The sequence below is a fragment of the Natator depressus genome, chromosome 16 (genome assembly GCF_965152275.1).
Source record: "Natator depressus isolate rNatDep1 chromosome 16, rNatDep2.hap1, whole genome shotgun sequence".
NCBI lineage: Eukaryota > Metazoa > Chordata > Testudines > Cheloniidae > Natator > Natator depressus.
In genome coordinates, this window is record NC_134249.1 from 7,735,651 (window position 1) to 7,982,383 (window position 246,733).

The following is a 246,733-nucleotide window of genomic DNA, read 5'->3' on the forward strand; positions in this document are numbered from 1 at the left end:
CCATGCTCCAGCGTGCTGGAGCTTGCTCGCCCCAACTAGTTCCCCTAGAACGTTACGTTGGTTTAAAAGCCCCATTGCCTGAAATGTGTCTCCACTTTCCCAGTCAGGAGCAGACTGGTGTGCTGCAGGCCGTGGCCCCTGGCTGAGCAGTGTCTCCATCCACAAGCTGCGCTGTGGGGGTGCTGCGGAATCTGGTCTGCTGCCAGGAAAATCCGACACCTCTCGATGCATCATGATGGAAGCCTTTGCTCGGCAGGGTGCCCCGGTTGAGCAGCAGCAAGCTGACTGTCAAAGAATTGGTGTTGTACCAATAAATTAAAAACCAGCAGGATCTTATTAAAGGGAAAAAGGCAAAATACCACATTCATTGTGAATACAGAAAGAATCATAGTAAGCAGTTAGTTATAGCTGTAACATTCCATTCAATCTCATCTTTATTCACTCATTCATTCATACAAACACACACACACACACACACAGGTTCTGCAAGGTTGTTATCATAGTAAGCAGTTAGTTTTAGCTATAACATTCCATTCAATCTCATATTTATTCACACATTCACACACACACACACACACAGAGGTTCTGCAAGGTTGTCATCATAGTTACCAGCCTTAGAGTTGCTCATGCCAAGCCACTGGCCAGGTGGCCTGGACATGAGGAGGGAGCAGGGCCTTGTCAGATGCTCATCTGATGCTCCTGGAAGTTGGTTTGCAGAATCAGACCCCAAAGTTCTCACTTTTTAAGAGTCTATTTTTATAGGAATTTCTTCCTATGCCAGTCTATGGGAATTGCTTCATCATGCTGTTGCTGAATCAATCAGCAGATAGCACATTCCTGACGGCTCCAAGAAGTTATCTTGTTCTTTGGTTCTCCCATTCTTGAGGCTGTTGGGTGGATTCCAGTCTGCCCTCCGGGGGTCCTCTGGTTATTTCCACTTGACGCCTTCTTCAGCCGATGGACACTGGATTCTTAGGCTGGCACCTCCCTGATCATTCAGTTGTTATCCACACCAAGCATCCGTCCACATACATCCTCTATCTCTATTTTAATCACAATTGTTAATACAACAAAAGGGCGGGGAGTCTCTGGGTGCTGTTTCTGTTGTTAGAGTATTGCTTTGAGTCTCTGTGAATTGCTTTGAGAACAGATTCTGTCTTAGAATGTACTAACACAATTAGCAGCTTGCAAGTTTCACACATAGAGGGAGAGAAACAGTACCAAAACCCAAGAGACCTCTTAATTAGTAATACCCTGGAATTTAAACTATGGGGAATCAAACTCATTTGTGATTTTAATACAGAACTTCTTTAATATGATCCAACATAATCCCCCTTTTGACACTAAGATTTATAATCGTCAGTGTCACTTTCTATGTAGCCTATTCAAGAGAAGGTACTGTGAGGCAATTTGAGTTTGTGATTCCAATTCATGCCACATACACGATCCTAGTGATGTATCTTTACTACAAGGTTCTGGGGCAACAGGCAAGGTGAGGCACACCCACTTTTGAGGAGTCCATTCGGTACAACCTCTAGTGTCCAATAGCTTCCCTCCCTCCCCAGCCCACTGGCTCAAGGTCCAGGGTAGCCAGAAGGATCCCATGTGTAATATGGGGAGTGGGCTAACCTTCAATACCTTTGCCTCCAGGGACTGTTGGTGTGCAATTTTGACAACAATTTCTCCCATTAACAAGTCTGGTTTTACAATACTGGAAACATATTGAATCCATTCATATTGATAAGTGTCAAACAATGATCTCTTTCTTTTTTAACAAATGCATCAAACCTTAATATTTCCCAATATGACCCAGAACATTTTGTGTTCCAAAGTAGCTAGTGCAAGTTTCTGCATTTCAGTGCATCCCATAGCTATGGCTGTGTAGTTTCCTATTTCTAATTTTTTTTTTCTTATGCATAAGCCATGTGGTAGTATTAAGCCATTGCCAAAGATTCCATCGGGCTTTTAGGTTACCCAGACCAATTTGGACCAAGTCTACGTTGGCATGTACTTGTTTTTGTATCAGGCTGTCCTGTAGCTGGGACAGAAAGCTTAATTTATTTTTAAGTTCCTGCAGGTCTTCAGTATTTTTTTTTTTTTTTAAACACACAACAGTGCTAGCAACAAGACAAAACATAGAACACAAAACACAATTTCTATTGTGACAGTAGATTCATGGTTTTGGGTTGCTTTTCAGCTGGCATTAGCTTTTCCTGATTTTCTGAAAGACAAAAAGAACATGTTTCTACCCCTTTTGGGGTGGCAGATTATTGCTTAAAATATTTCTTTTACAAATACCCTTGCTGATTGCAGGCAAAACAGAGGAATTGCCCCCACATTTTCCTGTTTTTGTTCTATAGGCAGGCCAGGTTTCAATGGCTTTTATCTTTTAAGGGTTATGGGGAAATTATCCCACTGTTTAGTCATTAAATCCCTGAGTTTTCCTTCTTATACTGCAGACCAAGTTAATAATGTTTTTCCTGCTGTGTTAAGCTTTAAGTTTTATTTACAGGTAATAACTGAGAAGCATCATTACCATACGACCTTAAAGGGTTTTTCCAAAAATCATACACACTATATGTTGTTACAGGGATACTTATTATCATTAAATTTATTAAAATTATCTTGTTATCCCATGTCTTTTATTTAGACAATTTGTTTGCTGACCAGGTGTGTCCTTTATCTGCAGCTCCTTTGTGCTGCTAGTTCTTTCCTTCCTTTATCATTTAGGTAATTTGCATATTTGCATTTTCACAGACACTTCCTGCTTTTGGATTTAAAGCCATCAGCAGCTCAGAGACTCTATCTTAAAAGGGACACAATCAACTTTCACCAGAGTTTTGATTACTTTTAACTTCTGCTTCCAAAACACACAGCAATCTGAAAAAGAAAACCCAACCTATTGTGGCTCCCTTTGGAGCCCTAATAGCATTTTAATTAAGTAGCATGGTACGTTTGCATTTCTTTTGCCCCTTCTACAATATACCCTGCGCATGTTCTGGGGCAAATGCACATTCCTTCCATAGTTTAACTTCTATAACATTATCCATATCAATTTTTACATAAGGTGTAACTATTTCTTTTTTTTGCTTACAGAGTTTTCATGTACCTTTATCAAAGTGACAGTCTGATTACTCAGAGCCATTTTAAGACTCAGTGTTTCTAACATTGCTTCTTTTTGTTTTGTGCACCTCACCCCTGCTGTTGCTTCAGAGGGCCACTGTCTTTTTTAAATTTCGTATTTATTTATTTTTTTTTACTACAGCTCTCATCTGCTATTTTGTTACAAAATCAAACAAACAAACAAAAACCAACCAACCAAACAAAAATAATCCAATTTTTTTCTATTCTCCAGATTTTGACTGCCCTGCTGCAGCCACAACTTAAAAACATTTTAAATTTTGTAAAGCATTGAGTTACCTTTTAAGGGTTAAATGCCAAATCCCAAAGCCAAACAGCACTAATTACCTGTGTCTAGCAAAAAGGTCTGTCAGTTTTGCAACTTTGAATTAAAGAGTCAAATGGATTTTTAGTGGCATTATTTAAAACAAAAACAAAACCAACTGGTCCTTAGAACTTTACATATTTACACACACACAGATAGATACATACACATTTTCTTTTCTTTAACATCCCTTCCACGTTGCTCTGTTTTTTTACATCTTACATTCCCTTTATACATTTGAGGCAGTTAAGTTCCAATAGAACCCCCTTATGTTCTTTTAGCAAATTTGACTAAATTGTCCAGTCAAATGATTTTAATCAGTTTCTTTTGCCTGGCTAATTTACAGACATTCCTTTGGAAAAGGGCCCATTTTTCCCTCAGAATGGCTGCAAAGAAACCAAGAATGCTCTTTTTCTAACACTTTTTTTTCCTTTTTAACATTTTCACAAAGTTTAGCTGCTTAATTCCCTCCAGCCTCTGCAGAGTTAACTTTTTTTTTTTACTCTTTCTCTTTGTAATTATGCCTGGGGGTGCCATACATAGGACCTTCTCCCCCTTTACCTGCCTCCCTCCAGCCTCTGCAGAGTTAACTTTTTCACTCTTTTTGTATTCCTGGAGTGCCTCTTTCACTATTTTCAGCTGGCTTTGGGTATTTGTAGCCAGCACCTTCCAATTGTCTGCTCCCTTTTCCGTTTGTGCCTTTTCCTCTTTACATGAAGACAAGCGGAGGGAAGAATCCTTACATGCCTCCCACAACAACCAAATTGCTGCTGCATCTCTTTTGGCAGCACTAGAAGGTTTGTATATGAGGATATACTGAGCCAATCTATCCTCTAGGTCCGAAATAGTGCAGAGATCAGCTAGGGCTTGTTTAGTCCAAGGACTGTGCCCAAATTTTTGAAGGTTTTGTTTAAAAGGTGTAATTTCTTTAACAAAAGGTGAGGTTGGAGTTCCTTCTGACTCCATTCCTCCCTCTGGTACTGGCTTACCCTGTTTTCTTTTAAACATCTTAACATGGATATTTCAATCTCTTTGTCACTGCTGGTATTACTTAGCAAGTGACACAGCCTAGATTCTGAAATCATAGCTTAATCTATGCGTTTTTCCCCTGCTACCTTCCCGGAGGCCAGCAGGTCCCCTGCTACCTTCCCGGAGGCCAGCAGGTCTGGTTAACCTATTTCTCCCTGCTACCTTCTCGGAGGCCAGCCGGTCCGGTTAACCTGTTCTTCCCTGCTACCTTCTCGGAGGCCAGCAGGTCCCCTGCTACCTTCTCGGAGGCCAGCAGGTCTAGTTTAATCTGTTCTTCCCTGCTACCTTCTCGGAGGCCAGCAGGTCCCCTGCTACCTTCTCGGAGGCCAGCAGGTCTGGTTTAATCTGTTTTTCCTGCTACCTTCTCGGAGGCCAGCAGGTCCCCTGCTACCTTCTCGGAGGCCAGCAGGTCTGGTTTAATCTGTTTTTCCTGCTACCTTCTCGGAGGCCAGCAGGTCCCCTGCTACCTTCTCGGAGGCCAGCAGGTCTGGTTAACCTAATAGAAATGCCTAGCTCACTAGAGCTGGCGGTGTGCACACCAATATTTACAATAACTGAGGTTTTTTACCAATATTCCCCGCATTCTCCACCAAAATGTTGTACCAATAAATTAAAAACCAGCAGGATCTTATTAAAGGGAAAAAGGCAAAATACCACATTCATTGTGAATACAGAAAGAATCATAGTAAGCAGTTAGTTATAGCTGTAACATTCCATTCAATCTCATCTTTATTCACTCATTCATTCATACAAACACACACACACACACACACAGGTTCTGCAAGGTTGTTATCATAGTAAGCAGTTAGTTATAGCTATAACATTCCATTCAATCTCATATTTATTCACACATTCACACACACACACACACACAGAGGTTCTGCAAGGTTGTCATCATAGTTACCAGCCTTAGAGTTGCTCATGCCAAGCCACTGGCCAGGTGGCCTGGACATGAGGAGGGAGCAGGGCCTTGTCAGATGCTCATCTGATGCTCCTGGAAGTTGGTTTGCAGAATCAGACCCCAAAGTTCTCACTTTTTAAGAGTCTATTTTTATAGGAATTTCTTCCTATGCCAGTCTATGGGAATTGCTTCATCATGCTGTTGCTGAATCAATCAGCAGATAGCACATTCCTGACGGCTCCAAGAAGTTATCTTGTTCTTTGGTTCTCCCATTCTTGAGGCTGTTGGGTGGATTCCAGTCTGCCCTCCGGGGGTCCTCTGGTTATTTCCACTTGACGCCTTCTTCAGCCGATGGACACTGGATTCTTAGGCTGGCACCTCCCTGATCATTCAGTTGTTATCCACACCAAGCATCCGTCCACATACATCCTCTATCTCTATTTTAATCACAATTGTTAATACAACAAAAGGGCGGGGAGTCTCTGGGTGCTGTTTCTGTTGTTAGAGTATTGCTTTGAGTCTCTGTGAATTGCTTTGAGAACAGATTCTGTCTTAGAATGTACTAACACAATTAGCAGCTTGCAAGTTTCACACATAGAGGGAGAGAAACAGTACCAAAACCCAAGAGACCTCTTAATTAGTAATACCCTGGAATTTAAACTATGGGGAATCAAACTCATTTGTGATTTTAATACAGAACTTCTTTAATATGATCCAACATTGGCAGGTAACCTGGGTGAGACTCCCCATGAGTGCTTGCTCCAGTTTATAACTGTTTAGGGCCTAGTCCTGGTCCACTGGAGCTAGGGTTGCCAACTTTGGTTGGCTGAATTCCTGGAGGTTTCCTCACATGACATTCTCTTTAATTAAAGGTTAATCTTTAATTCCTGGAGACTGCAGGATAATCCTGGAGGGTTGGCAACCCTAACTGGAGCCCGCTAGCAAAGCTGCCATTGAAGTCACTGGGAGCCCGTTTGGATCATAAGTTTCCACTGGATGACACCCTAACCTAGCTTAGCATTTTCTAAAGTAGCATCAAGGTTCATAGGAATTGCCAGACTGGATCATGGTCCATCCAGTCCAATATTTTGTCTCCAAGAGATGCTCGAGAAGAAGGTGAAAGATACCCTGCAGTCCACATGTGTGGGATAACCCTGACCCCAGGGAAAGCATTCTCCTGACTCCCAATAGGGTTGGCTCATGCCAAGAAGCAGGAGGACTTGTATCCCTTTCAAGATTCTTGTTTGTTTAATCTTTACTGTTAGAACTCTGGGCGTTTATGTGGATAACAAGAATCTCCAATCTCCAATCCCTTTTTGAATCCTACCAAAGTCATAGCCACAATATCCCTTGGCAGTGAGTTCCACAGGGTAAATGAGCATTTGTGTGGAAAACGTATATTTCCTTTTATCCATTTTGAATTAATTCTTCAATTTGTTCTATTGTGGAAAGAGTGAACGGAAGATCTACCACCTCTATCCCATTCATTAGTTACTTTTATCTTGTACCCTTTTATTTGTCTCCTTTCTAATTAGTCCCAATCCTTTCAATCGCTTTCTATTCTGACAGCTTTATCCAGGCCCTTGGTCATCTTCTGCTTCTGAACCCCATAACTGAGCCAGGGAAGGATTGTTCCTTGCCCATTGCTGTTTCTGGGCAGAGAATGGCACCCTCGTGCATTGTGATTCATTTAAATTCCTAGAGCAAACTTCTTAAGTAACTCTTCTATTTTAAATAGAGAGGGTAGGGGTGTTAGTGATTTTTTTTTTGCAAGCTAATCGTTTCTATATTATGCACTTATTGGAGAATACCAAAAATAGCTCCTCTCTGTCCTTTTTATTTGCTGCCTCCTTTGTCTTTTTTTGTTTGTTCTCGTCCTGCCGTCCCATTGTGGAGCCTCCATCTTTCCGGCTCTTTCAATGTTGTGTGTGTTCTGCTAAACACTGTTTTGGCACCTGTCACTTTACTCTGTGTGTGAGGGAAAAATTTCGGGGGCGGGGGGGTGTCCTTGTCTCACAGATCAGTTTTCTCCTCCTTGATTGAGCAATTTTGGTTATTCACCATGTGCGTGCTTCCAAATGCATTTAGAACTGCCCTGCTTTCCGCCTCTCCCCTTTGTCTGTTCAAACTGTAATCTTGCTTGCTTGACGGCTGGCTGTCGCCAGTTGGATTTTTAACCTTATCTCTTGGTCTTAAACTATTAGGGAAATCGTGCACGCAAATAATCTGATCTTTTCCCCTTTAATTTGGGGGTGTGTGGATTTTGCTTCTCCTGCTCCCCCTGCCCTGTACCCTTTATTTCTTGGCACTGCATTTTAAAAAAGCTTTTTATTGTACTGAACTTTCAGTAGTTTTGTACATTTAAATATATTCTGTTAGTGACTGGGGAGAGGGGAAGCTCCCTGAACCTCCAGAATAATCTAGAATATATGGGGTGTTTTTCAGGGGCTGTATTTTAAAATACCTCTGTTTGTTAGGATGGAGAAAATGTTGGAATCACCCTCCCCATCTCCCCCCAGAAATCTAGTAGAAACACTCCTGTGTCCTTTGTTACAGCAATTCTCATGGTTTTAATGCTTCATTGACCTTTTTACCCTTTATAGGATTCTATACAACAGAATTTCTGATGGTTGTGTACTGCTTTGCACTTTGGCATATTTATTACGTAGTTTAAAAAAAAAAGAATTAAAATAAATGAACGACGTTTCACACGCCCACCACAGCGTTTTTGTCTCGGGTTTTTTTTTCATAGATACTTTGAAACATAGATAGTTTTTAAACTACCAAATGTAACGATCATTCCAATTCTAGGTGTAAATATAATTCTTGGGTTTTGTAAGACTGTGTGTTGGCTCAAGGTCAATGTGCCCATTGAGTTTCCCACCTGCCTTCTGCCAGTGGGGGTTGCGCACCATATGTAAAATGCTATAGAACAGTGGTGCAAATTCCAATACGCTCCATTAGAATCCCTCAACTGGGGTCTGCTGCTTCCTACAGAAGACCCACTAGCATCAATAATGGATTGACCTGCTCGACCTTCTATCTTACAACTCGAGCTAGTTGGAATGGGAAAATCTGGAGTGGTGGGGAGATGGGAGATTGAGCCAACCTGAAACACCATGGGTTGATTTTGATTATTATTATTTATTTATTTTATTTTTCCATTTTTTTTGATTTGACAGAAAATTCTGGGGGGGTTGGGGGGGGGATTTGGTTTCAGTTTCTCTCAAAGCAGATTTTGCCCAAAGGTACAACCAATGGGCTGGATATTAAATGCCCAGCACCAGTGTTGGTCTAGCTACTGATCTTACTTTGCCTGTCACTCGAAATATTAGAGAGTTACCAACCTAGCCTTGGGCCTGATTGCCAGGGCCTGGCACAGCTGCTTCACTTTCAGCTTCCTCAACAGTCAAAAATGCGTTCTTCTATGTGAGCGGCATGGTCCAGTGCACAGGGCTCTAGACTAGGGCTTGGATCATGACTGGGGCATGGGCTGTCATGCCTAGTGGTCAGAACAGCTGGCAGTTAGAGACCAGGATCAGTGCTGAGGGTCAGAGCCAGAATCAAGAGTCTGAGCCAAAGGACAGAGCTGAAGACAAAGGTCAGCGCCAGGAACTGAGCAGGGCTGGGAATAAGGCAGGCACAGGACCAATCACAGTTGTGGGCATAAGCATTGAGCGGCCGATGACCTACTGGTGCTGCTGGGCTTAAGAGTATGACCAATCAAGTGGGTCAGCCCATCAAGGCGGTTCTGCTGTGGTCTATCTGGGCTCATTCGTCTGCCTAGAGATCGAAGGAGCTAGTCTGAGGCTCACCTGCAGGCCCTCGGTCCTGATAGCAGGAGACCGATGATCCTTATTTGCGGCCCTGCCAGAGACTCACTGGGTGACTTGCACGGGCCACTGCAGCCCATGCTTCCAATCCTGACGTCTGTTTCTGGGTGGCCAGCTTCGAAGAACCAGGCCTGTGCTCACAGCTCCCACTGCCTTGGGAGTAACAGGTAAGTCTCCATCCAAACAAGGCAAAGATATCAGTCTACAAAACCAGTGACTGGGATTGTCCAAAGAAACCTATGTTTAAATTTAAAAACAAGTCAGTGGGAGCTGAACTAACTCTCTCAGGCTCCTAGGCAATTCCCAGCCATAAATGTTTTACTTCATGGCTTGTGCATTTAGCAGGGGAGGGGGAAAGAAGCAGCTATAAATTGTAATATGTGGAAAACATCTGCAACACTGTACAGTGCAACTTTAAGGGTACAGCATCTTTCATGCACATCATCCTTCACAAGCATAATCATACTTTGCCCTCCCATAACCTTTTCAGCCAAGGATTATTAAACTTCCCAAAGCCACGGTATGATAGGCAGGTATCTGTGACAGAGGTGGACCTGTAATAATGTTCTGAACATTGAGATGTATCATTTTTATGAACACAGTATGTGACTGGAAAATTATTGGTCTATTTTAATTTTGTGTATGACTATATTGAGCTAATGCGTATTGGATAGTAGTGGAAGGTTCATTGTATGCCTATAATGCTCAAATTTAATGGGGGTCTGTGCCTGAAGGCAACAGCCAGGCATACACAACAGGGCAAGCTGTTAGCTTCATGTAGGGTTGTCACCCAGATGGTCCGGTTTTCGGCTATTGTGACCAGGTGCCATTTGACAATCCTGGATGTCTGTGTCTTCTCTTTTTTTAATTGGGGGGAGGGGGGTGAAGAGGTGGAGCAGAAACAGGGCCTTGGGAAAAGAGGTGGGTCCTGGAGGGAAGAGGTGGGGAAGGGGCGGGGCCTGGAGGGAAGAGGTGGGGAAGGGGGCAGGACCTAGGGGTCTGGTTACCAGCCATTAGAAAGGTGGCAACCCAAGCTTGATGGGTCCTGTCGCCTGTCTCCAATAAGTTGCAAACCTTGTTTTACCAGAGTTGCAAGATCAAAGGGCAGTTGAAGAGAAGCTTGATTCCTGACCAGGGGAGTGAGCTGCGGTAGGGTGCCCAGGGGACTATGCATGACCTCTAGCAGGGAGACAAGCTGACAGAGAGAGAGAGGCTCTGCAGAAGTGTCCTCAGGGAGTTAGGCCCACATCCTCAAAGTTATTTAGGTGCCATTGATTTCAAGGGGAGTTAGGTGCCCACATACTTTTTGAGGGTCTGGGCCTTAGTCCTACCAGCATCACACTGTGGAAGATGGTTAGCAACCAGCGATGCTACACATGCCTATAGTGTCCTTTATTGTTTTTAAAGTGTCTTTTCGGTGAATTGCTTTTGTTCTAAATAAATAAGTCATTGCTTTAAAGAGGCTGTTTGCTCACTGATTAGCACTGTCTGTGCCCCGGAGGGAACAGAGGTGCAGGTCTGGACCTAAGTCAGACCGGCTGAGGTAAATCATGGTTGATACACAGGCAACTGCAATCCAGGGCCTGGGTCAAAAGTGGGAGAATCTCAAGTCCAACCTGAGAGACAGGCAGTGGCCTGAGATCTAGAGGGTGTGCACTTGGCTATACCAGGAGGAGTTGGAGGGGCAGTTAACATGGTGGTTATTCCTACTTTACAGACAGAGAAACGGGTACGGAGCAGTTACAGGCCTGATCCTGCAACACTGCAGTTGATGGAAGTTTTATTGTTTTATTCCAACAGAAGCAGGATCAGCCCTTTAAGAGCCAGATTTTCCAAAAGGCAAAGCACCCACAATCGGGGCATGTTGGGTGCTGAGCTCTCTTGGAAATCTGGCCTTTATTTCAGTGCCTGAGCAGGAGCCAAGCTCCTCTGAAAATCAGACCCCAGTTGTGGACGCCGAGCACTTGCAAATCTGGCCCAGATCTCTCTGGAAAACCTGACCCTTAGTGACTTGGCCACGCCTACCCAGTAGGTCAGTGGCAGATCAGGGAAGAGAACCCACAAGTTCTCACATTAAGTCCCCTATCCTAACCTCTAGCTCTCCCTCCTTCCCTCTGTAACAATTATAAAAAGCAGCAGCAGGAAAGAAAAACTCAAGGAAGAAAATGTATTTCAGAAGAGATTTGAAAAGACAGGGGAAGGCGTGGGGTTATCTTGGAAATAAGTATTAAGGGGGCTGTCGGAAGCATAAAGGAACACCCTAGATGTTTATGAAGTGTGAAGGGGACACAGTAGGGAAAATAGAGGCCTCTGTCTTCTAATGTTTAAAAATGAAGAGAAACGTGGATTAATAGATTCCAAGACCAGAAGGGACCATTGTGATCATCTAATGTGACCTCCTCTCTCTCATAGGCCAGAGAACTGGCCCCAAAATAATTCATAGAGCAGATCTCTTGGAAAAACAGCCCGTCTTGATTTAAAAATTGTCAATGATGGAGAATCCACCAGAACCCTTGGTAAATTGTTCCAATGGTTAATTACTCTCGCCTTTAAAATGTGCACCTTAGATCCAGTCTGAATTTGTGTAGCTTCAACTTCCAGCCATTAAATTGTTATACCTTTCTCTGCTGGACTGAAGAGCCCGTTATTAAATATTTGTTCCCCCTATAGGTACTTATAGGCTGTAATCAAGTCACCCCTTATCCTTCTCTTTGTTAAGCTAAATAGATTGAGCTCCTTGAGTTTATCACTATAAGGCTTGTTTTGTAATTCTTTTAGTCATTCTCGTGACTCTTCTCTGGACCCTCTCCAATTTATTAATTGTGGACATCAGAACTGGACACAGTATTCCAGCAGCAGTCGCAGCAGTGCCAAATACAGAGGTAAAATAACCTCTCTCCTTCTATTTGAGATTTACCCATTTATGCATCCCAGGATCACATTAGCACTGTTGGCCACAGAGTTGCCCTGGGAGCTCATGTTCAGCTGATTATCCACCACAACCTCCAGATCTTTTTCAGAGTCACTGCTTCCCAGGATAGAGTCCCCCATCCTGCAAGTTTGGTCTACATTCTTTGTTCCTAGATGGATACATTTACATTTAGCCATATTAAAACACCCATTGTTTTCTTGCGCCCAGTTTACCAAGTGATCCCAATTGCTCTGAAACTGTGACCCGTCCTCTTCATTATTTACTACTCCCCCAATTTTTGTCATCTGCACACTTTATCAGTGATCTTTTGTGTTTCCTTCCAGGTCATTGATAAAAATATTAAATAGCAGTGGGCCAAGAACTGATCCCTGTTGGACCCTACTGGAAACATACCTGCTCGATGATAATTCCCCATTTACAATTACATTTTGAGACCTAAAAGTTAGCCAGTTTTTAATCTGTGTAATGTGTGCTGTGTTAATGTTATAGCATTCTAGTTTTTAATCAAAATGTCACATGGTACCAAGTCAAGCACCTTCCAGAAGTTTATTACATCAACACTATTACCTTTATCAACCAAACTTGTAATCTCATAAAAAAAATCAAGTTAGTTTGACAGGATCTATTTTCCATAAACCCATGTTGATTTGCATTAATTACATTACTCTAATTTAATTCTTTATTAATCAAGTCCTGTACCAGCTGCCCCATTATTTTGCCTGGGATTGATGTCAGGCTGTCAGACCTATAATTACTCAGGTCATCCTGTGAGGGGATCCCCTGGGGTGCAGCCTGGGACTGTGGGGCTGCTGTACCCCCTGAACTCTCTCTAGCCTGGGCTGTCTCTCACAATGTCTTGCTAGTGACCAGCAGCAAACCCCTCCAGGCACTGTGATCTCTCAGCACAACAGCATGTGGAGCCCCACACGCAGCTAGATTGCATGAATGCTCTCAGAGCTACTCATGAATCACACAGAGAAAGGCACCAGCCAAATACCCCCAGCTCCCAGCCTTGTACCTCAGGAATATACTGTCTAGCACTGCTCAAGACGAGCAATGAAGATTTATTAATTGTTAACCACTTCACCAACGGAAAGTGGAGATACACCAGCCTTTGTCAAACCTGAGCAGATTTGCCCCACACTTCATACAAACTCATAAATTTATCGACAAAAAAGATAGGTTTTATGTGATATTAAGTGATAGGCAAAAAGTCAGAGTTAGTTACCAAAATAAATAAAATATAACCACAGAGTCTAAACTCTCAACCCGATTAGACTGGGCAACAACTAGATTAAGCAGTTTTTCTCACCCCACTGGATATTGCAGTCCTTAGTACATAGATTTCACCCTTGAAATCTGTGCCAATCTCCTCTGTTGGAGTCTTATATAAAAATGAGGAATATGGGGTTGCAGGACGCTCCCCCAAGGTATAGAATGTCACACATCCCATTTACCCTTTTTAAAGCGGACGCAAAATTAGCATTCTTCTTGTCTTTTAGAATTTCCCCAGTGCTCCAAGTCTTATTGAAAATCAACTTTAAGGGTCCAGAAATCTCCCCAGTCAGCTCTTTTAAAACTCTTGGATACAAGTTCTCTGGATCTGTTGATTTAAAAATTTCTAGCTTTAGGAGTTTCTGTTTCACATCCTGCTGAGAATACTAATGAAATGAAAATACTATCTCATCTGTTTTGATTCTGAAATACAGACCAGAAATATTTATTGAACTCTTCTGCCTTTCCTGAATTATTATTGATAATTCTACCATTTCCATCTAGTAATGGACCAATACCATTGTCAGGATTAATTATGTTCCTAATATATTTAAAAAACTCTTTATTGTCCTTAACTCTGGCCATAGATTTCTCCTTGTGTCCCTTTGCTTTCCTACAGTTCCTAACTTCTGATTTATATTCATTACTATCAACTTCTCTCTTCTTCCATTTATTATATAGTTCCTTTCACTGTCCCTCTAAACCAGGTCAGTTTTTTTAACCACTATGGTCTTCTTTTTGATTGTATTTTGTGGGCACCATATGTAGGGGGGTAGTCAATTATTTTTTGTCCAGGTCCAAATTTCTTAGTCAAGGTATAGTCAAGAATCAGACTCCAGAGGAACATTTTTCACACTGCAATAACAATAATAAGTGACTAAAAAATGTCCAGATTTGGCCCACAGTTTGCCTATTGACTACCCTATAGTAACATGTTCTTAAATGTTTCCCAATTATCATTCACATTTTTCTGATTAAATTCTTTCTCCCAGCAGATTTGGTTCATAATTGTTTTCAGCTTCGTGAAACTGTCCCTATTAAAACATCAAATAAATATTACTGGTCTGGGCTTTATTTTGCTTGCACATTATAAATGTGATCTTCATGATCACTTGTACCTAAGCTACCATTAATTTTTAGCTCAGTGATCAGTTCCTCTTAATCTGTGAGGACAAGAATTCCTTGTGTTGGCTGCAACACTTCTGGAGTTAAGATAGTGTTTAGAAATTCTGAGGATGTCTTCGTAATGGCAGCATGAGACCTCCAGCATATGTCACTCAAATAGAAGTGATCACACAGCTTTTTTCCCCTATACATGTTAGATAGATCATCCTGTTCCCTAGCATGATTTGGTCTGTAGCAAACACCAACTGAGACCCCCCCACCTCACCCCGCTTGTGCTTTATCTGTTAGGACACTGATTCATAAGCCTTCAAGATCACTATCTTTTGAGTTATCAGTGACTAAGAAACAGGGAATGCCTTTTTCTGATGTAGAGTGCCATTCCCCCTTTTCCCACTCTATCCTTCCTAAATAGGTTACAACCATTGATTTTTAACACTTCAATAGTGTGATTCATTACACCAGGTTTCAATAATACCAACTAGATCGAATTTAGACTCATAAATGAGCAAGTCCATTTCCTCTTGTTTGACTCCCAGGCTTGTAGCATTGGTGTAGAGGCCATTCAAGAATGTCTTTGCTGTGTATCCTTTGGTTCCTTGATTAATTTTGACATAAACATGTCCCTCTGGACGAGGCTGGACAGACCCCTGTTGCATGCTTCTTTCACAGAGAATTGTCTTTGGAGGATGCTCTGCTTTGGGGAGTGGCGGAAGAGTCTGGTATCTGCAAGATCCTATTGGGCCTACATAATGAGATGAGAACTAAAGGTGACCAGGTGCCTTGCAAGCCACAGGGCACCCCAATAAGATAAGTCCCTGTGTTAAATACCTACAAGCTCTGAGGGTTGTGGGGGCGGGGGAGGAGAGAGAGTTCTATAGAGCCAATAACATAATGAAGGAGCTCTATGTGGTAATAAGACCGGAAGCAGATAAATGGTTATTGGACCCCAGACCGGCTAGGGATGACATCTGGCCCTGGCTCACAATGATATTTCTGCCGGTCAATTATATTGCTTTTAGAATGCACTGGATCATACCAAACAGGCAGGTATGGGGAAAACAGCCCAGGGCCCTTTCCACAGGTTTGGTCGCTTACCCCCTGCCACAAATCAGCAGCTCTGAGCACCATCGCTCTGGCCACGAGCTGATCATATGGGTCACATCCTGCCTCTGATGGCAGGTTTGGGGGTTTGCGGCCCCTCCTTGTCAGTGCTCATGTCCTTTTCCCCCAGGATCTGCCATTTCAAAGATCTGAATGGTGCAGAATATATGCAGAAATACATGTTTCTGTTGAAGTTAATGGAAAAACTCCTATGGACTTTGAAGGGAGTAGGATTGGGCTCATTCTGAGTATTCAGGTCTTTGGAAGAAGAAATAGCAAAGATCAATGTCTGTAATCTGGAGAGACTGTCTCCCCTGCTCCCGGGCCCCAGCAGCTCAATCGATTTTACTGTAGCCTCCCTTGAAGCTTTCATACAGCTCCATAAACACTGTTCAGAAGGAGGAAGCATAAACAATCCCACCGTGATTGTAACCAGATGACCCCTGTGCTCTTGGAAATCAGACACATACAGTATCCGGCAGGTTCCACTTTTAGCCTCAATTTGCATTGATTCTCAGCTGGTTTCCCTTCTCCTCCCTCTCCCCTTGCACAGCAAAGGCGGAACTGACAGCTGTCAGGTAATTAAGGCTCCATGTCCCTCTCTTAGAGAACAAAAGACCGTGGGTGTGCTGAAGCGTGTGTTAGGAAGCTCATGGTTCTCTAGGGGCTGAGCAAAGAGTGAGCCCTCCGGATCCATGCGCCCAGTCCAGTCGCACTGCAAGGAGGTATTAAAATCCCTGTAAACCGAGCATCCTTTGCAAGAGAGTATTTCTACACATGCACAAAGCCCCACTTCCTGGTGCACTACAGCTCCTGGTCTACACTGGGTTCTTAGGCCAGGGAAGAAGCACAGCCCTGGGGATTGCCTTCCCTTTAAAGATAGCAGCAACTGCCCTCCAGCCGCTCCTTTCTCTTAGGCTCCCACCCTTTTTTGCGCCACTCCTTGGGTCCCTGCTCTGGAGGGATTGCTGGCAACGCTCAGGCCTGTTCTCCGGCCAGTTGCAATAAGGTGTGGGGAGGGAAGGACTTTTATTTTGACTGCAGCCTTCCCTGCTCGTTCTGCTGTGCTGCCATGGGGTGGCAGCAGCCTGCCTCTCATCTCTGCTTCCCCTCCTGCATGGGGCTGCGTGGCCTAGTTAGGCTGGGGCGCTCCGGCCTGTGGCCTTCTGCTTTTGTGCATCTTGTGTTCTGCAAAGGATCCGTGGCTTGCTTTTTCCTCTCTCCTTCCAGCCTGTTTGCTTCGGATTCTTCAGTGTGCCAGCAAGGCGGTGGAGGGGAAAGCAAAAGCCAAGGGATGATGCACCGCTGTGTGGTATATGACGGGCCTACTTACATGTCCGTGCAATGCAAAAACCCAGAGTCTACCCAGTGGGAGTTGCAAAGCCTTCTGAGATTGCCTTTTATGTCTCTTTGAAATGGCGGATCCTGGGGGAAAAGGACATGAGCGCTGTCAAGGAGGGGCCACAGAACCCCAAACCTGCCATCAGAGGCTGGATGTGACCCATATGATCAGCTCATGGCCAGAGCGATGGTGCTCAGAGCTGCTGCTTTGTGGCAGGGGGTAAGCGACCAAACTTGTGGAAAGGGCCCTGGGCTGTTTTCCCCATACCTGCCTGTTTGATATGATCCAGTGCATTCTAAAAGCAATGTAACTGACCTACAGAAATATCACTGTGAGCCAGGGCCCGATGTCTTCCCTAGCCCTCTGGCGCAGCGGTATTCAGACAAAGAGAAACTCCTCCAGAGGCTGGGAAATAGCCCCGCATTGGGCTTCAAGCTAGACCCTGTATGGAGACCTACCTTGAGAAGACTGATGCCTGGAGTGTGGCCCCCCTGCCAGTCTTGGATTAGGGAGGGGATTTTGGAGGGCTTGTGTTTCCCAAACACATAGGACCCTCCCACCCACATGGAATGGAGAGAACATTCAGATCTGCCTCGAGCTATAAATAGTAGAAGGCAGACTGGTCTAGTGATTAGAGCAGGGAGCCTTGGAGTTAAGACTCCTGGCTCTATCCTTGTCTCTACTTCTGACTCATTGTGTGACCTTGGGCAAATCACTTAACTTGTCTGTGCCTCAATTGCTCCATCTAAAATATAGGATACGGTATCTCCTTGTCTAGGGAGCTGTGACTCTTTACCCCTTAATGGTGGTGAAGCAGTTCAGCACATTTTATCAAAGGATCCCAGAGAAGCACAGGATATGGTTCTATTGAACACTCCCATCTGATTTTTGTTTTCAGCTGTTCCCTTTGGGTGGCACATTTGAAACACATGAAACAAGCAGCCTGATAAGTTTCCTTCCTGGATGAGCCATTTCTACTTTGGACTCAGTGGAAGCAGACCCAGCTGTACACTATTTAGTGGCGATCACTTAGTATTCCATACCAGTTCTGCTTTTGCTGAGCCCGCCCCCCCCAATGGAAATGACAAGGTGAGAAGGAGAATATATCCCTTTTCTCCCCTTTTCCTGGCTTTGTTTGAGCTGCTCCTGGAAGGCACGGGGGTTGCTCTGGGGGTTTTAGAAAGACTGTTAGGGGATTTACCACCACACACCAAAATCAGAGGGGGAAATCCTACAGCAGTATTCAGGCAGGTGCAGAGCTAGGAGTCATCTTCATTTCCAGCCTGCTCCTTTCTTTACCTCCTGTTTCTGGAAGCACAGATGCCCTTCTCTCTGATGATCTATGTCATGGTGTCTATCCCTGCCTATGGGCACCGTCTGCATCTCCCAGACCCAAAGAATAAAGAGCCTCTTGCTACCAGAAAAGGCAGGGGCCCCATCAAAACACACCCAGTGCTTTGGCAATTCAGGAACCTCTGCTTCCTGCAATATCAAGTTCACATTAAAAAGGTGGAAGAAGCAACTGAGTAAACTGCTGCAGTTTTGGGACAGGAATTGCACGAAACTGCCCCTGAAAACGCAGTTATTCATTTCAGGACAAAATGTTTACAGATTTCAGGTGTCTCCAGTTTTGGGTGCTCTACTTAAGACACCTTAGGCCATGCTTACACTGGGAGCACTTCACTGGTATAGTTACATCCACAAAGTGCTCCCAGGATTTAGCTTATACGTACAAAGCTGTGCTTTGTACAAGTTTAGTAAAACCACCCCCAGGAGTAAAACAGGCTCTACCGGTAAAAGTGCAGCTCTGCCAAGACAACTGCACCTACACTAGGGACTTCTGCCAGCAAAGCTGTGTCAGTCAGGATCACACCTCTTCTCACCCTTGACTACTCTCGCTATGCCAGCAGAAGTCTGTAAGGTACAGCTGGCCTAGGGACCAATTTTCAGAGGTGCATTTTAGGGAATTAAGGAGTCCTCTGCACCACAGAAAATCAAGCAGAAGACATCTCAGTGTGGAAACCCCAAAATTGCAGCACCCCAAATTGGGAAAAACTGAAAATCTGCCGGTATCTCTCAACACTTGAGTTCAACCTGGGATTTCACTCAAACAAGCAACGGGCCAGAGGACTCAGGTTTGAACAATTCTTTCTTGAATCAAAAGCTTTGGAACTCTGTGCACCCAGCACAGACAAGAAGAGCATATTGTTGGCCGTTGAGTTAAATTCCAACAGGTGCATCATCTTTCTGGTCTTCTTAAGTTTCATCAGACAAATTCACAAACAAACGTATCCCTTACTTTGTTACCAAGACATATCTAAATTCTATAGAAATGTTTTCATTATCATGGTGGAAAACGTGGACCCAATCATGCTCTTAGCAACCCTGGGATAAATCTGGAGTGCGCCCTTTTAACACAATTGTAGACACACGCATAGGAAAGAATTTGTCCCTATAATGCCAAGTCCTGGTCTACACACCCAGTTGCATCAGTTTCACTCAATCACTTGACCTTTAATGAAACTGGTGCAATTTCTGTGCAAGCCCTACCCAACCAATGCTCTACAGCAGTGGTTTTCAACCTTTTTTCACTTGTGGATCCCTAAAAAATTTCAAATGGAGGCAAAGACCCCTTTGGAAATCTTAGACATAGTCTGTGGACCTCTGGTTGAAAACCACTCCTCTAGAGCTACTTATTTTGGATAGGGCAACCCTGTTGTGTAAACACTTACTACATTAAGAAGATGCCAGTTTCTCTCGTGCAGGGTAAAAAGGGAACTGTGAAATTTGTTAGTCTCTAAGGTGCCACAAGTACTCCTGTTCTTTCTGCTACTCTGAAACCTGTCAAGATTCATGGGGAGTTTCTTAAGGGAAAGGGAGAAAGCCACACACACACACAAAGAGCTGCTTGCCTTTAATGCCCTCTCCTCTCCCAATGAATTCTTGGTGAGGTCAGATGGCCAGATAAGTTCAAACTGAGGTGTTTAGGAGAGGATACAAGGAAAAGAAGATGGGATTCTCCTGAGTCTGTTGTTGGCTGATATGTTTGTTTCACATCATAACTCAGTGACAGAATGGCAGCAGTCACAGGGACAGGTACCTGCTCATTCCTCATCCCTGAAAGAGCATAGAGGTGGTGTGAAGAGATGGAACAGGGGGACAAAGATGACTAATAGAGAGGGGCCCATTCCGCATTCTAACACTCCTGAACTTTGCGGTGGGGAAGCGAGAGGAGGTTTCAAGTTTGAGCCAGAGTTCAGAATGTTGCAAAGGGCCCTTACCTTGGACCATAAGCCCTGACTCTGCATCACCCCACAAGTGAGTCACAATTTGCATGTTATTGGTTACACCCCGCTCTAGTGAGCAACCTGTACTGGAGATCAGCAGCTCCCGGAAAAGTGGAGGTGATAGGTCTGGGTTTTTGTTTTTTTAAATTAATTTAGTTCTATACTGTACAAATCAAACCATTCACTCAGCACTGCCAGTTACAGTTCAGAGGCCCATGATAAGCTTCTAATTTGATGCATAATCTGATAAGTGGCCAAAGCACAAGCTATGCGAAGGTGTAAAGAGAATAAACACACAGGGCAGTGACTATCTTTTTGTTCTGGGTTTGTACAGCACCTAAGCACAATGAGGTCCTGGTTGGTAACTAGGGCTCAGATGCTACCATGAAACAAATATATAATAATAGCAATACACAGAGAACCTCACCATCTGCCAAAGACAAACAGAAGCATCAATGCAATATTGCCAATCCTTCGCTTTGGCTGCACAATGGAGCAAACCTCCCAGCCCCCAACAGGTTGCAGGCTCTAAGAAATCAATTAATTTTTGGGGCAAGGGAGGGGAATATTGTTTCCTGAGGCAGCTGATGTATGTGTAAATTCAAATCAATGCGCTTTGATATTTCTCACTTCATAAAATTGGAGTGCCCTCAGAAAAAGAGACTTCTTCATACAACAGGGGAACTCAAGGGGCTGAATCTGCTATCCCCTCTCATAGTTTGTCACTGGTGTTACTTTGTTGATTTCTATTGTTAGGAAGATCAGAATCAGTCCCAATGAGCTAATTCAGCTGTTAAATTTATAGTATTTATTCCCCTATTTACAGAGCCTGAAGTGTCCTTGTCCAATACTTGTAAAAGAGTTAATTGTTTCACATTAGTGGATTTACAATTCTGTGGATTAGGGGATTCCTTTCAGGTATTCCCAGCAGGAGAGCTGCTAACTCTGGGACTTTCACACCACCATTGTGGAGAATGTGACAAATGCAGGTGAAAATCTTATTCAACACCCCTCTGGTCCTGAAATGGTGTGTGGATTTTTTCGAGCAATTCTATATCTTTCTTCAGAAAAAGCTATTAATACATTTCACCCACTCTTTAAAAAGAAAAAAAAATTGTGGGGGAGGGAGAAAGCTGGAGGGGATTTTGCAAAGGTTCAATCTTCTCAGGCTTTGACAAAAGGATAGGGGAACCGTCCTGAAGGGCAGAAAAGAATTTTCTGATTTTAATAGGTGGTAGCTTTTGTTTAGCTCTTAGCGCCCCGCTGCTGGACACCACCAGCTAAAAGAACAGCTAATACTAGCAAAAACAACGAGGAGTCCTTGTGGCACCTTAGAGACAAACAAATTTGTTTGGGCATAAGCTTTCGTGGCATGCATCTGATGAAGTGGGTTCTAGCCCACAAAAGCTTATGCCCAAATAAATTTGTTAGTCTCTAAAGGTGCCACAAAGACCCCTCCTTGTTTTTGCTGATACAGACTAACACGGCTACCACTCTGTAACCTGTCACCATGCAAAGCTAATACAAGGTAATTCTAAAATATTTTTGAATTGGAGAAACTTTTATTAGCCAGAGACATTAACACATCTGTATTTGGTTAAAAATTAATGGATTTTCCCACTCTCACCCACGCAGAAACACACCACCAGACTTTGCTTTTACAGGGAATGTTGGTAATTTTCCATCCTAAGACACTTTATTATATGCAGCAGGCATGAGATAGGATTGATTTTTCTTCTAGAAAAATCAAAACCCAGCTCCGTACAGAAAAGAATTCTGAGCGTCTAGTGTCCTAGGAAACCCCTGCTGTGAAATCATAAACATTAACATTTATGATTCGAAAAAATAATGATCCTGAAGGCACCAAGATTCTCCAGTTACTGTTTGTTTCTTTTAGCTGCTTTATACCAGATGTCTTTCCCTTATTGACTTCAATGGAAACTGCTCCTTACTTTTGAAAATCTGTCCACTTATTTGAGCACCTAGATTTAGGAGCCCAGACGGAAAATCTTGGCCTGGGACATTTTGTGATGCTCACAGGGAAAGCAACAGCACCGAGTACTCAGGACTTGAATCTGGGCACTACTTGCTTTCTGATTAAATAACAGACCACCTTTGTCTGAAAAGCGAAGCTAATGCCATGTACCTGGAGACTTGTCAGAAAGCATCACAAGAGACATGATCGCCGAAGGCACTTGACTGCGGTTGTTGCCCATTCCTCATAAATGCCCTCAGCAGCCAAAAAAATATACATTCCTGCGCTCCTTTGATTATGCTCAGCGTGGCCCATTAACAGTCCCTTGACCTTTCATACGAGCAGAGGACCTGGCTGTCAGGCGGCACGCTGGGTGCTCTCCTCCTTCCACCCGAGAAGTGGCTGATTGCCCGGGGGCCCGGCTGTCTAGTCCGCTACCTCGTTTAACGTCCTTCGGCCTAGCGGGGGAAATGCAACCCCCGAGCGCGCGCGCGGGCATCTGCAGGGCTGTGGAGGGTTCAATACGAGCCTAGGGCAAGGCGGAGGGAAATCCGGGGTAAGGTTTTGAATGTCTCATGGAAACACATGCAGCAAATTCCCTTCACCTGAGGAAGTTTTTTTTGTTTTTTTTTTAAACTGCCCCAAATTGTCTTTCCCGGTGCAGAGTTCCTTCTGCACGAGTCGGAGTCGCAGTCGCAGCCCCCCCCCCCCCAGACTTCCTCGCCACTTGCACCCCCCGGTTTCTCGGGGGCACAGGGCGGCCGGGCCCCCCCGGCACCCGGGCGAGGCTTGGGCGGGAAGCGGAGGCGGGCGGGGGCACGTCCAGCCCCGGGGGCACGGGCGGGGGCGGCCGCGGCTGCGGGCCCCGCTGGAGAGCGGAGCCGGGGCGGGCGGGCGGCCGGCGGGGCTCCGGGAACGGCAGCCCGGCCGCGGTAAGACGGGCGGGGCAAAAGGGCACAGACAGGGGCTGAATCGCCGGGTCAGGTGAAAGGGGCTAGATTCCGCTCTCCCCGGCCGCTGCTCGGACCCGCCTCTGGGTCCCGGCGCCCGAGCGCGCCGCGGCCGCCCATGTGCCCGGAGCTGTACGGAACCAGCACGCCTGGGAGCCGCCATGACGCTACGCGGGACGGGGGGGGGTAGGGTATGGGTGCCGCCATGATGTTCGGCGCATGCGTGGTGGCTCACGGAGGCTCTCCATTGAGAAGAATCTGGGGAGGGGGAGGAGCCGAGGCGTGAGGCGCCGCCGAAGGGGCGGGGCTAGGCTCCGGGGCGCTGCTCCCTCCCTCCGGCCATGGCCACTGTGGATACCGAGGTGAGTGAGAGCGGCAGCGTCCATCTACCCCGGGCGGGGGAGAAGGCGGGGAGGGGGGTTAAGTGGTATCACCCAGGGCCAAACAGGCTCTGTGGGAGGAGAGGAGGGGCCCTGTCCCCCGCCCGCCCCATGGTTCAGTCCAACTCCGCGCTGAGGGGAAGAATGTGGGAGCTGGTGCCATTGTGTGGGGGGGCCCGGGACTCTGTATAACTCACACCCCTCCCCGGCTAGCGAGTGGTATGGGCCATGCAGATGCCGGGGCCCCTAATGGGCAGCCGCCAGGCAGGTTCCGGGGCCCACGTGGCCGTGAGCCGGGCAGAGGTGGAGCTGAGCCCGGCAGCGTCCAGGGCCCGCGCTGGCCGTGGGGGGTGAGCGCCGCGGGGGCCGTATGGCTCCCTCAGGGTGCCGGGCCCGAGGCTCCTCTGGGCCGCTCAGGGGGCAGGGCTCCGTGCGGGGTGTTATGAGCCATTCAGTGCCCCGGGCCCACGGGGCGGGGATGAGCCGGGCAGGGGGCGGGGCGCGCGAGGGGTCGGTCCCCCTCAGAGCCGGCCTGGGGGTCCGCGGGGGTCGGCGGCCCCATGGGGATCATTGGCCCCATGGGGATCCGGGGCCCCATGGGGCCGTTACGGGCCCCAGGGCGATCGCTGGCCCCATGGGGGTCGCTGGATGCCGGTGTCACTGGCCCCGGAGACCCGTTTGCCAGGTGGTTGCCCCCCCGAAAGCCGAGGTGCAAAGCCTTCCACGGGGGACAAGCCATGCGCGGCTCCTGGGGGGTGGGGCTTGAACCATGGAAGCTGGGGGGGGGGCTGTAACTGGAGGGATGGGGGGAGCCTCTGCCTTTTAGGGTGACTGTGTGTCCCTGACCCCTGTGCTTAGCCCTGTCCCACCCTGGCCAGTTTTGTAAGAAGCGGCTCGTCGCCCTGGTTTTCGTAAAACCCTTGGGCGCCGCGCTGAAGGGTGCTGAACCGGTGACTTTGACAGCAGGCTGCTTCATCACATGTGGGCCTCAAGCACCATCCCCCCACACCCATCACCTACTGACATGGGGCGGCAGCTTCTGAGGGCCCTGTCCTGGCAAGAGGAATGAGTCCTGGGGATCCATTAACCCCAGAGATCACTAGGGAGCTGCATGGTGTGGGCCCCAATGGGTAGTTATGAAAGGAAGATTGGTTGTCTGTTTCTTATTCACTGTTGGGGTTTTAAGCACTCACTAGAGGGGGAGATGATTCCCCCACTCCAGTGGTGACAGCTGATACGCACTTACCCTCCGCACATGCACACATTCAGGGCTTCTCTCAAGACCAGCTCCCTTTCCCCCCAGAATAACCTTGTGACTAATGTATCAGTGTCACCACAGTCCCAAGTAACTCCGAGGGTACTGTGTCAATACTCTTTTGCTCTGCCCTCCCCTGCACATTGAAATCAATATAAAATTTCCTCCTTCTTCCAACTTAACCAATGAGTACAACATAACCCCCGCACATGCACAACCAATTAATCAAGGGGGTGGTGTTTCATTACCATCCACTCATCTCAGTTATAGGATGTGTGGAGATTTTGGAAGGATGCATTTAGAATCAATACAACCTCTTAAACAAGTGAAGTTGGAGGTGGTGAAAAGGAAAAACATTTTTATTAAACAGGCCCATTCCAGATTACATTGAGGAAAATGAGCCTTCAAAAAGAGCAGAAGTTGGCATCTTGAGCTGGAGTGGGGGTGATGGGACTGTGGGGAGTTGGGTCGGCAAATTTTCCATTGGGGAAAACTACTTTTTGGGCCTAGGAACTTTTAAGGGTTCCATGAAAATGAAGGAGATTCCAGGCTGCTCTTTGGTTGCTGAGTGTGTATCAATTGGCATCCTTTTCCTTTTCCTTTCCCTTTGCCTGCTTAGCAGTAGTTTAGATGAGGAGGGCTCCTCGTTACTACAGAGAATTCTTTCCCCGGTGTCTGGCTGCAGGGTCTTGCCCAGATGCTAAGGGCCTAACGGATCACCATATTTGGGGTCGGGAAGGAATTTTCCCCTGGGTTAAGATTGGCAGAGATCCTGTTTTTTAAATTTTTTCCTTCCTCTGCAGGGTGGGGCATGGGTCACTTACCGGTTTAAACTAGTGTAAAGGGTGGATTCTCTGTAACTTGAAGTCTTTAAATCATGATTTGAGGACTTTCAGTAACTCAGCTAGAGGGTATGGATCTATTACAGGAGTGGGTGGGTGAGGTTCTGTGACCTGCAATGTGCAGGAGGTGGGACTAGATGTTCACGATAGTCCCTTCTGGCCTTAAAGTCTGAGTTGGTGCAGCAGCCTCGACAGTCAAGGTTATGTTGATCAGAAAAAGGTGATGTTGAAGGACCGGAGAGCCCCCTGGGTCATAAATGGGGTTGGAGGTTGTGACACACTTTGGGAGATGGAATGTATTGGGACTTTGTCAGAGATAGTGAATTCAGAACATAAAGGTTCCATCCATGAAGATTTTATTTTGACTCAACACTCACGTTCAGTAGTTTGAAATGCACCGAGTCTGAAATGCTAGGGAATTTATCAAATTCGGATCCAAAATCCCTGAAGGAAGTGGTGTTTGCCAGCTACCCTCACCACATGATGGCAATTAGTCATCAGATTCATAGCTCTAAATATCCCCAAAGATTACACAGATTCATAACTCTAAATGTCCCAGTAAAGAAATACAGGCATCACACTGAGCGAAGATACCTTTTGCTTGCTTTGCTACCAAATGCAAGGCTAAGACTTTCCCCCAAGCTTTCTTTTCGAACATAGTCTCAGAATATACAAGTTGCACTGAAGTAAGGAATAAACAGTTGCAGCAGTGAACAAGAGGACATGCACAGGAGAACAGACAGGATAATAATACTATTGTATATTTTATATATCAACTGGATACAAAAAGCTGCTGCACAGTTAATGATCAGTATCCTCCCACAGCCTGGCTGCACCTGACGTTACAGGTATGCAGTAGTATATGCTATAACATTTCACAGCTTTCTGGTTTAATCCTATATTCAAAATACTGCAGTGTGGCAGAAGGAATTTCAGCCCCATGTGGGATGACATTTGTGGCAGTGTTACGCAGATGGTAACATTAGCAGTTCTTTGTAAAATAGTTCGAAGGTGGAACGCTCAATCTAAACGCTTATCAGGTGAGATCTTGAATTTCTTACTCAGGGAAAGCCTTCTTAACTTCAGTAGGCATTTTGCTCAAGTAAGGACCATATACATCATATTCAGTCACAATTGCAGTCTAGAGGCCTGATCCTGCTGCTCTTATTCATGTGAGTAATAACCGTAGGGCTTTTAAAGGGGATCAGGTATTAATCTTGCTGTGTGATTTAAGAGTTAGTATCCAGGCAATTCCGTCATTTTAATACACCAAATTCTGCCTTCAGCTACAGTGGTTGATTGATGTGGCACTGCATGGTTGTAACCAAGGGCTCTTTCCCCATGAACTCTTTATATATAGTTTAGTCTTGCAAATAAAAATGTACACATACTGTGGGAAAAATCTCCAAGGATCTTGGCTGAGGGGTTATTTCATATACAATTATCTGGAGAAACTATTGAGTATTATTCCTCTGAGGGCACTGGCTTAATATCTACAGACACATCAGTGGGACATGGAGGGCAGAGGGGAAATGATGAGTTATTTAGATCACTCTCATAGTTTAGTCTTTCCTCCCCCTTTGTCCCTCCCAGCTCCAAGAAGTTTAGGGACCAGATTCTCCCCTGATTTATACCATATGTAACCCCACTGACATCAATGGGGATGGAGTGCATATAAATCAGGGCAGAATATTGGAAACTGATGTAGATTTTTAGACTAGAGGCTAGCAGTTTGGTTTGTAAAGGCTAGCCCGTAGGAGGAGTAGCCCTTACATCCTGCAACTGGAATGGTAAAGCAGGGACTGTCAGATCCTTCTCCGTCATCCCATGATCAGTTTGTATTGCCAGATAATAACAATAACACTTAGCTCTTATATAGCGCTTGTCCTTAGTAGATCTCCCAGCACTTTACACGGGAGGTAAGCACCTTAGCGAAGAAACTGAGTGGGATTGGGGAATTGTGTTGTGGTCAAGAGACGTGGTTTGTTCTTTCCTATGTGAGCTTTGTGCTCAGAAAACAGGACATGTCTGATCTACCCTACATAAAGAATAAGCATTTGTAATCTAGAACAAACACGTGAGCAGTGTCCACACCAGACTTTACAAACATGTTAAGTACCTCAAGTTAAATGGCAATCCGTTAACTCTAGGGAAAAATGTCTAGAGTAATGAAGCCCGTGCTGAGGCTGGGGGCAGAAATCAGTATTTAGCACCAACCTAAGCACTGAAAGGCAGGCTTATTCTGCAGTGACTTATCCCTTGTGGCAAGCCATACAGGATGGGATTCATAGATTCTGAGGCTGGACGGGACCATTGTGATCATCTAGTGTGACCTCCTGTATAAAACAGGCCAGAGAATGTCTCCAAAATAATTCAGAGAACAGATCTTCTAGAAAAACAGCCAATCTTGATTTAAAAATTGTGGGTGATGGAGAATCCACCACAACCCTTGGGAAATTGTTCCAATGGTTAATTACCCTCACTGTTAAAAATTTACACCTTACTTGCAGTCTGAATTTGTCTAGCTTCATCTTCCAGCCATTGGATTGTATTACACCTTTCCTGGCTAGACTGAAGAGCCCATTATTAAATATTTGTTCCCTGTGTAGGTACTTATTGACTGTAATCAAGTCACCCTTAATCTTCTGTTTGTTAAGCTAAATAGATTGAGCTCCTTGAGTCTGTCACCTCAAGGCAGGTTTTCCAATCCTTTAATCATTCTTGTGGCTCTTCTCTGAACCCTCTTTAATTTATCAACATTCTTCTTGAATTGTGGGCACTAGAACTGGATGCGGAATTTTAGCAGGGGTCGCACCAGTGCCATGTACAAAGGTAAAATAACCTCTCCACTCCTACCTGAGATTTCCCTGTTTACGCATTCCAGGATCACATTAGCTTTTTGGCCACAACAGCACAGTGGGAGGTCATGTGCAGCTGATTATCCACCACACCACAACCCCCAAATCTTTTTCAGAGTCACCACTCCCTAGGATAGAATCCCCCATCCTGTAAGTATGGCCTACCTTCTTTGTTCCTTGATGGATACATTTACATTTAGCCATATTTAAACGCATATTGTTTTCTTGCACCCAGTTTACCAAGCACTCTAGATCACTCTGAATCAATGACCTGTCCTCTCCATTATTTACCACTCACCCAATTTTTGTACCATCTGCAAAGTTGATCAGTGATGATTTTATGTTTTCTTCCAGATCATTAATAAAAATGATAAATAGTGTAGGGCTAAGAACTGATCCCTGCGGGAACCCATTGGAAACACACACACTCAATAATGACTCCCTGTTTACAGCTGCATTTTGAGACCTATCTGTAGAACCGTATCTGTGCCCCTGTAGTGTCTGGAGTGTAGACATACCCTCAGTTTTTATACCTAGAGTAGTTCATCTACATGGTAGCTAATGGTTGAGAGTCTAGTTAATTAACTGTGCTGCAAGTATGATACAGACAGGACCCACACAGGAGATACCTGCCTTCTTTACTGCTCCTGCGGATGATTTTTGTTCATTACAGGTTTTTATATAAGGTTAGTTTGATTCTTTAGGTCTTAGACCTTAGAGTCAACAGCATGCTGAAGATTAAAGCTTGGGGACCTGACTCACTTCTTGCTCTCACCAATTTTACCCCAGCGCAGCTGCAGGTTCATTGAGTTTGGTGGAGATACTCTGGATTTGCGCCAGCATGAGTGAGAAGAACCTCAAGCCCTGGGTCTTTTGGAAATGTGCCCTTTCTAAACTGATAACTTGGGATAAAGTTCCCCCACGGTACATGGGGCCCAGGCAAAGCCCCAAAGGGGTGCATTTTATCTGTGATGAATAAGAAGTGGGGTATGTCCTCCTCCTCCCCCCCGACATCTGTGTCAGGGTTGGGTCAGTTTGCTAATCAAGGCATGTCTTCCCAAGGTCTGTTGATGAACAAAGCTGCTGGCCCATCTGTTGTGTGATACAGTCACCAACAGGTTCTGCAGTTTTCACCTTGGAGGAGTAGCCCTTAAGTAAGCTTGAAAACAAGTAGATTCCAAACAAGGATGCAGTTTCTCCTGGGTCTAGAGAAATTTCTGTGAAAATTGGTGTCTGGTTTCTGTGCTTTGAATAAACCGGCTCTAGTTAGAAATGATTTTTTCTTCTTTTATCTGTTCATCAGTAAGATCTTTTTTCTGGAGATGCTTTTATCTTTACAGATGATGGATGACAAGCCAACCCCATAGGGCCAGATTCTCAAGTGCTCAGCATCCACCATTGGGACCAGACTGTCCGAGGAACTTGGTACCCATGGCTCCTGTTGTGACACCCTGGCTAGCTTTTCAACAGAGCACCAACATGCTGAGCACATTTGAAAACGTGGCTCAGTGATAAGACTCTGCCGGGCTTTGAGCCTTGCTCTTAACCCCTGAGCCAGCAAGAGTTGGGTGTGCTCTCTCATCAGCTCCTGGAAATACTTTGTGTTGTGGATTAAGGGACAGCATTTACTGGCTCCAGCAGGGTTTCTGTTCCCTGGCCCCTGGATGGAAGGACAATACTGTAATAGGCCATTGAGTGTAGGGATGCAGGAAGAGCTCTGGGCAGAATGAGAAACCACTCCACGTAAGTGACTTCCTCAGAGTTTCCCACTTTCAGTTTTGCAGGTGACGTGATCTCCTGTCTTCTTTAAGTCCTGCCCTGCTCTGCCTCCTCTTCTCAGTTACTCCTGATGGCTGATTTCCTCTCAGGATCCCTGGCTCATAAGTGAGGAGAGTTCTCTGCTGTGCTTGCCTGGGCCCATTATTTTTAACACATAAGCTGCTTCAGGTAAGTTAAAATAAGAAAACCTCTTGCATTTTAAATTCCTCTCTCTCTTTTTCACATGAGTGATCCAGAAGGCCATGACTTGATGGGCAAAAAAAAAAAAATGTTTTCTTCAATTGTGTTAACTCAGTAGAGTTAGCTTAACAGTAAGCCAGTGTGAGCTCGTCTACACAGGAAAAAATGGGTGTGTTTGCAGCCACGTTAGCCCCGCTCTAGGCTAAAATGTGGCCAGTTAATCCAGCTTCAGAGGTTTTAGTCTTCACTAGGGGAAAAAAAGGTGTTCTGTCTTTTTGTTTGTTTGTTTACCACATGTTAGCTAACGTGGTAAACAAACCTAATGTGGACAAAGCAGTTGGTAGTTTTCGCACATGTTAGCATGTCACGGTAAACTCTGTGGGCATACCTTGGGTTTGCTTATCCGCTAACACGCATGAGAACTACCAACTGCCTTGTCTATGTTAGGTGCTACACCTTTTTTCCTAGTGTGGATGCTCCCAATGGGCCTTTAATCATGTTAAGCTAGCACCCTTTTCTGCCCATGTAGACAAACCCAAAGCTACAATAAATTCAGCTAATATGAGTTCAGATGTGTTAGCCTGTGTATTAAGGAGCATTAAAAGAGGGCTTTTCAATTACTTTAAGCTAATTCAGTTGAGCAAACAAGATGGAAGAAAGCCCCCTTTATGCCCATCAAGACAGAGCCTAGGAGGTCTGATAAACCGTCCAACAAGTGAGAAATATTCTTCTGGGAGGACTGCTTGCATTCTTAAGGCTATATTCTGGGCCCCTCCTTACCATCCTGCAGTTTGCTTCTATATTACATGATTTTGTCTGAGTCTAAATTTGAATATAGTTTGGTTCCATGGGATGAGACATTGCAGAGGATTCCTTGCTGCTCTGACATAACGTACAGATAACTACTGAACAAGATGAGCATGTATGATACTGGGAGTGGATAAGAATCTACTTGTGTGGATAAGGAACTGGATGGAGGGTAAAGACAGGCCATTCAATATTAAATTCACCCCTTTCAGTGTCTTTGCCAGGGGGATTTCTCAAGGGCAGTGATGAGCGGTAAGCGGGACGGCAAGTGGATTGGAATGGTAAATCAGTGCATTCAGGCCTAGTTCTGTTTGCATATCAATAGTCTGGAAGAAGCAGCACGCAATAAAGGGAGGAAAGTTGCAGATGGACAGCTAGGGAGGAAATCAGTGCAGAGGCAGTAGGCAACCAGATTCAGATTGACTTGGATAGACTAGGATTATAGGCAGGTAAATGGCTATTGCTATGCCATGTTGAGAAATGTCAAGTAACCTGAGCAAGGGCAAAAATTCAAAAAAGGGTTATTGCTTCTCAGGGCAGACAGCACAACACACAGATCAGGAAAAGGATTTGGGGCTTATAGTGGATAGAGCACCCAAAACCATCAGCACAAAATTTGGGGCTGAATTAATAGATAGAGGTAATATTGGTGCCCAAAGGCTATAATGACAGGCACTTTAGAGACAGTCAGCTGGGTTTTGAAATGAGGTATTTTAGCACAGTGCAGGAAATCAGTGATTCTGCCTGTGGTGTGATGTGCTCATTGGTGGTCGTGCTTTGATTAAAAAAGGAAGGGGACACAGGGATTCTTCCACGTGTGGAGAATGAATAGTACAGAGTAGCCAGAATTAATCTGTTGACCATGGCTATACAGAGAGCCATGGGAACCCAGGACTGAAATGAGGGGATCTCAGTGAGGAGCTAATGATGACCTTTGTATGACTTGAAGGGAACAGAAATGCTGTGTGCTTCAGCCCTGTTTAGATTACGATGAAAGGTGTATTTGTAAAACCTGTTAGCTTAGATGTTTTAACTAACACATTTTAAACCTCTAGTGTAGAGAGGGCAAGTTGTATTTTAATGCATATTAGTTGGTCGAGATTAATCCTAAGTTTCCCTTTATGGTTCACCTTGAACTGTTAATTTGTTAAAATACAAATTGCAGTGTTGCCAACTTTTACGATATTTGGTGTTTTTCTTCAAGCCCCAGCTCCTGGAGTCATGTGATTATGTGAGAATTTTCTTCCTTTCAGAGGTTTTTCTGCATGGATGGTAGGGGAGTTGAGTTAGAATCCAGGTTAACTGTGCAGCGTAGACATATCCTATCTGGGTGCTTAACTCTCTTGGATTTTCAAAGGGGCGTGAAGAAGTACTGGGTCTGGGAATTTTGAGGGGTCTGTTAGGTGCAAGGGGTAGTTACAAACTGGGTACCATCAAAAGTGGTTAGTGTAAACCAGTGGTGTGCAGCCTGCAGGCTGCACGTGGCCTGTCAGGGTAATTCGCTGGCGGGCTGGGGGCTGCCCACCACTGGTGTAAACGGTCTGTAAAAGGTGTTAAAGAAGTATATAGAGTGTAAAATATTGACGGGCATTGGCACTGACTAGTTTATCTAGTTCCATCTGGTGTCCTATTGCTCTATAACCTTTTATGTAAAGATGTCAAGATTGCTAGAGCATAGAGCCTGAGTCTAAATAATGTATTCATTGAGGGGCATTATTAATATTTGATAAACTAAATCAACATCTCAAATGCTTTGCACCCACAGACAGGCTGCTGAACTGGTGACCAAGATACTAGGAGTTTTTAATCGCATGCATGTAAATAATAGTCAGTGTCAATTAGTCTGAGTTCTAAATGCTAAGGGAGTGTGATTTTCTTGCACGTGGAATTCACCTTGTGGTCCTTGGAATGGGAGAGGTGACAGCAAGCCAGGTTGAAGTGTTACAATTTGGTGCTTATATGATTCTTTAAAAAGAAAATCTTTTTAATTAAAGTCCAAACCTTTGTTGTTCATAAGCAAATGTCTTATAGGATTTAGAAGCTTCACCTAGAATATTTCAACTTCCCTCCAAAACATTGAGGATAAACAACTAACACGTCTTTAAAAAGTGGACCTCGACTATACAAAGCTAGGTACAATATTTACTTTTCTTGCTGTCCCTTCATGTGCAGATGGCAATTAATACTGAGATGTGCTACCAGTATTCTAACAAGAAGCTCTCAGAAAGCCTTTCACCCTTGGTGACAAGCACTGTGTCCTAGGGGTGCATGTGCTAGGAGAGAGGAGAGGTCATGCTGTCTGTTTGTTTGTTTTACTCTTTGAACTAAAACACAAGGAAGCAGCACCCCTAGCCCAGCAAATCTATATTCAGTGCATTTGCTGGAAATGTTTATGCTTTGGTCCATGAAGAATGTACAGCGTATAGAGAGAGTCCAGCTTACATCATTTGAAATGGTGGAGAAAGTGTAAGTTTGTTCCCTCACCGTGTTTTGATTTTTCCAGCCACTGTCTTTAGTTCTGTGTCCGTCTGATGAGCTGGAGAACGTCACATTCGTAGCCCCAGCAGGTCTGCGTTCTCTCAACACAAATATGGGGCACTCTGCTTCATTCTGAACTTTTGAAATCAGCCTGTTGTGTATTCGATAGCATCCTCTCCCAAACAGATCCTGGTGATACGGCTGCCCTGCTGGTTTCCTAACAGTCCCAGCCTCCTCCCTGATGCAGCGTGATGTTTGTAGCAAAGTGTTTTTAATCATTCATGACTCATTGATTTTATTTCTTTCCAAAGTCTTTGCTACTAGACTGAGAATGCTGGAAAGATGTCTAAAGACACGTTTGTCCTGCTCCGACCCCCATGTGGTATTAGACCAGACTTTCAATCAATGCTTTAGGATGAAAATACCCCTTGGTTTTGCATCTGTATTCACATGTATGCTTCCTGTTATTCTGGTTTATTATTTGTATTGTGGTAGTGGCTAGAGGCCCCGGTTAGGAATCAGGGACCCCTTGTGGTAGGTGCTGTACACAAATATAACACAAAGTTGCCCCTGCCCCAAAGAGCTTGCAGTTTAAGGGTCTGTATCTATACTGCAGAAAAAGGTGTGTTCTTAACCCAGGTTCACTAGCCCACATTAGGTAACTCAGCTTAAAATAGCAGCGAAGCCGCGCAACTCAGCTTTTAACTCCGGTTAGCAATTCAAGTTAAAGCCTGTGGGTTGAACTTGAGCTGGTAACTCGAGTTAAAATCCGAGTTGTGTGTCCTCACTGCTATTTTACCCTGAGTTTGCTAACCTGAGTGAAGGATACAGCTTTTTTTGCCATGTAGACACACCCAATGTTTATGACCCTGTCTCACTGTAGTATTGTCACAGATTCTGTGCAGTCTGGTTAGAAAGGAAAAGATCGCAAGGAGATGGTGGGCAAGTTTGCCTCACCTAACCTACAAGCCATAGAATCATAGAATATCAGGGTTGGAAGGGACCTCAGGAGGTCATCTAGTCCAACCCCCTGCTCAAAGCAGGACCAATCCCCAATTTTTGCCCCAGATCCCAAATGGCCCCTTCAAGGATTGAACTCAAAACCCTGGGTTTAGCAGGCCAATGCTCAAACCACTGAGCTATCCCTCCCCCCGCCCCGGTACAAGCCAGGTACAAGAGGCCCCATCGTGTGCACCTATTTAGATATTAAGCACCCACAGAGACCTGAACAGTTTTTTCAAGTGACAGAAGCTCCCTCATCACCAGTGAGAATGGAGCAATCCATAATTACTGCTTGATGCAACAATATATATATTTTTAAAGGATGGCAGTCAGTGACATGCCAGCCTATGGTTCCCCTCTTATTTCTGTGAGGAGGTAGGTGTCTGAGCTTACACTGAGACGGCAGTGCTAATGCTGCCACTGATCATTGCCAAAGCAGGGAGTCCGTGTCAGGGCACTGGAGAACATTCCTCCACTCCCTTTCCTGGGAATTCATTAACATTTTCTTGCTACTATATTATTAATACAACTAATTTCTATAGCACTGTAATTGGTGCTTTGCAAACACAGAGTAGGAACTGTTTGCTTCCTCAAGAACTTCTGGTCTGTGTTTTGTACAGGAAGTAAAATATTGAGAAGCTGACTATGCTTCTGAGTACTGAAAGAAAAACCACATTTGTCTTCTCTGTAGAGGAAGGTGCCCAGCTTCCAGGCTGGTCAGTAGCGGTGAATGTAGAGATGCATGAGTAGAGAGCTAAGGGTCAAATCCTGCAAACTTGCTCTGTGCGGAGCTGTCAGGGTGAGTCAATGGGAGTTCTGTGCAGGCAGAGTCCCTAAGACAGAGGGCTGCACTTCCTGGGTTTTCAACAAAGGCAGAACAGTGAACTAAAAATGTTCCTGGGATCTGATCTTGCACCCTAGAGGCTTTGCGAATGACTTCATTGGGATTGGGATTGGCCCCTAGTACGTTTAAGCATTCAGCAGTTTCTAACAAAATTTCATCTTTTGTCTCTTTTCAAGTTTTAATACAGAGGCCTTGGAAACTTCCAAGGAAGATCTGTTTGGCTGAGCCTGATTATGAGCTTTAGAATGTCTCTCAACTGAAAAGCAGCTGTGTCCGAAATGTATTAGTTGACTTGTTAAATCCAACATATCCACAATTCTGCTAATTGCCCTTGTATCATCAGTGCATTGCTTTAGTCTATTGCGAACACACACTGCCCTTGCAATCCATAGTGCAGTGTCTCAACGTCCAGCAATGCACAAACAGCAGCCGGCAGATCTATAGGAGAGGTGGTGATGCACTGCTCTCTGTGAATTTTTTATTTTATGTCAATAAGTTGGATTTATTTATTACTGCATAAAGTCCAGATCTGTGTATTTTGCACTTGGCATAGTCAGCTGAGGACAAGCATGCTTCTATACCAGTTGTTTTCTAGTTCGGTGAGCACGAGCAGGCTTTTTCTCTTACTTTGACCGTAAGCAAGTCACTTAAACCCTTCTTTATAGACGTGGACAGGTGGCATGGACAGAGAACTGGGAGTCAGATGTCTAAAGCTCTAATCTAATGGGGAGAAAGTATGGTCATGTGGCTATGGCCTGGGACTGGCCACTGGCCGAGCTGTGTTCTGTTCTCTGATCTGCCACAGCCTTCCTCTGTGATCAGGGGCAAGTGATTTAATCTCTGTCTCTGCCTCCATTCTGTATCTGTAAAATGGGGACAATGCTACTAACTGCCCACAGAGGGGCTTAATTCATTTATATACCTAAATTGCTTTGAGATCCGTAGATGGAATGTGCTATAGAAGTGCAAATCGTTATTCTTGTTAGGTATTAGTCTGCCTTCCTCTGCAACTGACTGCAAGTCACTTCGCTGAAATTTTCACAAAGGATCACAGGTTTTTTGTGCTTCAGTTTTTGGCTGAGACACCTTGGGCCTGATTTCCAGAAGCGCTCAACATCCACAGCTCTGACCAGGGTCAGCGGGAGCTGCAATTGCTCAGCACCTCTGCATGCAGGCTCTCAGTGTCTGAATTGGGTTACTCAAAATCTGAACTGTCCAATTTAGAGCCCCCTTTTGAAAATGCTGGCCTTAATCTCTCTGTGTTTCTGTAAAATGAGGGTAATAATATATCCCTGCCTGAGAGGGGTGCTGTGAGTATTAGGTAGTTTATGTTTTCAAAGCACTTTGAAGGAGAAAAGAGCTGTATAAGTGATAAGTATTCTCATTAGCTTCTTAAGTTACATATTTTAAAAAAAACAACTTACAGATATGGTAGCTTTACCATTCCAGTTTCAAATGCTTCTTTCAAAGAGTATGCGACAATTGCACCCAAAGACCATAACCATTGTAAAAAGCTGTGTACCATTGGTCAATGTAACCTCTTTTTGCATAGAATAGAGGCCCTAATATTTTTAGCATGAGTTCACAGTACTTCCTTTTATTCTAAGGATGGCAAAATTGTGCATTACTCAACTTCATGTTCAGTTTAGTTGCAATTCAGAGCAGAGCACCATTGTAAGACCAATGCACAACTTAAATTATAATGGACCACCACATCTACTGTAGTTAAGGTCTGAACCAGCTTTCTCTTTAAAGCTGGTCTCTTCTAAGTGTTCTAACATCTGCACAGTTACTTGAATTGCCTTGAGATCGGTTGTGATTCCTGGGGGTGCAGGATAGGGTTAGTGATCCAAATCTTACTTGTGTCTTATTCTCAGTTAGAAAGGTTTTGCCGTGGCCCTCTCTGCAGGGGGGTCTTTTTCACCTTTTGTGAAGTAATACTGTGTCATGAAAGTACAAGTTAAATTGCATGTAAGGAACACTAACCAGGATTGGGTTTTTTGCAAGATAGCATTTGAGTTTTTGAAGAAATTGGACATATTTGACTCAAGTAAAGGAACTCTTGGATCTGAAAGGCAACGTTAGGTTACCCATTACTTAGTTCCTTGGGTTGGGAGACACACACAGGTAAACGGGTCTGTTCATAGCATAGTAATCCAAGGAATGTCAGAAGCAGGCCACCTTTGGGAGTCTGTGTTCATTCTGTAAACAGATTTCGAGGAGACGCAGTCATTTCCCCAGCTTTCTACAACTGTATTTGAATCATTGTTGATATTTTTTGCCCCAGGAACCTCAGGATGATGATGTCCACAGTCTGATCTCAGAGCTAACTGTTTATTCACCCACATGCTGTCATTTTCTAAGTTACATTTCCCCTCCCCATACAGTCACAGCTGCATTGTGGAACGAACTTTGCAAGCTGTGATGACTGTCTTCCTTGAAACTAGATGCTATCTCTTGACTGGGTACCTGGGGTGGATAGGGGGTTGGAGAAGCAATTATAATCTCTCCAATGAATACTCTGGGTCACCTCTGTGACAATTGTTGTCTCTTCTAGGACAAGGGACCCAATGTGACTTGTAAACTATCTCCGATGTTATCAGCACAGCATGGTACTTGTAACTGAGCCATGTGACCTACACATGGCCAAAGATTTCCCATGGAAACAGAGCTCAAAGTGTGAATAAAAAACAGGGTATCTCTTATAATGCTACAGTGTAGGTCTAAGCTTGGTGGGGGTGGGGACTGCACACGACTGAGTTTTGCACTCTAAATGCATGACAGTGACAGGCAGGTAGGGTCTGATCTCGCAGGCCCTTAGGCACTTGAGTAGCAGTTATGATTGTGCCTTGGGGCTTGTCTACACTGCAGCCACTATAGCGGCACAGGTATGGCACAGCTTTGCCACTGTAGTGTAGATGCTTCCTATGTCGACAGAAGGGGTTTTTCTGTCAGTGTAGGTAATCCACCTCTCGGAGAGTCCTTCCGTCGACCTAGCCACGTCGACGCTGGGAATCAGGTCAGTCTAGCCGCAGTGCTCAGGATGTGAAATTTTTCACAGTGATGTTGCTAGGTTGGTCTAAGGTTTAGGTGGAGACCAGGCCTTAATGTTTACTGGATCAGGCCTATAGAGAACACTAAAACCCAGTGGCCTAATGGCTAAAACACCAGCTTCCTAAATTAGGGATTGAGAGTTTGAATGCCAGCTGGCCTAATAAGGGAGTATTTTCAGCTACAAGTTGTTGGCTTTCAATCACATGCTATTGGGTTTAATGCAGGGACCACCGGATGAAATGTGAGACTAGGATCACAATGGTTCTTCTGGACCTTAAAATCCATGAGTATAAGGTACATGGCAAGGGTAAGAGTGAACAGTACAGAGTGAAGGCTTGTGTATGCATAGCTTTTGTTCTGCCCTAAATACGTCCGTTTCAAAACTGCTGTAGTTATACTGATACAACCCCTGGTGTGGGTGCAGTTTTCCCAGTTCAAGATGACTGTTCTAGTATAACTTATTTCTGTAAATGTACAGGAATAGGCCATATTGATGTAAGCACCTTTATGCCAATATACCTGCATTCCCACTAAGGGTTGTCCCAGTATAAATATCTCATTGTAAAATCCCCCACTGACCAAAATAGTGTCGTTACAAAAACTGGGTGTAGACCAGCGTGAAATCTGATCAGACCCTTGGGTTAATTTTCTTTCTCACACCCTTTCAGGACAGTCGTTGTCTTTGCCTGGGTTTTCACTCATTCCAATGAGAAGGTGAGAAATGTTTGTATAATCTGTAGAAGAGGTAGTGCTTAGCTCCCAGAGCTGGAGACCAACCCAGAGCCTGCTTGCTTTGTATACTGGGTAAAAGGTGCATTGTTAAACAAAAGAGAGATGTTCCCAGAACATGGTGTAAGAGAGGCCCCGCAGGAGGTGCCTTTAGGTTGTGAGCCTTTCGGAGCATTGGACCTGCTCTGTGTTTGGCCCTGATCTCCCACTATATGACACCTTGCACATTTACAGCATCGTACATAGGAATACTAAAACATACTAGGGAGGGCCTAGGCATTGTTAGTAATTTGTTTAAAGGGGCTCAATTCAAAGCCCACTGAAGTCAATGGCAGGTGTTCCATTGATTTCTATGGGCTTTGGATCAACCCAAGGTCAGGAGATGTCAAAAGCTTAGGGCCAAATCCTGCAGTCCTTACTCAGGTCTGAATTTCCACTGGCTGCATTGGGAGATATGGTTGTTAAAGACTGTACAGTTTGACCCTTTTTGTCTTATTTCCAGTGCTAAGCAATTGGTCAGTTTCTAATTCCATGACTGTGAGCCACTTACTTAACCTTTCTGCCTCTGTTTCTTCCGCTGTAAGATTGGGATAATAACGCTTGTCTATGTCACTGGCAGGGCTGTTAGTGTTAGCTTGGTAACATGCGTATAGTGCTTTGAAATGTAAAGGGCTGTTTAATGGCTAAATAGTATTATTAACTTGAGCAATGGATAGCTCTGTATGCAGTAAGACTGCAGATTCATTTTTACAATCCTGTGCAAGAGTATTTGCCTTTCCTATACTCTGCTAAACCACTTGTGACCTTGGGGTTTTTTGCCTTCCTCTGCAGCGTGTGTGTGCGGGTCGCTTGTCAGAATTATCTGGGTCTATCTCACTCAGTCGTTTCCCTGCCATGGCAGGGGCCTCATGCATTGGTGCATCTTGGTCCCTCCTGTTCTCTGCCTGTGGCACATCACAGTCTAGTCTCCTGTGGGCTGTGATATGGTCTCATTTGGGTGGTTGGGTTTAGTGGGCAGACGCTGGGTGCGGTTGGTGGCTGTGATATACAGGAGGTCGGACGAGATGATCTGGTCACCCCTTCTGGCCTCAAACTCTATCACTTGTCTAGAATGAGAGGGTGCTATTCTCTGTTCACAGTTGCACCATGGTAATCCCATGGACTTCACTGGACCTCCTCCTGCTTTACATTCAGGTAAATGAGGGGAGAATCATAGAATCATAGAATATCAGGGTTGGAAGGGACCCCAGAAGGTCATCTAGTCCAACCCCCTGCTCGAAGCAGGACCAATTCCCAGTTAAATCATCCCAGCCAGGGCTTTGTCAAGCCTGACCTTAAAAACCTCTAAGGAAGGAGATTCTACCACCTCCCTAGGTAACGCATTCCAGTGTTTCACCACCCTCTTAGTGAAAAAGTTTTTCCTAATATCCAATCTAAACCTCCCCCATTGCAACTTGAGACCATTACTCCTCGTTCTGTCATCTGCTACCATTGAGAACAGTCTAGAGCCATCCTCTTTGGAACCCCCTTTCAGGTAGTTGAAAGCAGCTATCAAATCCCCCCTCATTCTTCTCTTCTGCAGACTAAACAATCCCAGCTCCCTCAGCCTCTCCTCATAAGTCATGTGCTCTAGACCCCTAATCATTTTTGTTGCCCTTCGCTGGACTCTCTCCAATTTATCCACATCCTTCTTGTAGTGTGGGGCCCAAAACTGGACACAGTACTCCAGATGAGGCCTCACCAGTGTCGAATAGAGGGGAACGATCACGTCCCTCGATCTGCTCGCTATGCCCCTACTTATACATCCCAAAATGCCATTGGCCTTCTTGGCAACAAGGGCACACTGTTGACTCATATCCAGCTTCTCGTCCACTGTCACCCCTAGGTCCTTTTCCGCAGAACTGCTGCCTAGCCATTCGGTCCCTAGTCTGTAGCGGTGCATTGGATTCTTCCATCCTAAGTGCAGGACCCTGCACTTATCCTTATTGAACCTCATCAGATTTCTTTTGGCCCAATCCTCCAATTTGTCTAGGTCCTTCTGTATCCTATCCCTCCCCTCCAGCGTATCTACCACTCCTCCCAGTTTAGTATCATCTGCAAATTTGCTGAGAGTGCAATCCACACCATCCTCCAGATCATTTATGAAGATATTGAACAAAACCGGCCCCAGGACCGACCCCTGGGGCACTCCACTTGACACCGGCTGCCAACTAGACATGGAGCCATTTATCACTACCCGTTGAGCCCGACAATCTAGCCAGCTTTCTACCCACCTTATAGTGCATTCATCTAGCCCATACTTCCTTAACTTGCTGACAAGAATACTGTGGGAGACAGTGTCAAAAGCTTTGCTAAAGTCAAGAAACAATACATCCACTGCTTTCCCTTCATCCACAGAACCAGTAATCTCATCATAAAAGGCGATTAGATTAGTCAGGCATGACCTTCCCTTGCTGAATCCATGCTGACTGTTCCTGATCACTTTCCTCTCATGTAAGTGCTTCAGGATTGATTCTTTGAGGACCTGCTCCATGATTTTTCCAGGGACTGAGGTGAGGCTGACTGGCCTGTAGTTCCCAGGATCCTCCTTCTTCCCTTTTTTAAAGATTGGCACTACATTAGCCTTTTTCCAGTCATCCGGGACTTCCCCCGTTCGCCACGAGTTTTCAAAGATAATGGCCAAGGGCTCTGCAATCACAGCCGCCAATTCCTTCAGCACTCTCGGATGTAACTCGTCCGGCCCCATGGACTTGTGCACGTCCAGCTTTTCTAAATAGTCCCTAACCACCTCTATCTCCACAGAGGGCTGGCCATCTCTTCCCCATTCTGTGATGCCCAGCGCAGCAGTCTGGGAGCTGACCTTGTTAGTGAAAACAGAGGCAAAAAAAGCATTGAGTACATTAGCTTTTTCCACATCCTCTGTCACTAGGTTGCCTCCCTCATTCAGTAAGGGGCCCACACTTTCCTTGGCTTTCTTCTTGTTGCCAACATACCTGAAGAAACCCTTCTTGTTACTCTTGACATCTCTTGCTAGCTGCAGCTCCAGGTGCGATTTGGCCCTCCTGATATCTTTCCTACATGCCCGAGCAATATTTTTATACTCTTCCCTGGTCATATGTCCAACCTTCCACTTCTTGTAAGCTTCTTTTTTATGTTTAAGATCCGCTAGGATTTCACCATTAAGCCAAGCTGGTCGCTTGCCATGTTTACTATTCTTTCGACTCATCGGGATGGTTTGTCCCTGTAACCTCAACAGGGATTCCTTGAAATACAGCCAGCTCTCCTGGACTCCCTTCCCCTTCATGATAGTCCCCCAGGGGATCCTACCCATCCGTTCCCTGAGGGAGTCGAAGTCTGCTTTCCTGAAGTCCAGGGTCCGTATCCTGCTGCTTACCTTTCTTCCCTGCGTCAGGATCCTGAACTCAACCAACTCATGGTCACTGCCTCCCAGATTCCCATCCACTTTTGCTTCCCCCACTAATTCTACCCGGTTTGTGAGCAGCAGGTCAAGAAAAGCGCCCCCCCTAGTTGGCTCCCCTAGCACTTGCACCAGGAAATTGTCCCCTACGCTTTCCAAAAACTTCCTGGATTGTCTATGCACCGCTGTATTGCTCTCCCAGCAGATATCAGGAAAATTAAAGTCACCCATGAGAATCAGGGCATGCGATCTAGTAGCTTCCGTGAGTTGCCGGAAGAAAGCCTCATCCACCTCATCCCCCTGGTCCGGTGGTCTATAGCAGACTCCCACCACTACATCACTCTTGTTGCACACACTTCTAAACTTAATCCAGAGACACTCAGGTTTTTCCACAGTTTCGTACCGGAGCTCTGAGCAGTCATACTGCTCCCTTACATACAGTGCTACTCCCCCACCTTTTCTGCCCTGCCTGTCCTTCCTGAACAGTTTATAACCATCCATGACTGTACTCCAGTCATGTGAGCTATCCCACCAAGTCTCTGTTATTCCAATCACGTCATCAAGCCCTGAGATTTACTTTTCAGTCCTCAGAAGCACCATTACCTTGAGCAACAATTGTTTCTCTTCAGAGACAGAAAGCAAAGCGAGACTTGGAACAATAAGTCCCAAATGAGTGTATGACATCCATGGATTCTGAGGATCATCCCCCTATTCCAAATTTTTCTAGAATCAAAACTTTTATCACAGATAACATGCCACAATGAACCACAACTACAATGGGCTGATTTTGGCAATAGGCTGTAGCCTTATCATGTAATTGCATAGAACACCCAAATAGGTAGTAGTCCTTGCAGTTAGAACCATCTGAATCTACCTTGGGTTCAACCTTTCTGGAGATGATGGTGGCAGCAGTACACAGGCCCGGAGCCAGCCTGCATGATTAATGTTCTACAAAATGCCTATATTCATGCAAGCAATTGGGACACCCTGATAATGGAAGAGCCCTGGTAGATAGTTGGGATCTAGTCATATCCTGCTGGGTGGTTAGTATTAACTCGCCTGCCTAATGCACTTCCTGGATTTAGGCCTAACCACAAGTGTCCTATCAGGGATACTTCCATGAAGCCTCCCTCTGCAAGGATTACTCACAACAAAACCCAAGTAGCAGTTTGCTTAGGTGCAGCTCCAACTCCCTCACCCAATGCACCGATGCACACACTACCAGCTATAAACATTTCAACCCAAAATGGTATGTCCAGGCTGAGCATATCGGAGTGGATCACGGAGCGCTGCAACACATCAGGACAGAACAGCCTGGAGCAATGATAAGGAATGCCCACCTGATGCTGAGCCATGTTGCCATGATGTCACATCTCACAGGTGGTGTGTTTCTCAGCTTGATCGGCTGCATCAGGATTGACGTCACCACCATCAAATCCATTGTGGTTGGCGGTTGGACCCCTGCTAACATCACACTGAGAAGATAAACAGGGCCTGGCCTTGTACCTGGGCAGAGTGGATGCAAATCACTGCCAAGTCAGAGTTGTCTGCTCACTTATGCCAGTGTGGGTGTTTCACACCCACAACACAGTATTCAAGGCTGTGGGGAATCAGGTCCACTAAAGCCTACCCAGCGCCTTCCACCAAGTAATGTTCCCTGCAGTGCACAGTGACTGTATCTTGCTCTAAGGGAAGGAACTTTTTCCCATTTTTTGTCCCTGATCTCCTCCCCAGAGAGCATCCATTGTGGTACCCAGCCAGGAGCCTTGTTTCATTTTGCTTCCGTTGCTAGAATTCATTGCTGTGACCACACATCCAAACTCAAAGAGGAACGGTTCCCAGTGGCAATGGAGCTGATCGGAAATAAAGGAAGCACACCACAGGGGGCCAAGAACCCACTCTCATGAAAGTGCCACAAACACATCGGATGTATGACTGGAGGGTCTTTATAGCCTGCAGTTCTTCAGCCCAAAAGCTCCCAGAAAAACCAATGTTGCTGCCCCACCTGTGAATGGGTGGGGTCCAAATTTCCCTTGGGGTAAACCCTGGAAGACTGAGGACTGGCGGCTGACAGACTCATGCCATCAGGAAGAGAACTCCTTAAATTGCCAGCATTATTAATCATTTTGCAAGCTGTACATCCAGCTAATGCACTTACCCAAAGAGGCTGGATATACCTGTCATGCTCTTGGTTGTCATTCCCTTATCTTCCATAGGAAAAAGGCAGCAAGTTTTACCTCGCAAAAGCAGCAGCGATTCTATGGAAAATTATTTTGATTGATCATGTAACCGAGGAAGCTGCGACTGTTCTGCAGTGTGGTTTGTGGGATTTTATCAGCGGGGTTGGCATTTTGTGGGTTTGCTATGAAACAGTGATAGATAGCAGCATTGTAAGCTAACACTTTTCTTTTTCTTTTTTTTTTTTTTTGCATGTCCCTCTATGCTTTGCCATGGTATAGAGTAGTAAACTAAAAAGGCAAGGCTAGATGTGGTAGCTGTCGTCTGCAGCAATTCTGTGGGTAAGAGGAGGAAGAGAGATCCTTGCAGACTTTGGCATGCCTTCCCACAGCTTCCTGTTGTCCCAGGCAATGATGAAACAAAGAACCAAAAGCATTTCACGTAGTAAATAGATGAAGGCTCAATAGGCCCAGCTCTGCAGTGATTGGTTACAGCAGCTCACAGTGTATAACCCACCCCATCAAGTGTCTTCACTAAGAATGATACAATTAAAGCAACTCATCTTCTGTTCTTCTGCACCTGTTTGCAGTGTCGTGGTAGCCCTGTTGGTGCCTGGACATTAGAGAGGCCAGGTGGGTGAGGTAACAGCTTGTATTGGGCCAGCTTCTGTTGGTGAAAGACACAAGCTTTCGAGCTTATGCAGAGCTCTGTGTAAGCTCAAAAGCTTGTCTTTTTCACCAACAGAAGTTGGCCCAATAAAAGATACTACCTCACCCACCTTGTCTCTCCGTCTTCACCTGCACGTTCTTCCCAAAGTTATGAAAGTCCCTTAAAATTGAGGCCACAAGGTATAACCATCAATGCCTGCATTTTATTGGGTGAGTGATTTTGGTGTCCCATTCAGTGAAGATGCTGCAGTAAAGTGTCCTATAGTTAGGACGAACGGGTTGATCCTGCTTCCATTGGATTTAGTGGTAACCTTCCTATTAATTCTAATGGGAGTAGTATTAAGTCCCAAATCCCTGCTCGTCTTCATCACCCAAGCAGTCCACTGAAGTCAGTGGGGCTACTCATGTGGTTCAGATTTGGTCCTAATCATTATAAAAATGATGACGCTCACGTGAAGCAAGGTGCGGGCCCCAGATTCCATGCCTGCTCAGCAACTTGCAGGCTTCCCCACTTCCTCTCCTGCAGTAAGACTTGGCACAGAGGAAACTGTCTAACCGCCTCCAGTAACAGGAGCAGAAGGAAAGTAACTATTATGATTTGTATTGTGGGAGCATCCATGGGCCTTAATAATGGAGTGTGCTAGGCGCTGTACAAATGCATGCTTTTTATACTTCTGCAGCATCAAGAGATCCTGATCAGGGATTGTGCTAGGCTCTCTTTGTTGTGGCTTAGTGCCCAGCAAATCATACAAACTATCCCTGTTCCTTGTCCTGCGAAGAGGCCTTTTAAAAGTCATCTGCACCTGATAGCATCACAAGCTGTCTTGAATCTTCAGAGTGGGGCTGGTGCTCCTCTTACTGGCACTTTGTTGGCACCAGTGTTAAACTCTCCGTTGACTTGGAAGAACAGAGAAGTGAGTTTCCATAAGATGAACAGGAATATTGATTTTATTGGATTTAAATCCACTGCTGAATTTAAAGAGGAGAAAAGTACCTGAGTTTTGCTGGCATGGTGCTATTAAACACACCCTTATCAGTAAGCTCTGGGGTTCCGCTAAAGAGTTAAATGGGTCATAGTGATTAAGGCTTGAATGGTAAACATTTCACAAGGGCCACTCCATTCTGCTCTTGCCCTGCAACTAATTAGACTTAGCAGATTCCTCCCCTGTGTGGCCCATTCCACACCCAACTAATGCTTTCATGATGCCAGTGAAAAATGAGGAGTTTCCTGGGCTGGTTTCACAGCATTACCCATAACCAGCCCATTTGGTCGCTTCGTAAGGCTCAATTTGCTCCTTTGCCAGAACACCGCTGGATTGGTTGCTCTTTTCAGTCAGGTTGCAGGTCAGGCATTTTTGTAAACTCTGATTTTTTAAAATGGAGAAGGGCTTTGATTTATTGACCCGTTGCCTCTGCAAATTGAGTTGTCTGGGCTGACATCTGCAGATAAGAGGCTGTCAAGTAATGGCTTATTATTGATGGATTGCCAGCGTGGGCAGTTTGCTTGAAGAAGAATCAATGGCAATCAATCTTCAAAGTATAAACTTTCAAGGAGGAGACTCGTTTCCAAATTGGGTGCAGCGGGTCAGGACGACACCATATCTGACATCCCGACTGTGTTCGGCTTTAATCCTGCAACGATGTATGAAGCACAGAACAAAATGGTTTTCACATCTGCCTGCTTTCAAGTCTTGGATTTTCCTTCTCTGCATTTCAGGGCCGGATTATGCATTATTCTAAACTCTTCCTGCAGCGTACAGAGCACTCTCAACTCCCGTGGATATTGATGGGAGTTGAGAGAGCTCAGCACCTTTCAGGATGGATGTGGCCTTAAATTCACTGAAGCCCAAAATCATGGAACAGGGAGGGGTGGTTGAACAGTCTGTGCTATGACACATCAAAACCAACCAGTTTGAACACTTTATAAATAAAACAAAACATCTATTTTAATGCCTGGTAACAGAGGTTTCCTTCCTGTGGGTGACTGAATTTAGGTGATAGCAGAGCAAAATATCCACTGTCACCAAATGTTTATTGTTCCTTATGGATGCTGTCACTCTGGTGTGAGTTCATTTTAAAAAGTAGACCTAACCCTTATTTAACACTCCCATGACATTTTGGATTTTTAGTGCAGTTTCAAACGAATAGTTTAAAAAACAAAATGGGATTTGTGATATTTTAAGGATGTAACACTCTTTAAAATGTTTAGAGATTTAGCATCAAGTGGGGAAGATTGAGGGCTGGATTCTGATCTCATGCTACTGGCTTCAACTGAGATAATCCAGATTTACACTGATATTCATGTGATCAGACCTGTCCCCTAAATCTTCTAGATTGAAGCAGCAAACATAGCCCTAAAATATGAGTATTTATGGGGGTAGGGTGGGAGGGGGAGCTTGGATTCCTACTGGCTATGAAGAGTAATTAAGTAACGGGACATAAAATAGATGAGACGGCAAAGGAGGAAATGTTGCTGTGATGATAATACAAGAAGATAAAAATGGAAGAGTATAAGAGAATCTATTTCTAAGGGATAAGTCTTTGTCTTTCAGTTGCAATGTTGTCATTTTAACCAAGAAAGCTCGGATTGAGAAGCACAGCTATGGGGTTAGGGAGAGGGAATTAAATTGCTCCAATTAAGATATAATGTAGGGTGGCCGGAGGATGAGTGGACAAGATTACTTCCAACTGTCTTGTTTAGCTATTGGATTTGTTGCCAGTAAGCAAATCCTCATTTGCATAGGCCTTTAATCTGTAGAGAAAAATATGTGTTTGTCGGGAGCTGTAACTGTGCTGCACTATTGAAAACTATATTTTTAAAACTGTTCCTTTTAACTAAAAACACTTCCCCCCTCAAATCTTTTCTGCCATTTTTAAAGCAGAGATGAGCCAAGACATGATAAGAAGGAAAAAACTGTCAGGGAGAAGGAGCTGTTTTGACTAAAGCTTCATTAGAGGGACCCTCCACCAGTTTGTCGGGAGAAAGTCAAGAGCAGACATTTAAACTATGTGTCTTATAGAGAAACCACTGTAAAAAAATGTGGGAAAGTGCATATTAGTCTCAGGGTTTTTAAAGTCATTGGAGGTAGGGAGTTTGACATAGACTCTTGCTAGAACTTCAGAAAGGGATTAGCACTTGTTTATGGAGCTATTCAACTTTGCATGTAGTCCTGAAATGGCATTTCCTCATGTCTGCAGCAGCCCTCATTTCATGAAATGGATGCAACTGCTGAAAAAAGATCTCGCGTGAGCATGCTCACTGGAAGATTAATCCTTTAGAGGGAGTTGGAGAGTTAAGCTACTGTAATTTCTCTGCAGTTGGCTGCAGTAAACAACTGCTCTAAAGACACGAGGAAAAAAAATTGACAGAGGTACATGGGACTAATGTACATATCTTTTTGTGTTTCTACTTTAACATAGAGGGGTTGATAAAGGTTTTCTCTATAGAGAACTGGGAAAGAAGGATCTTTGTTATGATTTTATGGGTAACCTTCATGTTGTGGGTTTATTTTGTTTTCCAGGCCACTGTAATCCTATTTCAGTGCAAGGCCATACTGAGAAGCTGGTTTACTTTCTAGAAGTGGGTAGAGCCCTGTTTCTGCCTTCATGTTGGGCTAAATGAATATACCAGTTGAGGCCTGCTGCACATTCGTGCTGTGTTGGCAGGAAGGAGCTGATAACACTCAATACTTTTCGCTTGTGAGCATAGCCCAATGTTATTTTTTTTTTTAAATATGCTTCTGTTGAAAGTAAATTTGTAAAGGGATTAGCTTTGATTGCTTGCAGAAGAATAGTCTTTTTATTACATTTTTAAAAGAAAATGCATAAAGAACTGCCAACTTGTTATATTGGTGAGATATCTTAGCTTTGGTCTAAAGGGCGATCACTTTTGAAGGCTGAGAGAAGCCTGCCTTGGTGGCAAGGGAATTGTTGTGTGCACAAGGACTGTGTCAAGGTGAAACTGGGCCATTTTGTTTTTCAGTCGCTCTTTTGTGAGTGCAGCCTGAAAGAGTGAAATCATCTGCCAGTTATTAGTGAAAGGACAGCATGGTATCAGCTCTTGCCCTGAAAGCATGGACGGAGGAAAACATTGTTTACCATCCTTAATACTTTAATTAACAACAACATCAGCAACAAGAAGCTTAAGACACTGCAGATCAAGGGCCAGCCTGGTCCCTGCTGTAACTCCATTGAAGTCCAGCCCAGTTTAGTTTCTTTCTTGGGCTGAGTCAGCACTGTGTGAGAGCTGGGAAGGGCAGAGCTCAGTAACCCACAGCTTGGGTGTTTGCCACTGAAAACTTCTAACTTAATCCTTTGTAGGGGATGATGGAATCAAGGTGAACTGAATGTCAGTGAAGCATGCTGGGGATTTTTTTGGAGTGGGGTGGCATTGATTATTACATCACTAGCTTTAGTAATTCACCCCTCTTCAGTAGCAAGAGTGCTTATGGACTGCTTCCTACCTTGTTCGTTCCAGGACTGTATTACTGGAGCAAAAGGGGGGAAGGGTGCACTCCTCCTAGTTCTGAGGAAGCTAAAGTATCTTGCAATATGATGAGAAAGAGTGAACAATAGGCAGCCGTTCTTTCTGTACAGTCTATGCCATTGAGAAACTGTGCTGGATGGCTGTGATGCTAGTCCTGGCCTTGGCCGCTGTTAATGAATTTCCAGCAGCAGCAGGAGTATGTCTTTGCAGTGCTGCATGTTGGAAAATGGCTACTTATGTCCTTGGTGGTGGTGTGAAGAAGGGGATTGTGTTTTAACAGGTAGGCAAATGCTGATGGCTCCCACTGGATTCTTCCTGCAATAGCCGTGGGCTTAAACACAATACGCAGGTGAAAGTTAATGCAGTCAAATGAGTTCAAAAGGGCATTTCTGTGACAGACTTTGCTGAGCTAGATACACTGTGTTTTTCAGGAAGATTTTGCCAGACCATTGTTGAGTTTCTTAGGTTTATTTTTCACTCGGAACCATCTTTCACTCCTTTCCGAAAGCTTTGGCTAGCACAGATTGTCAATGTTCTGTGGACATTTTTAGGGAATACTGATGGGAGTGTACGTAGGGGAAATAATTAGCTACTAAATGCAAATGGATTGCATTTTACTGTTTTAAATACCATTGTAGTCTCTCTGAGGGAGGGTTAATTATGTCTTCCTTTTGTTGGGTGCGAGGAAAGGGTTTTTTATATATATGGGGAGGAGCATTGTTTTCAGAATATGTTTTCAAATGTGATGGAACAAAGCTGTGTTTGTCATCTCGGAAAAGCTACAGTTCTGCTGGGATCCAGCAATGCTGCCTGGTTTCTCAATGTGTGTGTGTTTCCTAACAAGGGTTTTTTATCTTTTGTCTGATGCCAGTGAAGGATTTTCATGATGAGAAAAACCACTCAAACTCAGGGGAAATTACAACTGGCTGAAGCAAAGGGGGCTGTTTTCAATTTTTAAAGATAAAATACAAGGAAAAATTGAAGAAAAAAGACTAAAACAGGACTTCAAACCTGATTATTTTGTTTGTGGTGGGCATAGCAATCATCTCTCATTAACCCACCATGCGTAAGTGCTGGCGTGTCTTGCAAGTATAGAATCCAAAGGTCTCATAACACCAGGGCTGTGGGCATACAGTGAAGGAACCTCCTGTTGAGTAGGATCCATATATCATGGTGTCTCTCGCAAAGTGCAGACAGTTCTTGTTTCCTTCCTCTTTTTGTAGAAAAGTGACTATAGCGCCTGAATCAGAGCTCTTTGCCCTCCTCATTCATCTCAACCTCGTCCAGGGGATGGGCAAGAATTAACCTAGTCACTAACACAATTCCAAATGCTCATCTCAAAAATCTCTTCCAGCCTCTGGCCTTGCCTCCTCTCACTTGTTCTGTTGGAAGGTGGTCTAGGGCTGTAGTGTCTGGCACCAGAAATTAAAGGGAAGACTCAACAAGGAGAAATACGACACTTCAATGCACATGCCTTTTGGCTCAGAACCTCTCTGCTCTGGTCAGCTTACCCTGGGGTAGGACTGAGGCTTTGCTCAGCTTGGTTCAGACTAAAAAGAGAAAACAGTTTCAGCATATTTAGCCAGAAGTCCAGTCCTTTGGTGTCACCAAACCTGCAGCTTCTCAGGGTGTTCATGTGTCCTGGTCAAAGCTTGGTCTCGCTTGGTAGGATACTAGGACTTCCTTCTGACAGATCCCCCAAGCTACCTCTCTTTCCTGTTGATGAGCTCATGTAGAACACCTTTCTCTTTCCAGCTAGGATGCTGGGCAGCTTCTCCACGACAGGCAAGGCCTTCCCACTGGTTCGTTTGAAGGGAATTAGCCACATCCCTGTCTGACCTACGTTTAATCTGGACTGAGTTTAAACGGTGAGCTCTTAAAGGTGTTAGGTAATGTCCTAACTAACACATTCTGACAGTCAAGTGTAGATAAGGCTGTGTAGATTTTAACAGGTGCTAATCTGGTTGAGCCAGAGGCCGGGCTTCCCCCAGTGTAGCTCTTGCTGCTAGGAGTGCTGGGACAGACTGACTGCTAGAGGCAGGTTAGCCACCTGGTTGTCTGGACCCCATCTGAGCAAGGTAGGAGAACGTAGTGATTTAATCACCAGCAGCGTGTCGATATTAGTGCTCCCATTATTGCTCTTGTAGCTGGAGCTGTACCATTGCTGGTGCGGTGTTGGGAACTTGGAAGAAAAATGCCAGTGCAGAGCAGGCCTTGATGTCTTTTACTAGACTCCTAGACTTCATTGTGAACCCCACCTAAGGAAGTTAGGTGCCCAAATCCCATTGGATTTTCAGTGGGATTGGGTACCTAACTTCCTTAGACTTCTTTGCAACTCCGAGCTTTAGGGCCAGTTTCTGCTTTTTGTTCCACTAGTGCAACTCTGCTTAATTGAATGGAGGAACTGAAAGCCAAATAGAGTCTTGCTGACTAGTAGATGCCTAGCTCTTTGGCAGACGACAGCCCCTGAGTTTGTTAAAAGCAGGTCATAAGAAATAAAAGAAAGTGGAACTGACCAGCCTTTCAGACACCTGAGACCAGTTCTCAGAAATGTTATAGGGCTACAGCAGTGATCCGAAGGCAAAAGCGACTCACCAGATAGGCTATATGATACATATTCCTCAGTCATTACTAGCCAAATAATGACCATTAGAGCTCATTGCCTTTGCTTCAGTATCTTTACTCCTTCAGCCGGTCGTTATCAGGTGGGCAATGACCTGAAAGCCAGACATATGGCTTAAGCATTGTAATTGTCCACTATGCTGAATCCTCTTTTTGCTGGAAAACTGTGCAAGGGTTTTCTTTAAAGCACGGTGTTTGTCTCCTCTTGTGCCTTGTTGTGTCTTGCACTAGAAGTGGAATCATATCACCCCTCTCCTCAAACACTTGTCCTGGCCTCCTGGCCCTTTTGGAATCCAATTCAAAGATTGCATTTCAGCTTTTCAGAACCCTCAGAGGGCTCCTAACTGCTGCACTCTCTCTGCTCTGGCAACATTGTTCACTGCCAGTCCCTCCAGCACTGGTGGGGAAGGGATCAGAGTCCTACCTACACATTCAGTATGGCTGTCCATCTGCCTGAGTCAGGTCCCCACCTTCCCTCAGCATACACGAGCTCTGTGGAGTGTTCTGCAATGACTTGTGGTGGATGGGCAAGAAGAATTGGACTGTATCATAATCAGCCATGGGAGTTCTGCCCTAGGAAGATTGCTCAGCCTCCTGGTGTGATGCCACTAGGAGGGGACAGAGCAGGGTGTAGGTTACACTGGCTGGAAAGAGGAGTCTCACCTGGGCCTATCAAGGCAGGTATATAAAGAGAAAGTGGGAAGTAGTTTAGAGGCTCTCTCTCAGGGAAAGAGAGTCTTTTACACATCTGCAAAACAAGGTTAATAACTATGCTACCAGCAGGAGGACAAGGCTTAATTGATTAATGAGCATAGGTAAAGTACCTTGGGATTCTTGGATGAAAGGTGCTACAGGGGAACAAAATGTTGTTATTGTCCATAAAGTTTCTTTGAAAAATGATATACAGTGAAAGGAGAGAGTGATGGTGTGCAACTTGCAGGGGAAGAACAATAAATGAAACAGCGAAGGGAAAGATCTGAAATGTAAATTATACATATGCAACGATGCTAGTTACAAGGAGGGGAGAATGGAAAGACCCGGGAAAGGACAGGTGGGTGGGGAACAGGCAGGTTTTTAAGGTAGTCTTTGAAGAGAGGAAGTGACATAGTTGCTTGCGAAGAGAAGGAAGTGCACAACAGATCATTCTTAGAGCGTCCTCTACTCCCTGACCTACTTGCTATCAGTAATTCGCAGTTAGAAAGGAAAACAAAAGAAACTGAAGTTCTCCTTAGAAAAGATATAGATCCATTTTTCCACTCTGCCTTCTCCAGGAACTCTGCATCAGCTTTACGGAAAAGGGGAGAGGCAGATGTCTGGAGTTTACAGTGAACCCTCTGGAGAAAGCAGAAGGGTAAACCCAGGGCCACATATTTCACTCTAGTGTTATGAATCATGATACTGAAGGGGGACAGTATTGGAATCCTGAAACCAGACTCAGATGTATCTACCAACTTTAATGTGCAAGCCCCTTAATGCAAGAGCAGCTATTTCTTCAAGAACGATACAGGTGTTACTTAATTGGCTTGCCTGGGGATACATCTCACCATAACACATTGTGAGCGTTAGAAATTATCTGTCCCTAACCTCCTTCATAATCCATTGCAAACTAAAAGTCTGCTTTCCCTGCCTCTGCGCCTGGAGGAGCCCCCACTAGCTTGATATATCTTAATTTCATTTTATTTTCCAGATCATTTGATTTCTCAGTGCTTCTGCAGTCCTTAGTGTTCTTGGGAATCTTTGGGTCCATCAGTCTTTATCTCGGAGTCTTTGGTTTCCTTGTCAGGCCCTTAGCAACCTTGAAACAAAGTTCCCAAACTGTCTCTCATATGTAACCCAAACTGCTTATGATCTGGAATCTTTCAGTTAGTGTGTGTACAACTCTTGGTAAATCGAATTCTGCCCTCTTTGTAGTATGACACTGGTGCTCTCCTTTCCCCTCTCCCTCCTCTACTGTTGGAGATTGGGAATTAAATGCCAAATATTTAGTAGATCCACCTGTGTGTTTAAACGTCGTAGGGTATTTCAGACATCCCAGTAACTGGATTAATCACAAAACAGAGAACCAAATATCTCAAATAGTTAAAAAAAAAAAAAGTGAATAAGCAAATGAAACTGAAAGCAGCACACTTCTACTCTGCATTCAGCACCAAACCTTGTCCAAGTAACCTTCCTCCTGCACATAATTTAGGGACAGATTCTAGCCTTCTCTAAACTGATGGAAATCCATCTGAACTGCAGTGACTTCAGTGGAGTTACTCTAGATTTACACCAGAGTGAGGAGATCAGTCTGGCCCTTCATTTCTGTATTGTTCTTTACTTTCTAAATAGCAGTTAAAATTAGTAATAATAGCGTCTGAAATGACAATAATCTCTTAAGTATTCCTTACATCCTTTACATCCAGGGAGTTAGCTCTCCCACGCGATTTACCTCCAGAAGTTCTGCAGGTGCCTTGCAGGCTTTGTCCAGGAACACCTTGAATGGGAAGGAAAAATGAGAAAGTCCCCTGGTTTTCGAAGTTGTCAATTATGCTCTTGGCTAAGCTGATTATTTTATTTATTCCAATAATCCTCTCTTCCAGAATAAAAGAAAATTAATTGTCTGCCTATTTCTGGAGTGATCTGCCCTTCAGACAGAGTTGCTTGGCAAAGTGCTTAAAATCTGGGCTGAAAAGATGGCTGAGTGTTTAAAATCGGAGTTGCTATAAGAGAGGGTTTGGATTTTAATAGGCTAGTATTCAAGTTGCCACAAAGAGTACCATTTGCTCAGTGTTCTGTAGGATTATGAAGTCCTTTCTCTGCATATTAAAAATGGGGTCAAACCTGTTGTGATAGATAGTGTGTCTTAGCTAGGATTTTGTTGGCAATATGAACTGGCTGGAATTGAAGCCCTAAAAATTATATAGCATTAAACACAAACTTTTTTTTTTTTTTTAATGTGGAGCATTGTCATTGTTTTTCACTGTGTTTACTTGTTTGCCTTCTAGTCAGTTTCAGCTGCATTAAACTGCTTGAAAACAGTTAAAGATCTATTTCAGTGAGCTGTGATGGAACAATGAGACTTTTACTGCGTATCATACCTGGCTCTTCGGACTGTTAAATATCACATGATTTCTTGTCTGCACAGGGTCAAGCTAAATTTACTACAGCAAAAAGCTGTATGGCTTCTTGGCAAAGATCAAAAGCAATGTCATAATATTTAGTGATGAGAGTAGCTACTGCAGAGAGATATAGGTCAGAGTCTGTTTGTGGTGAAGAGGAGAATTTCATCTGTATCTCGGGTCATATTGTCTTTGATCCTGCTGCTAAATTTTGTTCTCCTTGTTTAAGAATGCTTTTACCCTGGAATTTACACCAGTGTATCTCCATTAACATCTATGAAGTGACTTGAGATTCAGGCACGTGCAACTGAGAGGAGATTCAGCCCCTCCATTTTGCCATTTAGATTAATTCCCAATCCAAATGGCCACATCCAGATTTCCTCCTGCCTCTGCCACGAGATTAGGTTCAACACATGGCAGAATGATACATGGGCTGAACAAACAGCTTGGCTACTAAATGGCAAACTAGGCTTCTTGTGGCTGATACAATCAGCTTCCTGCTCACCATGAATGCTAAGTGCTTGGACCTGTGTCATCCATTGCATTTGCCAGGTGTGCGTCAGTTTGTGTTCCAGTGAATGTTAATCCTAATACACACTGGTGGTTCTGGCACAGTTTGGATTGTGCCGAGCTATGGGAAATACAGAAAAGTTTAAAACTGTGAATACTGTCAGACCGAAGACATGGCTGGTATCAGGGCAGGAGAGACGAAGGGAATGAACAGGGGGTTGTTTGTCCATACCATTCACTTTGCCCACCAGCATTATACACAAGGGGCCAAATTCAGACTGGTATATGTGGGTGCATCACCCTCAAATTCAGTGGAGATACTCACTTACACCAGGACTGAGTTTGGTCTGAAACCTCCCTCCTCACCTCACTGCATGATCAGAAGGCAGCAAGGACAGACCCTTGGCAGCTCCATGCTGTTTCAACACAGAAGGGTACCAAGAAGGCGCATGGCAGTAAATCCCTCGTATCTGTCATGTGTTTCCACCTCCTGTTGTCGTGAGGCTGTCCCAAAAGAGCTGGAAGGTAATCCATCATCATAAGGATCAGGGTAGGAGTTAATTAATTTCCACAATCTTTCTGTAGCATTTAGTCCAGCTAGTAGTAACTGTTTTACTAGGCTGCTGCAGTAATCCTATAAGGGACCCACTGGGAGCAGGCTCAGCATGAAGGATCAAGAGCCCAGGGATATTTCCATCAGCCCAACCGCACAGGTGAGAATCCCTTGTATTTCCATCCACAGTTTGGCTGTGCCACGATGTACAGGAGAACAAATCTCTACCCTCCTCATTCAGCATAGATCTTGGGATGGTCTTTTTATTTTTATTTAAATACCATCAAACTAGCGCGACAGTTAATTAGTGAGACTCCTAATAGCTTTCTGTTTTGCCAAAGAGTGATTTAGAATTGGTCTGTATAGCATGTTACAACAGAACTCTCTCTCCTTCCCATTCTGAAGTCCTCAAGGGTTATGCTGCAGCATAAAGCTGTCCAATTCTGTTCCTCTTTTTGCTGCTTAATATGATGATGACGACGACGTGTTGAGTACGGTTGATGCGCTTGGCACTTAACAAACATTGAGGAAGACGTTGTCCCAGCCCTGAGGAGCTTACAATTGCATTGTCTGCTCCCCTTGAATTCAACAGGAAAGCTCTCGTTGACTTCAGTGTTTCAGGATCAGTCCCTTCGTTAAACACAGGGCCAGTAAACCAACATCATTCCACTGAAGTAAATGGAGCTATGCTGGTTTATATCAGCTGAGGATCTGACCCACAGACAGTGTATTTCAGATGTTCCTGATACATAAGTTGAAAGCTGAATCTATAAGCCATGCAGAGTTTTGTTGTAAAGGTATGATTCGTACTTGGTGGGTTATTGTCAAAAATGCTTTTGTGTAACTGTAGCACCCTAATAGCCAAGATGGAGTCCGCTCTGCAGGGCAGGTTGGCCAAGGAAATGCATGCACAGGAATGCAGCAGGGAAACTCCCTACACCCCAGGGACACCTGTTCCCGTACCCTGTGGAGTAAACATCCCCCTCTCCCCCGGAATGGCACAATGAATATAGGAAAGGGAAATATTTGTTTACAGAAGGATGAATGGAAAAAAATAACAAAGATAGTTAGAGCAGTAAAACAGGGTAACATCCAACACAAGGACCCAAGGGTCCAGGGGTACCACAATATAAAAGTATAGACGCTGAGCAATGCATCTAGACTCAGAGGTTAGCAATCCTGGGCAGAGTTCCAGTCCAGCAGCAAGTCTTGGGTGCTCCTGGTCATCTTCAGTGCCAGTAAATTTTCCCCAACAAAACCATCTGGTGCCTTCTTCTGCCCCTCTCTGCAAATCCACACAGAGCAACAACCTCCCTCATTCGCAGTGTAAAGTCACAAGCCCCACTACTCCTGGCCCCATACAGTTCTGGGTGATGATGGCGATGCTGGGTCCAGCTCCGGTTTGTCCTTCTCAGGGGATTCCTTCCTGGCATGGTGCTCCCCATGGATCCCATCCTGGTTGGCTGCTCTGTCCCTCCTGGGCTCCAGGCTGGTTCTCGACTGCGTTGGTACGCGAGGGCCTGATCGATGTAGGCACTCTTGTCTGGAGCTACAGACACCACACGGTCCTGTCCTCTCCCTCTCTTGACACCTCTCCCCTTGGAACAACCAGCACTTCCTCTCCCTCCGGATGAGGTTTTAAAGGTGCCATGCCCTCTCAACCCCAAGGGGTTACAGTTGGAAGGTATGTATATTACAGGAGGATCATGTCATGGTGAAATATCAAAGTTTATGAAGTTCACAGCAAAGCTCCTGAAAGACCAGAGACTTGTTTTAACCAAAATGGATCGATACAGTTTGACATCTGCAAAACAAAGAGTAGAGAGGATGGATGGTAGAGGTCAACATTTGCAGGGCATTGTAGACCTTCTCAGGACCCTAGCTTGTGTCCCCTTCAACTTTCAATAGTCTTTTCAAAAGACCAGTGTTTTACAGGTACCTCTCTCTTTCCTCCAAGTTCTTTGTGGTGCTTCACTGCTGCACCGGCTTTGGCTAACTGGGTCAGTGTCTGTGTGTGGTCCACCCCAGTGTGACACTCCTGTCTTGTTGTGTTGACTTAATGTTGCTGCCACTCTCCTACTCTGTTTTCCACACAGCCCTGTGTGATGACACCAGCACTCTCTGAGCCTGACTCTGATCTCTGTTCCACCAACGTCAATCTGGAGTAACCCACTCAAGTCAAAGGGCTGATTGTCCGTTGCACTGCCTCGTGTGTGATCGTTTACACCTGGGAAAGCAGATGTAAAACTGTACCAGATTAGAATGGCAGTGTGTTATACACACAGTGCAGGGCAAAAGAGAATCAGGCCCAGAGTGCTTACTGTAGATTTACACTTGTTTAACAGAGGTCAGAATCTGGCCCTCAGAGTTTAACTCTTCATCCATATTTTAAGATGTTGAGATTGCTTAAGAGACCATGCTGGCCAGGATCTGTAGGATTTGGCCTGTTAGTTGCAGCTTTGGTGCAACTGATGAAGCAGGTTACTTGTGGGGTATATAACAGGAATGTAGCTGCATTACACCCCTTGATATCTTAACATCATGCTGAAAGCTGGACCATGACCCAAAGCCTGTGTATCTGGGTGTTACACTGGGCTCTACTTTGACTTGCAAGGAACACCTTACCAAAACCTTGCTGAAAATATAGACAAGAAACAACCTGACCAGCAAACTAGCTGCTCTTACCTTGGGAGTGAGTGAGGGGACAGTAAGGCATTCTGGGCTTGCTGTCTACTATGCTGTAGCAGAATATTGCTCCACGGTGTGGTTCAGCTCTTTTCACACAGGTCTAGGAGACAGTCAGTTGAACGCAACCATTCATATAATAACAGGTACCAGGAGACTGACCAACCTAGCTTGGCTACCAGTTCTGTCCAATATTGCCTCTCTTGACATTAGGCAGCAAGTCACCTTGCAGAATTTGCTCCATAGGGTGCAAGACTTGCCATAGCTATCTCTGTGTAAAAATGAGTTTCATTTACTAAGCCACTGTCTCAGCTCAAGGCAGGCCACTTGGAGAGTCCCCCCAAGGCAGGGGTTCTCAACCTTTTTCTTTCTGAGGCCCCTCAGCATGGCCCACCTGTGTTACAACAACTGATTTTCTTCATATAAAACGTAGGGTCGGTTTTAGGGGGTAGCAAACAGGACAGTTGCTTGGGGCCCAATGCCACAGAGCCCACCGCGAAGCTAAGTTGCTCAGGCTTTGGCTTCAGCCCCAGTGGACGAGGCTCAGGGCCCTGGACTTCAGCCCCATCTTTGGGTACTCCATCTTTGGGTAGAAATCAATCCCTTCGGAGATGGAATGATCATGACTCCCCCTTTTGCCACCATGGCCTATTAGAAGATGTAGGTTGCATATTTGCAGGTTGCACCTATCAAAAGGGTTCCACCCTGGACGTGTACAATGCTCTTCCCTCATCTGTTGACTGGTTAAGACACTTAGACTAACACACTTGACTTGACTATCTGTGCAGATGTATATATCTCCACACGTTCACTTTCTCCTTTGCCCACTCACAAACTCATCCCCGAAGCTGTGTGGCTTTGCAGGTGTTATATTTAAACCCAAATACTGCAGGATCAGTAACACAGATGCACACTCTTCATCCTGAGGGAAACCAGGCTGAGCTCTTAATCTGTGGCATTGCTCATTTTTCTGGGGTGACAGATGCATACCCCTAGAAAGAAATAAACTTGTATTTCAAGCATGTTTCTTGCATCAGCATAGGAAGGAACTTAAAACAGTGGGGCTGGCACACAATGAAGTGGTAGTGATAAAAATTAGCAGACTGCGTAGGCGTACAGCTCTACAAAGCCAATAGGGTCCTACACGTATGTGATACTCAAATACTATAGTTTATCCCATAGTCAGCCAACGCTCTCTCATTGTTTCTAGCTCCCCTGCCATCCAGATTTCGAGGGGCCCGTCCTGAATGCTTTGTGCACCCGAAACTCCAGTTGAAGTCAGTGGGAGGAGTTCACCTAGGAGTACTTCCTCTTGGTCTCATGGCTCGGATTGATCATAGCAGCAGTTTACAGTCTGACACCTCCTGTGTTAGGGGACTATACTCTGCTCATGCAGAGGGGATGGATTTGAGGATCCAATAGATCTTTTCCATCCCTAACTACTATGATTCCTGAAACACCAAACACTGCATTCTGCTCTTTCTCCCCGCAAACCTGAAAGATGAGAAAATGGTCAGGCATCCCTGTAGACAGAGAAACCTGCCAGTGCTGTCCATGCAGCTTCTCCTATTAGTGACAGGTTTCAGAGTGGTAGCCGTGTTAGTCTGTATCAGCAAAAACAACAAGGAGTCCTTGTGGCACCTTAGAGACTAACAAATTTATTTGGGCATAAGCTTCACACCTTCTTGTCAACTGTCTGTAATGGGCCACTCTCTTACCACTTCAAAAGTTATTTTTCCTCCCTTGGTATCCTGCTGTTAATTGATTTATCTCGTTAGACTGACCTCACACTTGGTAAAGCAACACCCCATCCTTTCATGTATTTATACCTGCTCCTGTATTTTCACTCCCTGCAACTGATGAAGTGGGTTCTAGCCCACGAAGGCTTATGCCCAAATAAATTTGTTAGTCTCTAAGGTGCCGCAAGGACTCCTCATTGTTTTTTCTCTTCTTAGTGAGCAACAAGAGATTCCTTGTTAAGAAACAGTCATGTCAATTCTGCATATCTATGGGAAAGGCCCATTTCAACTCTCCTTCAGGCTTAGCCATCTAGCCTGTGTATTTTCCAGTGGGTAACTTCTTAATGAGCTCTTGGCATCTCTGTGTTATAAGAATAGATTCAAAGGCATTGCCACATACTATGCATGAACTTTAGGTGAAACAGAAAACCACAGTGATAGTGCATTCAGAAAGGTTCCCCCCCCCCCCCCAAGTGTGGTGATACATATCCCTATGATTTTCTTAAGCTGTTTTTTCTCCTGGTTGCGGCTTTCTTTGACTCCATGGCAGCTGCACCTTTAACTTTACAGTTCTGCATAGTTCTGAGCACGAGTGTGGGCTATAAAATTAGAAGAGTTTGCAGGGTGTGGCGGGGTTGTTGCTTATGGCTGGTTAAAAAAAACAAACTACTGTGTTTCCCAGTAATATTTCAACAGCTGTGGTTTGCCTCTCGGTACTTTTACTTTGAGTTTGAGAACATGCATAGGCCCCAATTCTGCAGTCTGATCCCAGCAGAGGGACCTTTGTAAGCAAACAGAGTTCCAGTGAAATCAGTGCGATGGTACTGAGGTCTACCCACATGCTTCAAATTGCAGGATTGTGGCCACGGTCATTCCTAACCCAGAACTATCTCATCAGGATTCACTGGTGTACAGTTTTTTGCTGTTCCAAAATCCTGGATGGAGAGCTGGAATAATAATTTTTTGAAAAACCCAGACTTACTGAATAAACTTTCGTGTCTTCTTTCTGAGTTGCCACTGCACATTAAAGCAGGTGGAAATGTTCAAATGGCTAAGATCATGGCTTCATGGCCTTTTTTAGGCTACCGTGGCTCAGAGAAAATGGGAATGGATGCCTTGGACAGGAAAAAAACAACCCTTTAACATGTTTCAGGCTCTTTTTTCCCCTCCCAAATGCTCTTTTTAAAGAATTACAAATGCATGTTGGCATAGAAACTACAGAATCTGATTGAAGCATGCAAATGTAAAAGGAGCCTTTTCTGTGTGAACAACATGGACTGAGTCTCAGAAAAAGCTGGCTAAAATCTTTTACAAGGCAGAGAAAATTGTCCAGATGTTGCTGGAATTATCATGGCACTAAATATTTAGGGTTTTTAATTTGCATTTAAAATTCAAAAAGGCTCTAATGTAGGGAATGCAGATATGTTACCATTGAGTTTTCTTCTCCTCCTTCCTTCTTTTGAAAGAATTTATGGCCTACAAATATTGCTAAAATCTGTTTGGCTTTGAATAGTGCCAAATCCTCATTAAAACATGTGGCTATTTCTGTGGTTTAATCTGTTGGAAATGTATCCGCAATCCAGTTATGTTAAATTAAGGAATAATATTGGCGTGGATGTTTGAAATATTAAATGTGGCAGTCGGAACACCAAGCAAAATGTTTGCACATTTTAATCGCTTAATGATTAATCTCTTAGTTTAAGAGACCTGATCTGGAGTGCTTAGAACTGTCCCAGTTTCTCCGTTTTGGAAGGGAAATATTTGCTTCCTTTCCCCCTGAAACATCCAAAGAGCAACACAGTATCTCCTGCACCTTGCTTCCACTCACTTCCTCTTCAGCTGGCTAGCACAACTGCAGTGCCATGAGCTGAAGGAAGCTGTGGAGCATTGTAAGAAAGCTCTCACTGAGCATGCTCCTCAGCACCTACCGTGGGGTTGGAACTCATGGACAGACCAGTGTAGGCCTCTGAAATCCTTGATGAAAATCTTAAAAGCCAGCACAGCCAAACAGAGGTATGGATCACGTCGAGCTTTATTTAAGAGGTTTTTACTGCTGATTCTTCAGTCCTTTGGGGTTTTCTAAAGACTGTCTTAGAGGAAATGCTTCTCTAAACTTAAATGGCTTAGCAGCACATATCAGTAGTTTGTGTCTCTGATATTTTATCTGCTCTGCTGAAGGCCAGGCTAGTTCTGGTAGCATGGAACCTTTGCACTTTTCATTTGTGCTGTGTGAGGTGCCATTTCTAAGGTGCTGCCTTTTGCTTGCATGCTGCTGCTGTTGGAAATACTCCCTTTTCATGAGTTACTTCAGAAGCAGGTAAGGCCACGAATTGCAAAGTCAATTGATTTTTATTTTTTTTTTAAATTGCCTGTGGTGAGTCCCACCAAGTCTTTCTCTCTTTAATGAAGCAGAATTAAGGCAACGCTTCGTCGTTTTGAGTGTCGAAGTAGGTAGGTAAAGAGAGCCATGAAATGCAGCTTACAAACCACAGTGCCTTGGGATACATTCATAAGATTAAAAGAACAGGAGGACTTGTGGCACTTTAGAGACTAACAAATTTATTTGAACATAAGCTTTCGTGAGCTACAGCTTCATCCGATGAAGTGAGCTATAGCTCACGAAAGCTTATGCTCAAATAAATGTGTTAGTCTCTAAGGTGCCACAAGTCCTCCTTTTCTTTTTGCGGATACAGACTAACATGGCTGCTACTCTGAAACCATTCATAAGATTAGAGCTGGGTGGATTTGTTGCGTAGCATTTTGGGGACAGTTTACTTTGGATGTTACGTTTTCCAGAATTCAATAATAGTTTTTGTTTATTATTTTCTTTTTTAAAGATAGAAATGAGGGGAACCGTGGTAAATAGGCTCATTTTTAAAAAAAGTTGTGTCCTTATTTTGGATTTTTGCCTTGGTTTTCAGATGACCTTGTATTAAAATGGGCATCTAGATGAAAAGTCGGTGCAGTTTCTTAAATAGCATAATTCCAGAAGAATGTTACTAAACAGCATTGTGTTGTCGCTGCCCCATCGGTGAGTGGGTAGCATTCGCACCCCGTCAGTTGAATATGTGATCACTCCGACTTAAAAGGGGCACTGTTTAAGGTCAAGAGGCCCATAACTTGATCAATTTTTTTTTTCTCCTTCTGTCTTAAAACTCCATGTAATTCTTTCTATTTGAGGGTTTGGATTAAAATAAATAAATAACTAGTCAGTGCAATTTCCTTTTTTTTTTTTTTTTTTTTAATGTAAAAATTGGCATCAGTTGCCTAGCTCTCATGAGCAACCCTACAATAACAAATCAGGTTGCTAAGTCATAATGCTGAAAAATCAATTAGTGGAGTTTTCTCTTTTTGATGAATACAGGCACCTGGCGATGGCATCACTCTAAATTTTTCAATAAAAGATACAGTAATAAACCAGCATGCAATGGAGGGTGGGGAAGGAAGCCAGCCAGCTGCAGGAGGGAAATAGGTTTCAAAGGATTCTTCTTGGTGGCTGTGAAATGCACCAGAACCGTGGGCTTTGGAGCACTGATATTTTCCTATGATTGATATATAGGTTCTTCAGGGGTGCTGGCTGAAATTCATCCCTCCCATCTCCCCTCTTTCTCCTGCATACCACACAAACCACAATTAATTGGGTTTTGTGCTGGGAATGCCGCTGCGGATGGGGGAGGGACAAAATCCACCCCAGAGACATGAGCACAGGCATAATTGCTTTTCCATTCTGCGGACTGGTAAGTGGTCACAGCCTATCCATGCCCCTATGTGGGAGTTCTGGTTACTGTATCCAAGTGCCAGTCCAGTAGTCCCTCTGTGCCAGCCTAATCAGGTTTGCTGGAGAGTCCCCAAACATGGAGCTGGCTCCTGCAAACTGCTGGCTTACTTTGCTCCAGCCCAGCAAACCACTTTAAGCATGTGAACAATCCTCCTTAAAGTGCTTTGTTTGACTGGGGCCAGAGGGCTCTGCACCTGGGCTCAATTCTGCCATGGTGCACAGGGGATAAGGATTCAGACACATGGCCATTCTGCCTCCTCCCCCCACAGTAACAATGCGAGGATTAGATGCTGTCTTGCACAGGCCTTCTGCACCTGGGTGCTCTTCACCTTTTCAGAGTAAATCTGGATGCTGGAGTGTTTAATTCGATGGTTTAGGCACTATCTTCTGGAATCTTTAGTCTGTAGTGGGATACTTACAGTGCCTGTGCCCAAGAGTAAAAACATATGATGTAAGAGGTAGGGACTGTGACCTAGCAGAGAATCCAGACAAATAGAAATGAACAGGAACCCTGTATTTCCAAGGGTCCTACTTTACAAAGGCTTTTTTGAGGGGAGATTTTAATTCCAAAATTCATTTCCTCCACCAATTTTTAGGGAAATTTCCCAGCATAGTTACAGCAAGATAATTATTCTGCTACAGTTATATTGGGATAAATCCAGGCTTTTTAAGTGGAGTAATTATACTGGAATAAAGTCACTTTAATTCCAGAATAGTGTGTCCACATGGGGACATACACCGATATATATAATGGGATAATTATTCTGGTATAACTAGCCCTTTCTAGTGGCTGTTCCATCACTCCAAGGGTAAAAGCTTGGAAGAGCTTCAAAAAAGCCAGGAGCCCTTTCCCCTATTCCCTGGCCAGACACACACATTCTACTGGTTGGACGCTTAACAAGGAAGAAGATCTGTGTCTATCCTTAGGTTAAATTAAAGAAAGAAATGTTCACTGGAATCCTGTACATACAGTGAGAGTGGGAAAACGGGTCCTAGTAAGCTGGGCTTCCTCCTCACTGGCTGGCTCAGAGGAGTGCGTATATGTGTTTTGTGGTTTGAATTTTACAGTTTCTGAGACCAGGACAGGGGATTTGGCAGAGTTTTCAAGCAAGCTCACCTGTTTTTGGAGGACAGCAGCTGCCAGTTAACTCTGCTGCCTAGACACCATCATCCCCTGCATTTTGAGAACCAGCAGGATCTGTGCTCCAACTACCATCTGAAGGGGTCTATAGGAAGAGGATTAGAAATGGAGGGCGGGGGTGGGGGAAGAGGAGAAAGAAAACACTGAAGGTAAAAATAAGGGAAGAGAGACCAGATCAGAAGAAGAAAAACTTGGCATAGAATGATGAGGAAGAAGAGAAATGCACCCAAACATTTAAGGGGATGAACAATTATAGACAAACTAGTGGAAGAGAAAGCACAGATGTTAAAAAAAGACTGAAGAAAAGACACCTAAAGATACAGACTGAAAGGTGGAGAATTGATGAAAAGGGCAAAGGATGTAGGAGGGGAAGAAGCAAGACCTAGTAACTTACCCCTGTATTATGTAACAAGATGTTTGCTTTATCCATCATTCGAACCCATGATTAAATGGTGATTTGGCTGTTGAAAAAATAAATCTGAAAATTGTGCTGGCATTGGCCTGGGAGGGATGACCCTGCCCTTCCCCCAACCTACCCCCGTGTGGAGGCAGAAGATTCCCCTCATTTAAGACACTACAGCTGGCTGAGTAATGTCTTGATGCTTAGAGGCCCTGATAAAGCATGTGAATGGCCATGTGGAAAGAGAGTTTAGGAGGATTATACTCTGTGCTAGTGAATACATATTCTGTGTAACTCATGCTTCCTAAGGCATGGCAATAGCCTGTCTACCTTGTTGTTCTCTAACACTATAAAATGACTATCACAATCTTAGGCTCCGTCTTGACTGCTAAAAGAGGTGTGTTTTTACATCAAGATAGCTGCGGTGAAATAGCTATCTTAATATGAGACCCCAGTGGAGACAAGATATAGGTAGATTTGAGCTCAGTGTAGCTAGTGTAGGTCAACACTATACAGCCGACCTGGGGTTCACCTCGACTAGCAACATCAAGATAAAAACTACAGTGTCTTCTCTCTATTAGGATTTTCTGTCAAGCTGGCTATCATAAGTGAGCCATCTCCAGTGTCAAAGATGCACCTCTTTTTTGCAGTGAAGACACAGACACAATTTAAAAACTTTTCCCCTCTCCGGAGGTGCCCCTTTTTTCAATGAATGTAATATTTACAGGGGAGTTTGGGAACCAGGCAGTGTGAGAGTTGGATTTGGAAATAAGCGTGCCATTGATAAGCACTACGAGGTAGGTTGCAATGTAATGGCACACTGAAAATGGCTGTCTGGGTAGGGTACCTCATGGAACAGACTCCTTAGCCAGAGCTTTAGCTATCACTCTTCTCAGTGCATTCTGTAAATCAGACAAAGAACCTGGTTCAATATTTTGCATGGCAAGATGAGGACTATCAGTGCATGGGCTGACATCGAATCAGAAATGTGGGACTGGAGACTCAAGAGGCCATCAAGTCCAGCTCCCTGGGCTGAGGCAGGACCAAGTAAACCTAGACCATCCCAGACAGCTGTTTGTCTAACCTGCTCTTAAAAACCACCAATGACCAGGATTCAGCAACTTTAAATCCATTATGATCCTGATGGAGCACTGTTTGGATGTAGTTTTTATAAGCGAAGTGACAGTAGCTATTTCCCCTTCCTTTTCCTCAAATAGAGTGAGAGATGCCTAGATTTAAGCATAACTGCACAGTAGCATTACGAGGGACAAAAGAAATGACTGCAACAGAAATAAAAATGTGCTAGAAATGACGGAGTGAAAAATCCACTTGACTCTCTCATTTGTTTAGCATGCGTGCGAGTGTCCACTTTCCACAATTTAGATCTGAACAGAATGTCTGATTTAGTAGCATCCCTCATTGCAGAGAGAGTTCTGCTTTATGAAGATGTGGGATTAGCATTTCGCTACTGACTGGGGCATTGGAATTGTACTGAAGCAGGGATAAATAAAGGTTTTTATATACTTTTATTATTTATGACTGTGAACCATGTTTCTTTTGTTTGTGTGTTGGGATGGATGAAGGCTGCTTGTTTGATTCATGACATCCATTCCAGTCCTCTGGAATGAGGCATATTTAGATTAGATATGTAATGTACAGCACTGAATCGGAATTCCAGCAAAGCTTTATTCACTCCAGAATGGATGAAGAGCATTGAATGTTTTCTGAAATGACAGGCGTCTTAGATTGCCATAAAACTGATCTTTCAGACTATTTCTTCCAAAGGAAGTTTTAAAATAAGGTCTGGAGCTCCAGGCATGTCAGTTTACTGACCTGTAAATATTCACCCTTGTAGGTTTCACACCAACATCTGAGGCACGTCAGGAAGGGGGAATATCAAAAATCCTAGCACAGTAATGGCAATGCCAAAGGGATTTTGCCATTATAACCATCTGAGTTTATATAGTTGTTATCATGATGTGCCCGAATGGGCCTCTCCCCACCCCCTTTAAATGGAGAGAAAGGGAAAATGCTACTCAGCAATCCCTCCCACAACCACACGATGATTCCCTACAAGCAGTCAAGGTTTAAGATACATTTGCATTTAGATCATACGTTTGCTTATTGCTTAAACCCCAACCCTGCAGAGAGATGGATGTAGGCAGACATCTCTGAGGAGCCCTGTTGACTTTGATTAAGGCTCCAGGTGGGCCCTGGGATCTGCCGCCATGATTTTCTTTTGCAGGGTCAGGGCCTTATTTAAGGTCTGTAATGTTTGGGCTTTTCACTCATGAAGTGGAATGGTACAAAGTATACACAGAAAAGAATGAAAAAGATTATTTTACTTCCTAGAAAGGTGTTTCACTATGCGCCACATTTTGCCAACCCTATACTGAGTGGTGTCTTACTTTGCAAGTTGTCCCATAGATTTCAGTGGGACCGTTGTGGAGGAAAGTACTACGTAATGTGAGTAAGTGAGGGTGGCAGGATCGACCCTTGTTTTCTTGTGTAGTTGAGGCTGTGAGGTGCTTTGCCAGCCCAGATTCGCAGTTCCCTTGTTGCTGTTGCTCTCTAGTGACAGCTAAAGACACCAGGGGCTCAATAAAGGAGCTAAGTAATATTTGCAAGGTGATCTACCAGTATTTAGCTTGACATTAACCTGTTTGGGGAAAGATCACCACACAGACTGTGCTGAAGCCTAATGAATGCGCCATGGTAACGCTGTATAAAACACACACCTCACTGCAGTGAAAAGGTTTCTAGTTTGCATGTTTTCTACTGCTGACTGTAGGAATAGGATGGCTGGTCCTGGGAATCTTTCTGATTGGCTAAATCCTACCCTCATGGGGTAAGTGAAAACAAGATTTAACTCCCGAAGTACAACAGGAGTGATTAGATCAAAGGCCTACAGGGATAAATTGAGCAAAGCCATTCAGTCAACTGAGTCTGAAGTATCCTCACTAAGGCTAATTCTGGTTTTCTGGATGAGATCAAGTGAGCACGTACTAGGAATGATCCAGCTACTAATAAGCCTCATGTGAAACTGCAGAGCTTTCACTTACCAAGTGGGAAATGTTACCCAGCTGCTGGAGGAAAGCAAGCTGACTTGAGTTTATTTAATTGAGGCCTGAGTGATCAGATTGTTGATGACATCTGTGAGTAGGTTTCCTGCCTTAAAAGATCTTGAGCCTGATTCTCCATTACCCATGCACACTGTGCGGTCACACTTATGCAAAGTGGGGTGTAAAATGCTACCAAGTTAGAATAGTACTGCACTTGTGTCAATGACCGCACAAGGTGCAGGAAAACAGAGGATCCGGCCCCTTGTTCCAAAGATCAGCTGTACCCTCGATGCAGGATTGTACTTCAGGGCCAGAACCCAATACACAGTTGTAAAGCTCAGCACCTGGAGAGCTAGTCTGAGCCTAGTACAAAACATCAACATGTTGAGCCCTGGGCCTTTGCATTTTTCTTGCCCAATGAGAGTTGGGGAAAGAGTAGTTTTTGTCGCTAGACAAAGTTCACCCCAGTGTAACTCCTTTGACTTCGCTGGATTTACACCAAGGACAGATATGAGCTACTGTGTCTGCGAGAAAGCAAAGAATAGCAGAGAGGCTGGATTGCTGAATTGAAAACATTTCAAAAGCAAATGGCCACTTTGCCTAGCACAGCACTCTGAAAACTCAGAATAATACTACTAATGTTTTGCATTTATCTGGCACCTTCTCTCTGAAGGTCTCAAAGCCACTCCAGATGTTAACAAATAAAGCCTCACATCTTCCTGGCCAAGATCAGACAGCTAGCCTATGGCAGACTGAGGCCTTGTCTACACTACAGGGGGAGATCGATCTAAGTTATGCAACTTCAGCTTCATGAATAACATACCAGAGGGTAGCCGTGTAGCTGAATGTAGCTGAAGTCGACGTACTTACTGAGGGGTCCACACTATGCGATGTCAGCTGGAGACGCTCTCCCGTTGACTGCGCTTCTCGTTCAGGTGGAGTACAGGAGTCGACGGGAGAGTGATCTAGACCCACTAAATGGACTGCCGATGCATTGATCGCAGCATGTCGAACCCCCTGGTAAGTGTAGACAAGCCCTCAGGAACAGCAACTACTTCCCATTCTCTCCGTTTTCTGCCATGACAAAGGCTTATTCTTATAGAAGATGAATGTTGGGCCTTTGTCATGGCAAATTATGAAACATATTTAAATAGGATGGTTAAATAGACCAGTACACCAAATGCCATGGCTACCTTTCCTCTTTTAAATTAGTGTTCACACATCTCCAGGAACACGAGTGGCCCCAAGCATTCATTCTTTGTTACTTAGGTATTTGCAAGCAGCATGTGCTGGGGCACTAACAAGGGTGCAGAAGAAAGGGAGAACGGGAGGCAATATTTAAACCTGTTAACAAGCAAGTGGTCTGACCCGATATTTTTACATATCTTGTTGTTGCCATATTACATTGTTACCTAAAAAACTGGCAAATGTTTATTGGTACAAACCACATGAAGTAGCAACTCCTGCTGTCAGCTGCCTGACCCTATTGGGCTGTGTCCCTGCCACTCCGCAAAGAAATAATTTTCACAACAAGTGGTTTTTCTGAGCTTGCTGCTGGCAGTGACTAACTTCTTGAAGGGTGACCTCTTGTGACACTGACCGGTTAGTGTCCGAGTGTCACAGACTCTAAAACAGCAGGATGCAGTCTGGTTTAAATACTGGTTGAGCAGTTATCATAAAAAGAAGTGCCTTGATTAAAAGTGTAACTTTTTGTTTAAATACATTTTGTGTACAAATTTTCCCCATCAACTAAAAGTTATTTTTGGGGAGGGGAATATATAAAGAAAAAATAACATCACTGCTCCTTCTGTTTGGTAATATTTACTCTTGTTTTAAAATAATTAATGCTGAGATTTTTAAAGGAGTTAGATGCCCGAATCCCATTGAATTTTGAAGTCAGACCCAAAGTATCTCAAATTGGGAAACCAAAATTAGTGGCCTAAATGTTGGCTAAAGTGGCATGCCCGAGGTGACACAGTGAATCAGTGGCAGGGCCTGGAGTAGAATCTAGGTCCCTGAAGATCCATCCTCATGCTCAGTAGACGAAACGAAGAGCTTGTCTATGCCACCCTTCAGTCTGGACCCTGCAGTGGTGTGAATAGCAGAGTGTCCCCAGAGTGCTGAACTGTAACACCCCCATGTGGATGCTGGGGGAGCATGAACTAAAAGGTTCCTAGGTCACATTAACATAATCTTGTTTTGAAGAGGTTTTTGTTCGTGTGACTAGGAACCTTTTAGTTCGTGCTCCCAGCATCCACATGGGGGTGTTACAGATCAGCACTCTGGGGCGCTCTGCTATTCACACCCCTACAGTCCAAACTGCAGGGTAGTATAGACATAGCCTAAGGCCACTTTTCAAACTTTTGGCCTTTGCCTCTCTGTGCCTCAGTTTTTCCATCTATAAAATGGGCAGGTTTCATTATCGCCACCTTTTATACAGCACTTTGGGATTTAGAGATGAAAAGTGCTAAGTATTTTTATTTGTAGTAATAAAATTAAGAAGATTATAATCTTTCCTTATATCCACTTTTAGGTGATTTTAAATGCTCTTTTGGGTATTTAATGTGTCTTTGTAGTTGAGACACATAGATAATTAGGGCTTGGAAATTGTCAAAGCCTCCAAGAACATCTACATTGGTTTGGACAAATCTAGTATTATAAGAATAAGCTGCAGGAGGTGAAGACGTACATTTGTGGGGGGTTGGCTGGAGAATTTGCCTTTGGTATTACAGTATTTCAGACTGGGCTATGTTTGGAAGATTGCATTAAACCAGTTAAATGCCATTCCCTGTCAATTGAAAAGTCAATGTACTGACAATGGATTTGCTTTTAAGATAGAGCGTCATGCTCTAAGGCAGTGGTTCTCAACCAAGGGTACGCGTACCCCTGGGGATACGCAGAGATCTTCCAGGGGTACATCAGCTCATCTAGATATTTGCCTAATTTCATAACAGGCTACATAAAGAGCACTAGCAAAGTCAGTACAAACTAAAATTTCATACAGACAATGACTTGTTTATACTGCTCTATCTATAATCCTATGATTTTGGCATGGGTTTTTTTTACTAAAAGTCATGGACAGGACATGGGCAATGCACAATAAAATCATGGAAACGTACACAGGGCTGGCATTAGGGGGTAGCAAGCAGGGCAGTTGTCCAGGGCCCCACGCCACAGGGGCCCTCCCGAAGCTAAGTTACGGGTGGTGGTACTTGGGTTTCGGCTTCACAAGTGAAAAATAGGCTCAAGTATCATTCTGAAAGGTAAGTACAATATTTATATTCCAATCACTTTGTTTTATAATGATATGGTAAAAATGAGAAAGTCAGCAATTTTTCAGCAATAGTGAGCTGTGACACTTCTGTGCTTTTTATGTCTGATTTTGTAAGCAAGTAGTTTTTAAGTGAGGTGAACCTTGGGGTATGCAAGTCAAGTCAGACTCCTGAAAGGGGCACAGTAGTCTGGAAAGGTTGAGAACCACTGATCCAGGGCAGTTTCCCTTGACACATGCATGTTTTTAATGTCAAATTTTACCCTTCAGGCTACTGCCTGGGTTCTACTGTGAGCATGTTCCAGTGGGTCACAAGGTCGTTCCATCAGTAAATTGGCATTTTCAAGCAGAAAGCCTCTTCTAAAACCCTCTGATGGATAAGAGCTGAAGGCCTGATTTTTAAACGTTTCCAAGCACACTCGTTGCAGATTAACCTTGCTGAAGCTTTGGACAGAGTACTGTTGAAAATCAGGTGATTGATGGCACGGAGGTCTCAATGCCTTGCTCTCCATTTGCAAGAAAGAAATGCAGTTTTACTAGATATTGGTGATGTGGCTGTATTCTGGGGATCTATAATCTACTATAACAATAAGTCATCAATTACGAGGATTTGAAGGTGGTTTGCTTTGTTTTTGTAGATCAAGTAAAGGTAAACACTTAGCTTTTACCATTAAAAGACAATTTAAATAGGACAGAGGTTTGTAGGTTGCATCCCTTTCCCCTTCTCTGTAGCTTGCCTGATTTCCTGGGCATCACATTCTGTATTTGGAAAGTGCCTACCACACTGCGGGTTGCATTCAGAATAACAATATGAGCTATGCTGGGGCCAGTTCTCCTCTCACATCAGCTTCTCACATCAATATCTCCATTGATTTCATTGCTGTTACTTGTGATTTAAACACATATAAGGGAGAGCAGAATCAGGCCCACATCAACTCAAGCAGAGATTGCAAGCTGGCTTTGAGTCCCAGCTTGTTTTAAGATGAACTCTGTGCTGAGTCAGTCTTCAGAAGAATATGCATTAGGAGCCATCACTTTATTTGCTCTTTTATATGTATTCATTCGACTTTCTGAGTCCTGATTTTCAGAGGTGCCAAGTCCCAGCAACTCCAGATGAAGTCAATGGGAGCTGCAGGTGCTCAGCACCTTGGCAGATCAGGCTCTAGCTCAGTGGTTCTCAAAGCCGGTCCGCTGCTTGTTCAGGGAAAGCCCCTGGCGGGCCGGACCAGTTTGTTTACCTGCCGCGTCCGCAGGTTCGGCCGATTGTGGCTCCCACTGGCCACGGTTCACCGCTCCAGGCCAATGGGGGCTGCGGGAAGGGTGGCCAGCACGTCCCTTGGCCCGTGCCGCTTCCTGCAGCCCCAATTGGCCTTCAGCTCGAGGACCTTTCCGTGTGAACAGCCCTATGAGAAGAGTTATGACTGTGTAGTAAGGCTGCCTTTGCACATAAACCCTAATACATGCCCTTGGCCTGAAGTTTTGGAGATAAAACTAACAAAACAAATCTGGGAAAGGTTACTGTTTCTACTGGACATGTTGCCGCTCTTCAGTCTGCGTTGATAGCAGGTGTATTTTGAACTGTGCTAACATACCTTGTGGAACTGTGTTAAGGGTTTCCCACTTAGTCTGCTCATCCACTGGAAACAGAGTACCTAGTCTAGGGTATGGGATTGAATCTTGATTTCCTTTCTTTCTTTCTCTACCACTTCCCAGGGAAACAAAGCAAATGCCTTGGGCAGATAGCTACGGAAAAGGGGGTTTTATATAGTTGCAAGCCAGTCTGTCCCCTTAATGAACAGTTGGCTTGCTGCACTGTCTGACTATTGATAGTTCTGTAAGAACCTTGATGGTATGTGAAGCAGCTTTAATTCCTTTTTATCAGCAAGAGTTGCAGGTACATCTTCCTTATATTTTTTTTAAAAAAGGCAATGCTTACAAATTGGTCTTTGTTTCCAAGGAAACAAACCTGACATGCTTGAGCTGCACGAGTTGCAAACGCTTACATTTAGCAGACATGCTGCAGGATTATATGGTCTGCATATTATTTTTAAATTACCTTCAATTTAAAGGTAAAGAGAGGAGGAGGGGATGGAATTCATCAGCAGGCTATGCCAATTTGTGTGTAATTAAAACCTATATAATATCTTAGATTTGCCTATTATGATGTAAGGAGAACACTGACCTGCATTGAAAATGACGGACTTACAACACATCCCCATAAAGAAAGTGTCATGGGGCCAAATTGCTACTTCAGTTTGTGAGTATGGGTGATATGATGAAATGTTTTGGGAGAACTAAAGGCTTGAGTGGATATAAACACACACTTTTTACATAGTAAATTTATCATGGGTCACTTTACTAACTGTCTTGCATAATGACAGGGTTCAGAGTAGCAGTCGTGTTAGTCTGTATCCGTAAAAAGACAAGGAGTACTTTTGGCACCTTAGAGTCTAACAAATTTATTAGAGCATAATTGGATATGAAGTGAGCTGTAGCTCACGAAAGCTTATGCTCTAATAAATTTGTTAGTCTCTAAGGTGCCACAAGTACGCCTTTTCTTTTTACCAACTGCGTTGTACTCCAAAATATACTCTGGTGAAATGCATCTCACTGATGCTCTGCTCGAAAGGATGTGTGAATAGTGAATGTCAATGCTTTGAAAGTGAACGGGAAGCCATCATCAGCACTTTACTACCCCCAAAATAATTTGGTTAAAGCTAAAAACTACTAATTGGCTGTAGAGTGCTATATTGAATTTGTGTGTATATATATATAAATTGTGAATTCATTGCATACCAAATGTAAGCTACATGCGAGAAATGTCCACCTGGCATGTGAGTATGCTGTAGATAGATGAAAACGGTACCTTTAACTTGGTATATTGCATTAAATATATTTGAATCCCCTTTTTGTCATTCGGGTGGCTCTAATTTGCCTCCTTGGAAATTTAGCTTAGAAAAAGAGGCACTCTCCTGACCCAGTTACCCGCTAAGCTAGTCCAGGGTTTCTGTGAAATGCTGTGTTGTGAATATCAGGTTGTTCTTCGAAGGCCCAAAACAGTTGCATTGAAGTAGACTCTGTACATGAACTAAAGAAGTGTTAGTTATGGGATGCATAGAAAACCCCAGTGTCAAGTAGTGGTGCGCATGGACGGTTAACTGATTTCAGTGTCCAGAGGTTTTTTGGCTAAGACTCAAGATAAGGAGTAGGGTGTAAAATAAAACTTTGTCAGGGCTAATGGCTAGTTTTGTGCCCATTCCTGCAAACCGTTACTCATACAACTAGTTTTTCCTTATGTAAGTAGCTCTGTTGAACTAATGGGACTACTCACGTCAGTAAGGAGTAAAGGTTTACAGAAGAAAGTTCATAGTTTTCACAAGAAGAGTAGTTCACAAGATTTGCACTGTGCCAGTGAAAAATGCCGATGGACTACAATATTCAGTGACTTTGTGTATTTTGTAATTTGTAAAGAAGTTTGGAGGGAAAAAATACTCTATGTATTTTGCTGAACTAGTGTTGAAAAATGAATTGAGGGTTGACTGGACAACAACAAATATCCTTGTTTGTTTGGTTTCTTAAAAAGTAATTTGATGTATGTTGCAATTTTCTTTTCCCATCATGCGTTGTAATTTTCCTTTGGAATAGTTTTCCAGGTAATATAGAATAAATTAATGTAGATTTAGTTTTAAGATGAAAAGCACTATTTGCATAGTGCACTCAAAGCATCAGTTTAAGTCTGCTGTAAATGCATTTTTTAATGACTTCTTATGAAAATGTTCTCATCTGTGAAAGGCCTAAGGTGAAAATATGCTAGTTTCAGTGTCACTGTTAAATGCTACTTTTTGCATAAAGCTTGCCAGAGACAAGATGTTCTCCTTGCTTTTGTTCTAAAATAATGCTTGACAACTGAAAATGCAGCCTGCATTCCACATATTGAAAGATTAACCTTGATGACACAGTGGATGGAAACAGTGAGGTTGACTGGATCATGATGAATCCTGCACCTTTTTTGCTAATGACACTTCCTTATGCTTACATTTCATTAAAGCTCTGAAATGGCTGAAGATGCCTTTACTGAGCATGCTCCAGGGTGGAAGCTGCACCCATAGAGTGAGATGGATTTGTGGCTGAAGGAGTTATAGGCCTGAAGTCAGGATCTGGAAGGAAACAGCAGCTCTCTTCAGACAGAACCACAGAGGTAGGGGAATTCTGGAAATTTAATTCACGTGCCATGGGGCTTCCGTAGGGATTCTGATTTGGGAGTAAAAAGACCAGATGGAATGGTTCTTGAGGAAAGTGTTGGAATTGATTCAAAAACAGCATAGTTAACCACTCACATAAGATGGCTTCAAACTGCTTCCTGCTGATCAGCGTGGAGGATTTTAAAATAATGACCTATACTGACTTGCAAACCTATATAAAGAAAGAACCTGTCTAATGTTAGGGTTATGACATAAAGCAACAACAGGCAGGCCACTCGGAGACAGGGCTGGCAGCGAAGGCTTTGGATTTGTCTGATTGTGCCTTCATGTTGGAGAACATGTGATCACGCTCAGTGTAGGATTGTGGTAACCTCAGTTGTTAATTATTATTATTTGTAACACTGAAAAGGAGCAGATCTACATTTCAGTTTGAATCCAAAGCTGTTTGGGGTTATGGGAGTGCAAAGGAATGTAAAACTAACTCCCTTTTTTATTTTGCATTCAAATGATTATAAACAAATTAAACTCCATGAAATCAATTGTCTTTCTAATTTTGCAAGAAGTGGGGAAATATATATATTCTGCTCCTTGGCCGACATGGTGATTTATGCTAGTTGTCAGGCTGGAGTCAACAGGGTTTAGTGTTGGCAAGTAAGTTTGAGGGGAAGAACAGCAGTCTGTATTCTGTGTTGGGTTGGGTTTTTGCATTGGGTGTGCAGTTGGTAGCTTTTTCCATGGGATTTTTAATCACCAGCTGACTGGTGCAGTAGAAGGAGGTGATTGACTTCAGTTGGTGTACTAGCAAGCCACATGGTATAGTGTTAATAAAACATTTAAATTGGCTGTCAGTGTTTGTTGTAGGGAGGTGTAGAGAAAGGGGGAAGTTTGGTGATTATAGAAACATCTAGTCAGTGCTGAGATACTGTATATACTCTATGGGGAACATGGTATTGGCTGTCCAAATTCATATCAGCCTGGTTCTAAAAAAAGATACAAATGAGGGTATTGGATTTAGAACAGTATGAAGAATGGAGTTTTGGAATTATAAAGTTAGTGCATTTTGCATTTTTCATTACCAGAAATCTCTGTGATTACGGTCCATCTTTAGACTACATCCAGTAAAGGAGTTTGACTCGTTAGGACAACTCTGGTTGTTCCTTATAATGTACTTTAGTGTGTGACTGTTTGAGTGAAACCTGCAGGTTTTGATTTTATTGCTCAGTTCCAGATGACTGCCTTACATGGTTAGATCAATCTGTTGAGTGATGAGTCAGTTTATTACCTAAATTAACGTGCATATTTATTGCCCAAACCTGCATTTCTTGCACATCCAATTCTCCCATTGCCTTTGCTGAGAATTGTTGGAGCACAAGGAAAGCATGACGCAATTGTTAAATAGCTTGTTTGATTTATCAACTTTGTAGTAAGTTTGGTGTCAGTTTTAAAGTGCCTTTCAGAAGGTCAGTCGTGCGCCTCAGACCTCTATGGTACATGTCTGGATATATAGCATTTCTCATTGGTAATAGGTGATAGTGGGCTAATAGTGGAGAAGTGTATGAGGAAAAAATAAGTGTGTGTATATGAAATACATGGATTGTGACAATGCAGTGTATAAGCAAAGCTTTCATTTTCATTGGCTCATATGTGGAATATATTTATAGCTTTTCATGATTGATCTCATTGGCTTCTTCTCCCTCCCCCACTGAGTCTCTGGTGTTGAGAAAATTGGGGCTGAAATGATCATGTATGGTCAAGTCTCCTGGAAGAGGAAGTTTGACTTAATAGTTTCAGAGGCTAAGGCTCATGTGACACTTTCCTACTGTGTTTGTGTGAAAGGTAAGATAGCCTTAAAGGTCCACTGCCACCTCATGGCAATTGCTGAAAAGCAGTCCCTTTTAGAGACAATTGAGTGTATACATCATGCTTTGTGTGTTTCTCTCCCCTTATTGCTAGTGATATTTGCATGAAGACAGGATCTTTGCTTTTAAGAGTTCATTTCCTCCTGCTCTCCCTCACACAAATTCATTGTGTCAACCGAATCACTTACAGAGCCATCACCTGTGATATTGCAACCAGAGGTTGATGATTTGGGGGAATTAATAAAAGCAACATGAACAGATGAATCCCAAAGATAGTATTTTCATGTGGCTGTCTGTCCGTAATGCTACAAAATTAGGTGGGAGGTCAGTAGAGGGAAATACAAGAACATATGAAATTTAGAAGCAGAATTGTCTCTAAAATGATCTTCAGCATTTCAATGGAGCTGCAGCAAAAGTGAGAGTGAATGGAAGCAGCCATCTTTACTGCCTGCTTCACTGACATAAGGCTATGATCATGGCTAGTATGACTTTGCTCTGTGGATCCACTGAAATGTCTTTGATCCCTGCCACGTCTCCCCTCCCAAAGAAAAATAACAATACTTCTCTTTGCTGAGCAAATGGTTACTGTGGTTAAAGCAATAAGCTGGATCTCTGTTCTTGAAGGTGAAATATGCATGATGCATTTGGTACCCTGGCAAAGCTTTATTTGTACAGTACAAGCTTCCTGTGTGCAGAAGCTAAATGAAGGGGAAAAGTGGAAGTTTTGCATTTCCAAAATAGAAATGTTGATTGCCAAGTAACTGCATGTTAAAGCTGAAGGAATTTGTAAATTAGGATTGTTAGGAATACAGTATGTTCTGAATTACATACACCCTGTCTGCCCATTATAAATTTAACCTTTTCGTTCTAGGGCTGCTATATTAATGAGATATTCTGCACAGTCTTATAAAAACGCAGGAGCATCTTCCAAAGAGCTCATATCTCACCAGCATCACCACAGCGTAGGGTTTCACAGCATTCTCCATAGACAGTCACGGGGCATTTTTACACTTCAGAATGGCTAACAGCAGCATCAGACTTGTTGAGTTTTTGGCTTTAAAACCTTTGAAGACACCCAGCTTTCAGAATGTGGGGTGGAATGTGATTGCAGCAGCATAATTCACAAGCTGACCTCTCAGAATATTATCGAATTATGATTCCTGCGAGGTGCTGAGCGAGCATTCAGCACCTTCCACGCCCATTCGAATCAATGGGAGCTCAGGGATCCGGCCTTCTGTTTAAGTAGGGTGACCAGACAGCAAGTGTGAAAAATCGGGACGGGGTGGGGGGTAATAGAAGTCTATATAAGAAAAAGACCCAAAAACCGGGACTGTCCCTATAAAATCAGGACATCTGGTCATCCTGTGTTTAGGACATAATTCCCCTAAATAGTCGTTGAGGGAGGAAGGAGGTGTTCTAAGAGATTGTGGTGGCACAGATGAGCAGTTTTTTTAACAATGGAAAAGTAAACAAGGGTTCCAAGAGAAGCACCCTCATTTCTAGGGAAAGTTACTCTCTCTCTTAAGATCACCTCTTTGCTGTACTTTTAAGGTAGCTTCAGAGAAGACAGAAAAGCAACTTCGTTTCTGGGTAGACGTGAAGTATGAATTGGAGAGGGAGGCAAAATATTGCTCTTCTCACAGAAGGAAAGACCTCCCTTTTCCTCCCACTTTTATTTCCGTTGTGAAAATGACATATATAATGGTGTGAATTAAGCAAAAACTTCTTAGGAACCATGAGTCCTTTGTGAAGGAAGGTGGTTGTTCTGCTGTCTTTCTCTTTAAATGTGAGGTCCTAAAAGGATATTCAAACTCTGAATCACAGAAATGAGGCCAGAGAACCAGGAGTTTAAAAATAAGATTCCTGTTGTTTTATGGTCCCCTGTAAAACACATTTAAAAAAAAAACCAAGTGATAAGCTGTCCCTGGGAAAGGCAGTCCACACTAGAGAGAGTTTGAGGGTGAAATTTCTCGGGTATACTTAGGTTAATTCAAGGGGAGAGGGAAGGAAAAAACCTTACTTGGAAACAAATGACTGTTTTGTTTAATTTGTGTATGAATTCATTCAACTAACATCCATTTTGAGAAGGATTTGATTTTCCTGAGGGGTGGATGGAAAGGAAAGATCAATTCAACTTGATTTTACATGTGTAAAGTCACTGAATAGTTAAATTGTTCAACCATCTTCTCATCTGAAATGTCAGTAGTTTTCTGCTTCAATCTGTGTGTGTGAGAGAGCATGCGAGGGGGAGAGAGAGAGGCAAAAGATGGCTCCTCTTAATGTCTTGCAAGATCTGTCTAGAAAGAGGTTGTGTCTGTGCACTGCCTGGCTTCCATGAAATGGCTGCAGTTTCCACAACACTGAGAGAGGCTGAAAGGAAATGGTCTCCTATCTGAGCATGCTTACTGTGGCATAGGAACCTGTAGAGGGAGCTAGGTCATGTGGCCTAAGCAGGACTGTTGTTCATGTGGACCAAGAAAGAAACAGCAAGAAGCACTGTCTATAGCTTCCATCAAATACCAAGCACCTTAAAACAACAGTGCAGCTTTGCCCTGGGCATCAAACAATAACATGATAGCGTTTGGGTCTGTCAGGACACAGTTAAACTCCAGAGCTGCGAATAAGACTGTTGTTTAACTTCACTTCTTAGGTATTGTAACTGATTATCTCAATGTGACTTGCAGCATTCCATTGAACGTTAGTTCCAATTTCTCTCCTGAGACATGATGCACACAACAGAGTTACTTTAGGATATTGGCTTTTCGATGCCAGTGTGATGCAGCTTATGGTATGTGCAGTGTTTTAAGGGCCGTTTAGAAGCTATTGTTTTCTCTTTTGCCTTCATAAATGTAAAGAACTTGACCATTACCTCACCAACCAACACACAAATAATCTTGATCCTTTTATATAATGTCATTGTGACTTTGTGAAATGTTCCTGGTAAGATGCTGATTGATTGCTTTGCTTGAGTTTTTAGTATAATTGCTGAAACCATCCCACTATGTTGTCTAAGGATCATCAGTGCTTAGTGCTTTGGAGGAGGTGCTTTCAAAATGGAGGGGAGATTTGAAAAACAAATTGGAGTTTGCATTAACTTCTGTTTTCAGTGTCTTTTTAACCTTAGCAGCGAAAACATTTCTCGCACTGAGATGCAGTAAGACGTACTGTATTAGTGAGCCTACTGAAAGAACGAATACTGTAGCATGCTTTTATATCATTTTTTTTAGCTTCCTCTGAAAATGTGTTTTGACTAAGTTAGCTCGTTGACTTTGCATTTGTAATGAATTTCTCTGTATCCATTCCCACATTTTTAATGTTAGTTTTGTAAGATCATGCCATAAAGAAGTATAGAGGAAACATTAGACCTGTTTTAAAGCCATCTTTGGTTAGAACTACAGTAAACTTTTGTAACATTTCTGTCTGAATTGTCAGGGTTTTTTTGTTTTGTTTTGTCTTAAATAGGTTACCGTTACAACTTCCAGTGATCGATAGAAAGGCCAGAAAAAAAATCCCATTATAGATGTATTATAACTTAAAGCTGAATCAGACAAAAACCCAGTGGGGGAAAGTGATATCCTTGCTTTATTCTATCATCTCAAGTTTTCTTTCTTTATCAATTTTATCCCCTCAGCTTAGACTGGTGTACTTTAACCATTTGGTAGTGAAACTTGTCTGAAGTGCTTGGACAGAGGAAAAGAATGTCGTTTTAGTTGATGCAGCATTAGGGAAGATCCCTGCTGTTGTTTAACCATTACAACTTAACATGTACTGTATATGGGGAATGGTGCAATAAATACTTGGTTTAGAGCAAATTGAGACTGTTTACGTTTTCAGCTTTCTATAATAAAAGATCATTAAAGTCCCATGCATTGCTATGGACACTAAGAGAGGAAAGAAGGGGAATCTTGTCAGATGTGGGTTCGTAGCTCAATGTTAAACTAGAAATGTAGTATACTTGATTCTTATGCAGTGTCTGAGGAAAATAAAATCATTGGACATTTCAGTATCGCGCTATGGATTTTTAAGGTCTGACACAGGCTAGGTTTTCCTCTTCATCTCAGTCCATTGTGATGCAATAAGTTGAATGAGTGTTTGTTTTAATCTTGAGAGAAACGTCTTCAGTCCTAGTTGATGGGAAAGTTGTATTTTCCATATTCAAGAACTAACAGGAGACATTATATTCTATATAAGCATTTCCCTTCCTTCTCTTGTCTCCTCTGTTCTTCCCTATCCCTCCCTTCTCTGTGGGAGGTTTTCCTGAGAAGTATTAAGCATAGACAACCCCTCATTTTGCATTATGATAAATATGTCACTTCTTACATTTGAATCCAGTCCAGTTGATCTTTGCTTACAGATGTTCCTGCAAGTTGCTCAGGCAGTTTGACTGGGAGCTTTAGCAGATATGGGGGTTGCCAAGAGTTTGTGCTTAATTGTTAAATGGAATGGAGACAAACTGCTTGTGATTTTGAAGCTAAAACTTCTTATTTGATCTTGCTAGCTGAGCTAGTCGTAACATATGGTTTGACATGGTCTCAGCTCAGAACTGCAGCACCTAATACTGTGCTATCCATTCATTGACTTTTCTTTTCAGTGACTGTGTTTTGTGATATGTTTTTAAGGCTGGTTATGTAAGGTCATATTGTACTATGAATCCCTGAAGTGAAAAACTGCAGTCCTTCAACTTAGTGTTTCAGATCTCAAGTTCACTTTCAACTGGATACTGTAAATTTACCGATTTAACCCATGTGCATTTAGCCCAGCATTCAGAGGGTGCACAGTTTATTACACAGAATATAATTAGCATGAGTGTCTTCAGTTTTAAATGCTAATATGCAGCATCTCCTTTTGTAGGCAAGAGCTACTCTTGAAGGCCACTGAAACAGAACACATTATTGCATGGCTTTAAAAGGTTTTTTCAGGCTAGTGATCAGTCTTAGGTGTGGCATTATGTCAGAATGCTGACAGATTATCTTTATTAACTGTGTATTGTACCAGGACAGAGGCAGTATCCCTGTGATGCCTGAGATAATAGTTGTTCCAATGGAAGCCCTGAAGTGTGCAGGTTCTCTGTGAAATGGCTGCAGCTTGGAGTGAACAGTGAAATGGTCTCCACTGGGCATGCTCACTCTGTAGAGGGAGCTTTTATCACATGAGCAGAAACTGAATCACTGTTCATGAGGATCTGGAATATGCAACTCTTTGAGTCTTCATCAAAAGAAGACAACAGATGTCTGCAGGTACAGTAACGTCTAGTGTCCATCCTCCATGTGTCATAAATAGCAGATTCCCTCAGGTTGTGTCCGCAGACAGACTGTTATCAGGTAGTAAAGGACAAAACCTTTGAGAGGAGGAAGACAGTTAAGATAATCATGGCTGGATTTTTTTATTTATTTTTTGCCCTACGAAAGGAAGAACAGCACGGTAGAAATATATTGCATATGGATGCAGCATGCAGGGTGATGTGTAGGGCTTCATTCAAAGGAGGAGATTTAGAGAGTAACCTGCTCAGGAGCTTGCTTTGCCTACTTTCTGCCTGTTTTCTGATGAATGTTTTGTTCAATAGACTGTTGTACACAATTCTGGGTCTTAAGTTATGTGTGGTGAAGGGCGCTTGCACTCAGATTCTACAAATTCAGTGAGTCTTTCACTTATCTAATTTGTTGGGGAGTTCTTTGGGTTGTTTTTTTTAGCATGGAGTCTCTCTTTCAAATGTGTGGTTCTGTATTGAACTCTCCCCCCATTTCATATAAGTGAGAGGAGAAAATTCTGGAATCTTTAAACCATTTGAAGGCTGATCTTTCAAAGACAAAGGAGAGGGCCTGCAGCCACATTTCACTTGCTTGCTAGAAACATTTTGACAGTCTTGCCTTATGTCAAGGAAGCCTACAGTTTTGCTTTTGGGGTGGTAGGAGGATGAAGATTGTATTTTATTGTGGGGGAAAGAATCCTTTTCCAATAACCTGCAGTCCAGATTCGGGAATGATTGAACCATTGATATTTCATTTTATTTTATGGCAAAAGGCTCATGCTGGCAGATTATTGAAAGTGTTGACTAAAATCCTCACACCTAGTTCTGCCATGTACCTTTTCTGTTTACATTATGTGTAAAGAGCCTTGTGGTATAGTTTACCATGGACAAAAATAACGACTTTCAGTATAAGGGGATATATACTCCATCCTTGACCTTCAGTGTTGTCCCTTGATTGTTGCAGAGCTTCCAGAATTGATGATATTACCAACCCCTGCTGGTATGTAAAATCTAGGCCTGTAAAATCTGCTTAATGTTACTGCCCACACACACACGCACGTGTGTACATGCACACACGTTCTTACTGAGAAGAAAGGTGAAAATACCATCCTAAAGAAACCTGTCCTACAAATGTAGGGGAAATGATGGACAGTCTGTAACACCCTGCTCCAAATGCCTGTTGTTTATGCGATAGTCTGAAAATGTTCTTAAGAATGTCATTTTTCCTCTTTTGAATGCATATTAAGAGCCTGTGTATTAAAGCTGTTGGGGAAGAGACAAGCAAGGTTTCTTTTCCAAAGATAGTACTAAGAAAAAACAAATTCCTTGCCTGAAAGCGAGTGATCATTTGCAGTCCAGAAAGAATGTGTTTTGGGTTGCAAGTAGGCTTGTGATAGAAATGCTGAGATAATGTTGACTGACTGTGGTACTAAGAGTGCTCCTGTGTTATCATGGCCATGATGATATCGGTGTGATGGAATATTCCTAAGCATTTTAGGCAGTCTGGCATTGCAGACTGAAACCTTGCAAATGCTTTCAAAAGGTGATGCTGAAATGCCCATCCTGTAACCTTCTGTTCTGTTTTAAAATTTGGGTCAGTTTTCAGCGGTGTTAGGGTTAAGAGCCATACACCTGTTTGTTTTTAGGTCTTCTTTTTTTCCCCTGTCATATGAAACTGAGCATTATGCTCGTTTTTATAGTTACAGTACACCTGGCCTAAACCAGCCTTCCAAAAACTTCATGAAAATTTACTAGCCCGGGCACACTATCTGTTTGCCTGCCTTTGCCATAGTTATTCTGGAGAGAAAAATGATATTGGACTTGCCCTCAAAATTATTTTTCATTCGTCCCAAGCAAATGGACGAGTCGAATTTTTGCTAGTCCAATCTATATAAATCTATGTAGCTTCCTGTGGATGAGACAGAAATGTAGGTGGTGATTAGTTACATATGGAAAGTCAGGACTTGCTGTAGGATTCAGCTGATTTTATTTATATATATATATATGTATATATAATATATTAAAAACAGTCACATGCTGATTTTCAGAGGTGAGCTGCTGACAGGCGCTCTTACTCACTTCCACTGGAGTTGGGAGCGCTCAGCACCTCTGCAGATCAGGCCCTTAGTGGTCAAAATGAGACTTCCAGCTTACCATGGGCCTGATACCTAAGGGCACTCAGCACCCTTCAGTTGTTTTGAATTGAGGGTGCTCAGTATCTTGAAGGATTGGGCTTGTGGTGCGGAGGTGCTGTTTGGATCTGGGCATCGCATGGAACATGAACATCCGGGTTGGTTGTACGGCAGGTTTTGTATTTTTCCTCTTCTCCTAGCATTTGAAAACCTATCTAGTTATACTGGTATGCTGCAAGAGTCCCAATGCCAGTGTGACCTCTCTTGTACGGTACCATCTCCTAATGAAAAAGGATTGCATGCTTCATTGAACCATGGAAGGGAAATATTTCATTCAGATAAACAAGGTGTTTAAGACCCTCTGCCATTGTGACTAGCAGGTTTGTAAGGGGGAGGAGGGAGATATGGTTTGACACCAGGTGCCTTTTATTGTTTGTTTTTTCTTAAACAATTCTTTCCTTCCATCTCTTTTCCTGATACTTGCAAGGGTCAAGGAACTAGTGTAGAGACTTCTGTTCAACCAGGAATCAGAGAATAATGTTGCCTTTCCATTAAAGACTTGAAGCACTTAAAAACATGTAGTAACTGCTGTAGGGACTTGAAGGAGCTTGTGTTCTTCCTATGCAATCTACTGTCAATACCCTTAGAGTCAAATCTCAAACTTACGGCTCAATATCATTTTCAGAGGTCCTTTCTATTACTGTACATTTTAAAGAGGCTTGAAATCAATTCCCTTCACAAAGGAGAACCTGGAAGTTGTAATATGATCTTCCCTAAGTCCCATTTCCCTCTTCCCTCTGTTATGAACCTCCCCCCTACTTTTTATTTGAACTTCACTTCTTGTTCTAGCACTTTGGATCTTCTTGTGGTGTGCAAGACAGCCTGATTTGTCTCTGGCTATGCTGAGGTGGTGTTGGGGTGGGAGGCAGAGGGGAGTGAGGCGGAATGGGAAGGTACACTCTATGTAATAATGCATGCCAGAACGTACAGTAGTCAGTAAGCAGCAGGAGTGAGACACATACACAGTATAAGCTAACAGGAATGTGTAAAAAAACAAACAAACAAAAAAAACCCCATGTTGATAGCAGGATAGCTTTTGAATGCTCTAGGAGCCAGAATAAGAGCAGTTTAGACAGTTCCTTCCCCCTCCTCTCATCCAAGGCAATTCATTTTCCCTTTAAATTCCATCATAGAGGTTGAAGATGGTGGGGGGAAGGTGTAAGGGAAGTCTCACATGCACCGTTCCCTGAGTCACTGCCATTCTGAGCAGTAGAATGCCTCGTGCAAAGGAAGCATTTAACAAATTGTCCTTGTTCCAAGGATGAGGAAACTTAGGGCTCTTCTGGCATTTGCTCTTCTTCCCAACTCGAAGCTGCTTTCACTTGTAAAGTATGGGGTTAGGCATAAAAGGAGAGAGAGAGAACTGGAACACAGAGTAGCTTTAATAGCCTTGCAAGGCTTTTCATGGAGCTCTTGGTGTTAAATGAGGAACTTTTCCCCCTCCTCCTTCTTTTTCCTGTGTGCCTGTGAAAATATTCTGCTTTGCATTTAAAGGGAAAAACTGTATTTGCTGGGATGAAGCCAACTTATTTATTCAAGGGAAATACCATCTTCCCAACTCTTTCTTTTTCAGGGGAAGGTTTGTCAGAGGATGGCACGGTGGGTAGAATATTAGATTTCTAGGTGACATCGAGGTATGGTTGTGATTTGAAGAAAATAAAATCATGGCTGGCATTTTCCCTTGAAGCCCTAGATGTCTATCCCCCCCCCCCGGCCCCCCCAAAGGGTTAACTCTTGCCTGCTAGATTGAATTCTTACAGCAGGTGGATTTTGACCTACAACAAACAAACAACCCCCCCTCACCCCCAGCGTTAGAATTTGTAGTTTCCAGTGTTTATAATTCTCTTCCCCAGATTGGATTTTTATTGCATGACATGAACTTGACTGCATCCGGGTTGTAACAAGAGACTTGGATCTGAACAGGACTGTGAATTAGCTGTTGCTAGTAGAAGCAAATAGTAGCTTCTATTTTACTGTAAAAAAAAAAAAATGGCAGGTCACTGTGTGTCTGTAAACAATGCAGTTATGAAATGGCAGTGCAAGGCCGAGCTGAGCATGCTCAGGAACAGCCTGTAGGGGGAGGTGATCAGAGAAAGATGATCTAATTCAGTGCAATTCTGGGGATTGAAGGAAAAGACCAGGCTCCATCCTAATGACAGAGCAGAAAAAATACTTCTGGGACGAAGCCTTTAGGCCATAGCTGATAGATTCTGAGGATCTCCTACCTTTAGGACTTCGAGTACTGACCTGTGCTGTTTTGCTTTGTCATTTTCAAGAAGAGTAAAGTCTTGGTGAGGTTTTTCTGTAGTTATTAGAAGAACTGGCCCTAGATTGCTCTTTTTTTTTGTTTGTTTTTGTTTCTCTCTCCCTCCCCCTTTCTCCCTGTCTGTTTCTCAGCTTGCAGGAGTCAATGTAGTGCTACTTGGTCAAGACAACTAACAGATGACACAAAGTGTTGTTTGAAGAGGCTGTGATCCTGAGCAAGGGCCTCTCTGCTCCAAGAAATCACACTCATTTGGGCTGGGGGAGAGAGCTTTATTTTGTGTGTCTTTTTCTCGCCTTCCACCCCAGCGTGGCTTCTGAAGTTGGAAATGCGAAGTGAACCTTTTCTGCGACTTCCTCCTGGAGGGAAAGGGAGAGCGAACTGTTCTGCTGGATATGACAGTTTGGTAGCGGGTGGGCCTTATGGCTCAAACTGGTGGTTGAGTAATTTCAATGAGAGAAGCATGCCAATCTTGGTGTTCTGAAAGATCTGTGTTTTGCACCCATTGGGCTTTCATGTTGGGCTTTGCTTCGGGTACCCGTTCATATTACATTTTATTCTTCTTAGACTTCTGGGGTCCTGAAGTTTCTAAAATGGATGTTTGCAGCCAGTGGGAGAGTTTAGCTTTTGCTACAGATAATGATGGGTTGCCAGGTAGGATCTGACTCTCCATTCTTAGGTTTTTTTTCCAGCGGTAGGGCAAGGAAAACCGCAACTGTGAATAATGCTCCGGAACTTCTGTCAACCTCAGCCTGTGGAAGGAGGAGATGCCTTTGTCTGCACTGATTTTACAGCTTGTCTATACGCATATATTGTACTGGCGTAACTATCCTGGTGTATAGTCAAAAAGGTAGAACCCTCCTCGTGTGGATGCTGCTATAATGGTACTTACACCAGCTTATTCCTGTACAGGAAGGGAAGTAAGTTGTACCAGTATAAGGTACCTTTTGCACTGGCGTAACTGCAGCTACACTAGGGATTTTACTCAGATAACTATTCTGGTTAAAAAAAATGCCGCCACCCCCCCAACTGCCATAGTTATATCAGTACAAAACCTGCACGTTGAGCAGGCCCGAGTGGGAGGCCCTACAAAACCCCTGTTTGCACGAAAGCCCAAAGACCATTATGAAGTTTGTGCTGTAAAAAGTCAATTTGACATAAATCCTGTTATGTTTCATGCATGTATTTGGCTGTTTCTGGCTTTTGCAGGCAGAGACTTTTACCTTGTTCCAACCCCTCCTCTCCCACCCCTGCTGCTTTGGAAGATGGTTTTTTTTTATAGCAAGAATAAGAGAATCTCATTGATAGAAGAAAATATTCATCTTTAGGGAGGGAAGGAAAAGTCTGTGTGATGAATCTGTCCTCTGAATTGCTTGGTAAAACAAAAGAATCATAAGACTAATTTGACTTGAAGGCCAACTTCAGAACGAGAGCAGTGCTTGTTTTGAATATGGTTTGTTAGACACAGTTCACATGATTGCTAGCAGCTTGGAAGGAAGTGGCCTCAACTTAAAAGGGGCTTTGAGAATGGTGACTGCTCTGTAGGCCAGGTACATTGTTGGTTGCTTTTCTTCCCCTTACTGAATGAAGTTATTCTGCTTGTTCTGTTAAGAAGTGGTCAGTGTGACACCAGCAAGCCTTATCCTAGCCTTAGCAACTGGACAGCAGGACATGATCAGTACAGACTCCTGAAATTAACACTCTTCACATGCCAACCAAGAACCCCCTCCCCCCTTTTTTTCCCCTGCAGTTGTTTTCTTAATAATTATTTCCTAAATAATTAGCTGCTAAATGTTTATCTTCTTAAGCCAGAGGATATTATTAGAAAGTTGATTTTAGAGAGAAAATGGGGGGAGGGGGGAAAAGAGAACGGTGAATGAGAATCTACTGCTGCTGGAGTTGCATCATTTATTAAGGGCTTTGCCTCTCTTTCTTGCTACAGTACATATTGCATACCTCGCTGCCGCCTTGCACAGTAGGTGAAATTCTGCGTTGTTGAAGTGCTTGCTGGAGATTTGCCTAGGAGTAGAATTTGATCTGTTGGGAGACCGGGTGTTGTAACAGGGGGGTGGGTGGATTGTGGGGAGTGGAATGGCAGCAGTGTCCTGGAAAGACGGGCTTACATATCCATTGAGGCTTTGAACCTTCTGGTTGTAGGCTTTATAGGCCATTCAAGATCATTCCTATGTCATTCTTTCCTGGTCTGCAAACAGATGTGTTGATGCAGATAGTGCCCTGAATGCTAAAGAACATAATTTTCCGTGTGCTCTGCCTAGTTTGAGAGGAGAAGTGTTAGTCTTCCTTGAATTATTTCCCACCCCTGCTCTTCTTCGCATTGACCTCTTCTAGCTGAGTATCTAAATGAGGATAATGTTTCTTCTAAGTCTCAGTTTACTGGACAGTTAATTTTAAGACAAAAAGAGAAAGCTGGTGAAGGTTTACACCTGAGCATATCAAACTCTGATCCCTTTTCTTATCCGCCTTTAGAGAACTCTGGTTCATGATGTAACTCGCTGGTCTCTTGGGGGCTACTGGCGGGAGGAAAGCTACAAGTTTTGATATGCATGTGCTGTCTTTTATATGTAAACCTTATTGGAACCAACTGGCTATGGAGCGAACCTGGATTGCTAAGGACATTTCCAAAGAGAAGGCTGAGAAGGTTTCTTTCTGGTTTTCAGCTTTTTTTTTTTTTTTTTTTTTTAAAGGCACCAGTTTAGTTTCTAGCTCTGTGTTTGGAAATGCTGCAAAGCCTTTTCTTGGATTCTCTAAACCGTCTTCCATTTAAAGCAACAAAGAGAGCCTGATTTCTTGTACGCAGAAGTGGAAGGGGAAAAAAATAATCAACCCTATTATGACTCCTTGGATTCTCATGGCTTTTAAAGACCTAATCAGTCTGCTTTTAAGATGCAATATATTTTATTCCCTTGAAAGCAAAAAAAGAAAAAAAAATGCTTCATTGGTTGTGGTGCATAGTCTTTGTGGAGGCTCTCCAGTGATTGAAGATTAATAATCACTCTGTTGTAGGCAGGGGAATGGAGACAGACGGCTGCAGGAAAGGAGGGGTGGGGAAAAGAGAGCGTGAGACTTTTATTCTGAAGCAGACTGTGCTTGGCAGTTGGCTTTTGTTGGGACTGCTGTTAAAGCAGACATTTCTCTGCTAGGAGGGTGGGTATAAGATTTCTCTGCCAATCAGGAGCCGACAGATTGGGGCATGGTGGAGTGTGAGCAAAAAGGGAAGTTTGCTTTGAATTTAAGGGGAAAAAAATGGAGGTATTGACACTTACAACAAAGTTGTTGCTAACAAGTTTGGGTGAAATTGTGTGCTGGATGGAAATGGATGGGCAACTGGAATCCTGCTGATTTTGGAGGAGTGTGTGTGTGTGTGTGTGTGGTGTTGGTTGTGTGGATTCTGCAGGGCTCTGTTTGTGTGAATACTGTCTTCAGGCTGAAAATGTTTGTCATAAAGTTGATGCAACTGTCTTTTGATAGAGCTAGAAGGAGGAAAGCTGCCTCCTCCCCAGGCTTTATGGGAGGCAGGCTTCGAATGCTTTGCAGCAATTGTCTGGTGTAGCCTCCTTTTGATTAAGTATGCTTCACGACTTCCAGTAGTCTTTCCCTCCCACTGGGCAAAGATGCATTGTGCTGCTTCAGACATTGATGTTGGGGTTTTGTCTTGGTTTTTAACGAAAAATGAAAGTGGTGGAACTGATGTTGTTAATGAGGACTGTTTGGATGTGGTTCTGGAATATGGACCATGCGAGCCTGTCAAAAGCAACCTAGAGTAACTCTGTCTGGCGGGGCACAGGTGTATTGGCTGTGAACTGGGAAAATGGAGAGTGCTGCTAAGTTTCTTTTATGATGATGGGAATTCTCTTAGAAAGCTGGTTTTTTGTTTGCAAGAATTCTGGGCAGCAGGGCACTCTTGTTAATTACAGTAGCTGAGACATGTTGCTATGGTCAGTTCATTCTTCAGAGTTCTAGCAGTGACTTTCCTTTAGGCCTCTTCTCTTGCATGGCAATAACATACCCCCCACCCCCTTCATCCTTTCCAAGGGATATGTGAGATTTTTTTTGTGGGGGTGGGTAAGGTGTCGGATTTTGAAGTAAAGAGATTGTAAATCAGTTGAGCAAAAATGGCTTATCTGAAATCCTGAGGCTTTTAGTTGGAATCATTTTAAAGGTGGGAACATAAAAGGGCTTTATTTGAATAACATAAACCTCTGAAAACAAACTGGTCCCTGTTAAAGATACTGAGACTCTTTATTTTATTCCAGTTGCTGTAGCAAGGACGAGTATTCATTCTTCATGAGCAAAAACCCCTGGGTCTGTGTCGTTGTCTAGATACCATGGGATTGATTCTGCTCATGCTTGCGCTAGTCTTATAGCTGTATAATACCATTGGCTTGCTCCTGGTTTACACCAGAGCAAGGGAGATGAGAATTGGGACCTAAGTGTACATGTGTGCATCAAGAATAACGTTTTAACTCTTGGCTTACCAAAAATGAAGTTGGCCTCCATTCAGACTTCAGGCTGCATTGGTGCTCATTTCACTGTGGAAAATGCATGTGTCCCTTTGGCCAAAGCTTGTCTTGTTCAGGCAGGTTGATCATACGGCTAAACTAGAGTTTACATCACTCTTTAAAAAAAAAAACAAAAAAAAACCCCCACCTTTGCATTTTTAAAAAAATCTGAAAATAGTGTGTCCAATGTTTGTGTTTCCTCTCAAATGGGATCTCCTGGAAATGCGCCTGTGTGGAGTGAGGTCTGCACAGGACACGTATTACTCATGTGGGGAACGATCCTGCAAGATGCAGAGCGCCCTCAACTCCCCAGGCGGGACTTGGGCCCTTGACGCGTATCTGCTACATTTTTCTAGATAAAAAGGGAGCTTTTCCTGAAAACGTTTACAAGTGGCGATTTCCTTGCCATTAAAGACTTTCTCCTCTGATTAGCTTAGTTATCCATTGCTTTTCAGATGATGCCAGCATTTTTGTTTAACCCTCTATGCTGTGGCCTTGGTGTCCTTCCCTGCTCTTTCCTGAACAGCCTCTAGCCAGTGACATTAGCATGGGCCCTACGGGATGGTTACTAAATGGACCAGGTGGGCTTTTGCAATACACAATGGGAGAGCCTCTCTGCTGTAACACCTAGAGGAACTTGGCAGTGCCCCTGAGCTCATATGGAAACAAAAGTTGCCTGGTGGCTGATTATAGTAACACCAAGATCAGCTGTGTTGCTAGCCTTGGAAGGTTCAGACTTAAATGACAGTGGAAAGGGCAATACAGTATGTGTTCATATCTTATCTCCTTTGTTTGTTTTATGGGAGATGGGCAGGGTTTTTTTTTTCCTTATCGCCCAATGTGCTTTAAACCTTTTGATTTGCATGGCTGCAGGCACCATCTGCGCTCTGTGGAGGCCTACAACAGTTGGCTTGACCTAGGCTTCTTCTTCTTCTGTGATGCACACAGCATGAAATGGACCCTTCACCCTTGCCATTCCCCAACCCTTAAGACAGACAGTTCTGTTTGTGTTAACCAGATACAGCTTTGCCAGGCAGTTGCCATGTGTACTCTTTAAACTAGCTTGTCACTTTAGCCAGAGAATTGTGTCAAAAGGCTCCTCTCCTATGTTTTTTTTAAATATACCCTTTTCCTTTCTGTTGCTGCTGCGCTTTTCTTTATGGCCAGGCATAAGATAAGCAGTGTAGCTACCAAGCCCATATAGCAGCAGGATGCCAAGTGCCTCAGTGGCTGAATAATATAGCAGGTGTTCATTAAAAAAAGCAAAAACTGTAGAAGTTAGATTAGGGTGAGAAATGGATACCATTAAACTCAATAAACTTAAATTATGTATTAACTGTTGCTTTCCTAGATTGAAGGCTTAACTCTTGCAAATTGTGTCTCTTCAACCTGGGAAAAACACCTATGTTTATCATCTTTGCTTGGTTAAGTTCTTGGCACAGTGGCCAATAGTTTCAGAAGTGACAAGTGAGTCTGATTGTCTCATTTTTGTGAGATACCCATCTTGACACCTTCAGTCAGGTTCATTCAGAGTGTGTCAAGGCGGGCACCCAAAATCACTAGTGAAAAATCTTGGTCCATATTTTTTCCCCATGTGATCTTAGATCTCAGCTATACAAGAAAATCCACGCGAATTAGATGTGCTGCCAGCTCTAGCAAGCCTTTGAATTTTTGATCTTTGACCTGAACCTTGCAGACAGTTTCCTGGAGTTGTTAGTTTTCACTCTGCAGTTTGCCCATGACTTTTTTGCCCTGGCATGGGAATGTAAACAGGATATTTTCACCATTATTTCTTGTTAAAATGTATAGTGCATGGATATTGGGCTAAACAGTAATTGTTTCTGTTCTTCCTCCCGCACCCCAGCGAACAGTGCAGAGTAAGGCAGAGACTAGGAAAGACGTCTGCATGAAGACTGAGCTGCTGAAAGATATTACCAACAGTAAAGAGGAAGGTAAGTGCATGCTTTGATCTGGTACCAAACCTCATCAGTGGGGACACTGCATATGGCATGGTTAAAATGAACCAATAGATTAGTGACAGTTGAGCTGTGTGTATTAACGACCCTCGTCCTGCTCCCATTAAAGGTAATGGCAGAACTCTGCATGGGCTTCTGCAGCAGCAGGATTGCACCCCAAAGGATGCAGATGTGGATCTCAGTCTCTTTGTTCCCACCCATCACGAGAATTGCGCTTCTCACTTCTGCTTCTGATGTGCCTCTGAAACTGAAAGGAGACTAGGTTACTTTGATCTCCTGATCCATAACTAGTTTGAACTGAAGTCTGTCTTTTATTTCTCTAATGTTAATACTGGTAACGAATAGTTCCTTAGATACTAGAGAATCCAGCAAGTTGCTTTAAGGAACTATTTTCACTCAGGGGACAATGAGTGGCTCTTGCCCTATGGAGTTGGTAGCTAATTGCTTCATGATCAAATTTGATTTTTTTTTTTAATGTCTTGAAGCTTGTTTTGTGCTTTCCTGTGAGCTTGCTGTTTGCTTCAGGAAGCAATGGTGGCACTGGGGAATGACTGGGACATGGCCTGTCATTATGGGGATCTCCTTTACCTTGAACGATGCAGTGCACATCCTGCTTTTCATCACATAAGGTATTTCCAGCCAGAGTCTGTGTGTGTGTGTGTGTGTGTTGCACGCATGCACATGCAATCTGAGGATTTAATATTGATCTCCATATTTAAACCTATATCTCTTATTGTTTGTTTGTTTTTTTGTTTTTTGCCTTCATGGGGTCATTACTGAAGTCATTGCTTCTGCATGGATGGGCATAATTTTGTTCTAATCCCTAGTCCAGGACTGGGGTTTAGAAAAGAACTGAACTGGCCCCTCCAAAATATTTCTAGTCCTGGTTGGACGTGAGATATCAGACCTTAAAATTCATATCAATATGAGCACCATTTTACTTTCCCTTTCTCTTCAATCCAGCATGGAATCGCAGAATGATAGAAATGTAGGAGGGACCTCAAGAGGTCATCAAATCCAGCCCCCGGCACTATCAAGTAAACCTAGACCAGCCCTGACAGGTGTTTGTCCAACCTCTTCTTAAAAACCTCCAGTGATGGAGATTCCACAATCTCCCTTAAAAGTCTGTTACAGAATTTTAACTACTCATATCATCAGAAAGTTTTTCCTAATATCTATCCTAAATTTCCTTTGCTGCAGAATAAACCTACTGCTACTTGTCCTACTTTCAGTGGACATGGAGAACAATTGTTCACCACCCTCATTATAACAAACAGGCTTTAACGTATTGGAAGCCTTATCTGGTCTCCCCTCAGTTTTCTCTTCTTTTCTGAAGACTGAACATGCCCAATATCTTTAACCTTTACTCATGGATCCGGTTTTCTAAAACTTTTATCATTTTTGTTGCTCTCCTCTGGGCTGTTTCCAGTTTGTCCACATCTTTCTTAAAGTGTGGCGCCTGGAGTTGGACACGGTACTCTGGCTGAGATCTCACCAGCACTGAGCAAAGCAGGACAGTTACCTCCCATGTCTTACATACGACACCCCTCTTAATATATCCCAGAATGACATTAACCCTTTTTTTTTTTTTTTTTTTTGCAACTGCATCACATTGTTGACTTGTATTCAGTTTGTGTGTGATCCACTATAACCCCCAGATCCTTTTCCACAGTATGACTGCTTCGCCAGTTACTCCTCATTTAGTAATTGTGCATTTGATTTTTCCTTCCTAAATGTACGTCTCTATTGAATTTCATCTTGTTGATTTCAGATCAATTCTCTAATTTGTCAAGGACATCTTGAATTCTAATTCTGTCTTTCAAAGTGCTTGCAGCCCACCCAGCTTGGTGTTGTTCACAAATTTTAGAGGCATACTTTTCACTCCATTATTCAAGTCATTTATGAAAATATTATATAGTACCGGACCCAGGACTGACCCCTGTAGGACCCCACTAGATACACCCTCCCAATTTGATAGTGAACCATTGAGAACTACTCTTTGAGTCCTGTCTTTCAACCAGTTGTATACCCACAGTATAGTAATTTCATCTAAACCACATTTCCCTAGTTTGCTTATGAGCATGTCATGTGGGACTGCATCAGAAACCTTACTTAAATCAAGATATATCACATCTGCTGTTTTCCCCCCTTTTCCACTAGGCCGGTTACCCTGTTAAAATAAATTAGGTTGGTTTGGCATGATTTGTTCTTGACAAATCCATGCTGGTTATTCCTTATAACCCTCTTATCCTCTCTAGGTGCTTACAAATTGATGGTTTAAATATTTGTTCCAGTATCTCTCCGGGTATCAAAGTTATGGTGACTGTCTATAATTCCTCGGGTTGTCTTTGTTCCCCTTTTTAAAGATAGGTACTATGTTTGGCTGTCACCAGTCCTCTACGACTTCACCCATCCTCCGTGAGTTCTTGAAGATACTTGCTAGCAGTTCTGAGATTGCTTCAATTAGTTCCTTAAGTCCCATGGGCCTAGGATGACTTTTGTCAGGCCCTATTGACTTGAATGTATGTAACTTACCTAAATATTCTTTAACCTGTTCTTTCCCTGTTTTCTCTTGCATTCCTTCCCCCTTGTTAATATTAATTGGGTTGAGTATCTGATCACTGTTAACCTTTTCAGAGAAGATTGAAGCAAAACAGCCATTAGACACCTTAGCCTTCCTGATATCATAGTTATTAGCTCTCCTTCCCCACTAAGTAGAGGACCTACACTTTCCTGCATCATTTTCTTGTTGGCAATGTATTTGAAGAACCTCTTCTTACTAAGTTTTATGGCCTATGCTTGGTGTAACTCATTTTGTTCCTTAGTCTTTCTGATGTTATCCCTGCATGCTTGTGCTGTTCTTTGGTACCCTCAGTAGCACGTTGTCCATGTCTCCACCTTTTGTAGGATTCCTTGTTGATTTTCAGGCATTCAAGAGCTCCTGATGCAGCATTTTGGCCTCTTACTATTCTTCCTAAATTTTCTTCACGGCTGGATAGTTGGCACTTGTACCTTTAATCTTGTCTCCTTCCAGAGAGCTGGCAGTTCCTGAGCTCCTTTATCTCCTAGATTTTCTTCCCATGGAATCTTACCTATCAGGTCTCTGATTATGTTAAAAGTCTACTTTTTGGAAGTTCATTGTCCTTATTCTGCTGCACTTTTTCCTTAGTATCCTCAAATCTGTCACTTCATGATCACTGTTGCCCAAATTGCCTTCAACTTTCTGATTCACTACCAATTCCTCCCTGTTGGTCAGAATCAAGTCTAAAATCGCTGCCCCCTTGGTTACTCCTTCCACCTTCTAAAACACAGTTGTCCCCAACACATTCCAAGAACTTACTGATGTTCTACTGACGGATTTGATGTTTGACATATTGCTGTTCCAACAGATATAGGGGTAGTACATGTCCCTCTCTATTACCAGGCCTTGTGTTTTGGATATTTCTGTTCTAGAAATGCCTCATCCACCTCCTTTTCCTGATTTGGTGGTCTAATATCACCCTCCCCCCCCCCCTTTTATCTTTATCCTGAGACTTTCAACTGGTCTGCCTTCCACCTCCTTCTGGCCCTTCGCATAAATGTATATATTCTGGATGCATAATTCAATGCCATGCCACCTCCCTCTTTTCCCTGTCTGTCCTTTCTGAAAAAGCTGTACCCCTCTATACCAGTATTTCAGTCATGAGATTTATCCCACCAATTCTCAATGATGCCAATTTAGTCCTAGTTTAGCTTATGTACTAATACTGCCAGGTTTTCCTGTGTATTCCCCATTTTTCTTGCATTTGTATATAGACATCTAAGATGTTGAGCAGATTGCCTCACTGATTGCCCTCTTGTTGCTCCAGTGTAAAGTTCTGTGACCCTAGTGTACATTTCCATGTCTGCCCTCACCTGTGTTAAGGTCACCTTTTTATGCTTACCTGTGGGCTTTTGTCTCCTGCCCTCTTTGAACCTACTTTAAAGCCTCCTTCACTGGGTTGGTGAGCCAGTGCTTGCAGATGCTCTTCCCCTTGTTGGTCAGGTGGACCCCTCTCTTCCCAGCAGTCCTCCTTCCCAGAACAGAGTTCCGTGGCAGATGTTTGTTTTTTAGAATCCGCTTTCTTACAAACTGCTCAAGTTAGAGACTGATGACCATATCCTGCAAGCACTTGCACCCATGCTTGTCTTTACGCATGTGAGTAATCTCATTGAAGTCAGAGTTATATGTGTGCGTAAATCTTTGCACCAGTGTAACTGAGAGGAGAATCTGGCTGTGGTGCCTTCTATCACTTGGATGTGGGATATGAAGCTGCTTTTGCAAGATGCAAACCATTGCTTTCTAGCACTAGCTGGTCTCAGATAGCAACCTCTAGATTCTGATGGGTTAAAAAACCAAGATGATAATCAGAATGGAGTGTTACTTGAAAGCCTTGATACCTCTTGACTGGTTTTTGGCTAAAAGGAAATACTGTGTATCACAGGAAAGTGGAGAATTTTTATATCACATGTGCAATGGTATAAAACATGCATTTCCAGTCTTGGTGCTTCCCGAGGTATTGGACTTTAAAACCATCCTCCCTCCTTCAGTCTACCAGCTTTTTTTTACAGAATATTTCAAGTATGGAGGCGCAGACATGTCATTTCCATTCCCTATTATGTTTTTTGTATTAGCCCATTATTTTAACATGCTTGACTATGGCTTGGATGACTATATGGCTGTGTGGCTGGTATGTATAGTTCTAACCTGACCTTCATAAACCTACATTGGTGCCACATGAGTTTAATTAGGTAATGTTCCTCGATTCCATTACCAATAAGGCATATCATTTATATAATGATTTACATTTTTAAGTGCTTCCCAAACATTAAATAATTATTACTGCCTGACCATTTGTCAGGAAATGTTTTCTCTGGAAGTAGCATATGATGCAGTGATGGAAGGGCACCTCCCCAGATTGGGAGGTATGGTTTGGTGAAATACCCTGAAGTCTGGATGCTTCTTTGGAACATCTCTCAACTACCTGAATCTCTTGGATCTGTGAAATAGGGCAAAACTAGCTCAAGAATAAGATTCAGTGAGAAGCTTCTGGTTCATATGATCAGGTCTGAAAGAGCATGGGACTGCTGGCCGTCTCATGTTGGATGAGAACTGTTGTCTATTAGAAAAGGAGCTGATCTGGATTCTGTTCCCTTTGTAAGGACATCCCTGGCTGGGTTGTCTGCAGAGTTTGAACCCAGGACCTCTGGAGCTAAAAGCTGGAGCCTTTACTGCTTGAGCTAACGGATGAGAGCATGGATTATACACGTACAATTTGGAAATGCTTGTCCTGAGCTTCAGAGGTCCACATCAGTTAAGATCCACATAGGGGCAGTTATTTGTAACAAAGCTGCTTTGTGTTAGTGTGGGTTGTGCCAGCTCTGCCACTGACTCACTGCATGGCCCATGGCAAGTCATACAACTTCTCTGTGCCTCAGTTGTCTCCAAGTGAATGCACGGCAAGACAGCTACCTACTTCAGAGGCATTTTGGGAAGCGTAATGCATGAAGTGCTTTGAGATCCTCGAAGGAAAGGTTCTGCAGACCTGCAGTGTTGTTTGCGGGGCTCTTCTGGCTTTAGCCTAGCAGCACAAAAATGAGAAATAATTAAACTTTAAACTTCACACATCTGTCAGTTGTCTGGGACTTGCTCCCAGAACAAGTAAAACCCAGTATTTGCTGCATGTGTAGACTAAAAGCTTCTTTCTATCTAAGGCCACACAATAGAGATAGAAAAAAGCTACAAGAGAATAGCAAACTGGTGACTAGAACCTTCATTATGAAAGGGTCAGTTCAGTTCTTCTATGGGTAAAAGTTCAGGTCAGGCCTTTCCATGGGGGGGGAAAGGGGTGAATGGAAAAAAAAAGTTGCTCTTATGTTATATTAAGGTTGGGCGTATCTAGTTTGTCTCAGTGCATAACAAACTAATGAATCATCTCTTACATCGGCATGACTTCAGTTCTTCTCCTAATGCCCACAATGCAGAGTAACCGGCTACATCTCGCTCGGTCTTTCAAAGCAGACTGCACCTGTTTTGCTCAGCCCAGCAGATGGAAAGCTCCCAGTGAGAGACCAGTTGAAGTCTGGGAGCTGCGATGGCTTGCGCCCGCTGAGGACCAGACCTGATGGTTTCAGTTCTGTTTCACCAAGAAGAAAAGAATCACCCATGGCATCAAAACTTTCCTAATTCTGGGCTGAACAAAATGGGTGGAGTTTTCCTCTTAATTCTAATACAAAATCTTGATCCAGAGTGTAATACTAACTGATGCTCGTTCACTTAGCATCCCCATTTCAATTTCCTTTTTCTTTCAACTGGGCTTTTCTCTGCTTTACTATTTCCTTTAATTGTTTTATTTTTTCTGAGAAGGAAAGAGTTCTCTTTCTTACCAGCAAACCGTAAGACCCACAAACCCTTGAACGACCTCTTGTTAAAAGTGAATTCAGCAAGGCAATCTGATCTTGAGGAAATGGCTCTTGTATCTTGATTAACTATACAGGTGCGCTGCAAAGCTTTGGTTATAATATAATACACACAAAGGAGTAGAACTACTGCACCTTCTCGACTGTCTGAGGGTGACCTAGAAGTTGGGTGTTGTAACAGGGTGGTCTCCCCCTTTATGGGCCAAGGGGGCCTGCTGCCAGCCACCCCTGTTCAGTTATCAGACCCATGATGCCTATAGGAAGCTGCAGTCAGGAGGTTGGTGTCCATTGCTGTCCCTGGAGCTGGTCTGAGAGACGGAGGGGGAGAGAGCTCTGGGCCCCTTAGCCAGTTTAGGTCAGGGAAATAGCTTGGTTTTGGTGTTCCTTGGTGTGTGTTTGTGTTCAAATTAATTGTGCTCTGCAGTAAGGGCCTGAAAGAAACCTGGGTGTGGTGTTAGCCCTTCCTGGGCTAGGGAGATGGGCCAGCAGTTTCTGGGTGACCTGTCTCCAGTAGAAGTCAATGCCTTATGGTTCAGGGGAATGTACAAAACCCCCATAATGGACAACTGTGCATTCACTTGCAAGAAGAGTTTTCCTCAGCCCAGTCATAGTGGTTGGCTTATGCCCTGAAGCACGAGGGTTCGTGACCCCTAGCTAAAACAATGAGGAATCCTTGTGGCACTTTAGAGACTAACAACTTTAACAGACTAACACAGCTGCCACTCTGAAACCTATCCCCTAGCTGTTTTTCCTGGCTAGCGTAATTGAGGATAGAAGTCTATGGTTTTCAACAGGACCTAAGGGAGTTAGGTGCCCATCTGAAAGCCACAAACGAACTGAAGGGGAGAATGTCATGTTGACCTAGTCATCCTCGGCTGTCTCTGTAGAGGCAGTACTGTTCCCCTCAGGCTGTAGTCAGAGCAGTTGGCATGAGCCATAGCTCCTTTGTCCTAGAATCATAGAAATGTGGAGCTGGAAGAGATCTCGAGAAGTCAAGTCCAACCCCCTGCACTGTGGCAGGACCAAGTAGACCTAGTCCTACACCGTTTGCCTGGGGACAGTTACTGGCAGGCTGACCAGGAGCACAGACAATTTCTATCGCAGCGCCAGAGCCAAATGTGACTTCTTCTGAAAGACAGCTATCCAACACAAGCAAAGCTGACAGAAAGGAGCACAAACTGTGCTGGGATATGAGGTGGCATGGCATATTGGCTCCTCTCTCAGGAGTCCCTTGTTCAGAATCTCAGCTTTTGTTTAAAAAAACCCAACCCCTCTCTTGTTGTTATGCTTGAAAAGAAAACGTCAGACAGGGAGTGTAAACGATGAGGAGATGTCTGCAGAGATGCAGGCGCAATAGCTGGGAGAGGTGGGAACTGCCCCATTCATCTCAATGAGGTGTTGACCCAGAGGCCCAGTGGTGATCATTTAAATGTCAACACGAACTGTTTCATTCCTTGTGTCTGAAAGGAGAGTGGGGGAGTCACAACCATGCACAGTGAAAGAATGATTGGCAGCATGGGTAAGCCTACCAGCGAGCTACTAACCTCAAGCCTGCCAGGGACCCTGGGTATGTCTTTTGGTTGCTAGCCCGTGCTGAAGCCTGTGTGCCAAGTCTACATGACTGCTGTTACTTGGGATATTTAGATTAAAGCTAGCATCTGTACTCTTAACTGTGCTACCAGTCCTTTGATTGCTTGGCAGTGTGGCTTTACCCTTACTGTGAGTGATATGTGGTGCCACAAGTGGGTGATGTATGGGAGAGATATCATTGAGGTTGGCTAAAACATGGCAAGTCAATAAGAACTTCAGAAGGACCTAGCAAAAGTGAAGACATGAAATTCGTTGTTGATTATATGTATCCACTCAGACACATTTCTGGTTTCTAAATTAACTGTAACCACTCAGGAAACAGATCTGGCCATCACTGCACACAGTTCAATGACATCCTCTGTTCAGTGTGCAGTGGGGTAAAAATCAACACTTGCACGCGCACACACACAACCAACCCCCAAAATTCTCAAATGCATAAAGAAAGGAATAGAAAATAATGCTGAAAATATTACGATGCCACTGTATAAATTGAGGGTACGCCCTCTCATGAAATAATGTGCTCTGTTCTGTTTTCCATATTTAAAAAGCAACAACCACACAGATGCAGCAAAAACAGAAGGGGGTCTGAGATGGGTGAGGAAAATGAGTGGAGGCCTGGAGCAACTCCATATGAGGAAATATTGAAGACAGACTCTTCAGAGAAGAGATAAATAGAATGAGACATAGTAAAAATATACAGATAGATCAGACATTTCCATTCACCCTCTCTCATAATATGTGAGCGAAGAGATGTTCAATGAAACGGAAAAGCAACGCTTTTTAAAAGAAAATACTTTGTGCTCTGCTTAAGTGACCTGTGGAACTCATTGCCACAAGATATCAGCGAGACCAGCATCTTAACAGGAGTCTAAAAAGGATGAGACATATTATATGGCTAGTGAGATCACTCACAGTATTACTAGAGAAGATGAAAAATGTATAAAGACTGTAAAGCTTCAGGGCATAAGCCAGCAGTTCTCAAAATTTGGATTACATCCCCATTTGGGGCTGTGCAATCAGCACACATGGGGTCATGGGTCCAATGAGCCACGTTCAGCCCATGAGACAATGCCATCTGACCCTTAACATGTCTGGACCTGCTCCACACATGCTGTGCCAGAAGGCTGATGTACAAAATGGCAGCCTCCACACAGCGCGCACCACATGTGCGAAGTCACACTGTGTGTAGGCCACTATTTTGTAAAATGGTGGCCTCCTGGCATGGCGTTTGTGAAGCAGGTCTGGACACGTTGGCTGTGTGGATGCCATTTTTCCATTTGCACCCTCCGACTGTGCAAGCATCCAGCTGAGAGACTTGAATCCAGAAGTTCGTTATCTGCAAGCAGCAGCTTTATCAACAGAGCATCTTCTCTGTTTGAACTCGTAGGAGCCTGTGCTAGCCTTTTCTGCACTGGCTTGTAAGCTCCTTAAGGCAGGGCTCATATCTTCTTTTATGCTGCCCTGAATACCCTGTTGGCACTTGATAAAGAATCATTGTAAGTCACTGTCTCTGCTTCCCTGGTATCACCACATGGGGCCTTCGTAAGTCCTGCCTCATTTGCCTAGCAGCAAATTCGTCTTTCTGATTTGTGATAAGAGGCACAGTGGAGTCATTTCTATGCAGAATCTCTGCTGCACCCTCCAGCAGTGAGTTTGGTGATGCAATTATGAATGAAAAAGGAGAGTGGAAGAAACGTGATCTCAAATATTATGAAGCTTTCTTTGGGTTTGGCAAGAATGAAGAAAGGCCAAAATGCCGGCTATGTCACGTGGTGTTATCTAGCAAAAGCATGAAGCTTAACTAACTTAAACACTTGGAAACCCTTCAGAAGGAACACTCAGGCAAACCAAGTCATTTTTCCAGCACTGGAAAGAAGAATTTTCGCATCAGCAAGTGCCATTCAAGAAAGCCATGTCTGTCTGTCTGACTGCACTCAAAAGGCATAATTTGAGGTGTTTTTACCACATCACACAGACCAAGAGGCCTCACACAACTGGAGAGACTTTGATTTTGCCAGCGGCAATCGATATGGTGAAGATAATGTGAAGGGAAACTGAGGCAAACAAACTCAAAGCCATATCACTCTCTAACAATACAGTGAAGCAAAGGCTTGAGGTGTTAGCAGCAGATCATGAAAACACACTGGTGGAGCATCTGGAAAACATGGATGCTTTTGTGCTTCACGTTTATATGAGCCCTGAAGGTCGTGATGCACATTTATTGACCTTTGTGAAATACACATGGGAGGGTGCAATTCTTCCAAACATTCTGTTCTAGCTCCATCTTCCTGGACACAAGACGGCACAAGGAATGTTCCATGTGCTACATGCAAGACAAAAGTATCTCGTGTGATCACTTGGTGGGCTTCTGTATAGTTGGAGTTCTGTCTGTGGCAGGCCACAAAGCAGGTCTGTGTGCTTTGATGAAGAAAGTTGTTCCATCTGCTGTATAGACTCACTGCATGATTCAGAGAACAGCTGGCATCTAAAGCTCTGAGTCCAGAGCTAGGTGAAGTTTTGCAGCTGGTCTTGTCTATTGTGAACTACATCAAGACTCAGCCCCTTTGCATGCGTGTGTTTGCACAATTGTGCGAAGGCATGGGGTCCAGTCACAACATGGTGGTGTTCCACACTGAAGCTCGTTAGCTCTTGTGAGGAAAATACTGGAATGATTTTTTGAACTGAGAGATGAGCTGCATGCCTATGCAATGGATTGCAAAAAGAGTGAATTGATTTTCTGTGTGACCGAAGGAAGATGTGCCTATGTCCCAGACATATTTGGGAAACTGAATGAATTGAATAAAGGTCTGCAAGGAAAGAACACCCACATCCTTCAGCAGAGTGATCAAGTAACAAGATTAATGAAAAAAGTTGTTTTCTGGAAGAATAATCTACTGAAGACAAACTATGACTCCTTCCCACGGCTTTGCAAGTTCCTGGCTGACAATGAAATTGATCAGCCACCCACATAGGTGATTGCTGAGCATCTCAGGCAGATGGAGGAACAGTTTACATCCTTTTTCCCTGACTTGGACATGACAGTGTCCAGTTGGGTGCGAAACCCCTTTCAGTGCAAGCCCAAGATGCCATGGATTTGCCAGCATCTGAAATCAAACAGTTCATTGAAATTTCCTGCAATCAGTTCTTGCAAGGAACTATGCCCAACTCTCTCTCCCGGTGTTCTGGTTCACTATCAAGAATGAATATCCTGCACTCTCAACGTGCGCCTTGAAACTTCTGGTGCCATTCGCGAGCATATATTTGTGTGACACTGGATTCAGCATACTTGTGTACATCAAGCCTCGGTATGGATCTACTGTTGATGTCACATCGGAGATTAGAGGTTCAATTTCTGCCACTCCACTGGACTTCGAGAAGCTGTGTCATTACAGGCAAGCCCATGTGTCACATTAGAGAGCATTCAGTAACATACTTCATGTGTAAATTCCTTAGCTTCTTCAGTTGCTATGTTCCTTTGCTGCTGTCTGCGGTCACAGGAAACAGCAAGTCTCAAAATGGGCAAAAAGTTTGGGAACCCCTGACATAAGCCCTTTATATAGTGCCTGGGTTAGGGAGGATCTTCTGCTATGGGCTACTTAACAACTATCCGTGAGGAGGTTTCTTGTACCTTCCTCTGAAGCATCCGGTACTGGCCACTGTCAGAGGCCCCAGTTCTGTAATGTACTTAGTGTGCTGAAGTCCATCTCTGTTCAGCAAAGCAGGTGCTTTACTTTTTAAACCCGTGGCAACGTCTTATTGACTTGAATGAGACTTAAGCCAGTGCTTTGTTGGGATGGACTGCTGAATTGGGGCCAAGGATGCTAGGCTAGGTCTAGCTGTTCTGAGATGACATGACAATGTTTTTAGCACCAGATCAAGGTATTTCTACTATAAAAAGAGGCTAAACTATGTTACCATGTCTTATTAAGCAGTTTAGAGCTTGACACAAACTGGAGCTTAGTGGGAGGTCTTTCTAATTAGAGGCTTGGGCAGGGAGTTGAGATAATCCTTAGCAGCTCCTGAATGAGCTCATGCAGGCCAGCAGGCCTTGTCCCGGGAGCTCTCACAGGGGGTTTGGGAGTGCAAAAACATGTTTGCAGCAAGCAGCCAACCTTTTTTTTTTTTACACCAGTGAATTTATTATTATGTTCTTCAATTTAGTGCTGGGGAAAAATAGTAGGTTGACAGCTCTGAAGACTGATTATCTTTTTTCCCTCCCGGAGCAGGTACTTCATGGGCAGCTGCAGTACAAGCCTCCTCCCCAATATGCCTCAAACCTGACCTGAGATGAGAGGGACATTTAGTCTCTGGTCATCTTAAATCCTTGGCCTCTCTGCTGGCATCGCCAACCAGGGGGCCCAGAGATGATCATTGTGACCCCAATTTCTGCTATTGACAAGTGTCCACTAGAAACTAGATTGTCAGACCCTATAATACATTTCACTCATTCCACTGAGCAGCTAATAAGTGGGTTTAGATGGAAGCTCAGAGGGGCAGATTTTGCGTTGTTCTGCACCATGTACATTCGCTTACACAGTATTAAATTATTTTGGGGAAGTTCTGTAGCCTGAGTTACACAGGAGATCAGATTAGATGATCACAGTGGTCCCTTCTGACCTTGAAATCTATGAAATCAGAAACGTTCACTTTGCCTTGCCGTACATGATTGCTCAAGGGGCAGCACAGAGGCCCATAGGTCTACTGTCAAGTTCTAAAGTTCCATACTACTCTACAGAAGATGGACTATTTTTCCTTCGTCACTTTGTACAATTTCCAGTTATCAAGGTTTGGAAACGTTTGTCTGTTTGTTTAGATTAATGGCATTTGTTCAGCCCATCAGATTGGAGTTTTCACACAACACACATTCAACCTGTGGAACTCTTTGCCAGAGGGTGTTGTGAAGGCCAAGACTATAACAGGGTTCAAAAAAGAACTAGATACATTCAGGGCGGATAGGTCCATCAGTGGCTATTATCTAGGCTGGGCAGGGATGGTGTCCTTAGCCTCTGCTTGCCAGAAGCTGGGAATGGGCGACAGGGGATGGATCACTTGAGGATTACCTGTTCTGTTCATTCCCTCTGGGACACCTGGCACTGACCACTGTCGGAAGACAGGATACTGGGCTAGATGGACCTTTGGTCTGACCGAGGAAGGACCTTTCTTATGTTCAACATTTATTAAAAGTAGAAAATTGTAGGGTTTTGGTTCCCTTTTTAAACTTCAGTCAAGTGGCTTTTTTCACAAAGTCTCTGCGTCCGTTATGGAGAAATACAATGATCCTTTCCCCGAGTGTAGTGCTCTAATCCGGGGTTCTCCACCTTTTTCTTTTTCAGGCCCCCCACCAACATGCTATAAAAATTCCACGGCCCGTATGTGCCACAAAAACTGTTTTTCTGCATATAAAAGCCAGGGCCAGCACTAGGGGGTGGCAAGCAGGGCAATTGCCCGGGGCCCCATGCCACAGGGGGCCCTGTGAAGCTAAGTTACTCAGGCTTTGGCTTCAGCCCCAGGCAGTAGGGCTTCGGCTTTCTGCCCTGGGCCCCAGCAAGTCTAATGCTGGTCCTGCTTGGCGGACCCCCTGAAACCTGCTTGTGGCCCCCGAACCACTGCTCTAATCTGTCTTGAATTGGTCACTTTTATGGCAGCTAAACTGAATGAGCAGAGAGTGCAACAATTGCCAGTTGCAGAAGCTATCTGATTGCTTCAATGGGAATGCTCAGCAGTGTAAATCTGTCCTGTATTTAGGGCCTTATCTTGCCAGGTGCTGAGTGCCTCCTGCAAAACGCTGAGAACCCTCCACTCCCAGAGCCGTGCAAATCTCGACCCATAATTTTGTGTTTCTCCCAGTGCTAACATTGCTGAAATGAAAATTGAAATGACTACACCAAGACCAATTTAAAAATGCAAACTATGGGGAACATAAAGGGCTGTTGGCTTTCTTCTTCTCTTTAGCTTAATGTTTCCCCTCGGTGATTGTGGACAGTAACAGAAAAGTCCGTTCTTTGTCTTTCCTCCTTTTAAATCACAGCTGGCAAAAGCACATGCTTTCTGCATCTTACTGCTTTCTTAAGCTGTGAATGCTACAGTAAATTGAAGCTATCCCGAGTGGTAAGAGTTGGTGTTGCTCTGGCTTTGAAGTCTGCTTGCACATCCATGAAGCTGCATGGCTGGGGCATATTTTTGCCTCTGCTCTCCTGCATAGTCTCTAGGGAATACTAGTGAGTTATTTCTAAAAGTTACTCAGCTGTCTGTAGTCTAGACTGGCAGTATTCACCTGGAGAGCTCTAACATGCCTGACCTTCTCTGTGTGGGAAGAGAGAGCATTCCTAATGGAGGTTTCTAGCCAGGCCGCAGCCTCAGAGCTGGATCCCATGGGAAAGCCATGTACATGAAGATACTTTCCTGCACCATATTCAGTGCCAAACATCCATTGATTTCAACGTGAAATAAGCGAGAGCTTTAGAAGGCACAGTTATCATCAGTGTTAGGACTAATGGCAAATGGCTCTGATGGGGAAACATTTTAAATCTCAGCTGATGACTAGAGAAAGTGGATGTGCTAGGAAACGTTCTGAGTGTTTCAAGTGCTAGAGCTGATATGGTGTGTGTGTAAGTGAAACAGTCCGATGCCACTGTGACTCTCCAGGTAAAACCCATTTGCAGACAATGTGTTAAAGATGAGTTGAATACTTTAAAAAATAAATATGTAATTCAAAACCTAAGATCTCCTAATTTGGGGGCAAATCAGTCTCCTATTCCCTTAGACAGTAGGCAAACTTTTTGGCCCGAGGGCCACATCTGGGTATGGAAATTGTATGGTGGGTCATGAATGCTCACGAAATTTGGGGTTGGGTGTGGGAGGGGGTGAGGGTGAGGGCTCCAGCTGGGCGTGTGGGCTCTGGGGTGGGGCTGGGGATGTGGGGTTGGGGGTGCAGGAGGGTTCTCTGGGCTGGCACCAAGGGGTTGGAGGGCAAGAGGGAGATCAGGGCAGGGGGTTGGGGCCAGGGGTGCAGGCTCTGGGCGGCGCTTACCTCAGGCAGTTCCCAGAAGCAGTGGCATGGCCCCCATCCAGCTCCTACGCGGAGGCGCTGCCAGGCAGTTCTGCGTGCTGCCCCATCCACAGGCGCCACGTCTGGAGCTCCCGTTGGCCATGGTTCCCAGCCAATGGGAGCTGCGGGTGCAGCGCTTGGGGCAGGGGCAGCGTGCAGAGCACCCTGGTTGCCCCTATGCATAGGAGCTGGAGGAGGGACATGCCACTGTTTTTAGGAGCCGCGTGGAGCGGGGCAACCCCTGACCCCGCTCCCCAGCTGGTGCGCCAGAGCAGGGCAAGCCCAGGGCCCTGCTCTCCGGAGGGAGTTCGAGGGCCGGATTAAAATGTCTGGAGGGCCGGGTGTGGCCCCTGGGCCGTAGTTTAGCCACCCCTGCCTTCGACGCTGGGTCCCACTCCAGGAGAGAACACTCCATTGCTGCCATCTTTGTGGCAGCGGAGGTTGTTCTCCAGTCCCTGTTGCAGTCTTGGAGGTACATTGGTTCTTGCAGCTATTGCTCTGTTCCTTAGATTCACCAGCCCCTGCCGTGTGTCCAGTGCCATCTTTGCACTGGGACTCAGCAAACCCTGGTAGAGCTGAGCTCGGAGCCAGCGCTCCAGGTATGTGAATCCCTCTGTGCAGTTCAAAATCTGTCCCCATGCTATAGAACCACACCACTGCTTCCCCAAGCAGAAGAGAGGGGCAGGATTCCCCTAAGAGACTATTTGGATGGATCTAAAGGGCCAGATTCTCAAAGCAGCTCCATATCCAATGTGCTGGTTGTTTTGAAAATCTGGTTTCTGCTGAAGGTTTTGAGCCCTTCTAAAAATTCCAGCCTAAAATTACCAATACATAATTCGAACCAAACAAGTTGTAAATTAGACCCACCTGCCCTGAGAGCCCAGTTAAACAGATAGCTCAAAGCTTCAGCTGGTATTTTATCCTTATGCTTCTTAATCTGTCTGGCCTCGGGAAGGAAAACAATACAAGGAATCCTGATATTATGTCAACCTAATCATTCCACAGAACAGGCCAGTGAATTGTTGTCCCTTCCGGTTGTCCAGGGAGCTGCTAGTTTTCCTGGCTGGCAACTTTTCTGCTTCACATGTAGTTCATATTTGGATCCTTTTTACTTGGAGCTGCAACTCGGATGGGACAATTTGTGTGTGTGTGTGGTGTGGGGGGAGGTGCATTTGCAAGGGAGAAAAGAACTTTTAACACACCCCTTCCTGTTCTGGTTGTGAATGAGCTTTTCGTTCAGTTTGTTAGCACAGATCTCACTCTAATTTGAATTCGATGAATGTGGTTAGCCTAGAACTGTGTTAAAAGTGGTTTGGCACTGTGTTTACTCTACCTTATGCCTCTGCTAGGAAACCATGTGTCCCGATCCTGTGCTTTGTAGGGAAGCTAAACACTCTTTGAGCAAGTCTGCACTAGAAACGTTTGCTGGTATAACAGTGTCAGTCAGAGTGTGATTAGGGTGGATAAAAATCCATTAAAAATCTGATTTTTATTTAAATTGGATTTTTTTTATTTAAATCAGATTTTTTTGTTAAAATGCTTTTTGAGGGAAAAAACCTGTCTAAAGATAGATACATTATAGCTCAAAGATATCTCATAATGGAATAGAGATTATAAATTCTAATTCTATAGTATGAGACAATATATTCATGTAATGTTTAAGAAAAGTTTTGTAAATGAGTTTCAGTAGTTCATGGATTAGGGACCCAATCTTATGGGGTTCCAGAGGCTTCTGTATAGATTATTTAGGTTAATCTTTCTATCTACCCAATGGGACTCAGTGCTCAGTCTAGAAGATACCATCAGAGATGCTTAGTTTTGCAGTTCTCAAACTGTGGATTTGTGTCTCCAGAGATAACATGCTTGTTAACAGCAAAAATGTTTTTAAATAAATTAAATTATATATAGAGGTGAGAAATAACAGACCTCAACCATGTTGTCCCTCTGCAAATTTGTGTACACAGAGTCAATCCCTTACCTCTCTCAAAAAGTTCAATGACTAGAAGATTGTTGGGGGCAGAATAGATCTAGACAAGGAGAAGTCTGGCGATAAATGTGAGAAAGGAGGGACAGGCAGTAGAAACAAAAGTGAAACTGTTTGAGCAGCATATTCCAGAAGTCTTGAGGTCTTTCTGAGTGTAGCCTTCATTGATTTGAAATCTACCATACCATTCTCTTACTAAAAGGCAAAACCTACAATGGCAGCAGGCCGTAAAAGAGACCCAGTTTGGGAATATTTTAATGAAGTTCCTCAACCTGTGGGTAAGACAGGTATGCGTGCAAAATGCAAACAATGCAACAAAGAAATGCAAGGCCTGGTTGCCCGAATGAGACAACATCATGAGAAGTGTTCCTTCTCAGGAGGAAGCTGTGAGGAAGATGATGAAAGGAACATGTCTGAACACGCAGGATCTTCAGGTTGGTAAACTTTTTTATTTCATACTTCTTTCTTAAGGACTGCCTGTCTTCCTTCTGGACTATTCTTGAATTCTCATGTTTGAGCAAAAAATAGTTGTTACTCTATGGTACAGTAACTCCTCTCTTAACATTGTAGTTATGTTCCTGAAAAATGCTACTTTAAGGGAAACGATGTTAAGCTAATCCAATTTCCCCATAAGAATTAATGTAAATAGTGGGGGTTAGGTTCCAGGGAAATTTTTTTTGCCAGACTAAAGACTATACTTATATACACACACATACATAGTATACATTTTAACAATTTAATACTGTACACAGCAATGATGATTGTGAAGCTTGGTTGAGGTGATGAGGTCAGAGGGGGGGATATTTCCCAGGGAATGCCTTGCTGCTAAATGATGAACTAGCACTTGGCTGAGCCCTCAAGGGTTAATACGTTGTTAATGTAGCTTCACGCTCTACAAGACAGCATGAATGGAGGGAGGGGAGACAGCATGGCAGACAGAGACACACACCCTGTGTGTGTCTGTGTGTGTGTGAGAGGGACGCGCATTGCCCCTTTAAGTACACTGACCCCACCCTACTAAGTACAGTGCCTTTTTAAGTAGATCAGCAAGTTGAGACAGCAGCTGCTGCCAGCAAGCTCCCTCCTTCCTGAGCCCTGTCAGTGTCCTCCCCCCCCTCCCCACGCTCTGTGGAGATTGGCCTGATGGGGTAAAGGAGCCTAGGGGAGAGGGATACCCTGACATTAGCTCCCCCCCCCCCCCCCGGGCACAGCAAACAGGAGGCTCCCAGGGCAGGAGCAGCACATGGCAGTGGGGGGAGGGACAGCTGAACTGCCCGGCAATTGTTAGCCTGCTGGGTGGCTGCTGCACAGGGAACTTAGGGGAGTGGGGAGCTGATGTGGGGCTGCCGGTCCACCCTGGTTCCAGGCCCCACCAGCTCGCTCCAACGGGCTGCTCTTCCTGCAAGCAGTGGACAAAGCAGGTGGCTGCCAAATGACGTTAGAAGGGAGCATTGCACAACTTTAAACGAGCATGTTCCCTAATTGATCAGCAACGTAACAACGTTAACCGGGATGACTTTAAGTGAGGCGTTACTGTACTATCATTTTAGATGCAGTTGTGATAAAAAATAAATAGCTGAAATAGGCAGATCTTCCTTTTACAATTTCACCTTTAAAGTAGTACTGAGTGTCAGTGAATGCAATGAGTAATACTAAATGAGCAGTGTGGTAATAATAATTAAATAACTGCATTGATTTATTTTGTTTAGGGGAATCCATCCTCAACATACAGGATTCTAAAGACTATCCACCTTCAAGATCACCATCCTTTTCTGTAGTTTCAGAGTTATCTGCCAGTTACAGTGTTTCAGTCACATCATGTTTGTCACATAGCCACAGTATACCACCTGTAACAAAAAGAAAAAAAAATCTTCATCATCCAGAAACAACCAGAGATAAGTTTGTGATAAGAACCAGCTGATTACAAAAATAGGTAATTGATGAAAAAATTGCCTGGTTTGTTTATGCAACAAACTCTCCTTTCCGTATGATTGAGAACCCACACTTCATTAACATGGTTCAGTCATTAAGACCAGGATCTGTCCACCCAACAGAGCAGATGTCGCAGGCAAATTGCTGGATAAAGTGTATGAAAGAGAAATTGAGCAGTGTGCAAAATGTCTAGAGGGTGAAATTGTTAACCTGAGTATTGATGGGTGGAGCAATGTTCACAATGATCCTGTTGTATGTGCTTGTGTGACAACAGAAGAAGGGAATGTCTTCCTCACAGAAACAATTGATACACCAGGAAATGCTCACACAGCAGAATACTTACAAGAAGTAGCAGTAAAAGCTATAATAAACGGTGAAAAAAAATTCAAATGTCTAGTACGCAGCTTGGTCACAGACAATGCTGCAAATGTATCCAAGATGAGAAGAAATTTAGAAGAGAGTGAAGAGAGTCCCAAGCTAATAACATGCGGTTGCAGTGCTCATTTGATGCACCTCCTAGCCAAGGACTTCAATGTTCCAGAAATAAAGGCTGATGTTGTTGAAATTGCAAAATACTTCCCGTAACAACCACTTTGCAGCAGCTGCTCTGAAAAAAGTGGGAGGAACCAAACGAACTCTCGCACAAGAGGTGTGCTGGAACTCCGTAGTGGACTGTTTTGAGCATGAGATCAAGAGCTGGCCTAATTTGATGACAGTTTGTGAACAAAATCATGAAAAAATAGATGGCCCCGTCACAGCCAAAGTGCTCACCATTGGGCTTAAGAGACACGCTAAACGCAGGCTGAGGACCCTGAAGCCTATTGCTGTCGCCTTGAACACAATGCAGGGAAATCGCTATTTTATGGCTGACGCTGTTGAAATTTGGAAGGAACTGAGTGTGATTTTAAAAAGAGAAATGTGCAATGACCGAGTTAAATTACAAGCATTAAAAAAACGAATGGACAAGCACTATCTCCAGCTTATTTTCTTGCAGATATTCTCAGTACTCGATACCAGGGTCAAACCTTAACTGCTGAAGAAGAGGAGTTGGCTGTGACGTGGACATCCAGCAATCAGCCCTCCTTAATGCCAACTGTAATAAACTTCAGAGCTCAGGGTGAACCATTCAAGAAATATATGTTTGCTGATGATGTTTTAAAGAAAGTCACACCAGTGAACTGGTGGACATCACTTAAGCACTTGGATTCAGAGACTGTTGAAGTGATTATCTCACTTTTAACAGCAGTAGCGTCTTCTGCCCGTGTAGAAAGAATATTTTCTTCCTTTGGACTAATTCATTCCGAATTGAGAAATCTTTTGGGTCCTGACAAAGCAGGAAAGCTGGTTTTTCTTTTCCAGATTATGAACAAACAGGAGAATGAAGGTGAAGATGACTGAGTTGGCTGCAGAAGCCAATATTTTAAGTTTCTCATGTTGACCTGGCTGACGTCGACGAGTTAATTTTTGTGTTTTTATATTTCATTTAACTATTTTAGTTAAAAACAGTTTTAACAAAAACAAAGCTGATTTTAAAAAACTTGAATGGTTAACTAAATTCAAAAATTCATATGCTTGTTTTGTTAAAATATTATATGTTTGCTGTTGAAGAAAAATATCCAGAATACATGATGTTGTTGGTTTTAGTTCAATAAAACAATTGAAATGTCTGTCTGGTGATGTTCTCCTCCTAATACAGCATGGCAAGAAAATCCTCTGAATATTAATGATTAACCTGTTGAACTGGAGATAGTTCACCTCCCAATGACTTCATAATTATCTGCTTCACTTACCTTTGGTAAATGAAATCACCAAACAATCATAGATTTTCTGAATAGCTGTAAAACTAATCTGAAAAGTTTTCAAAATAAATCACTTTAAAAATGTATAGTGTGAACCTTCTAAAAATGAAGTTACATCTATCTTGGAGGAGTGAAGAATATGTATTACGGTTATAACAACCAACAAGAATGCACTTCTGTGTAGAAATCCATGATTAAATCGAGTCTTCCTGACTGGTCATTTAAATCATGATTTAAATCAAATTGATTTAAATCAGATCCACCCTGAGTGTGATGGTTTTGAGGATGTTTCTGTATCAGCAAAAGCCCTAGTGTAGACACAGTTACACCAGCAAAAAACTGTGATTTTGCCGGTGTAGCTTATTTCACTCACCGAACCAGTATAAGCGATATTAGCAAGTATAATCTGCGCCTGCCCTGGGAGAGTTTGCTGGTGTAGCCGTACCGGCAAAACTTTTCTGGTGTAACCCTGGCCTTTGTAATGAGAGCTTTGCCTTAGGTAGGCATGCAGGGTTGCGTAGTGGTTTTTTTTGACATGCTAGGTGTTGAAGGATGATCAAATAAATGTAGTTACTGGGACTGCTAAAGAGTATTTTTACCTTGAAAACCTGTAGTTAGAAGTGGGGGACCAGATCCCCAGCTGATGTGAGTCATGGCTCCATTGACTTCAGAAGAGTGACACTGAAGGGATAGCTCAGTGGTTTGAGCATTGGCCTGATAAACCTAAGGTTGTGCGTTCAATCCTTGAGGGGGCCATTTAGGGATCTGGGGCAAAAATTGGGGATTGGTCCTGCTTTGAGCAGGGGGTTGGACTGGATCCCTTCCAACCCTGATATTCTATGATTCTATGACTGACTGACAGTAGCTGAGGAGCCAGCCCAAAATAACCAACTGGGTAAAAATGGCTTCCAGTTTTTTTGTGGGAGAGGGATTTGCTGTGACATATATACTATGGCAGTTATCCATATCTTCCTTTTGAGGCTCACTAACCTGTAACCCCTCTTTCTCTCGCCCTCTGTCTCCAGGATTTAATGCCATGGCTGCAGATGAAAGTGCTACAGAAAAGCAAGTAGGGGAACCAAAAATGACAGCAGATGGTGAAACCAATGGCTCCTGTGAGCGCAACGAAGCTGGTAGCCACCCAAACCCAACTAAAAACACTCAGGACAATACAAAAGTGAGCCAGCAGGACTCCAGTACTAAATTAAATAGGATAGCGGAGAATGGCATTTCGGAGAGAGACAGTGAGACTGGGAAGCAGAACCACATGAAAGCTAATGACTTCACGCAGACTTCTGTAACGGGGAGCAATGGATATATTTTAACTAAGCAGATGGTGCAGGAGCAACCCCTAAGGACTACAGGCACCTTTGCTTCTCTCACTGGCCATGCTGCGAAAACCCTCCCAGGCGGAGCAAGCAAAGGGAGAACTCTGAGCGCCTTTTCTCAGATGCAAGCCACCATGCCAGCCAAGCTCGGGGAGGGGAGTAAGGACATGGATGCTAAAAAAGCCACCGCCACGAACGCTGAAGTCAAGGTCCACAGAGCACGGAAGACAATGCCTAAACCCACACCTAGCCTGGTAACGTATATGCACTGCAGTGAGTTGCTCTGCTGCTAAATGGTCTTGGGGGTTTTTGTTTTTTTGTTGGTTTTTTTGGTGTGCGGTATGGTAGCCCTGATCTGAGCCAACAGGTATAATTTGGAAGTGTCCAGCTAGATCTCTGGTCTCTTTCTCCTACAAAGAGGCAGGGGTGATAATATGGTTTATAACTTGCTGCTGCTATTAGCTTCACACCTCCCGCTCCCAGTTTGTGTTTCTAAATGTTCAACAGATCGTTTACCTCCCCCAGCATATTTGTGTTAGCTCCGTAATTGCCTTTCAGCCTCAGCTGTGTTGCACCTTCAGCCCCTTTACTAAATCCACAGGGTCGCTTTGGAAACAGGTTCCGTATAAGGCCAACTCAAAGGAACATCAGGCACAACCCTGATGGAAAACTCTCTGGGAACTTCCCGCTGTTGATGTCTGGGTTTTATTCTGTCACACATCACTGAGTATCCTAGTACCTCTCCAGATCAGTATCCGTTTTTATACAGTTCTTATTTGGTAATTAAACTTATTCATTCATACAGTGTGCCCTTCTGAGTGACTCAGGGTACATGCCCATCACTTAATAAAGCACACAGTTCTGCCTTCTCTCAGAGGCACCATGGATTTGGGGCATGGGGAGCACCCACTTCCAAACAATCCTATCCTTTCCCCTTTGTGCAGATGCTTGAGAACTGAGGTGAGCTTTGCTTTGTGCACTAAACATTAGCAAACTTTGGCTCTATCAGGTCAGCTGCGTGGGGAATGGTTTCCAGAACCAAGGGCTTTCCACTGAGAATGCTCTGCCACCAGCTCTTTGCCACTTCATGTCTAGGATCTCGTAGCTAAAGCATCCCAGCTGTCCTCCAGTACTGTAGCTCCTCATGGAGAGAGAGGCAGACTCTTCAATAGCAAGCACCCAAGTTAGAGAGGGCTTTATAAGCCAGGCTTAACACTTTGAATTGTACCCAGAAGTAAATAGGAAGCCAGTGCAGTTGTTGAAGGACTGGAGTAATGTGTTCCCTTTAGCTACCAACATCTTATGCCCCAGATGCAGCTTCCGAATAATCCTCAAGCAGAGCCACAAACACTGTAACAGGGCAGCAATCCAATCTAGAGGTCACAAAGTTGTGGATCCCTGTGGCGAGGTCTGGATCAGAAAGAAAAGGTCCCAGGCACCTAGCCAGAGGTAGATGGGAAAAGGTCCTGTTAGTTGCCAAAACCACCTGTGACTCCGGAAGCAAGAGCACTTCACGATAGTGCACTCTTGGACACACAGCCTCACTAGGTGGGCAGAAACCACCCCTGCCATACCTTACCCCAGTTGCCTTCTGTCTTCTCTTGAGTGCACTTCAGTGAGCTCCCTCCCGCTCCTGTTCCCATTTCGGCTAATGCCTGGGGAATCCCAGCTGCTGCACATCCAGGTCTGATGAAAGCACAGCTCTGAACTGCGTCTTATCCAAATAAGGCACTACAGCCAACACTGCTTTGCACTCTCCCAGGGTGGCCTCTCGTACACTTGGATTAAGCAGGTCAACAACACAAACCCTTGTGGAACCTCACATGGAGAGAGTGATCCCTTGGGGCCGAGGAACCAGGAGGAGGCAATTTTTCTGTAAGAGATAAACATCAGGTGAGGAGAGATTGCCTCACTGCTCTTGCCTCACTTTTATTTTACTGTAAATCAGAATAACTTGTACCTGAACCTACAAGACTGCGGGTTTGTTTGAGAAAGCTGGGTGTTTTAACATTTGTAAGCAATTGCGTGGCTGAATTTATGTGCACAGTTACTGTGATTGCTTGTGCACATGGCTATTTATGGTCATTTGCAGTCATAGTAACTGCACAAAAGTTAGGCATGCAGTTGTGCACACAGGTTTTTTAAAATCACATCCTCAGGAACTCTCCCCATTTAGTTTTGGTTGAGAGAGAAGCAAAATACACAATAATACCAAGTCAACGGGTGTTGAATAATTGTCTGTACATGCTCAAGCCGTTGCATCTGAGTTTGAGCACAGGGTTTTCAGTTTTTATCTGATCTAGTTTCTGTAGACCATGAAACATCTGCTCAGTTCAGCATGCAGGGTAGTTATTGACTTTTCCCCCAGTGGCTTTTGGCTATATCCAGTTCTCTTTCGAGTAGCACAAAGTCCTGACTAGTTCCCATTTTTCAGTTTCCTGGTTCTCTCTCTCTCTGTCTGTCTATATGACCTTCATCACCATAGTAGCTCAGCCCTGGTCTACACTGGGGGACGGGGGTCGACCTAAGATACACAACTTCAGCAAATAGTGTAGCTGAAGTCGGCTTATCTTAAGACTTACATGGCCATGACGATGGCAGCGAGTCGACCGCTGCTGCTCCCCCATCGACTCCGCTTCCGCCTCTCGCGAACTGGAGTTCTGGAGTCGACGGGGAGCACATTCAGGGATCAATTTATCGCATCTAGATGAGACGCGATAAATCGATCCCCGATAGATCGATCTCTACCCGCTGATCTGGCGGGCAGTGAAGACCTGCCCTCAGTGTCTTTTAAAGTATCAGACTCCACCATCACACCTGCCTTTCCCACTTGATAAGTAAAGCACCTAAGTTGCAGGTGGCACAGCCTTAGCAATAAGTCTTTACCCTTTGGAGATCATGCAGCAGATGAGGGGGTAGAAGACTGCACTTCCATGTTTTCATGTTTAGAGTGTTGTTTTATTCCTGCTAGATCCTTGTGTTGCGTGACCCAAGGATAGGAAAAAATTAGGATTCCTTAGTCCTCAAATTGTAGAATCTTTTTCCCTGGCCTTTGCAAAAATCTGTTGGGAAGAGAGAGTTGCTTCTTGCACTTCAGTCCCCCTCAAGCAAACTTGGCATCCCCTTTCTGTGTGAATTGGGAGGTTGTTGGTAGAAACAAAACAGGTGGAGATTGGGTGTTTCTCTACCAGGGAGTCACTTTCAGAACCAGAAAAGCAGCTAGGGACCAAAAAACAGCTGTAGATTTCATTGCTGTAGTTATGGTGATTTTGTTTTAAAATACTGATATTTGTAAAGACTCAGACCAGCCACTGTGTTGCACCCACGTCCTTGCATCTTTTACCCCACGTGAGAGGGTTTTTTTTTTCTGCTTAGTCTACCTACATCTTCATCAGGCACATGAAAGACTTTGCAAGAGGAGGAAATGGGCCAAAAGGAAGCTGGTTGTATGTTTTAGGCTCAAATGCTTTCAGAATGCTTCTGCTGATCATATATTTTCTGCATAAAGAACCCCATACTCTGCCCCACTGGCATGAAAATTTAAACCCCTTATCAAACTTAACTTCATTTTCACAACTCTAGAAGAGCCTAAGAACTTGGATAGTAAAACCCTCCTCGTATTTTATCTATTGAAATTCAAAAAGCAGTGTTGTCTTGTGGTTAGATCAGGCATGGAGTCGGGAGACCTAGGTTCTGTTCCTAACACTGAGGTCGGGTCTAAACTAAAAAATTAAGTTGACCCAGGTACATACCTCAGGTGTGAAAAATCCACATCCGTGAGTGATGTACTTAAGCCAACCTATCTCCCAGTGTAGACAGCACCAGGTCGACGGAAGAGTTAGTACATGACCTCAGGCAAATCACTTTTCTTCCCTGTGCCTCAGTTTCCCTTTCCATAAAACGGGGATAATAGTGGTGCAAATCCCTTGAAGGGCCCCTGGCAAAAGATGCTGTCATTACAAAGTGTTGTTTGTTATATCAGTGGTAAGTAATATTACAGCCTGGTACCAAACCCCTTCTTGCTCTCCTGTAAAGTCCACATGTTCAGGGAGTCCTAGGGAGTTCTCGCACTTGACTAACTAAGAATAGACAATTACAAATCGCCAGCCAGTGAGCATCTAGGATGCATTCATATTTTTGAATGCTCTAGTTTTGCAGAGAATAGAACTGTCAGAACATGGGGGAATCCTGATTGAAGTGATTGTCTTTCAAGAGGAACATCCCATGAGAGCAGAAAGGATAGTGTTTCCTGAAGGAAAATGAACTGTACATAACCAAAAAATGTAGATTAAGCCAAACAGCTGTGAAGAAAAGAATGAGATCTAATTATAAATGCTCCTAAGGATTTGTCTAAAGACTGAATTGCACTGGTTTAACGTATATTAAGGGCTTGTCTACGCTTGAAAATTAATGTGAATTAAGGTAGAGTGTGAATTTAAAGTGCAATAGCTGTTCTTGAATAACTCCATTTCTGGGCACTCTTATTCTGGAACAAGAATGTCCACACTTGGAGTTATTCCGAATAGCTATTATACTTTAAATTCACACCCTAAATGAATTCCCATTACCTTTCAAGTGTAGACAACCCGAAGTTAACAACGCTATGTAGACAAGCTCTAAATCAGTTTTTAAACTGACGTTAAAATGGAGCAATTTTGTGTGTGGATGCTATTTTACTGGTTTAAACATGACTTGTATCTCTCTAACTTGTATGGCAAGCTAAACCAATATAAGCCAAGTTTAAACTGATATAAGGGTGTCCACACACACGGTTCAGCTTTAATGAAATCAGTCTAAAATCACGTCTTCGGGCTATGTCTACACTCCAGACCTTACAGCGGAACAGCTGTACCGATGCAGCTGCGCTGCAGTAAGATCTCCCATGTAGCTGCTCTGTGCCAGGGGGAGAGAGGTCTCCCACCGACATAGCTCTGTACACACTACAGCTTATGCCGGCGAAACTTGTCGCTCAGGGAGGTGTGTTTTCGCATCTCTGAGCGACATAAGTTCTGCTGACGTAACTGGTAGTGTAGACAGAGCCTTAGTTTGGTAGGTGCAATTTTACACGTAGACCCGGTCTAAGAGTATCAGTAGGAGTCTAAGTACTGTGGCTTGTTTGCTATGGATAGTTAGCTTTGCAGTGTCCTCATCTGTACCGTTCCAGGTTAACGTTCATATGCTGGGCCACCACCAAAACCCTCTACGGCATGTTTGAATTTCGATAAAGAAAATGGTAATTCTCTGCTAACCCTAATGTAAATGTGTAGCTTCAGTATTACGGTCCTTCAGCGTTGGTGAAGCAGCTTTTTGGTGTAGTTCATGATAAATTTTACTGGCTTGATAGTCTGGGCTTGAATCTCATTTACACTAATGCCAATTATCAGAGGTTGATCTGCAAGATGGGTCCCTGACTGTAAGGTCCAGAGGCAGCACGTTGGTTGGAATCTTGTGGCCCAAGCGTCTGGGGAAGGAAAGGAAAGGAGATGGGCTTCTTACTGAGTGCTGCCCCGGACCTGGCTGCTCTGGCTAATGGGGTTAGTCCCCTGGCTAGTTGGTTAGGTATTCAAGCCCCGGGCTGATAGAGTGTTGGAGACGGAAGTCCCTGAAGCCTTATGTTTTACTGATAAATGTGGCATGCAGCCCAGCCTGAAAGAGAGCTTATATGTGTAAACCAGAGATGGGTATATTGGATGTCGAGGATGAATGGCAAGATCCTGCTAATGTGCTCTCTGAAGCTGCCCTCTTGTTAAATGATTTGTGCTGGAGGATATTTACCAGTGTATTGTCACTGACACAGTGATACATTTTTGGTTTTGTTTTCTTTCCTTGCTAGTAACTTGGTTGGTAATGAAGGGCCTCTAAATTGTCTGGTTCTGGGCAGAAAGCTGTGTGCCCTGCTGGCACAGGGCTTAATTAGTCGCTTTGTTTCTGGAAGAATTGAGGGTACTCCGTCTTTGCCATTTTTAATAACTTCCCCACCTGTTCTAAGGGAGCTGTATGCTAATAACACACACCTAATCAATCCCATTAAAGTATAGAGAGCACTCGCATTCAGCTATACAATGAATCTTTCATCTCAAGTGCCATAAGTGTGCTCCTGTTCTGCCATCTTTCTCATCAGCTTTCTCATCTGCTCTCCTGAGGCACAGAGAAAAGATCCCATTCAATCCTGCCTCCTCTGTGTTTAGATCTGGGCATCTTCTGAAACCAATGCTAGAATTCAGCGTGTCTTCCCTTGGCTCCCTGACTGCCTCCACAATGCCTTACACGGGAGAATAAATCTGTGGCCCCTCATTTGAAGTGTAACTGATGCTCAATGGGAAAATGCATTATTTAGAACAGTGGTTCTCAACCTGTGATTGGGTCCATGGACTATGTCTAAGGAGTCTGTGAAAGACTTAGACTGAAAACTGACTGAACAGAATTCAACTATATATACAGACAGCAGATTTCCTAAGGGGTCCACACCTCACCTCCATTCGAGATTTTTTTAGGGGTCCACAAATGAAAAAAGGTTGAGAACCACTGATTTAGAATGTGTTCCTCCACATCGATTTTTTCCTCTGCCTGGTGTAACTCTGTTAACTTCAATGGATCTTGGTGCTACTCTGTACACTGCTTTCTCTTCGTGTGGTGTTAGGATAGCCTGGGGGCTGCCCCAAGTTACGCCAGACAGTAATGGTCCCAAGAGACTGAATATCTGACACAGTGTGGGGATATTCTGACCACTTTTCTCTCTCTCTCTGTGAGATATAAATGAGAGTAGAACTAGTCTTAGATTTTTTTTAACTCCTTTATAAAAATAACAAACAAAAAAAGAACCCCATGGCCAAAACTCTTTCAGGAGAACAATAAATAAAATTGCTGTGGATTCAACAAACCTACATCATTATTGACCTACTCCAGCTCTGTATGTACTTGTCCTCTTATCCTGTGTAGTCAGGGGACAGAGTTCAAGGCTTCAGCTATAGTGCGGGACTGGATGGATTAGTGCACTGGAAATGAGATATAGAGCTTTTAACCTCTAGGCTGCCAGTTTAAATCCCATCAGAATAGGTGTCAGCTGAATGTTGTTATGCTCTCTGATGAACCTACATAAAAGAAGATGATTTCAGTCCTGGTTCCAGGGCTAAGGGTCTGTAGCATTAAATGTACACACAGTTAGCATTCATCCCCTCATTGGCCTTCTCCGCAAATAAACCTACCACTGCCCGGGCTATGGAAGTTGCATACCCATTTCACTTCTTAGGAGGTGGCCACTCAAGGTCAGGGTCAGGGCAAATTAGCTTATCCTATCCTGTGGATAAAAGGAGCACCTCAGACTCCAGGTTTGTTTATCCTGAATCTTTCACCAGTGCTAAAGTCTCTCACTGAGGCCAGGTCTGCACTGGAGACTTCTGCAGGCATAGTTGTGTTGGTCTGGGTTGTGATGAGTTGTGCTCGCTGACCAGCATAGCTGTGCAGGCAGTAGCCCCTAGTGTATATGCACTTTTCTCTATAGCCAGTTTCCCTCGAGTGTGGTTTTACTATAAGGGTACAAAGCCCAGCTCTGCTGATGTGGCTGGGATAGTGTACTAGTTCCGTACTAGTAAAGTGACATGGGCTTACTTTCACCTGCTCTCAGAACTCCAAAGGGGAAATCCAGTACATCAGCCACACGAAGGGGAGGAATCTGGACTTTCAGGAAATGAGTTAGACTCGTGTTAGGACGTGACGATGGCAAACTGGATGAAGGAATATTGGCTGGTAAATTACTCACCATCAGCTTTGTCCTTGCTCCCAGGCTAATATTCGAGAATCCCTCTCTTCGTACTTTCACAGCTTTGGATAGTATTAAACTGGATGTAACCTCTCAAGTCCTCTGCCTGGGAGAGAAGGTAGTGGGGCATTAGGCCACGCAGCAGGCGTTACTATTGATCTCTCTGCATCCTGTTATCAGTCACTGTAGAGCATTTCACCTCTAGGTCACCAGTTCATATGCTGCCCCAGGTCAGCAGTCGGCAGAAAATCCATGCCAGCTATAATAACTGCTGCTTGATGACTTCAGTGAAATGAGCTGGTGCTTGGTGGATAGGTGAGCACATCAGAGTTAGGACGCTTGTCATTGTGAAGCCAATGACTGAATGAAGACTGAGGCCTAGTCTACACTACAGAGTTAGGTCGACGTAAGGCATCTTATGTCGACCATATTATGTCCGTATCTACACTACAGCCTTGCTCCTGCTGATATAAGTACCCTACTACACCAACATAATAACTCCACCTCCACGAGAGGTTTAGGGCTTTTGGCAGAGTAGTTAGGAGGACGCCGTGTCTGTGTAGACACTGCCTCCCTTACATGGGCTGTTGGCTATCAATTTCACAGCTCTGCTCTGCACCTGGGGGCTCATAATTGGAGCTGTGAAATTGCCAAGAAAGGCTGGTACGCTCCCTACTATGAAATTGAGCCTGGCTGGCCACCAGGCTCTCAGCTGGAACTCTTGCCCTCCAGCTCAGGGTGACAGCCCCAGTGTAGCCTGGGGCTGGGCTCAGTTTCACAGCATGGAGCCTATCAGCCTTTCTTGTCAATTTCACAGCTTCTGCTATGAGTCCCACTGCTGCTCTCAGCTTGAGGCAGCCGTGAAATTGACAAGAAAAGTGGTTAGGCTCTGTGCTGTGGATCGCGCGCCAGGCTCACAGGTCGGGCTGTCACCATGGGTGGGTGGGTGGCTCCAGATGCGAGCCTGGCTGCCGCCCGGGTTCTCAGCACCTCGCTCCCTGTGGAGCTAGCCAGCTGGAGTCTGGCTGCCAGGAGCTGAGAGCCTGGGTGGGAGCTGGGCTTCCAGTGGGGAGCTCCACGTTGAGCTGAGAGCCTGGGTGGCAGCCGCCCACACTGCCCCTGTTAAGTCAGTGCAAGCACTCCTGGTGAGGACGCGCACCACCGATAGAAGGAGGGTCGTGTGGACTTGAAAAACCGCAGTAATTACTGCGGTGGCTGTTTGTCAACTTAACTCAACTTACATTTGTAGTGTAGACATGCCCTGAGATGCATTAGAGGATGTGGGTCCTTCCAGAACAGGGGTCAGGCCCATAGGCTACCATACTATCTGTAACATGCTCTTTGTACCTGCTCTGCCTCTTCTGCAATAGAAGCCCTCCCTTTCTATGCTGTTAGCCTGATGTTTTTCTCCCCAGTCGTAAATTCACTTTAGCTAAGTGTGTGGGGTTTATTTTAAAATTTTCCTGACAATGTCCCTGCTCCTAGCCATAGCACTGAGCTGTATTCTCTATTTCTTTGTGTTAAAAGCAAGGAAGGGAACTTTACCTGGCTCAAAGCCTCAGGTAGTGACTTCTACAATTACAGCTGACAACACTGCATTGTGTGTGACACAGTTCTGCTGCAGCAGCACAGAGCCTACAAGGAAGAAGCAAAGCATGTGTCAGAAGAAACAGGAGAACCTTTCTCCCACAAGATTCCCAACTGAGAGATGCATGTGGGCAAGAGAGAAGATCTGAATAGTGCAGACGCTTGCAACTCATCTGTTTTGGCAGAGCAATTCCGGTCAAGTGCAGAGTGGCAGTTGCATGCTAGAGCATTTGCATGGCAGTGAAGGGTGCAATTGAATAGTGTTGCTTGAGCCAGCTCTGGGACTGCTAGATAAGACTAAGGACATTTTAGGTTGACTGTCAGGAGAAACTCCGTGGCAAGATAAGGTGGGCTGTGAAAGTCTCCTCTGGAAACATTTATGATTGGACAGGACAGAGCACAAGAAACTGCTGTAGGGTACAGTTCCACACTGGTTTCCAGGGATTGCACCAGAGGAACGAATAGAATTTATAGCAATTAGAAATGGAAAAGTTCCAAGTGGAATTATCCATAGAACATGTATAATGATCTTGCAGAAAGCAAGAGTTTCGTAGCATGAACAAGGAAGGGCAATGCCTTATTTCCTCTGCTTTTCTCTTCTCCCATCGTCTGGCTGAGTTTGGGGAAGGGAGAGAAAATTGTTCATGCTTTCATTTCTTTGCTGATCCTTGTTAACTTAATATTTTATATCCAGGATTGTCCTCACTGGGGCTGCTAAAATCTTCTATCTAGTCAGGCTTCCCAAGAGAGAACCAGTAGCGTTGCTCCAGTTAAATGCTTTGTGTCTGTTTAGTATTGAGGTATGTGTCTCCAGATAGTAGGTTCAGGGAGTTCCCTACCCACTGGAGTTACAGTAATTCAAATCTTACAAGACCTAATTCAGTTTTCACATTATTCTGTGGGATTGACATTAAAAGTCGCTATTTGCCAACAGCTACCATGCAGCGGTAACTGAGATGCCTTAGTTACTTCTCTATTGTAATTACAGGAAAACAAAGCTAATAGCGTATTTCTTTTTAATTAATTCTTTGTATTGGTCCTGGCAAACTCTTGCCTCCATACTTCTGTGATCTAGTTGACAATTCTCAATGTTTTCAGTCCATCCATCCACCCACCCAGATGGAGATACATTTGACTGCAGCCCAGTGCAAGGTCATACATTTAGGGACAAAGAATATAGGACATATTTACCAGATGGGAGACTGTATTCTGGAAAACAATGATTCTTCAAAGGATTTAGGAGCCAAGGTAGATAACCAACTGATATAAGCTTTCAGTGTGATGCTGTGGCTAATAGGGTTTACATGATCCTTGGATGTATAAACGGGGAATATTGAGCAGACATATATGGCATTGCTGAGACTAATATTGGAAGACTTATATTCTGGTATTCACAATTTAAAAAGGATGTAGAAAATTTGGAAAGGGCCACCCACAAGAATGATTTGAGGTTTTGAAAACTTGAGCTTCTTACATTTAATTTAATTTATCCATGTAATTTATCAGAGATAACATGAAGAGGTGACTTGATCATGCGCTGTGCGTATCTACACCAGGAAAAAATTTCTGGTGCTGGAGGGTTGTTTAATCGAGCAGAGAAAGACACAACCTCTAATTCTTCTTCGAGTGCTTGTTCACGTCCATTCCACATTAGGTGTGCACGCGTTGCGTGCACGAGCGTCGGAAACTTTTTCCCTTAGCGGCTCCCTGTGGTGCCCCCCGAGTGGCACCACTGCGCCGTGCGTATATACCCCTGCCGCCCAACCCCCTCCAGTTCCTTCTTATCGTCTGTGGGGCGTTGGAACAACCTCTCTCTTGTGTGAGAGCAGTCCCTTAGCCTTTCTCTTATAGATAGCTGTTATCAGTTAGTTCGCATACACTTTGTTGTGGACACTTAAGTGATTAGGTGCTTGGAGGCTTCCAGCACCCGCCCCGGGCTGCGGGGCATGCCCCAGACCCACAGGTTTAAGGCTTGTGCCATGTGCCGCAAGCCTATGCCAGTTAGTCACCCCCCACGGCTCGTGTCTACGTTTTGCCTGGGGGAAGAACATCAAACTGAGCTGTGCAAGATTTGCAAGGCGTTCAAGCCAAGAACAAAGAAAGAAAGAGACTTTAGTTTAAAGCAGTTGTTGATGGAAGCCGCATTACAGCCACCGGCCCGAAGCGCCCAACGCTGGCTCCGGCTTCCTCAGTGCGTAGTGCTCCGGAGCCATCGGGAGACCCGGGACCGGCTAAACACTGAAAGTTGTTGTCCCCACAGAGCCAGACTAGGCCATGGCACCGCTCGTCCTCCCCGGTGCGGCCCATGGCGCAGCCAAAAGGAACGCGTGGACGTTCCCCGCATAGGAGGCCGGTGCCTTCCAAGGCCCCGAGCACCGATAAGAGTGGAAAGGCCACTGTACCGGCACTGGCACCGGCGGCTCCAGCACCACAAGTCCCACTGAGCCCAGGTCTAAGTGAGCTCAGTGCGGACAATGGGGTCGGGGACTTAATGGATCAGCCCTCCACGCCTGGCACCTTTGAGGCGGCAAAGGACCTCATTGAGCTGTCAGCAACGAGTCACCTCCTGTACAGGGAGAATGCTCCCGGCACCCATGCCACAGTTGCCATCGAGGGGTAAGCTGGCAATGGTGTGCCGTTCGAGGACTCTGTCCCGGCACCACCCCCGGAGTTGGTCCCGGTCGAGCTCCGCGTCTGCGGACTCCCAGTTACCCACAGCTCAGAAGGAAGTCGCGGTACCGGGAGTGGATCGGAGCAAGGAAGTTATGGATGAGGCACAATCCCCGGCACCAATTAGAGACCGGCACCTGGAGGGGTCGAGACAGCCCTCGCTGGAGGACTCCCACAGGCGCCGGTCCCAGTCCCGAGAATGCCGGCGCCGGTCCAGATCCCGGTCCCGTGGATATCGGTACTGGTCTCGCTCCCGTTCCATTAGGAGCCGCTCGTCGACCTCCCGCCGGCACAGATCTTTGGCACCGCCGTGGCCTTTGCGGTCGGCGTCGCTGCAGTCTGGCGCCAACTCCGGCCATTGCAGTCACACACGCCGTGCTCCGGACAGCAAGGACCCTCAGGCGGGGTGGCACCCCCAATGGGGGGCACCAGGTCATTGGCCCTTCTGGACTCCTTCGGCCTATCAACAGTGCCAAGGGACCCCGTCCAGGGCGAGTTATTCGGTGCAGTGGTCCTGGTCCCCACACCGACGCCCGCTGGCGCAGGAAGCCACAGTATCCAGGCCTCCAGCATCCCCCCAGGGTAACCAGAGAGACAAGCACTGAGTCCGGTGCCATCCCGAGGTCTCCCACCCCAGCCCGAGCCAGAGGCCCGTCCCATGGGAGAAGGGGAGCAGGAGGACCAGCCAGAGGGGATTGAGCAGCTGCTAACCTCCTCGTCATGCCCGGATGAGGCGGTGGTGGGAACAGCGGTGTCCGGCCCTCCGCCCATAGACCCCAGAGCCCACCAGGAACTACTGCGTAGGGTCGCCCAGAACTTGGGGCTGCAGGCCGAGGAGACGGTTGAGCAGGAGGACCCCATGGTGGACATTTTGAGCCCCGAAGGTCCATCTAGAATAGCGCTCCCGCTCATTAAGACCATCCAATCGAATTATAGGACTATACGGCAGACCCCGGCCTCCAGTGCTCCAACGGCCAAGGGTGTGGAGTGCAAGTACTTCGCCCCGTCAAAGGGCTACGAATTCCTATTTTGCACCCAAGTCCGTGCTCCTTGGTGGTCTCGGCGGTGAATGAAAGGGAGCGCCATGGTCAACAGGCCCTGGCACCTAAGGCCAAGGAGGCAAAACCCCTGGACCTTTTTGGCAGAAAGGTGTACTCGTCGGGGGGCCTTCAGTTGAGGATTGCGAACCAGCAGGCCATCCTCAACAGGCATAATTTTAACTCCTGGGCAGCGGTGGGGAAGTTTAAGGACAACCTCCCGCAAGGTTCCCAACAGGAGTTTACGGCCCTGGTGGACGAGGGCAAGACAGTGGCTAAGACCTCTCTCCAGGCCTCCCTGGATTCAGCAGATGTGGCAGCCAGAACAATTGCGTCGGGGATGGTCATGAGGCGCTCGGCGTGGCTGCAGGAGTCAGGCCTGCCGCCTGAGGTCCAGAGCACACTCCAGGACCTCCCCTTTGAAGGGTCCGGGCTCTTTTTGGACCAGACAGACGCAAGGCTGCATAGCCTCAAGGACTCGAGGGCTACACTTAAGTCGCTGGGTATGCACACCCCGGTGACACAGAGGAAGCCCTTTAAGCCGCAGCCTCCCCCTCAGCGACAGTACCAGCCTCGTCAAAGGCATGAGCCTTACCGTAGGCGAGGCAGGGATAACAGGCGACGGCGCAATAATAACAATAATAATGTACCGGGCCTAGAACCAGGGTCCCCACAAATCCCAGCCAGGCACTAAACCAGGCTTTTGAAGGTGCGCTCGAGGACAGCGTACCAGACCAGTCACCGGATCCGTCCCCTTGTTTCCTGAACCGCCTGGCCCGTTTCTCCCGTGCGTGGTCCAGCATTACGTCGGACCGTTGTGTCTTACGCACGGTACAGAACAGGTACTCGCTGCAATTCTCTTCGCTCCCTCCCTCCCACCCCCCTTCCTCGTCCCTCTTCAGGGGCCCCTCTCACGAGCATCTCCTAGAGAAGGCGGTTCGCTCGCTGCTGGAGGCGGGGGCGGTAGGGGCGATGCCGCACGGCCTAAGGGGGAAAGGTTTCTACTCCCGGTACTTCCTCATCCCCAAGGCCAAAGGGGGCCTTTGTCCCATTTTAGACCTGCACGGGCTCAACAAGTTCCTGGTCAAGGCCCAGTTCCACATGGTCTCTTTGGGCACCATCATCCCTTTCCTGGATCCGGGAGGCTGATGACGGGTGGAGGCTTGCTCCTGATGGGTCGATCCAAAGCAGAAGTGCGGGGCCACATGGAGGTGGCCCTGAGATTGTTCCGTGAGCTGGGGCTGCTGGTCAACGTCCCCAAGTCCACTCTCGTGCCCACGCAGAGAGTGGAATTCATAGGGGAGGTCCTGGACGCGCTGCAGGCCAGGGCAAGCCTTCCAGTATCCCAATTCCGGGCTATCCAGCAAGCGGTGGCCTCCCTGCGCCAGTTTCCAACGACAACAGCCAGGTGCTGCCTGCGGCTGCTGGGCCACATGGCAGCATGCACGCACCTGGTCAGGCAGGCCAGACTGAGACTCGGGACACTGCAGGCGTGGCTCGCTCGGGTGTACCGCCCAGGCAAGGACCCCCTGGACTTGGTGGTGACAGCCCCAAGGGACGTGCTGGACTCCCTGCGGTGGTGGCAGACCCAGCCTGTGGTTTGCGAAGGCATCCCCTTTGCCACCCCACAGCCAGACCTGACGCTGGTGGCGGACGTGTCAGACCACGGATGGGGGGCTCACCTGGGGGACCTCAGGACTCAGGGCTTGTGGTCCGGAGCAGAGCGGTCGCTCCATGTCAATGTGAAGGAGCTCAGGGCGGTTCATCCAGCCTGCCAGACCTTTCACGCCACTCTGAGTGGTCACAGTGTGACAGTTCTGACGGACAACACTACTGCCATGTTTTATATAAACAAGCAGGGCGGGGCCCATTTCTCGCCGCTCTGTTGCGAGGCTCTCCTCCTCTGGGACTTTTGTGTAGCCCACACCATTGTCCTCGAGGCGTCATATCTCCCAGGGGTGCGAAATGAACTGGTGGACTACCTCAGCAGGTTGTATCGCATGCACGAGTGGATGCTCAGAGCGGACGTCGTGCTTTCGCTCTTCCACAGGTGGGGGTTTCCCCGGGTAGACTTGTTTGCCACCAGGGACAATGCCCAGTGCCCGTGGTTCTGCTCATTCCAGGGCCACGGCCCGGGCTCAGTCGCAGACGCATTTGCGATCCTGTGGGGAGGGGGCTTGATGTATGCGTTTTCCCCGCTCCCCTTGGTACACAAGGTCCTGCTCAAGGTACGCAGGGACAGGGCGGTGGTGGTCCTCATCGCCCCGGCGTGGCCCCGCCAGCACTGGTACACAACGCTCCTAGAGCTGTTGGTGGAGGCCCCAGTAGTCCTGCCCCTACACCGGGACTTCATCACGCAGGACAGTGGGTGGCTTCTCCACCCCGACCTGCAGTCACTACACCTGACAGCGTGGAAGCTCTGTGGCTAAACGCCTTGGAGAGCCAGTGCTCCCTTCCTGTGCAGCAGATTCTGCTTTTCAGTAGGAAACCCTCCACCAGGGCTACCTATATGGCCAAGTGGAAAATGTTCTCCTGTTGGTGTGAGCCCCGAAAGGTGCAGCCGTGCCAGGCCCCAGTGTAAGCCATTCTTGAGCGTCTTCTGCACCTCAAACAGCAGGGGCTGGCCCTGTCCTCACTCAGAGTGCACGTGGCGGCCATCTCCGCCTTCCATCCGGGGTTTTCGGGGGGCTCGGTGTTTTCCCACCCAATGGTGGGAAGGTTCCTTAAAGGATTGGAGAGGCTGTTTCTGTACTCACGCCCCCCAGTCCCTCCTTGGAACCTTAACTTGGTCCTCTCTAAACTCATGGGACCTCCTTTCAAGCCCCTCGCTACCTGCTCCCTCCTCCACCTTTCCCGGAAGGTGGCATTTCTGGTGGCCATTACCTCATTCAGAAGGGTGTCCGAGCTGAGGGCTCTCACCTCTGAGCCACCATATACAGTGTTTCACAAGGATAAGGTGCATCTCCAACCGCACCCCAAGTTCCTCCCTAAGGTGGTCTCGCAATTCCATTTGGGCCAGGACATTTGTCTGCCGGTGTTTTTTCCAAAACCCCATATGGACCCGAGTCATCACAGCCTACACACCCTGGATGTCCGTCGAGCGCTGGCGTTCTATTTGGAGCGCACCAAACCCTTTCGTAAATCTGCGCAGCTGTTTGTGGCCGTAGCCTAGAGGATGAAAGGCCTCCCGGTGTCGGCGCAGCGGATCTCGTCTTGGATAACAACCTACATCCGGGTATGCTATGAGCTCACAGGTGTTCCAGCCCCGGCGGTCATGGCCCACTCAACCAGGGCGCAAGCGACTTCCACTGCTTTCCTGGCACAGGTCCTGATCCAGGAGGTCTGCAGAGCAGCCACCTGGTCCTCGGTGCACACCTGGTCCTCCAATCAGTTGTTCCGTGACTCCTACCCTCCTCCAGAGGTAAGCTTGTGATTCAGCTAATGTTGAATGGATGTGAACAAGCACTCAAAAAAGAAAAAACGGTTACTTACCTTCTCGTAACTATTGTTCTTCGAGATGTGTTGTTCACGTCCATTCCACCACCCACCCTCCTACCCCTCTGTTGGAGTCGCCAGCAAATAGGAACCGGAGGGTGTCGGGCAGCAGGGGTATACATGCACGGCGCAGTGGCGCCCCTCGGGGGGTCCCACCGGCCCACTGGGAGCCGCTAAGAGGAAAAGTTTCCGACGCTCGGGCATGCAACGTGCGCACACCTAATGTGGAATGGACGTGAACAACACATCTCAAAGAACAACAGTTACGAGAAGGTAAGTAACCTTTTTTTTTTTTCTTAACAGTGAGGGTCATGAACCACTGGAACAACTTACCAAGGAATGTGGTGGCTTTTCCATCGCTCGGAGTCTCTAAATCAAGACTCGCTAGTTTTCGAAAAGATGTATTGTGCTCAACCAGCAGTTCTGGGCTTGATGCTGGAAATTAGGGGGAATTCCGTGGCCTGTTTCATGCAGGTCAGACTTGATCTTAATGACCCCTTTTGGCCTTGAAATCTGTGACCAGTTTCTCATTTCCTGCCAGCAATGCTCCCTTAGCAGAGCTGTGATTAGAGGAATCCATCATTTCTCCCTTTTTTCTCAAGGTCATGTTACTTGAAAGCAGCATCTGAGAATGGGTCCCTGATCCTAGGCTGATGGGGGCTTAAAAAAGTCTTCCTTGTCTGCCTTTCTTTTTCTGTTTGGGCATTTTAGCTCTTGGTCCAGAGCTCCTGTACCAGAAGCCTCCCACTCCCAAATGGAGCAGCATCAAAACATTGTCATCCCAAAGCTTGTGATCTTATAAGAGTGCTTTAGGATTTGTGTAGCACCGTTCATCAAAGAACCTTGGGCTTCACAACCTACTTCCCCCCTGAGGCCCATTTGGTATCTAACCCCCTTGTCGGCTGGGTTAGCAGGGGCACAGAGAAGTTTGAATGGGCCAATATTGAGCAGACCAAGGCCAGCGTAAAATGCTACCGCATCAAAATGGTCGCATTCTACGCCCACTCTGTGCTGGTGTAAATGAGGGCTCAAGGAGCAAGGCAACAGGGAATTACGCCCTAGGAATCCTGGCGCTCAGTCTCTGCTGTAGCTACTAGACAAGCTTTATCCAAGCCTTTGGTTTGCATCTCCATGTCATGAAAAACAATGAAACTCCTTCTTTCCCCCCTCCGTGTTGTTGTTTACTGCCTTTATTAGATAGCACCGAGGGGCCTCAATCGTGGACCGGAACAGTGCTAGACGCTGTAAAACCACAGAACAATCTTCTTCCAGTGTTGCACGCAGTGCTGTAAACCATAGTAGACTGCTTCTCTGGAAAACTGTGTTGCCTCTGCCCATCCACCCTCCCACATGCGGACCTCATTACAGATGTGTGTCAGGGAGCAGGCAGAGCTGTTGCATTAACTCCTCTCTTCCAGGGGTGACCAAAGGCCTGTGTAAATAGCATCTGCTGCTTTCCATTATTTACACATGCTTTGGATCAGTCTTTCCCCGCTAGATGCCTTCAAAGGGAGCCGTACTCAATGAGTGGAGGCGCAGTGGGCTGTTAGAGTGCTGCAGGGATTAGGCAAAGAAATGTTCTGTGGAGGAAATTGGTGAGGGAGGGGAAAGCAGTCGGATAAATGACTGGGTCTGTTTGCTTCTGCTTTGAATGTAGACATCCCTCTTCAAACGGGAGGCAGGGAGAGAGAGAGAGAGTGTGTGTGTGTGTGTGTGCGCGCACCCGTGCGCTTTTTCCTTTTGAATGTAACTCGCAACCTTTGACCCGGATGCAGAGGCTCATTTTAATCTCTGTTTTCCAGCATGCAAGTAAAGACCCCAAAGAAGCGAGAGACACCAGAGATCAAAAAGAATCCAAGGAGGAAGGCAACAAAAACGTCTTGGAGTTTGGCAAACCCCCACCGTTGCCCCCTTTCCCAGGCTTTCATCAGTCACTACCTCAGAACCAGAGCTATGTGGCCACCACAAAATCACAGACAGGTAAAAAGGACAGAGCCAAATAATAATAATAAAAAAATCCCCTTTTATTGTGTTTGGGTCGAGACACTGTCAGGCTGCGGGGGGCTAAAAGTTGCTCTGCTGTGGCCTTGTCTCCACTGTCTTTTGCCCGTAAAGTTCCCCTCTGTTGCTCGCCCCAGCGGAAGTGCCAATGTGGATCAGACCCGGGCAGTTGCCGTTGTATTAACCACCGTGTTGCCGTGACCTGCTGTGAGGCGTGTTTGTTAAAACGCCAGCAGCTTGCCTTCGCTAGCAGGAGTGGAACAACAGCGATGGGGAATTTTTGGTGTGGGGGGGAGAGGGAGGCTAGCATAGACGCCTCCTGTACCTTTGGGCCCTACCTACATTACAAATACGTATTTAATCAAGAATATGAGCAAATATCACTTATTCTGGGCAATGTAGGTAGAAAAAACTATTGTATGTTAAAATCATGTTAGAGAACCATGGTTTTTCCCTAGTTTGCTATGGAGTGGGAGATCCATGCCCCTTTATGCGCCAGCCCCTTTAAGAGAAACACAAGAGCTTGAGCAGACTAAATGAGGTCCTACAAGCAGTGTATCCCGTTGGAGGCGATTTTCCTCCAGTGCAAGCATTGCAGAAGCCAGCAGTAGAGCTGTCATCCCAGGACCCGTTTGGAACCCCGGCATAAGGAGCGCGTTGGGGGCAGGAATGTACAACACTAGAGATTCTGGGCAGGGCTGCAGCCCATAAGGTGTCTGAGTTATTCTGGAGGCCTCCCCGGTCACCGGGGGAACCCCAGTATCGGGAGAACATAAAGGTTCCTTAAAGCCGCTTTAGCGCCTCTTCCCAGAGCTACAAGTTCTGTGCTGTGCTCCTTAGAGGTACAGCACTGAATCTCACCACCTAGGCCGAGACATGGGTCTTACGTAGTTGTACCATATGTTTTTATGTCTGCACTTGGGAGAATAAACCATGTTGTAACATGACTTGGCCACGGTCAGTTGATTTTGAGGGGGAAGGTGGGGCCTAAAAAGACTAAATTAAACCAAGCTGGAAAAAAATATTTGATAGTAGCCTGCTTAGAGCCAGAATATGTTCTGTTACTCCCAGTATTAAACTCGGTTGACTCGGTTGATTTCAGTGGGGTTACTCCCCGTTTACACCAGTGTTTGAGAGCAGGATCTGGCCCAGAGTGTTTATCTAGTTGCCTTATCAGTGTTACATTTAGGGTGAAGATTTTCGGGTGCTCCCAAGTCACTTTTGGTGCACACGTCCCATTGACTTTTTGCAATGACTTGTGCTTCTACATCACTTCGATGCTTTTGAAAATCCCATCCTTCTTCTTTTACAGCTGCCAGTTTGTAGTACTTGTGGATTTGTGGAACTTACAGTAGTTATAGGGATATGTCACAGTACAGGTCAGCTTGAAATTTCAAGGCCTAATCCCAAAGAACCAAAGCTCCTTGAGCATCTAAGATCGATAATTAGAAAGCACTCCTTTCACACCCCAAATTCCCATTGACTCCTCTTGGAGTTTGGACTGAGGAAGACTGGCAGGACTTGTAAGGCTGTCTGCCTCCCACAGACCATGTGCTAGCCTGCAGCCTTTGGATAGCTCAGGGCCTAGGCCTGCAGTCTTTGTTGAAGCTGTCTCCCCGTCCATGGGAGTTCTGTGTAACTAACACAGTTTCTGAGTCCTCATTGGGAGGACATCAGCTCTGCTGGCTGTAGTGTTTATGGAGGGATGCAATAGAAGCCAGGTGGAGTTTTAGAAGGGTCGAGAGATCAAGAGTTTGAGAATGGAGTGGGTGAGTGAAAATCCCAGTGCAAACTAGTTTCTTGAGCCTCGGTGTTCAGATATTGACCATTTGTTGTAGCTTTGGTGTTCTGCTTCACTGAATATGTAGAGGGCATGGCACCTGTGCCTTCCATCACAATCCCCCACCTTCCCTTGGGTGCTGAAGGCAGTCATGGGCAGACATTTCATTTACTCACGGTCTTGGGTGAAGCTGTTTACAATAGACAAATTTGTAGCCCTTCAGTTGTCACAAGGGATATTGCTACACCGAAGGCTTTGTTTGGGATTGCTATAGCTGTTAATATACAATTTCATAGGATTCTGATGGTAGTTTACTACTGGTTTCTGCTTATTATGAAGTGTAGCTTTGTAGTAACAATAACTTGTATTAACACATCTCTTTTAAAGAGAAGCCTCTTTAACATCCTTTAAGTGAAACTTTTAAAGTAAGATCAGATGCAAGGGAATGTTCTAAAGGAACTGAGACTTCACAACAAGAGAACAATAAGGTTGACTCCTGGGATAGCTGTTCCCTGGGCTTACATTATTCTTCAAGAGCCGGAACCAAATATGCATGTGACATGTATTCTCCCAAGACAACATCAGGCATTGAGGTGTGATCTATGATTTGTCTGGAGGGCTAGAGGGAGGCTAACAAAATTAAGGGTTGAATAGAGGAGTTTAAGGAAGAGAACTGAAACTTTGGCGCAAGGTTTAAAGTGAAGTTAAATAACCACCATCTCCGTATTCAATATCTCTGCTCCCTATGTGTTCTCAAGTTATTCTTCATCACTTTGCTGGTTAAAACATATGTTATTACTCCTGTAGGCTCTGAGAGCAAGCTGGATGCTATTCTGCCTCCTGCATCATCAGCAAAACTGCCTGCTAAGTTCTGAGAGGGAGAATCTGTATTGCAGGTGGTGATGTAAGGAGCAGAAAGAATTGGGGGTGGGGCAGGGGAATTTCAGAACGTAGGCTGAGCTTGTGGCTTTGACGGAAACACATGTGTGCTGCACACACACTTTTTTTGGTTGACTTGTAAGTGGAGCAGTGGGTTCCAGAAGCCTTTATGTTTGTGCTCTGTGTTGCTTCTCTGCCCGTAACCTCATTTTTTAAGCACTTGAATGACATCTCTTCTGCTTTCCACTCTTTCTCCTTCCCATCCTGAATCTGCTTTGTGTTTTATTCCCCCCTCCAGCTGCTGCAGTATCTCGGAAGAAAAAGCGGAGAATGGGAACCTATAGCCTGGTTCCCAAGAAAAAGACCAAAGTGTTAAAACAGAGAACAATGATTGAGATGTTTAAGAGCATAACTCATTCCACTGCTGGTGCCAAGGTAAGGGCTGAGCCAGACCTACTACTTACATGCTTGTTGGGGGAATAAAGTGCTTGACTCTTTCATCCATGTGTATTTTGCACTGGGAGACCAACCCCATGTGCAGGCTTGCAAATATGGCAGCTCATTGTAGATCTGTAATTCATTCCCTAAAACTGTATTCTCACTGTAACAATTTCCTGCTCTTCTAAGGCTGGTGGTTGGGAAAGTTCTGCAAATGGGCAGTTACAGGGAGTCTTCTCAGGTGCCATGAGGCAAGAGACCTTGAACAAATGAAAACAACCCCTTTCTGATTTTTTTTGCTTCCCGTTTCTCTGTGATTTTCTTGGAACCGGGGATTTCTCAAGGTGACCCTGACAAATGTTTCTGCCTTGGAGCCCTCAGGAGAGTCATCCCTCGTGTTAGTGCTTGAGATTGCAAGGTGAAAAAGGCAGGTGATTTTGAAAGGTGGGATTCAGAGCTGGCCTAACTGTGCTCCCACTGCAGTTCAAGCAAGGGAAGTTTTACCATTAAATTCAGTGAGAGCTGAAAATCCCAGCCTGGGTGTCAGAACTTCTTTTCCTTGTAGGGGAACCCTCCCATGGTCCTTGAGATGATACAGCAGAACTGTCCCTTTGTGAAATAAATTAGATGCTTTCAGTTAACTGGTCAGTCTTTACTCATGATTGCTACTAGTAAGGAACAGGGCTGGCCAGCGACCCTGCCATTAACGCTCTGTACTGCCACGAGAGCCCACTTTACTCCCATTGGCGTCTCGTCCTCCAGGTTGATAGAGCTGGTTGCTTGTGGCAGAGTCTCTGTCCAGGTGCATTAGCAGCCTTACTGGGTTCGGAGGGAGAACTCGTCCTATGCTCAATCCATAGCAGGTGGCCTGGCACAAAGAAGATGATGTGAATCTGTGGTTAGATGCAGTGGGCCAGTAGCATGGGTTGTTGCGGCCTTCCTGGTTTACGTACTTGGGTATGTGTCAGGGTGAAAAGGACCTAATTGGCATCAGCCCGCACATGAATGGGGAGAGCACAGAGGTGGACTCTGGAGAGGAAGACTCTGACGACCTGGAAGAGGAAGACGAACGTGGAGCTGAACAGCCCGCTGCATCTCCCTCCCAGGACAACAGGATCCCTAAGGAGGGCTCATCTGATGCCGACAGTGCCAGACAGGTATTTGGGTGCCGTTCGAGTGACTGTGAAAGAGCTGAAGGGGGATTTTTGTGCATGGGGACAGGACAGAGAAAGAGAGGAACCAACGTTCACAGCATGAAGTGAGGAAGTTTCTAGGACTTAGCACTTGAGGTGGCAGAGAGCAGGGCTTTGGGAGCAGAGGCCTCTGGTGATCGGCTACTTCTCCTCCTTGCCTGCTGTAGGAATTTTGGAATTGGGGCATTGCCATACAGTATCATTTTGTCTCATAGCCTCGGGACAGGGACCAGAATCAGAGGCTTGAGGAATAGAAGCAGAAACCCCATTGCAGACAGTCATAAAATTTACTTACCAAAGAGCAAGTTTCTTCCTAATCCTCTTCAGTTATAGGCTGTTTTATATCCTGAAGCATGAGGGTTTATATCTGAAGCAGTAAAAATCAGATGCACCAAACATCACCCTGTCCTTTCTTGTCACCCCTCCTGAGTGGCTGGATCTTTCTGTAATAGATGGCAAAGACATGAAGCTGGCCCTGCTTCTGGGAAGCCGCGAAGGTTATGACCCTCATGCTGGGTAGCAAAGCTTTTCTTTGTGGTGGAAGTGGAGCTTCCAATCCTGCCCCAGTACACGTGCCCGTGCTGTGAGTTAACAGATGAGGGGTTCTTGCTTTGGGAAGTGAGTTCTGTTAGTTCACGCTCTGGCTAGAGCATGGATGGGGCTTGGTGACAGAAGCCCTATGGTTGCATGATGAGGAAGGTGCTTTGGTTTGAAATAGCTGACATGGCCGACTCTTTCTCTTCTTGGGGGAATGCTGACTACAGATGGAAGACGGTGAATCTGAGGAGGAACAAGAGTCTGGAGAATCTGGGGAGGAGGAGGAAGATGGAGATGAATCCGACTTGGTAAGCTAGGCTGCGAGATGTTCCTTTTCGATCTTTGCCCTGTCGCAATATCTTTCTCTCAGGCAGAGCGTAGAAAGGGAGAAGCACCCTGGTTCCCTGCCAGTGTGACAGAGTCACTGTCTGAAACCCAGTGGAACCACCCACACGGGTGCTATATTTTCCATAATGTCCATGATCTGCGATAGAACCAGTTGCCTTCTGATGCTCACTAAAGGGCTTTTGCTTGTTCGCGGTTTTCAACAAGGTGCTGACTAGTTTCTTCTTACGTTTAATGTTAATGGAAATAGTTGATTGGTTCCTCTTAAGTTCTTCCTTAGATGCAGACCCGGCAGTTGTAAGGAGTCTAACAATTTTTTTTTAAATGAGCTGAAATTGAACCCACCTTTTCAGAACACTGTTGAGTTCATCCATTAATCCATGGCCCCAGCACTCACTGGGCCCTTTGAGCCATAGAACACCTCAGAGAATAGAGATTTAGGCTTATAAACAACACACACAGTCACCTGACTCAAGCAAAATGGGGAGACAATTGCACCTTTTTACAGTGTCCAAATGTTCGCGCTTTTTGGGTGCCCACTGTGAGATGTCTCACGGGAACTTGGTTTTCACACAGTGCTGACCTGCCTCTACCCCCTCTGAAAATCAGGCCCCCTTTTAAGGCATTCAGAATCACTAGTCACTTACGAAAATCTTTAGCCTCAGTTATTTGCATAATCAGTTTATCTGGCTGAGCAGAAGGTTGAAGGTGGAAGAAATTGCAACAAGCATAGTTTCTGTTAAGTTGGAGCAGGAAGGGAAGGTCAGATCCTGGTCAGTAGCAATGCGCCCTGGCATTGGTTTGGTTCTGGCTTCCTGAATAACTTTTCCTGTGCAGTTCCTTGATGTATCTCATTATCCCTTCTAGGACAATTCACAGTGTTGGATTTTAATCTGTAAAGCCCTTTACGGTTTGGATCCTGGCTGTCTGAGTAACCACTGCTCTCCCAGTGAGCCATCAGGGAAGAATGAGTGGCAGAAGCATTTGACTAAGAGTCCCTATAGTTAAACATCTGGAGCACAGTGTAGTCAGCAGAGAGCGCTTGGCTCTGTACCTTACTCCTCTCATTGGTCAATATGAGTCTGAACCTGCCTTGGAGAGCAAGGGCTCAGTACCAGATATTTTCTGAGTGGTTCCAGTGCGAGGGTAGAGCATGATACAGAGTATTTTGAGGAGGAAGACAATGTAGATCTGAAACCTCTTCATTGACTGAAGTGGAAGTTGGGTTGGGCCATTAATGGGATGTCAATTTAAATTTGAACATGGACTTAGAGGCTTAGATTTTCAAGGCTGCCTAAGAGATTTGGATGCCCAACTCCCAATTTTGATGACTGTTTTGAACACCCACCCTGGAGTATATTGTATAAACATATTACATACGTTAAGCAATAAATCAACCTGGATTTGTCACTGATGAGACTGGCCTCCAGAGTACTGGGTGATCTCTCTCTGTAGTGACTATGTTTAGTCTGTGTGTATACCCAGTACCTTGCCCTAGAAAAGTATGTTGAAAGCGAAGCATGCACTGTCCTTAGCGTCTGTCAGAGGATGGAGATGGATGCAGGAGAGAGATCATTAGATCATTATCTGTTAGGTTCACTCCCTCTGGGGCACCCGGCACTGGCCACTGTCGGTAGACCGGATACTGGGCTGGATGGACCTTTGGTCTGACTCAGTATGGCCATTCTTATGTTCTTATGTTTTAATGACGGAAAACATGCCCTTGTGTGTCTAGTAAGCTCTAGAAACTTCTTAGCACCAAATGGATGATTTCAAACCATGATTCTCAGTTACACTACTGGAGTGATGTAAGTAAGGGTGGTTAGTGTAAGTGGGCCTTAAAATGGATGGAAATTAGTATTGGGCCACTAGTACGGGCGTGCTTTGTGTGCAAATGGCCTTTCTGGTTATTCAGAGCTCCGAGTCCAGCATCAAGAAGAAACTGCTGAAGAGGAAAGGAAAGACAGACAGCCCGTGGCTGAAACCCACCCGGAAGAGGAGGAGGAGGAATAAAAAGAAACAAGCCAGTATGTTAGGTAATCGGTTGAATTTGTCTGCTAAATATACAGAAACAGGCCTTCCAGGTGAAGACAAAGGAATGGTGGCCTCTACTCCCAGTTGATTTGTTGCCTTGCCTTTGTAGATGTTAAGGATGGTAAGTGGGAGGAGGGAAGTGCTTGAGTGGAAAACGATTACAGGGTTAGAGGTTGCCTTTGTTACCTTAAAATGCATCTCAGGATTTGCCATAGGAACTTACACCAGCATCCCCGTCTTTACCAGCTTTGAAGAAGACACTTAGGGCAAGTTTACACTTGAACTTCAGCTACATTAGGGGCCCCAGGAACAAAAAAGCTGTCCCCAACGCACATTACTGTGCTGTTTGGTTTTACACCACCAGTCGGACATGGACTCTGCCCCCAAACCACCCACAAAACCTGAACGGTTTGAGAGTTTGAAAAGGTTCAGGGGGTACAATGGAGCCATATAGAACCATGGTGTAACCAGGGTCATCGACACAGCTACTGTTGCAGATAGACATTATTATTTATTGTTTGTCTTTTTGTAGTGCCTAGGTGCCTTGGTCATAGGCCAGGACCCCAGCGTGCTAGGCGCTGTACAAACATAGGACAAAACAGTCTCTGCCCCCGTGAATTTCCCGAACGTGAATCCTCTATATTTCAGAACACCGATGCCCAGCAGCCAGTGTTTGTGTGTGAAGCACTTATGAGCACTTCTCCCTTCACAAAGGAATCAGTAGGTTTTTCAGGTGACATGGCAGATTTGGGAATAACCCCCAATCTTTGTTCTTCCTCCAAGACAGCAGAAGAGCCAACAAGCAGAAAGGCTACAGGGGTTTGGGTAGGGGGCAGTGGGGGCAGGTTGGCTGCTGCTCCTTAGGTGAACATTTTCCAGTTAGTCATGGGATTGTTCTCTTGCCTGCCTCGCCCAACCAGAGGAAAGAGTACCATGATCAGAGCCTGTGGAAGAGAAGGAGCAAATGTGGTGGCTCCTGTGTAGTAAGAATTAAGATCCAAGCAAATCTCACAAACTCATCCACGTATGCTCAGAAGGGACACAGAGAAACCACCATGTAGACTGGAGCATGAGATTTTATTGCTCTTGTGCAGTTGCCTATGCCTGGTTTTGGGATCCCCATCATATGGAAGCAATGCAAAGTGTGTGATGATTGGCCTGTTGGCACCTCCACAATGAGGGTAAAGTTCAGAGTGTCGAATTTATTTGACCCAAAATGTGCAACATACCGTATAGCTTACACTGCCCTCTCTCTCGTGAGCCGCTGTGTAGAGAGATTGAAGGGAGGGTGGGTCTGATCAATTCTTCGGCTGCAGGGTAAAAGAGGTTGAGTCTCTAGGAATACAGCGGTGAAGCCTTTCAGTCAGCGCCGTTATTAAAGGGTCGCACTTCTCCTTCACCATTGAATGGTTTATCCAATGAGAGAAGCGGTCTTTCTGCTTGCAAACTTTCTGCAGACAGACTGACTTTTACCAACTTCTGTCATAACTGGCTGAGTGAACACGTTTCTGCCCGTGGGTTGGTTCGTAGTGTGAAAGTGATCACATCAGTCATGCCCGGTGTTTCTTTTCCCTGATTGGATGATGGAAACTTTATTAATAGGAAGTGGGGGTGCCAATCACTTCTGGGCAAATAGCTAATACTAAAATTCAGGCCTGGGTCCTGTTGCTGACCTGCAAATACAGGTGTTGGCATGAAAACCAGCTGTTCCCCAGTCATCCAGCCTGTTGGCACCAATTAGACTAAGTGGTAGGAGCAAGCAAGAAACAAGCGTGAAGATGGGTGAATCTAAAGGGGCTTGAATGCATGAAAATACTCCCAAATATCTCTTCCCTCCCTCCCCCAAAATCTCGATTCAGCAGCAGCATTGCTTATTTAATGGTAGGATAGGCACTTACGCTCCCCCCTCCCATTAATCTGAATGTCAGCTGTCCCATTCCCTTCCAGTGTTTTTATGTATACATTATTGGTTAGTTTGCACTGCCTGGCTGGGGCAGTGGTCCAGGGCCCTTTGCAGCAGGTTGGAGAGAGAGATTGTGGGGTAAGTCAGGGTGAGCTAGGCTTCCATCCCTTTCTCTTGCCATTTAAGCTTCTGCTGCTGATGCAGTACGGCAGCAGACAGATGTGTGTTTGGAAGGCAGGACTTGTTTGTCTCGTTTTATTCTTTTATCGTTACCTAAGTGGAAGTGAAAAATCGACCCGATCATACAGAGAAGGAAATAAGAGATAAGAGATCAATTTTAACATACGTGCCCAGATGTTGCGTTTTCATTATTCTGTGCGCATCTGTATTTATAGACTCTCTTAGGAGTGTAGCCTGCATACTGCTTTCTTGTGATGAATGTGGCCTTTATACATACACACACTCTCTTTTTTTTTTTGCTATATAAATATATGTATATTTTAATTTAGGTACTGAAGCGTATAAACCACCTTTGGGAGGCAGAGAGGGAGCTGGGCAGGAGAATAGTATGGAATACATGGAAGTGTCTCTTGATTCTTTGGATCTCCGAGTAAAGGGAATTCTATCTTCACAATCAGAAGGTGAGTGTCAGCTTTCTAAATATGGCCATGTACCATTTTGGTTCTTTGTTTCCTTGGTCTTATCCTCTGTATTAAGATGATGCCCCCTGGTGGCTGCTAATAGGAGAATTTGAAGAGATGCATCATTAAAAAGGCAGCTAGCTAATCTCACTGAGCTCAGGGACATAGGTGGCACCGTTACTCTCTGGTCCCAGTGGTGTGCAGAACGGGGTTCAAGGGAGGGAACCCCGCTTAAATTAGGTTACTGGGTTTTGTTGGTGGATTTTAAGATTGCAAACATTTCTCAGGGGGGATGCAAGCCTTCATGATTTTGGCTGACTTTTTCTCCCTCGATTCTTGTCTGCCCAGTTTTGCAGCTCCCCCCCACCCACCACCACCGCTTAAATAACCCTTATTTACCCAAAAAGTACCACGCCACAGCCCTGCAGTATTCTACAGTCCTAGCCCCCAGCACCGCAGTGTGACTATTGCAAAGTGGGGTGCGTTGGATCATTCCTGTAAGTACGTTCTGAGACGGGCAGGTAGACTCCCTGAGGATGGAATGCTTCTACGCAGGAGGGCAGTACCCAGGGATCCAAATGCAGGGCTATCTGCCTGTTGGCTCCAGAGAGGCCTCTTCTAATGAGAAGGCTGCTGTTCCCAGTGCTGAATTTGTCTTGAGTCCAGTGCTTCATCATAAAACTGACTCTCCCCCACATTCTGCTGCCTTTGGACGTCTGCCTCATTCTTTCAATCATGGGACATCACAGAAGTCGTGGGAGTGTCCACCATGAACGGAAAGTCAATTTTTCTCCCTTCCCGAAGCCTTCGTGAGCTGGTGGTGGGTGTTTTGACTAGATCTGCTGAATGTCAGAAGGGCTGTTGAAATGGCAGCTTGGAAGGAGAAATAAACTGCTCCCCACCTTGTGATCCTGGCAGAGGCTTTGTTTTCTTAAGGCTCTATATCGCTTTTACACAAAAATGTAGAGGGGCCTTCACCGCACTGTCAAGACCCTGGCTTGTTCAGCTAGTTGGCTGCAGTAGAGACAGACTTTATCCATGGACTGTGGTGGTTCTTGGAAGCATGATATTTACAGCTTGGGGACATTCCTTACAAGATGAAAACGGATTGGTTTTTAACCCTTAAAATGGTGTTCTCAGAGGAAAAAAGAGAATATTGTTTTCACAGTGGCACCAGAGAGGAATCTCTCCTGTGACCTGAATGATTAGTACTGGTGTTTCAACCTTTGCCCAGAGTTAAATAACTCCCCTTTTCAAGCTTTTTTATTTTTTTTAAATCAAAAAGCAATATGATTACTTCACTTGAAGACCTAATAGCTTCCCAGGCTTGGCTCTGAAAAACAAGATAGTTTAGAATTAGCCAAGGGAAAATGTCTAGGAAGTTTTTTTTAAAAAAGTGTGTGTTTCTGTAACTCAAAAATATGTAAAGAACACTGTTCAGATAGGATTCAGATATTCCGTCCCTGGCTCAGATGAAATATGCCAAGGAATATTTTTCAACCATGTCATAAGCCTTTGCAAATAGAAGCCAGTGATAAAATACTTTGCTGACATTCTGCTATGCTGCTATAATGTAGCTTCAGACTTTGAACGGCAGTTGGTCCCCTGTAAGTTATCTGATACTTAGAGTATTGGGAGTCAGGACTACTGGGTTCTCTATTCTCTGCCATAGATGCACTGTGTGACTTTGGGCAAGTCACTCTTTTTGGGTGGGGTTTTCAGTTGTCATAAGTGCCCGCTTCCGTTGAAGTCGGTGGTAAAGTTCCCAGGGGGAGCAGAGTTAGACCAACCTGAACATATCTGAAAACTCCACACTGAGTACCTTGGTTCCCCCCCATCTGTAGGATCGGGATAAGAACAATTGCGTACCTATGTTACAAGGTTTAACTAATGCTTGTAAAGTGCTTTGAGAACCTTGTATGGAGGGTGCTCTAGAAGGGTAAAGCTAACATTGACCAACTGTGTCCTTTTCTTCCCTCTGGGTGTTCTCAGGAAGTAATTAGAGAGCTGACTGACTTGCCTTTTGCACCTTAGGTCTTTCTAATGGCCCTGAAGCAATGGAAATGGACGGTCTTCAGGAAGTGCCTCTCTGTAGCTGTCGAATGGAAACCCCCAAAAGCCGAGAGATTACCACACTAGCCAACAACCAGTGCATGGCAACGGAGAGTGTGGACAATGAGGTAGGAGCCCTTCCTTCAGCTTCCTCCCATGGAAGGGTTAGTCCCCTCTGCTTCACGTGCTGAGGACTCTGCCTGCTCTCTTTGGGGAGAGAAATTGGATGTGCTGAGTTGGTTTGCCAAGGTCTTGACTTTGTCAGCAGGAGTCTGAAGAGGTCTGTGCTGAGAACATAAGTGTGCTCGGTTTACAGGCTAGTTTCCCAGCCTGGGGCAGGTCCCCAGACTGGTCCATGCAGAGGGGGTTTGGGAGCAAATAGGACAAAGAACTCTCCTCGCCGCACATGTGTAGTAGCAGGTAAAGTGGCTGTCAGCTGCTTGAAAGCCACCTGCCTTCCCTCCTGCTCCTGCCCTGTGACTAGGCTCTCGAGGGATGTAGCTCAGCTTCAGAGCCCGTGTTGCAGCTGCACAGAGGCGCCAGTAGACTCTTCCCCCTGATAGTGTGTGCAGTTCTGGTGAGAGGGGCGTAGGGAGGGGAGAGAGCCAGGAAAAATACCCACCCCCCTACCCCACACACACACAAGGAAAGGAGTAAAAAATTAGTGGGGAGGATACAAAATGAGAAGGAAAATAAGAAAGAGGCAGAAGAGAGGGGACAAAGGAGACATAGCAGCTGAGTGGGGTATAGTGCAGGGAGCATCTACCAGGCCACGCAGAGGCGCTATAGCATGGTAAGATCGGGACCCTCTGCTTTGTCTGAATAGCGAGACCGTGCCCTTTTATTGGGCTGGGAACACAAGTTCCAGCACTCCATACATCACAGCCACCCACTGAAAACAGGGACGTGCCACTGTTGCACCAAGCCAGTCCAGCTGTAGGGGATGGCGCCCTTGGAGAGCGAATGGGGCAGGGGCAGCAGGTGGTTCTGTGCTGCGTGTCTCAGGCTGTACAGCTGGGCTGGCTTGTTAAAATAAAGGCACTCCAAACCAAGTGGAATAAAATACATTCGCATGCATCAAACTGAGAACATTCAAACAGAGGAAACATGGGAGGCCATTTCTCTTGATTACCCAGGAGCCAATACAGACTTTTCCTAGCGCTTGGAAAGTGTTTCTGGAGCAGTTGCCCGCCCACTAACTCCCACCCATACTTCCCCTCTCCTGCATTACTCCTTTGCTGCAAGGCTTTCTATATCCCAGAAACCCTGTGCTGCCTTCAGGTTCTCCTGGCTGAAAAGTGCTGCACTTGTGACTTTCAATTAACCACAGTGGGACCAGCCCAGTTCCAGTGGCTGCCAGCAGCCCTGAAGTAAGCCCCCGATTCGTTCTCTCTGGGGAGCTTGGGAGGTACCAGTTCAGGCAAGAAAACAAACTGTTAAACTTCCTGTTTACTGGGAGACGCTTTCCTTCCCCGCAGAACACAGTATCACTTGCTGAGCCGCTTGCACAGGGCAAGGAGTCAGAATTGTTCAGGTTCTTTTTCTGGGTTCTGGAAAGAATTGGGAGTGGGGGAATACTTAACAGCCTTTCGCAGGCCACTTGTATTCCAGTCACTTACACGCACGACTACCCCATGGCAAAGGAATCCCCAATGCAAGACAGGGGCTAGTCATTGAAGGGAAAACATCCCTAGAGCCTTGGGGAGGAAAAGACATGGAGTCTCACTCTCAGGGGTCTCTAGACAAGGTAGAGGATATGTTAAGAAGCTATACAGTTCTCTGAGAGCTCCCTTTCTCAGACAAATTGGGGGTGAGCGGGCCGAAGGAATAATGGCCGCCCTTTATATTAAGTTTGTGTGTTATAAAGCATTAATAAGTGGCTAATAGATGTTTTAAGCATGTTACAGGACTAGTACGTAGCTGGATGGTTGTAAGCACAATATTGGAAGGGGTTATCCAAGGTTATAAGCCACCTGTTGGCCTCTACAGCAATTGATTGTCAGTTTGATAAAAGAGCCACTAATCATTTATGTACTCTTTAAAAACTACCTGGAAATGGAACCTTAATAGAAAAGGTGACCAAGGTAACATCAGAACTACTTAACACAGACAGGCCAACCTGCCGTATGTCTGATCAAATTTGCTTAGTTTATAGGTAAAACAAGGGAATTTGTTCGCTAACTTTCAGCTCACTCTGAGTGAGAGGGTGCCACTTTTATTAGTGGCTCTTCTGACCCACGCAGTGGTGTTGACAGTCACATCAGTGAGCTTTGGGCCCAGTGTTTTGATTTGGTAGGGATGTTTATCACAATAGGTTGTCATGGCATTTAAGGGTGGGGGGAAGGAGGTTTTTTGGAGGTGGTGCTGGAGGGGTAGAATTTAAGGAGTTGGTGAAAGTTTTGGAAACCCCAACATAACACCATGCTGCCTAGTGCTTGGCACTCAGGAAGTGAAAATGACAAGATGTATAAATGTGAATGCAGCAGGGGGAAGCACTGATCTAGCAAAGCAAGCACTGATCTACCAAAGTGTTTAACGGTGAACCCTGATATAGGTGATCCTGAAAATAGGTTAATAACCTAAGGTAGTGGGAGAGAACATAAGGATTCTTTGAATCAGACATTGATGGTAACTCTGTCCCTAGAAGGCCAGATTTTTTCAATTTTTTTAATGGTTTCAGCACACACTGCTCGCACAGTGTGTTGTGCTCTTATGAAAATTTGGGCCTTAATGTGCCTGGGCGTGTTCCAGCTCGGGACCTCAACAAGCACAAGCCATAATTTAATTGTACAGTGATTCTCCCTCTGTCTCATGATGTGTTCACTTTCGAACAGTAATGAGCTTTGGTGCATTAGGTCTTGTTCCCTCAGTCAATGACACCCTGTGTTTCTGGCAAAATGAGAGTGAGTGTTTGGTGACTCAAACCCAGGGGGCTGCCCATTCTGCTGCTGCTTGGCTCTTGCGTATTTCCAGTTATGAATTTCCTTATGAGGATTGAATGACTCTCTGGTCCATATGCATGTTAGTTAGTAAATGATGCATTTCTTCCTGTGAGAGCAGCTTTCCCTGCTCCCTATTGGACAGCTAATGCTGTCTGGCATGCATCTGAATGGCTGTGAAAAGGCTAGGTTTCATCACGGCAATGTGCACAGAGGGTTATCTGTGTTTTGGTCTCCAGTAATTGCATTTCCTTTCATTATTCCTATTCCAGCTGGGCCGGTGCACAAACAGTGTGGTGAAATATGAGCTGATGCGCCCTTCTAACAAGGTCCAGCTCTTGGTGCTGTGCGAGGACCACAGAGGGAGAATGGTGAAACACCAGTGCTGCCCTGGCTGTGGATACTTCTGCACTGCAGTAAGTCTCTCATTTTAGCCTGGGGGTACCCAGAGGTGCTGCAGGTACCTAATGTAGAGGCTTGCCATGCTGCCTTTCGGTGATCACACATATCTTTTCTCCTTCTCACTGCTGGGAAATGCTGCTTTAAATGCTGTGGAATAGGTACAGCAGCAGCTAGGTAACATACCCTGGGCTATCTTTAGCTTCCAGAGGAACCTCAAAGAATATTATTGACTGATCCAGCTTGACAGCTGTACCATGTTGGAGGCCTTGCCTTAAGAATTTCAGGGCTGTGGGTTTCTTCTCCCCCACACTGATCTTTCCCATAATGACCTTTCACAGCTTACCATCGTAGATTTCAAATCCAGAAGGGACCATTGTGACCATCTAGTCTGACCTCCTGTGTAATGCAGGCCAGAGAACTTCCCCAAAATAATTCCTAGAGCAGATCTCTTAGAGTAACATCCGTTCTGGATTTTAAAATGACCAGTGATGGAGAATTTACACGACCCTTGGAAAGTTGTTCCGAAGGTTAATTTCTCTCTCTGTTAAAAGTTTGTCTTATTTCTTTGTAAATCGGTCTCTGCACATGTGACCTGTTGTATCCCGTGTGCATTGCTTTGTTTGCCATGGATTATATATAGTGAATTTGAGTGGTGTGGTTAGAGCAAGACAATACATTCTAGTCCCAGCTCTGCCACTGAGGCTCTGTGTAGGTTTGGTCTAGTCACTTAACTCAGCTGTGCCTCAGTTTGCCTATTTGTAAACATGGGATAATATTTACCTGATTTACATGGGGATTCAACTAACCTGTCCATGTGATTGGCATGTCTTGGTTCATAAATGCTATCCCAGAGTGCATCAGTCTGTGCCATCACAATAGATGGGCTTCAGGTAACACTGGTGCCACAGAATGATGGATTCTGGGATGACTTCGTCATCAGGAAGTGTTGGAGGATTTTGGAGCGTGGAGAAGAAAGCCATTAGAGCCAGTTTAGTGGTGTTCTACAGCACACACTTCTAGGGCTTTGTGTAAACACGAAAGTCATCCTGATTTAGCTAAGTTGGTTTAGAAACTGAAGTCGCCACATCGGTGTAACCCCTTGCATGGATTCTCTTAAATTGGTTTAGGAGTGTAGCTCTGTGTAGGTAAGGCCAGGCATTAACTCCATTGTCAGTGTAACTTTACAGCACACCTGTAAGTGAAGTCCTGCAATAGAGGTCAATTGTCAGATTTTCTTAGTGTGCAGACCTATCATCTTTACATGTGCCCTTTTTGCTTTTGGGAGCATCTTGTGCACAGAGAGCACATCCTCTGGGAAAGGGGAAGTGTTACTCCAATGTATAAGCCATTACAACATGCCGCATATTAGAGCTTGTGTTTCTAGAAACACAGCAAGAGTTTTGATGTTGGGAGATGTCAGAGCAGAGAATGGGGAACCAAGATTCCTGGGTTCTGTTGCCAGATCTGTTAGTGGCTTGGTTTGTAATCATAGCCAGTCAGTTGTTCCTCATTGCTGCTGTTTTGTTCATCTGTAGCATGGTGATAATTCTGGCCTTCCTTCCCGGCATGTGCTGGTGATACTAAAGCAATACTAAAGGTGATAGATACTAAAGAGAAGGGTGAAGAACATTATTATTTATGACTGAACATGTGAACTACTTCTGTGTGTTCTCTCCCCCCAGGGTACTTTCATGGAGTGTCAGCCTGAAAGCAGCATTTCTCACCGTTTCCACAAGAACTGTGCCTCCCAGGTCAATGACACGAGCTACTGCCCGCACTGCGGGGAAGAGGCCTCTAAGGCGAAGGAGGTGACGATAGCAAAAGCAGACACGACCTCCACGGTGTTGCTGACCTACGAGCAGGAGAAGCCAATGGCTCTAGAGGGAAGGGCAGACACCACCACAGGGAGGTGAGTCGCTGCTCAGTAGAAGCATTGGGCTCTCCAGTGTGCCTTGATTTATGTCTGAAACCCCCCACCTCTGCTTCATGGATCAAACAGGTTCCTGGTTCTTGTCTTATGTGCCAAATCCAGCAGCTGGAAGCTGAAGGCTGTCCCAGGATGATGCACTAGACTTCCACCTCTGAAGACCTGGCCTCCCATGTCACAAGTTAAATGAGTTCTTGGTGTCAGTCCAGTCCCCAGAGACATTTGTCCCCCTCATAAAACCACTGTGTAATTCAGCATATCTTGCATTCTGCTCAAGAGGGGCCCAAAATTATCAGGGAGAGATGCAGGGACTGAGGTGGATTGGCAGAGCTGTGTGGGGAGCCTAGGACTGGATTAGTAGCGGGTGTCTGCGGGTCAGGATTGGGGTTAGCAGATATCATCTCAGGGAGCAAGCTTACATAGCTCCAGACCATAACACATGTGGCGCTAACCAACCAGCATGTGTGCATAGAGAAAATCAAAGCAAATCATCACCTGTTCTGGAAGTCTTCGTATTGAGCAGTGCTTAAGAGAGATTCTAAATCTTGAGGTTTATCTGAGCATGTGCTAATGATCTTTGTCACTTGCCGCCTTGTCCCAGCAGTCTGCTGAGAAAGTACAGTGCTCTCTGCCCCATGCTGCAGTTGTAGCTGTATCCCCAGATATGTTTCTTAGAGCACATCTACTCTAATGAGAGGGTAACGCTGCTTCTGGTCCGAGGGGAGTTCTGGCCAAGAGGCCACTTTTCAAAATTGTTTAAGCCATTTGCATTTAAAACTCGTTTTCTTTCCTTATTTGGCATAAGACATATGTGCTCTTGTCTGGGTTCAGTGCTTATGTTTGGCTATCTCTCTCTCTCTCTCTCTCTCTCTCACTTCAGTGGCATTGGAACACAGTTGTCTGAGGAAGACAAGCCAGAAAGTTCGGCTGCTGAGGGGTTTGATTTGGCTGGGTCTTCTGTTTTTGTGAAGCCTGCCACTGGCCTGCCTCAGGGACCAGTTAAAGAAACCTTGGAAAGTGCTTTGATTGCCCTGGATTCAGAAAAGTAAGAACTGGCCTCCAAGGCTCTCCAGTGCCCCCCAGGTTCATTGGGCTGGAACAAACCAGGATTTAGTCTGTTTGGGCTTTGAGGCCCACTTGAACAGGGAGTGTTTCTATTCAGATGGGTCATTCTCCACTGAGGATTGTGGGTTCTGCAGCACAGCTTCTGCTGCATCCATCATGCTGATGGATTTGCTAGTGGGGATTAGTCTGCCTTCCCACAGACCGTACTACCAAGGTTGACCTACCAGGGATCCCCATTCACACTCTTAGCACACCGACAAGAGTGAACCCCAAAATCAGGAGCTCCCTCTGTCTGGCTCCTTGAAGCCTTCTGCCTACTTGACATTCCGGGAAACCTGGAGTCCTCCAAGAACAAGGTAACAGCTGCTGTTTAGCAGCCCTGATAGAGGTCTGTTGAGCAGCTGAACCCAGTGGAACGTTTACACGAAAGGTATTACTGAAGGAGTCGAGGGGAGGAAATGCTGCTTCCTGCCTCTAACGCCTCGCTCTGTGCACACAGCCATGTGATGCTGGTCACACGGTGCTCGAGTGGGTGTGGTAAAAAGCCAAGCGCTTGCCGTAGTTGCATTCTCTTGCCTTCAGTGAGGCACATCCACTGGGTGAACCCAAGGGCTCTGTCTAGTGGGCTCGGGGATAGGGCTGTCCATGGTATGTCTGAAGAGGGTTGGTAGAGAGTGGTAGAAAGGTGCCCTTCAAGGAGAGCAGATGCACCTGATACTTCCTGATATTCCTTAGGAACAGACTTCTGGCATGAACCGATGGCAGTGAGGAGAGGACAGAGCTCTTGGGACTTTTCTTTAAGAGTAAATAATAAGCCTATTTCCTCTCTGCTACAGACCGAAGAAGTTACGGTTCCATCCGAAGCAGCTGTACTTCTCTGCCAGGCAAGGGGAACTGCAGAAGGTCCTGCTTATGTTGGGTAAGTGGATCCTTCCCAGAAGGTTGCTAGTTTGGCAGTACTCCAGCTTGTGCAAGTCAGTTGCCACAGTCCAGTTCCCTACTTTGCATTCCCTGTTGGCCCACGTGGGAGGGTGTTGGAAGCTAAAATCAGTTTTGCCAATAAGTTATCATTGACAGTTGTTTCTCCTCTCTCTCTCTCATATGTGGACCCACTGCCAACTTGCATCTGAATATGGACAAAGTTTTATACAGATGCCCATCCTTAACTGCCCGCAAACACCCTCCATGTAATTTTCCAAACTGGCAAAATTTGCCTAACCTCAAAATGAGTGTGGGGGGTGTGTTTACAAGCGGTATGGAAGGTGTTTTAAATTTAGGACCCTCAGTGAGTTTGCAGAGAATGAAAGATTCTCAGTGTACAAAGCTTTATTATTAGAGTGCTTAATAAACTTCAACTGGAGGATAATTTTGAGATTCTGATGTTGCTTTTATCACTGATCACATGGGAATATTTGCTCTTTTTGTTTTGGTTGCAGGACACTGTTGAGTAATTTTTTCTGTTGATCATTTTAGCTCCTCTCCAGTGTTTTGCAATACATGTTTGCAAATACTTTCAGTCTTTTCTTTTCACAAACACCTTTGTCCTTTTGGCAAATATCGACTGCGTTGCCTGAGTCCTTGGTAGTAGTGAAAATCGATTCTGGTATTTTGTTTAACTACGACTTCATCCTACATACCATATTGTCGTGCCCAGCCATCATTGCCTGGCCATCATCATCATCTGTCAGTTTCTGCACAGCTGGGCCAGATCTTCACCTGGTGTTAACTGGAGTAGCTTTATTGACTTCAGTGGAGCCCAGTGTTTACAGAGGCAGAAGAGGAGTGCTAGTGATCCATCAAGGACTTGCTGGTGGTCCAAAGAGAGCAAGCTGGTCACAGGGCTTCTCCCTGTCTGCAGTGGTTAAAGTACTATCCTGGTACTTGGGAAACCTGGGCTCAATTCTCTGCTCTGCCACAGACTTCTTTTGTGACCTTGGGCAAGGCACTTGGTTGCTCTGTGCCTCAGTTTCCCATCTGTAAAGTGGGGATAATAGCACTGCCCTACCTTACAGAAGATAAATATGTTAGAGACCATGAAGTGCTTTGAGATCTACTGATGAAAAGCACTATAAAGAGTTAGGTGATGGTGGTATTATTATTATTATGATTGTAAGAGAAGCTACAGATAGATTAAATTATTTCTGTTACTTCTCCATGTCAACAATTGGTGTAGCAGCCATCGGGATGTTAGAGAATTGTGAATGAGAGGGGAGGTGGCATGCAGGATAGCAAATGGGAAGAGAGGCATCCATGAGACCGTCTCTGTGTTAAAAGGTAGTTCACATCACATCTGAGAACTGCCTGGTCTACAAAAATAGTCACTCTTGGGTTTCATTGGTTTAGCACTTGGTGGTAGCAATGATGTAACAACAATTTAATTTAAGATTCCAAATGAGATTGGTGGCAGTTCGCTGGTGGTGGTTCTGCTGATCTCTGTATCCCAGCTGGAAGAGTCTCTGTTTGTTTTTCAGTGGACGGGATTGACCCCAACTTCAAAATGGAGCACCAGAATAAGAGAACCCCTCTCCACGCTGCTGCAGAGTCCGGGCACGTGGACATCTGCCACATGCTGATTCAGGTTCATCTCCATTTATATTCTTCAAATCAAGAGGCTTCTCTCCATGCCATGTCCTCCTATCCCCCATGGCTGAAAAATATTTGGGAATTAACCTACTGAGCCTTTCCCTTCCACTATAACCCCTTAAATCTCAGGATTTCCTGTCCGTCCGCCCCTCCCCTCACCTGAATGTAGGCTCAGTGCTTCCATTGCAAATCAAAGGCACTGTAAATAATAGTGCATTCTTCTTCTGGTCTGTTGAGTGTGAGCTGGTGAGATTTGGACACTACTAAGTTTGTATAAAGGGAGACACCTGGTTAACGCGAAGAACCGGAGTACAAAAAATGTTTTGTATTGGACCCCTCTTAAATGAATGGTTTTAAAAGAATGGGCTTTTTAAACTTGCACGACGGTAAAGCACAAGGAACAGGCCCATGTTTTCAAAGTGACTGGTGGTTTTGGGTGCCCACTTTGAGAGACTTAGAAGGGGCTTGCTTTGCAGAAAGTGCTGAGCCTCCTGTGCTCTGAAAATGCAGCTCCTGGAAGGTGTCTCAAGTTGAGCACCCAAAAATAGAAGCATGCAAAATCAGTGATGACTGTTGAAAATATGCACCTTAACCCTGCTCCTTTTGTCCAGGCGAGTTGTCCTGTTTGAAGTCAGTGGAAGTACTTGTGTGAGTAAGGCCTTGCAATGAATCACAGGAATAAAATCTGTTAGAAGCATAATTCTGTCAAAGGGATGACCATGTCAGGAGGATGGAGCGTGGGGACAAGTCCAGCATCTCATGCGTTTCCTATTGCAAGGCTGTTGCGACAACACAGTACTGGGGCAGTAACATCCCCTGCTCCCCTAACCTGAAACACCCCTTCCACAGTGTGAATTGGGCGTTTTAGATCTTTAAAAGCAATAAAATCAAAGGGGTCTGTTGAAGGGCAGCTGGAAGCAATCGGCCCCCTTTACGTGCATAGGTGAATCTGAGTCAGCCTGTTACTGCTGTAGATAGGTCTTCTCTTAACAACAACAACATCATCATCACAGGATTGTGCCTGCCTCTGAATGGCAGAGTTTGGGTTTGTTTGTTTTTTTTGCTTGTTTTGAAGCAGTTTGTGTGTTATTGGGCAAAACATAGGGAATAAATTGGCCAAATGCAGTGCACAGTAGCATTCTGATAACAAATAAAGGTAGGATTTTCCCAAGCAACTCCGCATTGGCCTAATTCCGCTATCATGGAAGTCAATGGAAATTTTACTGTTGACTTAAGTGGGAGCGGGCGTCCCAATGGTGAGTGCTTTGGAAAACCCTATCCTTGCTATTGGTGACTAGGTCGTTCCAGAACAGCTTGTGGTGATAGGGAGGGGACAACTGTTTGTTTCCTCATCCCCATGGAGTTGGTGGGCCCTTGGGAATAGAGAACTGCTCTTTGGATTTAGAGGATATAGAGATTTTTGAGGCATCGTACAGATGATCAGAGACCCACTATGAATTCTACAGCGGCACAGAATGAGGTAATAACAGTGACCATCTAACTCCAGATGTGCATTCCTTTGTGCTCCCAGTTACTGAATATGGAAGAGAGCAAATAATGTGATTCTCGGAAAGAGATCAGTTTTGACTCTCCCTCTTCCCCATCACTTTTCTTTATGTGGGTGAATCATTCTCTCAATCTGTATTCCCACACCCTTCCGTTGTTAAACAGTAGCTGTTTTAATGGCTCTTGTGTTTGCCTTGGCCATTTAACAGGCTGGTGCGAACATAGACACCTGCTCGGAGGACCAGAGGACCCCGCTGATGGAGGCAGCGGAGAATAACCATCTGGATGCTGTGAAGTACCTTATCAAGGCTGGAGCATTGGTAGATCCCAAGGTAGCCACTGATTCCTTGTTTCCTCTTGAATGGATTGTCAGGCTTTCCTTCCCTTTCTTGAAGGGTTTGAGTCTGGATGCAAGTTCCCAGCTAGAGGGGAATTGGGCCTGTATCATTTGGGTTAGGGCTGGCTGGTGGTAATAATTTTTTAAAATTATTTAACACCTAGATTGCAAGCTCTTTGGGGCAAGGACTGTCTTTTACTACCTAAGTGTACGATGGGGATCTGCTCCATGTTTGGGGCCTCTGGATGGTACTGTAATAAAAATAATGAGTAGCAATAATAGTTGGTTCTGAATTTCATGGGCACAAAGAGAGTTCTGATCTTTAACCTCTGGTTTTGTGCTCCATTAACTCAGCACTAGGCTTTTTGGGGCAGTTTTTTAAACAGGCCTCTAATTAGGTGCCTACAAATCAATTGAAGGGGAAAGAGAGAGAATTTAGCTGTCCAAGTACCTGATTGTGTAGCAGTTTGCAAGCACAAAACTGCAGTGGCAAAATCAGAGGCTGTCTTTAAAATACAGCCCTTTAATTTAAACAAATACAATAAAAGCATGGCTGGCTAGTTGCCCGTAACATGCTCTGCTTGTTTCAATCCTCTTGTAAAATACATGGATGGATTATTAGTGTCGTAAATCAGATGCCATTTGGAGGGCAGGAGCCCTGCTTGCCACAAACTTCATATAGTTACCACCTGCTCACTTCAGCTCGCTGCCTGGGATATTGCTAAGGAACGGAGCAGTATGGTGATGATGCTTTGCCCACTGAGGAGCTGGCCTGTGTCTGTGGGATTATCCTGCTTGCAGGCTACAAGAGGCCAAATGCAGTCTGTCATTGGGCCTTTGACAATTTCCCTGGCAACTTTCTCCAATGTGTGGGGGCACGTGCAGGTTCAAACTAGCTGGAGGCAGGGGCATCCCCAAGCAATTGCCAAATGCCTGTCATGTGATTTTAATAATGGCACAGTGCAAAGAGATTTTTTTAATAAAGGTAAAGGGAAAAAAAAAGCCCTTATCCTAACCAGCAAAAGTAAATTAGAACTGTTACAACCTGGGATCGTTATTGAAATTCAATAATTCCTGAAGTTTATTGCCTTAATTAGTTTCCTGTACAATATTAGTCATGTTTGAAAATAGCAGCCTTCCTACATCAACTGGGGTTCTTTTGCAGAGAGACAGAAATGCTAGCTGCTGCTTCTCTGCCCTCCCCTCGCTGAGAGAGAGGGATTGTCAAGCAAGAAAGGGGCAACTAATGACCAAGGGCATTCCTGGGTCCCCCTGCGAACTGCTGCTGTTCCTGTCAGAGGGACATCCTGGTCCCATTGAAGTCAGTGGGAGTTTAATATTAACTGTGCCTGCTCTCACACAGGTGTATTGAGAGACTACAGTTACCTCTTGTTAATCTTAGCAGGAAGGTGCCGCTGTTAGCCAGTGTCATACATAGCTACAAGCCTTTTGTGCCTATGCTGACTGTGAACCAGATTCCCAGCATGCTTTTCACTTATGTCAAGGTTGCAGTGAACTTTGTGCAATCCCTGTTCTTTGTATGTGCGGAACCTGTCAGAAGTAAGATGCACCAATGATTATTAACACTGTGCTCATGGACACTTGTGTATAGGGGCTTGTGGGACAATTTAGAGAGAGTAAAAACATCCTCTTTGCCCTGAGGAGTTTCACAATGTAAACTGTCTAAAACCTCACCTCCCCCATAAGAATGGCCATACTGGGTCAGACCAAAGGTCCATCTAGCCCAGTATCCTGTCTTCCGACAGTGGTCAGTGCCAGGTGTCCCAGAGGGAATGAACAGGTAATCCTCAAGTGATCCATCCCCTGTCGCCCATTTCCAGTTTCTGACAAACAGAGGCTAGGGATGCCATCCCTGCCCATCCTGGCTAATAGCCCTTGATGGACCTCTCCTCCATGAATGTATCTAGTTCTTTTTTGAACCCTGTTATAGTCTTGGCCTTCACAACATCCAATCCAGTTAAACATCCCCATCCAATTAAATCGCTCCCCCTCCAGGCATTGTCTGTGAGGCACCTGTGCTCTCTGAATTGGATACCTGTTTGGGAGGGTGTCCTCACTCTTGTGGGCCAAAGAGGTGCTCCTATGTTGAAGTGTGTTGGTTTTTGTGGGTTTAATGTGGAAGGGATGATGTGGTTCAAATTGGGGGAGGGATGGTTGCTTTTGGTTTTTCATTTATTTTCAGCCCCTTGGGGCTTGCTCTGGATTAAGTTTGTGTGAGGTAAAAGTTTGGGTTCTCCAGAGCACATCTGGTTTCTGATTTTATGCTGTGGGCCTCTCCCCTCCCACCATCACTTACACTTCAGCCTTTCCGTCCTGTAGAAGACCCTGTACTCAAAAGACCCCAAAGGGGGTTTTGCTTTCAAAACTTTATCTGAGTTTCTCCTCAGCGTTTCCAGACCCTCTTTCAGGCCTTGTCTCTGGGGGGGGGGGGCGGGGTGCCCTGTGGTGTGGTTCCAGTGTAGAGGTGCCGGGGCAAGCCCCCTGTGTGGACATACTGCACTGGTGGGAGAAGTGGCTTGTACAGAGCAGCTGCATTGGGCTAGCAACTGGGGATACAAAAACCCAAGTGTCGGCAAAGCCTTAAGTTTCTGGTTGAGACTGTCTCTCCCGGGGGGATGCCCTGCTGTCGCAGCCTGTGCTGAAGCTCTGCCTATGTAATGGAGAGAATTCTCCCCCACACTTCCTGCCCCTCTGGCTCCAGTGGGGGAGCAATAGGGGACAGCTCTATGGGAGAGGGTGGGGGGAAGAAAGCCACCGTCAGCAGAGGGACGGGGGAGCTGCAGACAGCCAGCTCTGCAATCTCTGCAAAGCTCTCAGGGGAGCCTTTTCATCCAAGGCCTTTCTCTTCCTCCCAGCCCCTACCTGTGCTCCCTAGTGCTGGCTTGTCAGGGCTTCGTTTAACACCCTACTGGGGGGGTGGGAGGGCTGGCTGTGGCTGCCATTCCTCTCTCCTGACATCCACAGCAGGAGGGGCCAGGGGGCTCTCCCAGGCCTGTGCTCTGACCACTAGCCTGTCTCTTTCTGACATACCCCAGTGCGGCTGTTGTGACACCAACAATGTCCGACGCTGGGGAGGGTGGGAGATGATTTTCCTTGAGTTGTTCTATGATTCTGTTGCTCAGGATGCTGAGGGCTCCACGTGTCTGCACTTGGCTGCCAAGAAAGGGCATTACGAAGTAGTTCAATACCTTCTCTCCAACGGGCAGATGGACGTCAACTGCCAGGTAAGGCCCTTCTGCGAGGTGCTTTCCGCAGCTCAGGAACCGCAGTCTGTCTCTGCAGTCTCAGCAGCGCTCCGCATGGTTACTCAGACACTGCTGGGCCGGTCTGGAGAAGCAAACGTGCTTAGCTAATGGGGCCATCATCCATGAATAATCCGATCCTCCCTTTCCAGCCTTCAGGGCCACCACAGAGAGACCCTCCTTCTCTGCCTCCCTTCCACACACATCGGGCAGCCCAGCCCACTTGCCAGCAGTCAGCTGTGCTCTGTTCTGCCTGCAACTCTGCTTTCGATTCCCTGCTTCCTCCAGGCCTCTGCTTGTCCTGGGGCCTTTATCTCAAGGGTCCATTAATAGAGCCTCAATCTGCCCCTGCGAGCACGTCCCACAACCCCACCTCCCAGCAATGAGACCAGAGAGGAAGCTGAGCTGGGGCCCGTTTGAGCTCTCCTGGAAAGGGTGGGGGGCAGCCGGCAGCTAAGCCATTTTCAATAGGACATCCAGCCATAAGGAGTGCGGCAACACTGCCTTCCCCAGCCTTCTTCCAGGCCCGTTCTGGGCTGCTCATTGGGCCCTATATAAATGACTGGCAGCTCCCCTGGGGTCTTGGCAGTCAACCCAATTCAGATGCAGGTTTGGGCTCTGATGCTACAATCTTATCTGCACAGATGGGCCCTTTCTCCCCCACCCCCGGAGACCCTTTTGCAGTCTGTGGTGCGACGCCTGGATGCAGGAGTGGGGCGGATGGGTTTGAACCACACTATGCTGTGCGGGAATGACAACGGGGTTTTCTCCACAACCATTTAAATTCATGTGGTGGCGTGAGACAAAGTGGGTCAGTAGCTTCCTTTGAGAGGTGCCGCCTGACGCGGCTGCAGCCCACGGATCCAGTGGAAATCAAGGCAGGCGCTGCTTTGTCCACACTGTGTGTGTCTCATGCTCTCCTCTCCCCTCCCCAGGACGACGGAGGCTGGACGCCTATGATCTGGGCCACCGAATACAAGCACGTTGAGCTGGTGAAGCTATTGCTCTCCAAGGGGTCGGACATTAATATTCGAGACAACGTAAGACTTACCGGAGTTGGGGTTTTTAGTACATAAATGACTATCTTTATTTAAGAGCTCCCCAAACCAGAAACGCCAAGCCCCTCGGAAAGCACGGTAGGGAGCAGTGGGTTTGATAGCCAGTCTGACATGGGAGGAAGTAGCTGGTGAGAATTTGCGGCGTGAGCAGCCGCATCGCTTACAGTTTAGGTAGGTCCTTGCAGGACAGTCTGCTAACCTTCAACTCTCAAGTATTTCCCACGACAGTATTTAAAAATCACGTCCATCGTGTCTGTGCCCAGTCATGTCCGCAGGGTGGGGCCCGCACAGAGTACCGCAGGGTGGGGCCCGCCCCAGAGATCTTCCACTCTGGAGACTTGACTTGCAGAAGTGCTGAGCAGCTCTCGCTCCAAGTGAAGGTAATCGGAGCTGCAGGTGCTAAGCACCTCTGAGGATCAGGCCTTCAGAGCCTAATTCTGCAAACGCTTCCTTATGTGAGAAGTTGCAGATGGGACTGCTTGCCTGAGGGAGGGCCGGTCACCCGAAACCACGTTCTCTGATGGGAAAGATAAAACATGGGGCAGTGATTAGGGAGCATGGGCGGGGATGATTGGGGAGGAGGGAGAAGGCAGTGTCCAGTCCTCCATCTAGGAGATGGGTCAGATCTGCCACCGCTCCTTTTATTGATTGATTGCAACATCTTTCCCATTTTCCCACTCTGCCTCTGAGAAACTCCTGTGAGTCCAGTGGATGTAAGAAGCTAGTTCCTCTTGGTCTCCCCCAGTGTTTCTCTCTGTGTCTTCCAGATGCTGTCAGGGATAGATAGAGGTGCATGTAACTCACTGCGCTCAGAATGGCTCAGACTGTTCACTAGTAGCTGTCTTCCCTGGCCCAAAAGCCCTTCCTCTTTAGGAGCCTCTATTTCTTGGGTAACCGAGTACTTTCCAGGCAGGTCCTACTCTGACAAAGAAAAAGAGCAAGAGTCAGAGGTGGGTGGGGGCTTTCCAGATTGTTGCAGTTGACTTCATGGCCATAATACTGGTTCTGAACAAAACGGTTTCATGTCTGATCCATCACAAAAGCTGCCAGCTACCAATCCCTTGGATCGCACATTAATCTGACAGTACAAATCCAATCATGCCATCCATCACACACGTATGAGATCCCCATTAATTTGTCCAGAGTTCCAGCATCTACTCATTGTAGGTCATTAAGGGCCAGCTCCTGCCATCGTTCCTCACACTGAGTAGCACCTTACTCCTCGAATAGCCCCATTGATTTTAATCACCGTGAATAAGAATGGTAGGAGCTGTAAATTGCGCTGTTCTCTCTGTCGCCTGATTCGCAGTGTGTGGAGTGGTATCCTCGCTGGATTAAATTAATCTTCAGAATGATACTTGGGATTGGCTGCAGGGGAGCAGAAGCCATGTCAAAAATGTTCCCCCCACCCTCAGGCATCTGTTTGTAACTCAGATCTTTCCTTTAATAGAGATTAAGTTGCAGAGACTTATGTATGCATTTTTTTGCCATCTGTGAAAGACCCCCTGTTATAATCATCATCACTATTATGTCGTCACAATCAGCCTTTCTTGTGCTTGTCATGCTGAAGGATTCCAAGGTGTACTACAAATTACATAGTAATAGGATCATCACTTAAAACATCTAAATCAGCAAGATTAGAGTTCCCTTCTTTCTAGTGCTCTAGTGAGAGACTGGTACATGGTGCATTTAAGAGATGCCTGAAATCAGTTTGCTCTCCCTGTGCCTGGCGTCTTGCTTTTCAGACCTTTGTACCCTACAGCTTGTGCTCTGCTTGTTCCCCCTGGGCTCGCTGTCTTTGATATTGTAGAGTCAGGAGATGGTCTAGTTTTGCTACAGGTCTGGTTTGGATGGTTAGGCTCCTAGCCCTTCCCTGGGGCTCGTTTGCATCTGTCATATCTCCCTGTGGATCGATCCAGATCGTTCTGTGGTTTAGAGACAAATGACTCGTCTGTACAGACGAAGAGAGCAATGCAGGAGTTTAGCTGTAGCCTCGCCATCTCCAGTGAGCATGGAGGCGGCTGTGCTGAGAACTCCCTGCCTGCCTGTTGCAGGGTTGTGTTCTCTGAGTGAGAGAGAATCCAATAAAGGAGAAGGCCGGCCATGTGTTAAATGCCATAGCTGCAGAGCTAAGGACAGTGGAGTCCCAAAGTGGTGGGATCTTAGTGCACTAAACAGCCTCTCCTGTGTTTTCCCCTCCAGGAGGAGAATATTTGTTTGCACTGGGCAGCTTTTTCTGGCTGTGTTGACATAGCGGAGATATTGCTGGCTGCTAAGTGCGATTTACATGCAGTAAATATTCATGGAGACTCGCCACTGCACATCGCAGCCAGAGAGAACCGCTATGAGTGTGTTGTGTAAGTACGGCTCCTGCCACCCCCGCTTTCCTTTGTTACTTTGTTCACTTCTCATTTGGACACTGGCTTGCAAGTGAAGGAGTGCTATGAAATGCCTTTGCCTTTGAACACGAAACAAAATAGGATGAAGAGCCTGATTCTGCATTGCTTTGCACCCGAGCAAAGTGGAGGAGGAAAACATGGGGCTGATCCTCATTAACACCAAGACCCCTTTGCGCCACTCTGGCAGTGGAAAGGGGCCGTATATGACACAAATTAAAATTGCATCCACTGTAAGGCTCCTTTTCACTGCCAGAGTGGTGTAAAGGGGCCTTTGAGTAAATGAGAACCGGGCCCTAGTGACCTGATTCAGTAGCACATGCACGGCTGTAAATGACTACGCAAAGCACAAGGCAGTGGAGAAGCAGGCTGAGTTTTTGTAAGCATGCGAGTGGAGCTTGTGACGGTTCCTAGCACCATTTATAGGGACATGGGATGCAGGGCCACTCCATTTGCAGAGCAGTCAATTGGAGGTCCTGAATGCTTTCCCTGTGTTACAATGCATGCAGCAATCCCAGTTAGTGAGCGAGAGCTCCGTCTAGAGGGTGAAATTCACCCCTGTACAAAGAACTAGCTCAAGGCCTCTGCCCCTTTTTAAAGTTCCATTTATGTCCTCAAAATATGGCTTCAATTGGACTTCAGTGGTGCCGAGGCCCCTAGTTTCGTGTCCATTTGTAACTAGGCTGGTTATGAGCAAACTCCCTTTTTGTGCCTGATGTAAGGCGGGATTTAGACGCAGCACTCTAGAATTGGCCGGCTGATGTGCCAATCTGTTGCTCTACCCAGCTTCCAAATTAACCCCCACCTTTAGAAAGTGTTGTTCAATGAACCAGCTTTGTAAAAAGGGAATCGAGGTGGTTGCTTTCTATACTGGTGGAACCTGTTCTGGTTCATCATTCTCGAGAGAGTGGTCCTGCTAATGCGACCTTAAGCAGTGGCTGCAGAATGCCATTTGACTCCTCCGCCTCTGGTAAGTTCTTTCTGGGTGGGTTATCTATTGTTGTTGCTGTTTTGCAGCCTCTTTCTCTCCCACGGCTCGGATGTCAGCTTGAAGAACAAGGAAGGTGAGACTCCACTCCAGTGCTCGAGCCTCAACTCTCAGGTCTGGGTGGCTCTGCAGATGAACAAGACAATCCGAGAATCATCTACTGACAAACCTGCCCAGATAGAGAAGACGGTGAGCAGGTGAGGGTCCAGCTAGCCTCTGTAGTGACTGTCAAGTGCAAGCTCTCTAGGTTGAGGATGAGGCCCTGATTTGGGAAGGCACTTAGCTTTTAAGCTTGTGCTGAATCAGGGCTGGTATTTATGAATGTATCATCCATATGGAATGATCCAACAGGAAGTAATAATAATTTATACGTCCAGTTGGAAAAACGGATTCAGAATGAAACCGAGTTCCTTTCAACCTTAAATATTCAGAGATCAAATTCTGCTCGGGATGCCGCTCAAGCTGCACTTGTTGATTTTGTAATCACCAGATTGTTTTGGGGAGTGGAGGATGGTATCTTTGTTGCATAAAGCAATTGTTTTCTTCCCTATCTTTCCCCTGCTGTGACAGAGACATTGCCCGGGGTTACGAGAGGATCCCAATTCCATGCATCAATTCAGTGGACAGCGAGCCTTGCCCCACCAACTACAAATACGTTTCTCAGAACTGTGTGACCTCCCCAATGAACATTGATAGAAACATCACTCATTTGCAGGTTAGATGGGCCAGGTACATACGTGCGTGGGTGGCTGGGTGGGCCTCTCCTGTCGTGGTACGGAATATTGTTAGAGAGGTTGCTGTGTGCTGATCAGAGAGCCAGCTGGAGTGTGCACTGCAGAGATGTGTTCCTATAGGAAGAGGTGTTTGTGCGTGTGTCCGTCCGTCTCTCTAGGGGGACGCAGTGATAAGAGCAAATGTGGTTGAGCAGCTTGATTGTGTGCTTGTATTCCAGTTACACACTTGCCTCCTCCACCTTGTTGGTATAGATCTTTTTGCAGTAGAAGAACGGAAATTCCTCCCACTGCTCCTTGGAACTGAGAAAACATTTTGTTCCATGGAAATTTGAAAGTCAAGCCTCAGAGGCACTATGATGATGTATGTGTGAGTTTTAAGATGAGAGAGAAAACCCACGATCCTTTCCATTTTGTCAGAATTGAAAACCTTATGGCATTTTCAGTAAGAACTGGGGTGTTTAACCCCAGTGTGCTGGCAAAATTCCAGCTTAGGCATTTGGACTCTGCCTCCCTAAATTCCCCCAGCTGTTTCTCTTGAATGTAGGATTCTTCATCCCTTCCTTTCTTAAACTGCTGCTAACTGCACATGACATCCCACCCTGGAGATAGCTGCATTTCATGGTTCTGATGTAGCCCTTACACTCCTCTGAGGTGTAGTGAGGCTTTAATTAGTCAATGTTTGTAGATCCTCCGATGACAGCAACCGTAGATGAGCAAAGTAATATTTTGCAATAGTAATAATCCATGCTATTGATTGTGTTGTTCTGTGTAATATCCATGAAGGCTGTGTGTTCTGGTGCCATAGTTATGAGCCCTGTAGAATATCCTAGAGAGACAGTCAGGCATTCATGCCTTCCCAGGCTCGATTCTTGCAACTCATTGTATCCAGGGATGAAGCCACATGCCCTGAAAAACCTCCAATTGGTACAGAATTCAGCAGCCCGTCTACTTAGCAGTACAAGCTGCCAGGAACACATTGCCCCAGTGCTCCACTCGCTATACTGTCTCCCTAGTGAACTCGCATCCAGTTCAAGGCTTGTGTCTCTGATATTCAGAGCCCTCCAGTCGACTGGCCCTACCTACTTGAGAAATCACCATGCCTTCTGTGACCCTGACTCCCCATGACAGCTGCTTTCCACTGGAACAGTGACCCTACCAGCTGGTGGGTTGGGTCATGAGCGCCGGAGAGAGAACTTTCACAGGAGCTGGAGCTACACTGGAATTCACTCCTGCGCGAGAGAAAAATGGACACGGGATCACCCCCTGTCAGAACTAACTGCAAAATTCCTTTCTGTGATCTAGCTTCCCCTCAGTAATGTCACCCACAAAAATGAGCAAACAAAAAGTCCTGTGAAACCAAGGAAGCTGATTGTGCTATTGTCTGATGGGAGAGAGAGGGAGGGAATTGTGCCTATTTTTTAAATACTTGGGAGGCCCCCATATACTTGGTGTTTGGGAGAGGATGGGGTATATCAACAGTGAAGTTGATAGCGGTTGCCTTTACAGCCCATTTAACCAATTTGGTCTTTCTGTTGCACTTGTGTGAGAATTGGATCTGCTCTTGTTTCTCCCTTCCAGTACTGTGTGTGCATCGATGACTGCTCCTCCAGCAACTGCATGTGTGGCCAGCTCAGTATGCGCTGCTGGTATGACAAGGTGAGGACTTGGAACTTCATGTTTGGCTTGGCTGATATTCACGTATTATAACCGTTCATTTAAAAAACTTCTTAACATTTTCTAAATTCCAGTATATAAAATACTGAAGACTGTAATCTTGGCTTCAGTGTGTACATGGCAAGAGACGCAATAAATCTGAAGCTTGCGTTACTTCTGTACCAGTGGAGCCATTAATTATACCCACGTGATACACAGTGTCTAACAATCCGTGCCCAGGATGCAAGCGCCATGGAAGACTGTAGTGTGAGCTGTTTGGTCTTTAAGTGTTTCTGTAATTTATAAATGAGGGCAAGGGACTAGGGATGTTTTATTTTTCCTTTATTTACTGTGATCCACCTCCTGTGAAGGCTGAGTGGAGGCAGTTTAAGTACAGGGTTGTTAGGTGGCTTCTCTAGTGTTTTGTGTATATATGCTTAAATCCTCCAGGGAGGCTTGGAGGTTAATCCTTGGGCAGGTTCCACTAAGATCCCACGTTCCCTGAATCTCTGCAGGCTTCTCCCTTGGGAATTTTGGTATCTCCTGGCTTTTGCCAGGTGTCCATTTTAACTGAGCTTTAACAGGCTTCACAATCCGAGGTGACTTCACTGCTTGTATCCTTTGAGCATTTATGTCCAAATTTCTTATATGTGGTGCACTATCTGCCACCGTCTCATCTCCATGTAACTGAAGGGTACTTAGAGGGGCTTCTTATAGGAAGAAAGGGGGTCCAGTGACACGAGTGCTGGCCTCAGAGTCCGGAGACCTGGGTTCTAGTCTAGGCTGTACCACAGACTCTCTCTTCGCCAGTTGCAAAATGTGGCTAAAGATGCATGCACACTTCTGTAAAGCACTTTGAGATCTGCAGCTGAATAGCACTGCATGCAAAGTACTGTTTTTTTGTTTATTGCCTGTCCTCTGTTTCTGATAATGGTGCAAAGCTCCCTCAGACTTTGGGGAAGTTTGGATAGGGATCTATGTTGTCATCTGAGTCAACTCTAGAAGATGGATGGGAACCGGTGTATGAGCTCTAGATTGGTTTAAACTTTGGGGAAATTCAGTTCTGGATTGGAGCTTTCCAGCTTTATTTCCAGTTGCAAAAGAATACAGGAATACACAATTAATCCAGTCCTGATCTCATGTCTCTTCTCCAGGATGGCCGACTCCTGCCTGAATTCAACATGTCTGAGCCACCTCTGATCTTTGAGTGTAACCACGCTTGCTCATGTTGGCGAAACTGCCGGAATCGGGTAGTGCAGAATGGGCTCAGGTGAGAGAGAAGGCTCCTGATTTGGATCATTATTTTAAAAGGAATAAAGCTCCCTGCCTATCTACTCTAGTCTGTCTGTAAAAGGAAAGATTCCCAAAGATGAGGGAGAAATGGGGCAGCTATATCATCATCGAAAGAGGTAAACCAGAGCTAGTGAGCATGAAACAACAGCAGGGTTGTGAGATCAGCTGGGAATACCACCTTGACACTGGCCTAGACACTTGGACCCTCTGTGTTCTTTAGTCAACCCAAACGTACAATTTATTAGTTGCTTCTGTTGTTTTTTTTTTTTGTTTGTTTTTTAAGTAAGTGGTCGCTTCACTGGCAGTTCAGATGCGGCTTTCAGGGTAAGGTCTTTGGGGAAAATAGAATAATAATAAGGAAAGAAACATAGCCATTTATATCAAAATTATAGGTTAGCTGTTTATATCAGAAGTGTAGGCCAAAGCTTACGGACCTGGGTTCCTAAAGTTCCTATGTAACTGATCTGATCTATTTGTTTCCAGAGATGCTCAGCACCCATGGACTTCAGTGCTGTCAGTCACACTATTTGTACTGTGTTGCTGAAGTATGGATGTTAGCCTTTAACTTTAGGGACTCCATTTGGTAACGTTGGCGGTCTCCTTTAGAACAGGGGAAGGGATGTTATGGAGAACTGACTCTAGGTTAAACTGATGATGTCGGTGATTTGGTTTGGTTTTATTTTGTAAGGAACTGATTGCGGGTGTTTTAACTTTGAAATTTTGATGAAAATTTTAAATTTATTAAAGAAAAAAAACCCACTCGGGAGACTTTCCTGATGAAATTCTTGGCCGCGCTTTCTCGTTTTTTTTCCTGGTCGGCACAACGTGTTTGTTCATTTAGGAGTTGTGCAAATAGGTTTGTCACTATTGTGCCCTGTTTGTTAAAGTCTTGCTAAGGGAGGCAGGGTGGCTCTGTAAGCTGATGCTGAAGTTGAGTGATAAGACCCTGAGGAGCCTGTGATAAGGTCAGATATTTCCCAGAGCTCAGTGGGCCTCGTCCCTTGAGGAATCAGGGATAACTCCTGGCTTTTGATCTGCAAAGAGGCTGCTTAGTAATGATGCCTGGGTGCTCCCTCTTCATTCTCAGTGTTTCCCTTATCAAATCTGCTCCAAATTAATGTTACATGTCAGAGCGCATGTTTCCCTCTGGCAGGCCTACCAGCTCTGCCTGGTGTCTGAAAAGCAAGTGATATTCCCTGCGCTTCCCGCATCATCCCAGCGTCCGGAATCCAAAACTCAGCTGCCTGTTTTACTGGTGATGAATGAGGCAAAGCAGAATGCGGCTTCCTCAGGCCTGAGGCACGGTGTGACCACATTTTCTGAAGCTGCTAGTGCCAAGGAAAGCCTGTCTGCCTTGGGTTGTTTTCCTGGTACTGTCTGCCCAGGGTATGAAGTGCCATGGAGGGAGAGGGATTATTTAATATAATGCGATGTAAAGGGGATATCAAAAGAAGCAATGGGGTGAATTTAAGAAAAGGAAAAAATAGGGGAGCATCAGGATTTTTCCCCCCAATAATGGAGTCTGTGCAAGTGGCCTTAGGCTCCTGCAGGGGATCAGCATTCCTGGAGAATGTTAAGTATAAGATGCTCCTATGAAATATTCCAGCATTGGCTGGGCAATGCAGTGGAGGACCTAACGGGTCTTTTCTGAGTCTAGTTGTATAGGCTGTATATAGGGGCCAGGAAACCCAGCAAGTTTCAAGTTACAGAGTTTACTTCCTAGCTTTCAGCTAGTGGCTTAGGTAGGAATGAGTGGGACCTGCCAAATTTCCAGCTCTCGGCAGAGGGAAGGAATATCTGTGTAGTGATCCAGGGCGTTCTTGGTACTGCTCCAGCTCCATCCCCTCCTTTGCAGCACGCTTCCCACAGTCACGCTACCATGGGCTCCTGCCGACTTCTCCTCAAACTTCTCCTCCTTCCATTGTGCGGATGGGGAATGTGCAGGAGGGAAGAGAAGCTGGTAGCTGACGTTTATATCCCATGTGTAAATCCCCAGAGGTTTAAGGGGGGATAGTACCGTGGAGAGCACCGAGTCCCATAGTGCCCCCCATCCCCAGGCACCAAGCCCACTCCCCATGGAGTGTGATAAAGAGGTTTCTGCAGGATGAGGATAAAGGAGAGCTGCCACATAGTCGCTGCCTCCCTCTCTTGCTGTGCCACCAGCCAGTTTGCACCTGGTTTTCCTTCCTTCCTCTCACATTAACAGAGGGAGCAGATCCTGGGGTGCAAGGAACTGGGGTCACATGGTGACAAAATTAGAAATTGTCTCTTGCAATTAATGTTTTCTGATTAAATTTGCAATTTCTGTGTGACGCTCCCCTCCCCAAAGAGCGGATGCCTTTCTGCAGAGCGCCTCCTCTGATGCCATTAATGGGACCCCTTTTCTTGTCTTTCAGGGTTCGATTGCAGCTTTATCGAACGCAAAAGATGGGCTGGGGCGTGCGGTCGATGCAGGACATCCCCTTGGGAACGTTCGTGTGCGAGTAAGTTCGTCGGCTTAGAGTAGCTCACAAAGAAAGCATCAGCTCATGAATTCTGATGGTGTGTTGGGCAATTGGCGTCATGCACCCAAATTAGAATGCTCCTTATTGAAGGGAGAGGTGCATGCAGAAAGAAATTGCTTCATACAGAGCCATCTAGCCTAAGTATATAAGAACGGCCATACTGGGTCAGACCAAAGGTCCATCTAGCCCAGTATCCTGTCTTCCGACAGTGGACAATGCAGGTGCTTCAGAGGGAATGGACAGAACAGGTAATCATCAAGTGATCCATCCCCGAAGTGGACATTCCCTAAGCAGTAAGAACATATCTTCAAGCTTTCCCCCATGCTGCTGGAGTTTACGGTTCAATAAGCCACCCTGCCTTAGTGACCTCCATGCGTCATCTTGGAATGAGAGTAGTCTCATAAATTCCACATTATGGCCCTAATTCAGCTAAGCACACAAGCATGTGCTTAAATCCATTTGACAGCAGTGAGATTTAAACATGTGCTTAAGTGCTGTCCAGAACAGGAATGCTTTCCTGAATTGGGTCTTTTGCCTTTGTCACAATGACTGCTGTATTGATAGATATGCCTGAGAGACGTTGGTTTAAGCTCTGAAAGCTTTGATTGTGTAGCCCAAACGAGCAGTAATATGGGAAATGCAAGGCGGTGGCAGAAGTAATCCATTTAATTTGTATTGGAGATGGGCTCAAACTGCAAAATTCACATCTGGAACATCCCAAAGTCTGAGGGGTCGCAGGTGCATCGATATCTCTGGAGCCCGTGCTTTGGGGTAGGCCAGTCTCTAGTCAGTGTGATACAATTTAAGGGTTTTCTCCAGTACCGAAGTTCTGGTTTGGACCCTGACTCCGCAGGGCACTTAATTGGATGTTTAAAGTTAAACACGTGACGTGCTTGGCTGAATCAGGGCCTAAGAAAGAAAATGATTGCTATAATTTATGTATGGTTACCAAAAATACATTCCTGTTTGAACCAGTGATTTATTAGGCTTTAGCGTGGTGGTGATTCTTTATAGTGATTTTTGGAAAATGACCCATTCAGCTTTGTTCTGAGCAAGGCCAGGCTCCGGTTCTTCCCATGAAAGGAGGATCTCTGTTTCTTAACAGTATGTCCTGGATGCCTCACAGTATTTTGGGATGGGGCAGGGAATTAATTTTAAAGGTATTACCTCTGAGAAATCTGAGCCTGCAAAGTCTGAATAGTAGCAGAAATGTAAATAAATAAATTCAGCAGTAGTTTGGTAAAGTTGTCCTGCACCTGCATTGCTGCAAAAGCTCATTAGAAGCTATAATGGCCTTGAGGGTGTTTTCATGTTTCAGGCCCAAAGACAAAGCCTGCCTGGGTTGTTCCTGAGATCCATCTTCCAGCTGGGCTGGAGAACAGGGATTTCTGCCCAGATGGAACATTCAAAGTCCAGAGCTAAACTTGTGCCAGGAGATCAACTGGTTCCAGTAAGAAGGAGGGGAAAGCATCAACTCTTCACAAATATGCAAATATAGGGTTCCTTCCTGTCACGGTCAGGGTGCTCCCTCCAGGCGGCATCAAGGTGTCGGTAGATAGGCCAAAAGTTCATCGGGGTGTCCTGACTTGTGGCTGCACACAGCCGGTCGGCAGGGATCCCCAGTCTCTGTTTGGGGTGCACACTACTAGTCTATGATGCCGGCATCTCATGGTCTGGCGGCTGAGCAATGAAACAGTCTATGGCCTCATCCTCCTGGCTGGGGCAAATAGCCAAAGTCTAGGGCTTAGGCCTTCTGCATCTGGGCTGAGCAACTACACAGTCTTTGACCCCCAGCCTCCTGGCTGGGGCAGGAGGGCCAGTCTGGGGCTCTGGCCCTTTGGGCAGGACAAGCAAGCTGTCTATAGCCCGCAACCTCCTGGCTGGGGCAGGCAACAACCGCATAGTCTTGGGGTCAGGCCCCTTTGGGGGTGTGGGCTGAGCAACCAACAGTCACTGGCTCAGGTGTCTTGGCCTAAAGTTTTGTATTTGGCCATTTGCAGAGTATAAGGTGGGATGGGGGACCCAGGCACAGCCTGCTCCGCTGCGTCCCAGCCCAGAGCCCTGACAGTGGCAGGTGATCCCACTACAGGGTCAGCAGGGAAACGGGGTTGCTACCTTGCATCCCGGAAGCACAACCAGACCAAAGTCTTGTTTTCCTGGGCTACTTCCTACCAGTTTCGGCTGGTGCCGCTCCATCACTGCCGGGCTCTGGTTCGCGGTTGGGCGACCCTCCCTCCGGTCTCTCCCCGGGGTCTTCCGGGCAGTGTGTTGATTGGTCCTGGACCTTGCTGAGGGCTCGGCTCTCTGCTTGGGACGTCTACCTGCTTCCATGGTCTGGCACAATTGAGCTCAGGGCCCTACTTTTATACTTCCTAACCCGCCCCTGCACTTCCTGCGAGGGGGCCGTGAGGGGATTAGCTGTGCCACCCAAGAGAGGTTAATCCCTCTGCACTGGAGGGAAGCCACTCTGCCTCACTACACTAGAGTAAATGCACAAGTTATCTGAGGAATAGCTGATTAGAGAAGTGTAATTTTAAACAGGAGAAGGCATGAATGCCAGGAAATTTAAAATTAAGGTAAAGGTGTAATAAAAATGATCACACATGTAACATTTCTGGGACTGCAGAGTTGAGTGAAGATACCACAAGCCACTTTAGGTCATCTTATCCCTATCCACGACTCATGGCACCCTTTCACCTGTCACACTGTAACTCTTTTCCATTACAAAAAAGAACCACATACTAACCAACTCTGAATGAATACGTAACATGCCTGCACTATGTGCCACCAATATAACCATAGGTCAGTCTTCAGCTCACCTTCCTTTGGTGAGCCAGCCACACTAAGCTTATTACCTTTAACCATCTATAAGCCCTTAAGATATAGATAGATAGATAAGTGCTACTGAATAACAGAGTTAACTCATGCGAATCTTTCCACTGACTTCTGATCTGGGAAATCAGTCGGACTATTTGCATGAGTAAGTACTGCTGAAAGCGAAGAGGGGTTGCAGAATTGGGCCCTAAAGGAACATAAAAGCTACATCTCAACTTCCGTTTTAACTAATGTTTTGGTCTCAGAATTGCTTATCAAAAGGAGTGTCACAAAATAAAATGCTTTTCCATGTGCCATTTTTCAGCTGCTTTTGAGCTGCCTTCGGTTTTGGCTACTGTGTGACACTAAAGCAGTTTTGCTCCATCCATAATCCCCTATTGCTCTAGGTTACTAATGATTTTGTGGTTTCCAGTAATGCTGCAGCCACACAAGAGTAGTTAATAGATACCAAGATGCACTGAAGGCAAGATGATAGGATTCCACATGCAGTCGGCATCCTAGCCTGATATAGCAATTCTGTGCCAGACTGCTCGAGGTCAGGAACTGCATCTGAATGCCCTTTCTGTTATGGAATGTTTGGCTGTTCTCGGGGTTAATGTTTCAGGCTTTCATCTCCAGGGCCCTCGGGTCAGATGCTAACATCACAAGGGTAGATGCACATAGTTAATGTTGGAAAAGTGCGTGGAAGCTGCAAGTGCTGTTACGAGTGTTAGGACTCAGATAAAGTCATACTCCTGATTTGCAGGTGGTAGGAGGCCCAATTACTTAAAGGGACATTATCAGGTTAACGTACTGTCGACTTCTAGGGGATGGTAAGACAAGGCTTTAAATAAGTAGCTTCTGTGATCAACAATATTTCCATTTTTTTTTGCACATTCCAAAGCAAACAGTTTTGCATTGGTATGTAAATATCCTCTTACAGTGTGTGCAACCCAAGTGTTGCAATATTGGACATGAGAACCAGAAAGTCAGTGGACACTAAACAAAAGCAAAACTAACTAGTCTGTTGTTACTGGACAGCTGAGAGAACTGCAAAAGGAAACAGCTTGGATGGGGAAAAGTATATCCTTTTTTAAAATTCACATTTAATGTTCAAAAGTATTAGCAGTAACTTGAGTAAAGGAATTTTGTTTTTTATTTTAAAGATGTGGGGTCAAATTCTCAGCTAGTGTCAGTCAGCATCCCTCCACTGGCTTTGATGGACCTATGCTGATTGACACTAGCTGATTTGTCACTTTCACTCTTTACTTTGTACACGAGAGGCAAGGTGTTAAAATCCAAGCTAGCATCTGCACAAGCATCTCATTGCTGCATTTCCCATTCATCCGTCAGGTACGTCGGAGAGCTGATTTCCGATTCAGAGGCAGACGTACGTGAAGAGGACTCCTACCTCTTTGACCTTGACAACAAGGTAGGGTGTTCAAGGAACTCCCTGGCAAAACAAAAGCCAGCGTTTGCTACTCTAAAGAGTTAAAAGAAAATGTGTCCCCATCTTGATGGGCAGAGCAGTCCGAGAGCTTGGGAGAGGAAAAGCACTTCTCACCTCACGGTAACCAAAATCTATTCACAGCTAAGTAAAGTGTGGACTGCATGGCTCAGGGGATTGGTAATAGGGTACAAAGCCTGACTGAGTTAGGTCAGCAGTTTGAATGCAGCTCAGGTCGATAGTCATTGCAAGTTAGTCCCATCTGATGGCTGTGTGAATTAAATTGGTTGTCTGAGTCTGATTTCTAATGTCCAAGTACCTCTGTAGCAAAGCCCACCCTCCCAGCTCGTACTAACCAGCACCCATGTTGGCAGCCTTATTAAAGAGATCACCAGTTAATGAGCTGATAGACTGAAATACCAGTTCACCAGTAAAGGACCTTTCAGGTTCGACTTCTGGTACCCTGGCAGGGCAGTGCGGGGAAGCTTGCACTGCTGGGTGTGCTGCTTCTGGTCCAAGAAGGACTGGTGTCCCTCGAGCCATCAGCTCGTTCCTTTCTCAGGGGCTTTAAACTCACTTTTAAAAGTCTGAGTGAAAGCTTTATGTGAAACTGTCCTTGGCAAGAGCAAACATGCAGCAAGGTGATGCTGGTGACTGCAGGAGAATGGGGGGAACTTTCTGTGGGGAGCTCCAAACCAGCTTCCATCCTGCTTCCATATTGGTTTGGTGGTTAGAGATGTGAAAAGAGGCTTTGTCTTTAAGAAGGGGAGGGGCCTCTCCAACCACTAAAGAAGGATCCAGTGAGGAGTCTTGTAGCCGATGCTCTGAAATCCAGAAAAGTAGAAGGACTAACCTCTCTGGTAAATGTCACTAAATGCCCAGGGTCAATCTGTTCATCCAAGGGTTAGCTAGTAGGCAGCATCCTGCATCCTCCTCCTCCTCCTCCAAAGACTAACCAGGCCATCATCTCCACATTGCGCCTGCTCTCCATCAGCCTAGATTGAGGCATTTCAACGTGGCTGCCAGCCCACATCTGTCCTGTGTTTCTTCAGCATGCTCTGCTAATGAGGCTGACTGGGCCTAGGATTGAAAATACACTGTAGGCAATAGGCAGATTGGTAAGCGAAAGATCAGAAACCCATCATTCATCCTGGCTTCCCTTTTGGGTAAATAACTAAGAAACGATGCTGGCACCAGGGAATTGCCGGGAGTTCCATAAAGGGAAATTATGCTAATTTCTCATGGTATTATGGGAGTCTGACCTCTTCTCCCACCGTTCTCCTGGGCTCCCAGATGGCCTTTCAGAATCTCCCAGGAGCCATTGCTTCTGGAAGCTGTGTTAGGAACTCTGGAATAAAGGTGCTCAGTGGCCAGTACAACTGCACCAACACTGAACAGTGCAGAGATGCACTTGAAACATCATAGCTAGAGTGGGCATGCCATGCCATTGGCACTCAGGCCAGACCTGCGCTACAGACTGCTGCCGTCAAAGCTGTGCAGAGGTGTGATTCCTGACCGACATCGCTGCGCAAGCAGAAGCCCAGTGGAGACCTAGTTCTACTGGCAAGCCTGCTTTTACCGGCACAGCTTGTTTTGCTTGTGGGACAAAGCACGGCTTTGCCGGTCTAGCTGCATCTGTGCCGGGAGTCCTTTGCTGGTATAGCATACTGGTATCCCCTATGCTGATAAAGCCCTCCTAGTGTCCATAGCTTTACACCAGTGCTGCCCAATTTAATTCTCTCCCATAGAGAAGGCCTGAAAGATTTATGCATAAACTTGGGAGCATCCCAAATATTTGCCTCGGCAGAGCTCTTACATACAGACGTGACTGTAAGGAGGTCACTGAAGCTGGCAGGCCAAGACCATGTAACCGCTTATATCGGAAGATTTTGTCTCTGGAGCGATCACAGTATTTAACCAGCTGCTAGTACAGACCATTCCTAATGTAGCGTGTGCCAATCGTCCCCTTCCCATGAGGAACCAGCTCTGGCATGTTCTGCCCTCGCTGGAATCTGGGCACAGCTTCGTTGGGCTGACTAGGCAGTGGGGAATGGTGAAAGCACTGCTCAGCATTTCTGGCTCTGCCTGAGGCTGGAATGCAGAAAACCCTGCAGTAGAGGGGATTTTCTCTTTGGGGTGCTCCTCTTGCCTCCCCCTTACTGCTTCCCAGGGACTGGGAAAGCTGCTCAGGAGTCCATCCAGAGCCCCTCGAGGCTACTTCTGTGTCGTGCAGTACTTGTAGAGCAATGCAAAGCCCTCGATAACACCAGGGGCAGGGGCCGAGCAGGCTCCCCCCAAAGTAATTCTAGCCTCTGCAGCTCTTGGAATGAGAGATCGTACCTGGGAATCAAATCTGGGTCTTTCTGCAGAAGTGCAGAGTGCTGAGCACACAGCTCTGGAGTGGCCCACTTGCACTCCCAACCACGGCTGTTCAGCAAATGGAGTATCAAAGAGGAATAAAGGTTGAAGGCTTGTTACCTTAGGTTCTTATTACCATGGTATCTGAGCACCTCGCAGTCTTTAACACCTTTATCCTCACAACAACCCTGAGAGGTAGGGAAGTGCTGTTATCCTCTCTGTGCCTCAGTTCCCCAGCTGTAAAATGGGGACAAGCGACTTGCCCAGGATCACGCAGGAAGTCTGTGGCGTTTCTGGGATTTGAACCAAACCAATTTGTGGGCTAGATCGCTAACCATGGGACCATCCTTCCTCTCCGTTCAGGTAGCCATTGGGAGCTTTTATGGAGAATCTGTGGATTAATCGTAGATGGAGCCTTTTGGCAGCCACATGTAGTCCCGTTTTCAGAAAGCTAGTGTTGAGTTACTAACTGGGAGGAGCAGGGTGGAGCTGTCTCTTCAGGAGCGTCAGTGGAGTGGAATTGTATGGGATTTCACCTCATCATCTGTGGAATAACAGCCCCCAAATGGGAATAATCAATCAGAGAAAGAAACCTGTCAGCCAAAACCAGACAGAGGAGAGCAGAATGCAGTCATGTGAAGGCAGGAAACAGAAGGCAAGGCCCTGCTATATGCTGAGTGATTGGAAAATACGTCAAAAATGGCATTACCTGTTTTCAATCACTGATAACTCAGAAGAAAATGATCTGGAATGCTTGTGGATCAGTGTCCTAACAGGTAAAGCACAAGATGGGGCATTAGTTCGTGTCTGCTTCAGACTGAATCACAGTAGGGAACAGGAAGACCAGCTCCTTATGCACCTATCTATAATGTATAGGAAAGGAAAAGCTGTGTGATCATCGGGGAACTTCAGTTTGAGTGACAGATGCTGGAGGGGTCATGCTGGCAGTTCTAAAACATCCTTGGAATTTCTAAATATTGTAGGTGACAATGTCCTAACTCAAAAATTGTTGAAACTAACGCAAGGGAATTCTATATTAGACCTTGTCTTGACAGATGGAGAGGAACTGATCGCTGAACAAAAAATTAATGCTAGCTTAGGTACGAGTGATCATGACTTGATCACATTCATAATGTGCAACCAGAATAAAATCCAGACCAGTGATATATATTTACGCTTGGTACTTTAAAAGGGCCAGTTTCACAAAATTGAAACCAGTTTATGAGCCAGATTAGCTGTGAGGAAGAATTTAATCTGAAAAATGTTGAATGGTCATTGAGAATTGTATAAGAACACTTCACTGTATGCCCAAAAAGCCACAATTGAGGAAGAAGGCTGTATTGGTTAAAGAAAAGACCTGGTTTAGAGAGAAAGTGAAGGCAGCTATAAAAATATATTTTTTTAAATATAACAAATGGAAGATAAAGGAAGGTGATAGTGATGAATATAAATCGGAACTAGGAATTGTAGAAAATCAATAAAGGAAGCAAAGGGGACACAAGGAGAAATCTATGGCAAGCAGAGTTAAGGACAATAAGGAGTTTTTTAAGTACATTAGGAACAAAAAGAATCCTGACAATGGTATTGGCCCATTACTAGATGGAAATAATAGAATTAGCAATAATAATGCAGAAAAGGCAAAAGTGCTCCATAAATATTTCTCTTCTGTGTTTGGGGGGAAAACAGATGATGTAGTCCTACGATAACACATTTTTCATTACACTAGTATCTCAGGAGGATGTTAAACAGCAATTACTAAAGTTAGACACTTCTAAGTCAGCAGGTCCAGAAAACATGCAACCAAGAGTTTTAAAAGACTTGGTGGAGGAGCTCGCTGGACTGTTAATGTTGATTTTCTATAAGTCTTGAACGCTGGGGAAGTCCCAGAAGACTGGAAGAAAGCTAATATTGTGCCAATATTTAAAAAGGGGAAATGGGATGGCCCAGGTAATTATAAGTAGGGCTAAGATTATGTCCCAGAAGTCATGGATTCCGTGAGTTCAAGAGACATCCATGACGTTTTTTTGCTTCACCCCATGGCAGAGGGGCTGGAGCTGTCCGGTGGCGGGGGCTGTGGCGTTCTGGGCCATGGCAGGCGGTGGGGGGCCCCCACAGCTCTCAGCTGGACCCCGCCCCCTTCCCCTCCTGCAGCCATGCTTGGGATCTCCTCCCCTCCTCAGGCCCATTTTATCACCGCTCTTTTTAGTAAAAGTCAGGGACAGGTCACAGGCTTCTGTGAATTTTTGTTCATTGCCTGTGACCTGCCCCTGACTTTTACTAAAAATAACCTTGATAAAATCTTAACCTTAATTATTAGTCTGACATTGAGCCTGGGCTAGATAATGGAGAGTCTGATATGAGACTCAATTAATAAAGAATCAAAAGAGAGTACTGTAATACCAGTAAACATGGGTTTATGGAAATAGATGCTGTCAGACTAACTTGATTTCTTTTTTTTTGATGAGATCACAAGTTCAGTTGATAAAGGTAATAGTGTTGATATAGCATACTTAGACTCCTATAAAGCGTTTGACTTGGTACTGCATGACATTTTGATCTAAAAATCTAGAACAATATATAATTAACATGGCACCTGTTAAATGGATTAAAAGCTGGCTAATGGTTGTAATTGTAAATAGGGAATCATCATGGAGCAGGTGTGTGTTTCTAGGGGGGGTCCTGTGGGGTTCGGTTCTTGGCTATTTAACATTTTTATCAATGACCTGGAAGAAAACACACAATGATGATGGATAAAGTTTGCAGATGCCACACAAATTGAGGGAGTGCTAAATAATGAAAAGCACAGGCCACTAATGCAAAGCAATCTAGATTGCTTGGTAAACTGGGTGCAAGCAAAAAATATAGCAGTTTAATATGGCTAAATTTAAATGTATCCATCTCGGAACAAAGAATGTCGGCCATTCTTACGGGATGGGGGACTCTATCTTGGGAAGCAGTGACTCTGAAAAAGATTTGGGGGTTGTGGTGGATACTCAGCTGAACATGAGCTCCTAGTGTGATGCTGTGGCCAAAAACACTGATGCAATCCTGGGATGCATAAACAGGAGACCTTGTGAGTAGGAACAGAGAGGTTATTTTACCTCTGTATTTGGCACTGGTGTGACTGCTGCTGAAATACCATGTCCAGTTCTGGGGTCTACAGTTCAGGAAGGATGTTGATAAATTGGAGTGGGTCCAGAGGAGAGCCAGGGGAATGATTAAAGGATTAGAAATCATAGTAATAGCTCAAGGAGCTCAATGTACTTAGCTTAACAAAGAGAACATTCAGGGGTGACTTGATTACAGTCGGTAAGTATGTGGATGGGGAACAAATACTTAATGATAACAATCTAGCAGAGAACGATATAACATGATCCAATGGCTGGAAGTTGAAGCTAGACAAATTCAAACAGGAAATAAAGTGGAAATTTTTACCAGTGAGAGTAATTACTCAATGGAACAATTTGCCAAGGGTCGTGGTGGATTCTCCCACACTGACAGTTTTTAAATCAAGATTGGATTTTTTTCTAAAACACATGTGCTAGGAATTATTCTTGGGGAAGTTCTATGGCCCGTGTTGTACAGGGGTCAGACAAGATGATTGCAGTGGATGCTTCTGGCCTTGAAATCTATGAAAGAAGAGGCCACTAAGCCCCACCCAGCCAGGCAACAGCCTCGCAAAACTCAGCATCACTGGAGAATGGCTGAGTTTGAGTTTGCCCTGTAGCACAAAGGAGCGATGGGGGCATTATTTTAGTTATCTTTATTTGTCACTCCAGGCTGTGTGAGCTGTGATTTATTTAGCATGCTGGGTCCTACATACAGATCCTGTTCACTGTTTGAAAAAAGACAAACATTTGTTTAATTGCCCAAACTCTCTGCCAGTTCACTGCTCTTATCATAGACTCGTAGAATATCAGGGTTGGAAGGGACCTCAGGAGGTCATCTAGTCCAACCCCCTGCTCAAAGCAGGAACAATCCTCATGGGTAAGATATACTATAGTGGATGTTGTCTGGGCTTCCCCTTTTAAAAGGACCGTCATCTTCTTTTTGTATTAGCGAAATGCAGAGGAACACACATTCTCTCGGGATCTTTGGGAAAGATGAGATTGGGTTTTATCAGTTGCAGCCTCTTGCTAGTGAAAGTTGCCTGCCTTTACTGTAACACTTGACTCTCCTTTAGAACCTTTCATGTGAAGATCTCAAGCACATTGCAAACATTAATGAATTACGCCCCCCTTTGACCTAGGTGGTATCACCCCATTTAATATACGGGGGAAATGAAGGCTATTGCATGTACATTCGAAGGCTCCATTGTGTTTTACATGGGGTTAGTTAATGTGTTTAAGACAATGATTTCCCAGCGCATCCCAGCCCAGAATGATTAAGGGACTTGTCAAAAGACACCCAGCTGGTCTGTGGCAGAGCTGAGACTAGAACCCTGGTCTTGTGACTCCCAGTGATGCATCTCCCCACAAGGCCATCCTTCACCCCGTTACTGAACGACATTTTAGTTCAATTCACGGTGGTATTGGAAATGACTTCGCATGTCACAAGCACAGGACCAGCTCCCGCAGCCCTTCCTTATGCAGTTAGGTCCCACTGCAGTCAACAATGACCATGTCCATGAGGAAGAACTTGCATAAGAGTGGCAGGGTCAGGCCCACATCTCGAGTCTCACTGTGTGATCCATTCCCTCAACCTCCCCCTTCCTATGTTGCTTTCTCTTTGTTAAAAGAGGGAGGGCAAACAACCCCCATGCCTCTTTCCCGTTCACATTGGTTCTCCCTGGCTCCTGACATGAATCCTTAACTAGAGCCTCATTTTGTCAACACACGGTGATGTTGGCAGGCTCGATGCACCTGCAGAGCGCCAGGCATGTACCCTGCTCCTGCTTATCATGCAAAACCAGGGAAGAGACTCGTGCGCAGAATCACAGCTGAAGAAGCTGAACCTTTCCACCGCAGTGACCACCTTTCAGGGTTAAACCCTCTTTGAAATCCTAATGTGGTGGGTTTTATTGCCCTTCTAGTGTAAACAGCTCAGGCACCTTCTCTAAAGCCCTCTGATCAAGTTCTCATTGCTCTCCGTTCACTGTGGAATGAGCGACATGTTGCTCACCATACCCTAAGGTGGACATTCTGAACCCTTTGTATCCAACAGACTCTTCCCCTGACCTGACTCTCTGCACTCCAAACTGAAGTAGATACCATTAAAATTGCAAAGCCTGCTAAATTTTAAAACCTGTAGCAGGCTGCTCAGTGTAGACCAAGTGTGTATCTTTTTCATATCTTCAGATGTCTTTTCCTGGGGCTCCTGTATCAGTTGGCTGGTAGAATTCTGGCACAGCTGATCCATTAAAGATTGTGAGGTGTTTGCCCAGAAGGGGATGTGAGCTCCACTAATGGATCCTTTTGCTTTTGGCTTCTGTGTGACTGAAATTAGCTTCTGTAATTAAAGCTTGCAGTTTGCACAGTCATTCTGCGCTGGAATAAAAAGCCCTGAGGGAGTCTCTTATTTTCAAGGAAAACAAAATATTACGATAACCGCTGCGAGGGCATTAGGGAAAGAGAGGATTTCTGTGTTCTCTCTTTCGCTGTAGTCTTCAGGAAGCAGCGTGTTTGCTGTGAGCTCTGGCGTTGTGCTTCTCAGCTGTCACGTTCAATTAGCAGAACAGGAGAGATGCTGTTTCCTGAGTCCGCTGGCCTTTTACCCACCAGGGGTGTGTTTGCATGGAGCAGAAGTGCCACTGGAACAGATTAGTGCCTAAGCAGAGCAGGTCTGTAGAGAGCCGAGCTGCTCGCTCAGCTTCTCAGGTCAGGAGTGTTTCGAACAGCCTCCAGGCATGCAGGCTAAGTGCTTTGTGAAGAGATGTATATTTTGTAATGCTTAATGGTTTGGCCTTTTAAGTCTTCAAGCAGGAGAGTCCGAGACTCCAGTATTTTGAAAGATCTTGAAATTCCTTTGTGTGTTAACTGTGAAGTGACCTGTATCTCAGCTGCTTTTAAATAACTCCACCTAACGAAACATTCACTATTCCTCCCTCTAGGATGGAGAGGTGTACTGCATAGATGCTCGTTTCTATGGCAACATCAGCCGCTTTATAAACCATCTCTGTGAGCCAAACCTCACTCCTGTGCGAGTGTTCATGTCACACCAGGACCTGCGCTTTCCCAGGATCGCCTTCTTCAGCACCAGGCAGATCGAAGCTGGCGAGGAAATCGGGTATGTGCTACCCACAGGGTCTGCCTTTCCCCTGGGAATTGTCCTTGTGTCGTCTCTAGCCTAGCTCCTAGATTCAGAATGACCCAGAAACCCCACAAAATTTGGAACCAGTGAATCAGAGTCTGCTATTTCAAACCCAGCTCCCAGCTGGGGAACAGTAGAAGGGCAAATCAGTTCCAAATTTTGTGGGGTTTCTGGGTCATTCTGAATCTAGGAGCTAGGCTAGAGATGACTCTTTCCAAAGCGACACATCTGCCCAACCTGCAGCTGTGAAAAAGCTAACACTTGGTGTGCTGCTTAGGTTTCGCGGGGGGGGGGGGGAATTCCATGGTTGGGGAAGGGATAGTGGCCTACAGGTTAGCACAATGGTCTGGTACTCAGGAGACCTAGGTCCTATTCCTGGCTCTGCCAGCGGCCTGCTGGGTGACCGTGGGCAAGTCACTGTGCCTCAGTTTCCCCATTGTTAAATAGAACAGAAACTGTGCTCACCTCCTAAAGTGCTGTGAGCTCCACTGATGAAACACACTTACATAAGAGCTATGTATTCTTATTGTTAAAAGAAAAGGAGTACTTGTGGCACCTTAGAGACTAACCAATTTATTTGAGCATAAGCTTTCGTGAGCTACAGCTCACTTCATCGAATCCGATGAAGTGAGCTGTAGCTCACGAAAGCTTATGCTCAAATAAATTGGTTAGTCTCTAAGGTGCCACAAGTACTCCTTTTCTTTTTGCGAATACAGACTAACATGGCTGTTACTCTGAAACCTGTCAGTATTCTTATTGTTGTCAGTCAATTGCAGGCTCTGGTAAGGGTAGGCAAACCTCATGCCTTATGGGATAAGGGGATCGGTACAGGAGTTGGGAAGGAATTTTCCCTTCTGTGCATGTCCTTGCCCCACTGATGAGGTGCATTCTGGGTTTGTCTTTCCCTTAATGCTTCCAGGGATCTCAAAGCAGTTTGCAAACATGTATTTCATCTCCTGCACACACCCCCTTGTGAAGTCAGGAACTGTCTCTGTTTACCACTGGGCAGATTGAAATGCAGCAGTATAGGGCTTCTGCTGCCTTGTAGAGTGCAGAGTGGGTGTGCCGCTCCACTGGATCAGAAACGTGGAGTCTCACGCTTGCTTTGCCCAGGTGTAAATGACAACAAAAGGTGCCAGGCAGTGAAGAATCAGCCCCAGAGAGCACAGCGCTCCCCTTTCTCTCACTCTGTGTAACCCTATCAAGTTAGAGGGAGTTCCATGGGATGTAAGGGTTTTGATGCTGTCTCACATGACTCTCTCATAAACAAACTGGGGAAATATGACCTAGATGGAGCTACTATAAGGTGGGTGCATAACTGGTTGGAAAACGGTTCCCAGAGGGTAATCAGTGGTTCACAATCAAGTTGCAAGGGCATATTGAGTGGGGTCCCACAGAGATCTGTTCTGGGTCTGATTCTGTTCAATGTCTTCATCAATGATTTAGATAATGGCATAAAGTTTGCAGATGATACCAAGCTTAAGGGGTTGCAAGTGCTTTGGAGGATAGGATTAAAATTCAAAATGATCTGGACAAACTGGAGAAATGGTCTGAAGTAAATAGGATGAAATTCCATAAGAAGAAATGCAAAGTACTCCACTTAGGAAGAAACAATCAGTTGCACACATGCAAAATGGGAAATGACTGCCGAGGAAGGAGTACTGCGGAAAGGAATCTGGGGTCATAGTCGATCACAAGCTAAATATGAGTCAACAGTGTAACGCTGTTGCAAAAAAAAAGCAGACGTCATTCTGGGATGTATTAGCAGGAGTGCTGTAAGCAAGACACAAGAAGTAATTCTTCTGCTGTACTCCGCGCTGATTAGGCCTCAACTGGAGTATTGTGTTCAGTTTTGGGCGCCACATTTCAGGAAAGATGTGGACAAATTGGAGAAAGTCCAAAGAAGAGCAACAAAAATAATTAAAAGTCTAAAAAACATGACCTATGAAGGAAGATTGAAAATATTGGATTTGTGTAGTCTGGAGAAGAGAAGACTGAGAGGGGACATGATAACAGTTTTGAAGTACATAAAAGGTTGTTACAAGGAGGAGGGAGGTAAATTGTTCTCCTTAACCTCTGAAGATAGAACAAGAAGCAATAGGCTTAAATTGCAGCAAGGGCGGTTTAGGTTGGACATTAGGAAAAACTTCCTAACTGTCAGAGTGGTTAAGCACTGGAATAAATTGCTTAGGGAGGTTGTGGAATCTCTGTCATTGGAGGTTTATAAGAGTTAGACAAACACCTCTCAGGGATGGTCTAGATAATACTTAGTCCTGCCATGAGTGCAGGGGACTGTACTAGATGACCTCTTGAAGTCCCTTCAAGTCCTACAGTTCTATGATTCTATGTGAATCAAGGCCAGATCCTGTGCTCAAGTGACCCTGACAGCATCACAGTGAGCCAGTGATAGAATCTGGCTACTCAGATTTCCTGTCTTTTGCTGTAACCATTAGACCACCCTTCCTCTGTGGCATCCAGTGTTAGCATTTGCTGGGGTAGCCTGTGAGACCTTATTTGCTTGGTTCCCAAGAACTCAGCTCTACTCCAAACTTGTCACTGAGATTTCCTTGTTGGCATACACTCCAACAACCCTTGAGCTGATCAGACTCCAGCGTGAGGGGCACGTGCAGGGTGTACAATACATCCAAAGTTACACAGCTAACCTCTTCCTTCTATACAGGTACACATTTCATTGCAGTTACTATACATAGCATCGCACGTTTTGGGATTGGTTTGGTTATTTTCCAGGACCCAATCCCTGTGCAGCATGCTCTGTCCACGTTCGACTTTACTCCTTACCTCATCTTTATGCTCCCGACTTCTCTTGTCCGTGGTTATCTTGTTCTTAGTAAATGGTTCCCTAGGTGTTCCCTCTCTTATCATAGCTCACTCAGATATTGTCTTTTAGCTTACTGACCTATTATTTATCTTAGAATCATAAAATAGAACCATAGATGATTAGGGTTGGAAGAGACCTCAGGAGGTCATCTAGTCCAATCCCCTGCTCAAAGCAGGACCAACACCAACTAAATCATAGCACAAACATTTCATTTTCAGCCGCTCATTACCTCCCCAATCCTCTCTTGCAAGAATTGAGGCCTCCTGCATGTTTAATTGCTCACGTCCAGTCTGGCCTGCAGCCATTACCCAAGGCAGGGATGGAGGACTTGGTGGCCCAATGACAGCTGCTCCATTCTTGTCCTTACCGTTAAGAGTCACAAAATGTAAAACCCTGCTATTGAATCTCCTTCTTCCTCCTCTTCTCATTTAGTTTTGTAACCTAGGAGGCCAGGACACAGGTTAACGGTAACTTCCAACATGCGCACCCCAATGATGCTGGGATTGCAGAGAGTAGTAACTATTGCTAAGCAAATACCAATAGGTCCAGTGGGTTCGCCATGTCAACAAGTGCTCTAAATTTGATTAACTGGACAGTTCAGAGGCCATCCACTTTGGGAACGGCCAGGAATGTGTTCTGGGTGCCTGGCCATAGAAACATGTGGGAAATCCCCAAAGATCTGACGTTTACTTTAAAGTGAGATTCAGAAGCGAAGCTGGATGAAGACGTTGTCTTGGCTCCGAGGGAGGGACTGAATTCAGAGGTGAGGCAAAAATGATAGCGTACGCAGCACATCCGGGATGAATTGATCCAAAAATGGACAGGACAAAGTAAATAACTGTGTAAAAGAAAATCCAGGTAAATCACATCAGTTTTGTATTCTGAAGGGATCAGATTGAGCCCCTGGCGGCGCAAGTGCAGTTCCTATTGAAGTGAGTGGCCTGGATCTGGACTCACATTGGTTTTGTGTCACTGTTACACCATTGACCTCAGTGGAGTTACTTATGCTGGTGATAATCAGGAGTGACATTGGAATGGGGCCCCATGGAAGCTGCCCCTGTTCACACTGTGGCCCCAGAAGTGCTGGGAATTGTGCAGGCGTAAGTTAAGGGAGGGAGGGGCTGCTTTCTTTTGTGTCCTCCTGTTACTTGTTCTTCTTGCTTCACCCCTGCTCAGTCCCCTCAGTGTGTAAGCTGCCCTCGTTTTGCACACCCAGCGAAGGGCGGAGCCACGCCAGTTACAATGCTTTGCCACGCCTGTATGGTTTCTGACCAGTGCCCAGCACTGTTTGCATCACTCCTGACCATGGCTCCCGCTAACTCCAGGCTTGCCCCTCTAGTCTCTGTACTGAAAGGATGAGGAAGTGCAAGTAACTTCCATAAAAGAGAGGCGATTTTTCCTGTCTGACGCAGAGCACCCACCTCATCTAGGAGCCGGGCCTAGGGCTGGTGCCAAACGGATGCTATCTGTGCTGGCAGTTTTTGCCACGGCTGCTGTTGCGTTTGCAGTAGATTCCAGACCAGGAAGCTCACTGGACCAGAAGGCAAGTTGTCTGCTTTCAGCCTGATGTGGGCAGCGTTTTGATTCCCCAGCTGGGAGCTGGGTTTGAAATAGCAGACTCTGATTCATCGGTTCGATCCTGCAGGTGTCTTATTTTACTTACAAATCCCGTCTCTCAGTGACTGACATTAATACATCTCACCAGTGTACGGACATCTCTGCTTTCCTGAGTTAGTGCCTAAAGAGAATGAGCCAGATTCCAGCCCCCACATGGTCCCTTTACCGCTCTCCGGCAGTGTAAAGGAGCTGCAGTGGTCGCCAGGGGAATTCCCGGGGTGCAGGGGCAGCATACAGCCCTGTGCCAGACTCCAGCATTGCATCTGCTCCCATTACAAACGAGCTTCGTTACCGGGTTTTTGGGAGCTGTTCTCAGCTGTGGGAAGGTGAATGTGTGGTGATTAACAACAGGAAACTACAGCCTCTGTGTCTGAGGCTTTATCGCTGCGCAGATGGACAGACAAGACTGCAGTTGTGTATCTTGTGGTATTTGGCTCTACGGACGGCTTCTAGCCATCACTTCTTTGCCTGTGGGAGCTGGGTGGCTCGGGGCCACGGTTGCAGCGTAGGGAGCCTTCCGCACCGAAGTGTCCCCGTTCACACCCATCCCGGGGTAGCAGTGACAGCAGTCCGTTCTCATCCGATGCCTGCTTGGTAGGGCTCAGTAAGCTCCCAGTGATCAGGGAACTATGTCACAAGCGCTTCGTCACAATTTGCGCAATATTCTTGCCCTGCTGCTTTAGTTTCTCTGTGTGACGGCTCCTAGTAACTATACAATAAGGGGTCGGAGGAGCTGCAGAGAGATGGGTTTCCCCGAGGCGCCTCCGGTTCTATTGTACCATCTTCATGAGTACCGAGGAGATGTCCTTCGAGGCAGCAGTGAGGAAGAAATTTAGGAAGCACTAAAGCCAGAGAGGGCTCCAGTGCCAGAGGAGGGAGGACATGGCAAAGGAAAAGAGAAATGTTGTTCCCCACCTAACCGTGGCCCTAGTAAGTTTATAGCTACACCGTGGATAGTGTCGGTGCTAGTTTCTTTAGAGGGTCCCGCCCCTGCTCTGCAGGGACCAGCCCCGGGGGAGGGAAGGGAAATCACAGTTCTGTGCTCACCCCCCAGCCGGATAGAATAACCCACAGGCCATGTGGAGCACAAGGATTGAATTCCCCATCCTGGTGTCCCCTGGGCCATCTAGTCCTCCCGGCTTGTCACGTTTGTGGCTGGGGAGCGTTTTTATGTGCCAGAACTGTTGCAGTCCGTTCCCCTCTTGAGGCTTGCATAGAACTGCCGGCCTCTGTGGGAGAGGGGCTCAGTGGTTTGGCAGTGGGACACGGAGCCCTTCCGCCTGTCCCCGCCGGGCACTCCTGGAGAGGCGTTGCCATCACAGTGCTGTTCGCCGGCTGGGTGAACGTCATCGGTAGGGCTCTGCCCAGCTCGAGCGCTCCCATCGCTGGTAGCACCGAATGGTCCCCTCTTGGCTTCAGCAGTGATGCTGATGACAGAGGCTGAATCAACCCCTCACTAGGAGAAGTGGTTCTGCCAAGTCCAGATTGAGGCATATTGACCAAGGCTGGTGTGGGAGGGGAATCTTGACCTGCTGCTGGTACGGTACCTTTTCTGGGATGTCACAAAGGGTTTCAGCCTCTAGGGGGCACCTTTCCCCTGAGCCAAAGGGGCTCTGCCCCTGCTTGGGGTGGAAAAGGCACTCACTCTCTTGACCCATTTCATCCTTTGCCTCCAAGTGCCAGGCAGCACCCCCTGTTAGAAGAGATCTCCCGGGAAGGGTTCGGCTCTGTACACACAGATTCCATCAGAGCCCCTGGCGTGGCATGGAGTGTGTGTGTCGGGGAGGGAGAATTGGGGTGCACAGAACTCCAAGCAGGGGGAGATGGACTCTGCAGTGGGGGGCGGGGGGAATGCGGGCACGCAGAGCCCCTGCCATGCAGCAGGAGAGTGGAGGGACATCCTGGAATGGGGGATGACAACACACAACTGGTAGAAAGGAGATTGGGGGAACCTGGTATGGGGAAAGGGGGTACACAGAGCCCCTGCCACATAGTCCCCTCCATGGAGGGCATGGGGGAAGTGGGAATGGGGTGCACACAGCTTCTGGTGTGTGGGACAGACTGGGAGACCATGGTATGGAGAGCACACAGACCCCTGGCAGGGGTGAGCCTGGGGACAGTTGGGGTCCCTACAAAAGAAGATGGGAGAGTGGCACCCAGGGAATTTGATGGGGGAGGGATGGAAAGATACAGGGAGCCCCCAGGGTGGGCAGTGCATTCAGGCTGCACAAGCTATGAAGATTTCAGAGTAACAGCCGTGTTAGTCTGTATTCGCAAAAAGAACAGGAGGACTTGTGGCACCTTAGAGACTAACCAATTTATTAGAGCATGAGCTTTCGTGAGCTCCAGCTCACTTCACTGAATGCGTCCGATGCAGTGAGCTGTAGCTCACGAAAGCTTATGCTCAAATACATTTGTTCGTCTCTAAGCTATGAAGGGTGTGACCCCCTGCTGTACAAACTTTTTTGGTTTAGGTCTTCTCTGCTACCCTAAAGTAATTGCTTGAATGTGCGTACATCCCTCCTGTTGTGTTCCAATGACCAAATGTCCCCCCCTCTCTTCCAGCTTTGACTACGGAGACCGATTCTGGGACATCAAAGGCAAATACTTCAGCTGTCAGTGCGGTTCACCCAAGTGCAAACACTCGAGCACAGCCCTGGCCCAACGGCAAGCTAGCACATCCTCCCAGGACACACAGGAGACCGGACTTCCTGACACCAGCTCTGCCATGGCAGCCGGCCCCTTTTGAGGACTTGCTCCCGGGAGACCGAACTGTTTTAACTCGATAGATTCACATACTGTTTGAAATTTCCATTGAAAGAGATAACACATTCAAGGAAAGCCAAGGGGTTCATGACATCTAGGGATGTGCCACCGACTGTTACTTGAGGAATAAGTGAAAGCAAATCCGGACTCCATGTTGTAGGTTTCCTCCCTCTCCACCCCTGGAAAGCTGCTGGTTTTACAGTGAGTGCAAAGGGATGGCTGTCGCAGTTTTTCCATACAAGATGTCCTAGCATCCATCTCTTCATGTGTTGTCAGAGCCAAGGGAAGCGTTTACCCCTCCCCTTCAGAACGCCGTTATTGATTGAATGGAACCTTCATGCCAAGTCATCTCCAGTTCTTTCACAATAAACTTTGAATACTTGATGGAACTTACTTTTTAAAGGGGCGGGGAGGGGGGATAGTTCTGACATTGGTTTACTTGACGCAGCTTTGTGGGGCAGGTCTTTTAAACCACGAATTTCTCCCTCACCTGGCAGGACATTGCAGCGTGGTCTTCCCTGGTCCCGTCGCTGGGAGCTAGAGGGCGTTTGCTTCTAACAGACGCCCATCGGTTACCAAATCCGCTGATCTGTTATTTTTTTTTCCCCTAAAGAAAAATGGAAAAGAATCCTTTTTCCTTCCTGTCCCCCCAATCCCTGTCTCTGTTCCAAGCCTGCCAGAGATTCTCTCCCCACCACTCCTGCTCTATACAAAGCTTTCTCCGTTAAAAACCAGCTCTCACCTCTGCCCCTTGGGCATGTTACTGTCTCAGTGTTGGTTTCACCAGTGGAAGGATTTGCCTCTCCTGCCGTGTGAGCAGTCTTAGAGAGGGACGGGGATTGTACAAGACACTAACTTCTGAAAGCATCAGTTTGCTTTTTTAAAACAAAACAAAGTGATACGTGTACTATAAGGAACCTTTGGCATTTCTCAAGAGAATGCTTAAGGCTGGGCAAGCATCAGATAGGACACACCCCAGCAAGAGGAGATACCATGGCCACCAGCTCATCCCTCCCTTTTCCCAACTCGGGGCACCTCTGATTTAATTTTTAAGCCACACACTATGAAGTTTAAATGAACTGATTTATTTTTTACCATTATTAAAACATTCGGGACAAAGCATTAAAAAAAAAAAAAACAACCACACACACACACACACACAACAAAAAGAAACCACAAAACAAAACGGTGCTGATTCTGGTGTGATTTTTACTCACCACGTGAATATAAACTATCAATTGTATAAAAAGAACAAAGTGATTTTAGTATAAAATGCAGGAAAAAAACACAAAACCTTTTTTAAATTGTTAGTATTGTAGTGTGAATAAATTTGTCATCACCTTTTGTGTGATGGCTGGGCAGGTCATTACCTTAATTTTTTTTTTTTTTGCATATATCTTTAAATACTGTAATTAGTGCAGTAACAGGGGTTTTTTTCTTTTGTGCATCTCTTCTAAAACATTCATAATGCCGTCATGTTTATTATTATTATTATTATTTTCTGTTAATGTTTTTGACAATTTTAAAGGAGCAGTCTTTTGGCTCTGGTCATTTTCTTGTTCTGTTTTCAATGAAATCAATAAAAAAAAGTGCTTTAAAATGAATTTGGCTCTTTCATTCATCAGTGTTGCCAACTCTCATGATTGCATGACAAGTATTGTGAGATTTGGGTTTTTTTTAATTTAAATCCCAGCTCCAGGAGTCATGTGATAACATAGAAATCTGTTTTTTGGGGAGGGGGGTTTGTTGTGGGGGTTTTTTAGGCAAATTTCTGGCCCTCATGGTTGCACAGAAAAGCTGGAAAATGCGTATTCTAAAAGCTCAGAAAGCAAAATGAAAAGCCCCCACATTTAGTAGAATCATAAACCTTGTGCTTTTAAGTCACTCAGAATATTTTTGGGCAGCCGCCCTTATGATTTCTCAGTGTTTGAGGTTGGCAATGCTGTTCTGAGGTGATCTTCCCCCAACGGCCTCCCCAGAATAGGTCAGCAGCAAGGCAACCTTCCAAAAAGAGGCCTCCGTCATGGGCCGATTCCTGTGCCCCCTGAAGAGCCCCATAGACTTCCATGGGTCTCTGTCCAGGAGCAGTAGTCCGCGCGTAGAGAGTGTAATGCAGGACTGTGGGCCCTGGCCATGCAAACCCACTATCCCGGGGATGAAATCTATTTGCCTGCCCTGCAAGGAAAACAACTAACGAGACTGTCCACCGCCACCCACCCACAAAAAAATCTCACCCAGCGAAAGGGACGAGTGGAATTTTGCAAGACTGAAAGGGCACGGAGATGCCACTTTCTTACCAGCTTTGGGACACTGTGAATCCCCCTTGAGCATTGTCACGTGGGGCGAGAGAATTGCGTGAATGTGTTTCCACTGCTGGCAGGAGCTGAGTGATCTGTAGATGCAGGGTTCCCAAGGGACCTTTCTTACAGTGCAGTTAAAAAGGACCTGCGGATGGAAATAAAAAATGGACTTCTGCCCACGTTAGCTTATTTATGTATGAAGAAGGCCTGCAAGGTTTTCTTCCCCTCCCGCACCTTTGGAAGGGGCAGGGGAGGTGTGGTTCTGCCTCTGGGGCTGGGGGTAGTTTAAGTTTAGAATGATCGGGAATGTGATGTCTGGGCTTCCCTGTTTTTGCTCGAGGACTCCGAGACGTGGACCAGTCCTGCACTAACAGGCTTGGTGAGGGTGGGGAAGCCCTAGGCAAGGGAGCTTTGCGCCCCATGGCTTGAGTTCAACTGGGGCTGACAGAAATTAGGGTTTTTAAAACAGTCTGAACAATAATTACCCCTGGCTCAAACACAGTTCTCTTGTCTCCACTCCGACTCCTGCTCGTTCCCCCAGTGGCCCATTGAGGCTGAATTTCTAGTGCAAGAAATCAAAATGGGGGGGGGGGGGGGGACCACTTCTTGGCCACAAACCTAAATGACAGGTTTCAGAGTAGCAGCCATGCTAGTCTATATTCGCAAAAAGAAAAGGAGGACTTGTGGCACCTTAGAGACGAACCAATTTATTTAGCATAATCGGATATGAAGTGAGCTGTAGCTCACGAAAGCTTATGCTCAAATAAATTTGTTAGTCTCTAAGGTGCCACAAGTCCTCCTTTTCTTTAAACCTAAATGAGTTTCTCTTTCGAAGATTCCCTTTCAGAGATGGCCTCTGAAGCTCCCTGGGTGGTAGCCACAGCAGTGCCTGGTCTAAAGCCCGCTCACATCATTGCCAGGCTGTCCAGTGACTTCAACAGGCTTTGAATCAGGTCCAGAGAACGGAGCAGCGGTAGCTATGGTCAAACCACAGGCTTGGTTTTGAGCCTGCTTGCTCTGTATTAAACACGGCCTGAGCCAGCTGCAGCTTGGGGGAGAGGGGCGAGTGGTTAAGGGCTGGTTAAGGTGATAATGGGTTCTTCCTGCCAAATCTCCGAGGCTGAGGTCAGGCTACAGAAGTTGCTCCCGAGGCTCTGGAGGGAACAGGTGATGGGGGTCCTTCCCCACGTCTGCTTAGGCTTCGACTCCGCCGATGCGTGAGGGCAAGAAACACGTCATAATCTACACCGTGATGAAGCATGATCATGGGGATCTGTCACCCTAAATCTGCCTTTTATGAAAAAATAATAAACCCACGGAGTCATTTACAGGCTTATAAAAATAGTCGTGAACAGTCGTAAAAGTTGGGCTCGACTCCAGCAGAGGAGATCAGGGAAGGCCAGGGTTTCAGTGGCATTCTGCCTTAGCCACGCAGCTTGAACGTCGGTTCACCGTGTCTCGCCCTTCGAGGGAAGCGTCGTTTGAATCCCACCTCTGGCCTCCACCCCCCCTTAGTTCAAGGCTCGCTTTGTCTCATAGCCACCAATCTTCTGGATGAGGATTGGACTGGCCTCCCTTCAAAGCCCCCTCCTGCCACAATCATATTGATCACAACATTTTGCACTTATTTAGCCCTGTTCATTTTCGAGGTGCTGTCCTCTTGTCAGGGAGGTATGGAAAGATGGGCCAGCAGAAGTACTCCAGGGGAAGTGACGTTCCCAGGGGTACGCAGTAAATCTGTAGCAGAGCGAGGCTTAGAGGCTTGTAGTCCTATGTACAGACCACTTGGCCACACTGCCACAAAGCCATTTGCTCTTTCTTCTTTGCCTGGAGCTGACCATCTTCCCTCCAACAGGCTCTCAGCTTCTGCTGGCCCAAGAGACCCAAATGCATTTGACCTAGTCTTACCTCAAGGCCTTTCACATTAAAGAACAGGAGGACTTGTGGCACCTTAGAGACTAACCAATTTATTTGAGCATAAGCTTTCGTGAGCTACAGCTCACTTCATCGGATGCATGACTAACATGGCTGCTACTCTGAAACCTCACATTAAAGAGGCAACCCAAGTGCATGAGAGGAAACTGGTTCTACAGGCCTCCCTGCCCCAGCGGGTACCTAGTGCTCTCTCCCCCCGAGCACTGCGGGGGCAGGAGAAGCATGTGCACGTGAGTAGCCGTAGCTGCTTGTCACACTGATTTATGCTTCCACCACTGGACAAAGGACTGAGGCCTGGTCTACACACTGCAAAGTTAGGTCGACACAAGTCACCTTGCATCAACCTGTGCGCATTGTAGTGAGGTGGAGTGGCCTCCCTCCAGACATGCGAGCAAGGGACGGCTACGCTCCTCTTGGTGGGCGGAGCCAAACCTGCCCCGCCTCCTGCCGGAAGTACTGGGGCGGGATAGGAAGTATAAAGGGAGGGCCCTGCAGCTCAGTTGAGTGGGAGTTAGGGAAGGAGACTGATGTCTCTAGCCTGCTGCAGAACTCCGGAGCTAAACTGCTGTGTCCTGGGCCCCGGCGGAGACCGACCCTGAAGGGGCGTTGCCCAGATGGACCTCCACAGTAGAGCTCAAGATGACAGAGGATCCTTGGCCTACGGAACCCCCCTGCCCAGACCGGGGTAGGAAGTAGCCTGGGGAACCAGATGTTAGTCTGGTTTTGTTGCCAGAACAGAGGTCTGTGTGTTTTGGTCGGATCCTTGCTGACCCAGTGGTGGAACCATTTGCCACTGTTAGGGCCCTGGGCTGGGACCTGGTGGAGTAGGGTGGGGCTGGATCCCCCTGCTGCCCACCCTGCCCCTGGAGTGGCAGCCTCATCACCCCTAGGCCAGAAGCCTGTGCATCACTTGTGTCTTGCCCCAGCCAGGAGACGGTGGGCCCAGATTGTGTGTTTGCAGGCTGCCTTAGCCATGAGGCTTGGGCAAAAGCCCAGCTCTGCCTTGCCTGGAGGACCAGAGCTTTCTCCCCCTCTATAGCATGGGTGGCGGGTGATGCCCCCCTTTTGGGGAGGCTAGCCCTGGGCTCTGCCCTTTCTTCCCATGCCCCCTGCTGGGCTGGAACCCTGAGACTCTCTGCCCCCCCTGCACCTGCTGGGAGGAGCCCCAACCCCCTGCCCCCCAACTTGCCCGGAAGAGCCCTGGGCCAGCCTCAGCCGTGCCTCCCCTACCCTCCCCAGACCCCAAGCCGCCTGGAAGAGCCCTGGGCCAGCCTCAGCCGCGCCTCCCCTACCCTCCCCAGACCCCAAGCCGCCCGGAAGAGCCCTGGGCCAGCCTCAGCCGCGCCTCCCCTACCCTCCCCAGACCCCAAGCCGCCCAGAAGAGCCCTGGGCCAACCTCAGCCGCACGTCCTCTACCTTCCCCAGACCCCCAAGCCGCCTGGGAAAAGCCACAGCATTCTTCTTGAAGAAGAACCTGGGCTTTTGCTGTGCCCCATGCAGGTTCTGGGGTGGCTGAAGAGGTGGTATGTGCTACTCAGCTTCCTGGGTTCATCAGTCATCTCTCTGGAGCCCTTGTCAGCGGGTGATATATTCGGTGTGAATGGGCTCTCTTGGCCACCCTTGCTCCTGGAAGGTTCTCATGGTTGGGGGCTTAGCCAGTTTCGTTAGCCCTTGGAGTTTCTCTCTCTACATCGCTTGATTTTGGAGCATTCGGTTGATTAACTCTGTCGGTGTGTGTTTTCTGGGTCTTTCTCTGTTGGGAGGCGTAGGGGGGCAGTCGCTCTGTTGCATGAATTCTCTTTGGCCACCTCCTGACTTCTTTTCCTTGGGCTTGGCGCTATTTGTTACTCTGGTTGTGTGCAGGAGGGCTGGTAATTAAGTTTTGCATGGAGCTGCAGGTTGTGCTTAGATACACAGCAACTGGGCGCCTATTCTCACCTCCTAAGCAGGGACTTCGGGGCACCATGAATTCGCAGGGAAGCCCGTGATGATAAACACGCTGCATATCAAACGGGGCCTGGGGCCAGTGTCTGCTCCTATTAATGGGAACGGGGCTGGGGGAGCGGGAGATATGGAAACAGAGCAGAACTAAGGCACCACTTGGAGCTTTAAAGATGAAGGGAAAGAATTGACTTATTAAGAGCTTCCAGACAGAGGGCCCGATCCTGATGCTGCACGCACACACAGTGCCAGCTCTCCATTGCTTTGTGTGGAGTTCCTCCTAGTTAAGTCAAGAAACACTCCCACCCCCACACACACTTCACTTTAGTCTCTTCTAGATCCTGTTAGGATTTGGGGGTGACTATTTCAGATAGTTGTAAGAAACCGTTAACCTTCTTTATGGCACCAGGTAGTTGAAACAATAGCAGCCTCTACCCCAAACAAAGGCAGATCAAGGCACATGTGGATGAGTGATTTGGCTGGGTATTGTTTTGTGAAGGTTTGCTTGTCTGTGAAAGAGGGGCTGAAAAGCAGAAAGAGACAGAAGCTCCACATGCAGCCTGAGCAGTTACAGGGAATGTAACTCAGAGAAGTCAAGAGAGAGAGCTTTTGGGCTGAGTGCTGGCTGAAGGGGGCTTGGAGCTGTGAGCAAATAAACTCCCCAGCTTTTTGAGTCCTGCTGGGTTCAGGGAAACAGGTCTTTAGCCATTCTTTGTAAATAAACAGGATTACACCAAAGGAACCTGACTCCATCACCAGGTGCTCCTCTTAACTGGAATAACCTGTTAGCCAAACATTTTGGGTCTCACTACTTGGATGTAAAAGGGGTAACAAAGAGCATCAGAGCACAGAGGACATGCAAAGAGCAGCCCAGCATAGACGGGTGGTGGGGCACTGTGTATTCCCTCAGTGATGTCAGATGGCACAAGATGGATTCAGATTCAGATGCATAAGGATCTTGCCCTAGTTTCTTCCCTTATCCCTGTGGATGGTCTGTGCTGGAATGAAACTTTCATGGCCCTGGATACAGACCAAGATCGGTCAGGGGAGGTTGAAGAAGGTCAAGAGAAACAGAGCCCCTGCTTCACAGCCATCATCTCTCCACTTGAAGAGGACTAGATAGGGGGCAGCATTTGGGCCCATTAGTGTGGGAGCAGTAGGTCATGTGAGTGACAGACACTTCGCTCTCCCCAGTGCTCCCAGCCGGCTGAGGGAATGGAGGGGCCAGGGCTGGAAACTGCCTTTCCCATGTGGGTCAGGCTCCATATTCAGCACTGACCAGCAGGGTCAGCTCAGTAACACCATTGCAATCAAACCCAAAGGGATTAGCGGAGCCTTTTCCGAGGGAAATCTCGCTCCATTCCTGGAGTCTATTCTCCCTCCTCCCCCAGGTACCCACCTCCCAGCATCTCTCCACTAAGGAGTAGAATAAGATTCTGAGCTTCTTCCCGAACCTCTGCAGAGGCCAGTGATGAGACAGAGCTAGCGAGGGATGAAGGTGCAGCCAGAATGGCCCATAGCAGTGTGAGCCTGTGAATGATAGACACGGTTGAATTCACTATCTCTGCTAGCTTACTGCTTTGCAGCCTGGTTGAGCTTGCTAACATGCTGGCCCAGAATTTCTTTTCCTCCATCCCCTCTCTAAGTATTTCGGAGACACTCGAATAACTTGGGTTAGGTGTCCCAGTGAGGAACAGGGCTCAGATTGCTTTGAAAATGTTTGCTGCTTTGCAGACATTCACACACTAAGTGTTTGGTCTTTAGACCAAATAAGACCCTGGATTTATGGCTTATTACAACAATCTGTTACCCACTAACCCCCACTGTTTGTCCTATGATTGCAGGGGTGTTAATGGGCCACTTCACCTTGAATAGACCCTTGGAATATGTGCTAACTACTTCTGCTGGACAATCTGTTCCATCCTGCATTTAGCTGCCATGCTGGGAGTACCTTTCCCAGACCTGAAGAAGAGCGGTGTATAGCTCGAAAGCCTGTCTCTCGCTCACCAACAGAAGCTGATCCAATGAAAGATATGACCTCACCTACCTTGTTAGTCAGGGGCTTAGAGTAATTTCTATGGAAACTTATCATTTTTCATCCCTATTAAATTCTTTAGAACTCTGGGTAATATCTGCTTTTACATGCACAAGGTCAGATCCTCAGCTGGTATAAATCACTCCCGCTACACCCACTGATGATTTGGCCCATTAACTGTAATCTTACCCTCCAGGATTCATTGCTCTAGTACAAAGCATCTTTCTCCCTGATTTTTATTTTAAACCACTGCATGCATCCGATGAAGTGGGCTGTAGCTCACAAAGGCTTATGCTCAAATAAATTTGTTAGTCTCTAAGGTGCCACAAGTCCTCCTGTTCTTCTCTCATTTCTAGGGTCTCTAGCTCTCCTCTTCCACTCTCTGGAGGCTGCCCAGGCTTCATCTCGACCAGCTAATGTGTTTTAAAACTTGAGCTAGCCCCGCCTACACTGGGGTTTAAAAGGCACTCGCTGTCCCACTGGAAAACCAAACCGATTTCTTTCCTTGTCTGGAGAGCCTCGAGCGAGCTAAATAAGGGCCAGACTTCCAGACATGCTCAGCAGCCCATGTAAAAATCTGAACCCAAACCTGGCTGCGTATTTTGGTGGTGAAGTGGGAACTGAGTTCTCCTGGAAGCCTGCCCCTGATTGTGGGCGTTGCTCTTCAGTTCTGAAAATCTGGCCCTTCGTGTCTCTGTCCCCAGATCCTCAAAGGTATTTAGGCTCCTAACTTCCACTGGTTTCAATGGGAGTTAGGTGTCTAAGTACCTGGAGGATCTGGGCCTCTGTGTCCTGATCTGGATCCAGCTACACCCTTTGTGTATTGGACCCACCCTACTACTACAAGTGAGGAACCCTGGAGTAAAGAAGCACTTTTCTCCTAGTCTCTTCCTCTCCACTCCCACCCCCGTTTGCTCATTGTCAGGAGGAGGCTCCTCAGCACACTCTAGGTGCAGAGCTCGGAGGGTTAATTGATGCAAACCTGCTTCCCGTGATTATGAGAAAAGGGTTTACTGGCTGGATGTCTGCTGTTGCTGATAAATCTGGAAGTGCATGAGTATCCCTCTTGGTGGTTTCCTTGTTATCATACCGGCATTGGGCTTGCCCTGTTGTGAGCATCTCAATATGTGTCGTCTTAATGGATTTTCTAAGAGCCTCTTGTAGACTCCAGGCTCTGTGCCCTCCAGCTCTTTAATTCTCTTGCAGTGGTGTCTGGGAGTTTGCAGTGGGGACTCCCAGGGTGTTAGCGAGCAGGCTATCTTGGGATGCTGCTGCGTTCTTAGGCCCCAGGACTGTGATGGCTGTAACAGTTTCTGCTCAGCTGTTCCCCTTAGAGTGGGAAGACTAGGCTGTGTTGGATGATTAGTATAAGGGCAGTTTGGGCTCCTGGCTGTTTTCGGCTCCTGCTTATTATCTGCAGCGTGTGATAGCTCTGCATGCCCCCAGGCTGATGGACTGTTCTGCTCCAGGGCTTTTGAAATGCTCCCTGACCTCTGTGCAATGTTCACGGTTTGTTAGAGATGCGGGGAGAGTCCGGTAACGGGAAGGTTGGATTGTAAGCCGGGGTCTAACGGCACGTCCTCTTTCCTTCCTTTCCCCCAACCAGTTTCATAGCCATGTTCCATACAGGGTCTGAGCCTACTCCTGCCTGGTAACATTAATTGGAAATGCTGTCCAATGTCTTCAGTAGCACAAAACCAGGGGGCAGATTCTGCCCCCTTTATGCTGTTGTGCTGGGATCATGAAGCAGCAGCCTAAAGAATTCCAGCAGAGGAGAATCAACATGAAGGGGAAGCAGCTGGAGGGTCCTCGGCGTTGGCCATCCTAGCCTGCCAAAGGGCACTGGGATTGCTCTGACATTTGGGGCTGCATCAGCACCCAAACAAGCCCAGAATCCAGGAGGCTTAAAGCACCTCCTCTTGAGAGGCCCCTCTGGGCAATGCTGTTTCACGCTGGCCACAGACTTGACAGAGGCAAGTGCCTTGTGCTACCAGGTTTCCAGACAAACCCAGCAAGGGGACAATACTTCCAACGCAGCGAGTGGGTGAGGGGAGGTTCTGTACAGAATGGGGAGCTGAGAGGATTTGAGGGAGGGTGTTGAATGCCCCAGGTGTGGATGGACTCCTCGAAGCACAAGGGGGTGCCGAGAATGATGGCGAGATGCTGAGAAAGGGAGGAGGGGCCGAAGGGGCCGGATGCTGATCTTAGTTATGTTGAGCCTCTGGCCTAACGAGAGCAGTTAGGTGAGCTGGTACTGGGGCGTGCCTGGGAAGAGAGGACATGAGTCTGTCAGCTGCTGATGTTATTGAGTCCCCTGAGAAACTACTAATCAAGGCGAAATAGCATAAGGGTCTCTCTTGCCAACATTTGGTCAATGCTACCTTTGCGCTATGCACCGTGTGTAGACAGGGGATGGAAAACCAGAGACCCACTGCCCTACACCAGACCACGTCAAAACCATTCATGCCTGCCAGGCTTGACTCAACCGTCAGCTCTGGTGCCTTGGTAACTCATTGGAGATACACAGGGAGCTTAGAGCCAATGTTTAAAATAGGCACCGACATAGATCCAAATTTTGCAGAGTTTCTTGCTTTATAAGCGGTGGAGCTAAAACCATATATCTGAACGTCCCCCAGCTACGGGGTCGTTCAGAGCCAAATCAGAATGGCACAGCTTGAGCTCCTCTAATAAACCAACTTGAACTCAGCAGATCTCAGTTAATACATCACTTCCCCACTCTGTGCCTCACTTTCCCCATCTGTAAAATAAGGTTAATGCCAGGGGGCACCAAGGACTGACTGAGTAGTGCCTGTACACCATCTCTTCAGAGGGAAGAGGTTAGCCAAAGGGAAAACCTTATTATTTTTAGTTTTAAACCTCTAATCTAAAAGCCCCCATCTTTCATAGCTATAGAGTCAGTCCCTGCCTGCCATCCAGCCAATCCGTGTTCTCTGCTTTACTGCGCCCTGAAGCTTGGCACCCTGAGGTTAACTCTATAACAGAAGTTTTCCTCATGAGCGGTTTGAATTAGGTCCTTAGGTTGGCAAACAAATGGGACACCTTATAAAACGGAAGCAACCTTCAGCCAACAGACAGACTGCACAGCATGCAGTCAAAAAAAAAAAAGTCAAAGTTTTGTCATTTCTTTCTCGATTCCTGCCTCCATTCCAGCACCTGTGTGCAGTTCTTATAGATCGTCCTGCTAAGCTTGTATTCCAAAAACTCCCCTCCAACATATAGACCCTCCCCTACCCCCCCAACTCCCAAACACACACTCACCAATACTCTAGGCCAGAGTTTTGGAACAAGTGTGTTTGTCCAGCCCCTAGCACAATGGGGCCCTATTCTTGGCTGGTCCTTAGGCACTATGGTAATAAACACGATACATAATAATTAATGGAAGCAATCCCCAGAGGTCATCTTGGGTTTTATCCCAGACCCAGTTTGTGCTGAATGAGTAGGATTTTGGGGAGAGTTTACCTGGACAGGAGGCTGGGATCGACATGTGTCATATGTACCATCACTCATAGGCGCCGACTGCTAGTTTTCCCTGGGGGCGCTCCACCCCCGCTCTGCCCTGAGGCTCCGGCCCCACTCGGCCCCTTCCCCGAGGCCCTGCCCTCCCCCCACCTCTTCCTGCCCCTGCTCCACCCCCTCCCTGAGGTCTCCACCCACCGCTCTCTGCCCGCCCCCAAGCTCCTCCCCGAGCTGCCAAACAGCTGTTTGGTGGCTACCGCTGATCAGCTGTTTGGAGGCACCCCCAATTAGCTCATCAGGGCTGATGCTGAGCACCCACGATTTTTTTTCCCTGGGTGCTGCATCCCTGGAGCACCCACAGAGTCGGCGCCTATGCCAGCACTAAAAATGGTGATATCCCTTGTTTTCTGTGCAAGAGTTTACAACACACAAGGTTGAAGTTGTACAAGGATACAGCTGTAGGAGAGTGCAACACAAAATCAAGTACTTTGGAGTGTTAAATGACACGGGCTTATTGCTGGTTCCAGAGGGCTTTTGTGAGTGTGTGTGTCCTTCTACTAATAAACTTTATAAAGTAGCTTGAATAGTGTATATTATGTCCAATATTAGCAGGGACACACAGCTGATGAGGATGTGTACTGTGTCTTTAAATCTGTGGCTTAGCGCCTTGAAAAACCCAGCTCCACACTAGCTAGAGCGGGAGGTCTCGTGGTTAAGTCAAAGGGCTGTTGCTAAAGAGATGTGGGTTCAGTTTCTAACTGTCCCCCAGGCTCCATGTGACCTCATGACATGTAATCTCTGTGCCTCCGCCCCACATGAAAACCCCCTGTGGTAATAACATTTCCATTGTCGGTTTGTCATGTCCGTTTGGATTCTCGGCCCTCCTGAGCAGGTACCGTCTCTGCCTACATTTCACAGCAGCGTGTAGAGTACAGGCACAGCTTCTAGCCACGCACCTCCGTGAAGGGCAGGCTGTCCCCACACATGTCACTGCAGCGTGTAGCTACGTGCCGTAGGGAAAGACTCCCTGCTGCAGGATCCTCTCAGTGCAGCCAGGAAAGCTTCTGGCCAGGGGGAGGTGATGGAGAAAGGCTCCTGCAGTGGGGAGCCGCTGGAGCATTTCCTTGCCGCTTTCCCGTTGCCAGAGCCTTTCCCCGTGGTGCAGAAAGGCCCTGGCGGTAGGGAGGCAGCAGGACACGACCCTGCTAAAAATAGCAGTGCAGGTGTCGGAGGCCCTGCTTCAGTGTAAAGAGAGCCTGTGTACGGCAGGTAACCTGGGGGCTCAGGGGAGTAGGGCACTCTCCTTGCCTCGCCATCGACACTGCGATTTATACCCCTGCTAGCTGCGTACAAATGCAATGTCTGGACTCTGCATGTCGCCATTTAAGAGTAGACTTACCCTATGTGTATCCATTGTGCCTTGGGAAGCCCAGCATTGGGAAGCCCAGATATTAGCTGAGGCCTTTGGATGCTACTGGAATGCAAGTAGTAATGATCGGTGTCTCCGGACAGGCAAATAAAATTAGCTGTGTCTTTTAAAAAAAACTCAGCTTTAACGTACCAGTGCCTCAGTTTCCCCATTTGGAAAACTCTTGCAGAAAATGTGATGGCAAACAGAGAATGGGCCCATTTGGAACCCTGCGAAACAAAACCAATGTTGACACGTCTCAAGAAGTCATCTTCCCATTTTCCAACCTGCTCTAATTAAGAGCTCACAGTAGGAGAAGCTGTTTCCCTGATTGCATATAAAGTGCATTCTGCCCTTTGCATATTTACCGTCCTCAAAACAAGGGGTTTTTTTCAGTCTCTGGATTGTTCTCTAAGGTTCACTGGACTGATCCTACAAGTGAAGGAGAGGGTTATTAGCTTGCTGGACGGGGTTACTGTATTACACTCGGCACCAAATTCAGCAGAGTAGCTGTTGCTGCTCTGTAAGACCGTGGGAGAGGCCGGAGAGTTCAAGCATCACCTGTCGCAGGGCAGGGCAGGGCTCTGCGAATGCTGATCAGAACTGTTACAGCATGAAATGTCGGGGTTGGGGGTTTCACCCACACCCCGCAGTGTGCTGCTCTGTCCCCCTCCAGTGGTGGGTGGGTTGCCGATAAAAGTTGATGGGCTCGCTAGCTGAACTGGCTGTGTTAGCTGAGGCAGGGGTGGCTTTAACATCAAAGTGCCGGGTTCGGGCCCCACTGCTGACAACCACCCAGGGGCACAGTATCCCAGAGCTTTCAGGGGGCTGGGAAGTTAAAGAGAAGAACTTTAATGCAAGCTCCCTTTGTGTTCGCAAGAAGTTCAGCCCGGAAGATGACCCACATTCTGGTTCTGCCTTAGCTGTTAAAATGGCTTTCTAGTGGCACTTGAAATTATCCATGGATAACCGAGTAGGATCTCGCTAATTTCTTGGCACTGACATAGCTACAATTACACTGCATACCTACGACATGGTTCTACAGTTTTGATGGGACTTTCTCTGCCCTGTGCTCACTGGCTGGTTGCCCCCAACACTTCTCTCCCATTTCCTCACAGTCCTTTTGCCTCCTCTTTACTCCTCACCTGCCCCTCTTATCCTCTTCTTCCCCCGGCCCTGTCCTCCTCACCCCCCTTCCCTTCCCGTTTCGCGGAGCCCATCCTAACAAAACCCGCCCAATGGAACTAACTGACACTTGCTGCCATTGCATTGTTCACTCTGCTTGTGTGTCCTACCCCTTCCCTGACCCTGCATCTGTCCCGTCCATGTAGCTTGTGAGCTCTTCTGGGCAGGGACTGGCTGCTTTTCTGGGTTTGTTCAGGGCTGAGCACAATAGGGCCCCATTCGCGGTCGGCCCTTAGCTGCTACTGTAATAAACCTGTTTAATAATAAGTTTCACCTTGGTGGCTTGGAACCGTTGTGCCATGGTGGCTGGAAAGAGCCTGGAACCCATGACACCTGTCTGGCCCTGGTCTCCCCTGGGGATGTTGGTTTATTGAAACACTATATTTGAAAGGAAAGGAGTACTCACGAAAGCTTATGCTCAAATAAATTGGTTAGTCTCTAAGGTGCCCCAAGTTCTCCTTTTCTTTTTGTGAATACAGACTAACACGGCTGCTACTCTGAAACCTATATTTGAAAGGATGCCCCAATTTTAATTGTGATATTTTGACTCACCATCTGGAGCATAGTTCCTATGCAGCCACTTGATGTTTATTTATGAAATCTGGAGCTAAATCCTTAGCTGTAAATGCCCTGTGATGGCTGGGAGCAGAAGAAATGTTTGTGGTCTCACTTTTCTTGTTGTTGTCGAAAAGATATATTAAAAAAAATCTATCAAGAGTGTCTGTTTGGGGCTTTGGTCTGAAGCTGCTGGCTCTGATCCTTCTCTGTTAATTACTGGGGGATTTTTTTTTTTTTTTGTCTTCAGCACAAAGTAATATGCACCCTTTTCAACTACAAGGCACTCGGAATGGCTTCTAAGCAGCTCTGTGTTAGGAGATACCAGTTAAGCAGCCACTGTCCCTCAATTTCCCCTTCACATCAGCCTAAGAAACAAACATATTTTCAATCATTCATTTTCCTTTTGGCGAGGGTTTTAGCACCTGCTGTATAAGGTTTGGGGTCATCTATACCCTCCATTGAGCTCCAAGGGCAGAGCTAAGGGGAATCCTGCCTTCAGGGCTGTGTGATCAGGATTGTTCCTCTGCACGTCACCTGCTTTTAAACCTGTTTTCATTCAGTTAAAAAGGGGGTTAACCCCCACCCTTGGGGGCCCCAAGCCGTCGTCGATGCCTGTCTGTCCCACAGAACAGCTGCGGCAGAATGAGGCGGTGTCTGGGCGTATGTGAAGAACCAGCCCCCCTGGATATTGTGCAGCTTGCTTGGCCCGGTCTCAATCCTGCAGCCTCTCTGTCATTTCAGCTGGGTTTTCATTGAGCCTTGTCTTCCCCTACATGGCTGGAAAAAAGCTAACGAGGCCCATCCAGTGTTTATAAAGGACGAGACCTGATTACATACAACTGACAGGGAAGCATCATTTTCCTTCCATGCTCAGGAAGTCTCTCCTCTCCCTCCCACTCCTTCCCCAGCCCCAATAAATATTTATCGTGGCAGGCCTCATTACGACTGCAATTGCTGAGTCTGGGTCCTGAGCCCGGACTTGGGAATAATAATAATCCTAATATCACTTGATAACTGAACATCAAAAATTAAACAGCATTCAACAAGCCAGAAAAACGGCTCCGTGCAAAGAGAGCCCAGGAGTGCCCCCGACAGGCTGAAGGGAAATGTTCTGTGGTCCATCGCTGCTCCCTGAGAGCCTGTGCTGACAGCAGTGGCTAGTGCCGTTGGGGTGAGTAGTAACGGGTGCATTTGCAGTGGGTCCTCTCTTGTTTGGGTGGAGGTGCCCTAAAAGTAAAGCCTCTTTAAGAGAGAGAGTGGGACAGAATACCGTTTGACTGGGAGGTGCGGGGCGGGAGAGGGGTGTAACTTGTCTCCTCCAAGGTGTAGTATGTGCCTGGGGAGGAGGGTTAACTTGTTTTGATGTTGGAGAGAAATTGAGTGCTGGTGAAAGGTAGTGGCTGGACAGCTTTGGTGAGTGGAGTCTTTGGGCTTCTCTACACTTAAAACCCCACAGGAGCACAGCTGCAGTGTAGACACTCCCTACGCCGACGGGAGGGGTTCTCCTGTCGGCATAAGTAATCCACCTCCCCGAGAGGTGTCAGCTAGGCTGACGGAAGAATTCTTCCATTGGCCCAGCACTGTCTATGTGGGGGCTTAACTATGTCACGCGGGGTGGGTGGGGTGGATTTTTCACAGCCCTGAGTGACATCGCTGGGTCCACCTAACTTTTTAATGTAGACCAGGCTGTAGCCCCAGTCCTTAAAGACGTAAAGACCAGTCGAACTTTAAACGTGTGTAGTCCCCTTTCATTGGGCCTAGTGACGTGCTTAGAGATAAACAAAAGGGCACTAAGCCTCTGACTTGGGAGGCTTGAGATTAGTTGCCCGCTTCTCCACATATTTCCTTTGTGACCCTCAACAAGTTGCTTCTTCGTCTGGTTCCACAGTCCCGCCCCTCTCATAAACTGGGGCTAATAGCATGTCCCTACTCCACAGGGCTGTAGTGAGAGGATAACAGAAAGTCTGAGGTGCTCAGATACGGCAGCAACGGGAGCCATACAAGTACCTTAGATGGCTACATGGCATTCAGCAAGGGCCTAATCTTTACAGGACTGGGGCAGCAGCAAACCTCGCCTGCCAAGGGACCTGCCGCGCCTTGACTTGGACAGCCGGGGTGGAGAAGAGATTTCAGACTCCATCATACATTTAGGGCCGGGCTCTCCTGCTGAAACTGCCCCAGCGGCCAGCTTTGCTGGCGGTGCAGGTGAGACTTTGTGGCGGTTGGGACATCTTTCTTCTGGGTACTGATGTGAGACACCCCCAGTTCATTCCACGTAGGCTGCGGAACAGCAGTCAGCGCTGTGGGGCATTTTTGGCTGCTGCTAAGGCTGTCTTGAGCCTGCTTCCATGTCTGTGACTGCTGTGACCGCGCCAGCACGGCCGCTCATGTGCCTGGATGGGCGGGAGGCAGCCAGAGATGACGGTTTGCCTGCAAAGAACATCAGTCTTAAAGGAGCTGTTGACTATTGGAAGGTCTCCACTCACCCAGCGCAGAGAGGTGGCAATTGTTAGAGCTAGTCAGGAATTTTTCAACCAAATGGTTTTTTTGGGGTTTTTTTGGCCAGAAAATGCCAATTCCAAAATTTTTTTAGTAGAAATGTGTCAGTTTCAACAACATAGTTTCTCAACACCGGGAGAATTTCTGGTCAAAACAAGCAAGAAACAGAGACCAGAATAGCCAATAGCCTGAGCATTAGAGCACTCACCGGGGTTCCAGGAGACATGGGTTCAAGTGCCTGATTTGAGCAGGGATTTGAACACGGGTCTCCTATAACTCAGGTAAGTGCTCTAACCATTGGGCTGTGGAGTCAATCTCGTGCTCAGGCGTAATGTATATTTAATATGAAGTGGAACAGCTCCTACAGGAGAGACAGAGAGAAAATCACCCCAGAATAGCCAACAGCCCAGTGGTTAGGGTGCTCATCTGGGCAGGGGGAGATCAGTATTCCAGTCCCTGCTCTGCCTGGTTGAAGCAGGGACTTCAGTCTGGGCCTTCAACACCGTAGATCAGTACCCTAACCACCAGGCTACTGGGAAGGGTACTCTGGTTTGGTGAAAAGTTTTGAAAGTCTCAGTTTTGCCCTGATCTGAAACCTCAGTTTCTCCTCAAATGGAATTTTTGTTTTCTGGCCAGCCCTGCCCATTGTGTCAAATTAATACGTTTTGTTTAAAAACATTGTTTTTTAAAATGCAGGGGGCCAGCCCCTCAGCTGCTGTGAGCTGGCTTTGACAACAGTGGAGCCAGGCTAACTTGCATCAGCTGGTGTAAATTGGCATAACTCCACTGATCTGCTGCAGCTGAGGATCTGGCCCATCATTAAAAACTGACCCTCCCTTTCTGAGCCAGCACTGAAATCCCATATGGTTATCTCGCAGCCTTGGAAAATATGAGAAGCTGGGGAGTAGAGAGGGCTGCATGACTGTTGTGCAGGTGAGAGTTGTTATATATATATAAATATAAATAAATATATACACACACACACACATACACATGATTTTGACCCATCTCCTTATTCCTGAGGTTCTGCAAGTTCCAGGAGAAATATTACTTTATCTTATGGATAGTACAGCACATTCCATCCTCTGCTGAAAGAGACAAGCTATTGCCTTTTTAATTTCCTTTCCAGTGGCGCTGTATGTGGTATGTCTGTATTGTTTGGGTGGGCCCTGGATGCTATCTCTGCCAGCAAGGGGAAGACCCAAATGTCCTGAAACAGTTATGAAAGCTTTACACATATCAGACTGAAATTCACAGGCCCCTGAACCTTATTATGGTTTGAGTCTAAGCAATGTATTTTATTAGATGTGAGTGCGTGTTAACCAGACGGCATCAGGGAGCATCTTTCTTGGTATAGCTCTCTCCCTGCTGGGCCAAATTCTGCCCATTATTTCAACAGAACTGCAGCAGCTTAAGTGAAATCAGAATTTGTGCCCTTGGGCCTTATCATGAGACCATTCTCTAGCACCTTTCGCATCTGCAGAGCTCAGGGCCTTGTACAAATATAAATGAATGAAACCTCCAATAGGTCAAACACTTCATGGTTCTGCCTTGTTTGGATCCTGGCTTTTGATTCATCCCATTAAATAGACAGGAGCCAGCTGCACCATTTGGCTCCAGTGTTCCATGCCTCATCTTGGAAAGCAGGACGTTCAGCATCACAGCGCCCCCTACCACCATGGTTGATGCCTTCGCAGAAGGAACAATATTGCCTACTGGGTAGAGCTCCACTTCCTACAGTACCAACCCAGCATTTCCTTGGAGCTGTGCCGGGTTGGCTTAAGCCTCCTTTGTGAGATCAGCTGGGGGATAACGGGCTGTGAGTCTTAAAATGGAACGGGAGTGACACTCACACAAGTCAAGGGGGGAATTAGTCCTCTAAGCCAGGCAGTAGCCGCAGCGCTGGCAGTCTCTCCCCTCACTTTCACAAGCAATAACAGAATGAATGAGTACGCAGAGGAATCAAATATTGCTTAACACAGGCTGTAAGCGGAGGTGAAATGTTACAGTTTTAATTGGGGGAAAGAGGTTGAACAATGTCACCCCAGCTACTGGCTTTCATTACTCAGGTGCCTTTAATTTGTATTTACCAATACAGAGAGTTGGGAATGTGAAAGAGCAAAATAGCAACTCCATTAAGCAACCGCAGCAATTGCTCTGACAGGCGGGAGGAGTTGGGCAAGCAAGCCCGCTTGAAAGAGGCTACGCAAACAATAATAAAGCCACTCTGCTGGCAGTCCTATGTTCCTCTTTGTTGAAGATACAATTTAACACCGTTTTACTGCATTTATATTATTTGTGTTTGCAGTAGGAGCTGGAGTGGTGGACTGGAGCCCCATTGTGCTAGGCGCTGTACAAACACAGAATAAAAAGGTAGCCCCTGTCCCAAGGAGCTTGCAATTTAATCTACTGCATGTGTGTCAAACATGATTTGCTTTGCTTCATGGGGCTCTGCTGCTCTCCCCCACCCCCCCGGCCCCCGCCTGTCTGTCCCCTCTAGATCTACCAAGTCTCACATGACCCTTTCAAAACTAACCATTCTGTAAAACCTGCCAGCACTAGCCTCCAGGATGGGACGCTGAAGCCAACCTGTAGAGCTGATCTACCACTGCTTTCCCTGGGGGGATTGAGAAGGAGGCCAGCAGCCCTACATAACAATAATGGCACGTTTATGTCCCCACCCCCGCTTCATGCAAGGATCTCAAAAAAGCACACATACATTAATGAACGCTTCACATCCTCTCTGGTGAGGTTGGTCCTGTTATCCCCATTTTAGAGGGTGGAACTGAGGCAAAGAACAGTGACTGGTATGACTGCCCGAGATCCCGAGCCACACTCAGGCTGAGATAGGGGAAGGACTGGAGCAGTCCTGGCCAGGAAAACTGCACCTCAGGCAGGGTCGAGGAGGAGTTGGGGAAGCAAGCCCACTTGAAAGAGGCAAGGACCAGACTAAATGGAGTCCCAGCAACCCAGGCAAGGTGGGAGAGAAGCTATTTCCTGGAGGAGTACCACTCGGCAATGGGAAGAGAAACAGCCCCCCCCACTGCTGAGGGCTTGCTGTGAGTTGCCCCCTACCCCGTGACATTACCCAAGAGGCAGGGAGAACCACAAATAGGGACACTAGAGACTGCCTGCACTGACCCCTAGATTGTGGGGTTTGAAGTGAAGGACTTTAACTCCTGGCTGCCATTGAGTTATCAGGCGTGGGAGGAAGTGGTCCAGGGGAGGATGAGCAGCAGGTGGACTGGGCCCTGGCCATCCCACACTGTTACACGTTTGGGGCCCAATGGAGGGGGAAGATCTAGGTACCCCTGCCCACTCCAGACTCCCCTACTCTGAGCCATGGGGTGGGATTACCATCAAGGAAGCTGACTGAGTTGGAACCCCATCCAGGACACAGTGGGCTGGAAGGGAGACAGGAGTCGGAGGCCCAGACCACTAGGCCTGCTGACCACACAAATGACCCCACGATAAGTTCCCACAGAAGGTGCTCAACACCTCTAAAAATCTGGTCACAGTGCTCCAGGTTTTTCCAAAGAACGGAGCATTAGCTTTCCACATTCTCAGCACCCACAGGCAGGCCCATGTTTTCTAAAGGACTCCACACCTAATGTACTGCACTTGAAAATCTGACCCCCAAAATGACTTGCTTCAGGTAAAGCAGATCTGTGGCAGAGCTAAGAATAGAATCCTCCCCTTTGTCTGCCAGGCCTGGGCAATAGCCATTAATGCTTCCTCTTTGAAAGCCACGACTAATCCGAAGGGGTTGGGTGCCCCTTGGGAATTCCAGATGAAATGGGGCTCATCTGTATCTGGAGTTGGAGAAGGGCATTGGCTCTTCCAAGCCTCAGCTTCTCCTGTGTGCTGCAGCACTGCCGTACCCCTGCGTTGAGGATAGGATCTGTTGTCTGGCTGGGGCCGGGAGGTGACAAACTCAACTCCAGGAATGAACGTCCCTAGATGACCCAATAGGAGCCAGGGGCTGGACTAACAGCAAGCCTAGCCTTTGTTTAGACATCCATTGCCCTGGTAACTACCAAATATGGTAAGAGATTCTGGTTTAAAAGCAAAAAGAAAAGGAGTACTTGTGGCACCTTAGAGACTAACCAATTTATTTGAGCATAAGCTTTCATGAGCTACAGCTCACTTCATCGGATGCATAAAGTGGAAAGTACAGTGAGCAGATTTTATATATACACACAGACCATGGAAAAAATATACATTGTAAGGAGAGTGATCACTTAAGATGAGCTATTACCAGCAGGAGAGTGGGGTGGGGGGAGAGAAAACCTTTTGAAGTGATAATCAAGGTGGGCCGTTTCCAGGAGTTAACAAGAACGTCTGGGGGGTGGGGGGAAGGAATAAACAAGGGGAAATAGTTTCACTTAGTATAATGACTCAACCCCTCCCAGTCTCTATTCAAGCCTAAGTTAATTGTATACAATTTGCAAATTAATTCCAATTCAGCAGTCTCTCATTGGAGTCTGTTTTCGAAGTTTTTTTGTTGAAGGATACTCACTTTGAGATCAGAAATCGAGTGACCAGAGAGATTGAAGTGTTCTCTGACTGGTTTATGAATGTTATAATTCTTGACATCTGATTTGTGTCCATTTATTCTTTTACGTATAGACTGTCCAGTTTGTCCAATGTACATGGCAGAGGGGCATCGCCGGCACATGATGGCATATATCACATTGGTAGATGTGCAGGTGAACAAGCCTCTGATAGTGTGGCTGATGTGATTAGGCCCTATGATGGTGTCCCCTGAACAGATATGTGGGCACAGTTGGCAATGGGCTTTGTTGCAAGGATAGGTTCCTGGGTTAGTGGTTCTGTTGTGTGGTATGTGGTTGCTGGTGAGTATTTGCTTCAGGTTGGGGGGCTGTCTGTAGGCAAGGACTGGCCTGTCTCCCAAGATTTGTGAGAGTGATGGGTCGTCCTTCAGGATAGGTTGTAGATCCTTGATAATGCGTTGGAGAGGTTTTAATTGGGTGCTGAAGGTGACGGCTAGTGGCGTTCTGTTATTTTCTTTGTTAGGCCTGTCCTGTAGTAGGTGACTTCTGGGAACTCTTCTGGCTCTATCAATCTGTTTCTTCACTTCCGCAGGTGGGTATTGTAGTTGTAAGAATGCTTGATAGAGATCTTGTAGGTGTTTGTCTCTGTCTGAAGGGTTGGAGCAAATGTGGTTGTATCGTAGAGCTTGGCTGTAGACGATGGATCGTGTGGTGTGGTCTGGGTGAAAGCTGGAGGCATGTAGGTAGGAATAGCGGTCAGTAGGTTTCTGGTATAGGGTGGTGTTTATGTGACCATCGCTTATTAGCACCAGAGTGTCCAGGAAGTGGATCTCTTGTGTGGACTGGTCCAGGCTGAGGTTGATGGTGGGATGGAAATTGTTGAAATCATGGTAGAATTCCTCAAGGGCTTCTTTTCCATGGGTCCAGATGATGAAGATGTCATCAATATAGCGCAAGTAGAGTAAGGGCGTTAGGGGACGAGAGCTGAGGAAGCGTTGTTCTAAGTCAGCCATAAAAATGTTGGCATACTGTGGGGCCATGTGGGTACCCATAGCAGTGCCGCTGATTTGAAGGTATACATTGTCCCCAAATGTGAAATAGTTATGGGTGAGGACAAAGTCACAAAGTTCAGCCACCAGGTTTGCCGTGACATTATCGGGGATACTGTTCCTGATGGCTTCTAGTCTATCTTTGTGTGGAATGTTGGTGTAGAAGGCTTCTACATCCATAGTGGCCAGGATGGTGTTTTCAGGAAGATCACCGATGGATTGTAGTTTCCTCAGGAAGTCAGTGGTGTCTCGAAGATAGCTGGGAGTGCTGGTAGCGTAGGGCCTGAGGAGGGAGTCTACATAGCCAGGCAATCCTGCTGTCAGGATGCCAATGCCTGAGATGATGGGGTGCCCAGGATTTCCAGGTTTATGGATCTTGGGTAGCAGATAGAATACCCCAGGTCGGGGTTCCAGGGGTGTGTCTGTGCGGATTTGTTCTTGTGCTTTTTCAGGGAGTTTCTTGAGCAAATGCTATAGTTTCTTTTGGTAACTCTCAGTGGGATCAGAGGGTAATGGCCTGTAGAAAGAGGTGCTGGAGAGCTGCCGAGCAGCCTCTTGTTCATATTCCAACCTATTCATGATGACAACAGCACCGCCTTTGTCAGCCTTTTTGATTCACGGCTGTTACTCTGAAAGATGTCAGAGTTGTTCCTGAGGCTGTGGATGGCATTGTGTTCTGCATGGCTGAGGTTGTGGGGCAAGTGATGCTGCTTTTCCACAATTTCAGCCTGTGCACGTCGGCGGAAGCACTCTATGTCGAAGTCCAGTCTGCTGTTTCGACCTTCAGGAGGAGTCCACCTAGAATCCTTCTTTTTGTAGTGTTGGCAGGAAGGTCTCTGTGGATTAGTATGTTGTTCAGAGGTGCGTTGGAAATATTCCTTGAGTCGGAGACGTCGAAAATAGGATTCAAGGTCACCACAGAACTGTATCATGTTTGTGGGGGTGGAGGGGAAGAAGGAGAGGCCCCGAGATGGGACAGATTCTTCTGCTGGGTTAAGAGTATAGTTGGATAGATTAACAATTTTGCTGGGTGGGTTAAGGGAACCATTGCTGTGGCCCCTTGTGGCATGTAGTAGTTTAGATAATTTAGTGTCCTTTTTCTTTTGTAGAGAAGCAAAGTGTGTGTTGTAAATGGCTTGTCTAGTTTTAGTAGAGTCCAGCCACGAGGAAGTTTGTGTCGAAGGGGCTTTCTATTTTTAAGTGGGATCCATCTGAAAGCTTTCCCTGTGGAAAAAATTCCTCCTTTATGTTTGGTGCCAAAATCAAAAGTATTTGATACCTACGTACCCTGTGTCCAAAGACTGGTTTTAGGAAATGCACAGGATGTCTCTGTGCACAGACAAAGGTGGTTGGGTGTCTCTCTTTTTGGGGGGTGAATGGGAGTGTTGGGACAGGAAGGTGGTCACTGAACGGAGGGGCCTTTGATGTACACAGACCATGCCCAGGGCAGGTGGAAGGTCAGCACGGTCTCCCAGAGTGGAGGAAAGGTCACAGCTATCTGCTGTAATTGCAGGACTTGGCAGAGTTGTGGTGAATTTGAGCAGGAAGGGCTCTGAGGAGGTGGGACTGGCAGGCAGTGAAAGCACAGAGAGATGCTTGGGGGAAGGGGACCACTAAGAGCTGGAAAATCCCTCAGATCTTGGTTGCCCTGAACCCGTCTGTTGGTTAAGTTCATTTGCAGATCAGGCTGCAGAAAGCCCTTTCAGATTATACCTCAAATCTCTGCTGGGGAAGGTCTTTGTTAGTATCGGTAACTACTTGTATCATGGTACTGCCTAGAGGTCCCAAGCAAGATGGGGGCCCTGTTGTATAAACAGTAAAAAGAGAGTCCCTACAATCTAAACAGGAAAAGGGTGGGAGGGGAAACCAGTGGGGAAGTGACTTGTCTAGTGGCATGCAGGAAGTTGGTGGCAGAGTCAGACTTAGAGCCTCATCTCCTGAGTGCCAGCCCAGTGTCCTTTTCCCTGGACTACATACCCTCAGCCCTTGAGTGTCCCATTCAGTTGGACTTGTAGACCCTAGGCTGTACGTTTGGTAGAGTACCCAAGCACAGCTCCCTGTGTCTCTTAGCGAGTCTCTGTCTAAATATTCACATGATGCATAATAATATAACTGTCAGTTTCAGGGCAGCTGCGTCTGTATTCACCTTCCAGCCACCTTCGTTAAGCACATTAGGCTTCCTGCTCCTAGGCATTATCTCTCTTGGGCAGAGACCCACGTCTCACTTCCTCCTGACCAGTGATTTTAAGGCTGCACAGCTCCCTGCCTCACTGTGACTTCCCCAGCAAGCCAGACTGTCCCAAAAGCCAGCACCTTCACTTTCCTTTCTTTCTATAGGCTATGACCTGCAGTTACAAGTTAGCCCACTGCTCTTTCTAAGCAAGCACATTTATTCTTAAGGTGAAAGCATTACAGAGAAAACACATTAAAACAATAAAAGAACCTACACAGATGCTTGAAAGTTTAGCAAAAGTTACCCCAATTCTAGCCCAGGTAGGTTTTTGACCTTCAAAACCCACAATTGGGTTTTCCCCATGGTTACAAGTTCATCCATCTTAGATCCAGAACAGAGCCTGAGCAGATCAGCTGATTCTTTAAACAGGTTGGGTCTTTGATCTTAGCCTTCTGTAACAGGCAATCATCAGACAATGACTCCTCAGGGTCGTACCTTTGAAAAGCTGGGGTTTTACATAACCAGAGTTGGGGAATTTGTATTAACAGTTATTGTTCCAAAAGTCCATACTTGTCTGGCACATTTTCAGTATGATCTTTTGAACTACCACATCTCACATCTGCCCCCTGAGAGAGGTAACATACCGTCTTGGCCCAGAATAATACATAAACTGAACACGATAAGGTCTTCTAAGGATTTTGCAGGAAATTGCCATCTCTGTCACAATAACTTTAAGATAACATAGTTGTCTGTAATGGGGCTTACTTTAAAAAAAAAAGAAGCAAACCTAGTTTCAAAAAGCAAAACAATGTACAAGGGAATTGCTGGCTTTCTTCAGAAAACATAGCACTGCCGAAGTAACGGGGGATGTGAAAATAATATCATACCACTGCTCAGTCAGCACCGAGCTACAATGTGTCATACTAAATTGATAGGCTTGGAAGAATTAGATTTTTATCAGTAGATGTTGGTAAACATAGATTTCACTGTGCACACAGAAACCCATGGGAAAAAAATATCTCCATCAATGATAGTCCAAATTTACAGATAGGCAAAGTAAGAAACGTGCTGCTTGATAATTTATTGGAGTTTGATTTAAGGATACTTACTGTGTTTATTTTGACATGTGATGTTGACAATTGGGGTTTCAATGGCTATAAAGCTGTATCATTTTGAATCTGTGTTTACTATCCTTAAATAGTTATTGTCTGACTCCCCCATAATTTCCCACAAATGTCAAAATGTAAATGAATAAAAATCAGGGGGAAAAAATCCTTAAACCCATAATTTTGTGCAACAGTGAACATTTAAATAGATTAAAATTAAAACAATGCTTTAAAATAAACACATCTGCTGAAATTATATGAAAAAATTGTATTCTGCCAAGCCTATAAATAAAGTATAAAATCCAGCCACTGCAATGCCTGGGCTGTATGGAAAACATTCCACCTGAAAGCAGCAGAAATTACTTCACTTCACTTTATACTGGCTACACTCCATTATGTGTAAATATGATTCAGAACAACCAATAAGCAGATAAGCCTTCCCCAAAGTTAATGATACAAATATCCTTCTCTTTTGGCTCTGCTGGGAAGAAAGTTTCTCTCTAGGTGTGCAGCTGTCAAAGGAAAATGGCTGGAATAAATTGCCTAGGAATTTGTGAATAGTGAAGGGACTTGTGTTGGGGCAAACTTGAAGGAAAAGAACTCTTAGGGCATGAATGCATTTCGCTTTGCCAAGGACTCGCTGTAGCTTGAATTCTGTTACCACAGAAAGAGTGTTTTTTTGTTTTTTTTTTTTGTTGGACTGAAGGCTTCTTGTCTGAATATTATGCTGTAATCCTATCAGCTCTTCTAAACCAAGCAGGCGCAGGCTAGATCACTAACTGGCTGGGAGACAGGGTTGTTTTTGTGCCCAGGTGGTGCAGGAAGGGAGTGTGTGGTGGTGATTCAGTAGGTAGATGCTTGTTCCTTCTTTGAATTAGTAGCACACCAGCATTAGTGCCAGGGCCCTGGTTTTTAACAAGGAGAGAAAAGCAAGGGCCCACCTGCTTGTGGCTATTAGGGTCCTACAACGCTAAGGCCACATTCTGCCTATGTAAGCTACCTTTGTAGTTTAATTGGATGTAGCATTCTTCTTAAGTTCCTGCTCTGAAACCATTGCATTGTTTTGCCATGAGTTGTTAAGAGATCTGCGGTGCTCCACCCCAGAGATGGATGCATTCAGTGATGGATGAACGATTCGTACAGTATGTGCTTTATAGGAGGAGGCTGTAAATTTTAACTAGTTAATATTTCCATGGTGCTCTGAGATCCTCATATGAAAAAAAACCCAAAAACCTTACAGGAGGGCAAAGCATGAATTCTCCCTATACTAGCTGCGTAATTTCTCTGTGCCTCCGTCCCCCTTCAGTAAAATGGGGATAATACTTCCTTGTCTGTTTAGGCTGCAGACTTTTCGTCTGCTTTCTATTTGTATGTACGGCACATTTGTATGTGCGGCATGTATAGCTTGGCTGGGGCCTCTAGACACCACAATCATTTTGTGTGGCATTCGCGATTGAGTCAGGAGCGCAAATCCCACTCTTAATGCACATTTCAAAAGGACTGCAACTCGGCTGAGGGTGAAGGGACACTTAGAAAAAAATTTGGAATATATACCAGATTGTCAAAGGCATTGAGGTGCTTAAAGAGGCTGTAATGGGATGTGTACCCCCCCCCCCCCGCAAGCTCTGAAAGGGTTATTGTGGGCTCAAGGGGCCTGTTAGGGTACTTGGCTGCACCTGGAGGATAGGAAGAAGCCCAGGGAAACAGCAGCAAGGGATAGGACTGCGCAGACCTTGGCTGCTTTTTATGGGATCTCTGGGCTGGAAGAAAGTGTAGAGGGCAGGCCTGGGTTCCCCTACCAGCCACTGGGAAGTGGCACAGGAGTTGGAGATGCCACTGAATGGCTGGTACAGAGACACTTTGTTACCCTGGAAGGGGAGGACTATAGTGACCTGGTTGGAGAGCTGAGTCACAAAGAAGGAGCACCCTGAGTTGTGGGGAGAAGGGGGGTGGGTCACAGCTTGAGTACCTGATGGAAGAGGGTGCCAGACCAGGTGAGAACTGATCCCCCAGAGCAGTCACAAGGAGACATCCCCTGCGGTGAGCAATTCTTCTCACAGATGTAGGCATGTGCTTGTAGGGATTTTCAAACACACATCTGCATCTTTAAGGGCCGAAATGCCTCTGAATAACTGGCCCTGAGAATACACTAGACTGTTTGTTTGTTTGTTCTTTTACATGGAATTATAAGGATACAAAGTTGCCATGACAAATCTTATTAATCTACAGAAGGAAGATAGTAGTGAATGGTCTGTCTATTTTTCAAGTGACCGCTTGTCTTCAAACTTCTCTGCGATCTCTAAAATATGCAATTTATTTCAGTGAGAAAAATTGTTTTGTTAAAGAAATCCACATAGTGTCTGTAGGTTTGATTTCAATGGTCCAGTTATACATTTCTTTGTGATAACTACCAGAGCATATACTACCATGGTGTTATCCCATTTCTTCCCTAAGAGTGACACCTTTCTATCCAGAGAGAAATCCCCTACTATGGTTCATATCTTTGTCTAGTTAGTAGAAGTGGGTCTTGTAACACAGATTGCTGATGATTTGCCAAAGCTGTAAAGAGAAACTCTAAAAAGTAAATGGATTTCTGCTTTAAGTGTAAAATAGTTTAAACATTCCCCACACATGTGTGGAAACTGCAATTTTCAGAAGACTAAAACCCACTATTCTTGTCTCAGTTACTTTTTCAAGTGCATGGCAGATGACCACAGCTGTTATGAATCAGCTGGCTGCGTGCTTTGGATTGTTGTCTCTGAACTATGAACGAATCCTTGGCAAGATGCTTGTGACTCCAAAAGCATGTTACTGACGCTCCATTTGCCATTGTTATGCATGATAGCCTCCCCTTCAGGTAAAATGCACATTGTGCAGAACAAAAACTCATTGCTGATTTGTTAAGAAAGTTCTCAAATCAAACTCTGAAGAGTAGTAAAATGAAAACCAAGGCTTGGGTTTTCAAAGGGAACTGAGTGTCCAAGTTCTTTAGGCAACTTTGCAAATCCTAGCCTAAGTCTTTTGTGAGTTAGTTAAATAAGATTTGCATAGCCAATAAACCAGTGGTTTTTTTTTGTTTTTTTTGGTTTTTTTTTGTTTTTTGTTGCGCCACATCTCCAGTGCTCAACGCTCCATTAAGTGCAACAGCTGGAGTGTCTAGCTTGCAGCATGAATACCGTGGCTCCTTGTCTAATGGAGTGGATGAAAATGTCCTTTAAAATACAGTAATGGAAGAGCTGGCCAATGAAAGAGAAGGGGGCAGAAGGAGCAGTGTCACCCCAGAGGGGAGAAGCTGCGTGATACCAAGCCCAGACTTGACCTATCGTTCAGCTCTGGAATGACAGGGAAGGAGATAAAATTCATCTCTGGGGAACCTGGCGTGACTGACTGACTGGCTACTCAGCAGCAAGCTCTGGTGCAGTTGTTAGAACGGGGGAGACGCCAGGGTTGTAATTGAAGTTGTCACTTGTGTCTGAGCAGAGAAAAGACCTGACCTGCCCATAGGAAGGGGTGGGAACAAGTTAATTCTGAGGGGGTGGGATTCTCTTTAGGGTTGCTAACTGTCTAATCGCACAAACCCAAACACCCTTGCCCCGCCCCTGCCCGGCCCCTTCTTTGAGGCCCTGCCCATCTGTCACTCCATCCCCCCTCCATCCGTCACTCGCTCTCACCCACCCTCACTCACTTTCACTGGGCTGGGGCAGGGGTTGAGGTGCGGGCTCTGGGAGGGAGTTTGAGTGCAGGAGGGGGCTCAGGGCTGGGGCAGGGGTTGGGGTGCAGGCTCTGGGTGGTGCTTACCTCAGCAACTCCTGGAAGTGGCCAGCATGTCTGGCTCCTAGGCTCAGGGGTGGGAAGGCAGCTCTGCGTGCTACCCCTACCTGCAGGCACCACACCCGCAGCTCCCATTGGCTGCGGTTCCCGGCCAATGGGAGCTGCGGAGGTGGTGCTGGGGGTGGGGGTGCAGTGCATGGAGCCCCTGTAGCCACCCATCTGCCTCATATTCAGAGGGATGTGCTGGTCACTTCCAGGAGTCGCACGGAGCCAGGGCAGGAAGGGAGCCTGCCTTAGCCCCACTGCGCCGCCAACTGGACTTTTAGCAGCCAATTAAAATCTCCCGGATTGGTTTCAGAAGCCACTGGGAGATCAGTGCTGACTCAAAGAAACTCGTGGCCAATCCAGGAGGGTTGGCAACCCCAGTCCTCTTCCTGAGAGGAATCACTTCTTGGGCACCCTCTCCGAGATTACACAAACCAAGGGATTGACAACAATCTTGCTCTGCAAGTCTGATTGGCGCTTTCCTGATGGGGACACCTACTTCTCATTCACTTAGATGCTGATGTCAATACAAAGGATCTTCCTCGCTGGAAGAGGAGGAAGCTGTTGTGTAACACTGGCAATGCTTCTTTAGGGCCGTGTTTCTTTTCTCGTGTGGGTTGAGAAAACTCCGTGGGGAGGGCTCCCAAAAGGGAATTGGATGAGCACAATCAGGTCAAAATTGGAGGAGTGGGGAGCATGTGTAAGAATGCAGGAGGCATGCAGCCACTTCTAGGGGGACATAGAGTTCAGCAAATAATCCGGAAGGACACGTCCTCTCCCTTCCTATCTCTTCCATGTAGCTGTGCCAAAGGCTCGGAGGTGGGCATGTGCCCATGCAAGCTGCATCTCCTCCCTGTCATCTCCTCTAGTTCACTTCTACCCTGACCTGCATACCCCACCTTAGTCCTACTCCGGGCCCTTACCTGCTGTGTGAATGTACCTCAGTTCTGGCTCGCAGCACCCATTGCTCTTAAAATCCAGAGTCTGTCCAGCTAATCACGATGCATTGTGAAGTGGTTTGTTATGAGCTGGATGTACGTACTCTGAGGACTAGGTTGAGACCATCAAATTCACTTCCCTTCTAGCTTGATCCAGACTTGAACCCTGACTTCCGGAAGTGACAGCCTAGGGCACAGCATGGTCCAACAGCTAGAGCACTGCTTTCGTTACCATTCCTGCCGCTGCCTTGCCGGCATCTCTATCATCTCTTCTCCTCTCTGAAATGAGGATACTGCTTAGTAATCCACCTCCCTTAAGGAGGTTGTGAGGACTAACCTGGCTAATGTCTAGGCAGTGCTTTGAAGACGTAAAGCACTATGAGAGACTTCTTTAGGGCAAGAAACAATGTGGGGAAGTGGCAAGGTAGGAAAGAAAGAGATGGGGGATCAAGTGCTAGGTAACATTCCAGCATCCTCCAAATCCAGGGAGATAGTAGAAAGCAAAAGGCTAGGAGACTATGGCTGGATGATGGGATGGGAGGGAGGGAGGTGTCCAACCAACTGCTCTGTGTATTCCTGCTTGGCTGTGAGCTGTTTAACAGGACTCCACCTTTTCTGCTCCTGGAAGCAGCCGACCAGAGGACAAATCCCAGACAGTTTGCGTTTGTCCTGGTGCTTGCTTTCTCCTTATCGCACATTGGGGCAGCAAGGCCCAAGTGACGAACCCCGCTTCCTCTCCCCGGGAGTGACTGCATATCTGAGTTAGAGGCATGGTCGGGTGATGCTGCATGACCAGCACGGAAGCTCAGCTGGGACGTGCACGCAAGTCAGAGTTTTTCCCCAAAGAAGTTACTTGCAATTTATTCATAGTATTTTTCAGAAACTGCAGACAGAGCCAGACAAGTGACCTGTGGTTTGTCTAAGCACCAGTTTCCCCAGCCTTGTAGCATGTGAGGCAATAAACAGCTGCTGAGATTGATTGGGCGCCCCAGGGAAGTTCCTTCGTACTGTGCCTTCTCTCCCCTATGGCTTGTAGCTGTCGCCGCCTGCATGATCTCACTGTCTGCCACTGAGCCACGAATCTAGCCTAGAGAAATGCATTTCAGCAGTGCCAGGCTTGTGTTACAGTAGGGTGGGACTGAGGTAGCTCGAGTGCCCTGGGAAGAGGAATGGAATGTAAAATGGGATCATTGAAAACTACTCCTTCCATAAGCTTCTTTGGCGATTAGCTCAACTTGAAATGTCACCTTACTCTGGAACAACAGTCTTGCTTTAAGAGATCTGAATTCTGTCAAAGGCATTCAATTTAGAAAACCTTATGACTTCTTTGCTTGTGAGAGAGGGAGACGTGCATAACACAATGGCTAACTTCAGTTAACCATTCCAGACCTTTCTCGCTAATTCATAAGAAATCCATCTTGCTTAGATGAAGTTGCAAAGGGCCAGATCCTGAAAGCTATTTAGGCTCCTGACATCTGTTGAAATCAATGGGAGTTAGTTGCCTAAATACCTTTCATGAGCTGGGCCAAAGTCAACATGCTTTTGTGCTATAAGTTAATATGGGTCCAATGGCATCAGCGGAGGTAATACTGATTTACCCCAGCCGGGGATCTGGCCTGACAATCTGAGTCTTCTGTATTTGCAAGTTTTATTATCTAAAATAAAATACCAAGGCATAAAAGAGAATTTCACATAGTAAAATAAGACAGCTATATGATAGGTAATGACAGAAACTGACTGCATAAAATTTAATTTGGCAGGTTCAAAGTTCATCTAACTAGTAATTAAATTCAAGAATTGTAATACAGAGCAATCCAAGGGGTATTTAAAACTAGTCATCTTGTTTAGCTTCATTCCTCTATCCTGAAAAGACAATCTATGTCCAAATATGGATCTTTAATACAGGTACTTTCTAAGGTCACTCATGCTTATGCCAATAAGTAGTTCTCAAAATTAACTCTAGCTAGAAATTTAAAATTATGTGAACAATTGTTTAATTTTGTTTTGAATTGATATTTTAAACAATTTCTCCCAAGGGACACAAACCATAGTCAAGCGTTTTTATTTTCATATCCACTTAGTCAAAGATATAAGACATAAAAATATTGTTAAGCTAAAATTAAGGTTGAGAGTACACGTCAAAAGCCAAGCATTGGAATCCTAGGAAAGTCAGGGGAACCCAGATTTTGAAAGCATGAAAATACATAGTTACGACACCCGACCAACGTTAACTGTGTCCCCCGAACAGCGTGGATCCACCCCCATTCCCTCCTCTGTTCCTTTCATAGCTTCTCCTGCTTCAATGCTTACGCATAGACCAACTTCCCTAAACTTGTCCGTAATACCCCCGTTTACTCCTTCAACTCCCTCCTCAAGATCCACTGCCACCGTGAAACGTATCGGAAACTGCCAGTTGGCAAGGGCTAGTTGGAAAGCTGGTGGAAATAGCTGGCACTCTTCCTCCTTTTAAAATAGAAATAAACAGTTAAATTATTCATTGCCATCACATTAAGGTACCTACATATCCACTTGCGTACACATGGGGTGCTCTGGGCCACCTTCCATTTGAGTCTCACTTGTTGCATGATGTCTTAAATTGGATTGTCAGCTCTTTGGGGCAGGGACTGTGGTGCTGTGTGTGTTTGCACGCTGCCTAGCACAATGGGACCCTGAGCTGGATTACTGCCATGCACAGGATAAGGGTTTGAAATAGCTGATGTAAGCACTAGGCCTTCATCTCTCTTCTTTTCTGAGAATTGTGCAAAGCATGATGCTTTTCTGTTTCCTGTGGCTGGGATCGCCTCACCTTTCCAAGGTCTGCATTACTGATTCCTGATCACCTTTCAGTTATTCACACTTGTGAGGCTCTCACTCTTACAGGCTTGTCAAGAAAGGCCAAGCACTGAACGGGCAATGCAGGCTGATCTGCCCCCTCGCCCCCAGAGGTGGTAGCTTCAGCTCAGGGCTGTACATATTATACTACTATAGACCCTCTACTGGGCCTCAATATTTATTTGAGAGCCAATAGTATGCTCAGTTCTGTACAAAATGGAGAGCAAGCCATGACCCCTGCCCCAAGGATCTTACAGTCCGAAATGCACAATACATTCTGGACACACAGTTGTGCTACTTGCCACCTCTCCCGCTGATCTAGCATTGAAGAAAGCGACTCCTGTATTTAAAAGACCCCTCTTGCTTTCAAGACCAGTCTTCTGGGGGGATTCTTTGTGATGGTAGAGGGCAGGGCTTAGCAGCCTGGGCCTCACTTCCATTTTGTTCCTAAAAGCTCATGTGTCAAGGTTTCTGCCTGCCAGCTTCAGGGGTCAGGAAGGGATTTCCAACCCCCCGCACCCCATGTATTTTGTTTGGGGGGGGGGGTTGTCTCCTTTCTCTGAAGCATTAGGGATGGTCACATGGAGATGGAGCAGGGCTCGGAGATGGCACCGAGCACTGTCTTCCTCAGGCTGGCTTCCATTGGCTGGCTGGCTCTTGCTCACGTGCTCAGGGTCTAACTGATCACCATGTGTGGGGTCAGGAAGCAATTTCCCCCCAGCTCAGATTGACAGTGACCTTGGGGTTTTTTCCTCCTTCCTCTGCAACATGTGGGTGCAGGTCACTTGGCGGGATTATCTGGGTGTATCTCGCGTTATCATTTTGCTGCCATTGCAGGGGCCTCAGGCACTGGTGCACCTCGGTCCCTCCTGTTCTCAGCCTGGGATGCATCATAGTCTACTCTCCTGTTGGCTGGGATATGTCAGTTGTTGGGGTTAGTGTGCTGGGGGGTGTTGGTAGCCTGGGATGGTCTGATGGTCCCTTCTGGCCTTAAACTCTATGACTGCGCCGGTCAGCCTGGTTCCTCCCTTCTCCTACGTATTTATAAGAGTGCAGTACCAAACGCTCAGGCTACCAATGCCTGCTAGAGGGACAAAGTCCGCTCTTCCCCTTCTCAGACAGCTGGCCCATATATTCCATTAAATGGCTGGCAGTCTGTTCCCTTCAACTACCAGACCAAGCCCGAGGGAAACCTCCTGTCTGGCTCAGGAGGTAACCTTGAGCAGCTGCTTTCAGTCTCACCCCACAGGCCAAACTGCTCGGTGAGAGTCTATAGAAGGTAACGGTTCTAGCAGCAGCTCTTCCGGTGGCAGGGTCTCTTGTACGCCTTTCATCACTTCTCCTTTAATTCTACATCCCTCCAACCCACTCGCCCACACTGCAAAGCCCAGAGATTCAGCAGTTCTCCCATCAATCCCATGTAACTACTACCAGAACCCATCACTGATGGGCCATGCAAGAATGACACAAGGTGCTCCCAATCTGGGGGGACTCGAGTGCTCTGATTCCAGCCTTCACAGAAGCATTCCTCCCACAACGGGGATCAATGCTCCACCTCTACTCGACACACCCAGCCTGCAGAGTGAGGGACCCAGAGCCAGGTTTCTTGTCATCCTAAGCATCGGCTCACTGCAGAGTCCACTCTGCAGCCCCTAGGGTGCCTTTCCTCCAGGCTGCCTAAAGTCTGCATGGAGGAAGACTCCAGCACGCGTTAAACAGCAACAGGGGAATTGCCAAAAGTTCAGTGCTAATGTTGGGCAGGAAATGTCCTGAGATTTCTGGTGCGTCCCACCTCTAGCTGGGCTGGAACAACGGTGAGAAAAGTCTTATTCCTGGGGCACTTTCAGTTTCTCCCAGTGCAAAGATGTGAAGATATAATTGGGTGAATGGGGGCATGTAGCAGGGTGCTGGTGCAAAAGCACCTAATTAGCCCCTGCCCAGTCAGCTCCAACCAAGGGAAGCTCCAATCAAGGGGCTGATGGAAAAGGCCTGATGTTGGCCTGAGGATTGGCAACACCTGCTGGCCTGACAAGCCAAGGACTATAAAGGCTGGAAGAAAGGCAGGGGGCAGCCAGGGAGGGAACTGGAGGCCTCCTAGCTGAAGGCTGACTCTGCCTGTAAAGGAGGTGACTAAACCTGTCAAGCTTGTATATAGACAGACACTGGTGGTGGGATAACTTTAAGTAAATAAAGACAGGGGTGTTGCATGACCCTGAAGCCTCTCTGAGCCTTATTGGGGGCAGCAAGCGGGCCCTGGGAAGAGGAGCGGGTTGTGGACCCTGTTACAGGACACAATTAACCAGCTGTTTCAGAACCTTCTGAAAGCTTTCAGTTCCTGAAATAAACACCGTCTGACTTGGAGGCATTCTTGTCTTTCCTGAACCGATTCACCATTCTCTAGTTTCAAAGAGGTGTCACTTTAGTCTTGGCGGTACTGATGTTGCAAAAATACACTTATTTGCCTTCTACTGCCCCCCCCCCCCCGGCTCTTCCATGGCCCTCTCATGGCAGGAGAACTTGAGCCTTGCCTACAACAAAGCAGCTAAGAAATCTCTGCGGGCCCCAGCTGTAACTAAGCAGAATGTGGCTTATGTTGGGAGTGACTGTTGGTAACAACAGTGCTACACTTGTCAGGGAGTGGGGGTGTTTGGGCCAGGCTTACAGGCCTGAGCTGGTTGGCTCTTCAGCATTGATCTGGTTTTGTTAGCAGAGGAAAATGCTAGCCATAGATAAATGAATGGGCAGTTTGTAACAACAGATGTTTGTTTTGTTTGTATTATGGTAACACCCAGAGGCCAGGGCACCACTATCCAAAACTCTGAGTTGTGCAACTGGAAGCAGAGGATTGATTTTAAAATGTAAATATCCTTTTGGAGACTTGCATTTTTGCGGTACCTTGTACCCTTTACAAACATCAACTGAAATGTAAAGCATAAGTAGGGTGACCCAGCACTGGACTGCACCTGTCTCATAGGTGTTCAGTGCACAGCAACACTGCACGACTGCTTGGAGGCACAAGGGGAGAAGACTGGACGTGATGGAAACGTCACGGGGACTGTGGGTATGGTGGGCAGAGTGCAATCGGCTGAGTTTGGATTTCCCCAGGATGCTGGCAGTCTCACGAAACGTGCACAAGTGAACAAAAGCTCAGGTTTTAGCACCCGAAAGCAAGGCTGGGGCACTGAGACTGACTCGGAGGGGAAAAAGCACTGTCTGCTGAATTACCAACAGTCCCAAATATTGGCCGACTCCCAACCCTGGTTAGCTGGCGTGATTGGACAGGCTCACAGCACAAGGTGATCCATCTGCAGCCTAAATATAATTACCCACTGGGTCCAGAGCTCTAGGGAGTGCTGTATATTATACTGATCATTCAGCTTGCTGTCAGTAATGCTCAGGCTTGGTTTCGCCATAAGATGATCACTTTAATTTCAGCATTCCAACAGAAAGTATCAAGCAGATACTTAAAGCCCTGTGCCTTGTCCAAGTAAGATATACCTCCCTAGAATGCTTGTGAGTCATAATTACCATGTTTAACTTGCAAATATCTCTCTACTGAAAGAGTTGGCTCTACATTCTCTCTCCTCCTCCTCTCCCCCCGCCCCGAAATAATTTGAATAGCAAGCAACATAATTTGACAAGAACATAAAGACGTTTGGGGGAAAATAGGGCAGCAAATTGCTGTGCATATGGAATGCAACTGACCCAGGGAGATAACTGGCTTCTGCTTTCTCTAGCCCAAAGGTCCCAGAATGCTTAACTGACAAGAGGAAATGTTTGATCTGATGATCAGATAGGCGCTTAGATGTTAAAGAAAATATCAAATGGCTGGGTATCAAAGGCAGACTACCGGGACTGGATAGCTTTGTTTCTGCCTGACATGAAGAGATGTTGCTGCCTTGAAGTTACCCAGTTTTACCTTATTCATGGCAGATCTAAATACCCCAAGTCCTGTTTAAAGGGGAAGAGATGGGGTAACCTGAACTGTTTATCAAAGAGGAAACCATGGTGGTTTTTGTTCAGGCCCTACAAGGTTTAAACTGTGTCCTTCTTTCTTTTCTTTTTTGTGTCGGCCATTCCCAGTGCCCTGAAAGGTGAAAATCCTTTGCCCTATTTGACATGCTAAGGTGCAAACATTTTAGAAACATTCAAGTTTCCAAGAGCATCTAAGTAACTTAGAAGCCTAAGCCCTGTGGATATTTAAGGAGACTTAGTCTCAGAAGGGTCAGATTTTCAGAGATATTAGTTGACTAGAGCGATTTTTGTTTTGTTTTTCAAAAATGCCTAAGCAGCCTTGGAATGTAACTCCCTTTGACTTCAATGGGAGTTTTGTGCCTAATGTACTTATGTACATTTGCAAATCCCACTAGGCAGCTAAATACCTTTTGAATCTAGTCACTTTTGAAAATGGGACTTAGATGTTGTTGACATTTTTAACCTGGGTTTGATTTTCAGAGCTGTTGAGCACCCACATATCCTACTGCAGTCATTGGGAATAGTGCCAAGCAACTCTGAATCAGGCCAGTGCACTTTTGCAAAACACCCGTGTGAGGTAGGAAAGCAGTGTTCCCAATTGCAGATGGATAAACTGAGACACAAAGACTCATAGAAATGTGTGGCTGGAAGGAACCTCGAGAGATCATCAAATCCAGCCCCCCACCCCCCACGCTTAGGACCAAGTAAACCTAGACCAACCCTGGCAGGTGTTTGTCCAACCTGTTCTTAAAAAGCTCCAGTGATGGGGATTCCACAACCTCCCTTGGAAGCCTATTCCAGAGCTTGATTATCCTTATAGTTAGGAAGTTTTTCCTACCTATAAAGGTAGTTAAGCTTTGGAAGAAGCTAAGTTCCTTGCCCAGAGTCACACAATGAGTTAGGGATGAAGCTGGGATATGAACCTAGGAATCTTAACTTCCAGTTCCCTAATCTCCCCAAGCCAGGATAAGAATGCAGGCTTCCTGACCCTGCATCACCTGTTATCACCACAGGACCTCACCACCACTCATGAAGGACTAGACGAGAATCTCGTGACGCTTGACCATTGAGTTGCAGAAGGGCTGCAGCTGTCAGCTGCATTTTCATCCATTAACTACTCACCCAAAGTTGAACCACGCAGGCAATGTTGTCCGACTGGTATCGTGCAGTGATACTTTGTCAGCCTCCCTGCTGCTGACTGTTAGATAATATCGCTCACTTCTGGGACAGCAACTCTGGCTCTAACACAAACTGAACTGTAAGCAGCTGGTTTAGAAATGTGAACTCTCCAGACGTCGGACTTCCCCTTGGGATAAACGTTTGGTTCTGACCGTATGCACGGGTTCCTGATGAAATTGTTTTTGACCTAACAGGAAGGCCTCAATATTTCCTCTAATGTAAGAAGAACAAATTAAGCAACCTACGTAATACAAGTATACAGTGCTGTTAAGTTCTGAGCATGCCCTAACGCATTAGCACAGAAGTGCCCTGGAGATGTTACATCCTTTTATTATGCTGTTGCACTCTAATGGTTGGGGTTTCGTCATGGGTCAGAGAAGAGTGTCGTCTGAGCTGCACATGTGATAAACTATTTATTTATGGTGCTTATATGATCCTAATTTGTGAGCAGCTTTGGTTTTTTAAATGCATTTCTAGTCATAAAACTCCTGTGTAGAGGGCAGTGCTATCATGCCCATTTTACAAATGGAGAACTGAGGCTCACAGAGGTTGAGAGACGTGCCCAGGGTCACATAGGAAGTGGCAGAGCAAGGCAGAACCCAGGTGTGCCAAGTCCTAGGCCTGGTCTACACTCAAAAGTTAGGTTGACACCATTATGGCTCTTTCTGTAAACCCTTGGCGTAAATACAGCTAGGTTCATGGAAGAATTCTTCCGTCCATCTAGCTACCGCCGCTTGGAGAAGTGGATTCTCTACAGCAACAGAAAACTCCCTTCCATCACTGTAGGAAGCATCTACGCTACGGCCCTACAGCACCGTAGCTGTATGGCTGCAGCATCCATACTGCGGACGTGACCGGAGCTTAATACCCTTATCACGGGACCAGGCTTCCTCTCCAGTTCTAGGCATTTCTGTTTCTCTTGGTGCAGCTCTGATACAGCTAATCAAAAAGAGGTAGAAAATTTTCATTAAAAGTTTCAATTTTTTTTTTTTGTGGAACATCTCGGATTTGTTCTAACAAATTTCATTCCTAATGAAACTCAAGACCATCAGTTTCTCTCTCACTGGCTGACTGGCATTGGGGTAGCCTAGGGCAAGGCAAACTTTCCACACTATTCCTTCCAAGTAACTTAGAAGAATGTCTTCTCTTAGTGTAGGATGGAGCAGGGATGACTTTTTTCTTTTCTTTCCCCTTGTGCTGGCTCAGCCCTTGGCTTTTCCTGAATGGATACTATCTACTTTCCTCTGCTGGGGTGAGATAGCATTTGCCTTTATAACTGGCAGTGTTCTTAGGCTTGGTTTACACTACCAACTTATGTCAGTATAACTATGTTGCTCGTGGGCGTGTGTGTGGAAAATCCACACCCCTGAGTGACGCAGTTAAACCAACCTAACTCCCGTGTAGACAGTGCTACATCAAGGGGAGACGCTCTCCCCTTTACGTAGCTACCATCTCTCGCAGAGCTGGATCAATGACATCAGTGGGAGAAGCTCTCCCGTCAGTGTAGTGAAGATGCTACTAAGTGTTACAGCAGCACTGGGGCAGCTGCAGCATTGAAAGTGTAGACAAGCCTTCGTATTTCCCTCCGTGTGATCTGTGGAGATGACTGTAAAAGCTTCTTTCAATCCAGAAATGATCTAAGCATTTTGCCACTCACAACTTTAGCTTTAATAAACGAAGACAGAATTGCTTTCAGTGGGTGAGGAGTTGATGATGTGCTATGGGAGCATCTGTCTGCAATAGAGAACAACTTCCAGAATTATCCTAAGCTGTCTCCACATACATTTTACTCCAGTTCTTGATATAAACTTAGCCGAAGGCTCCAAGAAGTGACACTCCAAATCTGAAGGTGATTTACCAAGGTACATCCCAATGGCATTTTCCCACATAAATCCCTCATGTATCAATCAGATTTATGGGTCTATAGCCTTCCATTAACTTTTAAAGCCAGCCCTATGCTTTTGTGCTGTAGGCCCTGCGGGATGAAGAGCACCGCAAGAGATGAAGACTAAGGTCAGGACTCTTACCGGTCTATAAACCAGTCAGAAGTCATCCTCTTCCTGCACATACTGACAGCTCTTCTGAGAGGGATGACATCCGCATGTTTTGTCAGTTCAGCTGGAGTTTTGAGGATGTGAGAGGTGAAAAGGAGCTTCAGTACTGTCTGTGCTGAAATAGAGGGCACTAGAGTACAATAAAAATACCAAGGCTGCTGTGAGCTGTTGTCAGATGCTCCAACTTTGCAGAACTCCTCCTCCTCGGTTTCTCTAAGAAACCAGAATGGAGGGATTCAGGAGTTTGTGTGTGTGTGTGTGTGTGTATGGGGGGGAGGAACGTCTCGGAGGCAGCGAGCCAAGGGGGGTTGTAATGCGATCCAGAGCCTTTTGCCTTCCACTCATCAGTGATGGAGAGTTCAGCTGATGGTCAGCCTGTAGCCTGTGTGGAATTAATTGGCCATTCCAGACTCATGGCTGAGTGGGACAGGGGCCTCCTCACAAAACCCCACCCCTCACAAGTGGCACCTTCTTGGCATCTGAGAACAAGAGGACTGAATGGGCAGGGAGACTTGAGCTCCACTCAGGGCAATGTGAGGGCAGCTTGCAAGGCTGCTGTCTGCGCTGTGTCTGTGTTGTGGATAAATAGAGCACTTCCGTCTCCAGGGCTGCCAGTCTAGCATTAGAATTCACATAAGAAACCCAAGTGATCTGCAAAGCTGCAGTGGTTGCTCTGTTTTCCTGCTGGGCTTGTGACAAACTGGGAGGTGTTTCTCTGATGTGCCCTGAGAACCCCCCATAGCAAGCACAAGCTCTGCCCCATGATGCTGCCAAGGAGCAGCTCTGCCCACACAGAAGGGGAGAGCCTGGAGGCAGCCTTCAGTGGCACCATCCTTGTGGGCGCTCTGCTTTTCATTCACAAGCTAGTCAGACATACTGGGTATTTGCATTGCCTTTATCAGGGGCCAAATAATTGCAGCCACCTCACGTATTTCGAAGGAGCCTCTCACCCTGGTATCTGTATACCAGTGGCGTGGCTAGGAGTGGAAATTTGGGTGGGCCCTGACTTTTGGGTGGACGGGCAAGGACAGACTGTGCTATCCACTGGCCATGCGGGCTGGCAGAGTAGCCTGGCCGGGGCAGGGAGCACTGATCCCCTTGGCTGCGCCCTGACTCTGCAGCGGGGGAAGAGAGGGAGCCCTTGCCTCATTGTGGGGTACGGGTTGCTGCCCTTCAGCTGGGGGCTCACGTCTCTTGTGGGCCATGTGGCCCCTGTGTAGGGTCTACTCTGGCTGTGCTACACGGGAATGAACAGAGGCTTGCCTCTGCCTGAAATTTGGCCCGGATTCTGTACTGAGTCATCCAGCAAAGTGCATCCTCTGCTGGGAGTGCTGCAGAGAGACCGGCCTTGCCGCTGCTTCTGACTGTGCAGAGGATGAGCCGTGCAGAGAACGCTGCTGGCCAGCGGGCAGACCCTGAGCACCTGCTAGGTCAGTTCTCCCCGACGCCATGCTCTCTTCCCAGCCCTGGGGCCCCCAGGCACCGGGCTTCACCTGCCGAGCTGGGCACGCGCATGGGGCGGCTCAGAAAATGGCCAGGCAGAGCTGTTGGAGCGTAGCTTTCTGAAGGGCAGGCGCAGAGCCCCGGCCTGGATTTCAGGTGCCTGAGTGACACTCCGGGACACTGTGGCACGACTGCACCCCGGCTCAGATTCGGGCAGGTGGGTGGGTGGGCCTGACTGCCAAGTGGATCCCAGGCCCACCTGTGGCTACGCCCCTGCTCTGTACCCACCAATGGTCAAGAAATGCTGAGACTCAGGCTGCTGAGCTTCAATCAAACCATCCTCTTGGGGAAGCAGGGTCCCCTCCCCGCTCAAGGGCAAGGGGCAATGCCCTTCCTATCCCACAGATGACCCATACTCACTGGGGAGGACCCCCATCCCTTGGCGTGTCTGCAGAGGGAGGGAGACCCACTTGCTTGGCATTAGTCTTCCATCTGGACTCCAGGCCCCTATGGGCAGCGCATGCTGCTGACTGTTCCCTCCCTCTAGCTAGGGGAAGGAAATCTTTGGGGAAGGAAGGTGTTTTGAGAGGGTGGAGTGGGCATCCTCTTAAAGAACTGACAGCCAGCAAGTTCCCCAGTCTTTGGGAGGGTGATCCACTGGAGAGTGGCTCCCTGTAAGGGAACTCAGCCAGGGCTTGTCCCTCGGTGGGGCGGTGGAGCACCACGCTACCTCACTACACTCTCTGCTGGGTTGGGGAATACCCAGTCTATGGCCTAGACCTTCAGGCTGGGCCCTGCAAACAGTTCAATATAAGCCCAGGCCCTGGGTCAGGGCGGGGCAGCAAACAAAGAGTCAGCAGCTCAGGCCCTCAGGCAGGGGCTGAGCCAAATATTTCCACCGCAAACCCCAGGCTCCTAGCGTTAGCAACCAGGGGGAGGGGGAGATGGCCACCGGCAAGGTGGGTGGCAGGGGGGATGCAGGCCCACCCACTCCACTGAGTCCCTGCCCAGGGCCCTGGCAGCGGCCAAAGACCCGCTGCCGGGTCAGTGGGGATCCTGGCCGCAACACACTGACATGGGCTCTGGCAGTGCTGCAGCCAGACTAGGGTCGGCTGTCCCCGGGCTACTTCCGGACTCCCCCTCGTAGGGTACCTGGGTCAGGGTGGTGTCCTTGGGGGGGGGGTTTTCCAGCATCATGGGCTCCTCCGGGTCGCCGGCGAGGGGTAGGCTCGGCAGCTCCTCCGGGTCGCCGGCGAGGGGTAGGCTCGGCAGCTCCTCCGTGCATCGGTCAGCGTCGGGCATTGGCCGGTCCTCGGGTCGGCTGCGGCTTGCCAGGGTCCCCCAGGCTGGAGCCAGGCCATGGGCGTCTGGCCTCTCCGGTTGCTGCCACCCATCTGAGCTCTGGGGTTGGGCTTTTCTACTTCCTGTCCCGCACCTTGACCTCTGGGGGCGGGTGCAGGATCCACGGGCTCTGCCCACTTTGGTGTCTGGGGAGGTTCTTCCCTCAGCGGGGTGGTGGGGCACCACACTGCCTCGCTACACTCCCCTTTATGCTTCCTGTCCCTTCACTCACCAACACCACCCACGTCCAGTGATCCTCCACGGCACAGCATTCTGTAGGGTGGCTGCTGAGGGGCAGGGGCTGGGTTGGGGATGAAGCCATGTTAGCCTAACACCTCCCCTCCTGCCAAAGCTAGGGCCAAAGAACTGAGATCTTCGCTCCTTTTCATCCCTATGAGGGAGGGAAAAAACAGAGAGGTCGATCCTCGCCCTGCATGTGTAAGTACAAGGCCTACTGTTAGAGGATAACGGGCCAGTGTCCTGACTTATTACTGTCTTGTGGCCTGGTGTTCTTCCACCAATGAAGAAACAGGGGAAAAAATAATCCCCCATTTTAATGCTGGTGCAAGAGGGGTATTTCATGTTCTGAACTGATTCACCTTTTCTTTCCCTTTGGAAACTGTTTGTTTTTATTTTAGCATCTTAAGCAACCATGAACACGAGACAGAAATCACTGTGTTCTGTACATGACCAGAGCTTAATTAAACACCGAGCCCTAATTACTTGGGCCAAAGATAAGTGACTAAAGGCATCTGGGAAAACAGCTGAATACTTAATTTACACTGGGGTGTGGGGTGTAACTTCCACCATTAGCTGTCTAAACAATGGGCACTCAACCTAAGCATGCTGATTGCTTACTAGCTGTAGTTTAATGGCGCACCTCTCTTCATGTGCAGTCATAAAGCTGGACTCTGCCTCCGTCTGTGTTGATAATAGTTACAAAGTAGAAGTTTACAAAGGTGGAGCCGCTCTTCAGTACCTCACCCCGTCTTAAGCCTGGGGGACTCCTTGACTGTCAATATTATGCAGCTCTCAGTCCAGTTCTCAAAGCACTAGTAATCTGCATTTCAGGAGGGGATATTCCAAGACACAAAAAGTGCTCCCTTTGCACTTAAAGTTATTAATGGAGCTAGCTACCTCCCCTTTGTGCCTTTCAGAATCTCCCCTAATAACTACTATAGATGGTGAGCAGCGAAAGTTAGTCTGAACACTTCACTGCCATGCCCCCTTTTACACATCTACGGGCGGTAATTTCTCCATATGTTAGAAGAACGAAGGAATTACAGGAATTTCTTTCCTGTAATTTTAGGGAGGTTGTAACATGGCTTTTCTTGACCTGATTCTAATCTGAATAGCTTCACAGCCCCCCCCATTAATTGTATCACACAGAACGATACACTGCATTCTCTGTTTCCTCTTTTTTAAAAATTATGGCAGTAGCACCTGGAGGCCCCAATTAGGATCAGGGCCCCATTGTGCTGGGCTCTAACCACACGAACATCGGGAGAGACAGTCAAAATAGAAAAGACAGACAAAGGGTGGGCAAAGGAAGTCTCATCATCCTCGTGTTACAGACGGGGAACTGAGACATAGACATTAATTGCTCAAACCAGCTCCTATTAACTTCCCTTGATTTTGATGGGTTTTGGGTCAGGACCTAAGGCCAAGATTTTTAAAGCTATTTTAGGCATTGCTGTGTGCTTGGCATTGCAACACTTAACTGATTTAGGAGCCTGATTCTCATTTTCAAAAGTGATTTAGGTACTTAGAAGCACCTTAACTACAAGACCATAAAACAAGTGCTGGACAAACTTCTGTAAGTCCACAGGTTTTTGATTGCTCTGTTTTTAGTGAAGTCGTTGCTATGCCAGCTTTGGTTCTCCATAGCTTTGACATTTACATTTCTCCCCAATCAAAAAAGCCTAATCAGTGTCCACTTTTTTAGTACAATTTCTCTCCACCTCTTTCGTATTTCTCCCCACTCTAAGGACTGCAGCAAAGGAAGTGGCGGCCCCAAGGATGTGAGGAAGTGATCCTTGTATATGAAATTGATCCTTCTTATTTTCCATCATCTCCCCAGAATCCACTACAATTTGTTTTTCTTCCTAGGTTAGAGGGCCCAATGCACTAGAACAATTTCCAACTAATGAAGAAAAGCAAGTCATCAGTAGAAGGGTTAGAACGTGCCCTGGGAATATTTCCTTGTAAAAGAAGAGTGCAGAAGAACATAGCAAGTCAGGCAGGATTGGCTCCCTCAGAGAATGCTCATACTGCTAAAGGACCAGGAAACCTCACCGGAATCTTGCATATCTCCCATCAAAGGTTGGAGGGAGAGAGAGAGACCATATTAAAATGATATGTGTCTGTCCTGAGGTGATCATCAAGAATGATTGACTGAAGAGATAAATATTGATTGAGACAAAGCAGGGACACTGCTTATCTTGGAGGATAATAAAACTCAAGTTCCCAGCACATGAATTCCACTAAATATTATAGACATGGCGAATGGCCTCATCAGGCACATCCAGGAATCTCTCTAGGATGATGGTTTTTGGACAAAGTAAGGTTTTGGAGTGGGGAGGGGCAGGAGCTTTGGTTGGGGTTGTGTGCACGCATTTTAAAATGGTGATTGAAATTAGAGTTCCAGGAAAACTGGCTCAGAAATGGAGGCTAATCAGCAAGCTTAGCTGTCCATATGCTATCTGACTGGCTCATTAAGGTCTCCATTCTGAAACTCTTCCTCAATTTGAGTGGTACCTAGCTGTTGATGTCAGGGGCGCTACCTGAGAAGGAAGGTATTACTGCACATAAGGGTGGCAGAAGGGGATGCTAGGGAAATTTTTCACCTTAAAGCAGCTGCAGCAGTTGGGGTGCAGTCACTGCTGATTGGCTAACACATTTCCATTGGGGCTGTTTTCAGTCACTCTCGAGCCAGGACTCTTTCCTTGTATGCAAAACTCATCTTTATATAGGGCAAATGGCTGTTTGTTCCACCCCACTCCTGTTCCAGACATGTGCCATTATGCAGGTGAGTGTCCAATTACTGAGTGGCTGTCAGAGGTGCTGAGCACCTGCAACACCTTATTGAAGTCAATGGGAGCTGCAGGTCTCAAAAAATCAGGCCACCAGCTTTTTTGGTCTTAGAATGTGCATTTAAAATGCACAGACCAATTTCCCAAACGAGGCAGAAGAGAACTCTGCAAACTCTGCTTGTGTACTCTCCCCCTTAGGTTCTCTGAAAGCTGACAGAGGACTTTGGGGTTCTGTGCTGTGGGTTATGGCCTCCCTTTTAGGTGCCTCATTCCAAGCATTCGCAAAATTGGAAATGTTGCTTTGTATGTTCCTGTGTCAGGGACCTTCTCCAGGGCCATGGGCAATCTTTTCTTTGTTCCCTTAATGCATTAGCACATTATCTTCCTCATCACTGGGAAGAGTGAAACATTCCAGGATAAGTCACGGTCTGTCTCTGTTCAATAATAAGGGTGGTAGTAAGTTAGGCAAAGTGTTTCTCTCTTCCTCTGTGTAACTTTACATGCAAGTGATAAGAGCCACACAGGCAAATTTCTAGTGGGGACAAACTGGGGCATTGCCAGTTTCATTTGGCAAGGAAGAGGGGAACTGGGTATTTGTGAAAGTGCATAGCTCAGGGCCACTGGTGCTAGGGTAAGACAGAGAGGAGGCACTGTGCAAGCTTCTCTTCCTACCTGCCCAGCCCTGACCTGGAACAACCTGGGTAGTCCAGTCTTGGGCCCCCTCTACCAGCGTTGGTAACGCACATCACTCCTGAACTGCAACAAGAAAAGGAGTACTTGTGGCACCCTAGAGACTAACAAATTTATTTGAGCATAAGCTTTCGTGAGCTACAGCTCACTTCATCAGATGCATGCAGTGGAAAATACAGTGGGGAGATTTTATATACACAGAGAACATGAAACAATGGCTGTTACCATACACACCGTAAGGGGAGTGATCACTTAAGATGAGCTAATAGTTCCGCTCACCCCGCTCTCCTGCTGGTAATAGCTCACCTTAAGTGATCACCCTTGTTACAGTGTGTATGGTAACACGCATTGTTTCATGTTCTCTGTGTATATAAATCTCCCCACTGTATTTTCCACTGTATGCATCGGATGAAGTGAGCTGTAGCTCACGAAAGCTTATGCTCAAATAAATTGGTTAGTCTCTAAGGTGCCACAAGTCCTCCTGTTCTTTTTGCGGACACAGACTAACAGGGCTGCTACTCTGAAACCTGAACTGCAACAGTTACTGCTCACCCAGTCTTGGCATGTAGCATGACACTGCCATCTCAGCTGGGGTCATATTTTCAAAAGTATTTATGTGCCTAAAGATGCAGATAGGAGCCTGGTGGGATTTTCAAAATGCCCAAACGGGGTGGCGCCTAAGTCCCAATCAAATCAATGGGAGTTAGGTGCCTAACCTTTTGAAAATACCCCTCAGTGCCCATTTTTATGTTTATGCACCAGGCCCAGATTTTTAAAGATATTTAGGCATTGCTCCGATCAGCACTGTGTACCTAAGTCTTGTTTTCAAAAGTTACTTAGGCACTTACTCAGGATGAGACGTAGGCTCCTAAGTTACTTACATCTTGCAATGCTGAGCAGAGCAACATCTAAACACCTGTAAAATTTGGACCCTAAATGCCTTAGAAAATCTGTCCTTTAACACCTAATTTGCTACAGCCTACTGCATGGAGAGAGTTTGTTTCAAAAAGTGTGGTGGATTTCTGTGATGCTGTCAAAATAGCTAGTAAAAATTAGGGTGAGATCCACCAAACTCCAGGTCTCCTGGGGTGGAAAAGCGAGTGTACCATCATAGCCCATCACCTGCCTCTGTTTGCTGCCAATTCTTCAAGGATGAGGGTGAAGAACTTTGTAAAGAACAAGCTCAGAGGTACTGGTGAAAATAAATGTACAAAGTCTGAAATACAACTAGCAGGACCCATTCAATTCAGCCTCTTATTCAGCACCCATCGCCATGGTATCTGAGCACCTAATTAGGTGCAAGCAGGTGCAGTCTTGCCTGATTGGACTTCACTGGCATCCACAAAGGAAAGCTGTAATTAGCGTTGCTGGGGCTAAGCCGTGAGCATAGTGACCTTTTAAATGGGAGCCTGGACACCGGACAGTGGGCTCCTTGCCTCTCCTCACCACTCAGCCAGTAGCTGAGCAGATGCCATTGTTCCCTGCGATCCTTGATGTGACATGCAGCCAGCAAAGCAAATTTTTTTAAACCCTTTATTATCCAGACATTGGCCTTAACATCCAAAGCCTCCACTGACTCTGAATTTCTGACGGTCCTGATTATTTAGCTAATTGGGTGAGCGCACTAAGCTGTATGCAGCAGCCTCAGACACATGTTAAACCCGCTTCTTCTGCAACAGAGAAATGGCTTTGGGTGGGTTTCATGTAAAATAGCCTTTTAAAAGGATGGGGGGCAAGGAACCCATCAGAGAGATGGGATGACTTGCAGCCGATCTTAGTGTGCAAGGAAATGCGTTGAGTATTAGAGAGCGTGATGTGAGAGGCAGTGTGGGCCAGTGGATGAGGTGTTCTTCTGGGACTTGGGATACCTGGGTTCTATTCCCGACTTGGTTACTGCTCTATGGCCTTCCTTCCTCATGTCTGCTTTCCCTCCCACCCCTCTCCTGTCCTCTCACTTCAGGGGCAGAGACTGTCTTTTACCGTGTTTGTTCTGTGCCTAGCACAACGGGCCTCAATCTCAGCTAAGGACCCTAGGTGCTAATGTAATACAAATAATAATAGGGGAACCAAATGGGACATTGCTCTGAGTCTAGGAGAAGTGTGAATAATTGGAATAGTTCCATCAAATGGTTTTCTTTTCAATTTGTTGGACATTTTATTTTGTTCTTTTCTGTGTGATACAATTTAAAGAGCATTAACAATCCCTCCCATCCCCACTCTCTCCAGTCATCTTTTGCTCAGTGGTGTTAGGTATGCTCTGACCAAGCTAGGAATAATCGTATTGCACTTCTGCAGTAGGTTTCACCCCAAAGCTCTCGGCTAATTGCGTCACAGAGGGGCTGTACTCTCTAGGTGATAGGTACCATTGCATGCACAGCAGTTAGGCAAGCGGACATTTGTGGCCAAAAACACGGGGGAAGACCCTTATTCTTACCAAAAGTGCCACTGGGTCCTGAATGTGAGGTGTTGGCTTTGACCTAGAGAGCATTATTGGCTTGATCTTCAGAAATGCTGAGGTTTTTAGCAGCTCATCCATGGCTGATCCATAGCTGAGGTCACACCTTGGCTCCACAGCTGCTGATAGACTGGAATAAAGTTTTGCTCCATCCTTAGGTGGTGCACAATTTTTGGGGGGTGGTGGTCGTGGTACTTAAATGAAGTGCCAAATAATACGCTCAATTGTGGCCTTCCCATGGCCTCATCTGAATCCAAGCAGGGTGTTTGCCAAGGAACCTTCCCCTTCCCTCTGAGAAGTCATTTATGATGTGGGCCAGCCCTCATGGGAGTCTTTGGAATGTAATGGCCCTTCCTTCAGTTTACATTTAGTCTCTTCCCTATCACCTTTCTACTACCATCTCTGCAAAGAGCTACCTGCTAGACTACAATCTTGGTGACCAGCCATAAGAGGATGTTGGTGTGGTGTCTTTCCCAGCCCCTTTGCTTCCAGACAGAAGAACAAGCTCAGGCATCTGGGGCATATCAAGCTGCAGGTGACCTATGGTGCTTCCACATGGTTGAACCAAAAAGCCCTAGAGTTGCGGCCTAAACTTAGGAATTTCCACATGTTCTGTTGTCATGGTGAATAGTGTCCAGTGTGTCCCATAAGAATCCCATCCCACTAAATAGGGGACAGCAGCCCCTTTATATCCAAATGGCTGTAACTTTGTATCATTCTCTTTAGCTTGCCATCAGAATGTAGGCTTTGCTATTCTGGATCAAAATATTGCTCTACCAAGCCCACTGTCCTGCCTCAGGCACTAGCCAATGCTTGGTACTTCAGAGGAAGACGAACCCCCTCACTGATGGTGCAAAGTTGCTCCAGGTGGAGGATGGGGGAAGGGCAGAAAGAATAATTCCTCTCTGGTGGAAGAGACAATAGGTTGGTGCCATAAAAGCATGAGAAGCACCATCATCTTCACACTGGTAACTGTAAAACGTTATTCATAAAATGAGCCAGTCTGTTTTTAGAACAAAACTATTTAATGCTTTGTCTGCTTGCAGTTGTAGATGCCACAGTGTTTTAAATATTTCCTTATTGGCTTGAAATTTTCTGTCTATTAATTTCCTTGAGTGACCCCTTGGTCAGGTAAAATGTAAGAATATTTTTTTACTGTTCTTTTCGTAATCTTATGTACCCAAGATAAATCTCCTTGTTTCCCTTTTCAAGGCTAAATAATCCTAGCTTTTGCAATCTGTCTCTTATACTTAAGTCCCTCTATGTCTCCAGACAGCTTCGCTGGCCTTTTGGATCTTTAGAATCTCAGCTTGATCTTTCCAGAGGTATAACAAAACAGATCATGCAGCTGCAGAGAAGGGCAGAGCGGAGGTGGTAGTGTGGACTCATAGCTAGCACATTTCGACTGGGAGGTCTGAGTCCAAGGTTTTATTCCTAGATTTACTATGGGCCTCCTGAATGACCTGGGGTAAGTTCTGACCTTCTCTGCACCTCAATTTCCCCATCTGTTAAATGGAGATAATATTGACCTACTTTGCAAAGTGCTATGAGATCTACTTATGAAAAGTATGATATAATATCTGGGTACTAGTTTAATGTCATTACAACATTTGCATTATTTTCTAGTCATTATGAATGTACCCAAGCATCCTGTTTAATGTATTATTAACTGCAGCTCTGCAGCTGACTATCTCATGGAGAGAGGCCACATGGTCTAATGGATCCACACAGAATTGGGGGATAGAGCTCTAATTCTGGCTCTGAGTTGATTTGCATTATCATTGTGGATATGACCCTTCAGGCACGGTTCTTCAGAGATGCTGAGCATCCACCACTCCTGGGGAAGGCATCAGGAGCTGGAGGTGATGAGCACTTCTAGAAAGCCCCACATACCCAAAGCTGGTTGAAATATTTTCTATAGAAAGATTTTTCCATCCAAAAATGGGGGGGTGTTGGAAATAAAATTGTCCGTAAAAAATGTCTGTGCCAGTAATAAGTGGGTTTTCATTGAAAAAATGAAAACAACAAAAAGGCTCAGGCTTTTAGCAACCAAAACCAGAAATGTGCAGGTACCATAATAATAAAAATTAATAATAAATCCACTTTGGAGTGTTTTGGTTTTTAAATTCAAATGATTTTTTTGTGGAAAACTTAATAAAAATGAAAAAAAAAATTCTACAGGGAGAAAAATAATTTCCGCACCAGCTCAACCCAAAACCACCCTGAGCCCTGACTTTTCCAGCTGTACAATGGGGATAACAATTCCCTGCCAGCCAATCAATAAGGTGAGGTCTTGCGTTTTGAAAATGTAAAATCTATATAAGTCCTATTCATTTATTTATATTTTCAGGCTGTCTGGGATGACTCCCAAGATTGTTTTCCTCTCTGAGGATCTTGCAAATATCAAGCCCATAAGGACATATGACCTGAGGCTATTTGTCAAGGAACATTACCCTGCAGTTATCCACAGGTTCAACTGTGATTTCAAAAGAGATTGGGGTCAGATTTTTTTAAGGGGTGGGTACCCACAGTTGGGGCTACTGGGAGACTGAGCGGATAGAACATAGGACCATATTTTCTTAAGGCTTCCGCATGCACAATGAGGACAAGATTTTCCAAAGAGCCCAGCACTGAACATGCACCCAGTGGGCTGGACACTTTTGAAAATCCCTGGCCTGGACTGTGGGTGTTGGGGAAACCATTTCTATATCTCCTCTACCAGCAGGCTGCCAATTCATCAATTGTATCTCTACGGGTCTCTACACTGGAAGCTCCTTTAGGACCTTAGAAACCAGGATGATGTGGATGTGTCAGGATGGTACCATGTTTGCCTTATCACCGAGGCAGGCGGTGATGTCATTCCTCCATTTTTATTTGTTTCTGTGTTCCCTTGATTTAAATGTCATACTCTTTCACCCTGGCTCTAAAACAATATATTGCCTGTAATGATTACACAGGCTTCCACACAGGTATACAAGAAAGCCCATCTAATTCCAAAGCCCTGTGGAAGAAGCCAGTTTCTTCTTTAAAGTCACATGTTAGCAGACAGCAGCTGACCCTATTTAGGAATACACTTCTGTCCCCAGCAGATGTGAGTATTGCAGTCTTGCCTAAATGGTGGGTTGGTTTTGAACTGAGACAGCTTGGATGACGAAGGCAAAAATACATTAGCTGCTAGGCATGAGATGAGTCCAGGATTTCCTTTTGGGGGAGAAGTGAAAATGTCTTGACTGACTTCTCCAGAGGGCACATTTTTAGAGTTACTAGTTGTTATACCAGGCTTAGTCTAGATGTAGAAGAAGGGAATCCACCCCAGCTGCCTAATGCAGCAGCATTTGGTGCAAAAAGCTGCAAGAATAAGGAGAAGTTAACTTCATGACCTACACTGAAAGGGAATAAAAGAGGGAGTTGAAATAAACAGGATTAAAGGATTTCATTGGTAAATACAGAGTTAAAGGTAGCCAGTGTTCACACCAAGGGGAAGGAGAGCAAGTTCTCCATAATGGAACAGTTGTACAGGTTCAGAGAGGGGGCTGTTAATGCCCAGGGACAGAGAGATGTGTACACACACGCACAACGCATCCCCGCTCCCGCTCCCGATCCAGTTTTTATTCTTAACCGCAAACCAGTTAGAAAAACCAGGGACCTTATCATGCCCTCAGGGTTAAGCCGAACTCCCCCTAGAAGTCAGTGAGGGTTTCTGGGGCAAATCTAGGGTAGGGCCCAGCCCTGGGCTCCAGAGGGTCGAAGAGTCCCCCCGCCCCGCAGTGACTCCGTCAGTACCAGTCCGTCCAGGATCAGCTCCCCGGTGGGGGGGCTGTGTTCATGCCGTCCCGGGGGGCGCGGGCCGGGGGGGTTCCGAGGCTTCCCCCAGGCGCGTTACTAGTCCAACAGGATCAGGCCAGCCCGTGGCTTCGGTGACTCCGATTTCTCCAACCTGGCGTTGGCCCCTGTGTGGCCGGCCCTGCGCCCCTTCAGCCCGGCTGGGCTCGGGACGTCTGCAGCGCGTCCTGGGTGCCGGGCGGGCACGGGCCGACGCCGGCAGGACTCCTCCCGCCGAGGCCCGCGGCAAAGCCCGGCGCCTGTGGACCGGGCGGGGCGGCTCCCCCCGGCCCGCTCCGGGCGAGTCTTCCAGCAGCTGGACAGCGCACAGCTGGCAGGGGCGCGCACGCGCGTGGGGCCACCTTCTTCTCAGTTTTCTCCCCCCCTCACTTCTAGGTAGCCCCGCTTCAGCCCCAGCATCGTCCCCATCGCCCCCCCCCCCGCAGCCCATGTATTGGGGCATCTCTATGGCATGGATCCAAGTCCCCCACCCCAC

At 46.0% G+C, this 246,733-nt stretch overlaps 1 protein-coding gene across 12 annotated transcripts; it reads left to right on the forward strand.

Annotated features, from left to right (window-relative positions):
* The first annotated feature begins 23,421 nt into the window (after positions 1-23,421).
* On the forward strand, positions 23,422-193,621 carry EHMT1 (euchromatic histone lysine methyltransferase 1). Of its 12 annotated transcripts, XM_074973874.1 has the most exons (29): positions 23,422-23,557; positions 30,307-30,477; positions 77,061-77,210; positions 95,161-95,248; positions 117,089-117,645; positions 135,742-135,919; positions 138,898-139,034; positions 140,006-140,194; positions 140,995-141,075; positions 143,028-143,148; positions 145,559-145,690; positions 147,725-147,870; positions 150,954-151,097; positions 152,766-152,992; positions 153,891-154,055; positions 154,912-154,994; positions 156,547-156,653; positions 158,374-158,496; positions 161,645-161,746; positions 162,700-162,804; positions 165,025-165,179; positions 166,236-166,403; positions 166,777-166,921; positions 168,519-168,596; positions 169,748-169,863; positions 172,283-172,369; positions 176,558-176,636; positions 185,059-185,234; positions 192,280-193,621. In XM_074973874.1, exons 4-29 carry the CDS (start codon positions 95,203-95,205, stop codon positions 192,461-192,463), a joined length of 3,831 nt encoding a protein of 1,276 aa, XP_074829975.1. In that variant the 5' UTR covers positions 23,422-23,557; positions 30,307-30,477; positions 77,061-77,210; positions 95,161-95,202; the 3' UTR covers positions 192,464-193,621. The 12 variants fall into 12 exon arrangements, with proteins under 12 accessions (XP_074829975.1, XP_074829973.1, XP_074829974.1 ...); XM_074973872.1 differs by lacking the exon at positions 77,061-77,210; XM_074973873.1 differs by lacking the exon at positions 77,061-77,210 and having other exon boundaries at positions 23,542-23,557; positions 30,315-30,477.
* The last annotated feature ends 53,112 nt before the right edge of the window (positions 193,622-246,733 follow it).

Excerpts from the sequence above, each read along its gene's own strand:
- EHMT1 (XM_074973870.1), top strand. The coding sequence starts at position 84,248 with ATGAGGATCTGGAATATGCAACTCTTTGAGTCTTCATCAAAAGAAGAC. Across the intron at positions 145,691-147,724 it reads TCTATCTTCACAATCAGAAG|GTCTTTCTAATGGCCCTGAA; the intron begins GTGAGTGTCAGC and ends TTTGCACCTTAG. Across the intron at positions 152,993-153,890 it reads GCAGACACCACCACAGGGAG|TGGCATTGGAACACAGTTGT; the intron begins GTGAGTCGCTGC and ends CTCTCACTTCAG.